At 39.8% G+C, this 288,358-nt stretch overlaps 4 protein-coding genes across 9 annotated transcripts; 1 reads left to right on the top strand and 3 right to left on the bottom strand.

Annotated features, from left to right (window-relative positions):
• Positions 1 to 20,784: 20,784 nt before the first annotated feature.
• Positions 20,785 to 42,124, bottom strand: LOC149300346 (protein mono-ADP-ribosyltransferase TIPARP-like). Its single transcript, XM_089485454.1, has 5 exons — positions 41,184 to 42,124; positions 25,241 to 25,406; positions 24,797 to 24,978; positions 21,843 to 22,115; positions 20,785 to 21,232 (listed from the first exon to the last, which is right to left on the bottom strand). The coding sequence occupies exons 1-5, from the start codon at positions 42,122 to 42,124 to the stop codon at positions 20,785 to 20,787; spliced, it is 2,010 nt and encodes a 669-aa protein (XP_089341580.1).
• Positions 42,125 to 99,463: 57,339 nt separating this feature from the next.
• Positions 99,464 to 101,864, top strand: LOC149300345 (translocon-associated protein subunit gamma). 2 transcript variants are annotated; one of them, XM_089485386.1, is made up of 5 exons: positions 99,464 to 99,596; positions 100,460 to 100,586; positions 100,694 to 100,792; positions 101,044 to 101,175; positions 101,798 to 101,864. In XM_089485386.1, the coding sequence occupies exons 1-5, from the start codon at positions 99,464 to 99,466 to the stop codon at positions 101,862 to 101,864; spliced, it is 558 nt and encodes a 185-aa protein (XP_089341512.1). The 2 variants fall into 2 exon arrangements, with proteins under 2 accessions (XP_089341512.1, XP_089341511.1); XM_089485385.1 differs by having other exon boundaries at positions 100,694 to 100,819.
• A 3,478-nt stretch (positions 101,865 to 105,342) lies between these two features.
• Positions 105,343 to 247,933, bottom strand: LOC149300344 (voltage-gated potassium channel subunit beta-1-like). Of its 5 annotated transcripts, none has more exons than XM_089485244.1 (14): positions 247,665 to 247,933; positions 135,368 to 135,411; positions 128,531 to 128,568; positions 125,652 to 125,731; positions 122,008 to 122,052; positions 119,620 to 119,664; positions 117,834 to 117,877; positions 116,471 to 116,557; positions 110,753 to 110,838; positions 110,325 to 110,445; positions 108,383 to 108,477; positions 107,687 to 107,807; positions 107,164 to 107,252; positions 105,343 to 105,432 (listed from the first exon to the last, which is right to left on the bottom strand). In XM_089485244.1, exons 1-14 carry the CDS (start codon positions 247,931 to 247,933, stop codon positions 105,343 to 105,345), a joined length of 1,254 nt encoding a protein of 417 aa, XP_089341370.1. The 5 variants fall into 5 exon arrangements, with proteins under 5 accessions (XP_089341370.1, XP_089341371.1, XP_089341372.1 ...); XM_089485245.1 differs by lacking the exon at positions 247,665 to 247,933 and adding an exon at positions 221,023 to 221,264; XM_089485246.1 differs by lacking the exon at positions 247,665 to 247,933 and adding an exon at positions 158,085 to 158,302.
• A 17,005-nt stretch (positions 247,934 to 264,938) lies between these two features.
• Positions 264,939 to 279,358, bottom strand: LOC149300343 (vomeronasal type-2 receptor 1-like). Its single transcript, XM_089485304.1, has 7 exons — positions 279,319 to 279,358; positions 278,844 to 279,018; positions 271,203 to 271,494; positions 269,568 to 270,431; positions 268,199 to 268,429; positions 266,942 to 267,065; positions 264,939 to 265,936 (listed from the first exon to the last, which is right to left on the bottom strand). Exons 1-7 carry the CDS (start codon positions 279,356 to 279,358, stop codon positions 264,939 to 264,941), a joined length of 2,724 nt encoding a protein of 907 aa, XP_089341430.1.
• Positions 279,359 to 288,358: the final 9,000 nt, after the last annotated feature.

The following is a 288,358-nucleotide window of genomic DNA, read 5'->3' as shown; positions in this document are numbered from 1 at the left end:
CACGTTGCTGATCAGTTTGTATTAAATAGCTGCCCTGCAGTATGTGGGATGTATAAACTCAGAGAATAGCATCCATTACCGTTGTACATTCCAAATGCTGCAGGGCTGATCTATAGCATGTGAAACGTATATGTGATTGTGATCACCATAAGGTTATTGGCTTTTGTCCAGAGTCCTTTTTATGTGTGTTAAACAACTGCATAGTGTGTATTGAGCTTATTATTAGCCCTTTAACGGGTCTTGCCCCCAGGGTTTGTAGCTAACAAATTGTTGTAAAGCAGGGGAAGTGGTGGATACATAGAATAGTCTTTCAGAAGCATAGGAAAGTACGGTACTATTAGTGAGTTTAAAAAACTGCATAGCACTACACCGACTACAGATCGGTTGTTATTATATATATATATATATATATATATATATATATATATATATAGCTTCTTTAGTTACAATCATTACTTATTATTATTAGTAATTATTTGACATTTTGCATCCAGATGTATGTTTGAATCTGTTTGTCGGATTTTAAAGTATTCTTTCCATTGTGCTTTAGTTATTTTCCCCCAACATTAGAATTAAAAGAATTACACTGATTTTTTAAAATATTTATTTTACTTTAATGATAATCTGGGAATGTAAACACAAATAAAATCAGTGAACTCTTATAAATCTTTCAAATAATCTGTGTGTTTGGCAGATACAGCTATACAAATAAATAGCAGAATAGGCAGAAAAAGATCTTTATGCAGGCAAAAGTCACGGATCTGTTATATTGTGACTGCTGATTAATGGGGGAGGTGGGTTGGTGTTAAATAAGGTCATGCGTTTTGAAAAGAATTACATATAAGGACATAAAAAAATGCGAAAACAGAGAAGTTAACGTTTTGGCGTGTTCTAAACATTCAAAACACATCTTGAATGCATGACCAAGACCGAATATCATAACAAAGACATGTAAATGCGGCTTTTCTATTTATTTAATAATTGTTTTGGTTTCCTTTTCCCCGAGCCAACAAAACAGCTGTAAATGTAAGAGAGGAAACTAAAAGTAAAAGGTTCTGGACTTAGACAGATTTCTACTTATAGCACAAAGATGTTTTGGGATAATGAGTATGGGGAGATTAATTAGGAAGTGTAAAAATATAAAAAGTAAAACTAGTATTACTATTAGTATTAGATATATCCTGGAAGTTACATTGATCCCTAAACTATAAAGGTTTGTTGTTTTTTTTTATACATGAACTATGCGGATCAGAGGTATTAACCAGCCAAATTAATGAGAATCAGTATTTAATTAAGCAATCAAGCAAATTAAAAAGTAATTTTACTGCATTTCCATGACCTTTATAGTTTAAATATTCTTTTATCATATTTGAAAAGAAACAACATTTCCTTCAGTCTGCTTATGGTCTGTTTCTACAGAGCTGCTAAGCCCCTGCATCGCAGACCGTAACACCCTAGCCTGTTTAGCAGGTGTTTGCAATGTATGCACATAGCTCTCAAGTGTCCCATTTGTCATGGGATAATTCTAATTTTGGGCTCCGTCCTGCCAAAGAGCCCCACTGCCCCACTTCTGAGGACAGTGGAGATCATTGGTAGGTTAAGGAGTTTAGAGAATCTACTCTGATGATCCAACTGGGCTGTAAAATCCTGGGTATGACGTCATACTTGATGGACATCAGACTGTCCTTTTAACGAGTCAATTTGTCATTCACCCATTAGCATATTCTATAAATATTTAGCAATGCTCCATTTGCTCCCATTCTATAAGTAACTTAAATTGTATTTCTTATATTCCAAAAAAATAAATACATTGCTATTAACTGTTAATTGTGGTTTTCTGGCATGCATTTTATAAGTATACTTTAATGTTAACAAATATGGAAATATTAACACTTTTTTGTTCATTGTATTATACTTATTTTATATCGAGTACTTTTTCAATAGAAAGCATAGGATCAGCTCATTCATCTAGTACACATTTTCTCTCCTTATTCTGCTAAAATGACAGAGCCACTCTAGGAGCTATCTGCCATAGAGTGTCACTTAATGAGCTAAGTATGAATTATATATTCAATTGTATATATGAGGCTTAATCTCCAGCTTTAGTCCAACTGCTCTGCTAGATGAACACAGAGGCCACCTATTTTAGTGAGGGAATATGTTGCTGAAATCCCAGGAGCCTGAAAAACACAGTTAACAACTTGCTTGTACGCATATGGTTATGATTTTAATTACTATCCTAATTTATACTGAAATCCTAGGTTCCTGAAAAACACAGGCATTTACTTGATTTTTTATACATTGTTACCATTTTAAATTACCGTAATATCCAACTTTACATTCACCATTTCAAAGTTTTTATCAGTAGACCACAGCATGAAGAGTGGTGAACTGGGTCAACTAAAAACCGGGGAGACATCTTCGGGATGTATACATTTCAGTTCTCCAGGTAAAAGCCTTGCCACCCTGTATCTTTGTTTTATTCAATATTTTTTCCCTCTATGAAGGCCGCATGTAAAAAATAATGAATGACAAAGAAATACATTCTACCTCATTGTCCTGTTTGCTAAATAAACATATGCAATGCTGCTCACATATTAAAATAAGCTATTAATCTCTCCATTGTTGTTAATTTTCTTGTGTCTGCTGATTGGGTATAATAGTTTTTGTAAAGATCAGGCAAGAAGACTGACAAAGAGGTTTTAAATGAGGTGACCACAACAGCTCTCCAGGTGAAGCATTGCGTCTCCATGTCACCTTTCTGTTCCTCCAAGCAAGGGAAGCCGACTCTATGTCCACTTCCACTCCTACTTTGCACATAAATAAGAATGTTTGGGGTTTGCCTCACCCCCATGCACAGCTAACCTGACCAGATGGTTGGCTGGTCCTGACCCAATATTTACATTTTAGCTTATAGCTATTATAGCTAAGTAGTCCATACCCACATAAAAGCCAGATTTTTCTTGGGACAGTCCAGATTTTTCGGCACTGTCCTTCTGTTCCATTTAGCTGCCCCACAGTCCTACTTTTGTGGCCAGTGGGAATCACAGGCTAGTTGGGGAAAACCTCTACACTGACTGGTCCAAATAGCTGTAAAATCAATGGAGGTCGGCACTGTTGCAGCACAGACCCCCATTGCAGCTTCCACATGGCCTCCTTGAACTTTCTGAACTGAGCATTCCAAGTAGACTCTTTGGTAAGGTGGGTAGGCCATCATGCTGTTCACCCCACTATCATCTGCCCCAACCCTCCTCTTGCCACAGCTCCCAACAGGTGTCCCAATTTGGACACCTAAAATGCTGGGGGTATGAAGTTCCAGCTTCTAGATATCTTCCTTAATGGTCTTCTTTGTTGCTGAACGTGATGGACGTTCGAATCCAATAATGATTAATAGACCACTCCTTTTATTAGATTCTATGTGAGAATTAATTCCAACATATGAAACACAGGGTAAATTCTAATTATTTAATACCTATGTGGAAGGCAGTCTGAGAGGAGTAAACATTTCAGGAGATGAACAATGTACAGACCTTCCTTCCAAACCTTGAATGTAGGATGTATGGTTTGTATGCATATCTCTGTTTCTGAGCATCTTCCAGCTGCCTTTGGAGAACATTAAACAGGAAATTGATGCCGCAGGGCAAATATTCATTCTTCCCTGCTTCTCGTACAAAACAAGTACAGATTTGTGGCTAGACTTGCTTCCTGCACGTTGCAATATGCTTATTCCTGCTTCACACCATTGGGGAATGTATACTGTTCTGTTTCAGATTAACAGCATGCCTCAGTCGGAGGAGTTTGTTTTAATCTCAGTAAAGGATATATATGATTTTATTTTAAGAAAACGGGAAATTATTTTACCGGCTCTCTTAAGAATATCTTGTGATGGGCTCATACCTTTTTCATCCCATATAAAGTCTTAAACTATTATTCTCCATGTTTAGGTTTCAGAGAATCTTAATTTATATATGTGGTCTCACATTTAATTAATGAAGTAATGAGCACAATTAACAAATATACAAGAGAATTCAAAAGTAGTTAAAAAAAATGAACTATGTTTGAGTTATTAGGTGGCAAAATACCGTATATATAGAAATAAACAATAATAATAATAAATAATAATATCACTGTTGTTGAGTTAACCAAAGGCAAAATCCAGAATTATCCAGGATGTTATATAAAAGTGAGCTCCTGCCCCAACTATGCATTTTTGGGAGGCTTCTAAGCTTTATTAACCTATCTGAAAAAGATTTAATTAAGTTTGCTTAATAACGTGACACCTAGTATTTAAATAGCACCTTTCTCCCAGTGGAACTCAAAGCACTTTTTAGTGCAGGCTCTACAGTACAATGAAACATATTCTTATTTATATATATATATATATATATATATATATATATATATATACAGGTTGAGTAACCCTTATCCAAAAATACTTTATCGAAAATAATCTGAAAACCTATTTTTTCATATATATATATATATATATATATATATATATATATTCTCAATATAATCTAATAGAACAGCTGATATTTTAACCTGTAACATTCTCATTTCTTATTTCTCTTAGTTACTTAGGTGTGTATAACCCATCAATTGGCCATACAGAAACCATTTTGAGTCATTCCCGTTTCCCAGTCTCTGCACTCATTACTTAACGTGGACTGATGACTGTAGGATGATGAATGAATGTGAAATGCAGCTTTACTATTGTGGAATTACGGTTAACATGAAAGAACATACCCAGGTGAAACATTCCTTTCTTAACAAGGTAATTGGAAAAATCTGCAGCAGATCTGCAATGTGTTGTCAATCTCCAAGATAGAGGAAGAGCAAAAAAAAGTATCCCCGTGTAATGCAGTTAGAAGGGACTATAGGGACAGTTTAGCATATTTTTCGAAATATAATGTATAATGTATTATTATTATTATCTTTACATATGGCACCATATTCTCTATTGATGTACAATGAGGCTATAAAGAGCGCATGTTGAATTTTTGTTTTTTATCGTCTTACACGAAATACACATTTTTGGATGTTAAAAGCTTGTAAGTACACTCACCTGACCTAAAATCTCCAGCCTTCTTGCCTGACGCAGCCAATTAGTGGCAGGAAAGCACTCTTATTAAAATCAATGGGAGAGCTTTCCGGGCGCGTGCACTGATGTCTGATGTCTGAGTATTTCATATGCATGGAGCAACTAGCTGGGAGGGGATTGGAGGGAGGTGAAGGAGCAAATCAACATAGGGGGTGTGCAGAATCCCCCCATGTTTTTGCAAAAAGAACACCATGAAATTTTAAAGGCACCACATAGCTATGCATTATAGTGTCCCTTTAATAAGCCTGGGCTAAAAGGAGATGTAAGGGAGACGTAATATTGTGAATTCATAATGGTGTCACAATATGAAACATCTGTCTTCATCACCAGCCTGGAAATGGGATGCAGCCTATTTATAAAGAAATGTCAGAAAATATGTAAATGCAAAAAAGACCACCAATTTCCATCTGACAGCAAGTCCCCAAAAGAATAAATAAAGTGTGTCTACTCTAAGCCATTTGAATCTGATGGTTTTGCTAAGGTACAGTATCACTGGCAGTGTGACTGCCCAGGTTTTAAGGCATCATCTCCAAGGTTTTAAGGCATCATCTCTAATTTTGACTAGTAGGTGCTTAACTAGACTTCCCAGTTTCTATTGTTACATTTGAGAAGTCATTCCAAAACAAGCTTTCGTCCTATTATGGTACATTTGATTTGGCCGGTGGAATGAGAGCCACCAACCATACATTTCAGGTGTTGGGGAGTATGGTTGGACCTGGGATGTTGAGGGAATGAGGGCCCACCATGCCAAAAGGGCCACCTTACCTGCAGAGCCTTTTTAGGCTGCCATGTGGGGGGCTGCAATGACTGTCTGTGCTGAAACACAGACTTCTGTTGTTTTTTACAGCTCCCTGATCATAATCTCCAGTGTCTGCAAAAGGGAGACAGTGGGGCAGTTATGTCCTGCGAAAATTTGGCAAGTATGCACCAACCTATGCTGACACAAGCACATCCAGGATTAGGGTAGTGCCCCTTCGTCATTCTGTTAGCCTTCCATACTTTTTACAGAATAAGAGTATTTTTTAATAAAACCTTTTGTCCACAATAAAGGTATAATAAAGTAAGTTCTACTCCCAACGAAGACAAAACACTCTTATTGTTATTTGATTTTAGAACATGAAGCTTGTATATCATGGAAGTTAATAGGGTCTCTTAGCAACTGTTTTGTGTTTCATTCACAACCTTTGTTTAATTATGAACAAAAAAAGTGTATTGCGTTTAAATATTACATGTTTCCGTATAGCCTCCGCTAAATAGGTTGTGATATATAAATAAAGTAATGATTTTATATTGTATATTTATATGGAAAAAAGATTTTCCTTACACGAACTGAGCCGGCAGGAAATCACGTTGTCCATACCATTCATGTAAAAACGTAAACCATTTTCTTTTATAAACGTTCATAGTTCACGTGCATTAAGTGATATTTAATGTGACGTCTGGAGAAACACGCTGTATTGTGCCAGTGGTGAGTAATTATTATGACTAGAACACAATTTAGATTTCCTTCCAATGTATTCCAATAACAGATTTTATATTTCCTTCACATCTGCGCCCGGTGCAGTTATTGTGTTGTATGCATAACACGCGTGTACGTCAGGCTCGGTGCTTCCTGAGTCTCGTCTCTTTGGGTCAGCGTGCAGGAACTTAATAGCTGCTTTCTTTAAGTCACGCTGTATTGCGTGCAGTCTGCTTGGCTTGCAAATTACAAAAGGAATCCTGTTTCCAGTACAGATGAATTTATCCTGCAGTTAAGAGCAAATTGATTTTCTGTCCTGTTTTAAATATAGCATGTTCAGCGGTCAATGTCATTATTTACACGCGCACATGTAATTGCTGGTTTTAGGGCTATCATGGCATGTTAACGGTCGTAGAAGGTTTATAATGCTGATAGCTTCCGAATGGTCACACATTATCAAGCCATGCTGGTGCATACAGAAAATAGGCATTTCACTAAAAAAATGTTTGGTCAATACTGGACGTATCCTACACCAAGTGTCCACCAAATATGTAAAGTGTTTCACATTTTTTTAGTTTGTATAGACTATGTATATTTAATTTTGTATGGACTGGAAAATGGGAAGCAACCAAAAGAGCTCAATATTTCTGTTGAGAAGAATGATAAGTATAAGCAAAACGACTTATGTGTATATATATATATGTATGTATATTATGTATATATAGATTGTTTCCAAAACAATATAAAAGAGCTTGGTAGCCCTATCTAAAGGTGAACCAATTGGCTTTGGCATGGCACATATGGATATGTGCTAGATGTATTGTGGCCAGTTTGGCGTTGAATCATGTTTTTCTCTTGCTTATTGTGATCTTGCAGCCTACAATTTACCATACATACCTTTCTCTATAACCTCACATATTGACATATACATGTCTGCACTTTGTCTGGATCTATTTTCGCATAAAATGTAACTTGAAATGAATAGCAATTTAGTGTAAAGGTGATCGAAATGGCCTCAGCACCAGACCTAATGCTTAGCTTGCCAATCTGCCGATTTTGACTCACCCCGCCAATTCTATTCTCAGAGGTATTGTGGATCCACTTGGGAAGGACTGGATGGGGAAGATGAAGTTCCATAAAAAGGGTAATCGATCATTGGTATAAATGCATTTGTCTTCTTCCTAAGTATGGAGAACTCCATTGAGAACTTCAAAATAAAAGCACTGGGGGGGGGGGGGGGGGCTTCAAGAATACCCAAGACAGGAAAAAGCATTTGAAATAAAGATGATTAACCATTTCAGCACCACAGACACTGGATTAGAGATGGACATAAGATTTATATCTCACTTACAGAACTTCATATGACATTTACTTGATTTTATTCTAGTGTATGCTTCCTCATTTAATAGGGTATATATATATATATATGTATGTATGTATGCATACGTTTTTTTTTTTAACAATACATTATCACTCACTCTCCCTACCCTTCCACATTGTTTTCACACCAGCTAAACCACCTTAATCCACCTGCAGCATACATAGTTATCTTCTTCTTAACCATGTACTCCTGCCCATATATTACTTAGATGTTTTGTGGTTAGTACAGTGCTTGACTTGATAAACGGTGGTTGATATTCTTGAAAGCTCATCCTTAAAATGGAATGTTAGTCCAATAAAAAATGTATTATTTCATACTGCAATACTCATTCCTTTTACATCCTCTCCCTCGGGAAAGATTCCTTAAGCTTATAGTGGGCAAAAAGGGACGAAAGCCCTTTATCACACAGTACATCGAGCTACAATTAAACCAGTATGGGCTTGTCCTTTTTGTTTGTTGCCAGGAAAGTAAAGAGTAAGGAATTAGGCTCCATGGGAAATGCTGAACCAACCCGGTAGTTCTTTCCTGGATACCTTGACTGACAGCATTAGAGATAATCAAAGAAAAAAATATATGTTAACAATATTTCTTCTCTATAGCAAAGCTCATTCAACCAGTACCAGTCTGTCAACTGTCATAGATTATGCATAACTGTCATGCACTTTACTCACGTCATAGACTCGTGAAAAAATGCATTAAAAATCACACAGAGAACAACAACTAAAGGAGAGTTCCCACCTCTGAACAAAAGCTTGCTCCTTCAGTTTCCTTGCCGTAAGCATTAATGCAGTCAGTATTTACTTAAAAAAAGAAACTAGTCATATATTCAGAATCTCCAAATGACATTTCTACCTTGCCTAGTAGCACACAAAGTAGAGCTCTTGAAAGTTTGCAGACCACAGAATGTACGAGAATTGTTCATTGGAACGAAGAACCTGTCACCAGCTTTTTTTAACCAGTACTTCCAGTGTAGTAGAGCACTACCAGGTTCATTTTCTGATTTTTTAACCCTTTTAGTGCAAAACAATACTACAGATGTGCTCTAAATTAACACTACTCATTAGGTATTGCTATTCACACTGATGGGTGCTGCTCACCGGCTATTGGGGACAAGGTCAGCCCCATATATTTGAAATTTCTATGGGGTGGGGGAGTAATAGAGCGGGCCAAAACGCCGCTGACCCAGAGAACCATAGAAGTTGTGCTTCACTTGGAGACTCCGGGTGAAACCCAGAGAGTTCCCAGGTATGCATATGTACTTTTCTAGCAATGACAGTTTTAACCATTTTGACACCATAGCTACTTCCAGCCATCTTGTCCTCCGAAGTGGCCATAAAGATCAAATCAATGCCTAACAATTGCATGAGTTCACAGAGCATCCATGTCCCTATTTGGGTATATGAGAAATCTTAACGTTTATGTTATAAGACCTAAGTGCTGAAAACTAAACATAAATGTTTGGCAGGCACAGCTGGCTACAATTAAAGTATAAAGCTCCCACTGGAATTGCGGTTTCACAGTTTCAAGTGTAGAATGTTCCGTAACGTGCATGAACGGCCTGTATGTGTACTACCATCCCATGCTACATTGTTTATCCTGATACAAAAAAATGTGGTGGTACTGAAGGTTTCCTTTTTCTCAGACTCATCCAAACTCTGTGATCTGTTTTTCTTCCCACAGTCGGTTGATGAAACTGTTTCCTCCTCAAGGAAACTTTGTATTTAAAATGTCCGTAACCTTAAATAAAGTGTTGAGGGGTCCGCATTCACAATATAATTTGCTGCAATGTAGTGCAAAATAGCTAAAAACCTAAATATAATAAAGATGAGCTGCTGGCTGGAAGATCCAGAATGTGCTTCCGTTTGTATATGTGTATGGTTCCTAGAAATGGATGGAAACAAATATCATATATTGACACTCAGGACTTTAATATGATATCATAGGCATGTCATGATGTCACAGCATGCACCACCAGCATTACAACATAACACAAGTGCTATGTGTGTACAATGGTTATATTGAAGGCCTGTCTGACAATGAGACAAAAACCACTTGACAAATATTTTGATAGCTGCTACAATTTTATGCTGCAGAATAGATCAAGCAACTTACAGTTAGCTACTATGGTGCAAGCATAAATGTAAATGTATTTGTGTACAAAAATTGAGATATTAAAGCTGGTGCTGGATCAGGATAAGAAAATTTAGATCATTTTTATAAAAAGAACTATAAAGTCCAGTTTTGAGTAAATCTCATAGTGTCTAATGTCTTTTTTTAGTGTAAGGCTACTCATCTATTGTCTCCAAGATTTTAAGGTCAGAGAATTTACTAAATTCCCTGGTATGACCATGTGAGCTAAGATGACAGCATCAGCGATTAAGCGACTTCTAGCACACCCATCTCTGTTAATAAAACATACCTGAGCTGTGAGTAGACCAAAAAACACCTGCGCTCCTCGCTGAGCCATGGGGACAACGATGGCGGCAGTGACCTGGATTAACAAAATGGGGACCTGTGACTATAGCCACAGTCACCAGTCCTATTCCATGCTAACCCAAGGCTACTAAAATTGTGTGCAGTACTAAACACATGCCCCCCCCCCAGGTTAATCCTTGCCCCCCCTGTTGCCCTCCTGCCGAATTTGGAATAAAGTCCAATGCGACTTTAAATTTATTTTTTTTTTATGTGGAGGAGAGAGAGGGTGCGGCCCGCGTAAGATCGGCAGCCAGGGCAACCGATCTTACGCGGGCCGCACCTCGAGCCCTGCTACTTACCTGTGGGAGGGTCTTCTCTACTGCATAGAGGAAGCGGAACCTAGCAGAGTTCACGTGACATCACATGACTCTGCTCCAGTCCTGCTTCCTCTGTGCAGTACCAGAGAACGCAGAGGGAGGCCGCGCCCTCTGCTGAAGTCTGTGAGCGGCATCGAGGAGCTGCAGTGCAAGTAAGGGGGTGGGGAGGGTGTTTGAATGAGTATGCGTGATTGAGGGAATTAATCTGTGAATGAATGAGTGTATGAATGAATGAGTGTGTGTGTGATAGCATGGATGTGTAAATGCTGGAACCTAGGCATGATGGGACTGTGACTGCAGTTAGCAATCACACTCCTATCATGCCAAGTCAGCCAGTACATGCTGAAACCTAGCTAGCTGCCCCCCCTTGTGTATTGATGCTGCCAGCAGTATGAGGTCTGCACATCACTTACAGCCACCCTGTACCAGCATGTACTGGCTGACTTGGCACGATAGGAGTGTGATTGCTAACAGCAAGCACAGTCCCATCATGCCTAGGTACCAGCATTTACTGTTTGGGCAGTGTGGATGCCAGGGCTGGCTTTGGGGTGTGAAACCTGTGATCTATGCCTGTAATTTAGGGGGTTTTAAATATACCCTTTAATGTGTTTTTATGTGAATTCCAATTGATCTATACCTGCAAAGCTGGGTTTTTGCATTATTCTGTAGATCCATATCTATATATTTCTATACATTATTTATGTATACCTGCAAATACAGAGTTTATATGTCTTATTCAGTTGATTAATACCTGCAATGCTGTTTCATATACTATTGTATACCTGCAAATACAGAATTTGTATGTCTGATTCTGTTTATTTGATATATACTGTACCTTCAGTGCTGAGATCACAAGTGAATTTCAGTTGATCTATACATGCAAAGCTTGGTTTGTGTGTTAATGTGTTGATCTAAACCTGCTATCGGCAGCAGGGGCATCAATACACAAGGGGCAAAAACACTAAAGGGGGTATAAAAATCCATCCTGATGTAGACGTCTGTGACGTAGATTGTGTCCTGCTGTTTGTGTGTTTTTGGTTATCAGTGTAGCAGAGCCTGTCCTCGGGTGTGTGTATAGGTGTTGGTGTGGCAGAGCCTGTCCTGGTGTGTGTGTTCGGTTGTCAGTGTGGCAGAGCCTGTCCTAGGGTGTGTGTTTGGGTGTCAGTGTGTCAGAGCCTGTCCTGGTGTGTGTGTGTGTTTGGATGTGGGTGTGGCAGAGCCTGTCCTGGTGTGTGTGTTTGGGTGTCTGTGTGGCAGAGCCTGTCCTGGTGTATGTGTTTGGTTGTCGGTGTGGCAGAGCCTGTCCTGGTGTGTGTGTTTGGTCATCTGTTTCCTGGCACTTAACTTACAGTAGGAATTATTTAATTTATATTTATCCAGAGATAAAATGCCCTCCTGAAGTTGTAGTGACTTCAGGGGACAAAACGTTCAAGGCCCTGAAATCATTTAGTGAAAAAGTTATTTATTGTATTATAATATTTATTTCAAGGATTAGTCGTACTCAATTGTGGCTTCAGGCTTCCCATGTTGAATGATCAAGTATTATTTTAGCCCAATAACAAAAGTATAATTCCATAGCACATTACTTTTGGAAATTATGAATGCCCCCCCAGTTTGACTGTGGTATCTTGTGTGGCCCCCCTATATATTGTTTCTAGAGTCGCCACTGTTTATGCCTCAGGAGTTTTTTGAATGGTATTCGCTAAGTATGCTCTGAATTCTTAACTATTGGTCATTATTAATCTAGAAGCAACCCGGGATCTGAATGTGAATGCCTTTTATGGTATTTAGGTTGTGCTGCTCCCCTCTGTATATTTTTTCTATGGTTACGTATATCGAGGGTATATCGAGGGTCAAGTGACTGTGCTGTTGTGTGATGCTTCTGTAAGTAATTGCTGGATGCCAAGACTTTCTGATGAACCAACGTGTTATATTAAAGTGTAGCAACGGGGCACAAGCACAAACAATGCAGCTTGGCTGTACGCGACACCGCATTGCATCGTAACCTAGGAGAGGAGAACTGTGCTGTGACCAATCTGTCACCAAGCTTGCAGACAAGTTTGAGCATGGCTCATGGATTATGTATATTTGCTGTTTCTGGGGGACTAAATTTACCCCTTTCTGGAATGACTCTGTCTCACCTATTGTGTCCTTTATTTCATGTTTCCATTGGTGATCAATCCAGCATGGCAATAATAAAAAGAGGACAGCTCTTTTTTTTTTTAATTACTCCTTTCTAAACTGTCTCGATGTTGGAAACAATAATGCCGTGGGTTGATTTAATATGGTAGTTTGTTATCGGGCTCTATATCCAGTATAAATGTAGGGTTAATTATTTATTGTTTATATAGCGCCATCATATTCCATAGCCAAGATATATATATATATATATATATATCTATATATATATATATATATATATATAGAGAGAGAGAGAGAGAGAGAGAGATGTATGTGAGAGATCACTATAAAAGGGTGTATTACTATTTTTAATATTTTTAACTTGTTTAGTTGTATAATTATGGTTATCTTTATTACCATGTTGAAGTTATAAGAAATGACGCAGCCTTAGGGAGACAGATGGTATTGAGGGCCCTGCTCCGGAGCGTGTATCCTATATATAAAACCTCCCTTATGGATAGGATCACGATCCCACACCATTGAAACAAGTCTGTATGAAATAATATATTTTCTATATAATAATATCTGAGGTAATTTACCAGACACAAGACATAAATTGGGTTCAACAAAATGTTTCTTTGACATTTAAGTTTTTAAACTAAATTTTAAATATAACTTAGTTGCACCAATAAAAAAAGTGTGTGGTATGCATTAAAAAATGCTGCGATGTTTATAGATGCAATGCTTGTAAAATACGTATTTAATGCCTGATTCCTTAAACAAGCCCGTGATGAATTAGTAGAGGTAGTAAACCTTAATCTCATATTTGATTGTTCTAAATTCATAGGAACAGATCAAATTCAAGAAAGACAGCGAAAAAGAAAATAATCTCTGGGAATAATCCTTCCAAAAAATCTTGGGTTGAAGTGAGGTAATTGAAGAATAATTGCTATAACACATCATGCAAATAATCCTATGAGTAACGTGGTGTGAAGTACAGCAGCTGAATTGTCCTGATTAAAGAATGTAGCCTGGGACCAGCTTGCACTGCCTTGCCCTCGCTGCCGGTCAGCATTCAGCAGGCGATGGCTAATCACTCCTTAGCCTCCTATCTGTAAAGATCAAGCACTGGAAATGTCGACTGTAAATTAGAACTGCCTATTAGAATACAATATATATATATATATATATATATATATATATATAAATGGCAGGACTACCATTACTACTACGGGCAGGATTTAGTAGGAAGGGGTTGAATAGGTAAAGTTAGATGGAGGCAGGTTGAGAATATGAGCTTGTAAAATAATTTTGACCAATATATAGATAAAACAAAGCAAGAGTTCAATGTCTAGCCAGCATATACCATTCAGAATTCCCAATTTCTATTTGGCAATATATTGATTAGCCCATCACTACTTCAAAGTATAAATATAACAAAAGTCGCAAAAATGTAGTCAGGTTTGGATGTTGGATTAAAAAATAACTGCAGAAGAAGGTAGAACAAATCCAAATACAGTCTTCAAATATATCAATGAGAAAAAAATGGAAAATATTTCCCAGGATATACCAAAGAGGAACCAATGGAATAAATCCCAAAGTGCCTCGCTGATTCTGAAAAAAGTGTGTTGCTGTCCCTTTAAAAAAAGCCATATTATTGACTTAAACAAACAAGACAACGTGCAGGCTGTTTTTTAGATCTATTTTATATTTATTTACTTAGATATTATATATTTTAGAAGAACTACCTTTTCTTTGATTTAGCCGAATACACTTTGCAGATTTGCACGTTGCTGTAATAATAAAAGGTGCTTAACCCCAGGATCTGCTTCAGTGCCTTGTAAAAGTTACAAGAATGAACAAGTTATCTTGGAATAACTTGCATTAATTCATTACTAAACGCCTGTTACATCATTCCTGAGTCCCGTACATATAATAGAAGTGCATGAATGGATTTTTTGTGACACCTACATACTTCTGGAAACATCAAACTGCTTATTTTATCACCACAGCTGTCCGTTAACCAGGTGATGCAAGACAGAACTAGCTAAGAACATACTGTTCTAACACAGGGAAATTCTGATACGTTTAATGAGGGAATCCGTTTGATCGTTATTAAAATTAAGAATACAGTAAAGTGCAGCCCATTCCCCAGTAACGGAAGTTACAAATTACCAAATACAAACTTCAGCCGTTGAATGCAAGCCCTCTAGCACATATATAAAAAAAAATTCCATCAATGGCCTTAAAAGCACTAATACACATACTGAAAGAAATGATAATACAGTGTGAGAAAGAAAAATGCTTGTAAAAATCTAACAAAAACCACTTCACACGTTTCTGTGTCTTACAACTGGCGGAAGTCGACGTGTCTATAATCATAGGGCCAATGGGACTAACAACCTGCAAAGAGTGATTGGTGTGTGCTTTAAAATGTATCATCTTATATATAAAATCCACGCAAATGGCTCAGCGTCTTTCTCAGCACCCTGTCTTAATCGTGTCTTCCATCTTACAAGTCATCAGTGTTCCACACAACGGTAATTAGCAGGTGTGTAGGAATCTATCTCAAAATAAAGGAATAAAAGAGAAGGGGTGAAAACCAGCACAATAGTGTGATACTGTTAAAATAAATATATCAATTCATGTTAATAAAAGACAGTTGTTTGCAACAAATTGTAGATATCAATCCAGGTTCCATCAACACATTTCAACCCTCTGGATTTTTTTAATACGTCTATAAAAATGTCCAGAAGGACATGTAGTTGTAAGGGATAATGTAACCAAATGATGTAACCTTCATATTTGTTTGAAATAAAGACAAACACTCTCAATGTGGAATAAACAGGCCGTGTACTTTTATTTAGCTTTTCCAACCACTTACAAACTTTAAAGAAACTCTTGGCCCAAACCCAGTGTCTCACCTCCAAATAAATTAACCCAATAAATATAAAAACAAAGCCATCCGCCCCTAAAAGCCAGAAGGCCGACACCATTTCACCAGTCCATCCCTATAAGGGATAACTTTAACCCCATCAAAAGCACACGACACATTAAACATTTATTTATTTATTTTGGGACGGTGGGTGGGATTTTCTCAAGAAGCAGTTCCATCTTCTTCGCCCGCGGCTCTCCTGCACATCCGAGTATACTAGCCTTGACAGGTAAGTAACAACAGCTTAGCAGTTCGCCTTGTGGCATGAACGCTAGCACTTCAGACACCTCTATTTATAGTGCCAATTCGCGCCTTTTGCGCGGCGCGAGGCACCTCAAGATGCTTCTAGAGCGTCCTCGAGGCAAAGGCGGTAAACTACTAAGCGGCGCGCAACTCCAAAGCTTCTAGGTTATAAAACTCATCTATTTTATTTTTTTTTTGAAGCAGCTGCCTGAACTTTTGACACCACCCTATACCTGATAGCTAACCTCTGCACTTAATAACTGACCTCTGTGTGAACCCAAAACCTATCCCCACAACTACATGTCGCCCAGCGCTATTTAGGCGGCCGGGCTCTTCAAAACATGTCATCGTAAACTGTTGCTTGCCAGTGGTTAAATTGTCATGCTATATTATAATCTGTGCACTGCATTTTTATGTATTAGTGCTTTCAAGTGCTGTGGAATTTTTCATTTTTTTATTATTAAAATTACATTTGTCAGCTTTTTGCAAAAATATAAAGCCAACAAAATGTTAGTTTTTTTGTAAAAGACTATAACAATGTAAACATTGACTAGTAAACTGGCCACTTTGGCCTAACCACTATTAGCTTGTGAGCAAAGAGTTTTATAAGTGCAGTACATTTTGTCAAAAAACACAATCGACAACATTATACAATTAAAGATGCACTGAGATATCTGGCCTGGCTCCTTATCTTGTGTGAATGGCAAGAAAGAGGCAAGTCATAAATGGGGTATATTCACTAGCCTTGGAGATTGCAAGAAACATGAAAAATTAATTTCTCTAACGCATCATCGGTGAGCTGTTCCTGAGTTGATAATGCATAGGTAATACAGGAAAGTTCTTTCAGAAAAAGTAGCTATTAGTTCAAGAAAAGCTCATTGGGGTTGATAGTCCTTAGTGGTATCATGGAGTTGAGGACTTAAGCTCTCCTGCAAAATTCCTGGCTATTAAATTCACCCATTTCTGGCTATTAAATGCACCCAAAGCCTGACATATGTTGATAATAATTGTGATTTGCTTCTGTGTTTTGCTTTAATTTTTTATTAAAAAGCATTACTTTACTTTTTTTGGCCTGGCTCGTACTCGTACTCGTACGTGTGAAATATGTGGCTTGCCCAAACCAAATTGGGATTTATAGTTGTGTAATAGGCTAGTAAATTACTGGAGAGTTTCCAGTACGGGTGGGCTATGAACATTCATATTATTTTATTGAGTTTTTTTAGGGATATGAGTGTTATTTTATTCATAAAAAAAGAAAAGAAAATCACATTGAGAAGGCATTCTTTGGCAATTTACAGCGATGTTCCATGAGAAATATATATGTATATTTTTACACATGTAGTGTCAGCTCAATGCTTTAACGGGGAGACAAGCAGATCAGTTATACATATATTATGGCAAAAACAATTATGTTCCTGCCTTGAAACGACTGATTTGTAATCATTTGAGACCTACTTCTATTTGTTATGCATAGACATTGGAGGCAATAATTCAATTATTCATGATTTATACATATGGAAAGACGGAATTGAAGGAAGATTGCAATTACATCTCGCTATTTATGGATTACCAATGTAACTGAAAAAGTGATTGATGACAGTCTTTGGAAAAATAGTTCCTTTACTATAAGTATATAGCTTTTTTATTGCATAGACACAAACATAGCGCCGTGATTTAAATAATTGATTGAAATAGAATACTGGGCAGTGTATTGGAGTCTGTGTCTCTCTTTGCTATCTTTAAATCTTTGATCTTTTGTACTAAAGTCAAACATTCCTACCTCCTCCACTAGTTGCTTTATATTTTAAATTTTGTTAAAGGAGAACTGTCACCATGACAGACCTTACCATAATTAAATGCATTTATTAAAGCTTTCTATATCATGTGTTTTTTTGTTTTTTCCAAACTCATGGACACTGAGATGTGAGTCTAAATGTGGCACAACTAGAATTACCTAATCTACTCCACGCTTCCCTTCCACCAACCGTTACAAAGGCAACCTGAACTGATCAGCAGTTGTGGAATGTAGGATCAGGGCTAATTTGTTATTGATTGCCATGGTATTGCAGACATGTTGCTCGGTAATTAACATACGATTCAATAATCAATGTAAAATTATATACTTTTAGTATTCAAGATATAGAATGAATGCTTTATTCGTGATTTTATGATTATGTCAAATGAGTACCAGTGAGTGATTGCCTTATCCACTCTTTGAATGCACTCTAGAACCCTTACCAGTAGTTAATGTCTGTATTGTACATTGTATTTGCTGTGACAGTGAAAGAGCACTCATCTCCTATTTCAGCAACTCCTCTTGGGTGAAAGCAATTAATGGAGTTTGTACTCCACTCCAGAAAAAGTTTGCGATTACCATACACATTGGATAGAGAACGTCATTTCTTGCATTCAAGAAAAGGCCTGCCATTTAATTATAGGGTTTCGTCTGTGGCTCGGTGTACCAAGGCTAAGAGGTTCTAGGTTGCATTTTGTAATTTATTAAGATTGTGACAGCATAAGGTGCTCTGAGGCAAAAGCGCATAATCAGTTTTTGCTGCGTCATACAATATAATTAGAATTAGCTATACTATATGACATGACTAGTTTTTTCTGTAGCAAGTCAGTTCCTCTACTAAGCCATCAAATGGAGCCACACCTTTTTTTTCTTTACCATAATCACTGTTATTACCTAATAATCAGAGTCTTAGCATTTAGACTCAAGATAACTAAAATAACAGATCATTTATGATATGTAAGAGGAATACAGATATAGTAATAAAAATAATACTTTGTATTTATTCCACATAAAATTTCTCTCGCATTTAGTCTGGTTCTCTATTTTTGGAGTGGTGAAGGCATGGTTATTTTCCCAATTATTTGGACTGCACACATTGCAGTAGTCTGAGCAGCTGCATTGGTGTAAGAACATGAATACAAATGAAAACGATTTGTAATTCTTGGCATCTTAAAACTTTCTTGTAAAGGAGGAAAACTTGCAAGAAGGCTGTAAGGATGTTTCTTTGTAATCCTGGGACCAATGAAAGCTCAGTGGAACACGTGATTTACACATCGGAACACTGCGTACCGGATTATGAAATCAGATTCAAGTTGTAACCAGTGAGAATGAGACATTCAGGATGAGTTCACACTGGATTTAACCACAGTCTCACAGACTGAACCAGCTGAATAAAATTATGTGGAAATCCCAAGTTTCACTTTTTTTTTCATTTAGGACGTACGCTGGGTCTAGTAAAGGTTCACCTGTCAAATGCAGGAAATAATATTTTTATATCAAATACTACGGTATCGTTTATAATCTGGTTTCACCAACCAACACTCAATCCCATTGGTACTGAGTGACTGCAAGGATACATATTCTCTTAGATATCATCTCATTCCATTAGGCAGGTGAATACCATTTCACATAAAGTCCTTTATTGCGGTAGGTAAATTTGTGTGCTTTGGACCAAATCCACCACTAAATCCTCAGAATTGCTATCTTGATATCTGCTTGTAGGTTTAGTACTGACCACAGAATGCATGTACCGTTTTCCATTTGTTGTGTTACTCCTCTGGTATCCTCTATTAAACTTTTTTCAGAGTTACAACATACACAGTTCTGTGCTCAATGCAAACAAGAGGGTCACATATTCCTAATACTGCCTGAAGACGGACCCCCACACACACACAGGACATATTTTAACCTTTAGTGTACTGATCAGTTTTGTTGATTGCTTGTAAAACCCAGTCTGTTGCCAGATAGGACAGCATCACATTGCAAATGGGTTAATCCCTTCTTAATCTCAAACAGATCTCCTAGTGCTAGAACAGTATAAACCCTCAAATACATCTTTATCTAACAAACTGTACATTGTATACACAAACAGGCAAATAATCATTTTCTTTAAACGAGGAACAGGTGAAATCGTGACATCTTCAATACAATCTAATAGATTAATTTCTATTTCAAATATTTTCAATTTTAATGTTACTGTTATTTTTTTACTAACCCCTATTGTAACAGAACTACTGAATCTGCTGGCACCCTTATAAATAAATATAATGTAATATATATATATATATAAAAAAATATATAATATATATGTAATAATGTACAATGTAATAAATATAATATACAGGATTCTGTGTCCTCTAGGTAGAAATGTTACATTCTGTCTGTAAACTGGATTATATTGATATTGTATTGCATCACAGGCTTACATACCATTTAGACATTAGTCACCAATCTCCCCAAGGTGGGGACCTAAAACTGGTCTCAAGTAAAATTCAAGTGCACTTGACATCTACTTGTATCAATTCACTATAAACTAAGATGCTTTGCCATTCCTGATTTGGAGGAGCTGTAATGACATTCAGTCTAATTGCAAACATCCAGGCTTCCAGGAGTCTATATGTTTAACTGGGATGCTACTTTTTTGCAATTTCCCAAATAAACCCTTAATAAGGTCCCTTACGGCAAATGCATAACGTTGTTTTAAGTTACAGAAACACAACGTAGGCATCATTTATTTTATTTTTTTATTTTTATAAATAAACAATGCTTTATTAACAAAGGCACACAATTTTAATATTAACAATTGGAAGTATTTACAATATGAACATAATTTAACAACAAATATACTGTTGGTCATTTCTTTTAAACGGTATCACAGATTGTAGGGTTTTTTGCATTATTGTATTTTGTTTATTTAAAACAGTTCCTAGGAAATAGGTAAGCAGCGTTTGTTTCTTTTAAATGTGGACAGTGTTGCTAACTTCTTCATATTGGATAATAAAATAAGGGTAGCTCTGATCATCGTTAAATATAACAAAAATTTGAGGCTCAAAGTAGTTGTCTACACAAGAATCATAGAGGTCACTGGTAATATTCCCTGGGTTCAGCGGGGGAGGCCTCCTCATGGTAGGATTTCCCACAATGTATCTTCCCGTCAATACTTTAGCCAGGAACATATAGTGAACACCCTTCTGGGATCTTTTGGAAAAATTGTGAGAATAACTTGCTTTTCTGGCAAAGTAACTGCCCTGTCCAAACATGGTGGCATGCTTTCCACATACTCTGGGGTCAAAGTTGTGCTTGCAAATCCCGTCAACAACATCTTGGGATGTCCCATGGAACAAATGTCTTTCATTCATAATTTTGTCCAATCCAGTCATTTTCCTTGTCATGAATTCTTTTTTCCTAAACAATAAATGAACAACATTATGGAAAATCTGAGCAGAGCATTGATGTTTACCCACTGTTTGGCTATTGACAGAAATCGCTACTAATTTCTTAATACTGTTCACTGGCAAGGGTGGGCCATACATTAATAATATAACTTTGTACATGCTAACTTATTATGATCAGGCAGGGAGACAGTAACATTAAGAAATACTAAGCATAAACTCTATTGTTACAACACGTGTAACAGAAGAACACACGTTCTTGAGGTCATAGGAACGTTGTTCCTGCATGCAACCCTTAATGAAAGAGGAAGGAAACAGTAAGTGGGTCAGCTTTTCAGTAGACAACTTGCAGAAGTGTTCCCAGTGAAAAAAGTAAGATAATTTAAGTAACATCAGTGCAAAACATATGTTCTCTCTAATTACACACAGGTGCAAAGTAATAGTTCTATGAAATGATTCTGTGTAAGGCAGTATGAAAAACAAATACGAGTGCATATACACGTGGAGAAAGATAGATAGATTTTTTCTATCTCCTATGTTATGAATGCAAAATCTTGCAGGGAATTAATGTGCTTGACCCTGCCACTTGTAATCTCCTACGAAATAAACAAAAAGAATATTACCTCTTGTATTTTTCCCAGAGAAAGAGATTCTGAACTCGCATAATCTTTGAAATCCGAAACTTAGTCTCTGGTACTGTTTTGTGAAATAATGAATACACCGTCCTGAAGCTTTTGTCTTCATTGGTCATAGGCACTTGAACAAACTCTTGAGAGGAGTCCATAGGGATCCACGTTTCTGGATAGAAGTTCGGAAACGTGATAGCAACGGGCGATAGGACTTGTGATGCGGAGTCAATCGCTGGAGTGGTCAACGGGGTCGTTCCGCTAAGTGTTCTAGAAATTAAACAAAGAGAATGTTTCACACTGTGATTAGAAATGGGAACAAGGCAGACTGGTCCTGTATAATTCGTAGTTAACGTTATGAGAAAATAGTTTTCATCTCCGGATTTCTGAACATGTTACAACAAATAGCTGGTTAAATACCAGACTGAAATTGTAGCGTATAAAGATGTGAACATGTAATAGCAGGAAATGATTTCCTAAAACATAAGTAATCCGCTGAAAGTGTAAGCAGTGCTCTGGGATAAAATGTTCTAACAACGTATTGTGCCAACGTGTGGCCACACACACTAATGTGATTCTTGTAAATAATATGTACCCGTCAGTAGAACACATGGGCTGGTTGTGCGAGTTCTTGTTGACCAGCTCATAACTGTAAATTCTCAGGGGTATGGGTGATTCCCGTGTGAATGTTTGTTGTGGAAGTTAAAACCTACCATGAGGGTCTCTTAATGAAACCGACTGTCATCTGGTAATAGCTCTAGAACACAGTGTTGCTCTAGTAGGATCTTTTAACGAATCTGGATTTCTGGGTAGCATCCGAGAATACTAAATTATTGTACAGTTTCAAACAGCAGTGCACTGCACTGTGGAAAAGTGTAGTTGCCATTTTTGAAAATATTGCTAGCCCACAAGAATACTGCTGTGCGTGCATCTATTGCCCCATTTAGGAGAAACTACACGAAGAAATGATTGTATTAATTAGTAAGGGACTGCAGTGAAAAATCTTTCAGTTTTTTTCAGTTGCATTTATATTAAAGTGTCATAGGAGAGGACATTCACATCTCACATGCCTGTTGTGTTTCATTTGTTGCACGGTGTAATTATGTTGTCAAACGTCTTTTAAACATGGAGACAAAAGCTGCAGTGTCGTCACATCTTGTATTAACCTGACCCTTCGTAATGACACACACAGTCAAGCTAACATTGCACACAATATTTACACGACCGGAACAACAAACTATGTGTTATAGTGAGAATGGCTTTAATGTAACTATGCTGCAGTAACATGTAAATGAAATGTATTGTATTGTATTATGACGCATGATCTGTAATTGTGCATGTTGGGCTACCATGACCTTAATTAATCAGTAGGGCGTGTTGTCTCGCACATCTGTGACTTACACGCAACAAGACGTATTACAGTGCAAGTCTGCATGACTGTACACAGAGAATTAACGTAACCTTGTGATTATTGTCCGCACTAGAGACAATTCTTTAACATCTGTAGCATGAGGGGGAAGCAGAAACAATGCCTCGGTTTCTATATTCAGCTTTGATAATCGTTACTGATACGTGGGCATTAGCTCGTGCTGCATTTGGTCATATAAAATCCCTTTTGATGTAACCTAACAGAGATTAATTAGACTTAAAAGCAGCCAACATTTTCTGCTGTGATGAAGAATATCAATAAAGGAGGCGTATTTCAACAAAAGCTACCAGAATATGCTTTCTACAGCCAGGAACAGATTGTTACATAGCCAAGAATAAATGACTCGATGGATCGCTGTTAAAAAGGACAGTTCTGGTGCTAAAGTGGAGCAATCAACGGCAACGTTTAATTGTTTCCCATGACAACTACTCCAGATGGCCTCAAATAGTTACATGCTTTTCTTCCCCCAACATGGCTTGCGAGCTTGAACACGCCAGACTATGAAATATCTACTTACACTAAAAATAGCAGAGAATGAGCTATAGAAAGTCTTTTCTAAACTTCTGTTGAACTTGCCCATCCTGTATATTAATATGCTTAGAAGACTGCAGTAACATAATTAACTGCTCAGAGAACCTGATTGCATTACTGATGGTAATATGGAGCTGCTGCAGTTAAATCCTTTGCTAGTCTGAGCATGTCAAGCTGCCAGTCATCCTATCGGCTTCCTGCTTTATACGGCGAGGACAGCTTGTTCCCAAATGCCAAGTTCTGCAATCATACTTCCAACAGCGTTTGAGATCCCACAAAAAAAAAACAACAACCCATCAAAAGGCTTCAAATCGAAACAGATTAGTACTGCAGAGCTTCTTGGTTAAAAGCACACATCAGCAATAGAACAGGTAATGCCACAGAACACAAAATAAAAAGTAAAGAATGCAATTTGTTCTGTTTACAGTTTGCTTTAATGTTGCCTTAAAAAAAAAAAAAAAAAAAGTCTGATATCCAGCAATGAAATTAACAAGCCAGACTGTGTATGTTTATATCATTTTATACACACAATCTTTTTACAGAGCAGTGCAGCAAATGTAAGCAGCTGGTTTAATAGAAATCCAGTAAATAGTTAATCTTGGTGACCGTTACTATTATCCAAAAAAATAAAAAAAATAAAATAGATTCAGTTACGATGCTATTTATTCCATCCCAAACAGCTTCAGCATCTCTTTCACACTGATCAAGCGTTCTCATTAATGATGGCACATATAGGAAATGCCTCCATATGTCAGTTTGGTGAGAACCGACAAAGGGATTTACCATAATACCATAAATTCTGGAATCAAGCAAACTCTAAAAATCTTTAATCTAGAGCTTGATTACATAAAAACTGGACCCAGTATATTTCAGCCTAGTTTCATCCAAGGTACTGATGAAAGATTGAGTATATTTGGAAAAATGGACTAGATGGCCTGTTTTTACCTGCCGTAAAATTCTATGTTTTTAAAACTTATTTAAGAATACTTACTGTAAATGTGGCAAGAGCATTACAGATGACCGGAAAAGGGGCCTCCGTTTGATTTCCTTCCGGAAGCATGCATTTTGCTGGAAGCCGTCTTTGATGTTGAGTATGTACTGGTTGTGCCACGTAACAAACCGAACTTCCTTCAGTCCTCGACAATTTGCCTCTTCGATGAGCTTTACAACAGGCTGTTAAAGGTGAGGACACATCAGTATTACAAACCAAATCCCCTATTTGTGTGTCAGACTGGGCACAAGACCCTCAAAAGGCTGAGGACATTAATATTATGGTATACTTTTATTTAATTAATTAGAATGAATTAACCTTACTTGTCAGTGTATTGAGAGGTTGTCACCTGTATTATACTTTTACTAGGAATTGGACCTGCATTTTTTCTTCTATTTTATATAATTTAAGTAACTGATGAAATGGATATCAGCTGAACGTTACCTCTGAATACTCCCTCCACCCAAAGTGGTCTCGGCAGAAGTATTTCCATACAGTATGATAATTAGAGCCAACCGAGGAGGTAGATGGTGTAGACAGTCGTCGGATTTGGTCAAATTCAAGAGAATCAACGTTCATACAATTCAAGTCAGCCAAAAAATCATGTCCCCTAAAAAACACAAAGACAAAAACTTAAATCATCATACAAATATACTATATTTGACAAACCATATTTTTCTACTTTTGTACAAAGAAAAGAAGGCAATATTTGAAACTACTGTGTAATAAATAAAATGGTTCTGCGATTTTATTGGCCTGTATTCTGCTTTTCTCCAAGGCTCTACTCCATGCCAGTCGCTAACCTTGGTATTCTTGGAATAAATTCACTAAAACTCAGAGAGTTACTTTAAACAGTTTTATAAGCATGTGTAAGGAGTACGAATAAACAAGTCACGTGAAGGTTCTAGTTGACGAATTCAACTATGAAAACAAAACCACAGAACATATTCTATTCTTTGACATTAGTGCCCCCCCCAAAAAAAATCCCACATTCTTTTTTTTTTTTTCTTAAAAAACACACTCAGCTAAAAGAGAATAAACAGAACTGAATGGGAACAGAAAGTAATTTGGGGCTCTATGTACTGTACAATGAATGACACACCTAGAACTTGACTGGAATCAAAACAAATGTACCGTATTTGCTCGATTATAAGACGACCCTGATTATAAGACGACCCCCCAAAATCTGAATATTAACTTAGGAAAAAAAGAAAAAGCCTGAATACAAGACGACCCTAAAGGAAAAAAGTTTTACCAGTAAATGTTAATTCATGTAAACTATTTTTTTTAATAAAAGCTATGATTGAGAAAAATATTTTTTTTGTTTTTATTTCTTGTATTTTCCAACCTGTCCCCCAGTTACGCACATCTGCCCCCAGGCTTGCCACTCCAATATGGCACTGTGGCCCATGATATGCCTTTTAACCCTCTATATGCCACTGTGCCCCATGGTATGCCTTTTGACCCCCTATGTGCCACTCTGCCTCCAGAAATGCCTTATACCCCTATATGCCACTCTGCCTCCAGAAATGCCTTATACCCCTATATCCCATTCTGGCATTTAGGGGGTTAAAATGCATATTATGGGGCAGAGTGGCATATAGGGAGGTATAAGGCATTTCAGGAGGCAGAGTGGCATTAAGGGAGTTAAAAGGCATTGTATAGAGCACTCTGCCTCCAGAAATGCCTTATACCCCTATATGCCACTCTGGCATTTAGGGGGTTAAAATGCATATTATGGGGCAGAGTGGCATATAGGTGTATAAGGCATTTCAGGAGGCAGAGTGCTCTATTAAATGCCCCCTTAACGCCACTCCAGAAATGCCCTATGCCCCCATTTAACACACACACACACACACACACACACCCTATACCCCCATTTAACTAACACACACACACACTCTCCCCTCCCCTCCCCTCTCAGCCCTCTCTTACCGGTGCTTCCAGCCGGGGCAGCGGGTTGACGTCGCCTTCTGCTGCAGCCGGAAGGAGGTGGAGTTGGCAGCGGGGGTTTTTCTGCGTCCGTCGCGTATACTTTCCCCGGCTGTCAGAGATCAGAGTTCCCCGCACCGGTGCGGGGAACTCTGATCTCTGACAGTCGGGGAAGGTTTGCGCGACGGACGCAGACAACCCCCGCTGCTAGCCACACCTCCTTCCGGCTGCAGCGGACGTTGTCTACGCGGATCGCGTAGACGTCAACCCGCTGCCCCGGCAATACAGCAGGAAGCACCGGTAAGTGTGTGTATGATGGGGGGGGGGTGAGACAGGAGGATCCAGGTCCCCTGCAGCGGTGCGGGGGATCTGGATCTTAGTCTCCTAATCAGACTCTATTTGAGGTCTGATTAGAAGACGACCCCGATTAGAAGACGAGGGGTATTTTTCAGAGCATTTGCTCTGAAAAAAACCTCGTCTTATAATCGAGCAAATACGGTATTTCTCTTACGTATCGGTTTATGAAAGAGGAACTACAACTTTTCACAGAAACATAAACACAATCATATGAATTTTCTTCTGCTGTGCTGCCGAAAGGCTTCCATGTGGCTATTATTGTTTTTTTAAATACTAAGAAATTGTACTTCCAAGTTCAAACACCTGTCTCAGCAGTAACGTGGTTTATCTTTTGCTAAAAGGCGTCAGCCTCGTATTGTCTTCTAATTGTGATCATACTCTCCATTGCAAAGTCAATAGTTTCTTTTCAGTCTCCAAGTACAGAAGAAAAAAAATGATCACTCTGTAGCAACATAACTCCAAATATTGCTTCTCTCTAGATCAGTATTTTGCCAAAAAAATGTAAGCCATACTGCGGCATTACGATTTAAAAGGATTAGATGTACTGCAGCTGAGAAGAACAGAAACATAAAAAGAAAGATGAAACTGGACAGAATTCCTAAAACAAGGCTCTTCTGGGAAATTAAAGTACTTGTGAATAAGACCTACAGTGTTTATGTGCACATTCCAGCCTCTAAACTTTCAAACGCTAGAACTTATAGTACCATGACAACCGACCATACAAATTGGGACCCATATTCTTAGTTAGGAAACAAAGTCAGGATACAAAACCCATAACGTGTCTTAAATAAACAATATTTTCTGAGTTAACACAGAGTAAAACGGTGTAGTCACTCAGACACGTCCGGCCAGTTGTAGAAAATCTTACAATGATGACACCATAATGAAAAGGAGATGACTGGGAAGTCTCACGGCTGAAACCACATTATAAAAAAAAAGAGGTAAAAAAAAAAGTCTGGAGGATAATGTGAAAAATAACATAAAATCTAACTTAATACAAGTTGGTGAGGAGAACTTCGAGTCGGTTTGGGTTACAGTACAATTTGGCAAAAGTAAAGTAACTCGCATAGGTGTGATTTATAGACCCCCAGGACAAGTAGAAGAACTAGATAATCTACTAGTGGAGGAAATAGCTAGAATGACAGTGAAAGGGGATGTTATAATTATGGGTGACTTTAATCTCCCTGATGTAAACTGGAAAACGAAAGTAGCTGGTTGTGCCCGGAGTGCGGATATTCTAAACTCCTTACTGGGATTATCTTTAAAACAGGTAGTTGAGGAACCAACTAGTAAGGAGGCCATATTGAATTTAGTGTTCACAAATGGAGATTTGTTAACAGATATTTCTGTAAGTGAAAGTTTGGGATCTAGTGATCATCAGTCTGGGTGGTTTAATATACGAACAGTGACTGAGTCACATCACACAAAAACAAAAGTTTTAGATTTTAGAAAAGCTGACTTGTCTAAAATGAGAAAATGTATAGAGGAGTCATTATCAGACTGGCACAATTTAAATGGCATTCAGGAGAAATGGGATTTTGTAAAAGCTGTTTTATTGAAGGTAACAGAAAATTGCATTAGGCTGGTCCGTAAAAGTAAAAAATTAAAGAAACCGCTGTGGTACTCTGCAGAAGTGGCCAAAATCGTGAAAGACAAAAAGTTAGCCTTTAGTAGATACAAAAATACCCAAAGTGAGGAAGATAGACAGATCTATAAAATTAGGCAGAAAGAGGCAAAGAAAGTTGTTAGATCTGCCAAAATCACATGCAGAAGAGCGAACTGCCCTCTCAGTAAAAAATGGAGATAAAACATTTTTTTTATATATAAATGAGAAAAGGAAAGTCAAACAAGGATTAGTTAGACTAAAACCAAAGGGAATATATGTAGAAGAGGATAAATATTTAGCTGACTGCCTCAGTGAATATTTCTGTTCAGTTTTTACAAATGAAAATGAGGGAATGGGACCTCAGTTGGGAAAAAAGACTGAATCATTTGAAATATGTGAGTTTATCGAGGCGGAGGTTCTACTTCAGTTGTCTAAGGTAAAGACAAATAAGTCGATGGGGCCTGATGGGATACACCCTAAGTTATTAAAAGAGCTTCGGGGTGTACTAACAAAACCGTTAACTGATATATTTAATGAATCATTGGTAACGGGAGTTGTCCCTGGGGATTGGAAAGTAGCGAATGTTGTGCCCATTCACAAAAAAGGCAGTAGGGAGGAGTCGGGCAACTACAGGCCAGTTAGTCTTACATCTGTAGTGGGGAAATTAATGGAAACAATGTTAAAGGAAATGATTATTGAACATCTGAAGTCACATGGGTTTCAAGATCAAAAACAACATGGGTTTTCCTCAGGAAGATCATGCCAAACAAATCTTATTGATTTCTTTGATTGGGGGACTAAAGTAATTGATCAAGGTGGTGCAGTAGATATTGCGTATCTGGATTTCAGTAAGGCCTTTGACACTGTCCCACATAGAAGACTTATAAATAAACTGCAATCTCTGGGTTTAGATCCCAATGTTGTTGAATGGATTAAGGAGTGGCTGAGTGACAGACAACAGAGTGTTGTAGTGAATGGCGTATATTCAGAACAAGGTCTTGTTACCAGTGGGATACCTTAGGGATCTGTACTTGGACCCATTCTCTTTAATATTTTTATTAGTGATATTGCAGATGGACTTGATGGAAAGGTATGTTTATTTGCTGACGACACAAAAATTTGCAACAGGGTTGATGTTCCTGGAGGAAGAAGCAAAATGGCAAACGATCTAGGAAAACTGGAAAAATGGTCAGAGCTGTGGCAATTGGCATTTAATGTAGATAAATGCAAAGTAATGCACCTGGGGCATAAAAACCCAAGGGCAGAGTATAGAATATTTGGTACTGTCCTAACCTCAACGTGTGAGGAAAGGGATTTAGGGGTAATTATTTCTGAGGATTTAAAGGTAGGCAGACAATGCAGTAGAGCAGCAGGTAATGCGAGCAGAATGCTTGGTTGTATAGCGAGAGGTATTAGCAGTAGAAAGAGGGAAGTGCTCATGCTGTTGTACAGATCACTGGTGAGACCTCACTTGGAGTATTGTGTACAGTACTGGAGACCGTATCTCCAGAAGGATATCGAAATGTTGGAGAAAGTGCAGAGAAGGGCTACTAAAACGGTTTATGGATTACAAGATAAACCTTACCAGGACAGGTTAAAGGATCTTAACCTATATAGCCTGGAAAAAAGACGGGACAGGGGGGATATGATAGAAACATTTAAATACTTAAAGGGAATCAATAAGGTAAAGGAAGATAGTTTACTTAAAAGGAGAAATACTACCACAACAAGAGGACACAACCATAAACTAGAGGGGCAAAGGTTTAATGGTAACATCAGAAAATATTACTTTACGGAAAGGGTAGTGGACGCATGGGATAGCCTCCAGCAGAAGTGGTAGATGTTAATACAGTAAAGTAATTTAAGCAAGCATGGGATAGGCATAAAGCCGAGCTAGATATAGGATAAGGGCAAGTACTAAAGGAAAGTACTCAGAGGTTGGGCAGACTGGAAGCGCCTACTGGTTCTTATCTGCCGTCACTTTCTATGTTTCTATGATAATACTTTTCGATTTTTTAATATTCCAAAGGTGGGATCGCATGGGAATACGTATTAAAAGTAGGATGAGGAGCAGGGATGCTATACAGGTTGCCATGGCGATTGCATCACATGTACAAATGGGCAGCAGAATTGCACTAAATGATTGTGCACAAGGGCATGATGGTCTAGAAAGGGGAAACTAAAAAGTTCATATAGGTTACATAAAAATTCCTAACAATTTATAATGAAATGTTAAGATACATTATTATTAAATCAATACATCCTGGGGAAAAAAAACCCATAAAAAACAGCTAAAATATAAAACACATTTGTAAAAAAATAAAAGTTTGTTGTTAAGTGGCAGGTGGTGAAAGCAATAAAGACACTTCTGCCCAGCAAACGGCATAATCCATAAACACAGGTGGTTTTTACGGCAACAATTTACCCTTAATCTACTTAAAACTGGATGGAGTCTGGTAAATGTCTTCCTGGTTCCAGTTTGTAACTAGTTACTGCCTTAACTCCGCTCACATGTCTGACTATTATTGCTAAATAATGATTTACATGAGGAAGAGAGGCTGGAGAAGTATCTCATGCCATCCATAATAACCGTGTATTTAGCAATGCAGGAATTCTTCCCGGTTGAAACCAATATAGCCGACTGCCACATTCTGCAGTGCTGTACAATGTATAAACAGGACACAAGTAGTGCATCACATAACAATTTGGATTTACAGAAACAGAAGGTAAGAATAGCCTTGCTCAGAGGAGTTTACAATCTAAAAAGCAAGCAGCCAGCATGCCGGGTTTCTTAGATTAAAATGACAAAAAGTTCATTTATAAGATGAGGACAGAAGGAAGAGCATCAGCTCATGCCTCCCCAAAATGAAACTCAGGTTAAATATGTAATTCCATTGTTCATCAAAGGCTCTAATACCCCAAGGGGTGATCACAGACTTTTGTTATAATTCTGTTATTTTAACAACAAACAGTTTAAATAAATAAGCTGCTATACTAAAAACATAAAAGCAGGCCACATGTACGTCACAAAAGCATATACCATGCAACGCCTTATCACAGCATGCAAAGTACAAAACAGCACTTCGCAAAATACGGTCTGCTGCGAGAAAGTGGTCTCAATCCGTAGAAAGTCCTGAAGTTTGTTTCCCATGATGTGGTCAAAAACCGCTGAGCGATAGAAATCTAAGAAACTCATTATGTTGAAGAACACTCAATGGCATCAACGTCCATCCATTCAGAGTCTGCAATCTTTTCCCCGCACGATCATAGCCATTTGAATAGAAGAGGATTAGCAGTATTCAACTCCCATAATCCACCTCTCCGAGGAACATAGCGCAACTGAATGGCTAGACTGTAAACTTGCGAGCATGGCCCTCTACCTAGCATCGGTTCATCTTAGTCTGTGAATTCCAGTAAAATAAATTATACAAATAATAAATACATTTTTGGGTGGATTTTAGTAACTATTCTTATTGTATATAGGATGAGGTTTTGGCATGGTTTATTGCCAACATCCTTATCAACCAGAAATAAAGTTGTGTAGTTACCAAAAAAAACAACAAAAACTGTTGATCCATCAATTAAAAGTATTTCCAACATATAAAGTGAAATAGACTCTTGTGTGATGTTTGGAATTAATTAAATGTTTAAAATCATACATGAGAACTATTTTAAGTGTGTGTACCAAGAAAATGAACATGATTTAATGTTGAGCTTGATGTCGCAATAATACCTGGCATCATGAATCTAATAAATACATATAAAAAAAATGATATGGCTGGTGCCTTATTATTTATTGGTTTATATAGTGCCATCTGCGCCGCTGTACCATGGCATGCATTACATAGATAGATAGATCTAGCAGCATAGAAATAAAGATTCATACAGCTGACAGTGCCAAGTTTAAAAGTAAATAAATAGAAAATAATAGTTGTGCTAATCTGGTAAGAACTGAAAATGTTTGCCTGAGAACCTTCACACTGAAGAATTTCCCTAATCACAGCACAAAGAAATAGCTGTCTCCTCATTACAAGGCTGTCCTCCTACCCGCTGGGGAAGCTGACTCTAATTATATCTGATATTATTGTACGTGTTATAATCTATGCATAGTGCACTAACACCCACACTGATTCAGACAGTGTAGCTCGTAATTACCAAGGCTGCTGCGTGACATTCTAAAAGGACACATGCATTTTAAGCAGGCATAGGGAATGAAGAGCTGTGAGGGTGTGCAACGTCTCAGGGGGTCAATCATCACAGCGTGCTGAATGGTGGTATTGTTTGCGCGGTTTTGCCATTTCAAGCTCTTATCGTCTCTGAAATAACTGGCAGCATAATTAGATTAACCTATACAAAGCAATACCGCGCACACACAATATTTTCAGTTATGTCACTCGGTTAGGAGTCCCACTATGGAGGAATCAGGAGGTATAATAAAAAACACCATTGCACTGATGTATCAAAATGAAACATAGGTGTAAAAACTGTACTTTGTTTTTTAAAATTTAACTAACTAATGCCATCTTAGTATCAGTTTAGAAAGAATATGCGGCATGTCACATTTACAAAGCAAGAATGAATCTTTGGACGCAGCCATCGCTACTAAAGTCATCTCTATGGGTCACAATCCCAACTTCACAATAGAATTACAGTAATGCAGCACCCATTAGTAGTATCCACCATGTGTCCCAAAGTCATAATGTGATGATATAGATTATGTGCCCACTCAAACACCAGAGCACTAACCAGAACTCGACAAATCAACAAAATAAAAACTGAATAGGGTTGCCACCTATTCTGGGACATGCTATAAGTACGGCCTTAATACACCAGCTTGGTGGAGGTTCTACCTTTGGGTTGAGTCATTTTCCCCACATAGAACAGAATTCATCCCAGAGTTATTCATTACCAATATGTCTTAGAAGTACAAAACCTATTGTATGAAATCACAGTACACAACCTGATTAAAAAATTAATCAGAACTGCCTGTCATTTATGGTAAACCTGATCATATGCCTCATACCCTGTGTGTTTATGTTATGTTGTAACGATCGTCTTGTAGTAATCCTGGGTGGAACCTTTGAGGAAACTGGCTTTATCTTCACCCAGGCATTATAATGCAGAAGCAACTAGGCAAATGGGACATTTCAAAACAATTGCTACATGGGCATAGCTATGAAAACAATGCGTCAGGTATCCAGGACATTATCACATCTTCCCTACTGGAAAGGAACTTGCTGCGCGGATTAATTAAAAGAGAGCATGGTGTTCTGTGCTTCACAACTTGTTCCTTGGATAAATTACAATTTAAACAGCTTTAGACTATTAACTCCTGCCAGGTCTGGATGGCAATGTTTTCTGAGATCGGTTTGGCTCTGTGTGTTGATTCTGTAACCTCAAACATCCAAGGTGACCCACAAACAGAGCTCCAGCTCTCTGTAATGAGCATCATTAATAAACACGATCAAGGGAAGAAAGGATTTCACATAGAACTTCTAGGCTCTTCTAGTCTTTTAAGGAAAGGCAGTTTGAAGTCCTTCAGACACCTGGAAATAATGTCAACTTCACAAGCCATTCAACAACAATACTGTCTAGATGTTCAGAAAAGCTTAAAAGGACATCAAATCCTCACAGAGACCTTACAATAAAGCTAGTACCGATGTGCATACGTAAATGTCCGATGACTTTAATATGTGGATGGGTCAATCCCGGATTAAAAAATAAATAAAAAAATATTACACCCAAAATCAGGATGCATAAACTTTATCAGGTGTCTTTTTAAACATTTTTCAGATGTATAGGTGCACTTCTTATGCATAGATCCCAACAGGCTACACTAGTTGCCTCCTCGGTTAAAGCCGTCATGGCTAAACAGGAGTTTTTAATCAAAGAATCCACTGATAAAAAAAGTTTAGAATCAAATAAGCCCTTTGGACTTCAGAAGTCCCTTCTCCAGATGGAAAGAGATCTTTAAGGCCCCAAACCTTTGATTAAAGACCTTCGACTAAAGACTTCATCTTCTCTTGTACCAATATGGCTATAACCCTTTTTCCGTACCATAGATGGCTTTACACCATGATTAACATGCATAGTGGCAATGCACTGTTACCAACAGTTTCCCACTGAGGCCCCAGACAAATTATCATAGTCATTCACCATACACTGTTTCATATCTGGTGTGCCCCCCAAAATCCATTAGTTTCAGACAGCTATTTTTGGATTATGAATCCACTAAAATAGTGCTGGCTTCCCTTGAGCAGGTATAACCTTTCCTCTGAGCCTTATCATCTCAAGGGAGACAATCCAATCAGGATTTTAATGCGCAATATAGGCAGAGTGACAGTAAACAGGCCTTACATGACCCTCTAGGGCTTTCCTTGTAGACATTAAGTCAACTAACTAATGAAGATTTCAGAAATGCATTAAATGTGTGCTTAACTCCCAGTTTGGATATCGAATATATAAATAGAAAGAAAAACCCACGCAAGGCTTAAAAAAAACAGTTGAGATGTTACATGGGTGAGTGCTTTTTCCTTGCTGCATCATAAATGTTCTGTAATACTGCACACACACACAAAAAAAAAGATAATAAAAAGTGAGACGTTGAGCTCATGTGCTCTGTGTTCTGCACATCGTGGGCTGCTGATAAAGTGTTTCAGATAAGGAATGTGAAATCCATTAACTAAGGTTACACCATGAATGCAAACCTTTGTCTAGCAGCTGTATAGGCAAAATGTCACTGAAAGGCACTGCACCGTGTGCACACAATTCTATCTTATATATTCTTACATACAAAAAAAGCAACCAGCAAAAAATTCCAAAATATTACCTCACTTTATCAGATATGCATTTTGAAGGGTCAATCCTAAAATGAAGGGTTAAGCTGGCCCCTCATTATCCATACTTAACGCAGTGCATCGTACCTACTGTATGGTGAATGAATGAAAAAAAGATACCTGGAAGCAAAACAACTCAGAGCTGCCCTCTCACAGCTGTCATAAAACTTCCCTCCTTGCATCCTGTGTGCCCCATGCTGTTTGGAGAGATATGATGTCATACCCTGGCATTTAGCAGAAGGTGGCACGCTGACCGTTATTGCAAGGCATCTGTACCACTTCCTAACACAGGTTTTTAATGTATAATATGAACAGTAAACTCTGCTAGTGGAATGAGTTCAGATTATTGAAGTAAGATGGATGTAATCACTCTGTAAATGTTATAGCCATGCCTGTGTATAACAGTCTGTAACTAAAAAGTTCTGAGAAGTGGGAAATGTAATAGCGAAGATCACGACAAGTGGCATTCTAGATGTTCACCATTCTCCGGTCAGGGGAACATAAACTTCTTGCAGGTGCAGCCTAACCATTCATTACCCAAGAATGCAGAGATAGTCAATTCTTTCTCTAACAAGGGCAAGGGCACCTCGTCCCCGCATGCACTGCCACCTGTACAGCATCATTTTAGTCCAAAAGCTACATGTGTTCATAATCATGGAAGGAAACATGTCTGGATTTGGTAGTCCTCGGAACCCACCAACACCAATTTAGGATGGTCCCGTCACCCAGCTCAGAAATTAACGATGCTAATGGCCCAGGTCATACACATCTTTGTCACCAAAATGACAATGCTTCTAAAATAGGCTCAGCCAACTGCTCTAATCATGCTCACCCAGCATAAAGGGTGGTGGAAGTTTAGATCAGCAATAGCCGACGGTTGCCGTTGCCCAATCCTCCCATAACCTGGCAGTAATAGGGAGCTAGAAGACTTTAGTTAACTTCCTGTATAGAAGTCTTTACATCCTAGCTACAGTAACCACAGACTTTAAGCAAAAACATTTTTTTTTTTTCATCCATGAAGGATCGTTAAAGATTACATGCCATCGGTGTGATAGTTCTCATCTCTTGTAATCTAGCATAATGAATGATTAAACCGCTTGGAACCTGACTAGATGTGATAGCGAGAACTCAAGAATGTTATCTTTTTACCACCTTCAGTAAACAGATCGAAAGTAAGGCTTTCATTTTTTCCTATCAAAAAAAAAAAAAAAGAAAAAAAAGAAAAGTTGGAGTTGCATAGGTCAAGTGTGACAATCCCACTGAAATATTTAACACATGACTGGGAGGTTTCACCGCAAATTCCCAGTGTCACCTCATACAAATGTAATAATTAAAATATGTGGAACCAATCTTAGGTAGGAGTTTATTTACATGTCGACAATGGAATATAAAACCGTATCACCAAAACAAATATGGTTTTAGATATGAAGCAACATTTAACCACATTTTATGATGCCTGCAATAAAGGACATTCAATTTCCATACTATACCCAGCAGAATTAACTCTTTCATTGTCCAACCTAAATGATCTTTGTAAGGGGTTAAAAATACTGGCTCTAAAAGTAATTTGATACGAAAAGGCAGAGGGGGTTAACATGTGGTGTAAGCTTGAACAACGTTTGATATACATTAACTACCTATCCAATGCTGTGTATACCATTTCCCAAGACTGAAAAAATATAAATTGTGTCTCAACATGTTTCTAGAAAAAAAAGATAGTTTACGTTATTGAGGAGTGATGTATGTAAAAGTTTTTTGAAGCAAAGACAGAGGAGGTGGGACACTCCCTGAATTATTTTTCTATAGCTAAGAGCTGCTCCAAAAAACCCCAAAACAACAAAAAACGTTCAATGAAACTTCTAGTGAATGCATGTGCAATTGCAGACCCGCTCAACTACTCTTCAAAACCAGATGACAACTTGTTTGGATCGCATGGACTGAAACCCCAATTAGTTGTATTTCATATGGAAATGGGAAGCTAACAATTGCTGAAAGAAAAAAAAGAAAACTACTTAACAAAACGGATTTGGATGTGCCACTGTATGGCGATTTCTCCAAATTATGCAGAATTTCAAAATGTCAAACTTCTTTAGGTTCTATAGCTGAACATGATTGCATCTCAAACTAAAAGTAAACACAAAAAACTGTAGAACTGCTTCAGTAAGGTCTCGTAAAGCAAAACTACAACTAAACTGCAGGTTCTGCCAATAAATTACATTTACAGGTAATTTTGTAAAAGATCTTTTTTCCCCACTAGATTGTTAATGAAGCTGCCTTCAAGTAAAATACAGCACTTGATTCACTTCACATGATGTGGTTCCCGTACAGTTCTGAGAAAAGTTGTCAATCGCATGTAATTAGGCTACAGTAGAAACCAGATATTTGTTATTTGATAAGAGATGTCAAAAGATTACCAGTTAATTACATATTGAACTGTGAAAACACTTGTTACTTTCCTGGGAACATCCAACAGTATTCCACACAAGGATCCTGCCAGCATTATAAATATATATATATATATATATATTTATTTATACCATCACCTTGGAAACGTATGTCTACCAAAAACAGCTTGATGAAGGTCACAGATGAAGAACCTGTTATTAGGGGTTGCCTAATCAGCCATTTTTTTAATAGGACATGTCTAATTTTAACATGTTATATGTGTTACATGGTTCTGACCAACCAAGTGTTAGTGTGCTGTATGTGGACTAAATAAACTTGATCACGTAATTGTATTTCCTTTTTTGACATCACTAAATCACGCAATAGGTAGCCTACAACAGGAAGACCGTCTGAAGTTCAACATCTTTGGTACATCTTCTACACGAGTGACAAACCTACACCTTTAGCTGGTAAGGCATTTTGCTGAACTACATCACCAACAGGTCTCATATTAAGCATACAAGTAAGTTGTTGGTTTAGTCAATTAAACATAGTCCCAAGAGGGAGGCCATGTTAATGTAAGGGGTCTTAATTCCTGCACTGCTGAGGTAGTGTGCGTACATAACAATTACAATCAAGCCATGGTCTGGAGTTCTGCCATGATAAAATGTTCTAAGGTCACATTGTGCATTCCTTCCATTGGGAATAAATACTTCTCTAGCAACTCGGCCTTATGATGAAGTCAATAAAAACCTTTCAACTCAGTGTGTCAACATATTTTGTAACCTTTGGAATCACACCATGTATGAATAAAGAAAAATCAAGAGACGTGTAAGCGTTAAAACCAAGAACAGCCAGTCTGCAAGAATTGGATTTAACATGTATTTATTTATTGAATTGGAATAGCCTGTAATAACCAGGCAACAAGATGCAATTACTAAACAGAAAACCATCTGTTAGCACTCAGGGTAACGCAAGTGACTATGGGCTATTTTTCAGATTAAAATCAACACAGGATGAAATAAACCATACATACGTTGTGTTTAATGTTTTTAAGATTGAGCGACTTAAGTGAAACTATAAAACACATGTAATTAAGTTAGGCGTCTTCCGTTGCTTAACACATAGTATGAGCCATCATGCCCCTGATCTCTTGTATATTTTTCAATGTCTGTACTATGTATTCATGAATGAAAGGAGGGGATTGAATCGTATTAATGTTTATCTGAAACATTGTTTAAAAGCTGCGAGATACATTTAGTAATGAATGTGTATATGATCTCTGCCTTGTTCCACAACACACCAAGGGGATCTGCTGATCAGTATCAGGGTAACATCATGGAAGTTGACATTGGTGGCTGACCTGAAGTTACATCCCTTCTCCTCATCCCAACAATAGGTCAGATAAAGGGATTTTTTAATAGGTTTACCTTAATGTTGACAATCTAATAGCATTTCTTTTTGTGTATAAAAGTGTAAAAAGCATTTCTGGGATTATCTGCTTTAAACCATACAAGGTGAGCTATGTCATATTTAAATTAAATATAATCCATCACTCAGTGCCATAATTATCTGAATTGTGCCCCAACATGCTAGATGACACTTGGAGCAATGTTTGACATTTTGGATGACCAGAGCATTCATTGCTTTTAGTACCAAGGAAACCGTGTTTAAACCTGGAACAAAAAGAGATGACGACCGCCCACTGGTTACTAGAGGAGCTGTCTCCTGCTTGGCCTTTCTTGATCAAGCAATGTGCTGAACAGACATTTCCTTGTTTTGTGCACACTGTGTTGATAGGTCTGCAAAGCTAGTCTGACCACAAGAGATTAATTGCTTTGCCCAGATATAGCGGTAACCATGCAAATTGTGTGCCGCTCTGTCTTGTTTGGGAGCTCCTCAGAAACCCTCAATATACTGTTATTCCTGTCTTGTTGCCAGGAAACACAACATTGCTTAAAAAAAAGGCTACGTTGACCATGAAGAAATGTTATCAAGTCTTTCCTGGGCTAATTACTCCGTGATGGTGCCATTTATTCCAAGTGCGGCGACCCTCGAAGCAGCTTGCTTGATTACTGTGTAATCAAACTATAAACATCTTGTTTAAGCAGTGTGAAAAGACCTGCATTACTAGACCCCCTCCTGCACCCCCAAACACTTAAACATCAGCTTTAAAGTTAAGGTCCATTAATGTTATATTTCATATACCGAGGCTGTCAATTTAAAGCATGGGGAAGGTAGAGCTAGAAGAGGACATCTTCGGTTGTTGGAGAACAATTCTCATTACCTTGAGATATGGCCCATGGTTATAACAATAGAGCCTGTCCCTTTGGGATCTGGGCAGATGAATGGTTCTATTACAATGTATTCACCCCCAATAACACCCATATCATCGTTACATTATATGTGCTACAAAGAGATGGCGACAAATCCAATGAGGTGCCTGTTCTGTAAACTCTTGTTATTCTAGGGAAATGAGGCCTGAAAAGACAAACATAATTTAGGAAATTCCCTAAGGAACATTAAGTTAAAGGACTCCATCACTAGTAAGTGCCCACTCAAGGTGAGGGTTATTTACAACAGTTGAAGCATTTATGGTAAAAAAAAAAAAATCTAAAGAAAACAGACACTTGTTTTTTTTTTTGTTTTTTTTTTTACACTGTACCTAGAAAAAAAACTTTTTTTACTTTTTTTTTTTTTTTAACAAAACCAATTCTTTAAACACATTGACTATTTCAGGCAGTATGGTTTCACAAGGATGATTACCAAAACAGCTGGTGTGAAACCTGCTGTTAAAAGAAGAAGGAAGAAAATCTGTAACATTGATTTCCAGCACTTTTAGTGACATGTATTGCTCTCTTCACTTTTAGACTGTTCAAATCCTCGTCATATATATATTTTCGTTTTGAGGTGCCAAACATCACCGAGTACCTACTGTTGGGCTGCTTTAGATACATAAATACTTAATCAAAAATTAAAAACATACTTCTTACAGACAGGAGGCCAAAGGGAAAGCATCACATACAAATGTCTCTCATACCCGTTGCATCAGTTAATGATAATAAGGGTTAGACACGGGTTAGCAACGGGGCTAATAGCACACAGATCCTCATCATTTGACTCTAAATTGCTCGTACCTAATATGGAGCAGAGCTGGAAAAAAGCCATCGATGAAACGCCTCTTTGCAGCATTGCAACATAAAGCACACAAATAAATGCAGGACACAGCTGTTCTATCAATAGTGCATGCGCAGGTGAATTAGGTACTTACTGATATCTCATTTTGATTCGGTCACTGTCTGGACTGCAGTACAGTCTCTCCAGATGTTCTTGGGAATCATCATTTATACTCTGCCAGAGGCCGGTGTCGATTCTCCTAACCTGCCAGTGATACGGTAATACTGTATGGTGTTTTAGGCAGTCGTTACCATAAAAGCACAATCCCTGTAAAAAATCCACACAAATGTCTATCCCATCGTTTTGATGGACATGATATTGGAGCTGATTCAAAAGTTCAAATACTAAAAGAAGGGAGGCTTCCTCTGTTTTGTCCTGAAATATCCCAGTGTTTGTATTATCTTGGTTCAAACTGTATTGGTCCAGACAGCTGCTATCCTGGAATAACCCATTAGAATAGTTTTCGGTTATCTTGTCTAAGCAGACGGGGCTTGTGGAATCCTCTGGGTTTGCTTGTAAGATGGGATCCTGGAAAGACTCATTGGAAGTGTGAGCAGCAGTGACGTTCTGTTCTGATGGAAACGTTGGTTCAGATGTTTCAATTACACTTGGTGTTTCTCCTCCAAGGTCTTCTTGTCCCGAATGTAAAGAGAGAGAATTATCTACTACGGGTCTGACACTTTGATCTCCAGAAATCAATGTAGTGGGCTGAGGACACTGTTGTTCCGTCTTAATTCCCTTTTTCACATGAGGTTCACATAAGTTAGTAACGTCACCTGTCTGATTCCTGGGTACAAAGATTCCATTGAGGGGCCCTGATCCCAAAAAACTAGTGAAAATTGGTCGTAACGCATTAAGAGTTTCTGCATCAAACATTTTCGGAGAGTGCTTTTTTTTGAAGCATGGTTTTACAGGAGGAATTTTATCAGAATGTCGTGAAAGCTCTCTCTCTGTCACGTCTGGGGACTTAATGCCTTGGCAAGGAACCTTCATAGAACAAGCTTCTGCATCCATAATCTGGACGGCGTCTTCCATTTCAGGGACCAAAAACGTTAATCAGCCTTATAGAAAGAAAGGTAAAACAAGGTGTAAGATTACACCGAATCTATAATAGAGTCAAATCGTTGCTGTTAATTTCTACAAGGTAACCAATCCATCCACTCCCTCTGTCCTTGGCAGCCCAAAGCATTTATGGCACGAACTTGAGAAAATGCAGTTGGAGCCCACACACAACCTCCACACCGAGTAGTTTAAATCTCGGTGCTCTGACTTGCGGTATTTGGGACCACAAACACGTCTGAGCTCATAGCTGAATCAAGTTTTCAGGCACGTCTTACCTTTCGTTTACATTACACACGATGACTGAAAAAGCACACAGTGTATCAAAAGCAGCACAAACTGCCTCACAAAGAGCCCTAAGGTCACATGTGTACACACCCTGTCTCACTCACTATCATGTACTTTGACACACACCCAGTCTGACACACATGCCTATTTCTCTTTCCAAACTGCAACACTCATTCAGGCTTGAGGTGACTTGAGCACACACCCCATACCACAAATCTCCTCGCTCCACAGATCAAGGCCTTATTTCAAGGTTTTTAGGCATGCGCTGTATTAGTCATCGATAGCCTAAGTTTATACAAGCAGAGCCCCCGTTACCTTTTATCTCATTAAATGTTTCACTATGTAAGGAGGACTAAAACATTACTTTAAAATGCTTGCAGAATAACCATTCACAGTACAGCCATGCAGAATGTGATGGAGCCATCTAAAGCAATACAATAATAATAATAATAATGATAATAAAACATCCCCTATCACACATCTAACATCCTTTTGTATGCCCTTTCCATAAACTGATACTTCTGCTGCAAGCAACACCCTTTGTGTATACTAAAGGGTGAGAAGAAAGGAAGTTCTTTTAAGTTTTACAATGCAAACCATTTATTTCTCCAAAGTCAGTGTGCGCTTCCCTCTAGCGTTTCAGATTCTTCTCTGTTGACTGTTGGCATACATTTAAAGGACACATTGCTAGGAGCAGACATACCTTAAGAGAAGGCCAATTAACCCTTTACAGACACACCATCAACATATACCCCCCCAATCCTTCTGCTTCAGGGACTAGGAACCCCAATGACGGAAATTCTGTGTATGTTTCTCTACAGGTCACGCAAGCTGAACAAATCAATGCTAATAAGATAAACCGTAATTATATATTGTGATCTGATTTAGAGGAGACTGGGGAAAAAAAACAATAACCATCCATCCAGGTATATAAATAGAAAATATCTGTTAAATGTTTAATCAGGTGAGTATTAGTAAGAATAATATCAAAGAAAACAAAAGGCATATATAGAGCCCTTTGCAAATTCTATTTTCCCTTGAAAATGAAGATTTATTTTTTAGTAACTCAAGGTTATTATATGATTACTGATCCTGGTGTCTGCCTACCCCAAACATTAATATATATATATACACACACACACACACACACACACACACACACAAATACATAAAATATACAGAATAACACTATGGATGTATTCCAGGAGACGCATGGGTTTTATGTGCAATTCCTGGGAAGCCTGCCTTTTGTCTCCTAGCCTTATTTGTATGGGGGCTTTAAAAATATTATTTGCCATTACAGGAACAGCACAAAAAAGACAATATAAAACACAAGGTAAGCTTTATCTACCACAAGAATACATGCTTCATAAATAATCCCACCAATAGATGATCTGCAAGCAAATAGACAAGTATTTGAAATAATATTGAGCCCTGCAGTATGCACATCACAGAATACAGAGTATAAAAGGAGACCAGTTACCTACTAACCCTGATCACCAACACAAAGAAAGGAGGGCTTCCCAGAGGAGGACAAACTTCCCAGCACTGGTTGGAACTGGGGGTGAGCCTGGTCAAACCAGTCAGCAACATCCTATGGGACCTATATGTCTAAAAACAAAAACTACCCCCAAATTAAATATTAAGCCTCTAATAGACATGTTGTACAATATTAATGTGGGACCCACAGTCCTGACTTTCATTCTTGTAACCTTTAGAAAGCTGTACTGTCCCCAAGGGTTAAACTTGATCACTTGATCTCTGCCCCTTTCACCAGATCGCATCCTCCTACTAAGATCCTCGAACTAAGCGATCTCTTGGAATCTTCCGGCAGGCAGTCACAGGTTTACTACCCCCTTAAATAAGTAGATCCCCCCACTCTCTCTTCCATCAATGCCCAGCAGACAGCAGTGAGAGGTCTCCGGCGCCGAAAAGTTCCAAATCCATTGTCACAAGTGGACACTCGCTAGCCAAGGAGAAGGGTGAGGACGTTTGCCCGGCAGGGTCACTTACCTGCACGAGAATGAGCTGGGCTGCCAGGTACGTGCAGTCCCGGAGTTCGTTTCTGCTTGGATGAGCCTCTTTTGTATGGGGGAAGGTGAGAGGATTTCCTACCCTGCGCTTGCCTGCTGCTCAGTACGTGACAGGCGACCCATTCCTGCTTCCAGCCGCTCACGTACGGAGTGCACTGCCTGCCTCTCACATGTTCCATTAGCCTGCTTTAAATATCGCCTCCTATAACCACTCCCAGAGGAGCCCGCACGACTCAGGGTGGAGCGTGTGGCCAGCACACTGTAATACGGGCTGCCGAGTCCCAGTACTGGGAGCGCCGGGTGTCTTGCGCCCCCTGGTGGACACACGAGGTATAGAACAGGTGACATGCAAAGTGCTTCTTCTCCATCAGGGTCTTCTGGGGGTGATGGAGGATAAAACTGTAATACGATAGCTTTCTAAGACCTGTCTTATTTACCACCAATGCATGAATACAGCAAATGATGCCTTTTTCTGGAAGTACTGCATAATTGGTTCCTTAATCTAGTGACCAAGGAATCCCATTCCATTTAATAAATAACCTTTTTTTGAGTTAATTTTATTATGATTATTTATTGATTTAAAAAACAAAATACTGTCTGCGCTTCTCACCCTAATAAAGTTGGCAACAAATATATAAACATAATATAAATGAGAGGTTTTGGTTATATGAATTGGCCAAAGCACCTCCCCCAACACATTAATAAGGTTTTGGTAGCAGTATAAACTGCTTTGTGTGCCCACTATGTAGGAGGTGAGAGTAGGTTCTCTCCCTATTGAGAGTGTGCCTTGACGTGGCGGGTGAGCTTAATTATGCTTTGGCCAATTCATATAACCAAAACCTCTCATTTATATTATGTTTATATATATGTTGCCAACTTTATTAGGGTAAGAAGCGCAGACAGTATTTTGTTTTTTGTATACATTGTACAGCCAACACACTGTATTTGCAGCATGCTCACACTGTTTGGTAGGCCTTATATTATACATTTGTATTATTTGAGCCTGAGACTAGCTTAGCGCACCGACATTTTTTCTTTTCCCTTATTTATTGATTTAGATAGCGCCATCATATTCCGCAGCGCTGTAAAAAGACGCTGTACAAATAGTAACCAGGATATAACAATAACGTAACAATTTGGACAGAACTATCAGTTGAGGAGGGCCCGGGTCAAACAAGCTTACAGTCTAGAAGGAGTTGGGGTTATTTACACAAGAGGTAAAAGAGCAAGTGTTTGTGATGGACCGGCTCTCTTTGTAAACATGATGACATTTTTAGGCATTAGTCAATATTCTTACTAGTTGTATACATGACTCAGGAGGGTGCACCTCACAGGAGGTCTGGTGGATTTTACTATATATTTATCAAAAAGATTACAATCCCTATTGGCTACTGATTTGTGTATTCTGGTTTGTCCAAATTGCAGTGTTAATGATGTTTGCCAATTTTGGCAATTTGTTCAAAACAAATCAAAACAAAGAACGCCAAATTTGTGTTACTCACGCTCTCTTAAACTCTCACTCACTCTCTCATGTTCTATCTCAGTATCTCCCTACATTCCCTACAAAATTTATTGTCCGAAAATGAAATTGTCTGAATCGTTTTTGGTCCGTTTTCACAAGTCTATTGGCTACATGAAAAGCAACACATTTTGTAAAGATAATGAAGTAGAAATTGTATTTTGGGTATCATTTTATTGTTTGACACCATTTTACCTTTTGGCATGGTCTTTAGCAGGTGACCAATTCTAGTGGTTATAAACAGTGCAAACATTTTAAAGCACAATTATTTTAATTTCTTGCTTGCTTGCTTTTTTCTATCGATAACTGAGACATTATAAGAATTGTGAAGGAAATATAACATATACATGTTCTACATTGTGCTTTAAACAAATGTATGTTATGCTCTTTTTTGACACAAGGTTGCAAAGAGTTTGCCAAAGTATTTACAAACTTTTTGTGTATTCTTTGCGCCTTATTTTTTTCATTTTTGGTAGAAACCTCCTTTCACTGTTTTTAAAATATTTTTCTAATTTATTTTCTAGACTGCATCTATAAATAAAACTAAGAGGATATCATGATGGCAGAATGACTAATAAACTGCATGCCCCAAAAAGTGCTAATAGCAGTAGAAAACGCTTGCAATGGCCATTGTTGTGAAATGTGTCATTACAGTCTTACTCAGAACAAAGAGCCACCCCGTGGCTGGCAGCAACAGCTTCTGCCCAGATATAAGGCAGTTTATAGTTATTTCCTGGTAATTCTTCTCAGCGGGGATATCTGGTCATACAGTTATTTTATAGAGTAGGAAAGAACCAGCTATCAGTCATATTTTATGGAGTGGGAAAGTACCTGCTTTGCTTGCTTTCCTAAAAATGCTCTAAGCAACTCTTGATGGAGATCATTTAAAAAAAAATAGACGAGCTGCTCAGTGGATTCTATCTGTTTTAGGCAACATTTTTTTAATCCAGTTATTGAGGGCTATAACTCCTGTCATGGTCATCAAGCCTTTTGCATTGGATACTGGTACAAACAGAGCTCTGGTTACCTACTACTTGATATATATGTAACATTTCTGGTGCTGCTAACCCCAGGACTCTAGGTTTGTGCTTCCATTCTCCAGACAGGGTAGCTTTGGTCACAGGCACTCCTTGCCCAGTTTCTGTGCATTCCCACCTCCTTTCTGGCCCTTTAAAAAACTACCCCTACCCTGGATGTGGCTGGCCATTCCCCCAGATCACTGGTACACCCCCTAGAGTTCCCAGGTATAGTCATAGGTGCATGTGGGGCATTAAGTTAACTGTCCTCCACAGAGCCTGTAGATGCATGCCATACCTGGAAACTCTCCATGCTACCTGGAGGCCTCTTCTTCCTGCTCCACATAGGAGACAAGGGTGATTAGTTGGTGGAACTGGGCAATTTAAGAAATAGCCCCACCCAGAGATCAAAAGCTGCCCCACCAATTATGTTATCAGCTGTTATAACCACAGATCCCAGGTCATCTGGAGCTCCCTTGTATTTGCATATCCCTGCCCTTCATTTACAATCATGGTTGCTGATATTATGTTGTGTTATAGCAATCTGTGTATTACAGTGACTACTGTGCTATCTTTATTGCAATGAAATAACAAAATCAGGGTTCTTTACTTGCTGTGGACTATTACTGTTGGCCAGGCTTTGGGCAACATCCCTTACACAGAGTCACATACCCGAAAGATACTTTTCCAAATCAAATCAAATACTTTGTAACAACATTTGTTTGTGTGTATAACAGGGGCCTACAAGCGCCGTGCTTTACTAGGAGTTGCCTATGGTTACACCTAGAGAGGTAAGTAAACTTCTATGTGTCTCAAAAAAGCTGGCTTCTACATTTTTTTGCTGACTAAGATCCAAAGCAAATTTGTCAAGCTCCAGTGGATACTACAAAATGCTGTTTGTGATAATGTACTTGCATTTTGCTGTAACTTCCCTTTAGCTCAAACAATCATGTTGTAGTTCAAATGCCATTTGTGCTCACAAACAGTAGCCAAGTGGGTCATCTGAAATTACAGAAAGGGAACCTGATGTGGCTTTGTGAATCATTACCGTATTTACTGTTACTGGACTTCAACAGAGGCTGGACAAAATCACAAGTTCTATGTACTCACAAAGTGGAACCAAAATACGATAACTCATCGAAGAAGAAACAGCTTCACAAGAAATGCTGTGTATTACAGATCTGAAATATATGGAGAAGAAAGGGATTTATTATATTTCTACCTAGCGATTCATTTAATATGATATACTTATTAAAACACCTTTACATATTTAGATACAATCATTTTTTGTGACAGTATTATCACACCGTCTGTAATAGAAAGTAGGGGTGCAAATAGTTCCCCAATTAATAAGCTACATTCCACAAGGAGAAAACTGATGGGCGCTCACACTCCTGTTGATGAGATGCCAAGACATCTTAATTGATAAACATACAATGCATCCTTTGGGTACAAAGCTAGATTAAAGAGCTTCGGGCCCTGGAGAAATATCACAGGAAAGGCTCATTCTCTGGATTTTCTGCCTTTAGTGAGCTCTTTTTCCCCCTTTCTTTTCCTTTTCTTTTGTTTATCTTGCTGACTTTACATTTCTCATCCTTGTTCTTCCATCCTGCCCCCCCCATATATATATATATATATATATATATATATACGCGAGTATCCATACACACAGTACTTACCACATTCCTCCCTCTTACACCTCCCTTTTGTAAGGTCTTTGTAGCCTGTACTACACTCACTGGCACTGAGAGCTTGCAAATTACATCACTTCTCGGAGCCCTGCGTCAGTGAGGGACCATATTACCCAAAGTTGCGGGATACAATCGGAGCACCACTTTGTGGAACAGATAAGAGGTATGGACCTGTCAGAACACCAGGGCCCTGAAGCAATTTCTGCAGGGCCTCTCAAAGTCCCGGGTCCCTGGAGAAATTGCTCCATGTTCTCTGCCTTTAAACCGGCCCTGTCTGGTTAACTGCTACATTAACCACTGCACTAAATGCATCAATGAATAAAGTTGATCTGATGCAGTGGTTTAACTGTGAGGGTCACTGGAGATGCAACTGCAATGGCCACCCCGAGTCACAAGGCCAACTTGTATTTCTGGTGGTCTAGAGAACATCATAGAGATGTGTTTCTCCTCCTGCCCCTGTGCACTTTGAGTGGTTAGGGGACTCTGGGCTATCATATCACAGTTATACTGCTCATTTAGAAGACGCTTAGGTGCAGTGTGAGTGCTTCTTATTCACTTACTTATGAAATACAACTTCATAAGAATTTACTATTGGTTCACCCATAACTTTGCAGACGTAGTGCCCAGGATATTCCACCTGTTTCTTAGAGGTGAAGCTTGGCTAGGAAGGTATGGTTAGCCCCCAATCCATGGGGAATACATCCCTCACACAGAGATGCAAGATTGCCCAGGAAGTTTGGTAAGCAGCTTTGGTTTTTTGAGGCGCTAGGCCAAACCCAGGCATGAAGTTCAACATCTCCATAAAACCTCCTATTATAATATTATATATAAGGCAGCTTCAGACATTTGGGCTGCTGAACTGAGAAAAAAAGATCAAGAATGTTCATCTATAGGAACCAGCGGGACACCCTGCGTGTAGTATTTAGTGTTCATAATATTGTTTACTGTGAACAACTATTTCTGAATCATATTCATTAAGCTTGTGATGCAGTTAATTCATTGACTTTCACAGGTGCCATCCAAGCCTACTGTTTCACCCTATTTTGCTTGCCCATATTGTTACATTACTAATGTAAAAAGGCCCATCTCTGAATGATATGGGACCCTCTACATTAAAATGTACTATAAACCTTGGGCAAAACTAATAATCAGAATGGCTACCAACCGTAAACAATGATTGTGCTAATAATTTACTAGTTTATCTGTGTTAACATACTAAAATCTGCAATCTTATTGGGTTTTGATTATCGGTTTCTATCTGCACTATGTTTAACCAATGACACACTTCATTTCTGGTACATTCCTTTTCATATACGTCTGTCTGACTTACTAATCATCCAAGTTTAGCAATATAAATGTTAAGTTTTGTTTTTCATTTCTCTACTTGAACACACATTAAAACCACACACACAAACTGTATTAGATTGCACTGAACATTTCCTTGTACAAAATTTGTCTCCAAGAATTCATTTATCAGTTCTGTGCAGATACACTGGGAATGATGCAAAGCAAATTATTTTACATCATATGAATAGGTACTGAGAATCAATACAGATAGCACAGTAGTGGATAAACCAATCTAAAACCATTGCATATGTTGTTTAGTTATAGCAAACTTTCCGATAACGCCGGCTGCTATAACTTATAGCAGCTAGGGTTGCACTAAGGTAGGGGGTAACTTAGAAGCCTGGTTGGTTCTTGTAATGTTCATTATGTTACCCCGTGGCAGTTGTGTGGCAGAGCATGGAGAGTGTGAGCAGCAGTGAAGACAGGCTCTGCATGGGGTAAATGGGGGGGGGCAGGGAGGAAGAAGTCTGTTAGATGCTTGGATAACTGTGTGTGTATATGTGTAAGTGTATGGTGTTAGAATGGGTCTGTGTAGGTGTATGGTGTTAGCGCGTATGCATTTATGTTATTGTATGATGTTAGCATGAATGTGTGTGTAAGGCATATGGTGTTAAATCAAGCGTGTTTTTGTTAGTGTATGGTGTTAGCATGAGTATGTGTGTTAGTACTTGGTGTCAACATGTATTAGTGCATGATGTTAGAATGAGTGTGTGTTATTATTTTGTGTCAGCATGTGTGTGTATTCAAGTGTGTATTAGTGTATGATGTTGGAGTATCAGGGGTAAGCCTGGGGTGTTTTCGTGAGTTTCAGGGGAAGGGGAGCCAGAGACATACCGCAACCAGGCCCCGCTAAACCTAGGCTCACCCTTGATAGCAGTTATACCTCTTCCCTTTTTTTCTACAGTTTAGAGGAGACTTGAGTCTGTGCTCATCGTGATGGGTAAAGAAAACATCAGAGAGTAACCACAGAGATTAACATATGTTCCAAAAATACAAAAAGAGCAGCAGCCCGGAAACACATTCAGATTAGACTTGGGCGCTGGTGTAAAATTTGTGCTAGTTTTCGGGAAATATTTCCGTCCGTCTCCATGTTCGCATTTGACAATATTCGTCCAACATTCGGAAATCACCTGGTTGCCATAGAAACAATGAATAAAATGCGTAGAAAAAGTTGAATAGGGAATGTAATACCATTGGATGGGTCAAAATCAGTTTAGAGTTATAGGGTTAAGGTTAAGTATAGTAGTGGATTGGTTAAATGATCTGTATTAAATTAATTAATGAAATTTTTTTGATTCAAAACTTTAGAGAGTCTTAGACACTGTGAGAAATGGCAGGCTGAGGCCAGGGGCGTAACTAGAAACCACTGGGCCTTGATGCGAAAATTCACCCTGGGCCCCCTTACTTCAACAGCTAGTCTGAGCCATCATTGCCCTTTGCCCCCCTCCTTCCAACATAAAACATATGTAAACACACAAATTACACACATTTACTCATACTCACGAACTCACACTATATCTCACCCCACTTACACATCCATGCACACACACAATTACACATCCATGCTCACACATACACACAAGTACACATCCAAGCTTACACATACACACAAGTACACATACATGCTTACATAGACATCCATATATACAAAGATATATACAGTACGTATGTCGCATCTCACCACTCCTGCCCCTTTCCCTCTGGCTGCTCGCTCACACTCTAAGAGCAGCCTCGGCACGTGATGTCATGTGACCCCGATACGCTCCTGTCTCCCCGCGCCGCTTCAAAGTACTTTAGAAAGGGCCCTTCCGACCTGGATCGGTGTGGTCCCGGTCGGAAGGGCCCTTTTTAAACTATTTTGAACCCTTACAAGGAGACAGGAAGACAAGGTTGCAGGGGTCGCACTGGGCCCCCTAGAGGCATGGGCCCCTGTAGTAACCACAGTGGCTGAGGCTCACACAGAAGAATCTCACTCTGTAAAATTATTAGATACAGCACAGCAGTGTCACATAAAGAAAGGAACGGATCCCCTGCCTGCTTTGCGCTTACATAGGCTCATTATTAGTCTGCTATTTTTTCTTTGAAAGATGTGGCACATCCATTGGACAAGTATGATGTGACAGGAGTGAGCTAATTGGACAAACGAAGATCAGCCCACTCAATGTCCTTCCTAGTCAGTACTAGTCAAAACTACAAAATTAAGCACGTGTTTGGGTCATCCAGTCCTGTTGAACATTTTGTACTCAGCTCCAGTTATTGTGACTTAGCCTAGTATACCCATTCTCCCTGAAATCCTAGTAAAGAAGAAACACATCATGCTTTATACATCAAAGCTTCAATATCATTCTGCCGAACATCTCATAAGCATTACTGGGTGCCAGATGTGGGTGTCTACCAAGCACAAGGACTAAGGGGTGAATGATGAGTGTTGGGACAAAAGCGGTGGAAAAGAAAATTTGCTTGGTAGAAATTCTGCATTGCAGAAATGTGCATTAGTTACTAAGAAAACTGAAATACTTGTGAAATGTAAACCTTCACATGGTTAATGTCATGTTTTAAGATCACAAACAGAGAAAAAGAAAACTGTCACTCCTATAAAATTCTAGGAGCAGAGCAAGAGAAGACACGTTTCTAATTAATCAACTCACTTTATCTTGGCCGCTAAAAAATAAAACATTTGCTCCCATGACAACTAAGCTAATGGAATTTAACGGCTCTTGCTTAGAATAGCAGATGCAAATTGACTCGTGTATTTCTGAAACATGTTCCTAACATACTGCATGGAAGTAGCAAGGAGAAAACATTATTTTAAAACACTCTGCGTGACTTGAACATATTGATAAGTTACTTGGCCCCTTGGTGGTACTAAAGTATCTTTCTGTTGAAAAGAAGCATTATATCATAATTTTATTTGTTATATCCCACAAGCCATCACATAATCTATTATTGTCTAGCATTGTTGGTGTATAAAATATTTTGATTTGTATAAATACTTTTTAATTTTTATTACGAGTTGATAATTTGAATCCCTGGTACAAAAATATTCCTGCACCATGATGCTTGTGAGTGCAATTTCTTGTTGATTTTTAAATGAGAAATATGATAGTTTTATTTACATCAAATCTGTCACACACTTAAAATATAATTTGCTCTTTTCAATTATTCCATTCTTGCAATTAAGTAAATGTTGCTTGTTACATAGTAAATTACAAAAACCATTTGCTTGAGACTTGCAGATCCGCAGAGTCAGCTGGCCTGACACAGGTAGCTCCTTGTTCAGGCTCAAACTTGTCCGTATAATTTAAATATTTTCCATGAACACTCACAACTTGATGCCTTTTTCTGTACTAATTTTCCCAGGCCTGCTTTAGTCCTAAAAAAAGTCTTTAAAAAAAGATACTTTCAAGTTCACAATTATATGCAAATGTGAAGATCACACAAATTTTGTATTTATTATAGAACAAAAACTTGATACCCCCAGCATATGATATACCAGGACAACAACAAGTAAAGGCTGCAGGCAAATTCCTGTGCGATTACAGCTAAAATGGTAAAATTGCTGAGATAAGTTAAAGGCTGTTCACCTGGGAGGACTCACAATGCAATATGACACATGGTATTTCAAGCCTCTAGCAACAATATGCCGTATCATTTTTAGTAATTAATGTAACCTGATGTTGAACTTAAGTAACATAACAAGAAAGCCAGAACAAGCTTTGCTATAAGGAATTACCAGTTATGCCACCAAACCTAAAAAAAAATCTAGATATTTATCACAACCAGAAGAAATTCCCAAAAAGTTGTTTGAATCAGTTTTACCTTAAAACTACCTAGTATCTTCTGCTGCATAACTCGGGGCAGATCGCCCTATGGGGTGAGATCAGGCTCCCTGGCACACCACTTGCCCATGGGAAAGATCTCACTTGTAACTGGTCCATATAGACTATTTAGGACTGGGCCTCCATAGCAATCTCATTCAGTGCCACACCATAAGAAGCAGAATACCTGGAAATGACATCATATGCCAGCCCTCAACATAGGGGACAGTGGAGATATATGGTGGGGGTGTCTGTGGGGCTATATTTATTGTTGATAAATTAACTTTGCCTTTATTTTGTTCTTATTTGAGGCAATTGCAGTGATCACACGATCACCATGATCACTGATATTGTTGAGAAAGAACCCTAGAGTGTTTTCACATGTCAGTGTAATGTATTGGTGATTTCTAATAAATCGGTATTTGTGCGAAGCTATTCTGATAACCTACAACTTATTTTATCAAACCCTCAGCATATCTCCTGTTTTCACCCAGTTACAATATTTATGTGGATGTTGTTGTATGTTGACCAGGAGGGTGCAGAAGACTAGAGATGTTTTATTAAAGTAGAGATGTATTTACTTGTTTGTGAGACAACCGGTTATAGGGGCCTCTACAACTCATTTAAAAGGTAAACAAGCAAGAGAAAGGGCAAAAAATACTTTGGCCACAAGGTTTCTACCTTCTAGTTATCACCCTGGAACATGAACAGCCAGTACAACTAGGAAGTTGACCCTAGTTTACAATCTAATTTACAATCTATGATCTGTTTTGTACATTTGGGGAATAACCTTTACAAGCAAGGATAAATGCATATAAAAGTGCTTTGCAAACAATGTGAAGGTTGAGGAGGCCATGCTTGTCAGTTTAAAAACTGATGGACAAAATGAACCAGATCTTTTCTTATAAAATATTTACAAACCGGTGATAACCAGAAAAAGGCAAACACATCCGATCAACTCAGAAAACAGACAGAAAGTAGCATTTACCACCCTGGGAAACTCTTGAAGGAAAATCCTTCTTCCTACATTTTTAGCCAATGGAAATGTCATGTGACAACTCAATTAGATGCACTGCAAGAGGAGCGGTAAGTAGTAGTTTGCCCTCAGATTGTTACTGAGTGGAGGACTAATGTGGAGGGACAAAATGAGGCAGGAAAAAGGGAAATAGAAAGAAGGACATCCAGAACCTGGGAAACCAGTTGGGATTTTACAAAGCATAGTGAAGTTATTTAGTTGGTGTTTTAGTTTCAGCTCAGTACAGAACTGTGTTCCCTGTATAAATATAGTCCAGAAATAACACAGGAATATTGTAAACATGTTGTACGGTAAAGTTTTTAATATACTGTAATCTGTACTAAAACCTGAGAAGCATTGAAAATCATTGGCTCCAAAGGCAAACATAAAGCCACGGGATGGAAGGAAGAAAGAGAGGAAGGAAGAGATGAAGGGAGGAAGAAAAGAAGCAAGGAAGCTGAGGAACGCACAGTCAATAACACTCAATAAGTTGTGGAGTAGTTGAGTGAATAATATTGTGGTTGTAGCGGTCTTCTCTCCATGGATCTTACACTTAGTTTTGGTAGAGTGGACCTGTTGCCATGTAAATACAGCATTTGTTTGTCTTTGTTTTCATGTGTGCCCATACAGTATAAATAAAGCTTTAGCAGTCACATAGTTTGTAAGCTTGCAAACAAGGGTCTTGATCATTATTTGTTTGCCATACCTTATGTACTGTGTAAAGCAGTTCTGTATAAATAATAATCCAACTAAAATAATAATAATAGCGATATGTGTTTGATGCTCTGTTGCATAGATTAAATTAACACTAAGTGTGGGAAATGAAAAATCCACTTGGTGATCTGTCCCTCTCTATGGTTATTTTGTGCCGTGCAAGGTCACTGATTAACACTGTGCTGCAGGCTGACACATTCACAGAAAGGTCAGCTTGCTCCCATTTACACAAATCCTGGCAACCATATGATCTCCAGGGGAGATCTCCTGCAAGTTCCCAAATACAATTAGACAACAAAGAAACGTTTTTTTTCTCCCAACTGATGCGTGGTAACAAAAGTTTAGAAACCAAGTTTTCCACAACTGGTATTAGTTCTACAATTTTAAACCACAGAGCAGTGATAATTATATTTAATAGGGTAAAAGCCTTTCAGACTTCGGAGGACTTCAGTCTGTTTATACAGTGGCACGGAATGTGGAACTTTCACAAAGGACGGATGCTGTATTATCCTCCTACATCTAACGTTACACATTAATTCATCAATAATTTTATTATTAATGCATGTTATACATAATACACTCAGGACTAATTGTCTAAAACTAGAGGATTCAATACCTGGATTCAAATGCAACCCTTGTCAGGTTATATCTAAAAAGAAACCAGGGCATCTGTAGTGAAACCGGTTTGTCAACCTGGCATGACCCTGCTAAAAATCAGCCCTGAATGTATTCATTTGCATTACACATACATGACTTCATTTTCCCCATAGTAAAATAGTGCCTGTGTATGTGCTGTTTTCTTGAATTTTGACATTTTTCTTTCTCGTTACTGGATCCTGAAACCTGTCTGAGAACTCACCTACTTATTGTTACGGTTCAATAAACTCCCCAAATTCCAGCGGAATTACAAGGACTATTATTTACAACACATGTATTATTTCTGCATGCACATAAGATTATGGGCCGGGACATCAATCGTTTATATTTTTATGTGAATAATTGGGAATTATATTAAAATGTTTATTACCTATGTAGTATTTATTAGGCATTTGACAAAAACAATGAACAACAAATAACTGTTCTAGCGAAAAAAAAAATCTGTAGTTTAATATGTCTCATAATTACCGGTATTAGTGGGTGTTAAAGATCCAAATGTTACCTTTTGGTTTCTTACGAACTAAATATTTGGAAAGAGGAAAAAAAAAGCAGCTGGTTTTATGAAATGATACAAAGTCTTATGGCAGTCATGGGGTTAATAGAGGGTTACTATTTTTGTCGTTAATCTTTTTTTTAAACAAAGAAAGGGTTAAATGTCAAATGAAAAGAAGAGATGCCTCTGGGCTGTTTGTTCATATTACAATATATTCTCTTGGTTTTAGGTCAAACCTGAGCTGCTAGCCAGCTCAAACTGACATTTTATACCCAGAGTCCTAACCAGAACGCAGCTTATAAAACATTTCATATATTTTATAGGTCACTGTCAAAACATCTCTGAAAGATGGAGTTGCAAAAGGTAATAAAAATAACGAGTGTAAATTTACAGTACTCGAGAGAAGACCCCTGGGATTTGTAAAGTAATCCTTACATTTCAATTATAACGCAATCTTTAATGTTCATACCTCAGAAGTGGATCATACCGCATGGAACAGCTTTAACCGTAGATGCAAAGTTTATTCATATGACAGTTACATTACAAGACGTTGACGCTCAAAGGGCAAATAATTGGTGCTGCCAACCAAAATGTTTCCACTTATTCTTAACATTTCAGTGCTTTTTGAGATGTTTTTAGAAAAAGGATTTAATCAACATAACGACCACTTTGCCCATTCTGATATTGCCTGCTCTGTCAGAAATTCTGCCTGTGAGGTAATTCTTACTCTGGCTTGCTTGTTCTGCATACTAATTTCCATTTATTTATGATGTAACATCATTTTATGACACATATAATTTCTATTTGTTTCAATGTAATGTAGAATTCATACTCTGAATTCATTTATTTAAGCTAGTGTATACAACTCCTAACTATATACCGTATTTGCCTGATTATGAGACGAGGTTTTTTCCAGAGCAAATGCTCTGAAAAAACCCCTCGTCTTATAATCGGGGTCGTTTTATAATCAGACCTCAAATAGGTCTGATTATGAGACTAAGATCCAGATCCCCCGCAGCGATGCAGGGGACCTGGATCCTCCTGTGTTATGCCCCCCAACTTACCGGTGCTTAGTCGGGGCTGCATGTAGAGCTCTACACGCTTCCCGGATTAAGCACCGGGGACTCAGATCTGGGCATCTGGATCCTCCTGTGTTATGCCCCCCCCCCAACTTACCGGTGCTTCTGAGTCCCCGGTGCTTAGTCCGGGCAGCGTGTAGAGCTCTACGCGATTGAGCGTAAGTTGTGTACACGAATCGCATAGAGCTCTACACGCTGCCCGGACTAAGCACCGGGGACTCAGAAGCACCGGTAAGTTTGGAGGAGGGAGGGAGGGGGAGGGAGTGTTAAATGGGGGGCATAAGGCATTTCTGGAGGCAGAGTGGCACATAGGGGGTCAAAAGGCATATCATGGGGCACAGTGGCATATAGAGGGTTAAAGGGCGTATCATGGGGCACAGTGGCATTTAGAGGGTTAAAAGGCATATCATGGGGCACAGTGGCATATATGGGGTATAAGGCATTTCTGGGGCAGAATGGCATAACTGGGGGGCAGGTTGAAAAAAAGGAAATAAAAACAAAATATTTTTCTCAATCATAGCTTTTATTAACAAACAATTGTTCACGTAGTTTACATGAAGTAACATTTACTGGTAAAACTTTTTTCCTATAGGGTCGTCTTATATTCAGGCTTTTTTCTTTTTTTCATAAGTTAATATTCAGATTTTGGGGGGTCGTCTTATAATCGAGCAGATACGGTAATTGTTGGGACTACCAGAGTTGATACATCGAGAAAAAGTACACGATGAGGTCATAGAGCAAGTCTAGTTCAGTACAAAGTGAACAGAGATCAATTCAAAGCCACATTTCATTATGTATTATTTATAGTAGATTCCAAATCATTATTACAATGAATGAGAATACAAAATAGCAAAAACATTAAATTCTGGGGGAAATTTCCTTTTTGATTACAAAATGACAATCTGATTTCACTGTGGATCAATAAGGTATAACCAATCTTGTCTGTATAACCAATTATATTCTTCATTGCTAAAAAGGTCACCTAGCCCATATTTAAAGGCATCTGTGAAATGCAACATGTTTATTTTTCTTAAATAAACATGTGGCATTTCTTAAATTTCTGGTACTGTCCCCAAATGTATTTGTATAAACCTATTATTCTTGGGCCTTTCATAATAACTAAGATGTTCCATTCCTCATATTAACTTTGTAGCCTATCTCTGTACATTTTCAACAGCATAATGTCCTTTTTAAGAACAGGTGCCCAGACCTGCACTGCATATTCATCGTGGAGTCTTAACATTGACTTATCAATGCAAGAATTCAGCACATATCCAGTGAATGCCATACAAAAAACCTATCTAAGGCATAAATATAGGGGATTCCATCACACTATATGGCTATATAATGCTTAGACAGTTGGACAGCACTACGTCAAATGACCCTAAGTTTGGGGAGTCCTATCTCATTTTTACAGCTATATTGCTTACCTAGGAGCTCATTGACTTATATAGAGACAAAACCTTGTGGTTTAGCTTTTTCCTTATATATGCTGAGTGCAGTCTCCTTCAAAGCAAACACAGCAAACTGTTCGGCATTCAGGGTCTTGGTGGCAGGTTACCCTATCTACCTTCCCTATAATTGAATCCCCTACAACCACTACCCTTCAGCCTTTCAAGTGTTTTAGCCCTCCCCTCTGTACTAGAGAGGCTACTCACCTGGCTACTAGGTGAATCAACCTGCTCCAGTAATGCCAGATTTGCGATAGAAGAAAGAACTATGAACAGGCTGCCTGTTCATAGCTCTTTCTTGGCAAAGGCAGGCTACATTAGAGGATAGGAGGCTTCATGGCACGTGAACCCCAAAGCGCAAAAGGAAAAAAAATGCAAAATTCATCAAAAGTCCATTTTAATCTAAATTAGATAAAAATAGATTTTTTATGAATTTTGCAAAATTTTTTCCATTACCGATTGGGGGTTTATGTGCGCATGTGCTCCTATGAAGGAGCCTCCACTGCACGTCCTTAAAATGTTTTGTACAATATGACCTAAAATGACGTAGAATTCATATCCTTTATATATGCCTCAAAGACAAAACGAATATCCACTCAGCAGGCAATTTTTCACACTCCAAAACTCTAAGTGACATTGGTATTTTCATGAGTAACCTTCAACAGGGCCTGTTGGGAAGTGTTCGTGTTAAGTGCTTTTTAGCATAATCCCTATCTTTAAACTTGGGGTGTGGGAGTCCAATAAAATTGCTACAAATACTTAGGAACCACCAGGGATAAACTTACATTACTTTACGTCTCAATTAACAAAGGCTTCATTTGGAAAATTCAGTTTTTCAGCGTGTGTGGCATTGTTTTAGTTTCTTTAAAAGGGATTAATAACTATAGACGGCTGGCAGAAAGCAGCAATACTTCTGTATGTTTGCGTCTCTAAGGAAGGCAGCCCCCTGCAGAGATGATGTGCCTAGCAGCAGGAAATGGCGAGGGACGCTGAAATATGTCCACATTCATAGCTGTGACAGACTGTGTGCAAAGACAAAGACATCTATCGCCTCTGGGCTAAAGAAACTATATTTTGGAAGGGCTGAATGGGTTAAATTAAAGTGTCAGTAATGCTTTAATATAGATATTTAACTATTACACAGTGAAGTGTACTGAACAGGTATGGAAAGGTTATATTAAAGCTATTATGTTTAGATAAAACATATCTAAAATAAGCAGCAGAGAAACACAGAAAGCAGAGAAACACAGAGAAACACAGAAAACAATTCTGATACATTTATAATGGAAGATAAATTCTGGCATTTTTGATTGAGCAGAGTCTGTGACCAGAAAATGCAAACAGGAGCAGAAACGAGGGGTTACCCTGTCTGCTAATAAAACAGAGCATGCAGATGTCTGGGTATTGTCCTTAAAAGCAACTGCCGAAGATAAATCTGTGAAGTGTTACTTAATCTCGTTTCATTATATGACCAGAGAAAATGTGTTGCTCTTCCAAGCAGACCAATTTAATCTAGTGATGAAACAACTAAACTGATTAAAAAGAAGACACTATTGGTTTCAACATCTACTCTTGTTTCCTGGCATAAGTAGAGTGTTGAATTCTGGCCAAAAGATAACAGACATGACAAAGAAGATATTATAAGTGATTTCATAAAATAAATGATATAAGCATACACGGGAACCCTTTAGGTTTGCTCTGGAGACTCTGAGAATCTTGGTTACCTACTGGTACTGTCTTTACTGGGCTGTAGATTAAATAAAATGGACTGTGAGAGTACCCTGCAGAGGCACACGCTACCACAGGTGGTGACAGAAGTGGGATAAAGGTGTCTGAGTACGGTAAGGACGGAGGTGATACCATGATAAACTCAAGGCTTTTGTGACAACCCTCGAAGAGTGGCAACTGTCTAGCAGTGGCACAAGGAACAATGGGCTATTTGCCTGGCCCCTCCGCTGACGTGAGAAGCTGAAGAATGCATTAAATGATAGAGATGCCATGGACTATGACAACGCATGCAGCCATATTGGATCTGATTTCATGGGGATGCAAAATGATCACGGAACCCTTAGTATATGGCAATGTGTCTGGTTGAGGGGAATGCAAATGAGCCACAATGGATACTCAGATTTCCCACCTTTAAAATTAAAGATAATTTACTTCATAGAGTGGGTAAAGATCAAGACACTGGGGAAATCTACCAACATTTATTAGTATCTGGCCCTTACAGAAAGAAGCTTTTAGAAGTAGGTAAAGCTGTTCCCTTATCAGGTCACCCGAGACAGAAGAAAACTCTGGCTAGGTTATTAGCCCAGTTCTTTTGGCCAGGGATTTATAAGGATGTAGCTGACTTTTGCTCTTCCTGTCTAGCTGGTTGCCCCTAAAGGAGTAAAAATGGTTCAGTTAATCCCTGTTTCACTTGAGGGTGCTCCCTTTAAAAGAATACGGGTAGACAAGGCTCCAGGGCCGAATGGTACACACCCAAAGGTACTTAAGGAGCTAAGCCCAATTTTGGCCAGTCCACTATTTTTGATCAGGCAGCATAAAAATTTCAGCCGGGCAACTACAGGTCAATGAGCTTGAGATCAGTTTTGGGGAAATTATTTGAAGGGTTGCTAAAGGCAAACATTCCAGAACATATCTTGAATCAGAATATAATTAGTAGAAGTCACCATGGGTTTGTGAAAGACAGGTCTTGTAAAACCAACCTAATAGCATTCTATGAAGAAGTCAGTAAAAAATATAGATCTAGGAGTGGCAGTAGTTGTACAGTATTTTGGACTTTGCTAAGTCATTTGATACGTTCTACACAAAAGGTTACTGTACAAATTGTCAGAAATAGGCTTAGGGGCAAATGTATGTACTTGGATGGAAAACTGGCTAAAAGATAGAACGCAAAGAATAGTTGTAAATGGAAAATTCTTAAACTGGACCAAGGTGTTAAGTGAAGTACCTCAGGGGTCTGTTCTTGGTCCTTTTATTTTTAATTTATTTATTAAAGATCTCTCATATTGCATCGAGAGCCGTTTGCTGATGACTTAAAACTAGGTAGGGTAATACAATCTAAGCTCAATGTTGCTAATCTGCATGAAGGGGAGAGAAAACAAACAAACAGATGAACAAACAAGCCGCACGGTGCAAACTTGGCGTGGGAGGAATAGGGATTTTACTCTGCATGGTGAAGGCCAGGAGAAGGGAACCTCGGCGCAACTCAGGCTTGGGGGGGTAGGGTTACAACAACCCGCTCCAAGCAGCTCATCCTGCGGAGGGAGGGAGGGGGAAAATAAAACAATCCGTTCTGAGCAGCTTGGCCTGCGCGGGGAGTGGGGTGGGGGACAAAACAAAACTTGGCTCTTGGCCAGTGGGGGGAGAAGAAAAACAAAAGGGGAAGAAGAAAGAAAAGGGGAGGGGAAAAAATATACAGACACCCGCTCTGAGCAACTTGGAGGAACATGGATTTTAGTCCCCCCTGGCAAAGGGCAGGGCAAGGTACACCCCAGAGCAACTTGGTCTGGGGAGACCAATGGCTTTGGTGCCAGGATTTAAAGGTGCTTAAGAGAACCACTATTGATCACCTGCAGGGCATCAACCAATGAAGCTCAGCTGCTTTTCGTTCGTTGCTGCCAGACAAGCCCCCTGCCGGCAACCAATAGAGTCGCTCTTACGGATCTTAAAATTCTGGCACGATCCTCCAGATTCCCATAGTAAACCCTGATATACTACAGAAGACTTAAGATAGGCTAGAAAACCATCAGAAAACGAAGGAAAAAAAAACTAACACAAGAACGGGCGAATATTCATAGAATACAAAGATTTTTTTTCATGAAGACGAACACAAGACCTTGCCGCCGCCCAAGTTTACAACCCACAACTGATTAGTGTAGTCCCATTGTGCTGGTGCCCAAAACAGATGGTTCAACGAGTATAAGCATGAACTTTAGAAAAGTCAATTCAATTTCTAAGTTAGATGAATATCCTATGCCCAGGAGAAAATACCCGTTGGACTAGTAGGTTAATACAATGTATTTGAGTACTCTCGACTTGACAAAAGGGCTCTAACCCTCTGATTATGAGTCATATTTAGAGTATGTCCTGGGAGGTGGGTAGATAAAACCTCTAGTCAGTAAAGTAGAGACCATTATAGCTTGCCCTAAGCTTCACAACAACAAGCAGGTTAGAGCATTCTTGGGGCTTGGGGAAGTTTATTCCTGGGTTTTGTGCAGGGGCACATACTGCTGCAAGGTCATAACTGTGTATATGCAGTCTAATGATGTAGCACAGGTCAGGGCATGGTGGCAGGCAAATGGTTAATCTTATTAACAAGGCAGAGGTAGCACCTTTAAAGCTTTCAACATAATTGATTCAATTTATAAAAATTAACTGTATTGCATAATTTGTTTTAAAAATCTGTTTAATAGTTTTGGATATACCGTATTTGCTCGATTATAAGACGAGGTTTTTTTCATTTGCTCTGAAAAATACCCCTCGTCTTATAATCGGGGTCGTCTTATAATCAGACCTCAAATAGGTCTGACTATGAGACGACTAAGATCCAGATCCCCCGCAGCTGCAGGGGACCTGGATCCTCCTGTCTTCCCCCCCCCGCCCCACTTACCGGTGCTTCTGAGTGCCCGGTGTGTAGCCGGAGCAGCGTGTAGATGTCTACGCGATTCGCGTAGACAATTTACGCTGCAGCCGGAAGGAGGTGTGGCTAGCAGCGGGGGTTGTCTGCGTCCATCGCGCAGACCTTCCCCGGCTGTCAGAGGGAAATGCCTTATACCCCCTATATGCCACTGTGACCCATAATATGCCTTTTAACCCCCTTAATGCCAGAGTGCATAACTGGGGGGGCAGGTTGGAAAATAGAAGGAAATAAAACCAAAATATCATAGCTTTTATTAAAAAAAATAGTTTACATGAATTAACATTTACTGGTAAAACTTTTTTCCTATAGGGTCGTCTTATATTAAGGCTTTTTCTTTTTTTCCTAAATTATATTCAGATTTGGGGGGTCGTCTTATAATCAGGGTCGTCTTATAATCGAGCAAATACGGTACTTTAACCCCTTGATGACAATTGTCGGTCCGCGCACGTCACAGAAATTCAAGTTGATAACGACAAATGACGTGCCAGGACCGGCAAGTCTTTAAACGGGTGCAGAAAGCGATCTATTTTCGCTTTCTGCACCGAAACGGCGTTGCTGTAATGCCTCGACCTCGAGGCATTCAGCAACGCCATTATCGGCACAAAGGGGCAATCTCTGGCCCCTCCCCGGGGTGTCAACATCCGCCATACTTTGTATGGCGACGGACGCCCGTTTTAAAAGCGTTTAGGAGGCGATCAACGACACCGACCTGGGTTCATTAACCAGTGAACATATATTTATTATATGATTAATAATCAACGATCGCCTCCTAAACTTAAATGGTGTCGCTGGAATGCCTCGATCAGGAGGCATCCAGCGACACCAAACACTTACCTGGGGATGGACTGTGACCGCTCCGGAGAGCGGTCACAGCCGCAGCTGCCGGTGATCTTCGCCATCAGCAAGATGGCGGCGGCCCGGGAAAAAAACCCAATAAAGACTCTAGAGAACTCTGGCTCCACTTGCAGGTTGAATATAGGTACTGCATTCAACCATGCAAGTCAATGGAGCTCAGCTTTCTAATCACAGTGTGATTAGAAAAAATAAATTAAAAATAAAATTAATAATAATTAGAAAAAAAATAGTAAAAAACCAGTAAAATGTAAAAATAATTTCCCACTGATGTCACTATCAGGGGAACCTTCAAGCTGAAAAAAAATGTTAAAAAAAATAAAAAAAAAAGGCAAAAAAATATATATATATAAAAAATATATTTTTGTGAGCAAGTCCTAAAATTAGCATATTAGCTTAAAACAATTCTCGCATGGAAAGAGTTAAAATACTGGCATATTAAATGCCCATGGGGTGTCTACTTTTAAAAAATGTATGATTTGATGGGGTAAATTGAATTGGCCGGGTTCAACAAGGTCCCAATTAACACGGGGGGAAGGATGGCCACACATCTAATTTCCAATTAGAAAAATGCACACGTACCAAATGTGGCCTTTTAGTTCCCCCCAAAAATGACAAACCCATGCATGTGGGGTATCAGGACTCAGGAGATGTTGCTGAACACATATTGGGGTGTCGTGTGACAGCGGCATATACCAGGAGATGTAAATTCATACATAAAGTAGGTGTGTGTGGGAAAAATACACACACAAAAATACTACTGCAAACTTTGAAAAAATGCTGGTGGTAAAATGTGTGCATGCAAAGAGTTAAAATACCAGCATTTAAAATACCCTGTGGTGTCTAGTTTTCAAAAATATATGGTTTTGTTGGGCACACTGAAATGGCCCGGCTCAAAGATGTACCAAATAGGGGATGGGCAGTGGATCCCCAAATGCCAAGGTTCAACATTGAAAAATGTGCATGCCCCAAATGTGGCCCTTTTGCCCCCAAACAGCCAGGCAAAATCATTCATGTGAGTATCGCTGTACTCAGATGTTGCTAAACACATATTGGGGTGTTTTATGATAGTGACATATACCAGAACCTGTTTATTCATACCTAAAGTAAAATGTGTGTGAAAAAACAAATGCAAAAAAATTACTACCATAAAGTTTGACAAAGGCTGATGGTAGAATAAGTGCTTGGAAAGGGTTAAAATACCAGCATTTGGAATACCCTGGGCTGTCTAGTTTTCAAAAATATATGATTTGATGGGGTAAATTGCATTGGCTGGGTTCAAAGATACCGGAAATGGCACATGGGGGGAAGAATTACCAGATTTGGAAAAAATGGCTTTGAAATAGCAAAACGCTACCTGTACTTATTGCTCCATAACGTGCAGAAAAAAGCAAAAAAACATAAAAACATTGGGTATTTCTAAACTCAGGACAAATAGTAGAATCTATTTCGCAGGTTTTTTTTATTACCATTTATAGATGAGTAAAAGATTTTTCAACTAAAAGTTATAAACAGTCATTTTTTTCTAAATATTTCACCATATTTTATACTTTTTTTAATAGTAAATAATATGATACAATCAAAACAATGTCATCTAAAGAAAGCCCTTCTTGTCCTGAAAAAAAACAATATCTAATGTGTGTGGGTTCAGTAAACGGCAAAGAAGAAAATTACAGCTAAACACGAGCAGCGCAGAAATGTTAAAACGGCCATTGTCACGAAGGGTACAAAAAGTAAAATCAGCCTTTGTCACGAAGGGGTTAAAAAAGCAAACAAAAACATAAGAAGTTTGTTATACATTGCATACTGTAAATTGTGTGCGACATACGCTGTGAAAGACCTAACAGGACCTCTTTTTACACTTTTAAGAAAAAAAGTCTTCAACACTTATGGAAAAACATTTCAGAAAATAGACATATTACGTATAACATAATATATCGTCTTACAGCATAATATGGGGTAGTGTCATAATATATTTAAAAAATATATTATTAGTGTATCAATTAACAGTAACATTGACCTTGAATAATGCAATATCTTGTTTATTTTTTTCATTTTGTATATGTTATCTTTTATCACAATTATAATTATGTTATGGAACATTTAGCATTTTATCACAAAATGAAAGATTTATAAAAAAAAACAAAAAAAAAACATGATCCTTTGTATCTTGTGAGCTGATATATATTTCATTTTAGATACTGTTGTTATGTTCATAATATATTGATAAGCCGCAAAGAAACCCAACAAAATTAAATATAACAATAAAAATAAAACATAACTGCTGCCAAATCAGACTGGCACTGGAAAAACTGAAATTCCACAAACTGTAAACAAATAATAATTTTGTGATGGCAACACAATGTGGCAGATTCTATGACAGATGGGTGACAATATCATGAGAAAAGGAATGCTGGGTTCCTGACTTTATTAGATTTGCACAACAACAACAGAAGTTTTTATCATCTAATGATAAGCAATTTGTCCTTAGCTAGTCATTTCGTGCGGATTATGCATTTCTTTGGCAATTCATTGTTAATAATGAGCACTTTGTGCATGAGAAAAAAAACGATCTGACAGTGTTTTCAAAATAAAGTAATAGTTTTAAGCCTGGGGGGATCAAAGGACTAGTGTACGCTGTGTGAAAAGCTATGAGAAGTTATAATTATCAATTGGACTATGTCCTGCTCAGCTCCTCAATTTGATTGCTCCTTTTGAACACATACTGTATAGTTTAGTGCATTTTAGATATTTAGTCTTCCAAAAAATGCATTCTTTTTAGGCAGTATTTCTAATTTCTGTTCGCATTTCACTTTATAAAGGAATGATCTCCATCAGCATATCAGACTAATCCAACCCTCAAGGGCAGTATATACCTGAAATCCAAGACATACATTTTGACCTTCATTGGCCTCATGCAGTATATGAGTGTGTTTTGTATGGAACGTCCATGTCTAAACTACTTCTATACCTTAACGAGAAACACTCACTAGACTTGGGCACCAGGGGGCTCTTCGTGTTCGTCTTTGTGCTCGTCTTCGGCAAAAAAAAAAACTTTGTATTCCGCGAATATTCGCCTGGTCCTGTCTTCTCTTCGGGCGAATATTCGCGGACATTCTTCGTGTTCGGGTTTTCTTCGTTTTCCCCGGTTAAGGGGTTAAAACGGGGTTAAAGCCGCTCTGGCGCCAGGAGTTTAAATGTCCGTATGAGCAACTCTATTGGTCGTCAGCAGCCCCCTGCTGGCGACCAATAGGGTCGCTCGTTCAGACTGTTAAACTCATGGTGCTGTAATTTTCCGGCAGATCCCGCTGGTCTCCCTGTTCTATCATTTATTAACTGATAGAACAGGGAGACCAGTGGGATCTGCAGGGTAAGTTGCAGCATTGGGATTTTAAAAGTCTGTACGAGCGACTCTGTTGGTCGCTCGTACAGACTTTTAGGGTCCTGGTGCTGTAACTTACCCGGCACATCCCACTGGTCTCCCTGTTCTATCAGTTAAATGTCCGTACGAGCGACCAATAAAGTCGTTCGTACGGACATTTAACTGATAGAACAGGGAGACCAGTGGGATGCGCCGGGTAAGTTGCAGCATTGGGGTTTTAAAAGTCTGCACGAGCCACTCTGTTGGTCGCTCGTGCAGACTTTTAAAACCCCAATGCTGCAACTTACCAGGCACATCCCACTGGTCTCCCTCCCTGTTCAATTAATTAAATGTCCGTACGAGCGAACAATAAAGTCGCTCGTACGGACATTTAACTAATTGAACAGAGAGGGAGACCAGTGGCATCGGCAGGGTAAGTTGCAGCATTGAGGTTTTAAAACCCCAATGCTGCAACTTGCCCTGCAGATGCCACTGGTCTTTAACTAATTGAACAGGGAGGGAGACCAGTGGCATCTGCAGGGTAAGTTGCAGCATTGGGGTTTTAAAACCCCAATGCTGCAACTTACCCGGCACATCCCACTGGTCTCCCTCCTTGTTCAATTAATTAAATGTCCGTACGAGCAAACAATAAAGTCGCTCGTACGGACATTTAACTAATTGAACAGGGAGGGAGATCAGTGGCATCGGCAGGGTAAGTTGCAGCATTGGGGTTTTAAAACCTCAATGCTGCAACTTACCCGGCAGATCCCACTGGTCTCCCTCCCTGTTCAATTAGTTAGGGGTTAACTTTATTTTTTAAAGGGTTAAGGGGCCCGTGCAAGTGAGCCTATTGGTCGCTTGCACGGCCCTTTAACCTATGGATTTCCGCTCCCGTTAACCCCTTCGATGCTGTGTTAGATAACGCAGCATTGAAGGGGTTAACGGGAGCGGAAATCCATAGGTTCGCTGGCAGGGGTTACAAAGACCGTGCGAGTGAGCCTATTGGTCACCTGCAGGGTCTTCCTCTGGCATCAACCAATTGGTTGATGCCAGAGGAGGTCCCTGTAGGCGACCAATAGGCTCATTCGCACTGCCCTGTAACCCGTGACGGCGAACCTGCGGATTTCCACTTCCGGGAACTGCCGCGAAGACAAGGTAAGTTAGAAGAGGGGGGGAGAATGGTAGACGAAGACGAAGACAATCACGAAGATCTTCGTGGTGTGTGTCTTCGTCTTCGTCTACGTTTTACCGCCGCCGTCTTCTCTTCGGCGTGTCTTCGGAACGAACACGAAAACGCACTCTTCGTGTTCGTTTCCATGTTCGCCCGAAGACGAATGCACAAGTCTAACACTCACTACTAGAAGAAAAGAAAAAAACGTAGTCAACAAAGGGAAACATTTCGTTAGTGGTGTTATAATAGGATATACTGTACTTGGGACTCTAGATGTAGTATATTCTAGTGTGAAGGAGCAGCACGATCACTCTTCTTCTACTCCATTGTGGTGCACGATAACGGTAATATCTAAACATCCTTACTAAGTGGGGCTACAGGGCCACACACACAGTTGATAACATTCTATTTCTTACTGTAGTAATGTATGACCTGTTTTTAAATAACACAGTGGGATGTGATGTCATCCCTCGTCCAGGTGCCCTGACAATTGACATATGCAAATGTATTTTGCTGGGATGGGGAAACAGGCATTGGGCAACACACTAAGAGTCCTGATGTCCAGACCACACCAACCACATCAAGAGAGCTTGCAACCATGCACATAAGGGAGCAGTGATATTGAGATCTAGTGCATCACAGGCATATGTATCTATCTGATTATTTGCAGACCATCAAGTACTGTGTTAAGGTGTGCAATATAGCTGGGCAGAAAATGTAGAGAAGGTTTTTGCTGCTGTTAAAGATTGAGTAGATGAAAACAGTCACGTAAATATGCTTTAATGTGTCTTCCCTGTTCCCACAGTTCCCGTCCCAGCAGGCACGCTGTGCCTTATAGATGCAGTTAGAAGCTATAAATCACAAAACCACCATGAAAGTCTTAGATAAATGCCTTATTTTATAATGGTTTTCTTAGAACTGCGGGAATAGGGAGAAATAGATAATTGGCTCCATTGTGTAATGGGATTTATTTAGAAAATATTCAAAACCACTAGCAAATGTATGTTATCTTAAAACAAATATGTCTGACCTTTTTTGATCAAAAAGTAACTGAATCATGGGGAAATATATTTCATAAAACGTGAGCAGTTGAGTATATCTTGGTCCCTTGTTTATTTTTTATACCATTTTGGACATTTCTTTATAGGATGACAATGAATGTTGAATTGCCAGGAACACTCCCATATTCTGGTACTTATCTCATGCCCTGGGATATCTGACTCAGGGATGGCACAGCTCGTGAGGGGAGGGGCTGTCCGCAGATTGGTCCAAAATTCTTCAAACAGGGCCAGTCAGACTTGGACCAGCCCACTTGAGGAGGAAGCAATGTGAAAGGGTCATGTATCACAATGTTATATGATCCCGCAGTAAAAGTGCACCTGCTTACACAGTATGTGAGCAGCTGTTAAAAAAGGCACTGAACAAGGTAATGGGGGAAGTAAACGAACAAGTTAATTAGGAAGGTAATGAGGGAGGGAGGGAGGGAGGGAGGAAGGAAGTGTCATGATTGTGTCTTAATGTGAGAGTGAGTGTGTGTGAGCATAAGTGTGTATGTTAGCATGAGCATGTGTTAGCGTGAGTGTGTGCGTCAGTGTGTAATACTGGTGCCAGTGCATATGTTAGTTACTGAGGAAGCAAGGGGCTGATGAGGCCACTTTGCTTTACCTGCCCCCCAGGCCAGAAGGTGCAAGCTCTCCGCTAATCTGACTCCTGGCAGCCGGAAGAGGCTGTGCAGGTTAGAGAGGGTAGACACTTTGGGTTGAAATTTTGATATCAGTGAAGCTTCTCTCACCAGCCTGCACGTCTTCCTGAATGGCATCATGTCAAATACATGTTCATTTTGGGTAGGCAGGGTAGGCATAGAGCAATGTTACTATATATCACAGTAAACCACTTTCAAAAAGATGGTCAGCACTCCAGGTCTTTAAATTGACAATTTCATTTTATTCAAAGTCAAGTCGACGTTTCAGTCATTACTGACTTTCATCAGTCATGTCCTGATGAAAGTCAGTAATGACTGAAACGTCGACTTGACTTTGAATAAAATGAAATTGTCAATTTAAAGACCTGGAGTGCTGACCATCTTTTTGAAAGTGTTTTATATGGAAACTGCTGGTTACTAGCACCGGGCTTGGAATATTTGGAATGGTGTGCAATGGACTCTGTGAGTAAATATATATCACAGTATGTGTGATATATACCCATAGCTGGCTACCTTTCCAAGGCCAACAGCACGGTCCTCTAGGGAGGACAGAGGTTGATAATCAACAAACAAAACACAACTACAAACCAAAACCTAGCTCAATCCAATACTAATAAGTAGGAAAATAACTTTTTAACAAAAATAAAGTTTACAAATTGGTCAACCTCTTTGTTCCTAGCTCTGCAGTTTAGCTCTGCTCTCAGCAAATTCAAAACATTCTCTGGCTATACTACTCTAGGCTGTGCTTTAAGCCCCACTAATTAAACATAGGTGAGAGGGCAGAGACTATGGAGGATCCTGGGATCTAAATATCTCAATTCAATGTGCCGTACACCCTGCCACATTTGCCATGTTCACAGAACAAGCAAACCTAACAAATAAACCTAAAGGGTCATAAACATGCAAGAGAGCAGTTAGTGTAGGTATGAAAAAAATGTGTTGATGGAAGCAGGGAGTAGAAGTTAAGTTGTCGTATGTAGTAATGTGAAATACTTCATGCTATTCATATGAACTCTTGTTAGTTGATAATCTGGACATACTTTCTAAATCCATTGCATTCCAAACTGGCGATGCAATGTGACAATTTTTGAATGTCCTCTATGACAGTCATATGGGAGATCACAATCCAGAGTTATTAGGGGGTACATCATGTGGAATAGAAGGCAATGGGCCAGATGAGTATGTGAGTAGAGGTCATAGAAACATAACATATTCTTTAGCAAAGAAACATGATTTTAGAGGCAAATAATGAACTTTATTATTACTATAAATATATATATATATTAATTTTATACATTTAAATTGATTTTATTTATTTTTGAAAAGATGCCATATTATAGTTGGTGGGTAACGTGTGCAAGGGAGAATACATAGTAACAGCTTGAAAGCTTCTAGGGTATAAGTGCCTATGTAGGAGGTGAGAGTATGTTCTCACCCTATTAAGAGTGTGCCTTGATGTGGCGGGTGAACTTAATTATGCTTTAGCCAATTCATATAACCAAAACCTCTCATTTACATTATGTTTATATATTTGTTGCCAACTTTATTAGGGTAAGAAGTGCAGACAGTTTTTGTTTTTGTATACATTGTACAGCCAATACACTGTATTTGCAGCATGCTTACACCTGTTTGGTAGGCATCATATACATTTGTATTATTTGAGCCTGAGACAAGCTTAGCGCACTGAAATTTTTTTTTCTTTATAAGTGCCTATGTACTTAAAGTAGAAATAGTATAAATACATACATGGCAACAATGATTCCAAATACAATTCCAAATAAAATCAATAGCCCTTGGCACACAGGTGTGCCTAGAACGAATAATGGTGTTGCCTTCATCCCACCGATGGGAGTATCAAGAAACAAGTAAAAAAAAAAAAAAAAAAAAAAAAAAAGCAACCCAGTTGTCGTACCTACACGGCCGGCTGGGGTCCCTCGGCGTCCTTCGCGCCCGTCCTCCTCGTGTGTTGCCGTGCGTGCGGCGCGCACACGAGGGGGCGTGTGTATCGGGCAGGCACGCCTTCCTGCCACTGTCAGTCCTGATCGGGCTGCCGCTACATGTCAGCGGCGATCGAAGAGACGATCCGCCGCTACATGCTCGCGGCGCCCGACCAGTACCTCTTCTGCCTGTGCGGCGCCGCCACGTCGCTCGCGGCGGCAGCACAGGCAGAGAGGAGATTGTGGTTAGCCGCCGCGGACATGTCGGCGGCGATCGAGTGTTCGATCGCCGCTGCCTGTCCACGGTTGCTGTCTCTTCCTCCCCTGCCTGTGTGGCGCTTCCGCGTCTTTCGCGGAGGTACCACAGGCAGTAGGGTTTGTTTTGGTTCGTTGTCATCGCGACGACGCTTCTCTTGCGCCGGTCGTGATGACGTCATCGTACCTGCTTTCCCGCCATTGGTCCTATTTAAACTTCCTGGTCCTGTGTTTCCTTGCCCGTTCAACGAGTCCAAATCATTGTTCTCGGGGTGTTTGTTTCGCTTGTGCCTTTTGATTGCTATTCTTGTGTACCAGACCTTGGCTATTGTTCCTTGACTACGATCCTGTGCTGCCCGTCCCGACCTTGGCTATTGTTCTTTGACTACGATCCTGCGCTGCCCGTCCCGACCTTGGCTATTGTTGTTTGACTTCGCTCCTGTGCTGCCTGCCTCGATCCCGGCTTGTTTATTGGATTTGCTCGCCATTTCTGCATTGTGGGTCCATCACCTGCGGTGCCTGATTCCGTAACACATTGAACGGGCCATACCATGGACCCCGCGGATATGGCTAACGTCCTCTCCCGCCAGGACCTGCAGGAGCAGCTGCTTACGTCTCACTCCACGCAACTGCAGTCCTTATCCAGCAAAATGGACACTATGACTGACTTGCTACGGTCTCTGGCTGTCGCTCCCTCTGCTAGACCGCCTTTCGTACCCAGGGATCCCAGCCCTGAGGACGGAGGCGCTGCCGCTCGCTTGCCTCTTCCGGACAAGTATGCTGGGGATCCCAAAGAATGCAGGGGATTCCTGAATCAATGTTTGCTACATTTCCGCAACCATCCACGGGCGTTTCGCACCTCCTCCAAACGGGTGTCCTTCATCATTTCATTGTTGAAGGGTGAGGCACTGCTGTGGGCCTCTCCCCTTATCGAGCAGGGATCCGACCTGATGGACGACTGTCCTGCTTTCATGGAGGCCTTACGATCGGTCTTTGATGTGCCAGGCCGCAAAGAAACAGCCGAAAACTCCTTGTTGGAGCTACAGCAAGGACATAAGACTCTAGCCCAATATACTGTGGAATTCCGTACTCTGGCATGTGAACTCCAGTGGGATCAGGGTTCCCTCCGAGCAGCGTATCGGAAGGGTCTCAATGAGAAGATCAAGGACGTGCTGTTGTTCCACGATCCCCCATCTGATCTAGAGGACTTTATTACCCTCTGTTTGCGTGTGGACAAGCGCATTCAGGAGAGAAACGCAGAGAAAGACAAAGGCAGGCGACATCGGCCGCTTCCCTCCCATAGCGGTTCTCACACACCACCTACTGCACCCAGCCAACCTCCCGAGGAACCCATGGAGATTGGCACTATACGGCACCTCACGGAAGCAGAGAAAACGCGAAGGAGGACTCACGGTCTCTGTTTCTACTGCGGACAAGCGGATCACCTCCTACGTACATGTCCGTTACGTCCGGGAAACGAAAAAGCTTAGGGACCAAAGGAGGAGAACCCCTAAGCAGTAAGAACACATCTCCTCCCCATCGCATGTTGATCTCCGTCTCGCTTAGGTGGCTAGACCACTCTGTGGTCACCCAAGCTTTCATAGACTCCGGGGCGGCTGGAGTGTTTTTGGACGAACAATGGGCCGTACAACATGGGCTACCACTACGTCCCAAAGAGACTCCTTCTGTGGTGACCGCTGTTGACGGTAGCCTCTTAGGTCGGGGAGTGGTCACCCGAGAGACCTGTCCGCTCTCTATGTTCATTGGGGCAACCCACAGAGAAACAATCACTTTCGAACTAATACAATCACCTCATGCCCCCTTGATACTGGGGTTCACCTGGCTAAGGCTTCACAATCCACGCATCGATTGGGACAAAGGCGAGATACTTGCATGGAGTCCTTCTTGTCACCGCCTTTGTTCCTTACCTTGCACAAGGGTGAATCTCGTTTTGGAACTCAAGCCTACAGACCCCAAGCTGCTAGTGCCGCAACAGTATTGGGCCTTCCTGGACGTGTTCTCCAAACGACAGGCAGAACGCCTACCTCCTCACAGATCCTATGACTGTGCCATAGACTTGTTACCAGGTACCACGCCTCCTCGGGGACGTACATATCCCCTATCTGAGCCAGAAAATGAAGCTCTGGAATTATACATCAAAGAGAGCCTGGAGAAGGGCTTCATCCGACCCTCCTCCTCACCAGCAGGGGCTGGATTCTTTTTTGTCTCCAAAAAGGAGGGCTCCCTTCGGCCATGCATAGATTATAGGGGACTAAATCGTATCACCGTAAAGAACCGGTATCCTCTTCCGTTAATCACGGAGATCTATGACAGGTTGAAGGGGGCTACGGTTTTCACCAAGCTCGACCTAAGAGGGGCTTACAACCTAGTACGCATTAAGGAAAACGATGAATGGAAGACCGCCTTCAATACGAGATTCGGTCATTATGAGTACCGGGTGATGCCCTTCGGACTATGTAACGCTCCTGCCGTGTTTCAAGCCTTCATCAATGACGTGTTCCGAGACATGTTGCTGTCACACGTGGTCGTCTACCTCGATGACATCCTTGTCTATTCACCGGACATCATAACACATCGACTGCATCTACGGTCAGTGCTGCAGAGACTGCGTGAGAACGGTCTCTATGCCAAAGCCGAAAAGTGCGACTTCGAAAAAAACAGCCTCCCGTTCCTCGGGTACATCATCTCCGCTAACGGTCTCGAAATGGACCCTAGCAAGTTGAAGGCCATCCTCGATTGGCCAATCCCCCATACCGTAAAGGCAGTACAACGCTTTTTGGGATTCGCCAATTATTATCGGCGCTTCATACGCAATTATGCCTCCATCGCAGCGCCTATCATCGCCTTTACTAAAAAAGGGGCTGATCCCAAGTACTGGTCTGTGGAAGCTGTGAAAGCCTTCGAACGCCTCAAACATGCCTTCTGTTCAGCTCCCGTTCTGCAACGTCCAGATCCTGCTTTGCAATACCTGCTTGAAGTAGACGCATCAGAGACAGGTGCGGGGGCTGTGCTTTCTCAGCGGAATCCGACAACCTCCAAGTACCACCCCTGTGCGTTCTTTTCCAAGGGTTTCTCGTCCGCCGAACGTAACTACGACGTAGGAAACAGAGAACTTCTCGCGGTCAAACTGGCCTTCGAGGAATGGCGTCACCTACTCGAAGGAACCAAACTGCCTGTTGTGGTCATGACAGACCACAAGAATCTACAATATGTAGAATCCGCTCGACGCCTGAACCCTCGACAGGCCAGATGGGCCTTGTTCTTCACCCGATTTAATTACGTCATGACATATCAGCCCGGAAGTAAAAACATCAAAGCAGATGCTCTCTCCCGTCAATTCGACAGCCATCGGGACGTCGCCCAAGAGGAACCCATCATTCCTCAGGCACGCATCATCTCTTCCTTATCGTCTTCCGTGATGCACCGGATTCGTATGCAACAGACGCACATCACAGCGTCCCAACGACCTCCTTCGGGAAGGCTCTATGTCTCCCAACAGTTTCGTGCTGCTGTTCTCCACTGGGGTCATAACCCACCACTAGCCGGTCATCCTGGAGCCCGCAAGACCGAGTACCACATCCGGAAAACCTTCTGGTGGCCGTCCTTAACGCGTGACGTCAGCGCCTTTATTGCCACCTGTCCTCAATGTTCCCGTCACAAATCCATACATACTCGGCCTTCTGGTTTCCTATTGCCTCTTCCAGTCCCAAGAATCCCATGGACTCACATCGCTATGGACTTCATTGTCGACCTTCCTGTCTCTCAAGGGTTCACTACCATCCTCGTTGTGGTTGACAGGTTCACGAAGCAGGCCCACTTCATTGCCTACACAAGCTACCCACGGCATCCCAGTTGGCGGATGTGTTCATCAGAGACGTGGTACGCCTGCATGGTCTGCCTCTCCACGTAGTATCAGATAGGGGTCCCCAGTTTATATCCAAATACTGGAGAGCCCTTTGCTGCAAGTTAGGGATCCGGACGCATCTGTCCTCGGCTTATCACCCGCAATCTAACGGCCAGACTGAACGCACCAACCAGACCTTGAAACAATACCTACGCCTCCACGTCAATGAACGCCACGACAACTGGTCTTCCCTGTTACCCTTGGCCGAATTATCCTACAACAACGCTGTCCATGAATCCTTGCGTTGTTCGCCGTTTTTTGCCGCGTTGGGATACCATCCCGTTGTCCTGCCGCCTCCTGCCACCTCTCGCGGTGCCTCTATCCCTGCCGTCGAGGAACGGGTCGCTGACATGCGTGCCCATTGGAAGGCTCTCCATGACCAGCTGGTCAAGGCCCAAGCCCGCAGCAAGACGGCTGCTGACAAACATCGTGCTTCGCCTCCCCACTACAGGGTCGGCGACTACGTATGGCTATCCGCGCGGAATGTTGCACTCCGTCAACCCTGTAGGACCCTAGGTCCCCGGTTTCTCGGTCCCTTCCGCGTCGTCCGGCGTATCAACGAGGTCGCCGTGTCCCTTGCTCTTCCTCCTTCCATGCGTATCCCCAACACGTTCCACGTGTCTCTCCTCAAACCCTGTGTGCGTAACCGCTATTCTGTGGCCCTTCGTCCTCCTGCCCCTGTCCGCGGCCACGAGGAGCACGTCGTCCGCCGCGTGCTCGACTCCCGTTGACGCCGCGGCTCCCTGCGGTATCTGATCGACTGGCGAGGATACGGTCCGGAGGAGCGGTCCTGGATTCCTGCCCGTGCTGTGCACGCGCCTCTCTGTGTCTCCCGATTCCATGCCCGCTTCCCTCTCCGTCCCGGTCCTTCGCGCCCGGAGCGCGCTCCTGGGAGGGGGGGTTGTGTCGTACCTACCCGGCCGGCTGGGGTCCCTCGGCGTCCTTCGCGCCCGTCCTCCTCGTGTGTTGCCGTGCGTGCGGCGCGCACACGAGGGGGCGTGTGTATCGGGCAGGCACGCCTTCCTGCCACTGTCAGTCCTGATCGGGCTGCCGCTACATGTCAGCGGCGATCGAAGAGACGATCCGCCGCTACATGCTCGCGGCGCCCGACCAGTACCTCTTCTGCCTGTGCGGCGCCGCCGCGTCGCTCGCGGCGGCAGCACAGGCAGAGAGGAGATTGTGGTTAGCCGCCGCGGACATGTCGGCGGCGATCGAGTGTTCGATCGCCGCTGCCTGTCCACGGTTGCTGTCTCTTCCTCCCCTGCCTGTGTGGCGCTTCCGCGTCTTTCGCGGAGGTACCACAGGCAGTAGGGTTTGTTTTGGTTCGTTGTCATCGCGACGACGCTTCTCTTGCGCCGGTCGCGATGACATCATCGTACCTGCTTTCCCGCCATTGGTCCTATTTAAACTTCCTGGTCCTGTGTTTCCTTGCCCGTTCAACGAGTCCAAATCATTGTTCTCGGGGTGTTTGTTTCGCTTGTGCCTTTTGATTGCTATTCTTGTGTACCAGACCTTGGCTATTGTTCCTTGACTACGATCCTGTGCTGCCCGTCCCGACCTTGGCTATTGTTCTTTGACTACGATCCTGCGCTGCCCGTCCCGACCTTGGCTATTGTTGTTTGACTTCGCTCCTGTGCTGCCTGCCTCGATCCCGGCTTGTTTATTGGATTTGCTCGCCATTTCTGCATTGTGGGTCCATCACCTGCGGTGCCTGATTCCGTAACACCAGTGGCCACTGTGCATGCTTCAAAGTTGGGCATTTCCACAGTGGGACTGTGACATTACATTACACAGAACCCACGAAACATGAGTGGAGCCTACCAAAATATCACAAGGCCACCCTTGTAATGTCTCTTGTGCTTTGTTGTGCCATCACCCATAGCAGGTGTCAAAACAGAAGTACATTTAAACTTCTGACCATAAGTAGTCATCAGATAACTACAAAACTATTCATGGGCTGTTTTAGTTTTTATTTAATATGTTTGGTAGTTTGAGATATCCCAAACACTATATATATATATATATATATATATATATATATATATATACTAATTTGATACATTTAAATTGATTTTATTTATTTATTTTTGAAGAGATGACACATAATAGTTGGTTAGTAATGTGTGCAAGAAAGAATGCATAAAAACAGCTTGAAAGCTTTAGGGTATAAGTGCCCATGTAGTTAAAGTCGAAGTTGCATAAATAGATACATGGCAACAATGCTTCCAAAAAGACAGGTGCATTTTTGTTCTCAAAAATATGGTCCGTATTACCTAAATTTGCAATAACGTTGACAAACACGTATTAAACATACAGTATTGAGGACAGTGATAGGTCACCTTTAGTGTTCTTGCCTATAAAACGACACTATGACACTACTATAGCTATTTGATACTATATTGGTGATGGTTATTTGGGCTTTGAAATCGTAGCCAAGGAATCCCTGCTATGTCAGTGAGACTCTATATGCTTCTAATGTGGCCCTTAGGAAGGAAGGGGTAATCTGAAAAATGTTAATGAAAGACAATAAATAACTGTTAAATACACGTATATACAACTGAAACTAATTAGGTTACTTTGACCTACAGAGCCCCTGTAGCACATCTGATTCTTACAAGAATTAGTTAGACTTTAAGGCAATAAAGTAAATGTAAAGGAGAAAGATATGTTCTAATATGTTAAGAACCTTTACCCTTATAGACAGTTTTCACAATTGGGGGACATTACCCAGTGTCCACTGACAAAGACAACAAGCTAGGATGGAGGAAACAAGACATATATATATTAAAAGCATATACTTCCTGGCTAGAGACTTTGTCACTGGTTTCATTGTAAGGAATGGCATACAGTATCTTATGTTATGGACGCTTACTTACAGTCGTGTGAAAAGAAAGTACACCCTCTTTGAATTCTATGATTTTACATATCAGGACATAATAACAATTACCTGGTACTTAGCAGGTCTAAAAAGTAGGTAAACACAACCTCAGATGAGCAACAACACATGACATATTATACCTTATCATGATTTATTCAACAAAAATAAAGCCAAAATGAAGAAACCATGTGTGAAAAACTAAGTACACCTTATTATTGAACAGCTTGTCATACCACCTTTAGCAGCAATACCTTGAAGTAATAGTTTTCTATATTACTTCATCAGTTTCTCACATTGTGGTGGAGGAATTTTGGTCCACTCTTCTTTACAATGTTGCTTCAGTTTATTGAGGTTTGCGGGCATTTGTTTATGGAGCGCTCTCTTAAGGTCCTTTGACTGGGCCATTGCAACACCTTGATTCTTTTGGTTTTCAGCCATTCTTTAGCAGATTTGCTGGTGTGCTTGGGATTATTGTCCTGTTGCATGACCCAATTTCAGCCAAGCTTTACCTGTCGGACAGATGGTATTTGGCTCTTCGATTGAGTCTGGATTTCATGGTGGACTGAATGACTGCAAAGTTCCCAGGACCTGTGGCTGCAAAACAAGCCCAAATTATCCCCACCACATGGTTGACAGATGTGATGAGGATGAGGTGTTTGTGCTGATATGCTGTGTTTGGTATTCACCAAATGTGGCACTGGGGATTATGGCCAAACATCTCCACTTTGGTCTGTCCAAAGGACATTGTTCCAGGTTTGTTCAGATGCAACTTTGCAAACCTAAGCCATGCTGCCATGTTATTTTTTAGAAAGATGGGGCTTTCTCTTGGCAACCCTTCCAAACAGACCATACTTGTTCAGTCTTTTTCTAATTGTACTGTCATGAACTTTGACATTTAACATGCTGAGGCCTGTAGAATGTTAGATGTAACTCTTGTGCTTTTTGCAATATCTCTGCCTGCTACGTAGCATCTTAATTCATATTGAATAGGAGTGTACAACCCCTATATGGAATAGGGCTTTTCCATTTTGGCTTTACTTTTGTTGAATAAATCATCACATGGTGTAATATGTGATGTGTTGTTGTTCATCCGAGTTTTTATTTACCTAATTTTTAGACCTGCTGAGGAACAGATTACTGTTATTATGTCCTGATATGCAAAACCATAGAATTTAAAGAGGGTGTTCTTTCTTTTTCACACAACTGTTATTATTTCATTTTAATCACTTCAAAGGATTGCTGGACAACTGTGACTTTTTTGCTGATAATACATTAGAGCTCCATCAGCCATACCCGTGGGTCTATAGGCTATGTCTGAAGAGCCACACTTTACTACTACTGATTAATTGAGACTGAAATTGAGTACTACTGTAAATGCATTATTAATGTAATACCCTTTGCCATTAGTAGTATGAGACTGATGACTCCTGCCTCCACCCCACCGAAAAAAGTGTGAGGTCCAAAGAAGGTGCACTGTTATCACAGCCACTGTACAGTATGCAATGTCCTTTAATCCATCAAAAGGGGGTAGGGCTGTTGTGGTCGCTATATCACAGCTATATGAGAAAGCAATGTTTATATTTATTATGGTGACCAAACTCTTTGATTAAGGGTTGATACCATGGTGGATAAAGACTAAACAAATGGCTGTTAAAATGTTTACACAGCTTAAAAGATTTTCTGTTGCTAGAGGATCGTCTGTAACTATGCAATTTACATCACACTTGTGAATACTAATGTATTCTAGCTCATCAAACTAGACAACTTAGAATTTACATTGACATCATGTGCCAAAAGATTAAGTTGCAAATGACAGAGTGGCGCTAGTTTGAGACTGGAAACTATGTCCAGATGATCACTTTCACTCACACTAACTTGTTAACACCACAGCTGCAATAACAGTTAAACCGCGCTTAATGTTGATGAGGAGATGCACAGCCACATAACATGTAGTATTGTATTATGCAAGATTTACTACAGCACTTTAAAGGGGAACCTTCAACACCTTTTACAATATTTTTAATAAAGCATGTAATTACTTACCAGAATGTTTCACACGAGTGCTCACTTACGCATTATCCTCTGGCACTCTTTAAGATTGTTCTTGTGACCTGGTGATTCTGTCACACACAACAGCATGTAATTACGTAGATACTGATGCCAAATGGCGTCTGACATCCCATATGTAAGCTGTATATACTTGCAAAACCATTTAACCTTCGATTTCTCAACTTGGCAAAAACTTCTTGTGTTACTAAAAAGGAGTATGTTTCACGTTTGGGTTAAGAAATAAATACCCATATTGTTATAGGAGTGGACACACTTTTGAAATGCAGTTGTGTAGTTATGAGGACAATATTGCACAATGTTTTTGTTTGTTTTACTAGACAGAAACACTCAGTTTCTTTTAGAAAAGGTTGGAGCTTTTTTGCATACAACCAGGGTTACGTAGGTAAATAGCAAGAAACGTGTCAAATACAACAAAAATGTGCAAACAGCTCTACTTATTAGGTCACAAGAAGCCTGAAAAAGACACCAAAATATCATCAGAAGCTAACCGGAAAAATGCCTTTTGGGCTGGTGCCACATGGCACAGGCTACTTACCTTTACTGCCACAGGTTGGGTGTATGTGGCTGCAAGCTGCATGAGTATAAGAGTGTAGGGTGCGGCTGCGAAGATCTTCTTCAAGATTTTGCAGCCACTGCCCTTAAAATGCCAGGGTTGATTTTTTTCCCCAACTCTGGCCATACCCAAAGGCAAGCACATTTTATAAGTAACATAAAACAAGACTACATTCTTAACTTTACGGTCATTTTTGCTATTAAAGTGGATTGCCCATATTACCATAAGGATAAAAATTTAAGACACAAAAGTTTTGCATATTAAACAACCTTTATGACATGACATCCTATTGTAATAAAATGAAAAGTCACAAGATTAGGATGACTACCGCTGTCAACAGTAGTTTAATTTCCCATACTTAGTTGTCTGTAGTAGTTTACAGTATTTTAAGTTCCCATACTTAATTGTCTGTATAAGCAAGCTTTTCCTTCATCAGATTATAAGAAAACTGATGCAATATTTTTATGGTGTAAAATGTAACTTGCAAAATGTACTTAACAAATACCAGAAATCTTTTGCCTTTGCTATTGGATTTTAGAGTCACTGTGAGACTGTTGAAAATCCAAACATGTTGTAACAAGGTTTGATAAACAGGATAATAACATTTGGTTTTGACAGCAGCACATATTTGTTCATTAGCACAGAGTAGAGCTTAATAGTTTCACAAGCAAAACCTATAAATATTAAATAGAAACCCACATCTTGACCTCCCTCTTCTACTAATGTGATAGCAACTTGAAAAACTACAGCTCGTCAGTGCCCTCTTCTGGACAGCATTTGAGATGCTTTAATATTATATGCTTCATAAAGTACTGTACTATGAGCAGTACTTATTACACATTACTATAACTAAATGTCATCTATGGGTACTGTTTGCAGATGTACAGTTAAACCAAGTAAAACTAATATTTTTTCAGCAGAATGTAGATATTAAGGGGTTTATTTACTAAAGCCAATTTTCAAAGGTGGGTTAAAACATTTAATGTCACTGACTGGACTATACTGGACTATACATTGTAGGCTTCAAAAAAAAGCTGGGTAAGTCCTGTCTAGTGAATAGTTAAATCTTCAAATAACATTTCACAGAGATATGCTTGGAATGTTATTTCTGAGCTTACCTAAGGTGTTTGTTGACATATATTTTGAGCAAAATTGCATTTAGCGTCTACATATTTATATCCAGAACAAGATACATAAATGGGAGGCCTCCCCCCATGCTTATACACCATAACTGTTTAATGTAAAGCATTACAGTGAGCTAGTTATAATGTCACGTGAAAACCTGGCCATGTACCACCCCTTTGGGTTTTAGTAGAAGCAGATAATCAGGATAAGATCTGGAAATCTTACAAGCAAAATTATGTCACTGTGCAGAGTTATTTAATATTTCTGTCCAATTTTGGTGTGTTACTTACTTTTAATAAAAGTGTGGTTAACACACCAAAATTGGACCAAAAAAAACAACAATAATATTATATATATATTTATATATATAAATATATATATCCTATCATGCCCAAGCAACCAGTACATGCAAGAACCTGGGCATGATAGGAGTGTGATTACAGGCTCCCTATGCCATGCTATCCCCCCACAATTTCACATCCATCATATTAGACATACACACTCATTCACAAACATTAATTCACTCATTCATTCCCTTAATCATGCATACTTGCTCAAACACCCTCCCCCACCCCCTTAGCTGAACTGCAGATCTCTCACTCACAGACTACTGCAAGGGCCCTGCTGTTTCCCTCTGTGAGTGTGTAGCTGTAAGAGCAACTTCTCTTGTCCCGCCCCAGGTGAGGAAGGGACAGAGCAGAGTCATATGACGTGCATTCACATGACTCTGCTGGGTTCCTGCTTTTCCTGGCCGGTACAAGAGACGCTGCTCGCGCACTGTGGGACCAACGCACAGGTAAGCAGCCTGGCCCCTGTGGGCAATTATTTTCAGCCAATTTTTTTTTTATTTTCATCATTTTGCCGATAATGCCCTTTTTGGACGATATATTTCGGCCACCGATATATCGGTGCATCCCTACTACAAACCACGAGGCCCTGGTGCGAAAACTTCAACAGCTAGTCTGTGCCATCATTGCTCCCACACAATTAGTCTGTGTTCACATCCATAATCACACACCCACGTACATATCCATGCTCTCACACACCCAAATACACATCCATGCTCTCACACACCCAAGTACACATTTATGCTCTCACACACACAAGTACTTATCCATGCTCTCTCACACACACACAAGTACTTATCCATGCTCTCTCACACACACACACACACACAAGTACACATCCATGCTCACATCTATACAAACAAATATCCATATACAATGGATATAAAAAGTCTACACACCCCGTTTAAAATGTCAGGTTCTTGTGATGTTAAATCGATGATGGCTGCAGTTAGGTTTTGGTACTACAACAACCATATATTTCTATTTTTCTCAAAAACTCTGAATAAATTTCAGCCTTATTGGCTATATATAGTAAATGTCCACGGTAGTAAATAATTATTGACTCATGTCACTATGGTCTGTACTTTCATCACACATCAGATTGATAAATGGGGCTTTCTGTATTGCCATAATTGTTTCACTGAACATCTAGTCTCCTAAACGTTCAGTGTTTCTTGCAACTGTTTTGGCGCTGCAATGTAAATGTTAAAAAGGAATAGATTTGGGATGCTAACTTGTTTAAAAACTACTCTAGCTGTAAAAAGGTAGTTTAACTTTTAAAGGTAGCCAAACTATAAGCCATGATAATATAATTTTGAATATCTTTAAAGGGACAGTCTAATGTCACCAACACCCCTACTATAGAAGAATACATGTTAAGGTACTTTAATATGCATTCTTCCAAAACAGAAAAAAATAAAACACTTGCCTGAAAGATAAATGACAGTCATTCTACAAAATTCTCTTTCCTTCATGGTTCTAAATTTCTTGCTACTAATTGGCTGCTTAAGCTGTCAGTCAGTGGCAGTACAGTGCTTCCAATGTAATCAATAGGAATATTCCTGTCACTGACAGCTTACAGTCCCTTGCAAAAATATTCATCCCCCTCTTGGCATTTTTCCTATTTTGTTGCATTACAACCTGGAATTAAAATTGATTTGTTGGGGGGTTTTATCGTTTGATTTACACAACATGCCTAACGCTTTGAAGATGAAAATATTTTTTATTGTGCAACAATAAGATAAAAAAAGAAGACAACTTGAGTGTGCATAAATATTCACTCCCTCCCACCAAGTCAGTACTCTGTAGAGCCACCTTTTGCAGCAATTACAGCTGCAAGGCTTCACACATCTTGCCACTGGGATTTTTGCCTGTTCCACTGGGTACCTTCTGGTCCTGGGGTTAAGAAATTTATTTTTGAATCCGGCAGGCCAGCAATGGCCTGTCCTTAAATTATTTTCTTTAATTTATTTAATTCACTTCGTTTCACGAGTGCCTATTAATTTGTCCCCCTTTTGATTCACGGCTTAAAATTTCACGGCTTGGCCCTCACAATTCTATGGCACACGTTTTTGTACCACGTTTTGGACACTGTTTTCTTTTTAAGAGGCAGTGAAGCCTGGACTTTGCTGGAGGAGGATTGGGAGCCTTCTGGCCCCTTCCTCTCTTCACAAAACCAGCAAGGAGTCTCACTCTTCGGGGTGAGACTCAAGATCCGACCCTCCCATGGTTGGAATTTGTCAGGGTTCTCCGTGAGGGAACTCGGTATCGTAGTCTGGCTTCTGCTGCCTTGTGCACAGAATGCGGCACCCAATGGAGCACGCACCTCGGGCTTCAAAAAAAACAAAACCAAAAAAAAAAAACTGGGATTTTTGCTAGTTCCACTGGTGTTCAGCAATCTTTAAGTCATACCACAGATTCTGAATTGGATTGAGGTCTGCGCTCTAACTAGGCCATTCCAAGACATTAAAATGTTTCAAGTGTAGCTTTAGCAGTCTACTTAGGGTGTCCTGCTGGAATGTGAGCATCCGTTCCCGTCTCAAATATCTGGAAGACTGAAACAGGTTTTGGATATTTCTTATAACCCAACACTGATCTGTACTTCTCCACAACTCTTACCTTATCTAATCTAGGGGCTTCATAGCAAAGGGGGTGAATACATATGCATGCACCACTTTTTTGTTTTTTATGTTTTAGTTTGTTTTTTTTTAAAAAAAGGTTATTTTCTTCCTTTCACTTAACCAATTTGGGCTATTTTGTGTATGTCCATTACATGAAATCCAAATAAAAATCAATTTTAATTCCAGGTTGTAATGAACAAAATAGGAAAAATGCCAAGGGGGTGAATACTTTTGAAGGGGCACTGTAAGCAGTGAATCAGTGGCAGGAATGTGCTTTCATTGAAATCAATAGGAAGACTTTACACATGTACACTGGGGTCTAAACAGACTCCTGCATGCAGCGTTTAGCACAGCCAGTGCCAGATCTGACTGGAGGTGAGTGCACCATCTGGCCAAATGCATCTATGCTACGGCCTTTAGCTGGAGGTAGGAAAAGGGACAAACGCCTATCATATGCATTTAAGTACATATGATGACTGGAGTGTCCCTTTAGCATCAAATGAAAGAAAAGTACTTAGAGATTTTGCTGTATCTCCCACACTGAACATCACTCCCAGAAATGGCACTGCATTGTAGTGAGGAAATATTGCTTTAAGAGATCACCTCATGGTGACACAGACCTCTGCATCATTTTCAATATGGGGGACACTGACGTCTTTTTTCGGACACCTGACAACCACTGCTACTGTCCCTGACAGCCCCATTTTAGATGAACGAATATTAAACTACTCTTTGATTACTTTAATATGCATTTCTTCACAAATTAAAAAACTTACCTGAAGTTGAAGCTATAGCTTGAAATTGAACTCAATGTGAGTGCTTTCCATGCAGATGTACAGGGGTCTGAACTGACAACCAACCTGAGCAGACTGTGGTAAGTATATTGTGCTCATCTCCTACACATAAAATGGTGATGGGCAAATGCGAGGAATGCATTTGCAAAAGGGACACAACAGGAATTTTAAGGGACGTCTCAGTTATCAACTGCATTAAACACCATATGATTGCTGGAACGTCAACTTAATAAGCGTTTGCCTAATTATATTTGTAACGGGTTCACCAAGAGAGCTGTAGTAACTCCCAGAGATCACCCAGTATCCTCCTGTTGTCCCCGGAATAACTTCCAGCACCAGCCAGCATGCACACCTTGGAACCCTGCTATGTGTACCCAATAAGTAAACACAACTACCTTGAATTGAGTACAGCAGGAATGAACAGTTTGTTGTTGTAAAACATACTCATATATCCACAGAACTTCACAATATTTATCAATTTATTTAGCACTATTATATTCCATGGTGCTGTACAATATTTGAATGAAAGGGACCATCCCACTAAAAAGGCCTTAATACATCTATAAAATGACTGCCTTTTTTGATTTTGGGTATAAAGTACTATATTTTTTTCATTGTACATGTATAGTGGGGTTTTTCATCCCTAGTATTAGACTATTGTCTGTGTAAGGATACTAATTGGTAGGGGTTTAAAACTTCTCTAACTGGAGGCATCGTAATAATAAGATATTTGGTAAAAATGAACGGTAATAAAATCCCATATGGTCTCAGCAGCACCCAAATCAGGTGCAAAGTTAATATACTGTACACCTTCTCTGCGCTATATATTATTTTCCTTAGTCTTGAATATACCGAGGATGAATGTCAGTTTTATTACATGCAAACACTAAGAAAAAGTCCCACATACATGCCCCAGCAAACTTGCATCCATGACAATCATCAACCAATTGGGAATCCACAAGGAGAGATCTTGACTCAGATGCCTGAGATCACTTGACCAACAGAGAAATAGACTGGATGAAGTAGCTGGGCCACCCTGTACAAGGATAGAGGGGTCCGATTCCAGAGAACAGGGGGAAAATGTGTAGAGGTCTAAGATGTGCCAGGGCCCAGGCAACCACGAACCAGGAAGAAGTCGTAAGTCCCAGGAGGGTCATTATGAAGTGAAGGGACACCCTCTTTTTCCTACAAAATGGATGAAACAGACCTGTGTTTTTCTTTATCCTGTCTTATAGTAGTATGTTGAAATGCTAGTATCTATGAGTAAGCCCAAACATTGATTATTTGTGCTGGAATCCTCTAGATTGTAAGCTCGTCTGAGAAGGGCTCTCCTCACTTGTTGTTTCTGTAAATCAAATTGTTATGTTACATACTAAAGAGTCTTGTTCACCGCATGAAGAGCTCTGGAAATCAAAACATGTAAAGGAAGATATGCAGCGAGCTCTAATTTGTAACCATATTGTGCAGGTCAAAAGGGTCTGCTTATTAGTCTCCACTATTTCGGGATCAAAGACAAACTCCCACATGCTGCCTTAGAATCTGACACAGGGTTTGGGTTTCTGGGAGCTTCATGTTTTTAGGTTAGGGCTGCAGCTAACGATTATTTTAATAATCGATTAGTTGGCCGATTATTTTTTCGATTAATCGGATAAAAAAAAACAATATGCAAATTTTTTGTTTATTTAAAATAATTTAATGAACTGGATGTTAAAAAACAACTTAAAATTTACATTAACATTCTTATTTTGTTATGATGTAATAAAAAAACTATATTTTCAAAGTACAAAAACCCAAACACAATATTTATGAAACAAAATAACCCCAAACATTCTGAAAAGAGGTGGACTATTACTGTTCAAGAAACTTTGCCCCAGCCCTGGCACTTTGCACCCAGCACTCTGCACCCAGCACTTTGCACCCAGCCCTGGCACTTTGCACCCAGCCCTCGGCACTTTGCACCCAGCCCTCGGCACTTTGCACCCAGCCCTCGGCACTTGGCACCCAGCCCTTTGCACTGTGCCCCTGCAGCCAGTCTCCAACTCTGCCCTGCACCCACACTCTGCCCTCACACTCACACCCTGCACCCACACTCTGCCCTGCACCCAGTCTCCCACTCTGCCCTGCACCCAGTCTCCTGCCCCCCCACCCTGCCCTGCATCCCCTGAAACCCCACCCCCACCCCCGCGAATCGCTCTGTGCGAATGGAGCCACTCGCACAGAGCGGTTCGCACAGAGCGGTTCGCTCTGTGCGAATGGAGCCACTCGCACAGAGCGAACCGCTCTGCGAACGGAGCCACTCGCACAGAGCGATTCGCACAGACATAAAGAATACTTACCTCCGGAACGCGTCACATCCGTCACGCAACTAAAAGAAGGCGGAGAGTGCAGAGCGTGTAGCGGAAGCGGGGAACGCTCGCGGAGGTAAGTAAAAGGAGCCGAGTGCTCCAACAACGAATCAATCACTCGATTACGGAAATCGTCGACAACGATTTCCGTTATCGATTATTATCGATTTTATCGATTCGTTGTTTCAGCCCTATTTTAGGTCAATCAAAATTTTGTTGGTGCCCAAAATGCTATACAATGCTGAAGTAGGTGAGCCAGCAGTCACACATCATCCTTGGCTCAGAGCGCTGTGAGCTCAGTTTCATTTTATTATTTTCCTTGCAGTCCAGAGCCAAGGCTGATGTGGGGCTTGGGCCAAAGCCTGGACTGAAACACATAGTTACATAGTTATATAGGCTGAAAAAAGACATGCGTCCATCAAGTTCAGCCTTTCCTATATCTGTTAATTTGTTGCTGTTGATCCAAAAGAAGGCAAAAAAACCCCGGTTTCGCTCTTTCCAATTTTGCACTAACCAGGGAAAAAAATTCCTTCTTGACCCCAAAATGGCAGTCAGATTTCTCCTTGGATCAATAAGCTGTTTCCCCATAATAAAGATTATATCCCCGAATATTATGTTTATCCAGGTATCCATCCAGTTGCAGTTTGAACGTCTGTACAGACTCCGATAAAACTACCTCTGCAGGCAGAAAATTCCACATCCTTATTGTCCTTACTGTAAAAAAACCCTTTCCTCTGCTTTAGTCTAAATCTCCTTTCTTCCAGTCTGGACGCATGACCACGTGTCCTATGCATAGTCCTGTTTATGAAAAGATTTCCACACAATGGTTTGCATTGGCCCCAAATATATTTATATAATGTTATCACATTAGACCATTTCTGTAAGCCACAACTGGTTTCTTTACTAAATAATTATTTTGCTACAACATTTTTGATTGGGTTTCAAATTCTCCTTTTGGAATGGCTTATCAGGCATGGTTCACTTAAATAACACGAGTAACATACTTATATATTATTTATACAGGGCCCATCTTCACTGTGCATAATGAAGGCAACCATGGTGAGCTTTTGGTGTACTAGAAAAAGATGCACCTGCATAGTACATAGGTAATACCGTATTTGCTTGATTATAAGACGAGGTTTTTTCAGAGCAAATGCTCTGAAAAATATTCCTTGTCTTATATTCAAGGTTGTCTTCTAATAAGACCTTAGAGATCTGATTACAAGACTAAGGACTAAGAGCCAGATCCCTCGCAGCTCTGAGGGGACCCGGATCCTCCTCTCTGGCAGCCTCTGCTGCTGCCGGCACCTCCTCTGGGGGCTTCTATGGCGGAGCACCGGCATCACATGACCTTCTGGTGCTCCACCATAGAAGCCCCGGCCGAGGTGCTGGCAGCAGCGGAGGTTACCTGTGCGCATCCCGCAGCCTGTGAACGTTTGCGGGATGCGCACAGACAACCTCCGCTGCTGCCGGCACTCCAATCAGGGTCGTCCTATAATTGAGCAAATAAGGTTGTTAGAAAAATGTTTATGTTATCGTAAATATTATTGCTGTCAAAGACAAAAGAAAGCAGGGAATGTCTAGTCTAGGATATATGGACGAGTTCACGCCGACATGTCTACTCTATGTTCTTCTATATATGTGCAAAGGGTCAAGTCAAGGCCATTCTTAATTATGCAGCTTAAAGAGGTGTAACCTGCTTGAAAAGTAACCAATCAGAAAGAAGCATGCTATTAGAAGTAGATAAGATGCTATATAAACCATGTAATTCAAACATGTAATCAGACAACGCTTCGACTTTTGTGTGTTGTGTGCCTTGTCTCGATTATGCGCATGATCTAATTAAAGGAAACTCTTTCTGAGGAGAATTCGACCATTATTTCAACCAACATTTTGGTGCCCCCTGTGAGGAGGTTCTGACCGGAGACAGGGACGACGGTCCTGAGGAACTGAACCTCAAGAATCTGCATCTGGGGTAATATAAGTCCTCCAGCTAAGATTGCTGTTAAACAGAGGCACTTTGCGACATCGTCCCTGAAACCGGCAGCATCCTCCCGAAGATTTATTACGGTCTTCTCTTCAGAAATGTGAGTAAGAAAAATATTTCTGGGAAATATTATAAGAGGTCAAAGTCTGTCAGGGACTACTGAAATAAATAACTGCGTATGCATTCGATAATAAGGAATAGTACTTGGAGTACTGAAGCTGATCAGGAGAAATGTGCACAGGTAGTTAGTCATTATTTTTGTGATAGCGAATTGTTGTTTGTAATTGTGACAATACTGTTGATGTTGGTTGCGGCTTGTATTATTGTGAAAGAGTATCACAAGACCTTAAAGAGAAGAGCTCTTATGGTCCAGGGACAGCTATACCAACCCATGTCACAAATCTTGTCTGAATGAATCTGTGTGAATGACTGTTCAGGAGTCCTTTACGGCGAACGAACAGTTAATAAGGTTGTTGTTAATACGCCCCCCGGCATTTGTGAGAAGCCCTCTGTGATCAAGTGCTGGGATTGCAAGTGAACAACTTCGCTGCGGGAGTGATTTTCCTGCCTTTACTGTCTAGGAACGGTATCTTATAAATACCAAGAGCTCTTTGTTTAACCCTGTCCAGACGTGGTATCTTATAAATACCAAGAACTCTCTGTTTAACCCTGTCCAGACTTGGTATCTTATAAATACCAAAAGATTTTCCTTGTTTTCTGCTTTGCGGTGAGATTGTATCATGGGGAAATCCCACAGTAAGGGAAAGAAACAAAAGGATGAAAGTGTTTTCTTGTGGATAAAGAAGAAACCACTGAAAGAAGACAAACAGTTTATGTATAAACTTAATCAAGAAAATGTTTAGGCATAAATTCACATTGTTCAGGTATAGTGCACTTAAAAATAGAGGGTGAATCCCTCAGGTTTCGGATGGTTGGACCATCCTGGTAGAATCTAGACTCGGAGTGGTTGGACCACTCGGTGAATGTGTGGATTTAGAAGAAACTACGTAGTGACTAAATTATAACATTCCAAATTCTATACCATGTTTCCAGCTGGTTCCAGAATCTGTTAAATGTATGTCTTGTCTGTTATCTGTGATCGATCATAAATTATATGTAGAGTCGACATTAGAAAAGCCTTTTGTATCTTTTTATTCTAATGCTTTTATGCTTTTTCCAGAATTAATTTAAATAAGGGTTAATAATTTAAAAGCTAAAATTTATAATTAGCACATATTTTGTTTTTAAGGTAATAAGATATCCTGTATACCTGTCTGTGGTTTTTATGATATATATTCTTGTTTTATTTTTTGTTCAAATTAATATGCTTAAAGTAACATTATAAGTAACGCACCTCCTTATGGAGTAATCAAGGTCAGATATATCCGTTAACCATGTGGGTACATAGAACATGAACAGAGGAGGATATTAAAAAAGCTACTGAGCATGTTAAAAATCCAAAAGAGGATCCCCAACAGTTTGAGACTGATATCCGAGGGCTCTGTAACAGTTATCAGAGAGAGTGTGTCGACGAATTTTGAAATCAGATTAGAGTTTAGTAGAACTGAACTGGAATGGGTCCGATAATCTAAATCCAAGACACCCACTCCCAGGGGACAGTGCTGATTTAAATAATCGATTAAATGTCTTTATAACTGCTTGCACAAACAGATGGGCTTGTAGAACAAATTGGAGGGAGATAAATAGATATAAGCAGCAACTAAAAATGTGTTTGTGTCTGGGACACGTAAAGAGATAAATGCGAATGTCAGTTAACATATGGTGAACCTCTGTACTGCGACGTTGAATGATGTGTTGGAATATGCTAAGCATTCTGAAAAGTGGCACAAAGAATGGGAGAAAAAGAAAGTGAGAGTAATGTTAGCAGGAGAGGTGTATGAAGGAATGTTGTATGAAGGAATGTTGACAGGGAATAACAAAAGAGTGAGAGAGAGATTTCGAGGTCGTACCGAGGTAGAAGAGGTAGAGGTGATAGATGGTCACAAGGATGTTATAATTGTGGAAAGGAAGGTCATTGGGCAAAAGAGTGTCCCGAGCCAGACAAGAGAAAGCAGAATTCCCCAGAACAATGACTAATACAGGAAAAAGAGACATTGGATCTCAGTAATGTTCATGATGTGTTGTTATTGTCAAACTTGCCTGAAATTGATTTAATTGTAAATAACAAACGTGTAACATTTTTGGTTGATTCAGGGCCTTCGCGAACCCTACTGAATCATCCCACCTGCACGGGCATACAGAAAGGGACTGGTAAAATTCACATAAAGGGAGTAAATGGGAGGACACATACCGAAAGCTTATCTGTCCCCCTTCAAATACAACATCCAGAGTCTGGAAAAATAATTACCGCCAGTGTAATATTATCTGAGGTATGTCCCGTAAATCTTCTAGGAAGAGATCTGATTAGAGAGTTGGGAGTGCACATTGCACCCGTGGGAGACAAGTTTGATGTTACAGTGGGGGGAAGAAGAAATAACTATCAAGGACGGCATGATCATTACTACTATGCTTTAAACATAGATTTTACTGAAAATAAGGGAAATATAATACAGGCTTTAGAACTTGTACATAAAACATTCGAGATCTGTGATCATTTACAAGTTCAGCATTCAAATGATTTTCATTGTACAATGTATGTTAAGAAAACAGCAGGAGGAGACGAGTATTATGAATCTAAAAAGATGAACAAAGTACTGTAATACAGACAGAATACTTTTACTGGACAAAGGACAGGGGGCATTATCTGGTATATTAACACCCCGAATAACCACACTTTTTGTCTCTGTGTAAACACTACATTTGTCTCTGTGTAAACAGCAAACTGATCAGTAGAAGTCTGTGGGAGATATGGTGTTGCGATGTGAGATTAATCACTCGTGGAAAAGAGATATTCAATGCAATACTGAAGTAAGAGAGGTAAATTATCTAATCATTTATTAGCCCAGGCGGCTGAGTTAACGGCTCTCATAGAGGCATGCAAATGGGCAGTAGACAAACGGGTAAATATCTATACCGACAGTCAATATGTATTTTCTACTATACATGTGTTTCCACAACAATGGAAAAAAAAAGGTATGATTACCTCCACAGGGAAACCAATAAATCATAAAGCCTTGATTGAAGAACTATTAACAGTTATAAATCTACCAAAGGAAGTAGCTGTAATAAAGTGTGCAGCCCATACCAACAGCAAGGATCCTGTAGCATTAGGCAATAACTGTGCAGATATTGAAGCAAAAAGAATTGCTCAAGAGATGTTTGCCATAATCACTAACGAGATACAAATTAATCACCAGGTTCTGTATGATATGCAGCAGGCTGCCCCTATGTCTGAAAAACGATATTGGTGGTCTAAAAAAGCGACTCTATGTAACAAAATGTTTCACATTAACAACAAACCAATATTGCCGAAATCATTATTTCGCTTTGCAGCCTTATTGAGTCATGGGCTGAGCCATGTCTCAACAGGAGGGATGGTAATAGATAGATAGATAAGGTGTTCCAAAATTACTCTAAAAAAAAAAAAAATTTTGTGTGCTAATTGTCTTCATGATAAAAGAAATCATTCCTAGATTTGGAACACCAGAAAGAATATACAGTCATTTTGTCAATCAACTAATCTCCAGATTTGCACAAGTATTTGGTATACAATTAAAGAATCATTGTGCCTATCATCCTCAGTCAGCAGGGTTGGTAGAAAGAAACAATGGAACAATAAATAATAAATTAAAAAAGACCATGGCAGAAACCGGGAAGAATTGGGTTTCTTGCCTACCTATGGTAAAATTGAGTATGCGTATTACACCCAACAAGCAGGGTCTCACCCCATTTGAAGTAATGTACGGGAGACCCTATAGTTTGCCACAGATAAAGGTAAAAGAGGCAAATGATGAAACTGAATTGACCCTAGCAGATTATATGGCAAAAATGTTGAACACCAGATCAATACAAACTGTTAATTCTCTTCCAGAAAAACAAGAGCCAATTCCTGAGAAATTGAGTGTTGGAGATTGGGTACTAATAAGGATAATCAAATGAAAGAATTGGTCATCACTGAGGTGGGAAGGATCGTACCAAGTACTACTAACCACCCCCACGGCATGTAAGATAGCTGAGAGGAGTTGTTGGATACATCAGTCGCACTGTAAGAAGGTAACACCACTTGCTGGTAGTCACTCATTAAGTCTGGGTACAAAGGGGGGTCCAGACGATAGGTTGGACTCGTCTCAAGCCAGTGAAGAAATCCATTCCCCGAACCCTGAGTTGACGGCCAGGTAGGATGAAGGGGTGGTGCCTGCTTATAGTTTATTGGGTAGTGACTGATGCTTTTACAATAATTCCTTATTCTAATGCTAATGCTAAGTGGGATCAAATGGGAAGATACCAAAGCACAAAATCTGACTTTTTCATTAGCAGGAGATAGTTCCATTGTCATTGATCTGTGTAAACTGATCCATTGTGAAAATATTGGGCAAGCAAGAAAATACGCTAAGGCCGATGTATATGTATGCTGGATGCCCGAAAAGCCCCCTGGAAAACGAAGTATAACATCATGTCTTGGTTGGGATTATGCTATGTGGACAACAGCTAGTCGAGATTGGGGATATGATACCCGGGGCAAGAGCGAGTAAAATCAAAACGAGATTATCTGTAAAAAGATTACAATCTGAATGTACCACCTATGATAATTGTAATAAATTACTATTTACTTTAAAAGAACCTATGAAGACGGATGAAAGACTATATACCATAGGCGCGTAGGTTTCTGATAATAAAGCTGTTAGATAAGACTTATACCCCACCTGGAAACGGAACTTGTCATATATTGGACTTGTTTCCCAAGGTTAAGAGACCTGAATTACCTCTAACAGTGCAAATATATGGGGGAAATTACACCTGTATGAAACTTCAGGGTAATAGCAGCTATTTTGATTATAAAGATTTGTCTAATTCACTGTGTGTCGAGACTTTTTCCACAGGACTGAGACAGCCAACCCAGATGAGAGCAGATATTTGGTGGTTGTGCGGAGACCAAAGCCCTTTAAGGACTAACATCCTTATCAAATGAATTTGCCGAGAATGCAGGAATACATAATGTGTTCACCTCTTGGTTAGAAGGATGGTTCGGGCGATGGTCGGGAATGATAATGTCCGGAATAATTACTATCACTATAGTATCCGCAGTATTGATATTCGGAGGATGCTGTTTTATTCCATGTTGCAGAGGATTTTTGAATAAGACAATTGATAAAGCTGTAAATCAGACTATGTACTCCCTGATCGACAAAGAAGAATGTGATCAATTATTAAAAGTATCTGAGACTCTACATATTAATGACGTTATTGACATGAAAGATGAATTATCAGTGCTAATGACGGATACTGAAGATGAAGAGTCTGATATTGAATAATATTTTGATAAACAGGAGGGAAATGTTAGAAAAATGTTTATGTTATCGTAAATATTATTGCTGTCAAAGACAAAAGAAAGCAGGGAATGTCTAGTCTAGGATATATGGACGAGTTCACGCCGACATGTCTACTCTATGTTCTTCTATATATGTGCAAAGGGTCAAGTCAAGGCCATTCTTAATTATGCAGCTTAAAGAGGTGTAACCTGCTTGAAAAGTAACCAATCAGAAAGAAGCATGCTATTAGAAGTAGATAAGATGCTATATAAACCATGTAATTCAAACATGTAATCAGACAACGCTTCGACTTTTGTGTGTTGTGTGCCTTGTCTCGATTATGCGCATGATCTAATTAAAGGAAACTCTTTCTGAGGAGAATTCGACCATTATTTCAACCAACAAAGGTAATTCTACAAAATGTTATAATTGTCATTAGGAAGCCATTTGATGCATGCTATACAATCATATTCACTAAACACCTGCACGTGGGACACTTGGTAAGATTGGTAATAGTGTTGAAACACTATACTTAACGCCTTCAATCCCCTATAGACGTACCGGGACGTCCAAAAAACGCCTATTAAGAAACCCCTACTGTACGTCCAGCCCTTCTTGCAGCGTCAGGGACACATCCCTGCCACTGCACGGGAGATCAGGCTGTCGTTTGACAGCCTGGACTCCCCACTGACAGCAGAAGCCGGCATCGCCGGCTTTCTGCTGTCCGATCTGCTGTAACAGCTTCCGGCATGAAAGCCGGAAAGCTGTTATGTTTCAAACTGCCTGATCGGGCATTCCCTTCCGGGTTGCGTCACTGCTGACGTAACCCGGAAGGTCATCGAAGGACAGGATATCCCCTGCAGGGGATATCCTGTCCTCCGATGAGGCGCAGACGCTGCGATCTCTCGGAGGACAGGACAGGATATGTCCCCTGCAGGGGATATCCTGTCCTCCGATGAGGCGCAGACGCTGCGATCTCTGTGCAGGTCTGTAAGGACCTGCATAGAGATCACAGTGTGATCGGTGCAGGGGGATCGCGGGGAGGGGAGTGAGAAACCATGTCTCTCACTCCCCCTCCCGTCCTGAAACAGTGAATTAAAAAAAAGCCGTTAATTCATTTAAAAAAATCATTAAAATAATAATATAAATAATAATAAAAAAATAATGTGAGCTGTGATGTCATTGTGACATCACTGGCATGTTTAGGAGGTCCCTAAAACCAAAAAAAATATATAAAAAAATACAAAAAATAAATAAAATATTAAAAAAAATATAATAAAAAAAATAATAATTATAAAACCTTACATCCCATTGCCCTAGCATAACATCTAGCCAGTATAACCCTCCTGCCCCCGTTCACAACCCCCAAACCCGTTAAGCCATAGGCATAAAAATTAAACAAAAAATGTACACCTTATAGTATGCTCCCTGGTGCTGGGAAAGTATGGAAAATCTATATAAATTAGGTATTTCTGAAATCAGGACACCTGAATTGATAAACTTGGAGGGGATTTTCCATCACTTTACCTAATTTTGTGAGGATTCAGAGGGAAAATGTAAAAAAAATCAGTTTTTCTAACTTTCTCTAGTTTTTACTAAATTTCTCATTCTAAATTTTCAGCTAATCATCCAACTACGGTATCAAAAGAAAGCTCTATCTCTCCTTGAAAAAAACAATATATAGTTTACATGGGTACACTATTCACAGGAAAAGAGAATCATCTCTGAACAGACAAAGCGCAAAAATGGCAAAATTGCTCTGGGCTTTGAGGTACCAAAAACCCCTGGGATTGAAGGGGTTATTAACCACAGCAGGTCCCCGCTGAGGAAATAATAATATAGATATATTAATAGATCTATACATATATTCTAGCGTGCACGGCGCAAAGCCACGTTGTCAGTATAAGGAACGGGGTACACGTTCCCGCAGATACACCACATCGACCTGTCAGTTTACACTGATGACGAGGACTTTGATTCAGAGGGCTGTACTTTCTCGCTCCTAGAATCCTCACAGCACACCCACTCCCCTTACATGTCTACGGAATTACGGACGAAATGACTCCACCCCTACGCATTACTTCCGTTTCCGGTCTGGTATTGCTGACGTTTCAGTAGGGAGATTGTTCTGACGGTGGCCGTGAAGAGCCAGTCAGTCAGTGTGAGACGTGTCTCTCCTCAATCCGCACATCACATCATGGCTCCCAAAGGCACCAGCAAACAGCAAAGCGAGGAAGACCTCTTACTGCAGGACTTCAGCCGCAACCTCTCGGCTAAATCGTCTGCTCTTTTCTACGGCAATGCCTTCATCGTGTCTGCCATCCCGATCTGTAAGTGTTTCTGACGGGCTGGGGCAGGGGTGTGAGTTGGCAGGTCGGGGCCTCTCCCCTGCATTGTAATATAGTGTATTTTAATACATCTTCTGTGTTTAATTCATTGTTTTTGTCTTAAAAGGTAAAAAGCCTTTATATAGTAACTCACCAAATAGTAACTGTAATTAAGTGCGTTTGTAGTTCATTACATTGATTCATTCATTACATTGTGCGCCTACTCAAATTATTCCATTATTATTATTATTGTTGTTGTTATCGTCAGCTTTATTTGCTAACGTATACGGCAGTGCTGTGTAAATATGGGACACTTATAACAAGCACATGGGGAAGAATGCATGCAAGACAAGAGTTAATTTTACCCATGAGCTTGCAATCTTTACTGCACTTTAAACATAGTTCCTAAAAAGAATGATGCCCCTGGTTTTGATCTTAAATTCCAAAGGACTTATAGGCTATTGAGAAACTACATATGATGGCACAATGTAATATTAACCATATAGGTGATCGCTGTTCCAGTGCAAAAACTTGAGTACTGCATTCAGTTTCTTTACATAACTGCTACTGTAATAGACACAACTTCATTATATTATTGGCACTAAAATTAATACTCCATATAACATCTTTAAACGCACTCTCTAGGTGCAATATTCTTACTAATCATATGACTTGTGTAGGCTTCTGCATGATTGTGCCCTTCTACTGACTTCTGCATTCATTCACCTTCCCTGCACCTTGCTGTTTGTTCGTTAAAAAAATTTTAGGAAGCGTGGCACGTTTCTTACCATGTTGGTCCGAGTCGATGTATCTCTTAATTGTCGAGGCAGGGTAATAGGCTTACCCAATATAACTTGTGTTTTCAGGGTTGTATTGGAGGATATGGCATATGGACCTTGTGCAGTCAGCTGTTCTATATACCGTGATGACGCTGGTCAGCACTTACCTTGTGGCTTTCGCTTACAAGAATGTCAAATTTGTTCTTAAACATAAGTAAGTATGTTTCTTCTATATAAACATTTGTTTGAAGGGTAAATGTATGTTTTTAAATTTGGTAAGAACTGTTTTCTAATGTACTTTAATGCAATATTCCCATGTAGGGTGGCCCAGAAACGAGAAGATGCAGTTTCTAAAGAGGTAACGCGCAAGCTGTCTGAAGCCGATAACAGAAAGATGTCAAGGAAGGAGAAAGATGAAAGGTGGGCACCCTGCTTGAACATTACAATGTTTATTTGACTGGAAAATATAATGCCTTACGACATTTAGAGTTTTCTTTTATATATGAAGCTTTTATAATTAGCTTATGTTTTCATTATAGCAGACATTTGTTTATTAGAATTTTTTTTTAACGAGAGAGTTTATCAAGCAGTCAGATAAGTGGTGCAATGCTCCACAGATTTATCCAAAAACTGTTACATTATGACACATTCTTTTGTTTTCCTTGCTTTAGGATTCTATGGAAGAAAAATGAAGTTGCCGATTATGAGGCTACCACTTTCTCCATTTTCTACAATAACAGCCTATTCCTAGTAGTGGTCATCGTGGCTTCATTCTTCCTGCTGAAGAACTTCAACCCTACAGTGTATCCTTTCTATAGTTGCAAACTAACTGCTGGGATAATGCAAATTACTATTTTTCTGTCATTTTTCGTAATGCAAACACTACGGTAGCTTAGTTGTCACAGTGGGGTATACGCTTGCTGTGAGCAGGCCTCAATAGAAATTATCTGCCAATAGCATTAGAGCAGCAGCCAATAAGACTGTAAAATGTTAGTTTTGCTGTGAAGCCAGTGTGTAAAAACTGTGCTAAAGCAACAGTGAATACCATGTGCAGATAGGTGTTCAATGGACAGTTCGTGATAAGTGGTTGTTTAACCTTCCTAAGGAAACCTGTATTCAATGGCAGTTGGAGGCCAATCTGTATGCCTGATCACTTCCATTCTCTTCATATTAGCGTCTGTCATAATGGAGAAACAACTTAATGAGCACTGGTAAACTATATGCAACAGAAATTATTACTGGTATGGGTGCGAGATTGGGTTTTAATACATATATATTGTTAAATTGGTGTTATATGGTTCTTTAAACTGTGACATTTGGTGCTAATTTATATATTCTCTAACTTCTGCCCACCGAAGAATGGAGTTTACACTTTTATTTTATCCTGATTTTTTTTGTTTGTTTTCTCCTTAACTCTTGGCTCAGGAACTACATTTTAACTATTAGTGCATCCTCTGGTTTGATCGCTCTGCTGTCAACAGGATCCAAGTAAATATTTTGAACCATGAACAACTTACTTTCTACATCAACTTTTTCTGTAAATGGTTTTTTTTTTGCCAACAATTTGTTCAATAAACATTGAGTTGTTTTTTTTCCTTTTCTTGATGCTTTATTTGCATTTTTTTTTTTTTATCGCGATGCAGTAGAGATGGACAGCTCAACCCTTCCTAAGTTTGTCCTTCATGCTGCAGTTAACTAAGTAGAGTGTGTTCACTAGATGGAGTGTTTCCGCATGACTTAATACTGACCTGTATAATGTGTAGTAGTTAGGTCAGTGAGATCTCTGGAGTCTTACACATTAAAGTATGCATTATACAGGGCCAGCTCAGCACTTCTTGCTTGATACTTTTGCTGGGAATGACTATTCATAATGAATAGTGAATTGAGGGAGTTAAAACCACAATTTTCCTGTAAGTTCTCCTGCCAACTCTCCTTTAGTGAATTAACCCCAGTAAGTTGGACCCTTAGAGTGCCATCTATTTTTATTTTGTTTTACATAGCACTGTCATATTCTGCAGTGCTGTACACTCTACGTACATGGTCAACAAAAGTGACACTTTAAGAAGTTCTCATGCAGTTGTGGCTTTTTTGTATATTTGTGATGTCGCCACACTGCAGCAAGCTACTTAAGTGTGAGTCTAACTTTTATTTTATGTCTTGCATCAGCTAGCTACATGTTGCCATGTTTATCTTTATGCCAACTCCGTGGTAGCAAACAGACTTATTATGTTGCATGCACCATGGACTTAATTTTGAGTTATAAAATATATATCACTTTAAAAACAAAAGAAAGAAGGCTTCGCGGGGGGGCTGGGGTTAGACAGAAGATATGGTGGTTTGAAATGTGCAGACAAAAATGTATCCATTTGATGTACTCAGATATCCTTCACGCCTAATGAATCACCTTCAGGGCATGGATTGCTATGGTTTCAATGTACCATTTTCGGTGTTCTTATCACAGAATATACAATCGTTCTATGAGGTTTAGCCAGGCTGTTGAATGGCTGTTTTTATTACACCTTTGAGCACAATTAATGTTTATTCAGGTCATTGAATTGAGCCCGTTATGTCTACATGCAATCCTAGTTCACTGGGTTGCAACATGAAGTTAGGCCATATTTAACAACAACAGCAGCTGTTGCACAAACCCAGACTTGCAAACATATACACATAATGTGAGGCTTTAGTACTATGTGTCGGCCAAAACCCACAAGCTTATTCTGAGTGTTGTCTTGGTTAACGTCCTGTTTATTGGGACTACCAAAGGAAAAGTGGGCTCCCAACCATATACTGTGGATGGACCCAAACTTAAAGTCCCATGTGCTGAAGCTTGTGAATGTGGGGGCCTGGAATATTGCCGAGTAAACTACATTAAACGTAAAATAAAGGTTTGGGAAACACATAAGGAGCCAGTTTAATCACGTTTGACTTAATTTAATGCTGGTACAGAACTGAACAGAAAGTGATTAATTGTAGTGCTGACATAGAGGAACGATTTTGTAATCTCCACAGAAATGTGCTTTATTCAGAAATTACCAGGAGCCTCTTCTTAGAAAATGTACAAGTTCAAAAATACCATACAGCAATCTTTACATAATGTAACACATCCATGTGCTCATATATATTACAGGATAGGAATTCCATTTAAGAAAAATATATATTAAAAAGGTTTCCTTTTACGATATTAAACTTACGTATAACCTACAACCAGTAACAGTTACGCATCAGTCTTCCAGTTGAGTGCAAGTAAAAAAAATAGTATTTTTTTATCGTGTTTTTCCTTTAGCAGATTCAAAAATTATACTTGGCTACAGCTCAGAAATCCAAAAATAAAAGCAAAAGAAACATTTAAAAAATATTTTTGCTATTCCTTTTCCCCATTATTTTTTTTCTCACATAACTTTCTATAAAGTTGTTTTTCTCTTATGACATATTCAGCAAATTTTAGTCGTCATGGATGAAAATCTAGAAAATAGTTTTAATATTTAAATCGTGAGTTGCAGGTGATTTACACATATTATCTCACTTACTAAAGGCCAGACTGTGAATAAAAAATTAACTGAGCTCCAAGCCCAAATGTCATAGTGCCAATATTCTGTGTCTTAGCCCCAAATTAAATACCCATCACACTTTGCCACACTGATGCAAACATACTGACACAAACTCAGTTACCATTCTCAGCCATGCTGACAAACTCAAATACGGCCATTCAATCATGTTTCACTCTGAGCCTAATGAACACGGTATTCTCAACCAACTGACACACACATCACACCTCTCAGCCACACAAACTAGATTTCCACAACCAAACCCACAGGTTGAACACATCTGAATATGTACATATTCCTGGCGCTAGTGTGTGTTTAAGTGAATGCGCTGGGCAATGCATTTCTAATCAATGTGCCTCTATCGGTAAAAGTTTTAAGGACTTTTACTAGAAACATGAACAATCCTAGATCCAGACTTTTGCTATCTTATGTTTCTAAACTATTTTCTATACAAATTCTCCAGCACCTGTTGTTTTCCTTCTATTTCATCTAACATGAGTTATATTGGATTTTTGGGTAATTAATTTATGAGTAATGGATGTTTGTACAATTAAATAATTAGATAAGATTTAAGAGGTTAAATACACCTACACATATTGATGTTTTCTACTCCAACATTAAAGAGGTTACAGAATCTCACACTCCCTTCTTCACTGCTTATCATCTGCAGCACATCCCTTTCTGCACTCCTTCACTCAATACACTGCTGCTCACCCTAGATCACTGTGGTTGTAGAAAACATTCCCAGTATGACTTCACTATGCTGTAATGATGGACCAGCGCCAGCGATCCTCTTCTGAAGGAAGGAGCTGGTCTTCCATAATCCTAAACTCAAATGGTGAGAACTTTTTACATGTTTGAATATGCATTATACAGGGTCATATCCACTCTTCATACAGAAGGAACTCCCCAGGGTTGGTCTGTCATGTAACATAGTTAAAAAGTGAGATGAAATATTTATCCCAGTTCAGTTCACCTGCAACTCACTGCTTAGTGAATAATCTTCAATTGTGAGCCATATGTATTTCTGAGAAATATATAAAGTATATACCAAAGATGAATTTCCCTATTTCTCTTGCAGAACCATCTTAACTCCCCAAGAGACCAATTATACAGTAAGAAAATATATTGCATATTAAAAACAAATGCACCATCTCTTCATTGACATTGACATAATATTTCTCATACCACTTCATATATCTGCTTGTTTTGTTTCGGCGCAAGCAAGAAAGCTTGGAGTTAAATGGTATGAAAGAAATAATAATGGGTTATAGATGTGCTTGCAAGGTAGGTGTTCAGCATTAGCAACCCCAGTAACAGATACTACAGCAGGTAACTGGAAAGTCCAGTATACAGATATTGATCCAGTACTATATACAGGGCACTGGTATAACCATGCAGTCCTTTTCTTCATGCAGAGTATTATGATCGGTAGTCCTTTTTACTGTACGGTTTGTTTCCCAAAATGTTGTCAACCTCATTCACTATATGGGACGTCATCTTTGGCAGAACCTACAGGAGAAAGGGGGCCGGGGATGATGTGAATAAAAATAAAAAGTGAAATTATCATTCATTCATTCTCAGTAATGATAGGTTGTTTTTATATGACAGATCTGCTGGGTGTTATTTGTTTAACCCCTTCAATCCCAGGGGTTTCTGGTACCTCAAAGCCCAGAGCAATTTTGCCATTTTTGGGGTATGTCAGTTTAGCGATGATTCTCTTTTCCTGTGAATAGTGTACCCATATAAACTATATATTGTTTTTTTCAAGGAAAGATAGAGCTTTTGTTTGATACCATAGTTGGATGATTAGCTGAAAATTTAGAATGAGAAATTTAGTAAAAACTAGCGAAGATTAGAAAAATAAACTAATTTTTTTTTACATTTTCCCTCTGAATCCTCACAAAATTAGGTAAAGTGATGGAAAATCCCCTCCAAGTTTATTAATTCAGGTGTCCTGATTTCAGAAACACCTAATTTATATAGATTTTCAAGACTTTCCCAACACCAGGGAGCATACTATAAGGTGTACATTTTTTGAATAATTTTTATGCCTATGGCTTAACGGGTTTGGGGGTTGTGAACGGGGTCAGAAGGGTTATACTGGCTAGATGTTATGCTAGAGCAATGGGAAGTAAGGTTTTTTAATAATTTTTTTTATTATCTTTTCATATATATATTTTTTTTATTTTTTTTTTATATTTTTTTAACATTTTTTTCTATTTTTTATATATTATTTTTACACAGAAATGGTTAGAGGTCCTCCTAGGGACCTCCTGAACATGCCAGTGATGTCACAATGACATCACAGCTCACATTATAATTTTTTTTGTATTATATATATTATTATTTTAATGATTTATTTAATATTATTTTTTAAATGAATTAACTTTTTTTTTTTTCTGCTTTTCTCTTTCAGGATGGGAGGGAGAGTGAGAGAGATGGTTTCTCACTCCCCTCCCCGCGATCCCCCTGCACCGATCACACTGTGATCTCTATGCAGGTCCTCACAGACCTGCATAGAGATCGCAGCGTCTCTGTGCCTCATCGGAGGGCAGGATATCCCCGCAGGGAATTCCCGATCGCGCGTTTGCTTTCATGCCGGAAGCTGTTACGGGAGATCGGGCAGCAGAAAGCCGGCGATGCCGGCTTCTGCTGACAGGGGGGAGTCCAGGCTGTCAAAGGGCTGGACGTACCGGGACGTCCATAGGGGTTTCTTTGTGGGCGTTTTTGGACGTCCCGGTACGTCTATAGGGGAATGAAGGGGTTAACATACTAAAGAGTACGTGCAGGAAGAGACCCAAAACTCTGCGCTTAGAATTTCAAAGGGAAGCCCCCCCTCAGGCAGTATAAATCATCTGTGTAATTTAAAAAAATTCAGGTGGAAAGTCTAAAAAGTGGTCTAATTCAGTAATTTTAATACAGTAACACTCTTTTGGATGCTATGTAGGAGAGACCCCGTTTCTGCCTAATTCAGACACGCAGGTAGAAGCCCATACATTGTCCTTCCTTTCTGTTGTGTCAAATGGTACATCTATGGTTAGGGAATAAGGCTTTATAAGTTCTGTTACTAGACCAACTCCAGAAGCTTACCAAAAATGTATTTAAGTTTAATATGACCGGGCAATGAGGCCATTCAAATGAGAAGATTTACTTAAGCAGACAGCAAACTGACTAGGAAATCACCAAATATACGCTTATCTTTATGTGCATATACATTTCAAATATGATAGCAGTAAGTACCTGTATGGCTCCAAGGTTTTCTACCAGTTGTTCTGGATTAGAGGACCCTAAGAGGACAGAACTTACCCCCTCATTCCGCAGGCACCAAGCTGCACGAGAAGACAGAAAAATTTACTAATGGTTTCACCTGTAATACAACAACTGAAATGGGAAACAAGATGCCACATCCTCTGGAGGTTCTTAAACTCTATAAAGGGCCTGAAATAGCCCCCTGTTATAAACCTTAGATTCATTACTCGAAGAACCGGCTATGTTTGGATCTATCAGTCTGTCTACACCCAGGCAAGTACCGGCAAGGAGGGGGTACTTGTTGGAATTTTATCCACATCAGCGCTAAGGCCATATGAAGTGTTATGAAAGCAACCTGGTGAAATTCAGTGGTTTGGAGAATTAAGTGGCAGGATGTATTGAATGATGCTGTAATTGAATGAAGGAATGGGGTGCAATGAAGGAGAATGGGAATGAAGGAAATATAATTGGCTTGGCCTAAAACTGCTGGTTTTAATTAATTCATGTTTCTTACCTACAGCTAGCTGAGGCAGTGTGCAACCAAGGCGCTCTGCAATTGGCAATAAATCTTTTAGTTTAGCTTGTTGTTTCCGTCCTTCTTCACTTAATATTTTATCTTTTAACCACTGGTAGCACTGAAAGGCAGGACATGATATAATTAGAACATAAATTGCATTTAAACAAAATAAAAATAAAAAATAGTATATAAAGCTGTGTACATCCAGTTACAAGGAAAATCTCTGATCTTCCCAGCTGCCCGGTTTACATAAAGGAGGACTGTGCTGAGCTGGCATAGCCTCCACAGTCACATGGAAGTGAGGATGATGGGGCAGAGGTGGGTCAGGCATAGGGATGCCCCCAAGGTAAATACATCATTGCTACAGAGCCTAAAATACCAGCCAAGTTACATGGTGTTGTATCAAAGATGCAGGTGATACAGTAAAAATGTTCAACATATTATACAGTATATACAATATAGCAACCGTAGGATACAGTTACAATGTATCAGTCATATTGCAGTATCATAAGGGCTGCTGTAACAATGTGTCAGAAATAAAATACTTCTGCTTATACATTGATACATTGTTGTAATACTACGGAGTAAATAACAGAGTATGATAAGAACAATAGCAAATCTATGGCATACAACACATGTACCCATCATTCTGTTCAGGAGCTGTATCTGAAGCAAAAGTAGTGCAACTAATACCTTTAGTGAAGCTCGAGCACTTTCAGGAACACCATTGTCATATTTTCCAGAAATAATCCCACATGCAAGTGGAGACCACGTCATTGCACCGACACCTAAGAAAAAAAAAAGTATTTTTGACGCATAAAATGTATGTAACATTGGAATTTTGTTATTCTTTATTTGATAAACTTTCTATAAACAATGTAAATAGATACCAGACATATAAATACAATAAACAGCTATGTAGACTTGAAGTATGCATCTGCTAATTCCACTGCTCTCAGAAAAATGAGAGGTATAATTAAGTGAAACTGACATGTGAGATACTATTATTATTTTTATCTTTTATTTATATAGCGCTAGCAAGTTACACAGCGCTTCTTACAGCGCATATATTCAGGGTTTATGACAAGGGCCCTGCTCGCAAGCTTACAATTATAGAGTGAAGAGAAACAAAGTATGGAGAAAGATGAGAGGCGATGTGGGGGTTGTATTATTGGCAGATAAGTTCTAGCCGCAAATTTGGTACGCTTAGCTGAAGAAATGGATTTTGAGGTTTTTCTTTAATATTGAGAAGCACGGTGGTAGGTGGAGGTTTGGTGGAAGTGAATTCCAGGTATTGGGCAGCACAAGTGAAGTCTTGTAAACTGAAAAGGGAAGAGGTGATAAGCAAGGAGCAAATGCCCACCGAAAGAACGTAAGGATCAAGCAGGGGAGTAGTTTGTTATGTGGGCAGAAATGTATGGGGGAGCAGTATTATGGTGCGCTCTAGTAGATGGGTTCTAAATTTTATTCTTGAGATAGCAGGGATAAGGATGTTTGCCCCCCCCCGAAGGAGAGTGCAGAGGAGGTAATGTCAGGGGTATCCGGGTTTCAGAGCTTAGGTATGAGATAGAAATACTGTATACATACTGTCATAAATAATAATGACCCCTGATGTAGTAGACTCGATTTTTGTAAAAAAACTAAACAAAAAACCCCCCAAAAGGAATCATACATTGATAGATTTAATTTTAGTTTTAAGTAAATCTAATAAGCCAATCTTTAGTTCATAGATTGTATTTCCACATGCTATCATTCCTGATAGATAACTAAAACAGTGGCCATTGTTTAAAGATGCCATTTTTCAAACTTTTTGTCATTTTATTTTAGCTGTTGGCAATTCTACCACATTAATGTTTTTGAATGACAAAGCCTGGCATTGTGAGATGAAATCAGTTACAAACTCAAAGAACTTTCAACAAGTGCCCTTGAGGATTCATTCCCCTTCTAGTGTATTCATCAACTAGAATAAGAACTGTCTAAATTGTTTGATGGCAGTTTCTAGATAAAGAAATCTATTGTGTGAATTGAAGGACTTTTAAAAGGATAGAACTTATTCAGATTGTCATTGGGGATGTAAACTTCTCCCAACAGTGTATTAGCCTCAATAAGCCTCCTCTACGCTTTTGTATGTACCACTATAACATGGAAAGATTTCTTATTAATAGATACTCAGGCCGGTACTTTACTGAGAGCTTAGAATTAGCAGGACTATGGGTGTTGATACCTATTCTCACCTACTTTCATGTAATTCTTCAACTAATACCTGGTGCCCGAGAGCTGAAGGTTAGCTTGACAGTGGTAAGAACCACCTCTATACATTTCTGTGCTGTAACACATAGCTTCACACATTTGCGAGTGAGTAGTAACTTGCAGTATCAGACTTTCTTATTTATAATGTTAAGTCCTAAGAAAGCATGTGTAGTATATTTATTGTTTCAGGCCTACACTCACGTCAATGTTAGAATCTAGCTTCACATGATGCCGAGAGGGCATGCACACCTTTGCACAATACTGATTGCCAACACATGATCAACCATGCGTTCACAATTTCCTTTAGGAAAATTACCTGTTTTATCGGTTATCATAAAATGGTGAAGCCAAAGGTGGGTCAAGCTAGTGATGGAATGTCACTTACCTATTTTATGGTACAATTCTGGCAGCTGAACCTCTACTTTCTCTCTTTGGAAGAGATGGTATTCAGCTTGTTCACACACAGGTGGAATCATGTTGAACTGCCTGGCAACGGAATATGCCTCCTGAGAGGAAACAGTAAGGCGGACGTATAGATATAAGATAACATTGTTTTGTCTGATGGAAAAATTATAATATTTTTTTAATATTCTGCTGCATTTTACAAAATAGGTACATATGTGTAGAATGAATGTTATGAGGGGTTAATGACTGCTGCACTAAGGTTAGTAGGTCTGAGTGTATACATTGTGTTGGCGATATTCTGTTAATGTTGGTGCTAGTTTCAGCATGTATAGTATTCAATATCGTGTTAGGTTGAGGCAAGCGTGAATGTTATATATTTATGGTAAATGTGTAAATTGTGAGCAGTACCATAATCTCCATAGCACTCCAGCGTGATGTTCCCCAGTACATAGCCATCCCCTGGTTAATCACATAGGACATTGCCCGAACAATTTCTAGATTAGATCAAAAGACAGATTTTAGACAGGTGAAAATCCATAAACCAATATTGACATTTATCATTTGTCATCAGGGAGTAAACATTGCCTATTACGTGTAATTGGTGGCAATATATTGCAAGTAAAACAGATGCCACCCCTCATTTAGTGGACCAATAACATTTAAATTAGAGGGAATTGCTACCTCTCTGATCACTTGCATACTTTATTTTGTTACAAATCATTCATTTAACAGCTAAACTGGAGAACTCATTAACCAAGGCAAAAGAGAAGCAGTTCTGTAGCTGCAGCTGAAGCAGCAACCATTTATATCAATCTACTGGTTGCTCAACATTTAGTACTTTTACTTTATCTTCCACACATTAATTATACTCATAGTATATATGGACTAGATGAGCCCCAAAAATTATTTGGATGACTTGTGTACTACAACCAAAAAACTATTTTTCAAGGAAAAAAAATATAATGTATTAGATCACTGGTATGTTATAATCCCAATACCACATAATGTGACCCACCTCCCAGGACTGCAGCAGACCACAAGGAACAAGCAATGCTATATCAATATCACAGTTTGAGAAATACAGCTAAAAACTGGTATTTTTTTAATAGTCTCCTGTGTTACCTCTCGCCTACCATGAATATCATCCATTAAGTACATCCAGTGCAACTTGTCATCCTCTAGATTAAGGCTCTGGTTATTAGCTACCTTAGAAAAATCAATTGTCCTTTTGTCTCTAAATTGCTGACTTTTTGTTCGAGAGTCATTTCAACTTGGCTCTGATGCACTGGAGGGCAGTGTTGCTCTAAACGCAATCTTCTCATTCTGCTGCATTCCGCAGAATAAAATGTATCACTGAAACACATTATACACTGTAATTTCCTAGAGTGATTAAAATAAGTTTTTGGATGGAAAAAAAAAAAAATGGTAGTGCTACTATCATTAATATATAACGAAACCACTGTATTTACTTAACATTCCTTGCCACTGTAGTGATGTCATAACAGTTAGCGCATCAATGGACTGGCTGCTAATAGAATGCGGCCTTCTGGAAATGGAAAGAAAACGGGGAATGTACAGATTTTCCCCAATTCTGCCAACTGTATTAATGTACTTTTTGTGTAATCGTCTGCAAATCTCTTAATCTTGTACACACCTACCTCAATACAAATTGGAACAATGAACATATTATTTTTAAAACATATTGCCGATATCCACTGAAGCTTAGCAATTGTGAAAGAAAGAGTCTTATTTAGTATAAAACCGTATGAAAAAAACATGAGTACGTATGCTGACTTGTGTGTATGATACATAATAAGGAGCTGTATCTTGCCTTTTATAAATCAGTCACCCTGCCAGGGCTGATCTGTGCATGTAGACGGCATACTTTAAACTGTCAGACATTTATAGCGGGCACTCATATGAATTGGTAATTACCACCATCAAAGGAAAAAAGTTAAGCATCAGTGGCAAAGAAGATTATAGTGACTGTAGTATGTTAGGTCTGTCTCGGCTCATCATTTGTATTCAGACATTCTATGACATTGAATAGATTCCTTACCGCTGAAAATGATAGGCTTTTTAGCATAATATTGAATTAATTTTTCCCTCTTCTTCCTGAAGTATTTCTATCTAATACTGTTTGATGGTGTTAGGATACCTGTTTTCTGTTGTCCTGGTAGTAGACAAAAGGGTTTGAACACTTTTCACTGACTATTGAGATGGATCTGCAACCTACATGGCTTGAACGCCATTAAGTGTACTTCATGTCTGGTGCCTCTTCGCTGGCGCCTTGTGTTGCTATCATGACTCCCCCTCTCCCTAATTTTCCTTCTGTACCCTCCACTGACAAAAAAACTCTTAAAAATAAAGAAAAACTGATTTACCCTAAGTGTACTTCAATGACAAATGGTCACATGATTGTTTTACCTATTCAGTGATACTAGTAAAGCAAAGCAATGCTGCACAAGGGGGGCACAGCTGTCCTATAGGGGGCAATCTGCCATGGAGAATGTAGGACAGACAGTGATGTTGTCTGGCCTAAACTGACTCCAGGATGAGACAGTCCCTCTGGTTTGTCACTGCTCAATGGACTGGTTACGAATGAGTTCTCTAATCTTACCAACTGGCCCATTTACACTATGGAGAACTGTGCCTAGCCAACATATAACAAACAGTCGAAACAGTAATGGAAGTTTGAGGATGCTCCCGATGACTAGAAGACCAAGCTACATGACAATATATAATACTTGCACTGAATACCTCCAGAGCAGTTGATGTCACTGCATTGGATCCACTAAAGCCTGCCCTTCGTGCACAATGGGCTATTTTCCAATATGCTTCATTGTTCTTGGTAAAAAAAATGAGAAGGCATTGCCCCTTTTGACAGCTTGTTCTTTATGTAACTCTCTTATCTCACTGATTTATGAAACCAGTAACCAACAGGCCCTTTCACTTTCTCCTCACAGATATGTGAACGTGTATTACTTGACAGCAATTTTGTTAGTTTTGTTTGTCTTCTCCTGACAATCTCTATGAGAGGTATCTTATTCTGGAACCAATGACATGTACAAATCTAAAAAAATTAGCCCTAATTTCTGTCATTGCAGTTATAATAATCCCTCACACAAACTTTGAGTTCTCTATAGCCTATATGCCATGACCATAATATCTTAAGCCTCAAGTCTTTTGCAATCATTTGACTCTCTGTTTGCCTGCCTTGGTCAAAATGTTATCTTATGTTATAAACCTATTCAGTGCCTTGTTTAGAAGCCGCAATGTTGACAGAGGGACAGAACGGATAAATAAAAACAGATATGCAACCCCAAAACTATATTGTAGGGGCAGAGATCTTCATTTCTTAGCAGAGCACGTAGGAAGGGTTTTTTTCTAACTAATCAGAAACCAATTCAGGCATTGTTCCATCGTGATATAGGGGAAGACAGTCTGATGCTACCTTATGCATGCTGGATTATATTACAGCACATATAAGCATAGAGCATATGCACGTAGCCTTATTATACTAAAAGTCACGTAATAACTTCCCAATAGTTCCATTTTACTATTCCTTTAAACAACCAGAAAAGGAAAGTCCTCTTTTAGCTGCCCGTGGCACGATGGTCCTGCAGCATTTAGGAATGCTAATGCAATCATCCGTCATCCTTTCAGCCAAAAGATTAATGTGTAAGCATTTGGGGAGGATGACACAAGTTATCAGTTTCAATTTGTCCCCTTCAGCGCACATGCACAAATAAGGTTTGGAATGTTGCTCATCTCTTGGCGTTTTGCTTCTCTAACAGTCCTGCCTGACAGCAGAGTATGTGGTTTATTACGGATTATGTGAAATACAGCAGCGAGAGCAACAGAACGCAGCATCCTGTTTAGCAGTGTGAGCCTTTGTTCAACCTGCCGACTTCTGGGCATTTGCACCTCTGTGAATATTACATTTCTTATGTATTCTTTAAGATAATCTTGGGAACGCAACAGAACTAAACCCCCTGATATTTATATTGTTTGTACTATAGCTCTCGGAAAACACGTCTTTAAATATCAAGTGCAAGTTACATTAAGGTTAACAGGCTTTTAGTTCAATGCACGGTTTAAAGAATATAGAGAAACTGACTTGTTCACGTGGTTGTTATATGCCAAAAATGGCCTTAATTCAAAAATGTAAATTTTGGCTACCTAATTGCGGCATGGTGAACTGAACTTGGCTGTGGGTGCACAGTAAATTAACCAGTTTCATAGCCCATCAGCTGGATTTGATGGGTTGGATCATAGTGGTCCACACAATGCGATGAGTTACTCTTACATACATTACTTGTAATTGCGTTGGGTTAAAATGCTGTAGGGGCTGACTGGACAGATAAAGACAGTGGATAAATAGACATAAATGTTGAGGGGGAAAAGTTTGGAAATTTTGTCTTCTCATCTGATTGTTTACTCACATAAAACCTATTCAAACCCTTAAACATGTATCCTCCCAAATATGCACCATTTATGTCTTCCCTGGAATATTCAGAATTATATCTATTCATGCGGCTACTCTTACATCTGGCCATGAAACCAACTTGCAAAGTAGTAACAGAGAATGATTAAAGCACTCACATCAGTCAGTGTAATGTTCAATGTTTATTTGAAGCTGATCATATTTCGGTAGGCTTATGATTCTAGACCTGTCATTGTATAGGGTAGCAACAACAGGATAACTATCCTCCTATAATGCAAGGCTCATATAGAGTAATACTTCTTTTGTGTCTATTTTGTTATGTGTTTTAATTCTTTGTCAACCTGTAGGTTTAGGGACCGAGATGGTGCCTTTGTACCGTGCTGGAAGTCCACTTACATCTCCACTCTCATTAACCGATGTTCTCAAAGGGAGAGAAGTCTCACTCTACATCGTGCTGCACATCCCCTCACAATCAATGAGGTACACAGCTGTGTTTATCCTTACAGATATAACAAGTCAAATGCTAGAAATATCTGCTTGGCTGTTAGCTTATTAGATCATGATACTTCTAGAATGGTAAGTCTAAATATATCTAAAGCAATAAATTGTAATAGATTCTAAGCTCACAAGAGCAGTGCCCTCTCCTTCTGTACTATGTCTTGAAATGCGTTAGTTATTTTCAATTTTCATATTGTCAGTTTTAATGTCGTTGGTAATTATTTTCACTGTCCCCTATTGTAATAGTGCTAAGGAATCTGCTGGTGCTATATAAATAAATGTAATGTGAAGCAGCTATTATTCTGGGTTCTATCACTTAATACTGGTGAATTGGTGGGCTAGTGTTAAGGCTTCATTTAACACTGGGCTCGTGAAATAAATATTTAGATAAAAAGATACTATTAGCCTTCAAGCTTCCAGATAAAACATCACCCATACCAGAAAATGCTGAGGGCCATGACTGAAACCAAGCCGAGTTATCGTCCGGATACACCATAACTCTTAACATACCCGATTCCTGCTTATCGTTATTTTTGCTTCATACTTTCAAACAACTATTCCATTAACAGCTCACAGCTGCAAAATGTATTTATATGTAGTGTTTTCTCCTTTTACATGAAAAAACATGAAAAAAAGTCTTGATAAAAACACAGGACTAGTGCCCAAAATTGCAGCATGCATTCATTAATGAGGTCAAAAGATTTAAGACTTCTGTCTCAATTAACTCTTGCCTTTGCTGCCTCCACTAAAACCACAAAGCATTAGTATGTAAATTTCAAGATTTAAATTAGGGGGGAAAAGTGCAGCCTAAAAATCCACTCCTTTCCATTCTATGCTATTTAAATATTTTTCTATGATCCAGATAACCTTATCTTTACAAAAATATCCAGAAACATTTACTATGATATATTACAGTAAATGACAAAATATCTAAAATCTATGTTTCCAGAGGTCAAACAGAAATTCGTTTCTGACTTTTCATAAAGAGAAAACACAAAAAATAATAATAATTTCCTGGTAACATTCTGGCATTTCCTAGAATTCATATCAATGTCAGAAAGATTTTTGTGATAGCAGGCTTGTGCTATATACTTCTGGCAAGCTGTCTGTCCTGAAATCTCTGCTAAATTTAATTTCAAGCAGGTAGGGCAAACACAAACGTTATGAAACCTCAGACAAACCTTCCATGGGGGTATTATTATCTGGGCGGTTGGCAAACACAACATCCACATATTCAAGCTGAAGTCTCTGGAGAGAAGCCTTTAATCCTACAAAAAATGATATATCAGAACATATGATTAGAGAAAATTCTAAATTAGGTTTTTAGGTGACCTTTCTGGGGGGGAGGGGGGGGATCAGCTCTTCTTGTGTCCTGAAATGCTCTCTGTGATTCTATATTTCATTGGATATTAATCTACAAGAATAGGCACTTCTAGCTTTGGTTTACAAATCCCAACTATGAGGTTTAGCATCATGGGTGTTGTAGTCCAAAACAGCAGAGTGTCAGAGAATGCATATCTCTAGCTATATATAAGTCAGCGGAATAACAGACTTGCTATAGATAAGCGGTGACAAAAGCTGACTAATCTAGGGGTTTAAAGGAACGGTAGGTCTGATGTAGTTGGGTTACTCTACTGACCTTGCGTCACTTTTATAAATACAGTGCATTCCATGCTGCGCATTGGCACATTCAGCTTGTAGGTTTATTTATGATGCACTCGTGTGGCACACTGCATATTTTCACTAAATTAGCTAGAGTGCAAAATTATTTATATATCGCCAAAAGAAAATTCCCTGGAAATGTTCTAACATGTATTAGGTGATGTATGCATGATTCCTGTAGCTTGCTACATTACAGACTGTAAGCAACAAAATGGAGTTTGACAGAGAGGAAGTAACCGAAGAATCCTTTTTTGGATCTGCAGCCAAATGCCATAGTAAAACTGTACTCTTTATCTTAAGGTCATAGCCAAATCTTCAATAAGCATTCTACTCTGTTCCAGAGAATAAAGGGACTTCATAATGAAAGATTTAAATAAGTGCAAATAGCCGAGCCTATATCCTAACATTTCTGCATGTCCAATAGGCCATGAAGAGTGAATGGACCCAGGCCGAGTTGTTAGATACTGAGACTGAAATTTTAATATACATTGGTATAAAAAGAAGTTTGATGCAGTGACCTCCTCCTACTAGAACTCTGTAGAGCCGACTGCTTCATCGTTCCTTGGAGAGGAACATTCTTTAACAGGGATAACTCACCCACCTCTGTGCCAAATGGACATGATAATTGGCTAAATTGCTTAGGGTCTATTTTAATTTATTAATTAATAAAATACCCTCAAACTCATCACCTCAACCTCTTAGCCAGAAAGATGACCTTTACCAGCTATGAGCTCCATGACTCTTCATTTTTGTTGGATGGGATTTAGTCCTAGAGAAATGTAGGACAGCAGACTGTCTGTTTATGCATCTGGACTGGTCACTGCTCAGCATCAAGGCCCAACAGTCAACTAGAACTGAAACTTGTATCAATGAGTAACCTACCTTCAATAATGTGTTTTCTCGAGAGGCCTCTTTCCGTTTCAGCTCTTCAACAAAAAAATATAAAAAATCAACATCTACAAATCAATGCAGAAAGCAATTGAGTGCGGGTCCTGTGCCATTAGAAATGCATTAGTGTGTCAAGGATGCTAATTTATACATGTATTATTGAAATAAGTCGATTATGATTTTGCGTATCATTGGAAACAAAATTCCCTTCATACCATATTCCAAATACACATTTAAGAATATCCAATAACCGAAATATTCACAGCTAGTGCCAAAGTATCCACAGAGTGTCATGTTTAACCACTCAAGCTCCATGAAACTTCATATCTAACTGGGCACCTAATGGAGATCACCATAAAGTGGTGGCAACCTGATCAACTTTGTAAGACTGTATGTCTACATAAGGGTTAATGGTCCTTCCAAGGATAAGATGCAGAATACGCAGATATCACATCATGTTTCTGGGATGATAACGATTACAATTGTAGAATCAATTTCTATCACATGGTATTTACATAAAATAATTAAGGAGCTAAGAGATAATTAAGTCTGGAAGAGATACAAGGCTCTGGATATTATCTTTTTAGTGGCTATGTTCATGATGTTTTAGAAATACATTTATGTTCCATACTGTTTGGTAGGTTAGAGAGCCCTATAGCTGGATTACAACTCCTATTAACCTAAACCAGCTGCAGCTAGGCTTTGGATGAGAGGAGTTACAGTCTGAGAGATGTAGGTTGATTGGAAGTGTGAAGAGATGTGCTAAACTAAAGCTGTTAGGACCTACATAGTAAAAATTACACGTGTATAAAATGTGGCATGTCAAATTCCCTGTCACTTTCTCCTCCCCATGCTGAGATGCCCTGTGAGTATTATAGCTGTACAGAGAGATTATATTTAGAGTTGACTGAAGCAGGAAAGGTTGCTTGGGGCTGATTGTAGATGGGGGATAGGGGCATTGAATTAGAGATCATATATATATATATATATATATATATATATATATATATATATATATATATATATATATATATATTACATACACACACACATATATATACATAAACACACATACATTTATACAGTATATCTGTACAACAAGCCTTTAAATTCACAGACTAGATGGGCTGGTTCTCATCTGCCATTACAATCCATGTTTCCATGTAAAAAGACAGAGCTGTGTAGGCAGATGGAGGAAAGCCTACAAAGTTGTGTATAAATGAGATACACAATATGTGCATAGAGTTTGTACACAGTGTATTGGGGAGGGGGTATTTTGGATTCCTTAGTAATGTGTGTGTGTGTGGAATCAGTGTATTTATGTGTTTTAGTCCTGAATCATGTATGAGCTTGACAGCATCTTACATAGATGTGTTAGAATTAGCCAGGATATCTCCTATCTCCTAATACTCCATTCCATGATTTCATTGCTCTAGCCTCTTGACGAAGACTCTTGAATGTCCTTCTACTCACAAGGTAATGAGATGATCACGTAGGTGCCCCTTGAAATAGACCCCAATAGATTTGCTTGCTGGTTCCATTTTACCGTATTCTATTTGTTTTATACTGTTAGCTGCACTGAAATACTAATCTCAGCTATGTTGTAACTTTTGAGAAATGATTTGACCAAAAGGTGCTTTCCGAAATTTCCAGTTTGATGTACCGTACTTTCTTTTATCATAAGAAAGTATTTCCAGTGAAGTATGATGCCCCATAGAATATGAAGAGTTCTCCAGGTCATCTGGGCATGGGCATTTATATAAAACATAATCACACTTACTTTCCTCCCCAGTATATTTTGGTTGTGATGACCAGACTCGACCTCCTATTGAAAAAACAATGGTTTAATTTACAAATAAATTTACATGTGTACTGTTTACTGTTAAATTAATCGTAAAGAAAAATGTAATAAAATAAGGATTTTTCTCATTCTTTGGATTGTCATCGCTTCTATTAATCCTGGCTTTCAAAAGGTGCCATCAGATTGAAATCTCATGTTATTGTTGAATAACGTCGTTGCTGTTTCTTTCACACAAAAAAACAAGACACTACTTGGTTTTGATAGCCTCTGCAATTAATAATGTATCAGCCATGAACATGCACTGCCAGCGTATCTCATTACAGCAGCAATAAGACGTGTGCCAGCAGAAAATTACATTTGTCAAATGGAAAATAACTTGTTGCATAAAGATGATGCTTAGTTGGCTATGTAACAGTTTTGAAAAAGGTTTTCACAACATTTTATCTTTATTAAGGATGAGCCACCAGGACATGAATATAATATGTTGTGTTATGGCTAGATTGTATTGCATGGCTTCAGTGCCTTTTACTCTATACATGTCATGATAATGCCATTAAACATTGATACCTGCAGATATATTCTGCGATAGTTACGATATTGGGTAGGTAACCTCCAGGCACGGACCATCAATTTACTAAATGAAAGTGTTCATAGAGACTGTGGAGAACAATACATTGTATTGACCTGGTAAAGGTGTAAGGGTTGGCATTGGGGCTACTAAACTGAAGATTATACATCATACTATATCATACTTCACTATATTCTCAAGTCGACATTTATACTGAATTACATGTCATGATGAGTAAAAACCTGCCATGCATCATGTATAACAGACGGCCAGTCTAAAAACACCTAGCATTATATTTTTCCCATTGAGATCCGAGTCTTGACTAACTACATGGTAGTAACGTACGTCAAGCTGATAGTGTCTCACTCATACTTATCCATCAGTCACTGACTTTGATGTAAGTGTTGTTTTTTATCTGTAAGTTTATTGAATATGAATATATTTCTCAGGTTTCCTCCTTCCAGATTGACAAGATTTAACCTCTTCCTTTGTCTGAGAGTGAGAAAAAGAAACTCAGGTTCAAAGTTGATATTTTTTCCAGAAATTGTTTTTTTTCAGTTTCTTGGCTCGGCTTGTGCTCTGGCTCTTAGAACCAAAGAAAACCTTAGCTTGGATCTGGCTCCGGCATTTGTATTTCACCCCTATAGGGCGCTGGTAAGGACTACTACTCCATCCAGTGCACATTGCCCAGAATCGAATTATACATGAAGGCAAAAGAAACTTGGTGCAATCCAAGTATTGCCTAAAATATTGTATCTATTTTTGTGTTGCAGGTGTTAAATCATTTTTATCACTTTACAATTTAGTCTACAAGCAGTTGGCCCAGTCATGGAAATTCTATATGAAGATATACAGATGATTGGGGCGCAGTTCATATTCGCACCCTAAGGAAGAGTGTTTTTTGGGCTGCTGCGGTCATTTGGGAAGTATATTATTATTATTATTTTTCACTTTTTCACTATCCTTATTTTACTCACGCACACGTGATACAGCACATTATCTTTTATATTATGGAAATTCTATATAACTGATTATAAGATCATTTGAATAGGACCTGCCTCACCTTTTGTTTCTGTAAGTCCAAACTGCTATGTGATGGTCTACTTGTTATGTCCTGTTTGCTTATTATACAGTGCTGTGGAATATGATGGCGCTATATAAATCAATTAATAATAAGAAACCGCAAAAGCAGGACTATTTGATACTGTGATTCTATGTTCTGGAGTATAGTAATTGACGTATAGATATGTCAGCCACAGACTGGCAACATTTTTCATCAATAACATGTACAAGGGGATGATGCAGTGGAACTGCTGCATAAAAAGTAGTCCCATACAGCATATAAAGCCAGTATTTTGCTTTTAATTTGATTTATTGACAGGGGACCTAATATTAATACCCAATTATATTTAGAAGAAATTAAAATGCGTTTGCTGAAAAAAACATTTGAATAAAAATATGCAGTTACCTATCTTAGCGTATATTATTACGCCGATTATAATGCAAATGATAATTATGTCACACAATAAAAGTGGCAAAAAGAGATGAAATGTTGTTTTCAATTTTAATCTAAAATGCAGTCAAAACTACTGTACCTGGTATTACCTGAGGCTTATCTGCATCCCAAAAGACTACTTCATTAAAAATATTGCTGACACTGTACGCAGTAACACAGCATGTGCGGAAAAACTAAAGCAGTTCCATTTCCACAGTGGGGAATGCTCCACAGAAAATCCCCATATGCAACCAATAGATCTTAACCTACAAAGTACCCCATAGTGGGGAGCTAACAGTCTCACCTCCAGTTCTTTTTTCTGATTATATTTCCCAAAATCACTTCTGCCCTGCAAGATAAAAAAAAAAACATTTAATATTTATACTTTATGGTATTTAAAGTATTTCTTTTCATATACAGCTATTGCCTGTTTTTTGTCACTGTGCTTTGCCTAATCTCCTCTATGCGTAATGTACATCATGCTTATCCATTTTATAGCAATCTTCTTCTTGGATCCTCTCCCTTTTAAGGAGTTATTATACCTTGTTTATATATATAAATATAAAAGTTCATCTAGGCAATTACATTTTAATGGATGTCTATAAAGGAAAAGAATGCAAGACAACTGCTTTATCCAATGGTCAATCAGATGTCTAGGGAACTATAGCATGTTGGGGATGTCACACACACCCATCACCTACAGATACATGGCACCTGCACGCAACTAAAAATCCTTGTGCCAATATTGAAAAGTTAGAAAGAAACCAGTGAACGCTTTAATGATCACACAGCTATTAAGATCGCCCAATTTAAGGATTCTGTGTTATCATGAAATGTATCTCTTACAGATCCTGCAAAAAAAGCTGCATGATCACACATAGGAAGTTAACAGGTTTCACTCAAAGCATTTGCATCTGTGACTGTTTTAATCATAAGTTATAATTATCTCTGGGTTAACGTGGAACAGTTACTTTGGATACCAAAGGTGTTAACTGAGGTGCCCTGCATGATCACAACACGTGTTATGTGACCCTGTGGTTCCAGTGTTACAACTTGCATGCAGAGCACAAGCCGCAGGCAAGGAGAGGGAGAGCAGATCGATCTGAATAAAAGATGGGAGAGGAGGGAGAGGAGGGTGTGTCCATAAGTCTATAGTGTTAGTGAGTATGTTAGTGTATTGTGTTAGAGTGTGCATTTGTATTTGGTGTTAGCATGTGTGTGCATGTATGGCGCTAGTGTTGCTCTATGGTGCTAGAGCCTGTGTGATAGTCTATTGTGTTTGTGCCAGTTTGTGGTGTTAGGATGAGCGTGAGAATATGCCATTAAGATGAATGTGTGTTACTGTATGATGTTAGTGTGTGTGTATGAGCGTAAAGTGTTAGCATGTGTGTCTGTTACTGTATGATGTTAGAGCGGGAGTGTTAGTGTTTGGTGACAGGGGTGAACCTAAGTGTGGGAAAGAGAGGAGAAGAGGAAGATTGGGAGAGAGTGTATGTGAGTAATTTAGTTATTTTAGAAATACACATCTGAATACCAGAGGGGAGCTGTTGTGTTTCTATGTTACCTAGTACTGAAACGTTTACTACTGTGTGTAGATGATTATTATTGACAGGTGGTGCTGTCACTTTTGCGGAGCACATATACCTACACTGATCATAGCAGTACGAATATCCTTGGGGGTACTGCCTCCTCTGGTACATGAAGTTAATTGAATGAATTGATCTGCCTAGTTATAATGTCTAAATAGCCAAAGAGAGAAGCAAGAAAAAGAGAGCAAAAAACAAAGGCACGACTGTTATGCTCCCATAAGTCTCCCTCAAAATCAACAAATATATGTCTGTTTAGCTTTAGCACTTTCTTCCATGTATAAAATTATTTAAAATATATATGTAAACTATACTTCTTTTGAAGCATCACATTAATAAGAATATGTTTTGAGTGTTAATTAATTGGAAGTCCCATAATACATTAGATTTAAAAAGCATGTTTTGTCATCTGGATCCAGTTTGTTAGTTCACCTTCTCTGGATCCAGGCATGGTAGCCTTGCTGAATATCATCGTGACTGGATGAGTGCCATGGGTAGTTATAGGGAAATCCACGCAACACAACTAGGGCAGCAAAACACAAACCTACGTGAACATTCTGTGCTCACACAATAACATACTTGGCCCTTACTTACACCAATGGCACAACGTTAATAACTCAAACATGGAAATAACAGAAGGCTAACCTCTTGTGTTCCCTTGCAACTTTGTAATAGAGCCTGTTAGGATTCTTCTACTGGGAAAACATATTTGATTTTTCTGAGAAACCAAGACAAGAACGCAATCCTTTCATCGGGTACTAATGCTGGAGTGTTCATCAAGATACATTCATCATGCTACATCATTAATTTATAGATAACATCTATGAAACATGTTATAATTATCTACAACTAACACACATCCCTAAGCAACCATCAAATATAATGGTTGACATGCGATTGATTAATTGGATAATTGATCTGTCATTATGAACTGTTCACATTATGTGTATTAGTAATTACTTTATGTGCGAGTACATGGCATGACTATATTTGACTTAGAGCTTCACACTTTCTTTTTATATACAAAATTAAATACCTCTGACTGTGAGCGCAAGATACTACAGCATGAAATGAATAGGACCGGGTAATTATATAAGACATGACTTTCTCAAGCAATTCCAATCTCTATCCCACATCCAACAAATTGACCTGAGCTTACAGATTCATAGACTTGAGAGAAAATATTTTTATCAATTTTTAATATGATCCTAATTTATATTTGTGTCTATTTCTTATTAGGGAAAGTATACTTTTTCATGTTAGTATTAATGGAGTTCTGTTGTGGACTTATTTCTATAATAATGGTGCCTTTTAATTTCAATTTCTGGGGGTAGCGAAGGACCAGCCTTTGGATAATATGAATAAAAATTACAAAGTCCCTCGTCTGTCAAAATGATTTATAACCTCAATGTATTTTCTGAAAACAGTTTGCACTGGGATATAAAGTAAATAGTTTATATCGGGTGGAACCTTGATATTATGATTGAATTGACTATAGCCGTGCCTATTACTAGCATAAACACTCAGTAGGTTTCTAGCAGATTGTGATTAACCATTAGGAACACCCAGGCTCTGGCCTTAAGCCAGACGATGTCCATGTCCTACAGGAAAGGTCAGGCCTACCTACACTACTGGGAACAGAATGCACAGGGATGATGGAGGTCCTAATTCAGTACATTCCTTACATTAAATTAAAGTACAAATCTCAGGGGTTGTGTGGACAACATTATATATAGTAAAACTATATTACATTAAATACAAATAAGTAGGCGCATAAATAATATGCAAATAAGAATTAACGGTTTCAGGGACTATAAGGAAAGCTATACATTAATTTACCTCTACAGACAAGCAAGATTATATTATAATTTATGGCAGCTTCTATTGGAGGTACTGTGTCTGTGTGTGTGTGCATTTCACACAACCCTCCCCTTTCTCCTGTCATTGTTGTCTCTGCAGCAGGGCAATGTCTCACATACTGGTGCCCCCCCTCCCCTATCAACATGGTCTCTGTATCTGCGATAGAGAAATCCAAGGAGTCCAGAAAACGGCTGGAGAAGCTGAGCGGGGGGGGGGCAGATAAAAGGTGTAGTGGAGAGTGAAGGGGGCACAGACAGGACTGGGGGACACAGAGAGGAAGAGAGACTTTTTTTGGCGACCAAGTTCATTTCCGGAAAAAAATCTTCCAAACAGAAAGGGCAGGAAACAAAATTTGAATAAGCCAAAAACTAAATGCAATGACCTCTTGGGCTTTATATGTATGTATGTTATATATATATATATATATACATACACACATGCACACAGTTTTTCTGTCTTCTTTACGTTTTGGAGATATCACAGCCAAACTACAACCACTTACTTTCCAGCTGCATAAACTTCAGCCGTGTCAAAGAGGTTTACTCCATTTTCATAAGCAATCGTCATTAACTGCTCGGCCACCTGTTGAAATACAGAACTCATGAACAAAATGCAAGTATGAACCAATCTCACACTACAAAACACTGTAAATAACAAAGTAGATGAAGTGGAGGGCAGATTTTACACCTGGTCACATTTAATCCTTTTACTGCTCGTGGTAAGGGCACAATTTTCATCTGGGAGGCCAGGCTAATGACAAATCATATATATATATATATATATATATATATATATATATATATATATATATATATATATATATATATATATATGGTTTCTAAAAAAAAACAAAACCTACTTGTCATAAACATATATATATCATATAATGGTTAAGTGGCTCAACATATGGTTACGATGCATGGGGTTCTATAGATTGACACAAGTAATAAATGGTTATGAATGTATGACAGATTGATGCTGAGAAATACTGATTAGTTCCCAGAGTTTACAAAGCTCTTGTCATTTGTTGCCTACAACTGAATCTTGACAAGAGAAACCATTTCAGTTCATCTCGCTGTGGAATTCAGTGGCATAAACAACATCTGGAATTTTGTTCAGAAGAAACATCTGATATGTTTGCCTGAAGCTTACATCAAGTTTCTTAACTAGACATGATCACAGAATGGTAAGTTTTAGCATCTGCTGGGATCAAACGTACCTGTGTGTCAGGAAACCTTTAAAACCTGAATATAAATTGGTTGCATGTAGTGGCCAATTAACATCTAGTTCAACGGCAACTAAAAATGATAGTTATATTTAGTGTATAGTTCTATCTACTTTAATAGTTGCAGGGGTATTATTTTACTTTCTGCCTATTATCTTGGCTGCAACTTTTACTGCTGATAAATACCGGTAACATCTGCTCTATCCACACAGGCGCTGAGATTTCTTACATCTATGTTTCTCCTTTTCTACTTATTAATAAACTGGATATACATGCACTTACAGCGGCCTGACAGCATCCAGCAATACAACAAGCTACATGAAACAATGAAGCACCCAGCAGGATTAGACCCTTTGGTATTAGGGACACTGAAGTAATGGAGACCCGCCAACATCAGTTTAGCAGTATGGCCGTGGGGGGCTTGATGGTGCTGGTGTTATGGACCCAGGGGGTTCTCCATTATGCCAGTGTCTCTACTACCGCTACTTCCGGCCCAACACACTGAGTCTAAGTGCCAGGATATGACTTCATTTCCCAGCGCTAGGACATAGATATCATGGGAGGACCTTGAGGGAGCAGAAGAGTTGGCACCGTCCTACCCCCTCATGAGCCAACAAAGTAGGTTGTGTGTGTAAGTTTAAGTATGTTAATGTTTGTAAGAATGTTACTGTATGTGTGTATGTTAGTATGTGTGGATCTAAGTAAGGATGTTAGTCTGTGTAAGCATATACCGGTATATATATGTATAGCGTTAGAGTCAGTGTGTGCTTGTTAGTGTTTGCTGTTGGATAATGCATGCTTGAAAATAAGAACGTGGTGTTAGTGTGTGCGAGTGTATGCTGTTGTGTGTCTTACTGTATGGCATTAGCATAAGTGTGTTTACCATCATGTTCTATTGGAGTGTGTGTATTTATGTATGGTGTATAGAATCCCTGTGCACCAGTGTATGATGTTAGGGTGGGTTACTGTAATATGTTAGAGTATGTTAGTCTATGGTGTCCACATGAGTGCATGTGTTAATATTTGGTGTTAGTGTGTGTGGGTGTCAACAAATTATGTTACGGTGAGCGTGTGTCAGCCTATAGTGCTGAAGTGTCAGAGGTGAGCCTAGGGTTAGTGGCGCCTGTCAGAGAGAAGGAAAAGGGAAATAATTTGCGTGTATGTAAGTGTACATAGTTAGAGTGAGTTTGCATGTTAGTATGTATGCATGTTAGTTACAGCGGGCCCTGAAGAAATACTGCACCTAATCGCCACTAAACCTAGGCTCGCCCCTACTCTCTTAAGGTGTCTTTATGGGAAGATTGCAAGGTAAAGTGATGGGTGGAGTAAAGGGTGAGACAATGGGATTGACGTGGGGAGGGCTGATGAGAGGGGCATGGAGGCCCATACATTAAGCTCATCTGGTTCCCAAGATTTCTGATGACAGTACTTTAATACATTAACATTACCCCCTTGCAAATGCACAGAGGGATTCTTCTGGTTTGAAAATTGTACTACATAGCTGTAGCTTCCCTTAAAAGTGGTTTTTCCTTTCAGCTGAAGAATGCCATTAAAGTACTTACAAAGTACCTTCATATGCATTCATTGTTGGTGGAGCTCCTTGGAGACTCGATTTTGTGTCGCTTTAATATATGCTTACTTCAAAAGTAGATAACCTGCATTGACAACTTTTGATCATTCTGGGAACGTTGGGCATATTTTTTTGGCCAGGATACTACTGATACAACTTTGGGAGTCTGGAGAAGTAGGAGAAAAACCACAGGTCCTGGAATTGGGGATTCTGTATCATGTCTGGTGTAACTTAATTTCAGGACTATATATATTATAGGGGGGTATGGCCCCAAAAGAGGAAGATCGGGGACCCACTAGTCCACTCTGGCAATAAAAAGGCACCCAATCTTCTCCAATTTCTTCATTGATAAAAGTGAAGCATACTACCTTGGACTTCCATAAATAACTAAAAATATTAATATTAAAATATAGCATGCACCAATGTTCATACAGTATATTCCATTTTTAAAACATTTAAGAACAAAACTGACTAATATTTCAATATTTTTTAATGAATTCCATTTGTACACATGGGTTTATTGTAAGTACTGCATTATTCAGTGTAATAATAACACAATAAAAACATAAATAAAATAATGTCTTACCTCATCGGAAACCTGACCTCCAAACGTCACCCAGGTTCCTGAGAAAACAAATGTTTTACATTTATTTTTTTAGGTAGTGCATGTTTGAAATAAAGAAGTGTTTGAATATTCACTCATGTTTAAGATATTTCTTCTCACATGTTTTCTGTGTTTAAATTATAGCATGTATTCTGTCCAACACCAGTCTGAAGCCTCTGGAGCACTTTGTCCTAGGGAAAAGAACTGCGCTTTTGGAATGCTATAATTTCCAGCTGAACAACTTTCTCCGCTCTATTCTGCAAAGGCATTACCTCATTTGGGCTCTTACTCCCTTTCTGCCAGCACATGGCATATCGATCCTTTATGGGCTCCTCATAGCGACCATAAATCCTGCTCCCCTGACTTGATGGGAAAACGTGAGGATGCTCTGCAGGTCCCTTTTGCTCCAGGATAATGGGAGAAAATTCCCTCTCACCCACCAGTGCCCCATTAGTAACAAGGTATGGGAAATATCCTACAAGTTGTTGGCCAATCACTACCGTCCGCCCTCAATTACCCACCACCCTCAACGTCGGGTGTCTTCTGGAGCAACGGCTCAAAGAAGTAAAAGACACATTTAAAAAATTAAGGAAGTAAGATGGGATGGAGAGTTGGATGTAATGATGCATTCAGGGACAAAATATTTGATGAGTAAGGAGGTCAGTGTGGTAAGAGATGTTTTCAGTAACCTAGGTAAGGATCTGCAGTAGGTTGCAACCATCTGTTTAGGAGGTTTGGGAGACAGAATGGAAAGATGCAGCAACTTAGATATTTTAACTAGGGAAATGGTGGCAAGAACAGGGTTTCATCTTTTTGTGTTATTAAGGAACTGTGTAAAAAAGATGGATTGTATCTCTCACATACTAATTTCTTAGTGAGCGGCTGTTTTTATGAATAGGTATGAAAGAGGGGGGCAATAAGACGCTACAGGGTAAGGCTACTTCCCCCTTGTTGCATGGATGGATTAAGACAAGGTATATCTGTGACACGTAGGTTGAAAAAAAGTTTCAGATTCATGTATACAAATGACAACAAAATTAGGAGAAGAGCCTAAGAAACAGGGCTGGTGCAAGGATTTTTGTTGCCCTAGGCAAAACCTCATTTTGGGTGTGGAGTCATGTAAGTGCATCATACACATGACACTCCCCCCTGCTTTGACGGGACCTACATCACAAGTCACACACCTCAAAGTCCAGCTCTGGAACCCATATTGCACACATAAAACCTGCCCCAGCACCAAGATTGCATCCACAGAACTACTCAGCACCCAGATTGCATCCCAGCACCCAGATTGCACATATAGGACTTGCCCTAGTACCCAGTTCCCTTCCTGTCTATTTTTATCTCTCTCTTTACTATCTCTCACCTCTTGCTAGTTATTTCTCCCCATTCTCATTATCTCTTCATCTATCCCTTTTCTTTGTATCTTTCTTTGTTCAGTTTATCTCACTATCCTTTCTCTTTACCTCACCCACTCTTCCCTATCTCTCTTCTGTCAATCTCTCCTGCTCGTTCTCTTTACTTCTCCTCTTTCTGTCTCTTTTCTCCCTGCTCCATTTCTCTTTTTTTCCTCACTCTCTCTCTCCCTCCCTTGTCTTTGATCCCCTATTTCTTTTTTGCTCTCTCACTTTTTTCTTTATCTCATTTTTCCCATTTCTCTTAATATCTCCTTCCATTTTCCATTGCTGAGGTCCTGTGGTGGGAGTGAAAAGGTTCTGACTCACTGCTCCGTCGTGGTACTGCTGAGCCAGTGGCAGATCCAGAGCCTCACCTTGGGAGGGGCTCTCCCATAACATACACATTCAGACACCCATTAACTCTTCCCCATCTCTAATTCTCATTATCTCACCCCTTTCTTTCCACGTTATATGCCGTTGCCCGCATGCAAACACAAATTGTTTTGCATTTACATAACTCGCTCTATACCTTTACCCTTTTTCTCATGTTGCTCTTCTGCAACACTTTAGGGTTCTCCCTAACAGGCTTAGATTTTGGTCTTGGTCACTCATATACAATGCTGGTAGAGAGGAATATTAATCTAAGACAAGACCAAGGACTGTTTTTTTTCAGTAGAAATGGGGATGAGTCGTTCTCATCTTCCTTCAAGTTCTATCATTCTATGTTATGCTATGAGGGTAAGGCTGGCAACAGGGGTGGGGTACAATTGGCATCTTGGCTTCAATGATTTTTGGCCACTGCCTAATGTATATTTATTTGTATATAAAATCCGGACCAAGGTAACTTCAGAGATAATTTAAATTATAAGTGGATCCTTTCTGTGCTATTTTGTATGGGCTTTCATGCAGTTGTGTTTGGTTAAGATATATATGTGTGGGTTTTGAGCTAGTTTTATCTTGGCCAATTGGCTATACTTGAATACACTGAATATCGTCAGCTCTCCCCTGCATGCAAATCCTATAGTTCCAATTGTTATTTGCATAGCCAGAAATATCTGGAAACACAGTGACACATATTTAAGTAAATACACTAAACTGTAAAATAAATGGATTTTGGAATACAGATCTATGCTTAAATAGTTTGTGAGCACAATGCCCACAGTGCGTATCAATCATAAAAAAAGTCAAAAATTCACTGTGTTCTGATGATTCCCATCAATTTCAATAAATGGCAGCAAATGAAAATGGACATATTTGCTTAACACTTCATATGGAATAATACTCAAACTGGCAGCCTTAGTTTATGCCCAGTTAAGGTGTGTTATATTGTATGAAGTATATTTTAACAAAAACTCAAACAGACCTGGATAGCAATAAAATTTTATAGCATGTTATGATAAAAAATGAGGAAAAACTGTTTGATTGGATACAATATTTGATTATACTGATTTTGAATTACGTGCTTACAGATGAGTTAATCAGCCAAAAGTGGTGTGAAAATCCGATAATGCAGGGAGCAGTGTACTGCAGCTCCTGTAAAGGTGTTTTAAGTGTGTTTTTATTGTTATTTTTTATCACTCAAGTATATATAATATAGCACTTACAAATAACTTTAAAATGCATTATTTGTGGGTGAGGCTACACGGGGCTGTAAAGTGTCTCTTTAGCTGTTGGCTTCAGCAGAAAAAAACTCTATATTTCTAAAATAATTAAATTGATAAATACAAATGCCTAAGCTGGAGGTACATTTAATAAATGAATTTAGCTTTGTTAAAATTTGTGATGCCAGGAGTTAGTATGTGTGGCTAACCCTGCCTTCTTATCACAAACTCTTACAAGAAAAAGGGCAGAGGAGCTCAACGCAGTCAACTTCGGAAAGTTACCATGTGGAACACAAGAACACCAACAATCAGATGAATACACATCTGGACAAACACTACCACTAAGCATTAGGGATTCTCACATAGTAGGTTGCTAAATTTGTATGTCTAATCATCTGAGGAAAATATCTGTGTGTCTTACTACTTTATTAAGCACACTGTTAAACACCCCCATATCAAGCACCCGTGGTTACCACACTATTTCTATTAAAAGGAAGCGATATATTTTATCCTAGCTGATGTGCGGTATTTGGATTTAGATTGTCAGTGTTACTTTAAGTTGTGTCCTGGTCAGAGAGACGTATCCTGACTGGGCACTGTTCAAGGTCTGACCCGGTCAGCACCCCAGCTGCTCCTACCTTTGTGGCCGCCATCTACCATGCTGAGCACCAGGCTATAACATCATAGCCATACTTGCGAACTTTCCAAGTTTCGCCCGTAGACACTCGCCAGTAGCTTCTTCATTACTCAACAACTTTACTATTCATTATGAAGTTCTGACCCAAGGGAATGTCAGAATATTTGAGCTGGCCCTGTATAATGTATTGTTCAATCAATGAGATATTTAAAAAGTCATGAATTTATACAGTCCTTAATGCAGAAGAAATATGAGAGAAAGAGCATGTCATAATGCATAATAACTCCAGTGAGTGGAAACTCACCTGGAAACTCAGAGTTTGGTGAATAAACTACCTCTGAATAAGTTCTCTTTGATATACAGTAAGCTTTTAGCGCCCTCCATGATTTTCTCAACCAACCAATTTTATGGCGCAGCACAGAAGGCACAAAACCTTGTGATTTAAGTGATGCAATGATAAATTACAGTGTTACAGAGTCAGCCTGTCACCCATGCACTATTAATATGCTGAATAATGTGTTGAGAAGATAATTCATATCCTACTCCCACATCCTGCTAAAAATATACTGAAGAAACAATGGTTAACATCCCTGTGGTTTGTGAAGAAAAATACATTCAATTATTTGAGATCCATACTTTAACAATATTTTCTTGTTCCTATGCATATTTCAATGCAGTTGTTTAATATCCACAAACGGTTTATTCCGTATTGTGGAATATAGTAGGATTATTTGAATCAATAGACAATAATTCCCGTTTTTAATACCTAGACTGCATTATTGATTGTTTTTATACAACTTTATATTATATACAACCAGGTTTATGGTTGAATTGTAAATATTAGTTAATAGTATTCACTGAGTACTCAAGGCAGGAACCACTATGACAAATCCTCAACTTGCAATTTAGTGAATAATACCTTTCTTGTATTGATTGTGGACTGAAAATACCCTGTCTCTTTTCGGACAGTGATGGATTCAGGAGATCCATTAATAACAATAATAATATAGGAACCTACAGTTTGACCTCTTTCAAAAGCAAGTAAAACATATGATGTTTCTTTATCATTATACCAATGTGTCTGGCACGTTTCTATTTGAGTTTTTGCACCCCAAGCAAACTAACTAGGTACTCGCACCTTGTGTCTGTTACTTGTGTTTATAAGTGAACTGTTTTTCATACAGAATTATATAGTTCAAATAATGAAATACTAAGCAGGGTTTTATGCCCAATAACCACGTTAACTTTGAGGACCAACCTTGACCACACAGCTCAACAGACAAGGAGTCCCTTTTGTCGACTCCCACATGCACATACTATGTCCCTTTTATACATTTTGAATGCCAATGTAGGCATAGTTCTCTTGTGTAGATCCCTCATGCATTGTAGAGGCATGCATTGCATCCCTGTCAGGCACATTGAGGACATTTTCTTTGATTGTTGTTGGTGACCCTCTGGTCCAGGAATCCCAGGCAGCTACATGACTCAAAACAAAGCAAGAATTCAGCACATGCCCAGTGAATATCATTAAACACCTAAGGGATACATGGTGGCCATTCCATCACACTATATGGTCATATATTGGTTAGCCCACCACAAAAGAGCTGAATCAGTGGGACTGCACTGCATTCTAAAACGGGAGTCTCAAGCATTCTCTGGACAAGCAATATAACCATGGTCAGCAATATAGCCATGAGAAATTAGATAGGACTCCCCAAACTTGGAGTACTTTGACGTACTGACTGGCTGAGCAATATATGGCCATATAGTGTGACAAAATCCCCAATATCATTGCCTTAGATAGGCTTTTTTTGCAAGTGTATGCACTGGGTATGCTCTAAATTCTTGTTTTTTTGTTTACTTTATTCTAGCAGCAAAATATTTGTATATTGTTTGAGCTACCTGTCTCCCATGTTTGAAAAGCCAAACGTTACACAATACTAAACACAAGAAGATGGCCTTTTACAATATACCACTATAAGCAAACACCTTTACTTTGGAATCAATTGACGTTGACTTGGCATCTATATTTTCGAATAATATGTCATTCATATCTTACTTCTGTTCTAATGTATGCCTTTTATTTCACACATTAAGTTTACCTGTTTTTTTTTGTCTCATTAATCAAATTTCCTATTAGCTTTTACTTGTATACATACTGTACATGTTTAATTTTAGATGTGTGACTGATGTATACTCATGGGATATAAAGAAATATCCAACAGCTAAAGTCTTAGCTCCTAACACCCCCCTGTGCACATTTGTCTTGTCTCATTGATCTACAGACAAGAATATGTATCTCTCTTGATGATCTGTGACTGAATACTGTGCTTTCTTCAAAAGATGAATTAGTATTCTCACACGCTGAACTTCGTAAGCTTTGTGGTGAACACACAAATGATTAAACATCCTATACTAAATGGACAATAATTATGCTCTACAATTGCTAGAGTTATCAGATTAAATTGAAATTAATAGTAAATATATTTGTATGCGTACACATTAGTAATCAGCATTTTCAGTTTGTGTGTACTAATTCATTAAAAGCTCTAATGTTCATACTGAATTCCACGTGTCAATGGAGGCAATCAATGTTGCTAACATTATTGAACTACATTGAATAAAAACGAATATACATGAAACAGAAGAGTTAAGCCGATAGAACAAGACAATTTATTTGCTTAATTAGTTATGTCAGCTGAAATCAGCCAGAAATGTGTCTGATTGAGGTATTCAATTTAACATAGTTTAAAAGGTTGCATTTAAACTAAACAGGTTCCACAGTATTTACCCTTAAGTAACCACATTCTCCGTCTGAAATAATTAATTAGCTAAATATATTAATATAGAAACAAATCTTGCATTTAGAATCAACATTACTGAGACTGCAAAAAATAAATAGTTTGTATATATTATACATGTTAGCTGGTGATAAAAAAAAAAGAAAAATCAATGATAATTAATCTATTGAACACATCATTTGAGCGAAGCCTTGCTGAGTAAAGTTAATTGATACATTGATACTGAAGTAAGTACAGAAAACGAAATGTGGAAAGAAGGGCTAATTTGTTAAAAATCAATTATAATTTAACTGTACTCCTGATGCTCACCACTGAAACTTCATTTTTCTATCAACTATTTAAACTGCACAACCTGCTTCCAAACATATGATTTCTATACTTACCAAGCCCCATACATGATACTCGAAGTCCTGATTTTCCAAGATTCCTGAAAAATAAAAAAAAAGAAGAGATTTTGATCTTTCCATATTATATATATATATATATATATATATATATATATATATATATATAAATAAAGGATAATAATAATAATAATAATAATATATATACTAGATCTGTGGCTAGAGAAGGATGAGCGGAAAATTTTATTATTGGAACTGATGGTATAATTCATAAATCACACACATGTATGTACATGCTCTTTAATTTAAGTACAATTATTTGTTTCTACACATTGTAAAGAGCACACCGTATTACTAAAATAGTAGACTTTTATTGTCAAAAATATCAGTTGTTATTACCGTATTTGCTTGATTATAAGACGACCCTGATTATAAGACGACCCCCCAAATCTGAATATTAATTTAGGAAAAAAAGAAAAAGCCTGAATATAAGAAGACCCTATAGGAAAAAAGTTTTACCAGTAAATATTAATTCATGTAAACTATTTTTTTTACTAAAAGCTATGATTGAAAAAAATATTTTGGTTTTATTTCCTTCTATTTTCCAACCTGCCCCCCCAGTTATGCACATCTGCCCCAGAAATGCCTTATACCCCCATATGCCACTGTGCCCCATGATGTGCCTTTTAACCCTATATTCCACTGTGCCTCATGATATGCCTTTTAACCCTCTATATATGCCACTGTGCCCCATGATATGCCTTTTAACCCTCTATATGTCACTGTGCCCCATGATATGCCTTTTGACCCCCTATGTGCCACTCTGCCTCCAGAAATGCCTTATACCCCTATATGTTACTCTGGCATTAAGGAGGTTAAAAGGCATATTATGGGGCAGAGTTGCATATAGAGAGTTAAAAAGGCATTTCTGGAGGCAGAGTGGCATTAAGGGGGTTAAAAGGCATTTCATAGAACACTCTGCCTCCAGAAATGCCTTATGCCCCCCATTTAACACTCCCCTGCCCCCCCCCCAAACTTACCGGTGCTTCTAACTCCCCTGTCATGCAGCCGGCCAGGGCAGAGTGTAGATGTCTACGCGATTCGCGTAGACAACTTACGCTGCAGCCGGAAGGAGGTGTGGCTAGCAGCGGGGGTTGTCTGCGTCCATCGCGCAGACCTTCCCCGACTGTCAGAGATCAGAGTTCCCCGCACCAGTCAGAAGCACCGGTAAGTGGGGCGGGGGGGACAGGAGGATCCAGGCCCCCTGCAGCTGCGGGGGATCTGGATCTTAGTCGTCTCATAGTCAGACCTGTTTGAGGTCTGATTATAAGACGACCCCGATTATAAGACGAGGGATATTTTTCAGAACATTTGCTCTGAAAAAAACCTTGTCTTATAATCGAGCAAATACGGTAATTAGGCTATTTAAATTTAAACACGTGACAGTTAGTAGGCATCTATTACAAAATAAATACTGAAAATAAATTAAACAAAACAAGGTTCAGTGATGGTTAACTAATAATGTTCTGAATTAATGTATGTGTCCCTTTAAAGAATAGAAATTGAGTGAGGGGTAATCAATGATTTTTACTTCGGTAGGAGCATGTTATCAAAAAAGTAATATATGTACAGTACTATAATCCCCATCACTCTATACAAGCACAAAATAGCTGTAGTACAAATACTGCCAGAGTTCCAAGTTCTGAACATTATTAGACTAACCCAATAAATCTAGGAAAAAAGGTCATCTCGTAAGTCACTGAACCTGAATGATATCAGATGAAGCTTGTTTTTTCCTTGAGGTAAAGGAGTAATAAAAAGGACATTGATAGAATGATATTAAAGATGTGGAGTTTGAAAGATCCAATCATTCTTCCCCTTAAATGAATCTCTTTTTTATATGTGTGCTATCCCTGACAGGATTACAGAAAAGTTGCAAGGCAATGACATATTAAAAAAAAATCCAGAGGCAATCGCTTGGGATGGCATCCAGACTTGTATAGATGGCAGAATGTGGAATTTAGATTAACTAGACTATGCCCTATGGGCTTTGGAAGTCTTTTATCTTTACAGATCACAAATTATGAAGCACAAAGCAAAGTGATCGCCTTTATTCGGTTAGGTCATCGCCCCTAGGCCACATGTTTGCAGAAAACTTTTTCTCAGTGAGCAAGTGTGCACCGTTTTATTGCTATTCTTGACGTTTGGATGCATTTTTAGCCTACTTCGCAAATCTCAGGTTTGTCCCCAAGTCTCCAGGATTTTGTTCCAAGTCACACAGTCTGGGGCAGACTCGTTTATATTCTATGAAAATCTGATTCCTGAGCCTCCCGATTAGTGCTTTGGCAACCAGCATGTCATTGTTGACTCAATTAACTGTATCTTTAAATCATAATCATACTTCAAGTCATGGGTTCCATGAGTGCCGATATTAGAGTTGTTTGGTTAACGCAACTGATGATTTGCTATGTAGAATCTGCATGAAGGGCCTTCCCCAAATTGTTCCCACAATGTTGGAAACATGGTACTGTCCATAAATTCTTGGAATGCTGAAAGGGACATAGCAACACATTTTGAACAATGCTATGCTTCCAACTTTGTGGGAACAGTTTGGGAAGGGCCCCTTTCTATTCCAGCCTGACTGTCCCCCAGTCCATAAAGCAAGATCCATAAAGACATGGTTGGATGTCTTTGGGATTAACTGGAATGGAGATTGTGAGCCTGGCCTTCTCGTCCAATATCAGTGCCTGACCTCAAAAATGCTCCTCTGGATGAATGGGCAAAAACTAATTTATAAAAAAAATTATAATGTGAGCTGTGATGTCATTGTGACATCACTGGCATGTTCAGGAGGTCCCTAAGAGGACCTCTAACCATTTCTGTGTTAAAAAAATATATAAAAAGTACAAAAAAAATGTAAAAAAATTAAAATAAAAAAAAAGTAAAAAAAAATATATAAAAAAAAGATAATAAAAAAAAATATTCAAAAACCTTACTTACCATTGCCCTAGCATAACATCTAGCCAGTATAACCCTCCTGCCCCCGTTCACAACCCCCAAACCCGTTAAGCCATAGGCATAAAAAGTATACAAAATTGTACACCTTATAGTATGCTCCCTGGTGCTGGGAAAGTCTGGAAAATCTATATAAATTAGGTATTTCTGAAATCAGGACACCTGAATTGATAAACTTGGAGGGGATTTTCCATCACTTTACCTAATTTTGTGAGGATTCAGAGGGAAAATGTAAAAAAAAAATTAGTTTTTTTTTCTAATCTTCGCTAGTTTTTACTAAATTTCTCATTCTAAATTTTTAGCTAATCATCCAACTATGGTATCAAACGAAAGCTCAATCTCTCCTTGAAAAAAAAAATATAGTTTACATGGGTACACTATTCACAGGAAAGGAGAATAATCGCTAAACCGACATACCCCAAAAATGGCAAAATTGCTCCGGGCTTTGAGGTACCAAAAACCCCTGGGATTGAAAAACCCCTGGGTTAATGTAATGCAATGTCATAAAAGTAACTGTTTGTGTAATGGTCAGGTGTCCCAATACTTTTGTCCATATAGTATAATCTCCTTCTTAACCTTATAGGTGGTATGTGTCTTCCTAAACCTTGTGCCCTCTACCAGAGGCCTGGGAGTTGGAGGGTTCTGCGCAGTATCTTAGCTATCCTAGCGCTGCACTCTTCTGGGCAAAGTGTTCTGATGTTGTTCCTGGAATCTGTTGGAGCCACTCTCCCAGCCTAGGAGTCACAGCCATGAGTGCTCCTATGACCACTGGGGCCACTCTCCACATCTTCTCTAGTTCTTTCAGACCCTGGTACTTCTCTAGCTTCTCATACTCCTTCTTCCTAACGTTGCTGTCACTTGACACTGCTACATCTATCACCACCGCCGTCTTCTGGTCCTTGTCTACCATTGCGATGTCAAGTTGATTGGCCAGTGCCTGCTCGTCCATCGGGATCTGGAAGTCCCACAGCAGTTTAGCCCTGCTATTCTCCACAACCTTCTGTGGAATCTCCCATTTAGACTTGGGAGGGTTTAGCCCATACTCTGTGCAGATGTTCCTGTACACAATGCCAGCTACTTGGTTGTGTCGTTCAGTGTACTCTGAGCATCTTACACCCCACCACTATGTGTTGGACTGTCTCAGAAGCCTCTATATGTAGTCTACACATTGGGTCCTGCCTGGTGCTTTAGATGTCTGCCTTTATGGATCTGGTGCTTAGTGGCTGCTCTTGTGCTGTCATTATCAGTGCCTGTCTTTGAGTACAGCCCTGTCCAGCCATTGGTAGGATTTCCGAATGTCGGACACCTCAGCTATTTGTCCATGGTGCATCCCATACAGGGTCTTGGCTTGCCATGGTACTTCCTCTACTTGATCTTCCTTGCATATCTGGTGCTGGCTCAGGCATTCTCTCAGCAGCTCATCTTTGAGTGCCACCTTACTGATTTACTCCCAGATGCTCTTGGTTTCATCCAGGACAGTGGCTTTGACACTTAACAGACCCCATCTGCCTTCCCACTGGTGTACAGTCTCTGGGCGTAGGACTTGGGGTACAAACCTCCATACATTGTGAGTAGCTTCTGGCAGCCTCCGTGTCTTTCATTGGCCAGCTCACTATGCTGGCAGGGTATCTGATGACTGGCAGTATATATATACACACACACACACACACAGTGTGTATATATATATATATCACGCATGGGGCGTCAATGACAGTTTCACACAGGTTTCCAACGTAAAAGCGTGTTTATTTAGATGTAATCACAGAGCACCTTGTAAACAAAACAAACTATAAGCCTGTCCGGCTCTAACTAAACAGCAGGATACCTCTCTAGCAGCCTAAGGTCTGACGCAAAGCAAAGTAACCAGTTTTGTATGGGGTAAAGCTTCATACCTGGTGGGCTGCAGCGCTGGCTGTAGCTGCTCCTTCATTCAGTGTCTCCCTCCCTCTGAAAACCTAACAGCCCTTTCTTTTAAGGCCTCCTCCCCAGTAACGAGCCTAGGAAGCCTCACCTGAGAGCACCTGGGTTTGCTACCAGGCCTGGCTGAGGTAACCAGGTGAGACATATATCCCATCAACCACTCTCCCATACACTTTACCACAATATATATATATAGATATATATATATACTGTAAATGTGTGTGTTATTTCCCTGGGGAGGAAGTGAACAATGGAAAAATACTGCTGATCCAAGAGGTACCGCAATGCACAACTGGTACAATGATAAAGAGAATGACTATTCCCAGCCTGACAAAAACAGCTCTTGTTCATTTTAATATTTTTCAGTGAAGAAATAGAAGGACTTTGTTGTCTTTTGCTTGATGGTCCAATTTACATAGAACAGGCATATACATTTTCTATTGTTGCCTTTTAATAAAAATACAGAATTTATCGCAACAGAAGAAGAACATAAAGAGGCTTACACTACTAAGCAGATGTTGCAATATAGTCAAGCAGATACAGAGGTAATGTATATGTGTATTGTAGAACAGTAATATTCATTGACAATCTATGGTGCATTAAAACTCCATGCTTAAATATGCTTTAACGCTTGCATTGCCAGTAGTATATGTGTACATTTGTATGACTTGATAATAAAACATGCCAAGATGTGCACTGCGCATAAAAGCTGCTGATTCTTAGCTTTTTGATTGACACCAGAACCTGCATATTTTTTTCCTTTGCATTTTTAAAGAACAACCCTTGCAGCTGACTAGTCGCTTTTTAGAAGTTTAACATGCAATAATTCATTGATTTTTAAAGGAGAAGAAAACACATTTTCAAAAACCCATGTGACGCATAAAAATGAAATATACTCTTGGACTAAACAGGCTTAGGACCTCTTAGTGTAAAACATGTGGGTGGAAAGTGATATAAGGAATGGTAGGGTTCCAAAGCAGTCGCCAAGGCATTTGGCATCTTAAAGTAACATTTTAATTTTTTATGAGAATGGAACATTTTGCAGCAAGAAAATGTGCATAAACTATAAAACACACAAGAATTTTAAGTGACTGGTTCCATGAGGTACTCGTAGGAGAACATAGAAAGATTGTCCCCTTAATAAACTCATCTCTGTTACTCTAAAATACACCTTAAAAATGTAACAAGCAGGGTTGATTTCCATAAAACAGGCTTAGCAAGTGTCTAGAGGTTTTTTAGGTGTATCACAAGTGACAAAAGACCAATCACTTGTGCCTGCCATGTGGACCAGCTCCACCATATTGGCAAACAAGGTGGTTGCCTAGATTATTGGGCTAGTAAGGAGCACCACCGCCATTAGGTTCCTACCTGTATAAGCAAAAGAGAACTATAAGCATAGATTACTTGGAGTACTCCAAACCTTGTCCATTCAGTCTACTTTTACCACCCCTATCTGGAATACTTTCCGTTCCACTGAATAATTTAATAGGCAGCTTTTAAAACCAGAAACATACCTTTTTTTCATGCCTGCAAAGCGGTGTCTCTCCTTCCCTGCATGGACTATAACCAGGTTCCACAGGGGCCAAGGCAGGATAACAAATTAAGGGCTCATATGTTTTTTTGACACATAGAACTCCAATAAGTACAGACTTACTGGTCCATAACAGTACCAGTATAGAGTCTGTTACTATATTCATTACATTATGTCCACAACTTTCACGCTTTTTCCAAAGCACATAAGCTGAGGAATATGGGAGTTGTACTTAAACAAAATCAGTGATCTGCAGATCTCATAACCCAAGTATATGTAAACTCTTGTGATAGTTACTTCCCAATGGAGAATCTACCGACAATAAAAACACACAGAAGACCTTTGGGAGCTAATTAATCTTTTTACTACTTGAAATTTATTTGTCACACGGTTTATGACTTTATAGATGTTAAGAGTGAATCCTAATCTGCAACAAACACACTCCACAACATGTGACTAGGGTCTAAAAGAAATGGTATGACGACACAATCGTTAACAACATTAATACTGGTACTAAAGTTCATATGCTTAAAATATAAGAACAAATCTGATTAGAAGAAATCTAAGGCATAAATATTGGGTCTCATCACAATATACAATCATAAATTGCTGAGCCCACCACTACATCAAAGTAACCCAAGGAGCTGAATCAGTGAGACTCGAGGGGGTCTTTGGGGTGTGCGAGCTGTGCAGTCGCACAGGGCACCATGGCAGCAGGGGGGTAAGGCGGTGGATGCACAGTGTGCACAGCACACAGGCAGCAGGGAGCGGAGGTGAGAGGGACACCGAGCGGTCACTAATGAAAAAGTTTTCAGCTACCGCTCAGCGCCCCTCTGTCTCCTCCGCTCCCTGCCACCAACCGCCTAAGCGCTGCCCTGACTGCAGTGGTGGGAGCCCGAGGCCTCTGTCTTGGTGCCAGCGCTTCATGCCGTGCCCCGGAATATGATGTTAAATCCTGGCGCTCAGCAGTGAAGCCACGGCAGAGCAGAAAGACAAAGGCCTTGTGCTCCCACCACAGGACTTCAGCAAGGGTAAGTGTACTACAAATGGGGGGGCGAAGGGGTAGATTTGTGAAAAGAGGGAGATGGGGTACACAGTGAGAAGGGGGGTGAGGGGGGTAGTGAGAAAGGGAGAATATAAGTTTTTGTGTGTATCATGGATGTTTAAGTTATTGTCACGCGCGCCGCCGCAGCACGTATCTTGGGGGCTCGCGGCAGCTCGCCCGTCACTGCTACCGACGCAGTGCGGACACGTCAGTGTCGCGGCTCCGCCTCCGCCGCGATCCGACATCGGCAGGGTAGTCCTGCCTCCACACCCTCGGCCGGGATCGCGCCTGCACGCCGAGGACGTGCAGGTGCGCCACCTCCTCATACCGCCGGGACCGCGGGTATGACGCGTCAGAGGTCTGCCTCGGCCGCGGCGACGTCACGCACGCTACGCACGCCACGCCGCGGCCTGTTTGTGAGTACCTTCTCCTATTTAAGCCTCATTTGTTTCCATTGTCTTTACCCGTTCAAAGTGTAATGCTTATTGGGTGTGCTGTTCCCTACCATTTATCTATTGCCTTGTGTACCGACCTTTGCCTGTTATTTGACTACGATTCTGCGCTGCCTGCCTACGACCTCGGACCTGTTTATACCGTTTATGCTTCTGATCTGCCTGCCTTGACCTCAGACCTGTTTAACCGTTTATGCTTCTGATCTGCCTGCCTTGACCTCGGATACGTTTTGACCTCTCTGCCTGCCGTTGCCCTTGATCACGGACTGTTTACTGGACTGCTCTACGTCTACATATCTGCATAGTTGGATCCTCCTTCGCTACCTGACCCCGTGACAGTTATTTGGGGAAAGGCAAAGATGGCACAAGCAGGGTGTTTATGGGACAAAGAGGTCTTACGCAGTACTGTTTGGGGACAAAGTTGGCTCAGGCTGGGCTGTAATCTGTGTGTGTAATTTGGGTGCTGGTCAGGTTCTATGTGGGCAATGTGGATGCCAGGGTTGGCATTTGGAGTGTGCAACCTGTGATCTATGCCTGTAATTTAGTTTTTTTTTTATTTTTAACTTTAATGCTGAGTTTATATGGTTTATATGTGATTTCCAATTGACTTAAACCTGCAAATCTGTGTTTGTGTGCTATTCTGTTGATCTGTATCTGTTATGCTATGTTTCCATACATTATTTATGTATACCTGCAAATACAGGGTTTGTTTGTATGTCTTATTCAGTTGATTTGTACATGCAGCGCTGAGTTTACATGTGATTTCCAGTTGCTCTATATCTGCAAAGCTGGGTTTGTGTGTTATTCTGTTGATCTGTATCTGTTATGCTATGTTTCCATACATTATTTATGTATACTTGCAAATACCGGATTTGTATGTCTGATTCTGTTTTTTTATCTATACCTTCAATGCTGAGTTAACATGTGATTTTCAATTGATCTATACATACAAAGTTGGGTTTGTGTGTTATTCTGTTGATCTGTATTTGCTATATTTCCATACATTATTTATATATACCTGCAAATGTATGGTTTGTATGTCTCATTCAGGTGACCTATACATTTAAGTTTTATATTTCAGTATGGTGGAGGCGGTCTTACAGCCGCATGACAGCTGCTTTGAACTTCGCGGCCGGGTGGCCACTTTGAAGATGTGACGTTCAAGGGGGCGGGCTCACAAGAACAAGAGTTCCTTGTGACAAGGAGAAGGTCGTCACATCGGAGGAGAGCAGGAAAAAAGAAAAAACTAAGATGTAAGTACTACCAAAAAAAGAGTTACGAGGTTATAGGAAAGCGGACCCATATTCAAGGGAGGGGGGTGGCTGGGTTTTGGCTTTACAAAATCAATATAAAAAGGGGTGTGTGTGTGGCTTAGGTAATACACATGGCAGTGCTGGCATCAATAGACAAGACGGTGGTTGGGCATCACATTAACAATACAAAAGGGGCGGAGGCATCAATACACAAGGGAGGGGGTTGGCTGGGGCATCATATTAATCAATACACAAGATTGTGGAGGCATAAATAATAATAATGTGGTATTCTGTTATCATAAAGGAACAATTTAATAAAGTTTTAAAAATAATGTTTTATAGCTTTTTGGATGGTAAATAGTGTGGCATGTGTAAGGGGTGTGGCGTGTGGGCACAAGTGCTCGACCACACGATACAATTCATGGGGCTGGTGTCCAAATATTTCCAGGACTGCTTTTCATTCCCAGTCCGGCCCTGATAACAAAACATTATACAGAAAGGGGAGAGCGTAATCTAAAAAGCATTAAAAGGTATACACATTCAGATTCCTGGGTTTTTGCTGGTTTAAAAAAATGAACAATAAGTACATAAAACAAAGCAAGAATTTACCACATTCCCAGAGAATACCATTAAAAAACCTATGTAAGGTATAAATATGAAGGATTCCATCAAATGCAATGCAGTCCCACTGATTCAGCTTGCTGGTGAGCACTATAGCTATGAAAAATTAGATAAGACTCGCCAAGCTTGGGTACTTTGGACTTAGTTGCGGGATAAGCAATATATGGCCATATAGTGTGACGGAATCCACAATATTTATGCCTTAGGTGTTTTTTGAATGGCACTTGCTGGACATGGGCTGAATTCTTGCTTTGTTTTTTATACTGTTGATCATTATTATTCTAGCACCACTGGGAATTCTGTATATGTTTCTTCTGTTCCATTACATGTCATCCCGTACACCGCAAAGTGTTTCTGTGTGAAAGGCTCCACAGTTGCCCAGCTACACCTGTTCTAACTTGAAAGCTAGCGCTACATTCTGTACGTTAAATGAATATTTGAGCTTCTTTCTAGTCTCTACCATCTATCCAGCTGTGCGCTAATGGATTCTTACCTTTTACCCAAGAGAAGGTAAAGTCTGTGATGAACCTAATGGATGCTATTACAAGAAATCTTGCACTTGGTTTGCTCCAAGTACAGGCTGTTACTGGCTGCTAATGGTCCTTGAAATACTCACAAAACAGATAACTCCTAGGCTGTGCCAACACATGCAAGGAACTCCCATTAAATTACAATTAAACCAGCCAGGTTCCTACAAGAAAATAGGATGCCTGTTTGATATATTTTATGAGACAAGTAAAGAGAGTCAGACTGTCCAAGAAATACAGAGAGAGGGCAGCAAGCTGTGGAATACTAAACTCTGAGTTTATGTAGGTGCTGGATGAAGCAGATACATTGGTAGGTTGAGGCTGCTAGAGCCTAAATCCTTTGTCACGTTTATTGGGAACCAGCACGAGACTCGGCATAGAACCACATGTCCTCCTATTAGTTTCCTGCTGTTAAGACAGGAGTCAAGGGGATTTAACCACAGGCCTCCTGAATTTTACAAGATTTGTATCTTTGTACAAAAACAACAGGCAGATTTTAGCTGAGAACACTGCAGATGTTCCGTCATGGAAGTGGGAATGCTCCATACTTTATAAAAGTCTGACTGCAACATCCTTTAATGTTCCTGAATGAAGCACTGCTTGAAGGTTAAAAATCTCCTTGATAGCATCTTTTCTATTGATATCCTCAAAAATCCACCAAAAGTGCATTTTTATTGTGGTGGAACGTACCATCTGAGATGCTTGTTTTCCAAGTTAGCCTGTGGGAATGTATGTCGTCTCCATTTCAAAAGTAATCTAAGCTGTTCCAGTTAAAGGACATAATTCTCATCAGTGAATACACTTGTGAAGATGAAGGAGAATCCCCATGCCCCGTGTTTTTGTCACAGCTCCTCGACCTTTAGGTTAGAAGAATATAGAGGAAAGGAGACTCTGAGGCCGTAAAGATGTAGAGGTGGAAAGTAAACTTACGTGTCCCCCTTTGTTTAAAATTGTGTAATATATATGATTTCTGCATTCATTAATAAGGTACAAAAAAGGGTGACCTCTGAGTTCAGTTAATCTTCATACCTGCCGCAGCACAGAGTTCTTTGTTTCAGAAAAAGCCGGGCAGTAGCAAGAATGAATAGGAAGAGGCATTATCTGCTCACACATAAACCTAATACCTATCCACTGCACGGTCCAACTAGTCTGACATTTTCCAAATTTTTTAATCTTCCTTATGCTGGGATTCGTTCCTGTACTCTCTTGCGCTAGTGGAACATTTAAAAAAAATTATATATTAGCTTCTGATAAGTGATTTAGTAAATAACACAATTTTTCTATTGCTTTTTATCCAGTTCCCTCTGTAAAATATTCTCTCTCTCTCATTGCTCAGAGCCCACCGATCTCAGGCCTTGGAGAATGACCTATTGTTCCAGCTTTCCTTGTTATTTGTTAAGTACCATAAAGTAGATTATAAAACTAAATCAGTAATACATAACCATTTAAACAGCTGTGATTTTTACACCATAGTTAACGGAAACTGGGTTAGGAATTTTCCATGTCTGCCTGGAGAGATGATGGGGTCATCAATGTTAAGGGTATGACACAATACTGGGACCAGCTCTGATAACAGGTCGGTTTCACAAGGCAACGTTGCAGAACGTGGCGTGACATTCCAGGTGCCATATAAAAACATAAAAATATAGCAGCAGTTAGTCATACGCGACAAGAAAAACACAAAGATCTGAATATGGTAATTACCCGGTTTCAGAAGAGTAGTCATTTCTAAAATTCACTGCTAAAAAATGTCAATGCAACTGCCTAATGTCATGAATATAAACAAGGGAATAAATATCATTACATATTCTGTGAATTGTGAGATAACTATCAGATTGGAAACTCATGTGAAAGGGACTCCCTGGGTATGTTAGAAAACCTATGATAGAAAAACTATCAAGGTATTTTTACAAAATGTGGCAACCTGGTCCTTGGGCTTTCCGTTCAATTCTATCTTACATTTTAAAAGGAATTCAATTAGACTGAGAAAAGGGTAAAATGCCTCCATGTTTATATGTTGCGATAAAATGAACATAATTGTTTCCTAATTGGGCAAATTAAGGAATATATTTTTTAGGGATGTTTTCCACCTTTATACTAGCTGTGTACCTGTGTAGAATTTATATACCTGTAAAACTGAAACTTGTTTTGTTTTTTTTTTAAATGCCGCTTTTTTACATTCTATTCATAAAAAAATGATGTCTTACATTTATAAATACTGTTTAAGAGCGGCTGTACGTATCCTGGAAATAAAATATAATTTGTGTGGGTACACTAGATAAGAATGGGAAATAATAGTTGAAGAAACAGATAGCAAAAACATGGAAATTGCTCTGGTCCTGTAGTGTAAAATAGCCTCGGCCCTGAAATGGTAAATCCCGATTTAGCCACATTTAAGGTTTTTTTTTCTCTCTGATAATGCCACTTTCACATAGTGGTCTTAAGCACTGACTCATCTCTTTACCTTGAATGTAAGCTCTCTTTGGAAAACATGTATGTGTCTGCTCTCCTTTTTTATCAGTGTTGGCTCATAATAAGATTTTACAGATTTGTTGTCGTTCTGCATGACATTTATCTAGAACGTCAACAGCTTTCTGGCTGGTGCTATTCTATGTAGATAACAGCTAACAATGACTGCATTTCTGAGAATCTGCGGAAAATTAGTTGCCCGCTCAAATGAAAATTCCCTAAAAAAAAACAAAAAAAACAATCCTTGCAATGTTGTATTATGCATGTATTGTGCATGACATCATGCTGGGATTCATCTGAATATGCATCAGTGAGCTTTGTCACTTTCTATAGAATAGTTGACAGACTCAAACATACTCATTACAGAATTGATGCAGATTAATACATCATACCAAATGTAATAGAAGGGTTGGTGGTGTATTTTAGACTCCAACTGACAGTTCTTGGACAATTTGTTCATGTTGTTGTTACCCTTTTCTTTCTTTTCAGAAGAGGCCGATGCTTTACAACATATATAGAATCGGGAATTTGTTTAATGTAAAAGTGTTTTTAGGTATTGAACAGTAAGCATATTACATATACGTATGTATATATTGCTTATACTTGTATGAGCAATAATGGTCAAGATTGCCAGCAAACTGCTATTGCATCCCTGAAGGATGATAACAAATATGTATTAAAAAATCAGGTGTTATGGTCTTATCTACATCCAGTTCTTCTAGCGGTTAGCAAACGGACAGTTTTGGTGTGGAGAAGAATTTTTTAGGACGTTGTGCCCCTAAACGTTTGTGTTTAACCCCTTAAGGACAAATGGGCGGTCCCTAAACCCATTGAAAACAATGCATTTTGAGTCCGTACATGTACGGGCTATGTCATTAAGGGGTTAAGAGCTCCGGTTCACTACTGCATAGTAAAAGATAGCGGACCAGTGCGCAGGTGCTTGAGAATACGGAGTGCATGTTCTTGTTCACGGTTGTGTATTTGCATCTAGGCCCTACTTGGTGTCCCATGTAGGAGCAGGAGATCTATAAATCCGTTACACAAATATTTTCCAAACATATCACGTGTGGTACAGTGATATGATGTCATATATCAGCTCTGTTAATGATAGCGTGGCCATCCATCAAAAGAGCAGCAAATACACAGGTACAGATCTCCTGCCCACACTAGATGCCACAATACCCGTGAGGAAGCCTATTGGTGAAACGCGTTGGGTGGGCGGAGTCGCATATCGACGCATGCGGAAGAAGAGTTCAGTTCCTGTTTTACAACACACTGTTTTTCAGCTGGGACACGCTATTCTGTTTGCAGCTAGAGGCTGAAGTGGCTATATGCAGTCACATCAGAGTGCATACTCGTGTTTTAAGTGCTTTGTATATATATTTCTACAGAGCTCTAGTTTTTTTTAATGTTATCTCTATTAAATTATTTATTTATTGAGATATCACACTATGTGCTCTTCATTTCTGTCTTTTCATTATGGAGCTGTAGACTCTGAAAATTTAACATTTTTCTTGGATTATTTAATCACTGGATGCATTTAACCCTTGGATACATTTCTTTTTGGATAAATTATTTGGCTGACTACTGAATTGTTCCCTGATTGGACATTATTGGACTCATATTTATTTATTCATTAATTTATATCACACCAAATCATGGATTTAATTGATACAGTATTATTTATCTAGTAAGTTATATTTATTAACACTGTACAGCTCCTAGCCTGCAAAGATTAAAAACAATTGAGATATTTAGAACAGAGAATTGGTCTTTACATATCTGATATGAGAACAAGGTTTTGTTGCATTTATCAAGAAAAGCCTCAATGGCTGGGAAGCCCAAGGTACCCCAGGTCAGGAATGCATCGTGGGCCATACAATTCTGAAAACAGGGATTACCTTCCCGTGAATGGAACACTGACCATCATAGGCATCGCTACAGGAGGGCAATTGCCTCCATAGATTATTCCTTGCCCCACTTTTGCGTCTTTACCGAATTTGGAACCCCCAGCTACAGGACTGATTGGCACAGTGCCGCCTAAACCCATGTGCACACTGGACAGTTGTCCAGGGGCCCCAGGTTCTAGAGGCTCTGTGGTGAATCACGTTGCTGCCATCGTATCTAAAGGGGAGGGGGTGAGCAGTGAGGCAGGTGCAAGATTGTGATCTCCCCAATCAGTCCTGCTCACAATCTCCCTTTAACCAGCCCAGCATTAGGGAGGGCAAGGTCTGTCACTTCAGGCCTCGGCTTCTGTGCTCCCTAATCACTATACGCTAGAAATCCCTGCACTGAGCATCAATAGCTGGCGCATGGTGATTAGGGATCACTAAAGCAGAGGTCTGAAATGACAGACCTTGCGCTCCCACAGCAAGATGGAAGAGGAGAAACATAAGAGATGAGGAGTATAGGTGTATAGGAGCAGTGTAGGTATATATATGTGTGTTTGTAAGCTGTTGTGTGTAAGGGCGGTGTATGTGTATATGTGTGTGTAAGGGCGGTGTATGTGTATATTTGTGTGTAAAGGCAGGCATGTGTGAGGGCAAAGTATGTGTATATATGTGTATATGGACAGGCGTGTCCAATGGCAGTATGTGTGTATATGTGTGTTTACACTTGTGTACTTTTATATGCAGTGTTCGGCTGAACATATCTCCTGCACAGAAAATAACCTGGCAGGGGGCAAAGCAGCAAATGCATATGGAGGGATTCTGGAGATTCCCCAATGCATTTGCAAGGGGGACACCACTTACATTTAAAGGGATCTCTCAGATATCATATACATTAACGTGCATTAGATGGCTGATGATGTCCCTTTAACATATATCAAGACATACTGGCAGAGACAGAGAAGACACTACCCTTATAAGCTTGCAATCTATTCTCTATGTTGGTGTATAAGGCTCAAAAACTTGGGAAACAATCATTTTCCACCCTTTTTTGTTTGCCAAGAGGCAAAAAGCTATACATATCTGGACTAATGATTGTTGCAGCAGGATATTATCCTTTTTGATCTTCACATAAAATATCTACTATATTAAAAAAAGCCTCTATGCAAATGTAACAGACCTAAAATTGCAAACGAGGGAATGTTTTGCCACCAGAAGCTCGGAAAACAAGCATTAAAAAACAAAACCTTATTACATTTATGTTTTATAACTCCTCCACTTTGAGCTGTACAAGCAATATCCTAGTTAGGGAATCAGTGAGTAATTTGAGCTCATCAAAATGAATTAACCATACCCAGCGTGTTCTATCCATGGGTGCTCCCTCAAGTGCACTTTGCGAACAACCCAGATAAAGGTCACAGTATGGAAGCTTATAATTACATCCCAATAAAAGTCTATTTGGTCTTCGTTCACGTCGTGTTTTCTTGAAGCATTACAGTAAACAATGTAGCCTTTTCTCAAGGCACCTGTCGTTTGCACGGGAATTAATGAGACTGAAAAAATATTGAAACAAAAGTTTGGTAGTTCTTAAAGTGGAAGTATCTTTCCAAGCCCCTTACTATAAAATCAAAGACTTAGCAGTCAACAGTTTAACCCTTTGAGGTCTACATGCGCTATCCAAGCCACCAGCTGGACATACATGATAAATTATAGTATTTCAAGTAAAAAAAAGGAATCCGGTTCAAACTTAGTGCTCGCCTTTTGCATCACAACACGCTTTTACCATCTCTGTATAAAAATATGTATTTTACTCTAGTATAAAAAAGGACGCACTGGCAGATATACAGTTAAGCCATTTATAGTATTTATAAAGTGTTTAATATATGTTTCTGTTATTCAGATAGCAAACCTTCTGTGTTACCAGATTAATATTTGCTCTTTTGTGGCTTGTACAGAGCTGTTAATCACTACAGATAGGGCTAATGTCACATTTAAATCAGTAACACAGCAATACACGTGGCTGGTGACCAGTAACTGACATTCAAGGTGGATTTGTAAGACCAGACTCAGCAAGAAAGGAAGCAATCGCTTGGCTGGATATACATTGTGTGTGCATTGGCCGGAAAAATCTGGCATACGGTCCACAGCATGCATTCACGTTAACTGCCCCCTCCTTCCTAGTTTCATAGATTATGCAGCATTCCTCTATTTGAAAAGGGTAACTTTGAAGACTGAAATGAACTTTGCCCATGCTGAGGATTGTAGTCCACAGCAGTTATGAAATGTACACGCATTACTGTGTCACATAGTAGCATTCATCCCCTCTACCCGCTGGTAATAATATAATGTATGGTTTGAAAAAAAACGACAGAAAATATTTATAAAAAATAAATACTGTATTATAGGTTTCCAAATACTTTACTTTTTCGTTACTGTGACCCCCGCTACCGATATTGAATCTTAAATATCACCCTTTGGATTAATTATCACAAGTTTTGTTAATTATTTAAAAATGAGTGACCAAGACATAGACTGAAGGTGTGCTTAATTCGGTTGTATCTCTTTTCTGGTGATCATGGTTTGTGGCATTAGGCAGTTTGTACATAATGGAAAATCACCTGTACATAGTAATTGTCGTTAAAAATTAAGCTTTTAGCACCACTGATATCCCTACTTTGACAGAATAAGCTTTCAGGGTCTATAACTTTCCTGGGATCATTAAAGTCATTGTTTTAATATTGTATTATCAACCTGCTGAAGACCAATATATTGCAGTGCTATACTTGGTTTTTATGTTATGGACCACAATATATAAATGAATATTACATTATAATGAAGCAGCTTTTGGTTTTCATCAAGTTGAGTTGATAGTTGCCATCTGTATTTACAAGAAAAAAGAATGCACCGCTGAGCGTGATAGCAGATGGACAGGGTTTCAATGGATGCGCTTGTTCTTAAATGCTTGTTTTAATTGGTTCTAGATTTATGATCTAGGAAAACCATGCTTATTAAATTGGAGAGGCTGTAGGCTGACATCTGTATGAGATGACTTCATGCACTATCCACAAGGGTTTGTGTTATTGTATGGTTCAACCGACCGTATTTAGCAAACAAATTCCAAGGCAAAGTGCTAAATCTGAACCAATTAGTGACTGTATTACATTAGTTTCCATAGCAACTGCATCACATAAAGCCTGAACATTATTGGAAACTGAATGATAGGTAGTTATAAAGAGCTAGGTATGTATACACTTTCCTATTTATATATATTTAACCCATTGCTTTATCATTTCACTAGCATATGTGCCCTTCATGTGCACTATAGAAAGCAGGTGCAATCTAGCATACATCACATCACCACTTACAAAAAACTATTACAATAATTCAGGAGAAACAAGTAATTAGAGGACTGCAGGATACACTGTGAAAGTGATCTATTGTGATCTAAGTGATCTGTCCTACTGATCATAAGTGATCTACTGTGATCTGTCCCACTTTAGAGACATGGGGCTTTGTTATGGCTTTTGTTGCAATGTACACATGTAGAATATACCCCATAGATTATAAGCAGCAGTTCCTTATATAACGTACACACTGATTAAGGGACACTTAGCTCTGAAAAATATGTCTCTGAAGTGCTGCTCTATATTTTCGTATGATTATAAAATAATTAGATTATAGATCTGCTAATTTGTATTTGCCTAACGTATTAGAGAGTGCAATTAGTTTTGTATCTATTCTGAAATAAGCCTTTAAAAGGCAAATTTTATTGTAGAATATCTAGCATGTGACAATATTATGTACAAAGCATTCACAGCTGTTTGGGTTATAATTGTATCTACGTAAGCAGCTGGCTACCAATACAACCCATCTAATCTAAACCTGTAGTGAGAACCTCAAACTTTACTTAGCCCAAGCCTTGGGTTATGTTGCACATATCTATATGGCTATTCCATGCATTTCCTCACCATATTACCCTCTATTACCTCTGTTGGAAGACTATTCCATTTATCCACCACCCTAACAATAACATAATACTTTATAACATTACCTCTTAAATTTTACCATCTATGACATTTGGTTGTAGCAGTTTTGTTGGTATAAAAAACAGTATATTTGACTCCTGCTTGTCTTTTACTTTCTGAGATCCTTTCATCCTTCCTGCTAATTTTTAACTTATAAAACATGCTTTTTTGTTTGTAATTTGTTACATAAGTAGAGTATTTATTTAGAAAGCTACGTAAAATATTGCTCATGGCCTCTGGCCAATTGAAGGCACTAGAAATTATTCACTGAAGCGATAGTTGGCAGAACATTTTGCAGGTGGTTTATTATATATAATAGTCCAAATTTTTTCTCGCTGTGGTGCGAGGATTTTGCAACGCTGCATTAAAGCGTGCAAGCAGGTGTGACACAGTGAAGTATGATTGTGGGGAGGAATGATGGTGGGGAGGAATGATGGTGAGGAGGAATGATGGTGGGGAGGAATGATGGTGGGGAGGAATGATGGTGGGAAGGAATGATGGTGGGAAGGAATGATGGTGGGGAGTGTCAGTGTGTGAGTCATGGGCATCTGCAGGATTTTTTCAAGTGGGGCAAAATATCCTCCCCATCCTTACCTCATTGCCTACCTTTGTTGGCTCAGGAGAGGGGTTTCCTGGTTGGAGGCAAATCTTCTTTACCCATTAATAGGAAAAATTATATGACAACAGTAGTAGGAGCTAACAGACCAGCATGTACCTGCACAACATGAGTTTACAAAAGCGGGGTGGTAAATATTAGACACAACTACCCAAGTCTATATTGTAAGCTATCAAAAGTTGGGCCCTTTTCTCCTTTTGTGCCAGTTTGTTATTGTGTTTGATTTTAAATTATTTTACTGTTTACTTTGTAACAGCGCTACAAAAAAATAATATGTAATGGTGTTCAGCCCATAATGGCTGACTGTATATCATGAGAGCTGGAGTCAAAGACACACCCTAGTCTATAACTACAATTCCCATGAAGTCCAGCCAGCTGCTGAATATTAATGGGGATGCAGTCAACATAAGTTAGTGTTTGCACTGTAGAGCTTTTTGATGACTGCCAGATTTTTTTTTCTGCCCCATGTCTAGTTAACCTACTCTAAACAGCCTACGGTTTATCTCTCCCCTGCTGATGCTCCTGACGGTCTCTTTGAATTTCCAGAGAGAAGCAAGCGCCCCCTCTTGCCCCCACCCTCTGGACTTCCATGGTAAGAGTGAGTGTGAGTAAATGTTTGTGCGTTAGTGCTTATCTTAGCTATCAGTGTGTGTTTGAGTGTCCCTGAGGCCAGAAGGTGCCAGTCTCCCCCTGATAAAAGCTTACCACCGGCACAATTTAATGCATATGGTTCTATGAGGATTGATTGGGAAATTATTTAACAATGCATTATACAGGGACTGCCAAGATCTACTTCCAACACAAGCTGACTAATAATGCAAAGCCCCTCTTTAATGAAGAAATCCCTCCGTCAGGTAATGATTAGTCCCTAGTTTAGTTTCTATGCTATTCCGATATACATATAAAGCCTATATTCTCTAAAACAACTATGCTTTCCGCTCTGTGCTGCAAGTTTTCATCACTTTCACCGGTGTAAATTTAGCAAAGTATCCCACGAAATATTAATACCCAACATCTGTTCTGAAAAAGCATATTAGGAAAAGAAATCTATACAAGGCGCGCTTTCTCAACCAAACCTATGCAGGTAAACGTATTGTCGACAATAGAATTCTCTGCTACAGTATGTGGCAGGACTGCAGAAAAGCCATTAAAATAACAAAAAAAACTCAATGTCACATTTGCCAAAACAGACGGGAGCTTGGGAAACTAGCTGCCAAAATCACTGTGGTTTCCTTTTCATTTATTGAAATTATTATCAGTCACAGTCAGAGCGCACCATTTTGGAATTTTTTTTAAAATGATTACATAATAGAACAAATTAACATTAGGATTGTATCAATCTGTTCAATGACTACAAAAGGAAAAATTGCAACGAACAAAGAAAGTATAGAAATATAATGGGTTTTAGATGGTTCTGCAAAATAAAAGGTCAAATCTCTCTATGGGTAGTTTATATAGAATTTGCAGATGCATTGAATTTTCTTCCAGAACAGGTGGTGAGAGATCCCATGATGGAAGAGTTCAAGAAACACGAAGCAAAAATGAAGCACTGGTGTGTAGAGAATAATGTAAGCACTAGACGGGCCGCTTAGTTTAGCTCTTGGACCTCTAAGATGTTCTACATGCTGGACTAAAGCTTGCAATTTCTCATTTACTTTAGTGTGTATTCTACTAAAACCCAGGAGCCTGAGAGGTTTCCAAATTCTTATCCATTTTCAAATTTTACTAAAATAACTAAATTAGATTGCTAGCTTTTTTAGACCGATTGCTATTTTTTTTTCTTTATCTAAATAGTAATGGCATTAGGTGAATAAATTGTATAGAACTGGTGGCTTGGTGCATCCCCCTGACCCCTAAGGGGTTAATTCCCCAACTCTTTGAGCCTGGCATGATAAATCATTGCTGTTGTCTTGAACAGTATGTTTTAAGTATGGGGTTTATTTATAGTAGACAACCACCAGTAATCGGTAAGTCCAACCTTTGATTTATATCTTGTGTAGCTTCCTTTTGCTTATTCCAATTAGTATCAATCACTGCCCGAACCTGTCCACACGGGAGTTTTCCTCTTAAAAATTTAATGTTATCTTTTTCATCCTCAAAAATGATTTCTAATCCTACCCGTTTCATTAGGCAGGTGAAAAAATAAATCATTGCAGAGGTTTGTGGTTGTGTTTCAAAAGTACATTCAAGGTGAAGTGCGATTAATCTCACTATTCACAGAAATAGTCGCAATAACGTTATCTCCATTTTAATGAGTTTCAACATTCAGCTCAGCTTTAGTATGAAGGTGGAGGACTGTGTTTGCCGAGGACAAGCTGCATTCCATAGGGGCTTTCTTGGCTAATTAGAAAAAAACAAAATACTCCATTTGTGATTGTAAGGTCTATCAAAGCCAACATCACAGCCGTGTTCAAAAGATCATGCGTGTGCCATTTATGTGCAGGTGAGCTGACACTCAAGGAGTAGTTATGACTTCCAGACACACAGAAACAGAGGATTTGACAGCATCAAAAAAAGATCAATTTGTTCCATCTAGTCTGCCTTTTTTATTCCTGCTTTAAAGATTCATACCTTAATCGATTCTTGGTCTCCTCTTTCATCAAGCCTATCCCAAGCATATTTAAATTCCCTTACTGTGTGAACCTCTACCACTTCTGCTGGGAGACTGATCTGCTTTTAAACCACTCAGTAAAGTAAAACGTGCTTATATTACCTCTAAGCCCCTGACTCTCTAGTTTTTGACTAAGACCTCTTGATCTAACAGTCCTCCTCATTTGAAATAAAGTCCTCTCCTGTACTTTGTTAAATCCCTTTATTAATGTTAATGTTTCTATCACATCTCCCCTCTCTCTTCTTTCCTCCAAGCTATACATATTGAGATCTTTAGTCTTTCCTTTTAATTTGTGATCTGCAAACCATTCACTATTTTATTAGCCCTCAACTGAACTCTCTCCGGAATCAATATCCTTCTAGATCTAGCACGGCACACAATACTCTAGATGAGGTTTGGCCAGAGATCTGTAGTTCTACTTTGTAGAATAGTGACTTCATTTCAGTAAACACAAGAAAACCAGAACCTCTAAAGGTTTTGCGAATAAAGTATACAGACTGACAAGAAATGACACTGTGCAGGGTCAGAAAAGATCCAGAACTCCTTCCTGTGCATTAGGTGAGTTTATATTAACATCCAGAATAGTATAGCCTTCAATGTCACAATAACCACACAATAATAATCACAATCACTATGTAACCCAGGCATTAAAGGGAACGCATGCAAGGTTTACAAGGGCTACCATGAAAAGGTGAATATATTAATGAGGATTCTAGATCATGATCTTATATCAATAACAATGTATATACTACAGATGTTGCAGAATGGTCATGTTTTCTCACCTATATTTCATGCCTGTCTGTTTGGCAGTGGATTCTTTTAAGGAGATGTGATGCTGGGGGGTAAAGGTTCCCAAACTTCGGGCTATTATAGCCACTGTTCTGAACCTGGCTCTGGCTGCATTGACCACGTTGGGGCCACTGGAGTTCTGCTTGGAGTGTCTGTCATCTCCGTTTCGGCTCTTTAAATTGTGTTCTGTACAAGCTATAGAAACTTGCATGGTCCCTGCCTTGGGAGTGATCCCGAATCACAATACGAAATAAGTTCGGACCCGAAGTGGCTCTTGTCTTCTTTTTACGGGGATGAAACGATCGGAGTAAAGGGGTTAGAGTGTGGAGCAAGATTTAGGATTCCAGGTAAATTAGAACAGAACAGAGGGACCACCAACAAGAAAAAGACCAAATGTCTTCCTTCTCTACCCAAAGTCTCTGTCCAATATTGCGGTCCCAGCTTCCCAATCAAAGCTGCAGATCTGCAAAGATGTGTCTTCAACAGCCTCTGGACCATGAAATGCTGAGCAGATCAAAGCTCTGCAATTGGGCGAAAAGCATTTAATCCCAAGGAAACTCCCGAGGGCAGGACCCGAATCCTTGCGATTGTGTGAGATGTGACGGCAGGATCGGGGACTGTGCGAGGCTCCCACTCCGCGCCGCTGCTGCTGCACTGACAGGTAGCTCTTTAAACGGAGGATGCTGTCTCTCCAATCAGTGCACCGCAAATAATAGCGGCTCTTAATTACTGGAGATCTGCTGATTAGTAACCCGCAGGACCGTATACTGGGAATCAGCATTGAAGTGCACCATTGTCAATTAAACTTTGTGCATTAACATTTAAGGAGATTGTTGATTATGTGCAGAATAGCTAACACGTGGTGGGTGGGATACATACACACACACATACATACATACACACACATCCAACAGTGCAGCGTGGGTGGTGGAGTCTGTGTTTATTATGGCATGAGGATGAGATTGGAGCTTAGAGGGTTAATATGTAAGTAAGGGTCTGCTCAGTGACTTAGGCTTGGCCATTGCTGGTCTTTTTTGGCAGATCACAAGCGTTCTTCATAAATGAAAACAGAGAAACATAAGGACAGCCTGATAAGGCACAGTATGCTCTACACATTGTCCCAAATCAGCAAGTTCTGGTACTGCAGGTCTGTCAGCATGTCCATCTGTACAGCACATCTCCAAACACCCAGCACTACCTGCCCTGCACAGAACATGCATTAATAGAATAACCATTCCTTAGCTTACAGCAGACAATACAGTGTTACAGCTTTAACTTTGCAAACATTACTGTATTAAATGTCCTATAACTACAAATGGACCTAATATGTTATGTTAACATCAATATATATATATATATATATATATATATATATATATATATATATGCAGTACAATGGAAATATTATTACCTTATATGTATATAGTGCCTACAGCTTCAGCAGTGCTCTGTAGAAAGATTTTACTTAATATATTAAATTTCAGTTAGACCAAATGTGTGGAGGACTATGTTTTCTAGCGCTTAAGAGCTGAAAGAACAGTGAAATCTTGGGTTTTTTGGTTTTTTACTTGTTCCATTTTAAGAGGTAGTAAAGAATACATTATTCCGGTAAGGTAAGGACATTTTCCTTTTTATTTGCACGTAAATCAACCCATAATCTGTTTTGTGCTAACTTGAACTACAATGGCTTTTTGGTGTTACATTAAGAAGAAAAAATGCAAAAAACATAAAATTCAAATTAAATAAATACAGAAGCATGCAGTCTTTATCACTTTAAAACCAACTCTGCTGTATTGACAAAGTGCTGACTAAATAAATGCCACTTATAACCAATTTGCATCAGGATGCTCCATAGGGATGTTTGTTAAATTAATGAAAACAATTACTTTCAACAGACAACTACATTTATGATACCCCCCACTATTATTTTATTCAAAATGGCCCTGCTTTTCCAGTATACCTGTAATTTAACTCAATAGGGTCTATAATTTTGTGATGCATTGTACCATGTCAGGATCCTTTCTATACTCCTATTATGGGATCCCTATTGTATTTGGCATGTCTTCTATGACTTTTTGTTATCTCTCAAATATGTTCTAATCCTCTGTGTTAATGGGCTATTTGGCCAGGTGTCCCGCCTGGGCCATAGATGCCAGCCCTCCCTTGTAACAATGACCAAGTACATTGCAGAAAAAACATTTAGAAACATATTTGGTTGAGTTCCTAGACTGTTACTATAGTAACTGTAGAAACCACAATATGGGTGTTAGATCACAGGAGTGAGGCAATGCATAATTTCTTTAATTATAAACCAATGAGACAGGCACCTGTGAGAACACAAGTTATTTGTGTATATTGCTATGGACCATGGCAGAAAATGCAGCCACTAATACTAGTAATGCATACATACACAGATCATATATACCCAACTCATATATAGACTAAGGACAATCATTTCATTTACATGTTTACAAACTATTTATTATGCATGCACTAATGTGTTATAAAGCATAAAAGAGTTCAAAATAAAAGAACATTGCAGTTTGACCACTGAACACCCATTTCTGTAGACATAATGGGCAATAGTGTGGTGCAGCAACTCAATGTATATAATGCTTCACATATGTTTTAATCATCTAATATATACGTTGGACAGTCATATAGATTAACATATAGTCCTCAGCTTTTACTCGCTATATTCCATTTGATGCAACAGTTTACTCTTTCCTTTTTACAAGGCAGCTCAGCCTATCTTAAATAATGAAAGAAAATGGTAATGGCTCTGTATAAACGATTCCTTGAGTATATAGACACAGCGGCCAACAAATCACTTAGTCAATGGATCAGTGAGTACTATTGTTAACGGAGAACATGCTTAGGGAAATCTGGTAATATGCCAATGTCTTTGAAGAGTAATGCTTAAATCCTAGCGTGCCATAGGGGAAATAAGATCACTGGTGAGTGATGCTTCTCAGTTAAAGCGGCAGTGAAGACGTTAATCCATTAATGCTTCTCCCTGGTAAATGGAACACCAGCTCTCCAAGGTACTGAAATAAAACAACATTTGGTTTGTACGCTTTCACGCTTGATAGTTTTATGCTAGCTGATCATATGCTAATTAAAGCTTATCCTCTGCTACAAATTACACACAATTAGAGTTTCAGATGACACCACAGGAAAAGGTATAGGTTCTTATATTGAAAAATCTTCTAAAAATGGCAATAAACATATGCAAACCACTGAAATAGTCCAGTCAGCAAGAGCATTCCAAATGTTTGCCATGGGCATTTGAAGATCATACGAGACCTGGAGCTTGAGCTCATACTGGCATCAACATAACACAGCATCATAGCATCTTAAACAACTATCACCATACATACGCCCAAAGTAAACTATACACACACACATTATACGTACAATACATATAGCGCAGAATTACTTCCCCGCCAAATGTATTCTCCCATATTCTTTATCTTATCTTGTGCCCCCTCAGCAAACTCCTTTGTAGTTTGCTATGATGATAAGACCACTTTTCAAAGTTAGCACACTAATCACTAACACACAATTACTTTCTATACATGACCTTCCTATATTGTATATTATGGATTAGTGGGGCTTCTTGCAGATTCACTTGACCCCTGTCTTCACCACTCAAACTTCACTCTTCATTTCCAGCCACAATCTCCAGCCCCAGGGTCGCCATCTTTTGCTAAGCCATTTCATGAACACTCTTTGAGAGGTTGTACCTGGGCTCGTGGATGGTGTGGTTTTACAGTAACAGCTAACATGTTTAGGGCAGTAGGAAGAATAGGGAAGAGAGAGGAGAAATAAAAAATGAAAGTGAGAATGGAACAGGAAGACAAGAGAAAAAGAAAAAAGACTAGAGAGAAAGAAGGGATAGAGAAAAAAATGCAGAGGTATCCTCATACTGTACATATGCAGAATTTGTTAGTGCTTAATTAATGGTAGATAAACACATTTTTACAGGCTATCCCTATTAAAATACATTTTAAGAATAAGTACTGCCTTTTCCACAAAACAGGCTTTTATCTTTTCTATTTTACCACCTTCTCTGTTTTCTCAGCAGGAGGCTGATCTAAAACAGAGCAAGAACAAAACATATAAAGGAAAATTGATTCCCTAACTGGTAAGAGTCAGCACATGTAATTTTAGTTACATTTAAAGTTAACAGTACACCTACATATGCTGTATAAAATATATAAATCAATGGACCTAGAAGCAATAAAAAGTATTTACTGTATTCAAAATGAACATTGCAGTTCACAAATGGGATCATTATCAATATATTATAAGATAATATATAATTGTAATGCCCTGTCTAACCTTTGTACAGAGCTGTGAAGTATATTGCAAATAATAACAAGACCACAAGCTATACATTACATAACAGATATGTCTAAATTATCAATATTTTGCTGGAAAATCATAATTTGGGTCATTCATTATTAGGAGATATGAAAATGCCATTTGGAAAAGATTTTTTTTTAAATCTACAAAGAAATTTGAATATAATGTTTAGTAGTTTGAGCCTCAATATAGTCAACACAAAAATATGACAATGGAAATTAGTGTTATTAAAAAGTCAAATGAAAAGAAAACGAGCATCATTAATTACCTCTATGGGTTTACAACACATTTTGTAATGCCCTGTCTACCCTTTGTACAGCGCTGTGGAATCTGATGGTACTATATAAAACAATAAATAAAAATAATAATAATTATGTTGGAAAGGGCCATCAATGTGCATTGAGTGCCTTATTACGGCTATTATATTGCTGGGGGAGGGGGTTTAATGTTTAATGTACTATGACGTTTTAATTCATCTGTGCTATGTAATGGCTGGTGTTATAATTATTTCCAACTCGCCATGAAGTATATTGCAAATATATAAAAAAAAAAAGAAAATGTATAAAATAAATAACTAAAAACACCAAAGCTTAATTAATACACATTTATATTAATATAAGTTGGTTAGGGTATAACAGGACCTTAATAAGGTGAATCTTTCAAATTACTTATTTAACCCTTTGAGAGCAAATTACTTTTTACAAACACATCGATTCAAGAACAAATAAGTATAATTTAATTATAATAGCTATGAATCTTCCATTTTTGTCACATCGTTGAAAATCTCCTAACTGCGAATGTTATCCCTCATGAACCAAAAAAACCTGCCTTTTTAATATTGATTCTCATATGGCCTGAGTTGGGGCAGACAGCTCTATCACAGATCCATCACAGATTTCTTAAAGTAGGTTTCTATTATGGCATTTAGTTATATTCCCATAAAATGCTATGTTGGCATTTAGTCCTTTGGCAAAAATGTACTTCAAATGCATTTCAAAAACTACTAAGTGTAGATCATTTGGAAGTATAAAGAGGTCAAAGCACTTTGTTCTCATTGAAAAGTGGCTTGATCTACTAGGTGGCTGCATCTTCTGGCATTTAAGAAAATAACTATTTCAATGCCCTTTCAATAAGTAGGACAAACAGCATGTAATTATAACCATGACAAGTAATAATAATAGTACTCTTTCTGAAATAGGAGTTAACATTCAGCTTTAGCAAATTTTCTATAGAAAAGCTTTTTTAGCTTGTTCAGCACTGTTCACTCATTGCCTGGACTATCCTTACCATCTAGAACCTTGAATCTTAAGCAAAATGTTCCATTCGCACAATGTATTGGGAGCTGCTTAATAGACAAGTATTGAACTAACTCTAGGGAGAGAAACAGTCGATGAGTGCATCAACATAATTAGACATTGCTAGCGAAACCTAGAAAATAATGCATTGATCATAGTTAACCAGTACTGACCTCAAAGGTTATTTAATAAATATTTGATCTTGTGTTTTAGCTGGTTATCAGGGTTCCTTGCCTATAACTCTGTTTTCAATTCCACAGTACAGCGTTACAGGATATATCGGAAATATATGAGTAAATAATATTATTGGTTTAGATTGATATGTGTTTTAATGAAACATTGACCTTTACTAGCCACAAAATGGACATGTTCAGTTATTAGAATAGCGATCCATCACTAACAAGACCACAAGCTATACATTACATAACAGATATGTCTAAATTATCAATATTTTGCTGGAAAATCATAATTTGGGTCATTCATTATTAGGAGATATGAAAATGCCATTCAGAAAAGATTTTTTTTGAAAATCTACAAAGAAATCTGAATATAATGTTTAGTAGTTTGAGCCTCAATATAGTCAACACAAAAATATGACAATGGAAATTAGTGTTATAAAAAAGTCAAATGAAAAGAAAACGAGCATCATTAATTACCTCTATGGGTTTACAACACATTTTATATTAGATTATAGCATTTCTATAGGGAAAAATTTGGAATAATCACATCAATAGCTCATTAGTGTCATTAAGTATAAAAATAAAATACTACCTACAATAGTTAATAGACCTACTTTTGTATACAATAACTGATACAATATCAATGTTAAAGAGTACGTGAGCCATCATATATTTAAAGAGAGTAATACCCAATTCAATATTTGGGCAAACATTTATAAACAGTACAGTGTACACTGCCACCAGTGCTTTTCATGTAAAGTGTTACTTGAGAGCTAGGCCTGTCAAAATGAGAAGACGGAGAGCCTGAGCCAAGGTGAGTGAGATGCTTTCTTCCTTTTGAGGACTTCCAGTATTTGGTGTGAAAAAGCCAAGACCTACATCTTCATTAGTCCCAGCTTTACATGTGCTTTTCCAGAGTTCAACCACTCTACTATACATATAAGTGTTTGTATGGAAAATATAAGCAAAATAAGGTTCATGGGACAATTTACACATTTCTGTTTGCATAGGACTAATGTAACAAAGGAACTTTGGTCTTCTAGGCATTTACAAGAACACAACTATTTTATGTGCACTGTTTATAAAACCTTTGGTAGAGTATGTATCCAGGTTATCGTTGTCACACCAACTTGTGTAGTGCATACATGGACTTGCTACTTGGTAGAGATGGTATGGCCAATTTCAGTATGAGAGGGGTTAATTTGATTGTACAGTCATGTGGTGCCAAAAGGTCTTGTGAGATAAATGTGTCCTTTGAAGCTCGGACTCCAACCGGGGCCTTCTACAGGGTGTTAGGTCCTGCAGTGGAGCTGCCGTTTTGTCTAGGTTCAAATGTAGACGACCATATGCCTGTTTCCCCCTCATAATACTGGATTCTTTGATATGCTAAGTGACCACTAGCAGTCAGGAAAACCATCTCATATCCAGGTCATATCCAACACATATCAATAATAACTCATATATTCATTATCATACCTCCTTGTGTGCATACCTAGAACGGGGAACGCGCAGCCTACAAAAAGAGTACAAACATGACAGCGCAACGTAAACGGTTTGGAAGGAATTGTGAAGTCTATGATGGTCAGTCATATGTAGCAAGTGTGACATATCTATGGACTTCACAATTTACAGGAAATTCATAAATGCATGAATTATGGCTGTGGCGAGCACAGGAGGGACGATAAAATGAAAATAAGTTATTTTGACGGATATGTTTCCACTACTCAAGGGGGAGGTCACTTATGGTACACCTTCCCTCTGCTTATACCACCTCTGGGCCGGCTTGGAAACTCGAGATGAACTGGGAAAGAGTATAAAGTTAGTGAAAGAAGATTGGTCAGTGTGCTTACTAGGGGCCAAGATCTAATTTTGAGTAAGTCGCCATCTTTCCTTGCCGGAGCCCTACGGACAGAAAAACCGTTACTTGACCATTCAGTGAGTAGTTAGGTTTTCTGTAATTTTCTCCTTTTTATTTTATCTGTTGGTGTAAATAATCTGTTTATCATCTTTTTTGTATGCACTGTGATTTTTTTATTCATAATAAATATTCGTTTATTAAGTTCTGCCTTTGTCTGGTAAAGACTCACGTTACCTGAAGAGACCGTTCTATTGGTAATTTTAAATCACATAATTATTGTGTTAAAATATACTGTGTGGGTTTTTTTAGTCTGATTCGTTTGGGGTACCAAGGCACCCCATTACTAAATTGTCTTGGTGGTGGCAGCGTTATTTTGATATTTGTTATATCATTATAGTTAATCGCGGGTGGTATTAAGGGTGGATATTTGTATTTTTATCACTATTTTCGGTCTAGGGCAGAATTTAACCCTTTTACCACCAGAACCAAGTCACGCGCACGCTTGGAGTAGAGTGCGTTCGTGACAATCGTGGCTTTAGGGGTTATAGAATACTGTGATACAACCATACCCACCAAATATTATGACTTTTTAAAAAAGAGGGACATAATAGAAAGAAAGAGGGATAGCGGGATTTGGTTCCCATAGAAGTACAATTTAGAATTATTATGCCTTGTAAGCTTATGAAGATTAGTTGCTTTTCATGCCAGAATTATAACTGAGCCCTATATTGGGACAACATTCTTGAAAAGCAGTTGATATTGCTGTAAATGAGCAAAATACATGCAGAGGGCAGTCATTTTGATATTCTACTAAATGATTTTGACATCACAGCGTAAGCGATAAAAAGGAAAAAAAAACAAACCAAAAAAAAATTCTAAAGAAAACAAAGCTTTTCTATTTCGGCACCAACTTAAATAACTAACATTTTGGACAGAATAGGCACCACTTAGTTGTTGCTTCACTGTCATGGACCTTGCTCTGTGTCTGAGCAATTCACAATGAGCTCACAATGCAGTATATATTTAACTTGTCAGGAAAAGTCATGCCCAATTTCACTAAAATGTAAAAGTTCACATTGGCAAACTATCAAACTAAACATTCCATGATTACCCTACTCAATAGAATGGGATAGCATCTGCAAGAAATAAGAAATCATGTAGCCATATGGGTTTTTTGACCAGAGGAGTATTTGGTATTTCAATATTAAATGCTGTATTAAAGATTTCACACTGCAAGACCGTAAAATAATTAGATTGTTCCTCTTACCGTTATAGGAAATAGCACTAAACATATTTAAAAATAAGATCCCAGAAAATAATCCTGGAATCCACGAATCCAGTCCCAAAATGCACAACTACATTTCTTTTCAGCACTTTCGGTAGTGCCACTACCATTTTCAGATGTAATAGGCAGGGGCATAACTAGAAGCCACAGGGCCCTTGTTGGAAAACTGCTCCAGGGCTCCCCAAACAACTTGTCTGTGCCTTCTTTGCCCCTTCCCCGGGGAGGTGCAAGGCTTCAAACATGCACTCTGGCACACATATGTAAACACAGATGTACACATTCATTCTAACACACTTCATCTCACCCACTTACACATACATGCTCACCAGGCCCAGACTGGGACAAAAAATAGGCCCGGGCATTTAAGCCTGAGCAGCCCATTTTAATTTATTTATTAATTTATTTATTTATTGTTAAAGCCCACCCTTCATGTACCATCTTTGCATTTACTCACTCATTCACACAAATCATTAACACATTCATTAATGCACTCTCACAAATTATTCAAGCAATTCATCCACACATGAATTCATTCATTCTCATACGCATTCACACAATTCATCCACACATTTATTAATTCATTCATTCTCATACGCATTCACACTACTCCTTCTCCCCATCTTATCTGCCCCTTCTATGTTCACCCTTTTCACTATGTACCCCCTCTCCCCATTTCTCACTATCTAACCCCCCTCTGCCCCTTCTCACTGCACACCCCTCCCTCACCCTACTTACCTTGTTGCCGGAGCAAGCAGCAACTGCGACCTGGCCCGCGGCAGGGCCGGATTGACTTAGGGGCTGATGGAGCTGCAGCTCCAGGCCCCTACCTTAAAATAGGCCCAGTCAGGACTGGGCCTCTGCGGCCTCTACGGCCGCATTAATGCAGGGCCCCTTAAGCCCGCCGCAACTGCGACCGGGTCCGCCACTCTAAGGGGCCGGGAAGCCCCCACCAGGGCCGGCCTTAGGGGTCTGCGGCCGCACAGGGCTTAAATGAAAACATCGGGGTTTTTTTTTAACTTTATTTAACATCCTCCATGTTAAATAAAGTTTTTGTTAACTTTATTTAACATGGAGGATGTTAAATAAAGTAAAAAAACCCCCCGATGTTTTAACTTAAACCCTGTGCGGCCGCACACCCGTAAGGCCGGCCCTGGTGGGGGCTTCCCGGTCCCTTAGAGTGGCGGACCCGGTCGTAGTTGCGGCGGGCTTAAGGGGCAGGTGCCCCTTATGCCCTGAGTTAATGAGGCCGCATAGGCCCAGTCAGTCCGGTCCTGACTGGGCCTATTTTAAGGTAGGAGCCTGGAGCTGCAGCTCCATCAGCCCCTAAGTCAATCCGGCCCTGCCGCGGCCCGGCCCACCAGGCAAATGCCCGGTGTGCCCGATGGCCAGTCCGGGCCTGATTAGGGGCCTATGAATACATTTGGTTCTACAGCCACATGCATAAAAGCCTCAAAGTGCTTCCTGAAATCAGCAGAAAGCTATTCTTAACATAAATAAGCACTTTGGTAAGATCACCATGCTTAAAGAAAAGAGTCAAACACAGTTTGCTTATGGATCCTTGACATAAAACTGGGCACAAATACCTCTAATAATTGGCAGACAAGTTACTTACAGATTTAATAAGTCATTACTGTCCTTCTTAAAGCATTTTTATAAGAGCACAACTTACTCCAAGTTACAATGGATTATCTAAACAAATGTTTGTTCACTGTGCTATTGTTATTAGGACGGGCAGATTTTGCCTTGCAACTCCATTCAGTATCTAATTATCTAATTGTTATTGCTACACTTAAACAATAAAATAAACAAATGCTGGAAACTAGCTTGACCACATGTCTGTATAGATACTGAATATATTTGTTGGCCAGGGAGAAATCATTTGAACATCTTTCTTTAAAGAATAATGCAGGCGATGCCTTTATAGATGTATTTTTGTGTAATGTGTATGTATATTCTGGATCAAAACACCTTCCATGAGAGGTGACTTTATCAAAGGCAGTTATTTCATTTGAAGTTTCAGTGAAAGAGGGATTCTGGGTATGCAGACAACAAATATGGTCAGGTCAGTGACCTGTGAAAAAGCTTAACTGGTGTTAACGGTGGATGAAAATGCACAGTAAATAGAAATTGTACGTTGAATAGGGCAGTCAGTCTTTGACCCATACTTTTAATGCATCTATCAATAGCAATGTATTCTTGCCAAGGCTCACTATGCATAGAATGCCAAGTTCAGGGAGGTTTCTCTAAAGAATGATTTGGACCCTATCAAAGAGAGGCCATTGAAAGGGCAGTCATGTGTCAGAAACTGGGTCCATACAGACCCATAGTGCCCAATGATGGGATTCAGGAGTTAATGCGCAGTAGCGGAGTCAGACTGCACTCTCCAGTTGAGCACCTAGGGTTGTGTGGCCACATACTAGGGCCCTGACATAGCAGCGGGTGTTGTCCAGAACAAAACAAAGTGATATCCTGCAGGCACCCTGGAGCAGGCATGAGACATAGCTCTATAGAGAAATGTGCAGGATGCTGCAGGCTGGGAGTAGGGAAGCTAAGCAGAGTAACATCAGAAACATAGCAAGCAGGGGGGGGCAGAGCAAGGAACAGGGAGACCGAGCAAGCAACATAGCCAGACAAGACATACATCGTACAGGAAAGAACAAAGGACAGGGAACAAGGCAAGGAACACAGAGGATGGAGTGAGGAGCTGAGATCCTCAGATGCTTCTCCTTTAAGCAAGGATAGGATATCTTAACTGGGACATGGGGAGAGGAACCGAGATCCTCAGATGATTCAGGGAAAAGAGGGCAAATAAACAAAAAAGACTGATACACAAATACAGGACTAGCCTAGGACTATATGATAACAATTGGAGATTTAGTCACATCATATGGCCAAAGTATGCTTAGCCCACCACTACGCCAAAGTACTCCAATATATGATGGGTCCTAATGCTAAACCCTGCCTACTGAATCACTAATAAACTGAAACTAAACATTAAATCTAAACACAGAACTGAGAAGGACATACCTTTAGACTGCTGACTGAGACAAACATAACAAATGGGTGGGGCACACCTTATACAGGAAACAGAAGCTGAAGCTAAGAGAAGGACTGAAACAAAGTATCAGAAGTAAAAAGCAGAGCACAAATCCAGGAATGGATCACAGCAAAGGGGTAATTACGAGACAGGGAAACTGTAGTGAGACAGGGGAAACTAGAGATAAGCAGCTCTGCAGCCAGAATGGGGCCTGACATCATGGTTCAATTTAGAAATTATTGATATATAAAGGAATTAGTCTGGAGAAAGTATACACATAAAACTGTATAATTAGTGGCTTTTTGTATGGACATCTGCAATGGTGAAGGACCTAAGACCATTAGTGGATCTGTGGTGTATCAGTTGTGATACTGGGATCTTCAGGAGATCTTGCAATTTATTGTACAAGCCCAGGTACATTTTTTTTTATATTGCATAGGGATATAACTTTTTTCACAGTAAAAGATTGGCATCAAAAAAGTAACACTTTGATGTTACTGGATTTACAGTTGCAAAGAGTAGAACAGAAAAGGTAGAAATACATTAAGGCGTGTAAAAAGGTATGTTGTCTAGTAACCAGGGGAAAATCTATTTTTATGTTTCCCACATTAAAAAGGGAACACTGAAAATAGACACGGTAAATCAAAGTTGTCAGCCGCCTTTATGGTGACTATAATCACCTCTATTGATGGAGCCTGGACATGTCCATTTAATGTCTGCCCTTAGTCTCAGAAGCAGTTACTTTATGATTAAGTAGATCCTCATGTATATTAATTTAGTGCAGGGTTTGACTAGGTTTATTGACAAACAGGTATCCTATTTTGTAGTATTAAGAACAGGCAAGATGTTTTGTTATGTAGATTGTATTTTTTGTTAACTATTCCTTCTATAGTTTTCACTGAATCAATGCAGATGAGCTCTAGAAAATAAGCCTCATTCGTTCTGTTAGTGGTCATTGCAATTTTTGGACCACTTCATTAACTACAAATTCTATACATACTTGCTGCAGAGCTTAAAAACCACAAGGGCCATCAGTCTGTAATTATTTACATTTAGACATTTTAATTAGAATGCATATTTTTTAAATACTATGCAAAAGCCTGTTAAACTTTTTAAACAGAATGGAATATTTTTAATACATTAAACATTTTTTGAGTTCCCCAGAGCTCCTCAAGGCATTGTTTAAGCTGTGCTGGATGTTTGCCTACTTTATGGTGTATATTCCTCAGTATAGCGATTTATCTCCAATTCATCACCTCTTGGTAAATCTCTCCTGTGTTTCCAGTAAGATTCAAGGTATTGGGAGAATATCTCACGTGTTTTTTTGTTTAGTTTCTTTGATGAAGGTTAAAGGGTATAGGTGTTAATGTTTACTCTAAATACATCTCAGTTCATGATAACCTTAAGCCATTTTAAATCTATGGTCACGCAAAGGAATATTTCCACAGTGACTTCACTTTCCATATATAGCAAGATATATTTTATTTCTATTTTTAGAGTGGAAGTATTCTTGTTGCTTTGCTTCTGGATATGCAGCACCGATTTCACTCTCTACTCCCCTTACTTTAACTTTAAGACCTGACTGTTCATTTTGTAAGCTTTCTTACTATGGCTGTTTTAACATTTCGTCAGTGTTTGTGTTTAGCTGTAATAGTCTCCTTTTTCTGATTTTATTTAATGGTTTTTTTTTCTCATTTACAAAAGCTAATCAAAAATATCTGCTAACTAGATTATAATATTTAATATTAAATATGTTTTTGTGCATTTGTTTTTTTTTACAAGTTATAGTGCAATAAGTACAAGTAGTGTATTGCTATTTTTTACATATGATCCTCCTGCGCCCATGTGCTATTTGGGACATCTTTGAAGCCGGTTAACTCAATTTACCTCCATCAAACCATATATTTTTGAAAACTAGACATCCTAGCATATTTCAAATGTCGATATTTCAACCCTTTCTATGCACTTAATCTATCACCAGCCTTTGTCAAATTTCATGGTAGTGTTTCTTTTGTGTTTTTTTTTACACACATTGTACTTCAGGTATGAACTTACAGCTTCTGGTATATGTCATTGCCAAACACTCTAATATGTGTTCAACAACATTTCCTGAGTACAGTTATACTATAGCCATGCATAGGTTTTTCAGCATGGTTGAACCCAAATGAACGTAGCTTTACCAAACAGTTCTGGCTATGTAAATGAAATTAACAAATGTATTGATGGACAACGAAGAAACCAGAAAACCAAACCTGAACACACAGTTCTCTTATTTCCTCTACACATGTTTTTGCTTTTCATTTATTTTTATGGCCATCTGGCTGGGAAAACCCCCCAGAAATAAAGCACATAGCTCGGCTTGAAATAAAAATAATGGATTTTTGTTTAGCGAAGATGGACATTGATAAGTACATGTATATTCAGGAAAATAATTGAATTGCTTAGCACAATAGTATAGTTGTAGGAGCACTGGCAGTTTGTCTCTCCTTTGCTAGGTTTTGGATCAATTGCAGATAAGCCTGTAATTAAGAGATACCAAGCAAACTGCAAGCATGAAACCGCTGATTTTCTTTCCAGATCACTCAGCTAGAAGTCAGGGACTGAATGTGAAATTCAACAACAGCTCCCATAACACTCATCCAAGCAATTGACTGCTTTTAAAAGACATAGAAGATAATGTATTAACAGTAGTTATGGTTCTGTGAAAAAATAGTGTCATCACCATCATGTTCATGCCTATGTGACCATTCCATTGGTTACTATAGTGATAAGACCACTATGTAGCAGATTCGCTTTGTTTTACACAAACCCTACTGACATTAAAAGATCCTCGTAACTCGACCGCGTCAAGCAACTGATTTCTGATTTTAGTAATGTTCAAAACCAGACTTTGTTCAACTCCCAGGATTTATGTTATAATCATTATTTATAGAAAGCACTAACCTTTGCTATGCATGAAACTGCAAACAACATAGCATTAATATAAATGTGAGCGTTTTCCTGCCACTGATGGGTATGAGTATTATAAGTATTATTTTCAAAATTTTGTATGTTAAACTAATCACAAAGTACTTTAATATACATTCAGCTTTGGTGAGGCAGCCTGTTACATTAGACTATTACTTCCCCTTTTGTACTGCCAAATGCTGAAGAATTTGGGACCTGCAGTGCATAGAAGCTGATAGCGTTTACTTAAACTTCCTGTAAGTCAGATTGTTTTATTTTTGTTGAAGGACAAACTGATGAACATGGCAGATCTTCCTTGTTGGTAGTCAGAGGGAAAATGTTGCACAATGCCTTGTTTTGCTTCCATTGATTGACTGATGTAGAAAAGTGATACATCTGTGATTACTTAGATGCTGGAAATTGGTTACTTTTCCAGTACTCCTTCTTGGAAGTAGTAACTTTATTTACTTTCGCCACCTGCTCATAGTGTCTCATCTTTCTCTTTACTGTGGACATTCCCATAAAGCAAACCACAGGTCCTTGTTGTATCTCGCCGAGCACAATGAAACAGCCTGTCAAGTTTTATCTGTCTCTCTGGAGGCTGTCAAGTTGCATCTGTCTCCAGTGGTGCTGACAGTAATTTATAGCTTAGTATTAGGGAGTGTGTATATTTGACAGGGATGCCAAGAATAGTTTCTCTTGCCAAAGCACACATTGTGCTATTCTGCACTCTTATATGAAGTGCCTGTATATGATGCCTTACATAGAAGAAATACCAGGGAAAAGTACTGCCTGGGGTAAAGGTTCAACATTATTTCCACATCAGTTGTTAACTTAACATCCTTTCCCGCTTCTCTGCTTTATTTAGGTCCATTCCCAAACATTGAAACACACAAGCACGTATGTATTACTCCCCATCAGGGGTGGGCTGGACCGGGGGGCAGGGGGGCAATTGCCGAAATCTAATCTAAACGGCCGCTGGGTGCTGATGCCGCCGGCCGGCCTTACTTTAATACTTTTTTGAAATTGAATATGGCAAGCCGGATCGGCTATTAAATGAAAAAAAAAATAGTATTAAAGCAGCGCCGGCCGGCGGCATCAGCAACCAGCGGCCGTTTAGATACGTTTTCCAGCAGCCTGATGGCCGCATAGTGATGGGAGCAGCGTGAGGGGTGAAAGGTGAGTGCGAGGGGGCGGAGCCACTTCACTTCACTTGCCCCCCAGGCCTTAGGCTGCCAGCCCTCCCCTGCTCCCCATTAACATGTTCTGCATGTTGGTGCAAGTAAGGTCTGTGTTGATTTACATACAAATTACAAGCATTTTCTCACAAGACATACATTACTGTTGCTTTAAAACATGAGCATCTCAACATCTGTACAGATTATTGTCATAATCTGCCCTGGTGCATCCTTCACTGTTGGGGTCCTGGCTGTGCTGCATCTGCACTTCTGTCACATTGTAGTTAATGCAAAGTAAAATTGCCTGCCAATTCTGTCCCATCTTTAGAACACGCCAATGCTTCCTATTCCTAACATTATTTAAAGCCGTAGTACCTATCTATATGTGTCAGTTAACAATGCTATTTCATGGCCACTGATGTTTATATCTGCCTAATATTGTGTAGGTCCCTCTTTTGCAGCCAGAACAGTCCTGACCTGTCGAGGCATGGACTGCACTAGACCTCTGAAGCTGTGCTGTGGTATCTGGCACCAAGACGCTAGCAGCAGATCTTTTAAGTCCTGTAACTTCCGAGGTGGATGCATCCATGGATGCATCCTGGTTCCATGTGTTCTCCAGGTAAACAGTGCACGTGACATAATAGAAAACATGATCAGACCAGTCCTCCTTCTTCCATTGCTTAGTGGTCCTTTTTCTTATGCTCACGTGCCCATTGTAGAGACTTTTGGCAGTGGACAGGGGTCAGCATGGGCACCCTGACTGGTCTGCATCTACACAGCCCCATACGCAACAAGATGTGATGCACTGTACCAGCGTTAACTTTTTCAGCAATTTGAGCTACAGTAGCTCGTCTGTTGCATTTGACCACACCGGCCAGCTTTCACCACCCACGGGCATCAATGAGCATTGTCCGCCCATGACCCTGTCACCAGTTCACCGCTTTTCCTTCCTTGGACCACTTTTGATATTGACCACTGCAGACCAGGAACACCCCACAAGAGCTGAAGTTTTGGAGATGCTCTTTTAGCTCATTTACCTATCACAATTTGGCCCTTGTCAAAGTCGCTCAGATCCTTACGTTTGCCAATTTTTCCTGCTTGTAACACATCAACTTTGAGGTTGAAAATGTTCACTTGCTGTCCAATATATCCCACCCACTGACAGGTGACATGATAACAAGATTATCAGTGTTATTCACTTCCCCTGTCATAATGTTATATGACTGATCTGTGTATAATGAAGAAGTTATGGAGTACTTAGATTGTAAACTCATTTGAGCAGGACCCTCCTCCTCTCTTTCTGTATGTCATCTTATTATGTTACATACTAAATAAACCACAGCAAGGACATCTAACTCTCTCAATGCTGTTACAGTAACTGTTTCAAGTTCTGTGAATACTAGACTTCAATCAACATTCCTAGTAGATCCCAGAAATCGTGGATCTCAGCCAACTCAAATTAGAAATGTTTCTCTTTCAATTAATGCAGATCTCATTGGTGGTTAAATGGTTTTATAAGGGGGTAAGACAGGTATGAGGGAGATCAGCCAATAACTAAGTTGCAGTAGTCAAGAGCTCTAGTTAGTATCTTGTGTTTGAATGTGGTAGTCAAGAGCTCTAGTTAGTATCTTGTGTTTGAATGCGAGCAATCGTTTTAAGATCTAGATGGGAGTATTTGGAGACAGAACTGAGAGGGAAAGGGGTGGGGGTATTAGCGTCTGGAAAAGGAGACACTAGAAGTGCTATTATAGAAATAGAATGAGGGCCAGGAACAAAACAGGTTCAAGGAGACCAAGATTCTGAATTGTTTGAAGAAGATGATCCACAGTGTCAAATGTGGAGGAAAAATCCACAATGATTAACAAAGAGTAGCGACCCTAGGAGTTTCTGGTAAGTAAGAGGAGTCTCGGAGTACCAAGAGAGGAATCCATATGAATTTATATAAATTATTTAGTCAGCTGGGCAGTAGATAGGTCAGGGGTTTCCCAAACTGGCAGATACAGGGAGGACTTTTTCAAGGTGGGAATAGCTGTTCTATTTCATCTTATGAATAGCAATAGCTGATAAATGCTCTCTGGCCCTATGCTTCAAAGCCCTGGTTGTCTGGCCCACATACTGGACAGTTGTTTATTGAGCCATGGCCCACTTTTTACAGACTAGGTAACAAGATTGAGCCCAATGTTCTAGATATTCTGGCCACCATTTTATATACAACACTCCTAAATCAGGCATTATTATGTACTATTGGTAAATATTTATCAACAATACTTTTAATGCTATTGAAGTAGGGATTCTACAGAATCCTTCACACGTAGGTAATTCTAGATATGATGAAAATCTTCAAATTGATATCAAAGTCACTATATTTATCAAGATGGTATTTAATGGCTTCTAAACCTAAATCATTTGAGATGGCCGAATATAAACACATAACATCGAGGTTCACCCAAAAATATGTATAGAGCCATTTCATATTTTTGAGTGTATCAAGCACATGGGGAGTATTCATCACATAACTGAACAACCTCAAGACCTGCAAAAACACGTCAAGGCACTGTGATTATTAAGGAAATGAATCCCTGAAATGATGTGCCCCCCTTTGGGAATCCCCATGCATCTATCCTTATGCACCTTTGGAAGCATGTGAAGAATAGGTGTAATAGATGTCTGTACACGCAGAAACTCTGCTAGCTGTATCAACCAACAGTTTCTATGGGGACAAGGTACTAGATCTTTCTCTATTTTTCTCTTTCCTTTCATTTTTTTTCTCCAAAATAATGGTTTAGTTAATGTCTGAAAGCAGTTGTTTTCAGGGATAAAACTGTAAAACGAGAAGTTACATTCTGCTGAGCATAATTGCAGAGCATTTTATCATCTGTCTTCTGTGTGGTATCTTTTCACGTGGGATGCTTTTTCCAATCTGTTACACAGCAGCGATAATTAGAGGTGTTTTGCAATGTGATGCATGGGAGCTCTTTGTAACATAAAAACACAGCAGAGAGAATGTGCAAAAGTGTTCCTCATGCCAACCTCTCAAATAACATGCTTCATTAATGATACATGCGTGTCTTTAAAAATGCAGACAACTAGGTGTGCCCGCAGGTCCTAAACCTAAGGGCAAATTACAAGGCTTCAGTAAATTTGCTGATTGAGTTGTGATTATGACTTATAGAAAAAAAATATATTTTTTCATCTGTATTAAAATATAACTCAGGTACCTGACCACAACTTCTGCACAAATATAATATATAACATGAGCGTTTATGTCAGCACCAATAATTTTTTTGATTAAATGTAGATTAATACATTGTCATTGTAAAGGAATTGTTCAAATGAAAGTGGTATATTTTGGTTAAAAGTGGGTAGGTCTTTTGAATCAATGGGTGTGATTCATATTATGTCCCTTCCCTTTGCCTCCCACTGCGCCTCTAAAAGTCTTCTCCAGCCATAGGCAAGGACTACCTTTCTCACTCTCAGAGGGAAAAGATTTCAGGGCTCTTCTGATTCTGAGTACAATCGATATCTTAACAGCAGCGTAAACCTTGACAGTAAGAATCGATAGAAGGTTGTGGAGGAGAGGGGTTGAAAACATAACCAGGATTTAAAAAAAACCAAAAAAACACCAAAAGCGTGGCCACATACTACCCCCTTTCAAAGGTATTGACCTATAGGTCTGAGCTTGTGAGCCTACTGTATTAGTTTGTCTCTGCCTTTTTATTTTATCATAATGTACAGCACTAATGTACAGCACTGTGTAATATAATGGCATTATATACATCAATAAATCATTTCAGTACACCTCTGAAATATACATTTTCCACAAATGTATCCTCCAACATTCAAAGTGGCTAGGAGCAGGGCTTTGTCAAGAATTTTTGTGAACATTTAAAAGATGAGGAATGTAATAAAATGTACACTGTTTACCATAAAATTTATTTTCTATACAAATACTGTAGAACAATATGATACGCATACCTACCAAACATCAAAGGCTTCTAGAAAAAAAGGGCATGTCTGAAATTGGTTCCCAAAGAGGCCCTTTCTACTGGGGCTGGCCCAACCATATAAGTGATGTAGGCCTTGTTCCTTTCTATGGCAAGTGAATGGGGCTCCAAAGACAGTTTGTCTAGGGGGCCAGAAACCATAGCCCTGGTTGTCAATCTTAACACCTGGGAGGTACGCATACATATATCAGGTAACGTTGATGATTACCCCCCCCCCCCTTTTGAACAATGCTGTGTCCTTTTCCAGAGTCCTCCATCCTACTATAAGGACAGAAAGGAGCCACAGACAATTTTCTCATTGAGTTAGAAATGTACAGGGAAGTTGGAGTAACAGGGCAGAGAAAGTGCAGAGCTACATATTCTACACTTATCTCGAACTGTCATTAACCTTGATTGTATATATACATAACATTACATTTGTAGAGATTGCTAATTACAAGCATTCTTTTTTAGTGACCACTCCAAAGGATTGATGAATGACGACTGTGAAGGTAGGTAGTTTCATGCTGCACGTTCCCTTTAAATATCCATAATGTTATTACATTCCAAGAAGTCACCTGACATGTACCACAACACCTGTATGTATTGGCAGAAAATTTGATGCTGCAAAAAGTTTTTTCCACATGAGTTTTTTCCAAAGTGCTACATTCCACCCACTTTTGGGCCAATATTTTTTCAGCTTTCAGTAAATTGAATTTTCTTATGTAATGTAGTCTTTATTCCTCTTGTAATGACTGTCATTATGCTTTATCTCTCGTGCATGTCTGCATTCATAATTAATCAAAGTAATTGGGTCTCTGATTTAGTGGTTTAGAGTGCAGGGGTTTTTGTTTGAATGCAAGTGTATTAAAGGGATAGTTCACCCCTCCTCATCTGTGGCAGAAATTTGCTTCAATTGAAATCAGTGGGAGCATTTTCCATGCATGCACATATGAGTCTTAGAAGACCCCACCTGCAATGTTCCCCAAACCAGTGGAGCTGGCTGGCATTAACTCTATCATCTCCCATGTGCTACCATATGATGCCTAGAGTTTCCATTTAATACATTGTAAGGCAGTAAAAGATCACATTTAATAAACAATTACATTTTGAAAATCAGCACTTTAGCCAATTAAAACAGGTTATGTTACCGTAGCAAAAGTATTCTACATTTACTCTAGGGAATAAATTACATTTCGTACAATTTATGAAAAATATCAGTTTAAGCGATTATCCAAAGTATTATTCAGCATCTTAACCAGTCTGCATTTCCCTGTAGGCTAAAATGTTGGAACAAATTGTTTTGTGTTCATGATCAGGTAGTGGAAATGAAAAAAAGCTCACCTGTTTAAAGATAATTTCTCTCTACTTTTCCAGAATGACGCATGCTCAGTATCATAACATTAATAAGTGACGCTTTCAAGCAGCTAAAAGATTTCCCAGTTGCAGATACTTGAAATATCGGTGTAGTTCGAGTCAAAACACACAAAAAATAAAATAAAAATGCAATCCTATTAGAAAGAGGAGCCAAAACATTAACAGCTACTGGGCAGCTGACCAGAAATGTTCTATTAAAAGTATTTCTCTTAGCAATAGAACTTTGGTGCCCCAATTTCTTTTAACAAAAGTTATGGTCGGTAAAGGTGATGGAAAACCCTTCCACTTAAAATTAAGGGGGGAAGTAGAAGCATTATTAAACACTCATCTACAGACACCAGACAAGCCAGACAACCACAAGGGATTCTGGGTAGGCGCATGCAAATAAGGTCAACAATGATCACCTTTTGTCTCTATATCCACTTTATACATGGAACCCTTGAAAGTAATTGTCCGCTGTACACGACAGCTTTTAGACAAAACTCGGGTAAGAGGTGCAGTAGCCAGATCACCACTCATGGACAGCTGTTTCGTCCTTAGTGGGACTCGTCAGACAGTCTGGTGTCTGTAGATGAGTGTTTAATAATGCTTCTTGGTGGCAGCACCATGAGATGTCTGAGGCTAAAAAACAAGCCTTCTGTCTTGTCTGGTGTCTGTAGATGAGTGTTTAATAATACTTCTACTACTCAATTTCTTTTTGGCACTGAAGTTCTACATATACATTACTGTATAAGACATCCTTTACATACAAACTGGCAATTACATGACTGTTTGTATCTTTGTTGTTGTTTGGACTATGTATAAGCATCATGATGCATGCAGTAGCCCAAAAATTCCAGTGTCTTTTAGATGAATTATATCCATAGTTAGTGGCTGGAATAGACTGAAGTAGTGTCAGCCAAGAGTCAAGGTAAGCTGCACAAATTGTTGGATGAGCCAGGTGTCAGGAGGATGGTTGGAAAGCAAGAAGGTTGTTCTTAATCAAGGTAAAATACATATAATTATGTAGTAAGATTAGTCCTAACAAAGGAAGATGCATAAAAAGATAAGCTGAGGTAGGGTATTTCAGAGAATTCAGCAGCCCTTGAGAAATCTTGTAAACATGAATGAGAAGTAGAAATCAGAGCAAAGGACCGTTAAAGACCATAAGATAAGAGAGACCAGGTAGGAGTGTATTTAGAGATGAGTGAAGTAAATCCAGAAGCATATAAGCAATGCTAGTATAGCAATGAGTACGGAAGATGAGTCTAGCAGCACCATTCATGATGGATTCTAAAGGGGAGACTAGTATAAGGGAAGCCACCTAAGACAGAGTTACAGTAGTCAAGGACAGAGTAATGATGGCACCATTGATATTGAGGGAAACTATTGAAAGAATGTTAGCATATGAAGTTCAGTTTTGGAGAAGTTGAGTTTTAGGAACTGTGCAGACATCCAGTTACAGACTAGAGGCAAGCCAGTTAGTGACATGATCTAAGAAAGCGGGAGAGCGATTGGGAGAGGATAGGTAGATCTGAATGTCATTGGCATACAGGTGTTGCTGAAAGCCAAAAGGATGAGATTAGTTTGTCAAGTTAGGTAGTAAAAAGTGAGAAAATAAACTTTTCCTGTTTGAAGGCAAGAGGAATATTTACTGGAAAGGGAAACGCTGAACATGCAATAAGAAAGTTAGGATCTGAACCGGGAAAGAGCAGTGACCAAGATTGTGTGGAATATGAAGAAGTGTGTAGAAAGCGGCAGAAAGGCACAAAGAGTAATGTTTCCTGGATTAAGTCCTAAACAATCACTTTAGTAAGGGTAAGAGTGGTCACAACAGAATGCTGAGAGTGGAATCCAAATTGAAGAAGGTCAGCAAAAAATCTGCTCCAGCTCTTGGTTCAAAAGAATCACTTTTCTGGCTTCTATATTGTAGCAGACTGTGAGGACGGGTATAAGGGAGTCCGGTATGCAGGAACAGGTAGACTTGGCTTAATAACAGCTGATTATCAGAAAGCACCGTTTAGGCAATCGTGCCCGAAATTCAGGAAACAAGCCGAAGTCAAGGGCACCAGAAAAGTAACAAAGTCCATTAAACAAGCCGTGGTCAGGGTCTCCAGAAAGGTAGCAGAATCTGTTAAACAAGCCAGGAAAATAATCAGGATAAAGAAACTCACGAAACAGCAGCCGAAAATACATCAAGCAACGAGCAGTAGCGAAGATGGAGTTTTAAATGTTCCCGGGCGATGACGTCATCGAGCGCGCGTGCGGGCCCCTCCTTCCTGAAGCAGAGAAAGAGGGGGCGGAGCTAGCGCGCACGCCGGCCAGATCAGCGTGGACGCGGCAGGGGACCGACCCGCGGGTACTCGGGTGAGTGACTGCGGGTCGGGTTCTGACAGATCCCCCTCCTAGGGCGGGACTCGCAAAGGACCCGGACGTTCAGGATGTTCAGTATGAAAAGATCGCACCAGCATGGAAGCGTGTACATCTTTAGCCGGTTCCCATGATCTTTCTACTGCCTCATAGCCCTTCCAATGTATAAGATATTGCAATTGTTTTTTGTGTATTCTGGAATCTAATATCGCCTCCACTTCGTATTCTTCAGCGCCGTCTAACATGATAGGTTCAGGCGGGGAAACAGGTCTTTCTGAGAATTGGTTCTCAATCCATGGTTTCAATAAAGATACATGAAATACAGGGTATATTTTCATGGTGTGAGGAAGGCGCAGTTTGATGGCTAATGGTGAGATGACCTCACAAATGGAATACGGGCCGATAAACCTTGGCCCTAATTTCCTTGTGGGGTTGGATACCTTGAGGTGTCTGGTAGATAGCCATACTTTATCCCCAACTTGGTACACAGGTGCTGGGGATCGATGTGAGTCCGCAAACCATTTATAACGTTGCTGAGCCTACCGTAGGGTATTGCGAATCAGGGTATATGTTTGCGTGAGACCACGTATATGGTCCGTGACGGAAGGAACTGGGCTGAGAATAGGGGAACCCGGGAGCATGGATGGATGGTAACCGTAGCAGGCAAAAAATGGGGACATATTAATGGTACTATGAAAATGATTATTATAAGCGAATTCAGCTAAAGGAAGGAATTGTGCCTAATTATCCTGCAGGTAGGTGGTAAAGCAGCGTAAGTATTGCTCTAGGGTCTGGTTGTACGCTCCTTTTGGCCATTACTTTGAGGATGGAAGGCTGTAGAGAGGCAACGTTGGATATGAAGTTCTTGACAAAAGGCCTTCCAGAATTTAGAGGTGAATTGGGTCCCTCGGTCAGAGACAATGTTTTTAGGCAGTCCATGTAATCTGAAAATCTCCCGAGTGAACAAGGTCGCTGTCTCAATAGCGGAAGGAAGTCCGGCATGAGGAATAAAGTGAGCCATTTTAGCAAAACGATCCACCACAACCATCAGTGTGGTGAAACCTTGAGAAGGAGGTAAGTCAGTGATAAAATCCATGGAGATGTCTCCCCAAGGTCTCCCTGGGATGGGAAGTGGTTGTAGCAGACCTGAGGGTTTAGTATGTATGTCTTTAGCCCTGGCACATGTAGTACAGGATGAAACATAAGAATGGACGTCCTGTTCCAAATTGGGCCACCAGAATGAACGTTTAATTAGTTCCTTAGTAACTCGAATACCTCCATGTCCTGCAGCTGGAGAGTCGTGATGAAGCTGTAAGATCTGAAGACGGACCTCAGGCGGCACATAAATCTTTTGGTGAAGGTAATAAAGTCCTTGGTGAAAGGAGAGAGTGGGTCGAGTAGGAACATTGGGGGGAGAAGAATACTTGCGTAACGTGCTCCAAATAGATTGGGTAGAGGCTAGAAAATGCTTGGGCTGGAGAATGGTGCCCACTTCGTTTTCAGCAGGCGTAGTCTTATCTGTCATACGGGACAAGGTGTCAGCCTTCCCATTGCGGGAACCTGGGCGGTAGGTGATGTTCAGCTGAGACCTGGTGAAGAAGAGTGCCCATCTGGCTTGTCTGGGTTGCAAACGTTTGGCTGTGCGCAAATATTCAAGGTTTTTGTGATCTGTAAAAACCGTGATTGGATGAATAGCTCCTTCTAATAGATGTCTCCATTCCTCCAAGGCCAACTTAATTGCCAACAATTCCCGTTCTCCCACATCGTAGTTACGTTCAGGTGGAGTTAAGGTACGTGAAAAGAAGGCTACTGGGTGTAATTGTCCGTCCTTCTCTTGACGTTGGGACAGTATAGCTCCTACGGCCGAATCCGAGGCGTCGACTTCCAAGGTGTAAGGTTTGGAGGGTTCGGGAAGTGTCAAAATAGGAGCTGTGGTAAATCTTTTTTTTTAGGGCTTCAAATGCAGTTTGTGCTGCTGGAGTCCAATGAAAAACAGATCTCTTGGAGGTGAGAGCCGTAATAGGTTGGATAATACGGGAAAAATCTCGGATAAATCTGCGATAGAAGTTGGCAAATCCGACAAAGCGTTGGACCTTTTCGGTCAGTGGGTGGAGGCCATTGAAGAATAGCCGTCACTTTTTTAGAGTCCATCTTGATACAATTAGGGGATAAAAGGAATCCCCAAAATTCTACAGTAGAAGTCTCGAATATACACTTCTCTGCTTTGGCATACAATTGATGTTGACGAAGACGAGATAGCACTATCTGTACATGTTCACGGTGAGAGGCCAGGGAGGATGAGTAAATCAGAATATCGTCAAGGTATATGATGACGAATTTATCCAAAACATCGCGGAAGATATCATTAACGAAGTGTTGAAATGTGGCAGGTGCATTGCAGAGTCCGAATGGCATGACCAAATACTCAAAGTGACCGTATCTGGACCTAAAGGCTGTTTTCCATTCGTCTCCGCTACGTATTCGCACGAGGTTATAGGCGCCACGGAGATCGATCTTAGTAAAAACTTGTGCCTTGTGGGCATGATTAAACAGTTCAGAGATCAGCGGAAGAGGGTAACGATTCTTAATAGTGATGTTATTTAATTCTCTGTAATCCACACATGGACATAATTCCCCGGTCTTCTTCTTGACGAAGAAGATGCCAGCGCCAGCAGGAGAGGTAGAGGGCCGTATAAACCCCTTGGCCAGATTTTCATCAATATAATTCTTTAAGGTGGATAGTTCAGGTTCAGATAGAGGGAAAATTCTACCAAAAGGAATGGATGCCCCAGGACGCAGATCTATAGGGCAATCATAGGAGCGGTGAGGAGGCAGAATATCAGCATTTCTTTTTTCAAAGGTATTGGTGATAAATGCGAGGAATGATGGTGGATAGAGAACAATCAGTGGTCAAACACAATGCGATAGATGACAAACATTTATTGATGCAAAATAAGGAGGGAAAGGTTAATGTGCCAGTCTCCCAGTTGATAGTGGGATTGTGTCTACGAAGCCATGGAAGGCCCAAAATAACAGGAAACGTAGGTGCAGGGACAATGTCAAATTGCAGGAGTTCTTGATGTTTGTCACCAATGGAGACTACCAGTGGAATGGTCTCGTGAGTGATGGGTCCCGACTTGAGAGGGCTGCCGTCGACCAGTTGAATGTGAATAGGTGTAGCTTTCTGCTGAGTGGGAACCTTCAGAGATTTAGCCAGATCATCATCCAGAAAACACCCGCTGGCTCCGGAATCGATCATAGCAGAAAAGTAGATAGGCCCCTTAGTCCACTGCAAGGAAAGAGATATGGATAAGTGCGGGGTACATACTTGAGGTACTAAAAGTCTTTTCTGAATACGGATGGAGGTAATCTTACCGTCGTTTAAACGGCAACGACTACGACAGTCCTGAAATGAATGTCCTGGTTTACCGCAGTAGAGGCATAAATTCAACGATCGGCGTCGAGCCCTCTCCTCAGGTGTTAAATGCCCCTTCACTAAACCAATCTCCATCGGTTCCTCGGTGGAACTGGTTTGGAGTGGAGGTTGGAAATGAGTAGGGAAACGGTTCTTAAACATGGTAGCAGATGTGGAACCCCGTTCGGCTTTTCTTTCTCTCAACCGACGATCAATCTGAGTGGCCAGGTGAGTAAGATCCTCCAAGGAGTTAGGAATGCCGACACGGGCAAGTTCATCTTTAAGGGTATCCGATAAGCCAAGGCGGAATTGATCCAGTAAGGCTGATTCATTCCAGGACGTTTCTAAGGAGATCCGACGAAATTCTGTTATATATTCCTCCACCGGACGGCGTCCTTGTTTAAGGGCCCGTAGGGAGGTGGTAGAGGTAGAAATCCTGAAGGGGTCCTCATAGAGTCCAATGCTTGTCGAAACGAGGCCCAGGAGTCCAAGACAGAACTTTGGGTGTGCAATAAATGATGAGCCCATAGTTGGGGTTCCCCCTGGAGTAGCGATATAACAGTATGGATCTTTACATAGTCCGTAGTATAGGTACGAGGTTTCAAGTTAAATAAAATTTGACATGAAGTGATGAAAGTACGATATTTCTTTCTGTCACCTGAGAATTTGTCTGGGAGAATAGCTTGCGGCTCGGATGCTGTAGCCCCCTCCAGAGACGGTGGATCCCTTGAAGATGTAGGACATGACTGGAGCTGTTGCACCTGTTGGCGCAGCTGATCAAGACCAGATTCTAAGTTATGGACAGACTGTGCTAGCGACGCAACCTGCTGGGTGAGGGCAGATATGGCGTCATATAATCCTGCGGGCTCCATAGTTGGCTTGATGTAATGTGAGGACAGGTATAAGGGAGTCCGGTATGTAGGAACAGGTAGACTTGGCTTAATAACAGCTGATTATCAGAAAGCACCATTTAGGCAATCGTGCCCGAAATTCAGGAAACAAGCCGAAGTCAAGGGCACCAGAAAAGTAGCAAAGTCCGTTAAACAAGCCGTGGTCAGGGTCTCCAGAAAGGTAGCAGAATCCGTTAAACAAGCCAGGAAAATAATCAGGATAAAGAAACTCACGAAACAGCAGCCGAAAATACATCAAGCAACGAGCAGAAGCGAAGATGGAGTTTTAAATGTTCCCGGGCCAGATCAACGTGGACGCGGCAGGGGACCGACCCGCGGGTACTCGGGTGAGTGACTGCGGGTCGGGTTCTGACACAGACTAGCAGCCTCTAAGGTCTAGAGCAGACCTGGGCAAAGCACGGCCCGCGGGCCACATCCGGCCCGCTGAATAGCTCGGACCGGCCCGCAAAGAGTGTCCTGGTGACTCACCAATGAGTCCGGTGTCCCCCCCCGCCCCGGTCACTTACCTTAAACTCCTGTGTTGGAAGCGTTTGTCTCGGGTGCCGGCGCTTTACGCTGGGCGCCGGCATATGACGTCAGACGCCGGCGATCAGCAGTGAAGCGCCGGCACCCGAGACAAACGCCTCACGCTTCCAACACAGGAGTTTAAGGTAAGTGACCGGGGCGGGGGGGGGAGATCCTGAGAAGGGGGGGTTAGGGAGTTAGAGGGGAGATACTGAGAAGGGGGGTTAGGGAGGGAGGTCTTACTGTGTGTGTGTGTCTTACTGTGTTTGTGTGTGTGTGTCTTACTGTGTGTGTGTGTATCTTACTGTGTCTGTGTGTGTCTTACTGTGTCTGTGTGTGTCTTACTGTGTCTGTGTGTGTCTTACTGTGACTGTGTGTGTCTTACTGTGTCTGTGTGTGTCTTACTGTGTCTGTGTGTGTCTTACTGTGTCTGTGTGTGTCTCACTGTGTCTGTGTGTGTCTCACTGTGTCTGTGTGTGTCTTACTGTGTCTGTGTGTGTCTCACTGTGTCTGTGTGTGTCTTACTGTGTCTGTGTGTGTCTCACTGTGTCTGTGTGTGTCTTACTGTGTCTGTGTGTGTCTTACTGTGTCTGTGTGTGTCTCACTGTGTCTGTGTGTGTCTCACTGTGTCTGTGTGTGTCTCACTGTGTCTGTGTGTGTCTTACTGTGTCTGTGTGTGTCTTACTGTGTCTGTGTGTGTCTCACTGTGTCTGTGTGTATCTTACTGTGTCTGTGTGTGTCTCACTGTGTCTGTGTGTGTCTCACTGTGTCTGTGTGTGTCTTACTGTGTCTGTGTGTGTCTCACTGTGTCTGTGTGTGTCTTACTGTGTTCATAGCTTATTCAGTTATTGTAATAAATATTTTAGCCCATGTTTTAGCTCAAAATATTTTTTCCTTTTTTTTCTCCTCTAAAATCTAGGTGCGTCTTATCAGCAGGTGCGTCTTATAGAGCGAAAAATACGGTATGCACTCCGAAGCCTTGTTCATTTTGTTCACTTCTGTGCTGTGCTAATAGTTATTCAGGCCTTACTTATTCAAGCACCTCTACCAATGACGTAGGCTTGAATAACTTTATTAAACAGCACATAAGTTAACAAAATGGACAAGGCTTTGTAGTTTGTAGAGGTCTGGCCCTCTAAAACCATTCCAATTTCTCATGTGGCCCCATGGGAAAATTAATTGCCCACCCCTGGTCTAGAGGTTTAGAAAGTGGAGAGAGGTTAGGGCATGACATGGTGGATATGGGAGAGAGAAGAATTACTGGAGACTGAGAGCTAAGGGGAGGTCAGGGTAAGTGAGATTGTTGGGAGGAATGAGGCTTAGGTGGGAAAGTGATAGTGCTGCATGAAATGTGGTGATCAGAAAGGGAAAGGAATGAGCCAAAAACAAAATGTCCATTGATGCCTGCAGGTAAAGGGCTGACTGGAGTGGGCAGCTGTGAATCAAAACTCTGGTGTTGAAGTATACTCGAATGAATTAATTTCTAATTGAGGAACTGGTAATTTTACTGTTCAGAAACATTTGAAAAGCTGCACAGAAAGCTAGTAGTAACCAATCAAGTACTCACAGATGTTCTAGCTGTGTTATCTTGACCTAATCTATTAGACAAACACTCTGACTCCTTACCATATGACCTATGTAGAAAGGGATTTCAATGTACAAGCAATTAGTGTTACCGTAAAGAATGGTCCCCCCTGCAACAATGGGAAAAGGGGGACATGACTTCTAGCCACAGAATATTTTGGAACCTAGCAACACCTCTGGTTCCACTGAGGTTTTATTTGTGCAAATTGCTTTTGCAATTCTGCATCTCTGGGGAGTCTTGCATGGGTGCTTCAGAAATCGTGCCCATGGGTCTCTAGGCTGGAACATTTTAACAGCAGTAAGAGTAACACATTTTGTTTTCTGTAGCATGAATACTGAAACCTTTTAGCCTTTAAAGAAAGTGAACAAGCTTGTAACAAGGGATTGAAGTCAGTATTACACTTTGACGCAGTCCATTTATGACCACAATGTTACTATATTTGTTTTTTTTATATCCTCAACCTGATGGAGTTGAATTTTAGTATCTTTGAGTAATCTTCTCCAATTCTTTAAATATCTGGTAGTTTGAGGTATGTATATCTGGTTGCTTGCATCAAAAAGCAATCTAAAAAAAAGACCCACAAAAATCTGCATGCAAGCCATGAGCTAAAATAATTAAGTTGTAATAATATTATACTTGAGTGATTTATTTGCTTTAATAACCATGAAGGAAACATATTTAGTAATGTCTCCATATAGACATTTACACGCTAAAATGATTTTGTTGGACACATAGTTGCATGTACCTTATGTCACCGTGCACTATAGAGGGCTGTCCCAGTGGGCAGCTTGCCCAAGTAGGGGCAAGTCACCCCAGTAAAATAAGCCATTGAAATTTCTTGACAGTGACAACACTGACTTAACAATATATTTTGCAGGGTCAGTTCAGCTTAACATGCCTTACAAGTGTATAGTGATGATTAACTAGGGGAGTTCACTTGCAAATTTCCACTTGCTACAGCCAGTGGCATATTCTGGTATTCAGGTCTAGGTCGGCTGGTCCAGGGGGTGGCACAGTCCTCCATAGTTTCCTGCTATATACTCCCTTTAAAAGCAGAGCATTGGGATGTGATGTCATATCCCGACGTTCCACTAGGAGAGAGAACAGCAAGGAGGAGGCACGCAGCAGTGTCCTGAGTTAGGCCTAGGGCAGCAACTAATGTAAATACACCACGCTACTGTAAAGTTTGATTGTGAAAATAGCTCTTTAAATTATAAGCCCTCCAAATACACAGTTTATAAATACTAAACATATATATTATGTTCTTATGAGAACAAATCTTGTTTGTTTTTCACCACAATGTCTCCTACAGTTCCATATGCCTTAAAGGTACATAAAACATAATTCATTGTCCTAGTTTCAGGACTAATTGCATCTGACATTATGACAATATACAAGTGGATTCTACATCACCGACAGCTATGGAAGGGAATAATGAATTATTTCCAATGTCTAATAAAACACAGTAGCTTCCAAGATATTTGAAATGCCTTTTGACAATGGGATAAATAGAATGAAACAAATTTGATTTAGCTCATCAGATCTTAAAGCCTCTAAGGAATCATGTATACTAAAGGACAAGAATCTAGAAGAACAATTAGTTAATTATACACAGGCCGCTTTTATTGTGTACATCTTATTAAATTACCTGCTTTCTTAGGTAACCTGCTTGTACTCCCTCCCCGTTTACAGCAGCATTAAAAATAAAGCAGATAAGGGATCTGCAAACTTTGTAAATTAGAATTACCACCAGATTGTCATGTACACACATTTTGAAAGTATTATTGCTTATTGACAACAGACTTAAATACGATACACCACTTTATTAGGATCCATTAAGCTATATTTGCAATTACCTGGTTTCCTAGCAACCACTGGGTGTAACTACACAAACAGATGTATTTACCGTATTTGCTCGATTATAAGACGACCCCCCAAATCTGAATATTAATTTAGGAAAAAAAAAAGAAAAAGCCTGAATATAAGACGACCCTATACGACCAGTAAATGTTAATTCATGTAAACAATTTTTTAATAAAAGCTATGATTGAGAAAAATATTTTGGTTTTATTTCCTTCTATTTTCCAACCTGCCCCAGAAATGCCTTATACCCCCTATACGCCACTGTGCCCCATGATATGCCTTTTAACCCTCTAAATGCCACTGTGCCCCATGATATGCCTTTTAACCCTATATGCCACTGTGCCCCATGATATGCCTTTTGACCCCCTGTGTGCCACTCTGCCTCCAGAAATGTCTTATACCCCTATATGCCACTCTGGCATTAAGGGGGTTAAAAGGCATATTATGGGGCAGAGTGGCATATAGGGGGGTTTAAGGCATTTCAGGAGGCAGAGTGGCGTATAGAAAGTTAAAAAGCCACTTCTGGAGGCAAAGTGGCATTAAGGGGGTTAAAAGGCATTTCATAGAGCACTCTGCCTCCAGAAATGCCTTATGCCCCCCATTTAACACTCCCCCCCTCCCTCCCTCCTCCAAACTTACCGGTGCTTCTGACTCCCCTGTCATGTAGCCGGCGCAGCGTGTAGATGTCTATGCGATTCGCGTAGACAACTTACGCTGCAGCCGGAAGGAGGTGTGGCTAGCAGCGGGGGTTGTCTGCGTCCATCGCGCAGATCTTTCCCGGCTGTCAGAGATCAGAGTTCCCCGCACCGGTGCCGGTGGACGCAGACAACCCCCGCTGCTAGCCACACCTCCTTCCGGCTGCAGCGTAAGTTGTCTACGCGAATCGCGTAGACATATACACGCTGCCCTGGCTACACACCGGGGACTCAGAAGCACCGGTAAGTGGGGGGGGGGGGGGGGAGACAGGAGGATCCAGGTGCTCTGCAGCTGCGGGGGATCTGGATCTTAGTCGTCTCATAGTCAGACCTATTTGAGGTCTGATTATAAGACGACCCCGATTATAAGACGAGGGGTATTTTTCAGGGCATTTGCTCTGAAAAAAACCTCGTCTTATAATTGAGCAAATACGGTACATTCATGCAGGTGGTATACACCAAGAAAATGATGACAATGTAACCCTGCCTAATAAACTAGGCAACATTAATACCTAAATTTTCTTCCTTAGCAAAACCAAATCCTGTGGAATAATGAATAGCAGAATAACATACCTCACAGAAAGTTGTGGTTGTGTGAGTATCCAAATGACACATATAATTGTAAACATGGTAGTACAGATAAAGCAATAAACCATTTTTATTTTAACAAATATTAAAGCCTCTATTATCTATAGTATCTATTATCACTTTGACTGACATATGTCGACAGAACTTTTTGACAGTTCCTCCTTAACATACGTTTATAAAATTTTCAGAGGTTAAGCCTATGCTAGAAGTAGTATAGCGACAGTGACTTTGTATTGTTTTTCTTTTCATGTTTTATTACTTTACTTTATTCTATTGGGATTAGCCTACAGTGTTCATGTTTTGGTCACTAAGCAACACTACTATCTGAATGCTTAAACGAATAGAGAGTGTTGTGCCCCTCTTTTCTTTATGATGTCATTCGGCCCCGTATGAGCTAGATAATAATGATCCAACATGCAAGGACAACTGTATGGGTGAGAAAGGACTGCTCTAAGACCTCTGAAAGTTATTTTCAAGATGTATTCATTCAAGCTCCTGAATCACTCCAGCGAATCAGTACTTTTCACTAAAGGAGCTCCTAATACTAACAACCAATTTATGAGTGAGATCCCTACATTTTTTGCACACATTGGATGATTTATGTTAGAGCTCTAAGGACTTTGAATTTATGTTGCTAAAAAACTGATTTATGTGAGTGCTCCAAGGACTTTAAATTGATGCTGCTAAAAACTGCAAGAATAATTTTCTTGGTCTAGGAGAGTACATGAAATTGATTAATTTGATTGATATTATTGATTACAGACATTTAATATTTATTCATATACACATACAACATTTTCTTTGGGATCCCTTTTTACACATTTTTTGTTGAACTACAATTTAATTTATTTTAATTTTTCATGAGATATTTAGGTTGCTCCATCTCAGACAATGGTACCTATAGTACTATTCTTGCCCCTTAAACTATTTTGTAGCTTCGGATACCCTATCAATTGACATAAGTAAAAATGCAGATTTGGTATGATACATACATGCCTTTCTTGGACCTCATTGTAACTTTTATAAATGTTGCCAGAACATATGGAACCCCTCTTTGCCTTGACATTTGTGCCTTGGAGAGATCTTGCTGATGCAGTATATCCACCGTTTGTCTTGTTTTGACTTTAAACTTAAAAATACTTTGTTAGTGGGTTTGGCTGTTCCTTATTCAGTTTCATTCCTCCTACACAGCTGTTTCTGTTGCAGCTAATGATTGTGTTTCAACCTAGATATTAAATTGACGATCATTGGCACCTGTTTGGTATGATTGTATGTACCGTATTTCCCCATGTATAAGACGCACCTTTTTTTGAAAAATGCGGGGTCTAAAAACTGGGTGCGTCTTATACAGTGGTTGTAGATTGCAGTTACTATGGTACTTCCCAGTAACTCCCTGCAGTCACACTGCCGATTGCCCCCGCCCCTTTCCTTATTGCATGCACACTGTTCAGACAGCAACTCATCTAACAGTAAGTATAAAATTAACATTTGGGCTGCTGAAAGTTAGGGGAGGCGGGGATTAGTTTAGGGGCAGTTAAGGTTAATGGGGCCTTTAGGGTCAATTTAAGGGCAGTTATGGTTAATGGGACATTTAAGGTTAATTTAGGGGCAGTTATGGTAATGGGGTGTTTAGGGTTAATTTAAGGGCAGTTATGGTTAATGGGGCCTTTAGGGTTAATTTAGGGGCAGTTATGATTAATGGGGCAGTTATGGTTAATGGGGCATTTAGGGTTAATTTAGGGGCAGTTATGGTTGATGGGGTCTTTAGGGTTAATTTAGGGGCAGTTATGGTTGATGGGGTCTTTAGGGTTAATGTAGGGGCAGTTATGGTTGATGGGGTCTTTAGGGTTAATTTAGGGGCAGTTAATGGATGGGAGTGATGAGGTTGATTATGAATTTTATGATAATACATTTTTTTTCAGATTTCGGGCCCCAAAATGAAGGTGTGTCTTATACATGGGAAAATACGGTACCTAGAAGAATTGATGCTGTTCTGAAGGCGATATATAATGATCATATGTTGATTAAATAAAAAAACAGATTAACAGTGAATAAAAATGGTACAGTATTTTTAAACTGGAGATTCTTAATGAGATCTACTTGTTCCTCGCAAATATGCCCCTGGGGCAACTAATGAGCTCTTTTCACTTAGAATTCCTTATTTGATTAATTTAACTCTGCAAGAGTTTAGTCTTCTTGAACCCAATGGTAAGGAATAAATGTGCCCAGTTCTAATACAACACACATAGAAACAACCCACACATTAAATTGTTGTGCATCCAACAATTTTTAAGAATTAACTTTGGTGACTGGCGAATAAACCTTCTGTCTTAGTTATTAAGACAAGTAGAATGATAAATACAATAGTAAATAATTGAAACAAATTATTTGATATTCTGTTCCTTAAAAAGCACACAGGTTACACTGATCCTACTCATAACAGGCAATGAAGATGTGAGGCAAATATAACCTGCACAGAAGAACCAAGACCTCAGGAAGTATTGTAGTTTTCATGGATATTATCAAATAGGGTGTCCTTAACCCTTAGAGACAAAATCAAAACACATTGCAAATTGGCTAGTTAAGTCCATCAAGTTCAACCCCCTACATGGAAGTGATTTCTGTTTGTGCCTCAAAAAGGAGAAAACTCCTTCATGACTTGAAAACGGCAATTTGATTTCTCACGGGATCAACCAGAGTCTTCAAACAAAATGCAAATAAGGCAGAATAAGTATGACTATAAGTGCTGATATTAATTCAATTGCTAGGTTTTCATGGTTCTTTCCAAAGGCAGGTCCTGCTATTTGTGTATGGAACAATACCTGGGATGTACCTTTTCATTTAGACGGTACTTGTATTACTGTAAGTTGTACTCTTTTTTCCATCAATTCATGGAGAGCAAGTCAGATCTTAATTACAGTCCCAGATGAGGTTGTCAGAGGAAATAAAGAAACCATAAAATGTTCTTTCAGTCAAAAGCTTTCAAAAACTTTAGTGTATTAAATTGCTGACAAGATGTGTAGAACTCTTGCCTGTAAAGTGTAATTAAAACTTAATAACTCAGTTTAGCATCTCCCACACACAGTGAAAAACATAGGAAATTACAGCTTCCTATGAGAAATCCATCTATTGCTTGTTTTTTTCTTTTGCTAAAGGTTACACCATCATTTCAAACTTGAGTATTGTTAGTGGGGTGGAAGCTGACAAGAATCTACAGCTGGGCAACACAACCTTTCCAGCAATAGCTGTTTGACATGGTTTCTTTTGAGAACATGTAATTAGTCAATTAATGGATTGTGTTACAAACAATGTTCATTAAATTATTGTTGATGAAAAAGATTTAAACTTTATAAGAAAAGAATGCCATGGAAGCCCATGTTGGGCATACCTCATTTAAACTATGTTGAGATTAATACGTTTTGATGTCTTAGATAATCAGAAATGTAATATGTGGAGGAGAATAATTTAATCGGGACATGCAGATACTAAGAACAAGAATCTAAGATAGCTTGATCCATGGAAGAAACATGAGAAAATGTTGCTTAATTTAATTTGTGATATGTACAACTGTACAATGTAGGGTCTGGAAAAAGTGACAGATCTCATTTAACATTCACACAAACCATATGTTTTGTCTATACAGAACCTTGTTTTTTTAAGTGAGTATTCTAGAAACTATGCTGGTTGCCAATAACTGGTAATGTTCCTAATGGTCATTTTTATCACTCTGACAGAAACCTGGGCTTGTAAATCCAATATAAACCATCCCCATTGTACTGAAAGCCGACAGCCATGAACCATCTTAACAGAAAAGGGGTTACGTATTACTCTTACTATTATTGGAACGTTAGAGACCGGCAGGCATTCCAGGGCAGCTGGTACATTCATTGTTTCTGTTTTCTGCTCTCAGACAGGATTACTGATACAAACCAGAGAGTCCACTTTGATAGTGAAAGCCATAGACAGGAGGCCTCTTCAACCGGTAGGCATTACTCACTATTGTCTCTTCTAGAATGCTGAGTGTGACAGAGGAATGACACTTAAAGATCACGCAATTTTGCTGAAGGTCACCAGGAGGCCAGAATAACAAAGATAGATTTGCTGAGTAAAAGAAGCATTTCTACACCTCTCTTTCTCTGAGACTCTATTTGAAAAAAACCCTGTGTAAATAGCACAGGGTTACATGTGGTTGTTGGGGAGTGTAGTTTAAGTGCAAGGGTTAATTGCCAAGGGTCAAACAAAGGACACTTGAGGAATGTCCTAGAATGCGCTCACGCCGCTTAGTTTTACCGCTCTTTTCTATGGAATGCGCTCGCGAGCAGCTCGCGCCGCTTAGTTTGCCCGCGCTTTTGCATCTAGTTGCGCTCGAGCACAGCTCACGCTAGTTTTGGGCGGGATTTTAACCTATAAAAGTAGATGTTTCTGAGGCGTCTGTTCACTACCCCTGGCTAGCGCTAACTGACTGCACTGACCTCTGAGTCTGGTGAGCGGCGGTTTTCAGCAGTGCCACAGGGAGCAGCATGGAACAGCTGCTGAATTGTCTTCGCGAACGAGCCAGGAGAAGAGGCTTTGAAGAATGGCTGAAGAGTTGCCTGTCATCTGCTCCGGTTGGGGAAGAAATGGATTCTGTCGAGCCGGTTGAAGCTGGAGACGTCGCGGAGGAAGAGTCTACGGCCGGGGAAGATGGCGTTTCTTCCTTCAATGCATTCACGATCTCGCAAGATGTTGTGTCATCGCAGGATCAGGGACCGGTCGGATGTAGGCATCAATCTCTGGCTGCATCTGCTCCCGTTGCGCAGGAGGTCTTTGAACAGCCCGGACCTTCTACAGGACAGACTGATACAGGGACAGCTGTGGGTGAGTCCCCAAAATATGATATGGATAAATTAAGTGCTGTTGTAGGCTCTTTATTTAATTTACTGAAAGAATGTCAGGGCCCTAATCCAGCTCAAACTTGGGGGGGGGCAAATGTAGCCGGTCAGAGGAATTATGTTAATGAGGCTAATATGAAGGAAGCTTTGTCATGCGAAATGTCACCTTTGGGTTTTCATTTTTCAAGGGTGTTAAAAGAGAAAATATGGAATAATGAATATATTGATATTTTGTCACTGCTTCCAGCATCAAAAGAGTTTCTGGTGAAGCAGGATAAAGAGGAGGATAGGAGAAGACCGGTCCCTAGGTCTTTTAACAACTGGCTTCAGGCCTTTTGTATATATGCAAGTGTTTACTGTGAGAAACATGAAGATAGCAGTACCGGGTTGTTCCAACATCTAGAATCTGTCCTCGAGGCTTATAAAAATTTCGGGGGCATGTCTTGGTTTAACTATGACGAAATATTTAGTCAAAAACTGGCAGTGCATGAACATTTAAAATTTGGTATGAAGGATGTGGGTACATGGGTAAGTACCGTATTTGCTCGATTATAAGACGAGGTTTTTTTCAGAGCAAATGCTCTGAAAAATACCCCTCGTCTTCTAATCGGGGTCGTCTTCTAATCAGACCTCAAATAGAGTCTGATTAGGAGACTAAGATCCAGATCCCCCGCACCGCTGCAGGGGACCTGGATCCTCCTGTCTCACCCCCCCCCCCATCATACACACTTACCGGTGCTTCCTGCTGTATTGCCGGGGCAGCGGGTTGACGTCTACGCGATCCGCGTAGACAACGTCCGCTGCAGCCGGAAGGAGGTGTGGCTAGCAGCGGGGGTTGTCTGCGTCCGTCGCGTAGACCTTCCCCGACTGTCAGAGATCTCTGATCTCTGACAGCTGGGGAAAGTATACGCGACGGACGCATACAAACCCCCGCTGCCAACTCCACCTCCTTCCGGCTGCAGCAGAAGGCGACGTCAACCCGCTGCCCCGGCTGGAAGCACCGGTAAGAGAGGGCTGAGAGGGGAGAGAGGGGAGGGAGGAGAGAGGAGAGGGGAGGGGAGGGGGGGGAGAGAGTGTGTGTGTGTGTGTGTTAGTTAAATGGGGGCATAGGGCATTTCTGGAGTGGCGTTAAGGGGGCATTTAATAGAGCACTCTGCCTCCTGAAATGCCTTATACCTCCCTATATGCCACTCTGCCCCATAATATGCCTTTTAACCCCCTAAATGCCAGAGTGGCATATAGGGGTATAAGGCATTTCTGGAGGCAGAGTGCTCTATACAATGCCTTTTAACTCCCTTAATGCCACTCTGCCTCCTGAAATGCCTTATACCTCCCTATATGCCACTCTGCCCCATAATATGCATTTTAACCCCCTAAATGCCAGAATGGGATATAGGGGTATAAGGCATTTCTGGAGGCAGAGTGGCATATAGGGGGTCAAAAGGCATACCATGGGGCACAGTGGCATATAGAGGGTTAAAAGGCATATCATGGGCCACAGTGCCATATTGGTGTGGCAAGCCTGGGGGCAGATGTGCGTAACTGGGGGACAGGCTGGAAAATACAAGAAATAAAAACAAAAAAAATATTTTTCTCAATCATAGCTTTTATTAAAAAAAATAGTTTACATGAATTAACATTTACTGGTAAAACTTTTTTCCTTTAGGGTCGTCTTATATTCAGGCTTTTTCTTTTTTCCTAAGTTAATATTCAGATTTTGGGGGGTCGTCTTATAATCAGGGTCGTCTTATAATCGAGCAAATACGGTATAATGTTACCTCAACGCTATAATTATAGTAATAGGTTTCAGTCTTCTAATTCTAGTCAAGTGCGCCAGAAGGGTGTTTGTTGGGCTTTTAATGAAGCTCAATGCAAATTTTTGAATGCATGCAAGTTTAAACATGAATGCACTTTTTGTGGAGGTAATCACCCAGGGAATTCCAGCCGGAGGGAGTCTATTCAAAAAGGCAATGACGCCGGTGATAGTGTCAAGACTACTCCGTTGTTTAAACAACTACCCAAACAAGCAGATGGCTGATTTACTTTTTAATGGTTTCAAAGACGGTTTTAGAATTCCATTATATAATGTCGATGAATTCATTTGGGTTGATAATCTGAAATCTGTGGTTGAAAATGTTCCAGTGGTACGGGAAAAAATTCAAAAAGAGTTATCGCTGGGAAGGATTGAAGGTCCTTTTAGGAATCCGCCTTTTAAAAAGTTTTGGCTGTCCCCTTTGGGCTTAGTGCCTAAGAAAGAGAAAGGTTCCTTTAGGCTGATTCACCATCTGTCTTACTCCAAAGGTGAATCACTGAATTATCAAATATGTACAGAAGATTTTCCAGTGAAATACGCGTCTTTTGAAGACGCATTATACTGGGTTAGGCTTTATGGTAAAGATGCTTTGTTGTCAAAGGTGGATGTGAAATCGGCGTTCAGATTGTTGCCGATTCATCCAGATTGTTTCCATTCTTTAGGTTTCCAGTTCGAAGGTGAGTTTTATTTTGACAAGTTCTTACCAATGGGTTGTTCAATTTCATGTTTTTATTTCGAAGCTTTTTTAGGTTTTTTAGAATGGTTAGTTAAGAAGGTTGCTGGTTGTAGTTCAGTTGTTCATTATTTAGACGATTTTTTGTTCATAGGTTAGAACGGTTCTGGTGATTGTTATAAGCTGTTGAATTCATTTATTTCGGAGTTTTTAGGCATTCCGTTAGCTAAGGATAAAACGGTTTTTCCCACTACTTCGCTTAAGTTTTTGGGCATTGTTATTGATACAGTGAACATGGAGTTTCGTCTGCCTTTAGAAAAAGTGTGTAAATTAAAAGTTATTATTAATGAGGTCTTATCAGCAAAAAAAGTGACGGTTAAAAAATTTCAGTCGTTGTTGGGTCAGCTTAATTGTGCTGGAAGAGTTATGCCAATGGGCAGAGTTTTTTCTCGGCATATGTCGAGATGTATAGCTGGTAAAAAGATAGGTCATCATAGGATAAGGGTAAACAATCAAATCAAGGAGGATTTGAAGGTGTGGAAAATGTTCCTAGAAAATTTTAATGGTGCTACGGTTTGGCAGGAGGATTTTATTAATGCAAGTGACTTAGAGCTTTATACCGATGCTTCTGGTTCAGTCGGCTTCGGAATCTATTGGCAAGGTAAATGGGCCGCAGGGAAATGGCAATCATCTTGGTTTTCAGCGGGATGGACGAAGAATTTAGTGCTGCTTGAATTATTTCCGGTGGTGGTAGCTGTGTATTTATGGGGCGAGAATTGGGCGAATAGAAGAATAATATTGAATTGTGATAACATGGGTGTAGTATGGGTAATCAATACGCTGAGAGCTAAATCAATGCCGGCTATTAACCTGCTTAGACATTTGGTGTTTTTATGCCTGAAGTATGACATATGGTTAAAAGCTAAGCATATTGAGGGGATTAAAAATGTTATTGCCCTATCTCGATTTGATTTTAAGGTTTTCAGGCAGTTGGTGCCGATGGCGGACAAGGAGGGCTTAGAAGTTCCGGTGGATGTTTGGCATTTAACATCGCCGAGTTAAGTCATTACTTCTCTCTCCAAAGCTACTTGGGTTAGCTATGCTAAGGCTTGGAAGGAATGGGTTAATTTCATGCATAAAAGAAGGTTAAATGAATTTGATAATAATATAGAAAGAACTTTGGAGTTTGTGTTAATGTCAATCAACAACGGGTTCTCACGTAGTAGGATTGATTGCTATCTCTTGGGTGTTTCTTTCTTTATGAAGTTAGCAGACAAACAACCTATAGGTAAAGATTTTTTAACGAAACAGATATTGAAAGGTCTCAGTAAGAATCAAAGGAATTTGGATAATCGAAAAATGATTTCTTTCAGTTTACTTCAAAGTTTGGTTGGGGTTGTACATAGGAATTGCTGGGATGAGTATGAAGCATTGTTATTCAGAAAGGCATTTATTATAGCATTCTTGGGCGCCTTTCGTGTAAGCAAATTGGTGGCACCTAATAAGAAGGGTAGTTCTGGTATTAGACATGAAGATGTCTTCTGTGATGATAAGTTATTGATTTATTTAAGATCGTCAAAAACAGATAAATCAGTAAAGGGTTGTTGGGTCAAACTGGATAAAGTATCAAATTGTGCGGTTTGTCCGGTTCAAGCAGCAGAGCTTTTTAATAAAAATAGGCCAGATTTCACCGGTAACTGGTTAATTCATATGTCCGGTTTACCTTTGACGCTGTTTCAGTTTTAAAAAGTTTTACGAAACTGTTTAATTAGCTTAGGTTTGGGATCCGAAAAAATCTCTTCACATTCCTTCCGAATTGGTGCTGCAACGGAAGCAGCTTTACTGGGTCTTGATAATTCTATTATTAAAAGGTTGGGTCGTTGGGACTCTGATCGTTTTAAGTTATACATAAGACCTCATTTATTGTAACTTATGCTGCTGTGTTAATATCAATTTCTTTACAGGTAAACGTCCAACTGTGGTTTGGATAGTAGGACATTCTTTTATTTTCTGGGCGCATCGAAGAGCCGTTGCGAGATGTTACGGAGAAAATCTCGGTTTCAACTCAGAAAAAATCGTTATTTATTGGATAGGTATAAGGGGTTTAAGCATTTTTCAATTAACCCCTTCATTCCCCTAAAGACGTACCGGGACGTCCAAAAAACGCCCACAAAGAAACCCCTATGGACGTCCCGGTACGTCCAGCCCTTCGTGCAGCGTCAGGGACACATCCCTGCAGCTGCACGGGAGACCAGGCTGTCGTTTGACAGCCTGGACTCCCCCCTGGCAGCAGAAGCCGGCATCGCCGGCTTTCTGCTGCCCGATCTCCCGTAACAGCTTCCGGCATGAAAGCCGGTAAACTGTTACGGTTGAAACTGCCCGATCGCGCGATAGCGCAGTTGCAAACGCGCGATCGGGCATTCCCTTCCGGGTTACGTCACTGCTGACGTAACCCGGAAGGTCATCGGAGGACATCGGAGGACCCTGCGGGGATATCCTGCCCTCCGATGAGGCACAGAGACGCTGCGATCTCTATGCAGGTCTGTGAGGACCTGCATAGAGATCACAGTGTGATCGGTGCAGGGGGATCGCGGGGAGGGGAGTGAGAAACCATCTCTCTCACTCCCCCTCCCGTCCTGAAAGAGAAAAGCAGAAAAAAAAAAAAGTTAATTCATTTAAAAAATAATATTAAATAAATCATTAAAATAATAATATATATAATACAAAAAAAAATTATAATGTGAGCTGTGATGTCATTGTGACATCACTGGCATGTTCAGGAGGTCCCTAGGAGGACCTCTAACCATTTCTGTGTAAAAATAATATATAAAAAATAGAAAAAATTTTTTAAAAATTAAAATAAAAAAAAATAAAAAAAAATATATAAAAAAAGATAATAAAAAAATTATTAAAAAAACCTTACTTCCCATTGCCCTAGCATAACATCTAGCCAGTATAACCCTTCTGCCCCCGTTCACAACCCCCAAACCCGTTAAGCCATAGGCATAAAAATTATACAAAATTGTACACCTGATAGTATGCTCCCTGGTGCAGGGAAAGTCTGGAAAATCTATATAAATTAGGTATTTCTGAAATCAGGACACCTGAATTAATAAACCTGAATGCATCACTTTACCTAATTTTGTGAGGATTCAGAGGGAAAATGTAAAAAAAAAAATTGCTTAATTTTCTAATCTTCGCTAGTTTTTACTAAATTTCTCATTCTAAATTTTCAGCTAATCATCCACCTATGGTATCAAACGATAGCTCTATCTCTCCTTGAAAAAACAATATATAGTTTATATGGGTACACTATTCACAGGAAAAGAGAATCATCGCTAAACCGACATACCCCAAAATGTCAAAATTTTGCTCTGGGCTTTGAGGTACCAAAAATCCCTGGGATTGAAGGGGTTAAAGGTTAATGTATTAAGTTTTATTCAGGTTTTTCCATGGCCAGATGTTATGATTCTTCATTGTTGGGGGAACGATTTGGGGAAAGTTAAATCTGTTCAATTGTTGAGGGACTTTAAGGATATCGTGATGCAGCTAAACGATATTTTTTCGGGCACAACGTTTGTGTGGTCCGAGATTGTTCCATGTTTAATTTGGCTTCAACGTCAGGATTTTAAAGCTTTAGAAAGGGTAAGGAGAAAATTAAATAGATCTATTGAAAAATTCATGGTAATGGAAGGAGGTCTCAGTTTTAGACATGTTGATTTGGAAGGGGGCTGTGAAGGCCTCTATAGGAACGATGGCATACATTTATCTTCGATTGGTTGTGATATTTTTAATGCTGATTTGCAAAGTATGGTGGACAAGGCCGTGGTTTTTATGGAAGGGGCCACAAATGGCTTTTAAACAGTGGCGTCGCTACAGGGGGGCAAGGGGGGGCAATTGCCCCCCCTAGGTTAATCTTTGCCCCCCCTGTTGCCCCCCTGCTAAATTTGGATCCCGTCTTTCTTTCTTTTTTTTAATTTATTTTTAAACGCCGAGGAGAGAGAGGGTGCGGCCCGAGTAAGATCGGCAGCCAAGGCAACCGATCTTACGCGGGCCGCACCTCGAGCCCGGCTACTTACCTGTGGGAGGGTCTTCTGTACTGCAAAGAGGAAGCGGAACCTAGCAGAGTTCACGTGACATCACATGACTCTGCTCCAGTCCCGCTTCCTCTGTGCTTTACCAGAGAACACAGAGGGAGGCCGCGCCCTCTGCTGAAGTCTGTGAGCGGCATCAAGGAGCTGCAGTGCAGGTAAGGGGGTGGGGAGGGAGTTTGAATGAGAATGTATGATTGAGGGAATGAATCTGTGAATGAAGTGTGTGATAGCATGGATGTGTAAGTGCTGGAACCTAGGCATGATGGGACTGTGATTGCTGTTAGCAATCACACTCCTATCATGCCAAGTCAGCCAGTACATGCTGAAACCTAGCTAGCTGCCCCCCTTGTCTATGGGTGCTGCCAGCAGTATGGGGTCTGCACATCACTTACAGCCATCCTGTACCAGCATGTACTGGCTGACTTGGCATGATAGGAGTGTGATTGCTAACAGCAATCACAGTCCCATCATCCCTAGGTTTCAGCATTTACTGGTTGGATGTGTAAGTGCTGGAACCTAGGCATGATGGGACTTTGATTGCTGTTAGCAATCAAACTCCTATCATGCCAAGTCAGCCAGTACATGCTGAAACCTAGCTAGCTGCCCCCCTTGTCTATGGATGCTGCCAGCAGTATGGGGTCTGCACATCACTTACAGCCATCCTGTACCAGCATGTACTGGCTGACTTGGCATGATAGGAGTGTGATTGCTAACAGCAATCACAGTCCCATCATGCCCAGGTTTCAGCATTTACTGGTTGGATGTGTAAGTGCTAGAACCTAGGCATGATGGGACTTTGATTGCTGTTAGCAATCACACTCCTATCATGCCAAGTCAGCCAGTACATGCTGGTACAGGATGGCTGTAAGTGATGTGCAGACCCCATACTGCTGGCAGCACCCATAGACAAGGGGGGCAGCTAGCTAGGTTTCAGCATGTACTGGCTGACTTGGCATGATAGGAGTGTGATTGCTAACAGCAATCAAAGTCCCATCATGCCTAGGTTCCAGCACTTACACATCCAACCAGTAAATGCTGAAACCTGGGCATGATGGGACTGTGATTGCTGTTAGCAATCACACTCCTATCATGCCAAGTCAGCCAGTACATGCTGAAACCTAGCTAGCTGCCCCCCTTGTCTATGGGTGCTGCCAGCAGTATGGGGTCTGCACATCACTTACAGCCATCCTGTACCAGCATGTACTGGCTGACTTGGCATGATAGGAGTGTGATTGCTAACAGCAATCACAGCAAGCACAGTCCCATCATGCCTAGGTACCAGCATTTACTGGTTGCCTGGGTATGATAGGAGTGTGATTGCTGTGTGGGCAGTGTGGACGGCAGGGCCGGCTTTGGGGTGCGCAACCTGTGATCTATGAATGTAATTTAGGGGGTTTTAAATATACCTTTTAATGCCGTGTTTTTATGTGAATTCCAATTGATCTTTACCTGCAAAGCTGGGTTTTTGCGTTATTCTGTAGATCCATATCTATATATTTCCATACATTATTTATGTATACCTGCAAATACAGTGTTTGTATGTCTTATTCAGTTGATTAATACCTGCAATGCTGTTTCCATGTATTTATTTGATCTATACCTGCGATGCTACGTTTCATATATTATTATTGTATACCTGCAAATACAGGATTTGTATGTCTGATTCTGTTTATTTGATATATATCGTCAGTGCTGAGATCACAGGTGAATTTCAGTTGATCTATCCATGCAAAGCTTGGTTTGTGTGTTAATGTGTTGATCTATACCTGCTATCGGCAACTGGGGCTAATATTAATATATATGGGCAGCAGGGGCAAAAACACTAAGGGGGGTATAAACGACAATGCAGACGTCTGTGACGTGGATTGTGTCCTGCTGTTTGTGTGTTTTTGGTTATCAGTGTAGCAGAGCCTGTCCTCGGGTGTGTGTGTATAGGTGTTGGTGTGGCAGAGCCTGTCCTGGTGTGTGTTTAGTTGTCAGTGTGGCAGAGCCTGTCCTAGGGTGTGTGTTTGGGTGTCAGTGTGTCAGAGCCTGTCTGTGTGTGTGTGTGTGTTTGGATGTGGGTGTGGAAGAGCCTGCCCTGATGTGTGTGTTCAGTTGTCAGTGTGGCAGAGCCTGTCCTGGTGTGTGTGGGTGTCTGTGTGGCAGAGCCTGTCCTGGTGTGTGTGTGTGTGTTTGGATGTGGCAAAGCCTGTCCTGATGTGTGTGGGTGTCTGTGTGGCAGAGCCTGTCCTGGTGTGTGTGTCTTTTTGGATGTGGGTGTGGCAGAGCCTGTCCTGATGTGTGTGGGTGTCTGTGTGGCAGAGCCTGTCCTGGTGTGTGTGTGTATGTTTGGTTGTCGGTGTCGCAGAGCCTGTCCTGGTATGTGTGTGTCTGAGTGTTGGTGTGACAGAGCCTGTGTTGGTGTGTGTGTCTGAGTGTTGGTGTGACAGAGCCTGTGTTGGTGTGTGTGTCTGGGTGTCAGTGTGTCAGAGCCTGTCCTGGTGTGTGTGTGTGTTTGGATGTGGGTGTGGCAGAGCCTGTCCTGATGTGTGTGTGTGTTTTTGGTTGTCGGTGTGGCAGAGCCTGTCCTGGTGTGTGTGTCTGGGTGTCGGTGTGGCAGAGCCTGTCCTGGTGTGTGTGTCTGGGTGTTGGTGTGACAGAGCCTGTCCTGGTGTGTGTGTCTGGGTGTCGGTGTGACAGAGCCTGTGTTGGTGTGTGTGTTTGGTCATCTGTTCCTGGCACTTAACTTACAGTAGGAATTATTTAATTTATATTTATCCAGAGATAAAATGCCCTCCTGAAGTTGTAGTGACTTCAGGGGACAAAACGTTCAAGGCCCTGAAATCATTTAGTGGAAAAGTTATTTATTGTGTTATAATATTTATTTCAAGGATTAGTTGCACTCAATTGTGGCTTCAGGCTTCCCATGTTGAATGATCAAGTTATTATTTTAGCCCAATAACAAAAGTATAATTCCATAGCACATTATTTTTGGAAATTATGAATGCCCCCCCAGTTTGAATGTGATATCTTGTGTGCCCCCCTATATATTGTTTCTAGAGTCGCCACTGCTTTTAAATATCCATTTGTGGCAGTTGGGGGTTTTTATTGTTAGGTGTAAGGCCGACCGGCTTTTGGGGCAGTTGGCTTTGATTTGATTATTTATAACTCTGTGGTTTGGGCCAAGAGTTTGTTCTGTTTATTTGATATTCAGTTGCAAGTTGTTGATGTAAAGGTTTTTCGGATTGGTTATTCTGTAAATGAATTGGTTATAAGCTAAACCACGGCCTTTGTTTATCCACAAATTTGTTTCAGTGTCATTTATTTATCATATGGATACATTCTGGTTACAAGCTTTACACCATACAACCACGTGTATTATTCTGGTCTCTTTGTGGACTTCCGCAAAAGGGCAAAGCCACAGGGACAGCCTCTCCCAGTTCTGCCAATCGGGGAGAGGGTGTGTCTGGAGGCCCCGCCCTTTCGCAGACATTTACCAGGAAGCCATGTGCTGTTGTCCATGGTGGACGAAGAATTTTTGGAGCAGCAAGCTAAGAAAAAATGAAGACCGAAGAAAAAAGGCAGAAGAGCAAGATGCGTGCCCATCTAGGTCTAGTGAAAATTAGACCACTAGACTTAGTTATTCAAGGCATGGAAAGGACACTGTAGTTGAACTGCCTAGACACAGCAGACAGCCAGGAAATAAACTGCATACCTGGTAACTTTCTGACTCAGGGTACCCTGAGCCCCCCTTGAGTGGTGCAGTAAGTAGGCCCTGCTGATGTCGGTGGGCGGTCCCACTGCATTGTTGGGAGTGGAAGTGGGCGGGGAGTGGCGCATGCCACAACGTAGCTCCTGCAACCCAGAGTTTCCCCGTAGTGAGCCAGAGACCCGGTGAAGCAGTGCTCCAGGCAAACCCAGAGACTTCCCAGGTATGGTAACATGGCAAGAGCCTAAAAACACATCAAGAGGGCAATAGGCTACATCAGGACACAGGCCAGACAGAAAGTTTCACTGAGTGAACCCATTAGCTTACAGACAACACTGGCTAGCATTGGTTATCACAGCCAAGGACCAGTAGAACAGAAGCATAATCAGGATAAGCCAATGGATAGAACCAGGATCCGTCAAACACCGCAGGACAGCTAACACTTAAATGCAGTCAAGATCCAAAACAATGGGGTTTGTATGTAGTACATATTTACACATCATTAAATAAACTTGAAAATGTGCATACACAAAGACAGATCTAACTTAAAGGGTTTACACAAGGTAAAACATTAAGGGTCTGTCATAATTGAAATTCAATTCTGCGCCTAGAATACACATAAAAGTTTAAAACGAAGCTTACAGGATATGCCTGTATCAGATTTTCTATTTTAGTGATTATAATTTACGGTGCGGTCAGCAATTTTCACAATATGAGAAATGTGCTTGAGGGTATTTTTCTATTTGCAGAGCTGAAAGTATAACACAAGCTCCTTGGACATTATCAAACAAGCAAGCATTGCAAAACTCTTATACGTGGTGTCAAAGTATATTTACTGACTTTCATTGTGTGAAGAGACAGGATCTAGCATTATTAGCAATTGAGCTCCTAGTTAACTAAAGCAGAATTTAACAGTTACAGACCATTTCTATCTCATCATATGTGAAGTGTTCCTCATAAATACTTATTACTAAATCACTAAATCCAACTGTATATTCCAATATTTTCCAATTCCAATTCCAAAATTGACTGAATGTAAATATCTAATGATGCTATAGACCATGGGTTTCCAATTTTTTCTGCAGTGGGCCACTTCACCAGAAATGTGTGTGTGCGTGGGCCGCACTCATTTTTCACTGTGAGAAAATATGTCCTTTTAGCTTTATAATGCATATTAATACAGGGTTAATTTGGCGATAATGAAAAAAGCAGTGGACAGTTTTTTGATAAACTTTTATATGTCATTCTATCAATACTGAATTACTTAAACAGTAAAACAAAGTCAGTCCAGAAACCATTTGAAGTTTAGCCAAATAAAACTGCAGAAGGCTGGCGCACACTGTGGGTACAAGCTGGATTTAAGATGGCTGATGCACACTGGAGGCAGGGCCGGATTAAGAGCATCATGGGCCTGGTGCTGAGGATTTTGGTGCCCATTTTATGGAAATAAATAAAATAGACAGAATCTTAACTCATCCGCATCTATGTGTACTGGATAAAGATGACATCAGTGCTCGGCAGATAATACAAGATAGAATCTTATGTGATGCGTTTGGGAGTAATCAGTACACTAAAAAATCCACAATTTAGTACCACTAATCATTTTTAATAAAATATGCAGATTGAAACAGATTAAATAACACTAAACCTTTACTTTTCCTCTCACTGCTTTCTGTGCCAAGAAAGTTTTGTCCTCTGAAGTGACTACAAATTCAGGAGGGCGTTTTATCTCCGGATAAGTAAAAATTAAATAGTTCTATTTATTCCTGCGGTAAATAAAGTGCCAGTAAGCAGATGACCAAATACACACCAGGACAGGCTCTGCCACACCGACACCCAAACACACACACACACACACACACACACACACACCAGGACAGGCCCTCCCACACCGACCCCCAAACACATACCAGGACAGGCTCTGCCATGCCCACACACACTAGGACAGGCTCTGCCACACCGACACCCAAACATACACACACCAGGACAGGGTCTGCCCGCAAATTTGGCCCGCGGGCTGCACATTGGACGCCCCTGCTCTAGACTAAATGAGCAAAAATTTATTGCATGTGATCAGGGGAGAGATGGCACCTTCTCATCGGCCCCTTGCCCCATACCCAACATATGCACTGGCACACATATGTACACACATTTACACGCTAACACACGTACACATGCATACACATACTTACACTAACATACACTTATTCATACATTACTCATTAACACACACACATAGTCCTTCTTACATATGCACATGCATGCTCACACATTTACACATTCATGCTAACACAAACTCTTACCCATACACATCCATGCTAACACCCAAACACATACACATACATGTTAGCACAAAAACATAGTAACATATTAATTTAGGTTGAAAAAAAACCTAAGTCCATCAAGTTCAAATCTCCTGCCTATCTTTCCTGCTTTTGATCCAAAAGAAGGCAAAACATGTAACTTTTTCAGATTTTGCTGCTTAGAAAAAACAAAATTCATTTGTGACACCAAAAGGCAATCAGATTTCTTATTGGATCAAGAACCTCATGTTTATTCTATTATTTTCTAAATAAAATATCCAGATCCTTTTTGAAGGCACCATTGTATTTACTAGCATCACCTCTCTTGGCAATGAATCCCATACCTTTATTGCCCTTACTGTAAATAATCCCTTCCTGTGTTGTGTATGAAATCTGTTAATGAACAGGTCACTGGAGAGGTCTTTTTATTGGCCCTGCACATATTCATACAATGTTAAAATAACCCCTCTAGATGCAACTTTTTCATAACTAAGATCTTATATTAATTGTGCAGCCTTTCTTTGCACCTCTTCTACTTCCATAATGTTCTTTTTCAGGACCAGTGCTCAGAATGATATCCTCCTCCTGTGAATCAATACCCAATTTTATACATGCCAATATCTTATTGGCCTTTGCAGCTGCTGACTGGCATTGCACATCGTTGCTTAGTCTGTTGTCTACAATTATTCTTAAATCCTTCTTCTTAGTAGTTTTTGCTACCATTTAAAGTATGTGTTACAGTGTTATTATTTTTTCCATAATTCATAACATACACATCCATGTTAACATATATACATTCTCATTCTGACATACATACATACTCCTTCCATCTTGCACCTCTCTACCTTACCTCAGCTTTCTTTTTGACTACTCGCAAAATGTGTAAGCAGCCTCGCTTTTCAGCGTTTCAGCAGGAAAGTAAAGCCCACCATTTTTATTGTGTAAAATACAGCACTGTAGGGTTTCTTGTAGGGTTTCTCACTTTATTTATAAAAGAAAAAGCCTTTTACAGCTGCAGCTTTTGTTCTGCTATTGACTGGCTCTTCTTCTCAGTGCTAGTAAAAATCACTTTATAGGTAACACTGGAGGCTAGATAAGTGAAACCTCATATGAACTCAAAAATATAAAGCTTTTCAGTACCTGGAAGTCTATAAAGTGCTATCCATTTCTTTTGCATTCAAATGACCTATTGATAGCAATTTATGTTTGTAGCCCCCATATTTTAGATGGGGAGAAAGACGAATAAGCAATTTCATATTTAAATAAAATGAGGATTTACAGTTACGCTGCTCATGTCAACTTCCAACATCTGTAATGATATGGGACACAGGCATACCTGGGTTTACCATATCTCTGGGTTTGACCCGCAGTCTCCAGGTCAAGCACTCCATCTCACCCTCTTCATTTTCTTGGCCCATTTTTCCTCATACTGCCCCACCTACTCTCCTGTCTGGCGATAGCCTCACCTCCTCCTGTGGCTAGCCCTGACCCCTACACAACTGGTCCCACTTCCACAGAGTAGGGAGATCTGATTGGCCTGCCCTGGGAAGTTCCTAGGTATGGTCACAGGGTGTCCTGCCTCCAGATTTAACACATGTCCCCATTATTGTAAAGAACTGATAAACCTCAGAGCTCAGTTCCCAAGCTTCCCCTAGTAAATTAACACCCACTTTAACCGGATTTATGCCAGATGTTCATAGCAGTGAAAAATTGTATTAACTACCACAATGACCCAAATTGTTAAATGTAAGCTAAAAAAAATACCATAAGCCAAATGTTCCCTAATGACAACCAGGGAAAGGGCACTTTCCATTTATTTTATAAAATAGTCTGACAGGCTCAAAAAGAAAGTCTGGTCCTGGACTTTGCTTTCATTTTGTAATGCATAGGTATTTTCATGCATTTGCAAAACTTTATATCTAGGCATTCTGATTCTCACCTGCCATGAATATGCATGAGCAATTAAAGAGATTAGTAGGAGAGGGAGAAGGAACAGGAGGGAATCATGGAAAGGTTAGAGTGAAAAAAAGGTTAACTATGATGTGCTTACTTAAGTTGTATTGTAGACCATGCAACCTTGGATCTAAACATCAGAAATTGTGCTGGTATGCATCTTTATTATGTGCTTTTTGAGAAGTGTGTTATTTTGCTATATATAGACTATTTTGAGTTACAGCGCTGTAGTTACTTAGTAACTGCAATGACTACATTATACAGCTTAGTACTACACCTACATAAATGCTTTGCAGAGCTCAAGAGAAGCAGAAATCACTTTCTATTAACAGAACATCTGTCTTCTGAAAACATTTCTCAAGTAAAATACCAAATGAAAAAAGTTTTCTAGTTTTACCACCTACTGCCAGGGCGCTGGGTAAAAAAGATCAATTGCCCCACAGCCCAAAGCTACAGAGGGGTCCTACAGGCATGGATTATGTGCTTAACAGGCTTCCACCACATATATATTACCTGGATCCCTGCTTCGGGACAAAGTTATTAGTGGCATTTGAGTTATTGACTGGACTCCTCTTTAATTTTTGTTACTAGCAACTGTGTACCAGAAAGTTACAGTAGTATCCACAGACTAATACCATTTTGATGCTATCAGAGAATATTTCCGGAATAAGCAGACCTTGTTGGTGACAACCCTCAGAATGATAAAACCATGAACCATGAAGAAACCTTAACAACTGAGATCACACACTTTAGACACAAACAAATACATTCTTTGCGTTCATTTTACTGATAGTGTGTTTACCATAGTTCCAAGCCTAAATGTGCTGTGTGGCTAAGTTTGTAGCTAAATGTGCAGAATATTTACAGGTCTCATTTTCTTCTGCCATTGCCGCAACCTGATATACAGTTGCCCCCTCCCCTTATATATATGAATACTATCGAAAAAGTTTTTGGAGATTGTTACAAACTCGGCAAATAAACAGAAATCGTACACATTGCTTAATAAATCAAGACACCGGTGCTAGTCATTCAATTATATACTGATATAAAAGCTGACTCCCAGAGTGAATTATAGCTATTGTGAAATAATGAGATGGCAAGCTCCACATTTCATTTATCTTTCATACTTCTCCTTTCAGCTTTATGTTGCCAGTATGCAGCCCATATCAACTACTTCATATTCCATAATACGCATCAGTTAAAAGAGAGATTAATGAGTTAAAAGGCTATTGTCATCATTTACAGGTTGTAGAGAAGAAAAGTGTTTCAATTAAACTTACTTACTCGCCATCACTAAACACAAGGGAAGGTCATGGATCAACATTTCTCTGCAACCATAGAATCCATTATTTTCTGTAGATGAATTGCTGACTTGGGATAATTTCAGTATTGTAGACTGATAGAGAAACTGTTGCCTTCACACCATCAGATGTAACTAATTTGTTAAATTGCCTATAATTTGTTAATTTTAGTCTGTAAATCAGTACTATTCTTTTGGAGATATTTGTTTTAAAACATGGGAGAATTATACCACATGAAACATATTATGCTGTCCAACTTTGTTGGTATGGAGGGCCAGAGTTTGTCAGACCAACAAGCTAGGGGTCAGGGCCGACAAATATTAGCACAAATATCGCCCCTTTCCTCGTGGTAACTAATACACACACACAAGCACACACACTCAGCTTCACACTAACATGAAGTGTAGCACACACACACTTACATACACTCACATTAAAATACCCTCACTCTATCATCACACCTCACAACTTCTCACTCCCATACCTTGACAGCCACACAGCCTTGCCCAGAGCCTTTCCTATTGGCTGCTTGCACATATTACATGACCCCACTGCGCTGCTGCCTCTGCCAGTGGTCTAGTTAAACTCAAACTGGCCCTGTTTTAAGAATTTTGGACCACAAATGAGCTCCCAGTTCTCATCAGTTGTCCTTATGATCTCTAACATGATATATAATATGCAGATATATTTTCTTTAGTATTCCTTCATAGAGCAGTATGTTATCTTTTAAGTGTAGGTTACTTTAATTGTAACATTGGTCACCTAGGATATAGATTATTTAATGTTTTTAACTATGTATTTGTATACAAATACCTATATATTTTCAGACTAAATACTGGCCTGTAAGTGAATAAATTCTGCCCTGCTGTATAATTCTATTTCTCCTCCTCTAACTATGGGCATGTATCCTAACATGAAAGCAGTTTAAATATCACATCTAATTTCCATGATGGGAATAGCAAATTTACCCATTTCCATATTAAACCGACCAGTATTTCCAAATGATTATATGTATAAAATCATTCAGTTCCCCTTTTTTTATCTGACATCTCTGTGCTTCAAAGCATTTCACTGTTTAACTTGGTATATTTTATTGGTGGTTAACTATTCAGTATGCTTAAGGCATGATGAAAGTGTGAAGAAAATGTGCCTTTGTTCTATCAGTAACCCATTTCCCTAAAATACTTTGTGAGGGGCATTGCAAATGTTTGGAAGACATGCCTTGTTTTAAAGGGAATATGAGTTGCAATACAGGTGTTAGCACGAGAGTGAACGCATTATCAGTGTAGGATTATATAGTGTGGTATAGACCTCTCCTACAATATGAAGGATGCTAAAGTAATAGGAATATATTGAATGATTTAGTAATGAATAGTGCTTAAAAATTGGTTCCATTAGATATGGTTTAATTTAAAGACCATAGTGGAATGTCAGTAGCAAAGCAGCCCAAAACACATAAAGTAGAGAAAAAGCTGCATATGTGCTCTCCAAAACACACTTACATTAAAAAATATACATTTAAAACCCCATAAAAGGTGCGGGGCAAAAATGATCCCGTTTGTGAAAATTCCACCTTAAATCCTTATACTACATCTCCTGTTGGCTGGATGTACAATATCTATAAGTCAGAAATGTTTCAGCTAGTAGCCCAAAAATTTTAAATCAGATGAGCTCAGCTCTTACAAATCACCCCAATATTCCCCTTGCCAGCTCTTCCCTTCTTTTTTTTTTTTTTAAATGCATTTTGATTTTAATTGATGTCAGCTAGAGTTTAGAATTCGTTTACGCTATCTACAATGGGAAACTATGAATTAAAAGAAATGAGGTTGTTTAGAAATAAGTCACACGCTGGCGATCCAACAGATCTTTAAGTAAATAGATAAATATAGAGCTCCCCCTGCTGGTTTTTATTATACTACAGGACTGAATATCCTTTGGCACTAAGAACCCAGTCTATAAAGACTTTTTAATGATTATGACTCAAAGTTTCTATTATGGTGTTAGAAACTGGTTGAACACATACATACATACATACATACATACATACATTTGTATTCCTTAATGTGGTACAGGGACTTGGTTGTAACTGCCATAAACAACATTTGGGCTTTGTACTAGCGCCTTCATCAGTGTAGGGCAAAAAAGTGACAACATAGCAGTAAAATAATAGCAAACAGGTCACTGTAAGCAAGGGAAAAACCATATATTACTTTCTTGTGATGGTGCTTAATCTTATCTGCAGAACTCGGCATTCATGTGTATGAAAGATGTGCACAAAGCATCATAGAAAGCATCAGGGCAAGTAAGAGCCAAAAGGGCAAAGGTTTGTGAAAACTGTCTGGAGCTAGTGAGGAAAAGCAAGTGGTGATCATAAAAAGTGTTTCAAATGAAAAATAAACTCATATAAGACATATAATAACAATTATATTTCTCATGTTATGCTAACAAAAATAATAATGAATAGTCATATTGCACAGTGTATACATGTTGTATGCATAGGTAAATTATCCAAAGAAGAACACCATATATTTTACAAAGAAATTTTATTTATATGCAAACCATAATAAAGAAAACAAAAATAACCTATATAGTTTGCTATATAACATAACAGGAAATGCATATATATATATATAAATATATATATATATACCAATTGTCCATTGAAGCAAGAAAACAAAGTATTATTATGTAAATATTTTATACAATTTTTATGCATAGTAGATACATCATCTCCTACAAGAACAAACATATGACACAATAGGGTTCAATTCTGCGGCAAAGTGGCAAAAGTAGCAACCAATGGAATCTTTACCACTTTGTAGCAGATTTGCTTTAAAATTAAATGTTCACCAGTTTGAAGGAGGGGGGTTACAAAATTGCTTAAAATGAGCTTGTGAATAGGAGGGCTCATGCCTGATCCCTCTTATAGTAGTGAGAACTATTTGGTGTCAAGTCAAGTCCTTCTGTTAAAGGGCAATGTAACTAGAGTTGTCAGGTATCCCATCCTTAAATATGACAATAGAGAGAAAGCAGACAGGGTGAACAGCTCTCATCCATGACCATGAGAAGATGAATCAATGCTGAAACCTTTTGGCAAGAGCTAAGCTATTTTCTCTTGCTAGCCAGCTGGCTTTTGTACCCACAGCTAAATGTATTCCTAGTACAGTATGCTGGGAGTTGGGATCAGACCAGCTCCCGAAAGCTTGGCAAGGTAGCACCTAATCATAGGCTTTGTTTAGAGAAATTTTATGGATATAGCTTAGATACATACCCTACACCACTTCTCTTTGAGAAGAACTACTGCCTTTCAGTTAACCCCCTGTGGAGTCACTATAGAATTATATAACAGAAGATATTTGTTGTCAGGTCAGTCTCTTGTATATTATAAGGGATTTTCTAAAGAAAGAGAATCTTGCTGTCATTTCTCCCAAATATCATCTACGTCATAACCCCTCACCTACCTAACAATAGCCCTGCTCTCCCAAACAAATTGTGTCTCCGGGCTGGACACCTGGAATTTCTGTGTTCAATCCACCACTGTTTCCTGCTTTCATGCTACAAAGCCCATATGACATCACTGATGTCCCATGCATTCTGATGTGAGGTGTAGCGCTCATGGAAGGATGGTGATGTCTTTCAACTGATACTTGTCTCTACAAAAACTGGGTCATCACCTATCATGAAGCCAAGGGAATATATGTACATTTTGGAGCGTTCTCATAAATCATGCTATTCAGAAGGGTTGCAGAGTATAGTCAGTCCTCTTGCACGTCAGATTTTTATTGCTGATCCCGTATTTTGGAAAAATGTGTGTATATCAACATATGTGGATGCGCTTTGGATTTCGCAATAATAATTTGTGTACAGTTGTGCATTCATCTGACAAGTGGTGAAAGTATTAAAGGAACCAAAATACCTATTATTGTGTTATTAAGAATAATGGGGAGATATAACCTGTGTGCCCCCGATTTATATATCTGGCCCTGTCACTGTAAAGGTGGTATAACATATGAGTGATACTTATATGCTATTTTATATGAAAAGAGTAATTATCTATCTATCTATCTATCTATCTATCTATCTATCTATCTATCTATCTATCTATCTATCTATCTATCTCTCTTTACACATAGAATGTGGTATACAAGCAATGATCTCTGGCTTTTGGTACCTCTAAGAGTCTCCTAAATATGATATTACCGCAGGGCTTTTCTATGGAATCGATAAGATTGAGTCATTAGTGGCTGTATGATGTATGGTAAAAATTGACTTTTTATCGCCATTATCACACTCCATTACAAGAACGGTTTAATTAACTTCTACTACTTCATTTGCCTTCCTCCTGGAATGTGGTTTATGTGAAGGTCTCTCCTAAGATTTGTTTATTCTGGATAAACAATCCCCAATAGATTAATCTCCTTTGTGGTGCCTATCACCCACTACATTTTTAAAGGGAAAAGGCATTGCGTTTGTTACAGCAGTGCTCATGACTGGTCCATCCTGCTGGCTCAGCAACTCAGGTCATTCCTGATTTTTTTTTTGACAACCGTTGTCAAAGAACCCCCACCTCTGAGGGTCAAGTGAAGGGTAAATGGGGCTGGTGATGGCAGTGGAGGCGACTGGTCCCTGGGCCTAACGGAGGTAGGAGCACAATGAGGGTCACGTGTTACAATGTTGCCACAGTAATAGTGCAATCATGAGCACAGTGTGCAAGCAACAATAAATAAATGTGTGGGATAAGGTAAGGGCGAGTAGTATGTGTGTTAATGTATGTGTGCATTAGAATGAATGTGTTTAAGTGTGCATGTTAAAATTAAATTAACACTTTCATGAGCTGACATCCCTCATTCACCCTCTATGTAATAAGTAATTTAAGGTGAGATGGAGCATTGAAATAATATGCCATCTGATTTATAATTTCCTGAATCTTAAAAGTAAATTCATTTGGCCAACACATTAAAACATTTTCATTAATTTGTTGGCTACTGAGACCTGCACACACACATCTTTAATTAGCTACATGATAAAAAGTGGAGCATTTTTTGTGCCAGTAGAGTTGTTATACATTCTAATTAAAAACTCTTCTTATAATATCTCCTATTAGCATTTTTACTAATGGATACTTCTCCTACTTATGCAGATTTTTAAAGTCTTAGACTTTGCAAAAATTGTTTGTAGGTCAAAGAAAGCATCCCATATGGAAATGTGATAAGAACAAAAATGGATATGGCTGTAGTAGCCCAAAAGAAATTGTGGTCAAGTTGAAGTGGAAATCTTCGCATAAGTAAAGTAAAGTCGCATAAGCTTTCATAACCACAGAGGGGACCTCTTTAGATGTAAAGTAAAATTAGTAGTTTTGTTTAAATTGATATAGTATATGTAATTGTTTGAAGCATGTAAAAGAATATCGAAACACATTTTTTATAGTCTTGGTCTTGTCTTGGATTCAGGAAAGCTTTATGCCTATGCTTATATATTAATGAAGGAATAAGGGAAATGTGGAACAATCAAGTGCAACTTAAAATTAGAAAAAGTATGTGTGGCCAAAGAAGTATGATATATGAAGTGTGTTTTATGCAAGGGAAATCCAAGTAAAAATCCAAATGAGGCAAGTGCTAAAGTGTGGTTAATCACAACAACTACCGTAAAGAAGTACATGTATTTTACATATATACAGTATAAAAGATTGTTGTATAAACACATTTATACCATCAATGGTCAGTTTTTTTGCCACATATTAACTTTCCAGTGTTGCCTGATCATACTGTGCAATGGTTAATGTACATGCAAAGGCAAACTTTATTCTGCAAAATTAACATAAATGGGGGGAAGGGATCTCAGCACTGCAGCTGTTGCTAAAATATTTTTATCACCCAGTGTGGTGATATGAGGATAACAGGGATTTTGGAATTGTCACAAAGAAAGGTTCTTCATGTGGATGCTCAGCATGCAACTGATCATTTTTCTGTGTGTGGACTGATGTCTAATCAATGTCAGATTTATTAATTAATTAATAATTAATATCAATTTTAGTGATACTTCCTTTTACATCATCATTGTGTATTAATGTTAAGTTACCCAGAGTTCAGAATGCAAAGGACTTATCAAAAATTAACTAAGCTATGTGTATTTTTCTCAGCAATGTTTTTCAAACATAGAACTAGAATATAAGCAGTACCATAAGGGTTGGGGTTAATTTGCACTACTTCATGTCTTGATCTTGATCTGCAGTATCTCAGTGGGTTTTATATATATATATATATATATATATATATATATATATATATATATAATATAGTCCAATCCACTTGCACTCAGTCCAAATAACAAAGTCTTTTTTTCCTATAAAATAAAAAACTTTTTATTACAACAGAATCGAACAATTCATCAATGTTTCGGGTCAAGATGACAAAGGGACTTGTCAGGTTGGGGGGAGTGGAGCGTAGCGCAGGTGCCACCACACAATGTCCAGCAATGATGGAATACCAGGGCAAATCCAAGAGAATAGTTGGGGTCATGGTCCAGAGGTCAAGGCAGGTAGCAGGCAGCAATATCGAGTAACAAAGCCAAAGGTCAAAAACCAGGAATCAGTGCAAAACAGGGAAGTAGTCACAGAGAGCTAGGTAGCTAGAGTTGAACTTCATGGTACACAGCTTAACTAAGAAGCACTGGGAGAGAGGTCTGTGGGGTTTATATAGGGGCAGTGCTTGTGTACTCCACCCCCTATCACCTGATCCCCTTCCCCCTGAACCACCTGAGAGGAGGTGGAAATGGAAGACTCCACCTCACCTCCTTCCCTCTGGTGTCCTACCCAGAGGGTGGCCACACCTTCCAGGGTTAAGCCACGCCCCCTCCTCGTCGGGAGCTCATGCGAGGCATGTTGTGCGCGCAGACTGCGAGGTCAGGGTTGCGGCCCGCCACGTGGCAGTGCCGCGGCATCACCAGGAGACTCGCAGGCATGAGTAGTACTCCTGCTCGGCAGTTCCTGCGATGAGGGACCCAGGATTCGTCGTGTCGCATGGTCTTGGGGCCGTGCGACCCCGCTGTCAGGAGGCTGGCCGACGGGAACTACGTTCCGGGGTGGCGGACCCCGTGTCGAGATATGTGGTCCCCGTCGTGCCTGACAGGTCTACAGGTGACTCGAAACCTCGATGAATTGTTCAACTTATTTTAATAAAAGGTTTTTATTTTATAAGAATAAAGACCTAATTTTTGTATGTATGTATATATATATATATATATATTTTTTTTTTTTTTAACTCTATAACAGGGGTGTCAGAGTCAATTCGGCAGGGTGCTGGTTTCAATCCACAGACATCCCTGCAGCGGGATGAACATTTGTTCTCTTGAAAGTCGAATGCATAACAAGTAATACAGTGTTAATGTAGGGAAGATTATATGTATTTGTAAAGTTAGTCCATAACCTTTAATGTCAGAAACATTAATCATAAGTAAAACTAAATACCTAGCCATTCACTTGTTATGAGTGCTTACTTCCTGATAACTGATACAAGAACTCACAGACTCAGAACTCGAAACAGTCAAACATATGTACACATACAAAGAGAAAACATACACAACTCGCAGCACCTACAGAAATATTTGCCTACAGGACCTGCATTATACGCATGGGGCACATATAGATACCAGGACACTGCAGAGCAAACTTTATATATGGAGTGTGGATAAAAACTCCAGTGTCCCAGGGAGCCCCCTAAACAAACAATGCATAAAGAAGTATTTTGTAATTCTTTTTATACTGTATGTATTGTTCAAGGTTAAAAAAAGAAATACACTTACATTAGGGAAAAGCTGCAACGTCTCACTCCTTCCATGGTTTAAGGATTCTCTTAGAGTGTTTAGAGGAAAGAATGGACATTTCTGTTATATTTTTATGTGTAAACTTCCAGAGATCTCTAGGGTGTGCACACACTGTTACTGTTCGTGTCCATAGTATGTGACACAAACAAAAAGAACTCTTCCAGACATTGTCTGCTGTCTTCTCACTTCCTGTTGGCTTTTAATGGGCCTACAACTTCAGGATGAAATCATGAGCATTTTCACCAAATGGACAGGGAAAGGTCACCGTACTTTATTGTACGGCAATCTGGCATCAGTCCTTTTTTTGGTCCTATATATTACACTGTACACTCAACACTGTTTCTGAGGCTTTTGTCTCCAAACTTCTAGTGCTTGACAATTTACTACCATTATCAGCAGAGGTGCCAAAGATTCATTGTAGTGAATACATTCCTAGACATCCATGGCCCCCACGCAAGGGTCAGCATGTCACGATTAATTTAATAATAGTTTTTTTTTTATCAATTCAACCCATAGTGACTGATAAAACATAACACAGTCACATGGTGTAATAAAACCAAACTCTTTAATAAGTGATAGCATTAGTACATTAATTACATTAAAACAGATTTGGTAAAGTGAAATGAATTCCATTTAAAATACATTATAGCTCAGAGTACTATACTTTATGATAGACAAGAGCAATGAATTAGAAATTAAAAGGCACAAACTTTTCTAGGAAAACATGCATCATAGGAGAGCTTCAGACGACTGGAATCCTCGCAACATTATTTTTAAACCCTTTGGCTGCTTGACAACCAATATAAAAAAAAACTAGAATAGCTTATTTATTTTGTTATAGATCCAATATTACTGTAACTGTTAAAAATATGTGAAATGTTTGGAAAAAACACACACATACATTGTAATAACATATAATATAAAGAGCATTCCACAGATTGCATGGGACCATCAAATCTGGTCCCTTTCTTTCTAGCTTACAGTAAAATATCTACCTGTAAACCATCCCGGTTTGATTCTTCACTGTGTCCTTCAGTGACATGCCATGAACACTGGCAAACCATTCCAGGCGTTTCTGCTCCATGTTCCCAAATTGTGTCTTTGTCCAGCATCGAAGCGGAAAACAGGCTTTGGGTGTAGCATTCGTCCTTTTTACTCTTGTAGATGTTTCATTGGACTTCTGCCCTCCAGTTTTAGGATTTGGGATGTCGGTGTAGCTTGGCTTGTAAAGATGCATATTCTTGCGTGCGCTTGTTAAGGTAACTCTCTTGTGTCTATGTTTTCGTGGAAGAAACAATTGTGTTTTGATTTCCCTTACCAGATGTAAATGTTGGGATGTAAACTACTGTAATGGATACCATGGGAATATCTACCAACCCTTCTCTCCCAGTGGAGTTGCTTGTCACCAGTACATTTTTATTGAAGGAATCATGTGGTGGACCTCAGCCAGATATAACTTATTTTCTGTGTTCAGATGATCCCTGGTCTAGTTCTGACAATGAGGATAATGTTCATCCCCTTGGGATATAGTGCTTTTCCCACATCTTTATATTTAGGTAAAGCACAACCATTTTTATGTGGGATACAGTCCAAATTGCTGTTCTCATACAGTCTATTTAAGGCACTGACTCTAACAAGTGACTAAAGGGCAGATAACAATTACAAGGGCGGTCTGCAAGGCACATGGAAAAAAACGCTCTGTTCTCAACCACTGGTATTTTATTTCTACAAGTAAATAAAGTTTGATGGATATGATTACAAATGTGCTTTGCTTCCAAGCTGGAATAGGATACTCTAACAAGATGTCAGATATTTTTCATGACGGCTTATTTTGATTACCTTAATTTAATTTGTCATCTGCTCCATTTATCACATGTTTTGGCAACTTTAAAGGTGTTGCATATAAATCCAACTGAGCCGAAAGCTACCTTCCTGAAAATATTACTTTTATAAACAAACTTTTATAAACAAAACTTTTACAGAAGAGTTACAAAAGAAAAGGCTTCATACAAAATTATGGGTAATAAAAAAAGTAGAATAAACTTTATTTCCTCATCTTGTATGCTACTGGTAATGGCAGGAGTCATAACTGTAACATGTGCCATTATTGTGAATTACATAGCCAAAGGTTAATATACTGTCACTAACGGTGGTTCAGGCTGTGGATCCACGCTGCAGTACAAGGAAAGGCGCCCCCAAGTGGAGATGACGAGCAGTGCAGGAACAACCAGATGGTACTAGGAGCTGGCAATCGGATAGTCGGGGTCACAAGCAGAGGTCAGGACAGGCAGCAAACAACGGATAGTAGGGGTCACGAGCAGAGGTCGGGGCAGGCAGCAAACAACGGATGGTCAGGTTCAAGCAAAGTTCAGGCAACGAAAAGGCAAATAAGGTTCTGGAACGCTAGTGAAGGCAATAAAGGCACTATCACAGGCAAGGGGTACATGCAGACTGAAGGTTTAAATAGTCCTCTAGCTCAGGATCCTCCTACCCCCTAAATTAGGGGGAGGAGGAAAAGAGATAAGTACCCCTTTAAGACGCGGCATAAATATTCATGAGATAGCCGTTCGCGCATGCGCGGACTCGGCTCCCCTGCTCGCGGCAACGCTGGAACTGCCGGAACCGCCTGCAAGGTAACAGTACCCCCCTGTCTACAAGTGCCATCCTGGCGATTAGGAGCCGGTTTCTGGGGGAATTTCCTATGAAAGGCACGAATCTTGGCTGGAGCATGGACATCAGAGGACGGGACCCAGGAACTCTCCTCAGGACCGTATCCCTTCCATCTAATAAAGTATTGCAGTCTCCCCTGTTTCTTTTTAGAGTCTAAGATGGTTTGTACTTCATATTCTTCTTCACCTTGGACTATTACCGGATCAGGAGTACGAACCGTGGGGGAAAATTGATTTCTAATTACTGGTTTTAATAAAGAAATATGAAACGCATTATTAATGCGCAGTGTTTTAGGCAGAACCAGCGAATAAGTAACTTGATTAATTTTTGTTTTAATTTTATATGGACCAATATATTTAGGTCCTAAGGTTCGGGCGGCTTGCTGGAGGTGAAGATATTTCGTGGAAAGCCACACATAGTCTCCTGGGTTGAGCACTGGCCCTTTGGATCGAGACTTAGCGGTTTTCTTCTGCAAAATCTTAATCTGCTTCAACTGTTCCGAAATAAGTGCCCAATGGTCACGTAAAACTTGAAATTGAGCTTCAGCTGCAGGTACCCCCGTAGAACTGGTTTCTTCAGGCCAGAGTGCTGGTTCATAACCGTGAACCGCCTTGAATGGGGACATCTGTAGTGCTTCATGATAAGAGCAGTTGTAGGACCATTCCGCAAGATGCAAAAGTGTCGACCAATCGGACGTACATTCTAAGATATTGCTTAAGTACTTGATTAGTTCTCTCAGCTTGCCCATTAGATTGAGGATGATGGGATGATGAAAAATGCAACTCGATTCCCATAAGTTTACACATCGCTCTCCAGAATTTCGAGATGAATTGTGACCCTCTGTCCGAAATGATGATTTGCGGAACTCCATGTAGTCTTATGATCTCTCTCATGAAGGTGTCCGCTAATGTACTGGCAGATGGAAGTTTAGCTAGAGCGATAAAATGTGCTTGCTTGCTGAATAAATCAACCACTACTAAAATAGTCATATGGCCTTGAGAAGGAGGCAGGTCCGTGACAAAATCCATGGCTATGTGTTGCCATGGCTGATCTGGAACAGGCAACGGACATAATAACCCTGCCGGTCTGGCATGAGGGGTTTTATTACGACCGCAAATAGTACATGCTTGCACAAATTCAGATATGTCACGTATCATAGTAGGCCACCAGAAATTATTCTGCAAAAGAAATTTAACATTCCGAGTTCCCCGGTGACCCGCTACCGGGGAGGCATGACCCCAGGATAAAATGGCTTTACGGAAATGGGGTTGCACATAAAGTCTCCCAGGCGGAGGAATTTGTCCTCTGGGACGGGGTGTCTGTGATTTAGAGATGTGCCACATGAGAGTGCTGTGTATCGTGGCAATTATTTTCGTAGGAGGGATTATAGGTTCGACCGACGTTTCCACATTAGGCGCCTCATGTCTTCTGGACAGCGCATCAGCCTTTGTATTTTTTGAACCCGGCCGAAAGGAAATGGTGAAATTAAACCGTGTAAAGAATAATGCCCATCGAGCCTGACGTGGATTGAGTCTTTTGGCCTTTTCTATGTACACCAAGTTCTTATGGTCTGTAAGAATGGTAATGGGAATTTCAGTCCCCTCAAGCAGATGTCGCCATTCTTCTAACGCTAATTTAATAGCCAGCAACTCCTGGTTCCCTATGTCATAATTTTGTTCCGCTGAAGAGAAAGCCTTAGAAAAATAGGAACAGGGATGTAGACGATTCGAAATTTGGTCTCTCTGAGATAGAATGGCCCCAGTCCCGGTCTCAGACGCATCAACTTCCAGGGTGAACGGTAAGTCTGGATTGGGACGTTGTAGGATAGGGGCAGTTGTAAAGGCCAACTTCAATCTTCCAAAAGCATTTCGAGCTTCAGGGGTCCAAGACTTTGGATTCGACCCCTTCCGAGTGAGTGCAATTATGGGAGAGATGATCTGGGAAAAATTGCGCATAAAGCAACGATAATAATTGGCGAACCCTACGAATCGTTGAATGCCTTTAATGTCAGAAGGTTCTTCCCAATCTTGGATGGCCGTTATCTTGCCTGGATCCATCTCCAGCTGCCCAGCAGAAATAATATATCCTAGAAACTTCACCTTGTCGCACTCAAACTCGCACTTCTCGACTTTGGCAAATAGGGAATGTTCTCTTAATCTTTGTAGCACCTGGTTAACATGTTGCCGATGCTCTTCCAAATCTTTTGAATAAATGAGAATTTCATCGAGGTAGACCATAACATGTGATAACAACATATCACGGAAGATATCGTTCATGAAGCTCTGGAACACGGCTGGGGCATTGCATAGCCCGAAAGGCATCACAAGATATTCATAATGTCCATATCTCGTATTGAACGCCGTCTTCCATTCGTCCCCCTCTTGGATTCTAATCAGATTGTAGGCCCCTCGCAGATCTAGTTTCGTGAAGATAGTGGCGTCTTTCAGCTGATCATAAAGTTCTGTAATGAGGGGAAGAGAATACTTGTTTTTTATGGTAATTTTATTTAAACCCCTGTAATCAATGCAGGGGCGCAAGGATCCATCTTTCTTGGAAATAAAAAAGAAGCCTGCTCCTGCTGGTGATGCGGAAGGTCTGATGAACCCTTTCTGTAAACTTTCTTCTATGTACTGGGCCAAGGCTTGATTCTCCGGATGGGATAATGGATATGTATGTCCCTTAGGTGGATTGGTGCCAGGCAACAATTGTATCGTACAGTCATACGCCCGATGAGGAGGTAAGGTTTCTGCTTTTCTCTTTGAAAAAACATCTAAATACTCCCAATACTGAGGGGGTACAAGATGGCGTGGATCCTGAGCAGGTACTTCGAGCATAAGATTTAATTTAGTAGGAGTGCTGCAACAGCTCTTTAAACATTCTTTACGCCATGCCAGAATCTGTCCTTCTCTCCAGTCTATGCTGGGATTATGTTGTTGTAACCACGACATTCCCAGGATGATGGGAATATGAGGACTGGATAACACATCAAACCGTATTTCTTCAGAATGGAGTATCCCAATGATGGCACCAATAGTCTCGGTTTGGAGGGACACAATCCCGGTTCCTAGAGGAGAGCCATCTAATGCCGTAATAGAGGTTTTCTGAGTCCTGGGCTGTAAGGGAATACTGTGTTCCAGGGCCCAACCCTTGTCTATAAAATTTCCAGCCGCACCCGAATCAATGAAAGCTTGGGTGGCCACTTGGTGGCCTGTCCACTGCAGCTTGATGGGAACCAAAAGTCTTGGTGACTGAGGAGGTGAAGCAACAGTAGCACTTAGTGAAGCACCTCCGGCCTCCACTAAGTTCTGGCGTTTCCCGATTTCCTAGGGCAGGCAAAAATCAAATGTCCTTTTTGTCCACAATATAAACACAGTCCCAAAGATCTGCGGCGTTGTTTCTCTTCCACGGATAAATGAAGCACAGGACCGATCTCCATAGGCTCTGCCACAGCAGCTGCAGGTTCAGTAGGTGCAGGAGTAGGGTGTCTGATCCAAGGCCTAACTTGACGTGGCCTACGATCGCGTTCTCGGTCACGTTCAAATTTTCTCTCCTGACCTCTGGCCTCCAACCGTAGACATAATGTTATCAGATTCTCCAGATCATGGGGAATTTCACGATAGGTGAGTGCATCCTTTATTGATTCGTTCAAACCCCTGCGAAAGGAAGCTTTCAGGGAGCTGACATTCCAGTCTGTCTCATACGCCAAAGTACGAAATTCAACCGCGTACTGGGCCACAGTTCTCCTGCCCTGTTGCAGTTCCATAAGATTGGATTCAGCGGCTTCACGTCTCCCAGGAGCATCAAACACAGCACGAAATGATGCGATAAAGGCATCCGCGTCTTCCAAAATGGGTGAGCTCTGTTCTAGTAAAGGTGATACCCACGCCAATGCTTCTCCTTTTAATACGTTTATAATAAAAGTCACTCTGTTGCAATGAGAGGAGAAAGTATGAGGATGGGCCCGTAAATGTAAGGCGCACTGATTGAGGAACCCACGACACTCTTGAGGATCACCAGAAAATTTGTCAGGTAATGGCATCTTGGGTGCTGGAACAGCAGTACTTGGCCCCGGAACAGGAGGAGCAGAATCAGATGATGCCCCCTGCGAGATGGATGGAGACAAGTTCGTGGCCATAGATCTTAGTAGGTCTGCAACATCGTCTAACTTCCGTTCCAAGGATTGGAGTTGAGAAGCGTGTGCAGCTAGAACTTGATCCTGTCTGTCTTGTCGGTTGCACATCCTTGCCAAGTCTGCGGGATCCATATTAAAGGCCTGTGATACTGTCACTAACGGTGGTTCAGGCTGTAGATCCACGCTGCAGTACAAGGAAAGGCGCCCCCAAGCGGAGATGACGAGCAGTGCAGGAACAACCAGATGGTACTAGGAGCTGGCAATCGGATAGTCGGGGTCACAAGCAGAGGTCAGGACAGGCAGCAAACAACGGATAGTAGGGGTCACGAGCAGAGGTCGGGGCAGGCAGCAAACAACGGATGGTCAGGTTCAAGCAAAGTTCAGGCAACGAAAAGGCAAATAAGGTTCTGGAACGCTAGTGAAGGCAATAAAGGCACTATCACAGGCAAGGGGTACATGCAGACTGAAGGTTTAAATAGTCCTCTAGCTCAGGATCCTCCTACCCCCTAAATTAGGGGGAGGAGGAAAAGAGATAAGTACCCCTTTAAGACGCGGCATAAATATTCATGAGATAGCCGTTCGCGCATGCGCGGACGGCTCTCATGCTGCTGAGACGCGCGTCCCGTCTAACCTCAGATCACCACACGGGGGCGCGCGTCTAACGGCTGGACGGACCACAACGCGTCTTCCCGCGAACAGAACAAGCAGGGGGCTGAACGCGCGGGCTGTACAGCTCTAGGGAATGTGATGGCGCTAAATAAAACAATAAATAATAATATGAGCGCCCTCCACCCCTTCTGTACAAAATAACATACGTTAATGTTATTTTAATGTTTCAATTGGTTTGTTAAATATACATACTGTATATCATACTGGCACACTGTCATATCATCATACTGGGTTTGACCCTTGGGTCTCTGGGTCACTCTCTTCTTTCGCTGGGTCAAGGTAGCAAAGAGAAGGCAGAAAGCTTCTCTGGGAAGTTCTAAGGTATGCATATCACAATAGCATAATCCAATGTAAACTTTAAAATTGTATGCTATGCTCTGGCCATATTATGACAGTCTGTATAGGCTACAATAACATAAGTGTGAGATTCATGTACCAAAGACACTTATTCTGTGAGTAAATGAGCTGATGCCACTGATTAATGGCAGTATAGTTTTTGTGTTCGGCTTTGTGCTTCTGCTTAATATTAATCAACATTTAACCTGACACACAAACGTATCTCTCTGTATCTGTCTGCTTTTGTGTATAGCTGTAGCCTAGTATAACATTACACGGCTTTTGACATGGAATCCGATCATGACGTTGAAATTAACAAAGCGTGGTGTTTAATTGGATGCAAGTTACAGTGAAGAGTCGTTTCCAATGAGGACTTTTGTATTAATTAACAGCCAATTGTTAAGATATTTTTTTCCCTATTCACATGACACAAATCTACTCTAATGCAAGTCAAAATGAAAAGCACTTCAGAGCAAACATTTATGAAGTATTTCAATCATTATGTAGTTGTACACTATTTATGGAACCCATCTAATGAGAAGGATAAGTTGGACCACAACCAGCATTAGTACTGGGCACCTATAGTGGCGTCGGCAGGGGGGGGCCAGAGGGGGCCATGGCCCCCCCTACATCATGCTGTGCCCCCCCGTGTGCCCCCCCAATTGAAACGCCGTCTTTTTTTTTTTTTGTAATAGACGCGGAGGAGAGGGAGAGGCGCCGAACGGTCGCGGAGGAATAAGTTTTCAGAAACCGTTCGGCGCCTCTCTCTCTTCTCCGCGAGGCCTCTGCCTTGGTCGCAGTGCCGGCATTTCAAGTTGAGCGCCGGCATATGATGTCATATCCGGCGCTCAACAGTGAAGCCGCGCACACTGCGGCAGAATCAGGGAGACAGGGACTTCGTGATCGCACCGCTGGACTTCTACAAGCCCAAGGTAAGTGAACTTCGAAGGGGGGAGAGGGTAGAAAGTTAGGAGGGGGTTAGAGAGTGAGAAGAGGTAGATTGGGAGGGAGAGGGGATAGATAGGATAGATTGGGAGGGAGAGGGGAGAGAAAGGATTGATTGGGAGGGAGAGGGGATAGATATGATAGATTGGGAGGGAGAGGGGAGAGATAGGATTGATTGGGAGGGAGAGGGGAGAGATAGGATAGATAAGGAGGGAGAGGTGGTAGGGAGGGAGGGAGAGGTGGTAGGGAGGGAGGGAGAGGGGTTAGATAGGGTAGATAGGATAGATTGGGAGGGAGAGGGGATAGATAGGGAGGGAGATGGGGTAGATAAGGAGGGAGAAGCGGTAGGGAGGGAGGGAGAGGGATTAGGGAGGGAGGGAGAGGGGTTAGATAGGGTAGATAGTGAGGGAGAGGGGGTAGATAGGGAGAAAGGAGGGTGGCAAGAATATTGAAATAAAGAGTCAGAATGAGAGAGAGAATGAATGGATTAATGTGTGGATGCATTAATGAATATGTGTAAATAATTTGTGTGAAAGAATAAATGATTGTGTGAATTAGTGACTGTAAAAGTGTTTGTGAATCATAGGTGTATTATTGATTTGTCAAAAAAGCAAAGATTGTATAAGCAGGGTGTTTAGGCAATGGGGACAAAGATGGCACAGATAGTGTGTTTATGGGACAAACATGGCGTACGTTCAGCTGTTTGGGGACAATGTTGACTCATGCTGGGCTGTTTGGCGACAAAGATGGCACGTCCTATGTACGTGTAATTTGGGTGCTGGTCAGGTTCTATGTGGGCAATGTGGACGCCAGGGTTGGCTTTGGGGTGTGTGACCAGTGATCTATGCCTGTAATTTAGGGGGGTTTATCTATACCTTTAATGCAGGGTTTATATGTAATTTCCAATTGATATATACCTGCAAAGCTGGGTTTTGTGTTATTCTGTTGATCTGTATCGGCTATATTTCCATACATTATTTATGTTTACCTGCAAATATAGGATTTGTATGTCTTATTCAGTTGATCAATACCTGGAGTGCTGTTTCCATGTGTTGTTTATTTGATCTATACCTTCAGTGCTGAGTGTACATGTGATTTCCAGTTGATATATACCTGCAATGCTGGGTTTGTGTGTTCTGTTGGTTTATACCTGCAATGCTATGTTTCCATACATTATTTATGTATACCTGCAAATACAAGTTTTTTTTTATCTCATTCAGTTGCATGTGCTGTTTTCATGTGTTATTTATTTGATCTATACCTGAACTACAGGGTGTAAGTAAAAGAGCGGTATGGTTTAGTGAATGAGGGGACAAAGAGACTCTGGGGATGATTACAGGGGAGAGGACCTCTCAATGTCACGGTGCAGGACTGACTCTCACGGTCTTCCTCTGATCTGCAGTCAGTGTGGCAAATTTTTTTTTTTTGGTGTGGTAGCGGAGGGAGTGATTGCATGCAAGGAAGCATTGAGCGGGGCCCAAGGAAATGCTTGGGTAGGGTCCAATTTTTTCACTATAAAATATATTGGCAGCAGGGGCAAATATTTATATATGTTTTGGCAGCAGGGGCTAATATTTATTGGCAGCAGGGTCTAATATTTATTTATATATTGACAGCAGGGATAAATATTTATATATATTGGCAGCAGCGTCTAATATTAATATATATTGGCTGCAGGGGCTAATATTAATATATATCGGAAGCAGGGTGTAATATTTCTATAAATCGGCAGCAGGGTCTAATATTTATATATATTGTCAGCAGGGGCTAATATTAAAGAATGAAAAATAACTGCCAGTTTAGCTGTTATTTTGAAATCATATTTCAATCACGGTCTTTACTATTATGTAGTTAAAAATGCACGTCTAACGTGTATGTATATATATATATAGTGTATATGTGCTGTTTTATAATTGGCCCCCCATGTGCCCCCCCTAAATATGAAAGCTGGAGATGCCACTGGGCACCTATGATGATATTTGTGATTAATGGTTTTCCATACACTAAAGATGGTGTGTCTGCCATTTTTATGATATGTTTGTAAAACCATGATTCCCATTTTTCATGTTTAATGTGCCCACACAAATCATACAGTACTGTGCAAATGTTTTAGTCAGGTGTGAAACTGCTGAAAAGTCAGAATGCTTTCAAAAAGAGTTTATTTTAGCATTTAACAAAATGGAAACTAAGTGAACAGAAAAGAAAATCTATATCAAACCAATATTTGATGTGACTATCCTTTGCCTTCAAAACAGCATCTATTCTACAGTTTTTAAAGGAACTCGGTAGGTAGGTTGTTCCAAACATCTTGGAGAACTAACTAAAGTTCTTCTGTGGATTTAGGCAGCCTCAGTTTCCTCTCTCTCTCCATGTAATCACAGACAGACTCTATGATGTTGAGATGGGCTCACAATGACTTTCAGGACACCTCTTTCTTCTTTACACTGAATATAGTTCTTAATGACCTTGTCTGTATGTTTGGAGTCATTGTCATGCTGCAGAATAACGTTGGGGCCCATAAGATGCCTCCCTGATGGTATTGCATGATGGATAAGTATCTGCCTATACAGCATTACACAGACCACTAATTCTGAACAAATACTCAACTTCATTTTTTTGAAATGCAGCCCCAAACATGCAAGGAACCTCCACCATGTTTTACTATTGCCTGCAAACACTCATTCGTGTATTGCTCTCCAGCCCTTTGGCAAACAAGCTGCCTTCTGCTACAGCCAAGTATTTAAACTTTTGACTCATCAGTCCAGAGCACCTGCTGCCATTTTTTTGCACCCTAGCTCCTGTTTTTTGTGAACAGTTGGGTCGCTTGGCCTTGTTTCCACGTCAGAGGTAGGGCTTTTTGGCCACAAGTCTTCTATAAAGACCACTTCTGATCAGACTTCTCCGGACAGTAGAGGGGTGTTCCAGGGTACCACTCTTTTCTACCATTGCTGAGCTGATGGCACTGCTGGACATCTTCTGATTGCAAAGGGAAGTAAGCATGGCATGTTTTTCATCTGCTGCCAAGTTTCCTTGGCTGATCACTACATCTGTGATCCTCAACATTGCCAGTTTCTTGCCAGTGCTTCTTGAAAAGACCTTGGACAGACCTGGATACCCCTGTCTGCCTTGAAATATCTGCCTGGGAGAGACCTTCCTTGTGTCTTGTTGTGGTGCTTAGTCTTGCCATGGTGTGTGAGTTTTGACATTAAACTGTCTTCAGCGACCTCCCCTTGTTAGTAAGTTTGGCTGTTCCTCACCCAGTTTTATTCCTCCTACACAGCTGTTTCTGTTTCAGTTAATGATTGCGTTTAAACCTACACTTTAAATGATGATCGATGATCATTAGACGTTAAAATCTATACCAAGCAGGCGCTAACTATATGACTACAAAATCCCTGACTGTGTGCAAGTGTACCTAGAAGATTTAATGCTGTTTTCAAGGCAAGATGTGGTCACACAGCCAGATTAGATGGGCCCAATGGTTCTTAAAACTTCTTATTTGTCATCAACTGTTTCTATGTTTTTCTTTTAAGTGAAACATGTTGCCATCTTTCTAAAATATAAAAAGATTGCAGAAGAACTGCCTGTACTGGCCTGCTGCCATCCCAACCCTGCAATAGGAGGCCAGTCCGGTTCTGGTAAATATTCAATAATAACTTGCTTCTCTCTCTACTAGTTGAGATGTTATATTGATTCCAATCAATACACTGCCGTTCCATTCTTTAACTTTAGTAAAAATCTTCATGGATCCAGAAACAGAAGCCAGCCTGGTTCTCACTTCAAGCAAAAGAAGCATTTGCTATTAATTTACCTTATCGTCTGTGTCTGCTGAAATACATTACAGTCACAGGGCTTTGAGCTGCAAAGCTCATAAGGCATGTAATGTCAATACATTAAAAGATTTGTTACAGAAAACTGAGATAAGCACAAAACATTAGACTACAAGTTGTTAATAATGAACTGACCTAGTATTTTAAAATCATATTTGAAAAATATTCACTTGTCAGCGGTTAACATAACTGTCAACTTGCCAGGTGGTTTGACTGCTACATTCCTGTTTGAAGACTAAAGCAACCGACTTGTTAACGTAGCTCGCTTTTTAGTTTTTCCTTTAAATTCACCAGTTCAATCAGCAGCACAGGATATATTACCATGATCAAGGCACTGTTTATTGGTACGACCAGACTCACTCCCATACTCACGCACACATCTCTTAATTCATAGAACAAAAGACCATCACAACTTTCTTTTGGAATGTGTAAAGGCCACAGCGTTTATTTTATTTTCAGCAACAAACTGTGACACACCTTTATTGAATATCAAACAAAGTAACAATGTATGAATACATTCACAAGTTTACAAACAAGTACACCACGGGGCTATTTCTTCCCAATATCATTGAGCCCCGCATTTGCTTAATCAACAATAAACAGTCCCACTTGAGGAACACCATTCATTTTGTTACCATGTACTGCGCTCCTCCCACCAGCCGTAAACTGCACCAGCAGGTGGGCTTTGTCAGTACTACCAAACAGCTTCCCCTTGGGACCCTGCCCGCAGGAAAGACCCCACACCGTACACCAACGCGGACCCATACCTGAGATGGGTACCCCGCAATATACGACCAACTTGAACAACCAACTGTCCAATAATTCCCAAGAAGCACGCCACCAAACATCAACGGTAATAAAAACAAAAGTATCAGGGAGGGAGGGCGGGAATTTCTCCCTAACAGGTCTTCACAGCTTCTTATAAATTTTATTAAACTGCGCAACACCCTCAGGCAACAGCTGTATATATAGCCTTATTTTGTTTTCTCTCCCTCTGTTGCTACCGTAAACTCACCTATCATGAATATGACCCCACCCCTGCTGTCACTCACCCCGTCCTCCTAGGGTCAAGCAAAGGCCAAAACAACTCCCCCTCCCATCTGGGGTCACCCAAAGGGCAGCCTGTGTCCCATACCAAAACCCAGGCCTAATCACGGCGCCCTTCCTCTTATATTGAGTTATCCAGGGCTTTCATGATCAAGGCACTGTTTATTGGTACGACCAGACTCACTCCCATACTCACGCACACATCTCTTAATTCATAGAACAAAAGACCATCACAACTTTCTTTTGGAATGTGTAAAGGCCACAGCGTTTATTTTATTTTCAGCAACAAACTGTGACACACCTTTATTGAATATCAAACAAAGTAACAATGTATGAATACATTCACAAGTTTACAAACAAGTACACCACGGGGCTATTTCTTCCCAATATCATTGAGCCCCGCATTTGCTTAATCAACAATAAACAGTCCCACTTGAGGAACACCATTCATTTTGTTACCATGTACTGCGCTCCTCCCACCAGCCGTAAACTGCACCAGCAGGTGGGCTTTGTCAGTACTACCAAACAGCTTCCCCTTGGGACCCTGCCCGCAGGAAAGACCCCACACCGTACACCAACGCGGACCCATACCTGAGATGGGTACCCCGCAATATACGACCAACTTGAACAACCAACTGTCCAATAATTCCCAAGAAGCACGCCACGGCCGGCGCATTTGACCCCTTAAATGCGCCGGCTCCTCCACAGCGCCACAGCCCTCTCCACACCCACCCGGATATCCAGCAACCAGATATCCGTCCCGATATCCGTTAGATGTACACCATCCTTACGAAACAACAAAACATTATCCCCCTCAAGGTCCGGATGCGCTACCACTAAACCCCCAAAACGGGAAACAAACCGCGACACCATCTTATTAATCTTCACCCTAGCTCTCCCAATACCCTGCAGTGACCTAGCACCCCGCCAAAACAACCTGGGAGTGATATGTGACCAAACAATAATTAAACCTGAAAAGCGAGACCATAGCCTCAACAAATCACATTTTATATCCCTAGCCAAAGTACGTAAAGGCACATGGCAAAGATCATTGCCCCCCCCGTGCAGTACAAGGACATCAGGAGGGCCATACCGAATGGCTTTCTCATAAACAGCAGCAATGATGTCTTCCCAACACTTTCCCCGAAAGCCAAACCACGTAACCTGGCCTTCAGTGTAATCCAAGCCCAGCTGACATCCATTGACTCTAACTGCAGCCCGACGCTCCGCCCAGAAAACATAAGAGTGGCCAACAATCCATACCTGGCAACGCTCGGAATCTGAAATTAAAAGAAACACAGAAAGTATATAGCAAGTTAAACCAACCAACCCAAACTCTCATAGTAAATGAGGCCTAACATATGAACGGAATCTATCCGATCCCCATCTACCGACCCTTTTTATAACTTCTTCCGATAAACCCCATCTAGCGGCCTCTGTCGCCGCCCCTATCCGAAAAGAATGCGATGCAAAACGACCCGGATCCAAACCTAGTCGTTGAAGACATTTACGGAACACCTGAACAAACTGGTATCGGGACAAAAACGATCCGTTCTCGTGAACTAACAGCGGGCCTTCAAAAGAAGGCCGTACGGACAAAAACTCGTCCAAACACCATAAAGGACAGAGAGATGAACCAGCCAACCTGTTAAGCAAAACCGTAAAACCCTTACCCTCTTGGTCCGTTTTTGACCGTCGAATGAAAAGCTGAGCCCTTCCTTCGCAGATACGTACATCTGCCAACCGCAATCCCCCACCAACTGCCCTAGATGGGCTAACTAACTCGCTGATCCTCATAGCACCAAAAAATGCCAAAACGAATGCTACCTTAAACAACACCTGCTCGTACTGCCGGCCACAAACCACCATCAGCTGGTCACATATCTCCTGAAGCAATCGAAATGAGACTGGCCGCCTCAAATCCCGTACCTTATGACCTCTTCTATATCCCCGTAAAGCCTGTTGAACCAAAAATTCTTTAGAAATATCAGCCTCACCCAGCCACTTGAAGCGAAACGACAGAGCGGAGAGAAACTTAGTAACTTGTGAAACAGAAGTACCGAGGCTGAAAGACTCACCCAGATACCATAATAATGACATCATTTTCCCCTCCTTGGAGGATGGAGCCCCTGTAGCCTCCAGACAAGCATCCCATACCGCCCAAGCCTTCTGGTAGGCCGCCCAAGTAGTGGGAGCTAACGACCTTCGCAGCAAAGTCAATGTTCCCCGGTTCCCAACGACCACAGCCAAATCGGACACTCCAGACCCACAGATGCTGCCTCTGGAGCAAGTTGCCGAAAGCGATCCCATTGCTGTCGAGACAAAGCATCCGCAATTGAATTATCCACGCCGGGGATATGAACCGCTGTGAGAAACATATTTAGTTGCAGACACCGTAGCACCAAGTGCCGAAGCAACTTTAAAACAGGCAAAGAAGATGCTGATACACTATTAATAGCCGTCACGACCCCCAAATTGTCGCAATGCAGCCGAACCCGCTTATGCTGAAACTGATCTCCCCAAAGCTCAATCGCCACCAATACCGGAAAAAGCTCTAAAAACGTCATATTCTTTACCAAGGAACCTTGACGCCACACATCTGGCCAGAGAGACGCACTCCATTGCCCCTTGAGATATACCCCATAACCGTACGCCCCTGCCGCATCCGTGAAGAAGTCGAGATCGATATTACCAACCATATCCTCCATCCAAATAGTTCTGCCATTAAATTCACTCAAGAATACATCCCATACAACTAAATCAGCCTTGAGTTCCTTACTGACCCGCACGTAGTGATGAGGTGCCCGAATCCCGGCAGAGGCCATAGCAAGGCGCCTGCAAAACACCCTTCCCATCGGGATGATACGGCAGGCAAAATTAAGCTTACCAAGCAGGGATTGCAGCTGCCTTAACGTCACCTTTTTTGCCCCTCGAAAAAAGCTGACACAACTCCGAAGGTCTTGAATCTTATCTAACGGCAGCTGAAACGTCATAGTCTCAGAGTCAATTTCAATGCCTAAAAACTTAAGCTTTGTGGTAGGACCCTCCGTCTTGTCCTGAGCCAACGGAACTCCAAAACAATTCATAACATCTTGTAAAACACATAGAATCATAGCACATGTCTGCATGCCAGCAGGCCCCACGCAAAGAAAATCATCTAGGTAGTGAATCACCGATGCCACCCCGGATTCCTCCCTGATAACCCATTCTAGAAAAGAGCTGAAAGTTTCAAAATAGAAACATGAGATGGAGCATCCCATGGGCAAACATTTGTCCACAAAATACCTATCCCTCCACCAGCAACCCAAAAGGTGAAAACACTCCGGGTGCACCGGTAACAAACGAAAAGCAGATTCTATGTCTGTTTTTGCCAATAAAGAACCATGCCCGTAATGCCGAACCCACTTTAGCGCCTGATCAAAAGACGCATAGGAGACTCTGCAAAGGTCCCTATCAATCCCATCGTTTACGGAACCCCCTTTAGGAAAAGAAAGGTGATGAATGAGCCGGAACTTTCCGGGTTCCTTTTTAGGAACAACCCCCAAAGGCGAAACCCGAAGCTGCGCCAGCGGCGGGTGATCAAACGGCCCCGCCATTCGCCCCGCAGCAACTTCCTTCTTAAGCTTACTATCCACCACTTCAGGAAAAGATAAAGCTGATTGCAAATTTTTTAAAACCGTGCATACCTCGTGCTCTACAAACGGAATCTTAAAACCCTCCCGGAAACCTTTTTCAAGCAAATCCGCAGCTGCCCTATTCTTATACCGCTCAAGCCACGGCACCATCTTTTCTACTCTCACTGGAGTCATCCCCTTTTCCAGCAGCCCCCGAACTCTTACCACCCTTAGCCTTCTTGAAACATTTGGACAAGGGGTGACTACCGGAACAGCCCGAGCACTCATGTTTAAATCTACAACTAGCTCCCCACTTACATTGCCCATCGTTGAATTGCCAACAGTAGCCCTTCTTGTGCCCTGCCGACGACGTGCTACCAGTACCGCCGGCAGATCCCTGAAAGGGCTGTTTCGCTGGGGCTGTGACCCTAAGCCACAAGGCGATATCTTTGTGATCCCACCGAATGGACGGGCGTACAGCCTTCCTCTGACGAAACTGTTCATCATATCGCAGCCATGCGAAACCACCATACACTCTGTGGGCCTCCCCAATGCTATCCATATAGCAAAATAACTGCGAACATTGGTCAGACGCCTTTTCCCCAATAACACTGGCAAGTATCGCAAATGCCTGCAGCCAGTTTTGAAAAGTGCGTGGGATTAAACGATATCTACGTTTCTCTTCCTCCTCCTTTTTACTTGCATCCGCTTTTGCCAACCTATCCAGATTAAAGCGTTCTAAAGGAAGAAGTGTAAATATATCTACATACTCCCCTTTCCATATCTTCTCCCTCACCTCCGATTTTAAATGAGCCCCCAGCGGACCCTCGAAACACACGTAGATTTCACCCTTAGCAGAATCAGACAAACGCACCTGTTCCTCTTTCTTATCTTTACCATCAGCCTGCACCGATGCATCCACCGTCAAAGACACAGTGCTAGTTGCAGTAACACCTACCCCGTCCTGCGGACCCGCCTGACTATGCTCAGTAGCCGACAGAGGAATAGGAACCGATTGACCCACACTATGAGATTGCCCAGCATAACCTCCCCACACGGCTGTCGGAGCAGCCTCCGTTAAATTACCCGTACTAGACGCCGCAGCAAAGCGGTCCGCGACAGATTTCAGCAAAGCAAATATAGAATTAAAATCCCCTTGACTAAGGGAACTAGGCAAACCCTCCAAACTTAGTAAATCAGTCGTGCTTCGATTAGCCCTAGCTGTAACCGATGCCCCATCTGCGGGACCAGTATCCCGTGTAGACTCACCAAGCTGGGCCCCTGCCGACCGTGCAGCCGTATCTGCGCCGACATCTCTTCCCGGTCCTGCAGCAAGATCCCCGCCATCCTGAAGAAGTAGTGGAGGCCCGTCCGTGCTACCCAGCAACCCATCTCGTCCGTCACCAAGAGGGTGCCGTCTCCCAGGTTCCCCCGAATGCCGGTCACGTGATCTGGAACGACGAGAACGCGACCGATGCCGCGAACGCCCACTCCTGCACCGCTCTCTCCCAGTCCGCCTGGGCTCGTCCCCCGAAGAAAACGAGCCGCCCGATAGCCTGGAGACGCTCCTGCGCCTACTATCCCCAGGCCGTTCCCCGGCACCTACTAAAACCCCTCCGCCTCCGGCTGACCTTCCTCGCTCCTCCTCCGTCCCTCCGGTCCGCCATCTTACTTCAGGGGAAGCCGAAACACGCCTACTCGGGATCCTACTTCCGCCATCACTGTCCCTGCCGAGCGAAACATCCGCTGACGTACCCGGGACCTCAGCATCCACGAAACCGCTCACACGCCTCTTCGCACTGCCCGCTAAAGCAGAGCCTTTCTTCCTCAGCCTACCAGAGGACCGCATCGCGACATCCGGACTTAGCCTCTCCGGTGGTCTCGCCCTCCTCGCCCTGGGGCCACGAGAAGAAACCGGTAAAGGCGGAGATAGACCTGATCCTGCAGTGAGCTGACCCACACGCTCCTCCAGCCACGATGTACCAAATTGGAGAGCCGAATGGCGGATCTGCTCTAACAAGCTGTCCAAACTCGCCATGGTAAGCTAGTAGAGATGAATTAATATCTCCCGAACAGGAATTTCTCCCTAACAGGTCTTCACAGCTTCTTATAAATTTTATTAAACTGCGCAACACCCTCAGGCAACAGCTGTATATATAGCCTTATTTTGTTTTCTCTCCCTCTGTTGCTACCGTAAACTCACCTATCATGAATATGACCCCACCCCTGCTGTCACTCACCCCGTCCTCCTAGGGTCAAGCAAAGGCCAAAACAACTCCCCCTCCCATCTGGGGTCACCCAAAGGGCAGCCTGTGTCCCATACCAAAACCCAGGCCTAATCACGGCGCCCTTCCTCTTATATTGAGTTATCCAGGGCTTTCAGATGGAGGGGTATTTTTTTCTCAAAATCCCGTACAGAGAGAGGACCTGCAAGATTTAACTAAACACTTTCAACAGAGATCATTATTAGTTTAGTTAAATGAATGTTGTTTCATTAATCTAAATCTGTGCTTTTGATGGCTAAAATATATTCCGGTTTTGTGCACAGCATATTATATTTAGAATTTGTGCTTTCTTATTATCATGTAGTTTTAGAAAGTTTTACTTTTTTATTATAATAAATCAAGAATTTTACCAAAGAAAGACAATTAGAGCATGAAATTTCTTGAATTATGACAACTTTTTGCATCTGCTTTTGTGGGCGACAGCTCTGATGGCCCCCCTCTTAGTTGTGGAAATTATAGTCCACAAAAGCTCATCTTTTATTAAAAAAATATTATATCTAAGTATTGTACATGTATACTGCAGTCCCACTACATGCAGAAAATCTTGTAGGAAAAGGTTGAAGTGCCACTACATATGGTATATCCTATGTGGTTAGCAATGAAAGAGTTAAAATTAAATACATCACAACAGATGGAACTGAAAGAATGTGGCCTGCAATTTTTTAATAATAAATTGTATAAAGTAAAATGATAATTATCTTCCATACGTTGTGGAATAACTTCTATATGGTCTCAATTGGGGTATAGAAGCATATAAGGTTTTGGAAGTAGGATTTTGATGGAGAAGCTGATGAAGTATGTTAAGATAAAAAGATGAGCCTCACCGTAAATGTCATTATGTCACGCTGTAACCTGGGTGAGGGGATGATAAGACCACTTATCTGTTTATATAAAATTAAGCATACATTAATATCAATTGGTGTAAATGAGGCATGCATGACGTGTGCGTACCTGGGAACTTTCTGGGAAATGAGCTGACCATAAGCCTCTTAAAAATTAACACTTTAATGGTCCATCATTGAGATTCTATGTAGGGACTCATCCATTGTGTTAACCAAACAACTCCTGTTGTGGAAACCTTGACTTGTGATTACCTTAAATGAGCAACATACATTGAAACAGGGACTATGACATACTGGTAGCAAAATCACTAATGAGAAGCCTCATATAATGTCAGATCAATGTAGAGTATGAATGAGTCAGTTCCAGGCTGTGTGAGATTTTGCCTGTCAGCCTGCGATAGGAGCAAAAACCCTGAGATAATTCCTAGGTATGCACATGTGAAAGCCCAATATGTCTCTGTCCTGAAGTAACATACACACAAGCACAAATAATAATTTGTGTTATAAAGTACATGTCTAATGTTTTCTCTGTTTTGTTAACACATGAACACAGTTGAGACAGATGGCCACAATTATCATGACATTTTCGAATGGTGGTGCCCTCTAGTGGCCATATCTCTTTAACGCAGGCTCCAGTCTGAAGATGGGAACTCCAAATTTATGGGGTGTTGGAGGAAAGCCCTTTTTATTCCACAACTCTTCCACTAATGACCACATGAAGAGGAAGCTCATTAGCACTGCATGACGAGTGATTTACTCTCCACTTGGAGATTTGTTTTATTAGAACTGCTTTACTATAATGAGGTAGAATTTTGGGTTTATGTGATTATTTTGAAAGTGCTATTTAAATAACTAGTTTTCTATATATTTTTTAGAGGATAATTGTAGAGATAGGTTAATTAGTACCATGGGATTACAATTTGTAAGGGCTGTATATTTCTCTAGAAATAAAGGATTCATGGGAGATGTTAGATTAATATTCCTGTACAGTGGGGAAATTAGCAATGTAATAATTTGGATAAGACTCAAGAGAAAGGCACTCTTGATCCACATCCAGATCACACTTACTGTCAAATAATTTGGGTCAGGTTAAAATAAACTGTTCTCCTTACAGAGAAGATTCATAAGCAACAAAATTACCGTATTTGCTCGATTATAAGACGACCCTGATTATAAGACGACCCCCCAAAATCTGAATATTAACGTAGGAAAAAAAGAAAAAGCCTGAATATAAGACGACCCCAAAGGAAAAAAGTTTTACCAGTAAATGTTAATTCATGTAAACTATTTTTTTTAATAAAAGCTATGATTGAGAAAAATATTTTTTTTGTTTTTATTTCTTGTATTTTCCAACCTGTCCCCCAGTTACGCACATCTGCCCCCAGGCTTGCCACACCAATATGGCACTGTGGCCCATGATATGCCTTTTAACCCTCTATATGCCACTGTGCCCCATGGTATGCCTTTTGACCCCCTATGTGCCACTCTGCCTCCAGAAATGCCTTATACCCCTATATCCCATTCTGGCATTTAGGGGGTTAAAATGCATATTATGGGGCAGAGTGGCATATAGGGAGGTATAAGGCATTTCAGGAGGCAGAGTGGCATTAAGGGAGTTAAAAGGCATTGTATAGAGCACTCTGCCTCCAGAAATGCCTTATACCCCTATATGCCACTCTGGCATTTAGGGGGTTAAAAGGCATATTATGGGGCAGAGTGGCATATAGGGAGGTATAAGGCATTTCAGGAGGCAGAGTGCTCTATTAAATGCCCCCTTAACGCCACTCCAGAAATGCCCTATGCCCCCATTTAACACACACACACACACCCTATACCCCCATTTAACTAACACACACACACACACACACTCTCTCCCCCCTCTCTCCCCTCAGCCCTCTCTTACCGGTGCTTCCAGCCGGGTCAGCGGGTTGACGTCGCCTTCCGCTGCAGCCGGAAGGAGGTGGAGTTGGCAGCGGGGGTTTTTCTGCGTCCGTCGCGGATACCTTCCCCGGCTGTCAGAGATCAGAGTTCCCTGCACCGGTGTGGCACTGATCTCTGACAGTCGGGGAAGGTCTACGCGACGGACGCAGACAACCCCCGCTGCTAGCCACACCTCCTTCCGGCTGCAGCGGACGTTGTCTACGCGGATCGCGTAGACGTCAACCCGCTGCCCCGGCAATACAGCAGGAAGCACCGGTAAGTGTGTGTGTGTGTGTGTGGGGGGGAGACAGGAGGATCCAGGTCCCCTGCAGCGGTGCGGGGGATCTGGATCTTAGTCTCCTAATCAGACCTCTATTTGAGGTCTGATTAGAAGACGACCCCGATTAGAAGACGAGGGGTATTTTTCAGAGCATTTGCTCTGAAAAAAACCTCGTCTTATAATCGAGCAAATACGGTAATAGCTGTAAATTTGGAATACCATACTTGGGTTGGATATCATACATTTCTAGACAAAATTACAAATTGCATAAAGGGCCACATATGTAATTGTGAATTTGTATCACTAAAGAGAAGAAATTATTTTTTTCTGCAGAATCCCTCCATATGTGTTTGCCTCGTGCCCTGTTCCCTGTGTGTTTGCTGTGCAGAAGTGTTACTTTAATATGAATTATTCACTGATTTGTCCCTTCAAAGTGAATATGGCTGTCAGTAGCCATGTACGCTATAACTTTAAAGAGGCCTTAGTGCCCAGATTTGTTCCCAGCATTCAGTGTTTCTATTTTTTCTCCCCTTGCAGGAAGCTTCAGTTTCTTGGATCAGTCCATGGACTGAAGTACCCTCAATATGTGGGCCTGGCTCCACCCAATTTACCACTACCCAATAACGACATACACCAGAAAATGGGTCGAAAAAGGCCACAGCCAATTTATTTGTCAACAAAGTAATTGCCTCGCAACTTTAGGCCCAACATCTTCTTGCGTTAACAGGGCAAAGGCTACCAAAACTGAACACCATAAATATCATAAATAATTAACATAAATAAACCTAAAAACCCATTAAGCCTCTCAGGCAATCTAGGTACCACCACACAGGGAGGGACATGTTGAGATGCTCAAACCTGAGGCACCCAACACCACCTACCAAGAACCTCCAACCAAATGCTCTCCCTCAGAGTATTCACACAATCGATGGCACTAACAAGAAAAGAAAAGCGACTGTGCAGTTAAACACAATTATATTGTTTCAGGAAATTACACAGATAAGGGGGGGGTGTACCTCATCAAACTTTACATATTGTATTTTCTGACCAACCCTTTTCCCCCTTACCAATCCAAATAGTGTAATTTATTAAACGGCCAAAATTATTTTCGCAGGAAAACAATGTAGCTCAATTAAACCTTCGCAGTTACTTTGTGGAATCTACTATCGAGTTTAATCATATATTTTGTAATTAACATATTGAATAATCCACTTTTTATTATTAGGTGTAGACCAAACTACACCAAAGGCTGTAACGTTTTACGTGGAATGTAAATGTTTAAGTATCATCGTTTAGTTTGTCAATCTCAATCTGTTAAATAAAATGATTTTGAAATGATATCAAGGCAGGATTTCAGTGGTAGCTTTAGTACACAAATTTCACATTAATGGTTAACCGTGTAACTGATAATTCTAAAATGTAGGTTACGGATAGTAAGACATGGGATTTGCCCACAGATTCATGTCAACTGCAGAGTCAGGTTTCTGTGAACCGTCTTTGCAAGCTCGAAATCAATCTAGAAAAGCTGTTCCTGAATGTTTGGCATGTCCCACTTACGGCCTGGGATTGTGTGTTGTTCTCTGAGTACGCTAAAAGCAAAATGCTTGGCTTTACTAAATCCCCAGGAAGCAGATGATTAACATACATTTCAGATTAACATGCGGAAGCAGGTTTGGTTTTATTGCATACAATTGGGACCAGGAAAATCTATTTCATACACACTGAACTCAAAAAAAAAATCCTTCAGTCAGATATTAGTGTACAGGTTTACAAGACATGTATAGCAGCAGTGCCAAAAATTTACTTACAGGTATACACTATTTTTATTTATTTATTTTGTAGGTAGTTGGCATTCATGTGGCTTCAATGCTGAGGACTGGCATATTATGTCATATACTGATGCTCCAAAAGGTGTGCAGGGCCAGGTAAGGTGCCAATGAGGTTGCACAAATTCACAGCAGTCCTCCATAGAGTAAATGAGTCAGCTGGGGACCCACCAGGTAGAGACCGAGTAGCCCCTGCCCTCCAAAGACATGCCTCCCTGGACCTAGGCCAAATCAGACAGGGCCAGAATATGCTCTTAACAGGGACTTCCATATAAAGTACCTAAAATATGTCCGTAGATGGTGGATTCTTTTTTGTACTCAAGTTACCCCCCTCGCAATGATTAAAGTGCCAAGAACCACTTCTAGTCTGAGAGAACCTCATTAATAGACGTTCTCCAAAATATCCTAAAACAATATCTATACTTTTAATGTACTTTTATTAAATCCTGGCTTATATGGCACATTATAAGTAAACATTTTTTTTCTTGAAACAAAGTGGCTATCTATGAAAAGTGCTCTTATTACCAACAAATGTAATGATTCAGTAGACTAGAGCATACCTTTAAACTTTGCACCAGAATTTCTCTTTATGAACAAAAATACCTTAAAAATAATTTTACCCGTCGGATTGAGATACAACCGAAGGGCATATTTTAAGAACACTCTGTTTCTTCTGAAGAATCAGTTACTGGACAAAGTGAATTTGAGTACTATTTTACCACTACGTTCCAGAATGATGCTTTATAAATAACCCAATGGTCTATTTTGCATTTAATAAATGTTCTCAAAATTTTCTGATGTTTTATCCCTACCCCTGCAGAAATGTGTAAATCCTAACACATAGAGACATTGCTGACAGTGCCCTGAAGTGGCATCTTCAGAGTAGTGTCGTATTTATCCTGGGCATTGCCCTAGGCCTGACCCACGCTCCCTAAATGACCGCTGTCCTTACTGCAGAGCATATGATGTCATATCCCTGCTTTCTGTGACTTAAAGGCGCATGACTCCTTTTAAAGCAGTCTATGGAGGCCATGCTGAGTCGGAGATCTCTCTTTTGACCGGCTCATTAAGCGACAAGTGGCTGGGCCTGCCTTCATAGATCTAGCCAGCCAAGGCAAGCCAATACATTGTTGCTTCAGGGTCTGAATGCTAATACCAAAGTATTCTGATGTGGAATCATTTGTTCTCTATTTAAAATGCTGGACCACTCTTTGTCGATATGTGGCCCTGGTTTTGAATTATTCCAATTAAACAAATATATCTTCTTTACAATATATGTTCAGTGGTATACATCCAATAAGGCCAAGGACACCTGATGTAATATTTGACAAGTTTGTTTGTTTTAAGCCTCTTTTTCTAAGCTGAAGAAATGAAGGCTATGAGGCATATCTATCAGTAATATTATTTTATACATGAAACCGACAAGAATAGCTAAAGGGATTAAAGATGAATTATCCAGGTGAGGACTGGTATATTTTAGTCCAGGGGGACAAGTGAAGCCAAGTGGTCCCTAGGCTCCTGCCCCTTTCCCCGCACATGCATGCGTTCACAAACTTTTGAGCTGTTTTTTTAAACTGTTTGATGCTAAATGCTGAGTGTGACAGTTCCACTTTATAGATCAATTATAGATTCAAGTGGGTTGCTTAGTGATTTGCTCAACATTCAGTATTTTGCCATAGGTATTTGTCAATATGGTCTTTTTAGTTTGGTTGTGTTATAGATAGTCTTGGAGCAAGATTTGTTATGAAAAACAATAAGATGCTCCAGTACCCATCCGGGTACCAGTAATGAAGGAGTTAATATGATTCAGAGAAATTGTCGTGGTTTTAATCCAGTTGTCAGAACGCTGTATTAGTAGCCTGGGCTCCAGGCAATGAAATCAATGACAGCTTACAAGCTTAGCAATGACTCATTCCCTTCTATAGTGACCTCCTGTACAGTGACAATGACCTTTGTGGGCAAGTGTAAATATCAGTTGTCTGCAGGTTAAGGGTAATTTCTTACTATTGCTGGCCAAACATCACTTTATTTTAATGTATTACTCGTTTGCTATGACATCATCTGCATTAGTAAATTGTATTTTGTGACTGCATGGGCACTAATTCTGCGTGTCCCTGAAGACCTACAGCATTTGGGACCACAATGACCATCATGAGTTGGCTGACAGTCGTAGGCATTAGCTAGTAAACTAAAACCAGAGGCTGCACAGCCCTGTAAAGGAAAATCATTGGAAATATTGGCATTTGGTGTATTTTTTTGTTTTTTGCTGCACATAGTTGAATAATAAAAAAACAAACTTGATTTATAGGGTTAAGTCTTAAAATCAATCATAAGCTTAAGCACCCCATGCCCTCCATGTCGGGGAACTCCAACCAGCTTGTTATTAGAGCTACATACAAGCAACAAATGGAGGATACCAGGTTCCCATGCCTATTCTACAGAATTGTCGCACAGGGAAAATATAGGTTATTGATACAGGTGATATAATATTAAGAATTAGAACTAAATAATATGAAACAAAGTTTGCCTATGAAATGCAGAATTAAGGCTTTGTAGAAGAAAACATTTAAATTAAACAGTATGTAAATAAAATATTAACACCAACTTGGGGGTTAAATCTTAATTTATTCCACCAGTGTGAATTTAGCTAATTCTCGGTTCTTCCAGTAAAGCTACAATTCCTAAAATTCACAGTGAAGCAGGGCTCAGCAACAAGTCCCACTTTGAGTCATTTAATTAATATTGCAGTTCTTCTTACCAAGTTGCTGTTGGTAATAAATTTCAGAAGGCATTTGCCAGTAGCCCAGGTTCATTCTACTGATCATTCCAACAAATACTGACTTATTATTTTAACAATTGGGACAATTAATAATTATATTTAATTAGGAGCTGTCAAAATCATCATCATGGCAGTATCATATAAAAGCACTTATTCACAATATAAGCAAACAACCACACATCAGTACTTTGAAAGAATAAGAGATTGTTAAACTTTGTGAGATTGTAGAACCTAGTTAAGACTATCTTGGGCATAATATGGCAGGAAACTTCAGCCATTAAACTTCTAAAAGGTCAATTTTCAGTGGTAACTTGGGAAAGGAATGTGGCTCTTTTTGATGTATTTTCATTTTAGAATTTCCTTGAATGAAGGGCTGGTATAAGCAAATTCCCTGGAAAAAAGAGGCTAATTACAGTTCATTGTCAAGATCACAGTGCTTTTCATATAGAAATGGGTTCTTACCTGTAAGTCATCCCTGTTCTACAGGCTACTGTGTGTTCATACGATAAGTCACAGACTTTCAGGTACCAGTTCATTTCCAGTTCATAAAGCAGTCCAGTCTTCTTGTCCCTGCTTTGGACCTGTCCTGCGGCACTGTGCCTCTTACCCTTGCCATTCTCTGCCACAATTTTTGGAGCCTTGTTTCCCAAAGAGACCACAGAGTATTTCCTTAGCTTCGCACCATCCTCCACACCTTTGCCGCCCACTGCCCCAGTGCGTGCTGCCAACATTGTGCACCCTTGTCAGCCTTACACTAAGTCACTAAGTCATCAGAGAGAGCACAGTTAATTCTGACTGCTGCTCCTTCCACGTTCAAAGCCTTATACTTCTCATGGAAAGGTAACTAGATCCTTCCAGGCTTTATTTAACCCCCTCAGCGGTGAAGGTGCCAGCAACACATTGCTAAGCAGCACATTGCAAGCCCCTTCAGTGATGAAGAGGTTAAAGTGCGCTTAGGCCAATAGATTGCTTTCACCTTTACCTACTGCCTACCTGGTACAGGTAACTTACAGATTTCGTTAAACGGTGCTGCACGGCCTGTCATACAATATAGCGTGTGTCTACCACTGCTGCAAATCAGACATCCTCCTATATTAACATAAAGCTCGCAACAAAATTTAAGACGATTTAATCTCCGGATTTTATTCTGCCGCTGCGTATCAAATGTTGTGCCTTTGCTTTTTTTTTTTTTAAAGCAGGAGAGCTGTCTTTAGTTTGTAATCACGAGTGTACGCTAGAGTGGGATTAAATGTACTTAAATCAACAGTGATAACATAAAAAAAGCTGATCCTTTTTATACATCCTCTTTGTGTTCTGGGATCTCAATGGAATGAATGTTATTGAAACATGGTGTCATCTGTCAGAGCAAGAATAAAAGACATTTGTATTCAGAATTATATTTATTTTCCTTGCTGTATAAAAAATAAATATTTATAGCTATGTGAATCTGTAAACTTTAAAATATATCTAATAATTTTATAACCAAATAAATGTAGGCATGCAAATTTAATAATACACGATTATGTACAAGGCTGTCATTTTTATGGAGTTTATCCTCATTTCACTATTGATCACCTGGTTGCAGGCTGTACCTTTTCTAGGTAATTGGAGTTACAGTGTTTTTTGGAGGGCTTTGGCTATAAGAAAAAAAAAACATTTTGAACCACTGACAGGAGCATATTTATCTTAGGTACTGCCAAGACATTGACCCAAGACAGCAAGCCAAGCCACCCCCTCAGCAGCTACTGCCCTTACTGCTGAGTTACAGCATATGACATCATATTCCAGCGCTTCTCCTATTAAAGACATGCGGTGCCTGGAAACAGCTTACTATTGAGGCTGGCCAGTTTGGCACAGGTGGGCCGTTTGGGGAAATCAGAGATATCCTTTGTAACCGGCCCGTCGTGCAATGGCGCAGCAAGGGACACTCAACAGGATGATCTTCCAAAATCTGCCACTGACCACTGAACCTAGGAACTTTCTAATTGATGTAGCATTCAGATATTTTAATTATTAAACCTTCTACAGCCAATCACAAATATTTTGTTGTAGCAACTTTTCAATGATAACCACATTTTGCAAAAAATGTCCTTGTGAAAACCATAACTGGGGGCAAAGATATTCTCGCATCACAATTGAGTTGCATAATCTGAACCTATGGCGGAACTTAATTTGTCATATACCCGTAGGAAAATCACAGTAGAATACGAAGGAGTCGGCATTAGACTGCCTGACTCTCATAATCTACCAATTGATCCTGAGACTTCCGGACTGGAATTAACTCCCAGAGGCAGGATAAAAAACAGTTTCCAGTTTAGTATAAAATATCAATATATTTAGAGAAGGGAAAGATTTCTGGCCAGGTTAATAAGTTATGCTTTTAGACTTATACAATAACTATAGGTGACTATAAATTTGCTCTGAATGAGCTGTCTATAATGCAAACTAATGAACAAAACAAAAAAGAAAACACTAAAGCCATACTTACTAGTAAGCAATTCAACCCCTAGAGCACCTAGCCAAGTAACAAGTGTGAATTGCCCAATCACATGTATAAGCTTAGCAAACATTAACTATGAATTCTCTTACAGTCAATGCTATTTTCAATTTAAAATCACCCCTTGTATAATTAAAGCCATCCTCTGGATAGCAAACTGATATCAAAGTAACTGGACAATTATGTTTAATTAAGGTAAACTAGCTGTAAAAATGTGTCCAGATCCCCTTGACATAAACGGAAACCAATAAAAGACAAATACAATTACATAGGGCTACAAAAATGATGAAAGGAATAGAACATTTCAGCTATGAAGAAAGGCTGTCTAAATTGGGATTGTTTTCTCTGGAGAAAAGATATATTTATGGGGATATGGTAACCATTTACAAGAATGTTTAAGATCAATATTAAGATCTTTTTTGGAGATCTCTTTTTTAAATCATACCTTCCGGAAAACACGTGGGTATCCCTTAAGATTGGAAGAAAGGAGCACTCATCTTACATAGAGACAGTTTCTTTACTGTTAGATGCAGTTAAATTGTGGATGCCATCTGAACATTTTCCAGGTATAAAATCTATACCGAGTTATCATGAGTAAAAGTATGGTAGATAAGGTAATGATGCACTAATGTGTGTCCAGCTGCCTTGGAGATGACATTACTGTCTAGTGGGTTTTTGTCCTCTTTTGGATCCACTAATATGCGTTTGTGCAATGGTTGAACTTGATGGACTGGCTCGATTATGGGCTGCGCCCTTAAAGTTTGGTGCTATTTTAAAGAAAATTTTATTTTTAAAGAACAAATACACATGAATGGAATAGTAAAACAGTATTTTACCTAATGAACAGGACTACATGTATTTTTAAATTTTTGGTATCTATTATGCAGCATAGTCAACATATATTATATACAAACAGAAATTTGGAAAACCAATAGCCATTTTAAGGTCCTTCCCTCTTAATTCATAATGCACCTTACTTATAGATGTGCCCCTCTGCCCCCCAGATATGCCACTCTGCCCCCCAGATATGCCACTCTGCCCCCAGATATGCTTTATGTCCCCTGATATGCCTTAAACCCCTGATATGCCACTCTATCCCCCAGATATGCTTTATGTCCCCTGATATGCCTTAAACCCCTGATATGCCACTCTGTCCCCTAGATATGACACTCTGCCCCCTCGATATACTTTATACCCCCTAGAAATGCCACTTTGCCCTTCCCCCAGACTTACCAAAGCATCCCCAGACTCCCTGGTGTCTTGCGGGGGCAGCTGGTGGATGTCAGCGCAATGCATGTAGACAACCTCCGTTGCTCGCCACTTCCGCCGGGGCTTCTCCATCATAGAACCCCCGGCAGACGTGCCGGCAGCAGCGGAGGTTGTCTGCGCGTATCGCACATTGAACGTCCATGCGATGCACGCAGACAACCTCCGCTGCTGCTGGCACTTTCGCCGGGCTTCTATGGCGGAGCACAGGAAGGTTATGTCACGCCGGTGCTCTGTTATAGAAGTGACAGCAGCAGCGGGGTTTGCGCAGACGCCCCTGACTGGCAGACAGGAGGATCCAGGTCCTCTGCAGCACTGTGGGGGATCTGGATCCTAACCCTGCTGCTTGCCCACAGCAGGGCTAAATGAAAAAAACAAAAACTGCCCGGAGCCCAGAACTGCATGCCCCGGGCATCGGGTGATACAAATTCGCTAAACCCCGATTATAGGCTGCACCCCCACCGCACTCCCCCCCCCCAAGACTTAAAATGGGGGGAAGTGCAGCCTATATTTGGGCCAATACGGTATATATATTTAAAACACTAGACACTATCATATATATATATATATATATTACTGTTTTGCATACATGTGTGAGTAGTAATTTAAATATGTGTATACGTGATCTACATGTAGTTTAATGTAATAATTGAAATATAATGTAATAAATATTAGCAATAATAAATAACTACAAAAAACCTCAGTAAAAGTAGAAAGAGGTTGGCATAAGGGCAAGAAAACCATAAAATGGCTTAATTTAATATCATAATCCGCAATGCTAGTAGTGTTTCCCTGTGCTAGATTGAAAAACACATTCTCAGAAATAGTTGGTTTCATATTTAGTAGTTTATGTAGGACTCTTATCTTGGATGTATTTCATTTGGAACATCTAATATGTGACAGGTGTGAGAATCTATTTATTTCTCCTTAATTGATTTCTGGAATAGTTGCCAGCAACTTGCCACAATACTAATGCAAAGTATACACAGCTTTCCCCAATTATGAAGTTTCATCTGTCACATATTCATGTCAGAATTTAGTCAATCTTCATTGGAGAAACCATTTTATAGTTAAATACTGTACAATGTCACAAGTTGTACAATAAAACACTTTTTATGATGCTAGTACTAATTGGGTTATCATCATTGTAATTCAGTTATTTTCTTAAACCAACTCAAATTAGAAACATGTACCACTGATTAATGCTGGTTTTAGTCTATCCCTTACGAAAAATTGCTGCAGTTTTTCTGAAGTAATACTGCAGTTTTTTGGACATGAAAAAACTGCAATACTGCACTTTTACTGCAGTATTACTGCACATTTACTGCAGTTTTACTGCATTTGTACTTCACTGTACTGCAGTTTTACTGCACATTTACCGCACTTTTTTTTTTATATTGCAAACCTGCAGTTGTACTTCAATGTACTGCAGCTTTATTGCATTTGTACTTCCGTACAAAAATAACTGCAGTAAAACTGCAGTACAGTGAAGTACATATGCAGTAAAACTGCAGTAAATGTGCAGTAATACTGCAGTAAAAGTGCAGTATTACAGTTTTTTCATGTCCAAAAAACTGCAGTATTACTTCAGAAAAACTGCAGTAATTTTTTCGTAAGGGATTATTCACATAACTTGAAACAGTTACTGAGGCTTAAGTGCTACTTTTGCTTGACTGTGCATATAGAGTGCGTTTGGCTCTTGTACATTTCGTGTAGACAGGTCGAGTAGAGGTGAGACTTAAATTTTGATGGTCTGAAATGGTAATTAAATGTAGCATTTTCTGTTTGCTGTACGTCATATGTGGTTTAGTCAGGCCATTGAATTTCTTACTGCAGTTTTTAGCCCCATTGTTGCAAATAACACAATAGCTTGGTCATTGAATCGATCCCCTTGTGACTAGATCATTCACATTTCAACAGATAATCAGCAAAATTTAACCATATCTGTTTCAATTTTAAGCATGGTATTAGGTTTAGCATCGAGAATCTCTGGTCATTCTTATATATGTGCAATGTAGTGTATTTATATACAAGTATTCAAATATTCGTTCCAGAAAAGCCTCCTTCTCAAAGTAGAAAACAATATTTTTTTTGGCAGAACAGACTGTGGGTCTTCAAAATATGTTGCTCAAAAAAGTTGCCAAAAGAGCTAAAGATTTTTTTTCCTTTTGTTATCAACATAAGTAGGTAACATCAGTAGTGCTATGAAATATGTACAAGCTGGGCCAGGCATATAGCTTCCTTCCCAGAAAACCTATATCTGCTAAAACATTCATTGCAGATCTCTGTGTACCCTTGAACTTTAACCCAAAGTACAGTGAAGGAATATAAACATGCATGGGAAAGGCCCTAAATATAGGACAAAAATGATAACCAAAATGAGGTTTGTTACAGTAGGCCAGATGAAACAAAAAAATTCTATTTCTATCACATTATCACTGAGAAGCCGCCCTGCATGCTCATTGTATTGTCACAAGCATGACATACCTGATAAAATGTCAAGCATGGGATCTGCCTTAAGAAGACTCTTCTACAAAGGCAAGAAGTGATTATTTTTACCCAAAGATCAGTGTGAGCAAGCAATGAGTGAAATCTATCCTTCTCTACTTGGTAAGTGCTAGTCTAAAAAAGAATCCATACGTATTGCATCTACAAACAAACCATGCAACCCCCTACTCGCCATCTTCTGTTTTTACGGGGTCAACTGTGTTCTCATTGACAAATCAAAGATCCAAACTATCAAGGTCAAAGTCGTTAGCAACTAGTACAGAGAATTGTTTGGGTCCTCCAATGCCAATTTTGTGTAATAATAGTTTCCATAGGTTAAGATATAAACAGAATAGTCCAAAAGATTAAATGGAGACCCTTTCTATTTATTCTAAAAGTTTCTATTTAATCTAAGACGGAAGCTGGATGTTCTGAATACAGCTTCGAATAAAATCTTTTGTCTCCTAGTAATAAATCAATGTGCAGAAGGTATTTCTGGATGCATGATTCATTTGCTACAAAGCTACAACTGAATCTAGGGGAAATTTTCAGATTTTTATTTTCTTATCTCTAACTCATGCTGAACACCATGTTCAGATGAATAAATTCTAGAACACTTATTTTAGCCTAAGCTGATAAATACTCAAAATATGTTGTGAAATCTTAAAAGAGTGAACAAGCTCATGAAAGGTTTCTGGACCTACAGAAACATTTTGGGCTTAACTTTTTAGGAGCTCACATGTTAGGCCATTCAACATCAGGGCTGTCTTTAACATGGGGCAAAATGGGCAGCTACATTGGGCCCCTTCATTCCTGGGGGCCCATTGCAGCTCAGCCCGCAGCAACTGCGATTGCTTCCACACAGGCCTGATGCTTACCTGTGTGTTGCTCGCACTGCACAAGTAATGTCTCTTGTACCTCCCGGTGGATGCTAGAACCCATTGGAGTCATGTTACGTTATGTTATGTCATGTGACCCTGCTGCATTCCTGCTTCCCCTGGGTGGTAAAAGAGAAGTTGTACATACAGAATGTGAGCAATGCTGAGAGAAACTGCCAGCCTGAGCACCACAGACAAATCTGCAGTTTAGGTAAGGGTAGAGTGCATGAACAAGTATGTGTGATTGAGTAAATGAATATGTATTTGTGAATGGGTATCTGTGAATGAGTGAATAAATGAGCGAGTGAATTAATGAGTTTGTGTGTGATAGCATGGGGAACAAAGATGGCACAGGGAGGCTGTTTGGTGCAAAAATGGCACATGTAGCCTGTTTGGGACAAGCATGACACCGGAAGGCTCTTTGGGGCAAAATTACGCAGGCAGGCTGTTTGGGGAAAGCATGGCGCAGGCAGGCTGTTTGGGGAAAGCATGGCACAGGCAGGCTGTTTGGGGCAGGCATGGCACCAGCAGGCTGTTTGGGGCAAGTATGGCACAGGTAGACTGTTTGGACCTAAAGATGGCACAGGCAGGCTGTTTGGGGGCAAAGATGGCACAGGGAGACTGTATGGGCAGAGATGGCACAGACAGATTGTTTGGGGCAAGCATGGCACAGGCAGGCTGTTTGGGGACACAGATGGCAAGTCCTATGCATCCAATCTGGGTGCTGGGCAGGTCCTGGGACAAGTGCTTTGTGTGTAATCTGTGTGCCAGGGTTGGCCTTTGGGGTTTGCAACCTGTGATCTATATGTGTAATTTAGGGTTTCCATGCATTATTTATTTGATCCATACCTTCAAAGCTGAGTTTGCTTGTTGTTTTTCACTTGATCTTTACCTGCAATGCAGAGTTGCTTAGTTGATCTGTACCCGCAAATTTATGTTTCATGTGTTATTTATCAATACCTGCAAATACAGTGTTTGTATGTATTATTCAGTTCATCTATACCTGCAATGTTGTGTATCCATGTACTGTGTTTGGGGGTAAAGGGCCACATTTGGGTAATGCATATTTTTTAAAATTGTAATTTTGACATTTGGTCATTCTGCCACATGTCCTATTTGGGACATCTTTGAACCCAGCCAATTCAATTTACTACATTAAATCATAAATTTTTGAAAGCTAGACACCTAATAGGTATTTCAAATGCTGATATTTTTACCCTAAAAGGCCATAATTTGGATATGTGCGTGGAATTTTGACATCTGGTAATACTGCCCCATGTCCTATTTGCGACATCTTTGAACACAGCCAATTCAATTTACCCCCATCAAATCATACATTTTTGAAAACGAGACACCCCATGTGTATGTCAAATACCAGTATTTTAACTCTTTTCATGCCAGAATTTTTGTGAAGACATAGCGCTAATTTTAGGACTTGCTCATAAAAGGGGAGCAGAGGAACAATTGCCTTCTGGGCCATTTCGGTTTAAAGATATTGTCTGTTTGAAGATTCTTTCTGTGTTTTAATTGCAATCCCATGTATAGCCACAATGGCTTCTTGACTAATGAAGATTTTGGGCTCATTCCTTTCTATGGCTGGTTTATTGGTTTTCTATGCAGTACACAAGGTACTTGTCTACTGAATGTGTTTTTTTGTGGCTTTATAACTGGGCCACTTGGCAGGACCTGCCTGCCAGCCTGAATGGCGCCAGCTATCCCCTCAATATTAAGAATCAGTAGAGGATCCTTTCTCATCTTACAATAGACTGGGACGTTTTGCCACATCATCTGTAATCCAAACCAAGCCACTGACATAATGTGCTATTAATAAGTAGATCATTTTGCGGTAGATGTCCTATTTGTTAGTGTAACTTATACTTTACAATGGAGATTTTGCATGTTATACTGCAGCAGTTCCATATAGGTACTGAATACGTTGAATGGGGAGATAGAAGTGACTACCTTTGAAGTTGAATTGCCAGATAATCAAATGTGCCTGCTTATATTTCATCTTTTGTTTAAATATTGTCTTAAATATGACTAATGGACAGGTACATTTGTTCGTAATTTGGCCTGTAGAGGGCACAATAAAATGTAAGGTATGTACACTCATACTGAAACTCAGTAATTTGCATTATTTTAATGTGTGCTGGAAAAAAAGGCTGTTCATTCTAAGAAATTATATCATACAACATTTTCAGAAAACATTCATGGAATTGGGTAAAACATTTCCTCACATATCTTCTTCAGCTTAGTATAATTACAGCAGAAAACTACCAGAATTCTTTTAACAGCATTGTATAACAGATCTACTTGTAATGCTTGTTACATTTTTCTATTTCTAGGTAACTGTGGTTGCGTTGTTAGAAACCTGAGAGTGGCCAATTCAAATGTCTTTTAATAGTTTGAGAGTGAATTAAATAATAAATCACACATGCATCCAAGTCATACGTTCTGTTTAAATAATATAATCTATTTTGTTTTATGTTCGATCGTTACCATTTGTGTATTCCATTTTAACAGTTCGGTTTATAAGTGTAAGTTATGGTTATAGGATTACTGAACTGATTTTTTGGAATGAAAAAATCTAAGAAGGCTTACCGCAAGATCTGAGGAAGAATTTTTGTTCCAGTTCATCCCAAAGGTGCTTAATGTATATTATCTTTAGGGATACGCCTCCGTGCCATAGCTGCGGCAAGCGTCCCAAACCCTGGGAACCGACAGGAGGGGGTCCTGCAACCCCAAGCAGCTCAACAGAAAAGGCAGGCATAGGGGAGTGCCTAGCCCTATCACCACCACTTAAGCAGCAGGGTCTCTCCAGGTCAATGGCAAGAAGGAGGGACTATCTAATTTTGGGCCCAGCAGCACTCTAAAGAGCCCCAAGTCTTTCATGCTCAGTAGACAAATATGCAATAATAGAAAAAATCCTGAAAAGGAAAATACTTTTTCACCACACTGTAAGGAGGGCCCTGCTCCAACAAAATTACATAGCTGCTTATTCCTATAGCATCCATATAGAAATCAGTAGAATAACTTTACTCTTCCATAGTAAGACACCAGACACAAATATGTTGGCAAGGGTTTGGACACAGCTTTATTGAACAAATATTCACCAGGCCAACTTGAGGACATAAAACACCAGCTGATGGCTGATTTAGCACATCAGTCAGTTACACCCAAATGAATACACCAAACAGCCCACGTTGCTTTGGTCTCTCCCTATTTCCGTAGCTGCAGATACCATAAAGTCCTCTTAGGCGCTGGTAAGGTGAACACAAACCACAGCTGTGACATATTTACCAAGAGCTTCAAACCAGCTGTATTGTTACTGGCTTGGTCTCTCCCAATTTCAGCTGTTGTGGAAATAACGGTATTGGTCTTCTTAGCAATCCATTTTGGGTGGGAGGGTGGGAAAGCTCCAGACCTTTTCCCTGTCTGATCCCAGTTGAAAAGTAAGTAAGAAAGTGCCACATTTGTTTACATACTTGCTTGATACAAAGTTGTAAACATGGCCAATGAATTAGACATTTCTGGTTTCTTTTTGGCGAGTCTCCATCTGAGCACTCTTTCAGTTCCAGGAGATTGGACACCTGTTTGTGGAAGCATGGCACACCTGTTTCACGTTCAAGTCTTATAATTTGTTATTTATTCTACTGCATTGTCATTTCCAAGCAAGCAGGTGTCTTGTGTATCCCATGAGAGAGATCAGGTTATTGTCTGACAAGACAACAGTAATGGAAAGGTAACTCAGTAAGATATGTGAACATATCTATTCCCTTTATAAATAAAAAGGAGATAATTATCCTGTTAGTAAAAAGTGTTATCAGCAATACAACACTGGTATACAGTGCCAGAACTAGTGAGCTTAAGAGTCCTGGTACAAGAAAGCTTGTAGGCACCCCCCAATTTTTGGTGTTTTTTTCCGCAGTAAACACAATTATAAAAACATGCAGAAGAAATAAATTAAACAAAAAGTTAATTAGAAACATAGCTTAAATGTTTATAATCATAAACTTGAAAACATTCTAGAGTCTCTTCACTAAGCATTGGAGAGTATTCGAAAGGACATGCAAGAGAATTGTAACATTGAGGCCAAAACAGCAGAGTTGGAATGACAGCTGAACAGTTGATTTTATCAACTCAAAATGATTTGGGTTCTCTTGAACCTCTCAGCAATTCTCTTCTCTGTGAATAGCCCATGTCATTGATATGTACACTGCAGCCCTTCTATTAGCCATCTAATACCCCCAGCCTCTATAATATCTCCCTTGCCACTCTTTTTTTTGGGCATTGTTCCCTGGTGTCCTTTGGCAGTAGTGTCAGAAGTTATTAGAAGGAAGCTGACAGGTCTGTGCTGCAGCTGCACAGGTCTAAATTACCAAGAGTACCAAGAGCCTGATCCTGGGATTTGCATTCACCTTAACACACACACCCAGACATTCACACTAACACAGAGTCTCACACTAAAACCCTAACACACATCCAACACACACTCTACACGAACACACTCTATGCTACACACCCAAACTCACACTAACATACACTCAGACATTACCACAACCAGACACTACACATGTAGGCGCCCACACTAACACACACATTCAAGCACTCACCCTAGCACAACTAGACACTCAACAATAACACAACCATGCACACTAGCACATATGCACACTTACATAAATGAAATGCAAGTGCATGAAATGATTTGGGTTTATCAAGACCACATTTTCCTGTGAGTGAGAAACAAATACAATTATTATTATTATTTATTGTTTGAGTGGCTAGATCCACCTTGTGCTTTGATAACTATGTCCCCTGATAACGCCATTTTACCAGTAGAAGCAGAGCTCTGTGTAGCCTACCCTTGGAAGAATGGAGATCTCTTGCAAATCATCTTACCTTTTTCAGCACTTCTGGCAGGAGAAGCTCAACAGGGTCAGCGCTTTATACAGCGTAGAGAAATGTTCAGCTCTCCCGTGAACTCCTAGTTTAGTGATTATACTCCAATGCTGTATATAGAGGTGCTACATGAGGTACACAGCTTTATATCTCTGTTAACACATTTTCCAGATGGTGATCTCTTTTCCCCTGCTTAACCTACAGCCGTGTATTAAACATAGGCACCAGTGGTCATATGCAGTGCCTTCATTTACTGCCATAACCTCGGCAGGAGACAATTTATCCAAACATAGTGGGTATCAAAGATGAAATCTTGACATTTTAGTTCCTCTGGGGCTTTTATCAAGATATACACAGTGAGTACACCCCTCACATTTTTGTAAATATTTTATTATATCTTTTCATGTGACAACACTGAAGAAATGACACTCTATACTATAATGTAAAGTAGTGAGTGTACAGCCTGTATAACAGAGTAAATGTGCTGCCCCCTCAAATATAACTCAACACACTGCCATTTATGTCTAAACCTTCGCAACAAAAGTGAGTACACCCCTAAGTGGAAGTGCTCAATTAGCTATTTCCCCTGCCCGGTGTCATGTGACTCGTTAGTGTTACAAGGTCTCAGGTGTGAATGGGGAGCAGGTGTCACACTCTCTCATACTGGTCACTGGAAGTTCAACATGGCACCTCATGGCAAAGAACTCTATGAGGATCTGAAAAAAAGAATTGTTGCTCTACATAAAGATGGCCTAGGCTGTAAAAACATTATGTACCGTTGGGCCTTAATTGTGTGGAATGTATAGGTTCAAATGGTTTAGGTCTCAAGTGGTAGCTTTGCTTTTTTACATTTTAGTAGCTGAATATGAAATTGTCTACACTTTAATTGGATTCTTTGTGTATATCTTGATGCATAAAAATCCAAACAATAGAATGATAAGGTTGTGCCACAAAATTGCCACCTGTTCTCGGGGGGAAAAACATTCTGTTCATTATTTCATTTTTACGTATGATTTGTTTTTTAATGGAAAATGTGCAACCCACAGACACTTCAAGACATGTGTTTTCTTTTCTCTCTCGAGACGCATATCTTGTTTTTATCAATGAATCTCAGCAGGGACAATGATTATGAGTTCACATCTGATCCTGATGTGAATTGACCAGGCTCAGAGGTACATTAGCACATGGTGATACTCTTCAATAATATCACATTTAGTTCTACAGGTTTGACAGCAACGGTGGAAGCATTGGAAGCATTGGAAGGTAATCATGCAGATTTTGTAATGTTTTAGCAAAATGGCACATTTTAAGTCACCAACTCTTTGGTATGACCCATTCTACTGCTAATGTTGGTCTATGGAAATGACTGCCTATGTGCTTGATTTTATACACCCGTTGGCAATTAGTATGGCTCACCTATAATTTTCCACATACTTTTGGTTATATAGTGTATATCTAGAACTAACATATTTAAATAGAGTACAATTAAAAATTTAGCAAATCCTTAATTTAACCCCTTAAGGACAATGGGCGGCCCCTAAACCCATTGAAAGCAATGCATTTTGAGCCTGTACATGTATGGGCTTTGTCATTAAGGTGTTAAAAGGATCATCAAGACAATAAGGTGTAAATAAAATTCAAGTAAATGCATCCATCAAAGCAGTGTACAGCCATGGCTGGTGTTTGAAATTCTAATTTGGAAAACATTTGCATTAATTCATGTCACCTCTCTTCTGGCAAACTATTGGAGCTATCAGGGTATGACCTCTACCTGTGACCATGGCTGCCTGCAAAGCCCCTCATCTGCATTTCTTCAGTCTTAGCATGCTGACTGAGTAGGAGTGCCAGGCAATGACTTACGAAGACTCCAAGGGAGACCAGATGCAGGTAAGTTGTTGTATGACAGCTTCAAGGTGCAAATCAGTGGTGTGAAAAGATGGCCATGGAGGAGGCATTGTGCTGTTGCTTCTCTTATAGATAATTATACTTACAAAGTACATCATGGTGGGAACATTTACTCCTGCATGCAATCACTGACTCTAGAAAGCCAAACCATGTTTTTAGAGAACCTGAACGAGTGTCAGTAGTCCTTATGTCTAGGGCCAACTGGAATATAAAACCAGTCCTGATTGTAGCACGGAGAGCCAAGAGTTAAGGTAGGAAGTGATCTCTGGTTTTATATCCTATATGTAATCACACTAATCCTGCAAACTTTGAGATGCCCTTTTACGACGTGTTCAGAAATGTTTTGCAATCTGGGAAAAATATAAACATACAATGAAGGAAAATGTCTATTGAATTGTGCCTTGGTTGCATGTTTAATTTTCCCTTAAGACCTACAGTTATTAAATATGTTAATTTGGTCAGATAGTTTACCATGCTCCTGGGAAAACAGAATCTTGTTGTGATTTCTACCAAAGGCAATTAGTCAAGAAGGCAAGAAGATTGTGGCATGATGTAACATTGTATAAATCACTGAACAAAAACAGTGTGAAGAAAAAAAACAACAAATGTCTCTTTGCTAGACTTTGCATCTTGGATGAAAGCAAGAGATAACTGACAACCACATTAAGCAACTTGTTATATCTGTGGATCTGAAAAACTCCATATAAAATGTGAAGATGCCTGTAAAATGCAGATTAAAGACTTTTTGATATATGCTGAATCTTAAATATATATTCTCTTAATTCTACTTTTTTTTTATTATCTTTATATCATATATCAGATATTTATCTGATGAACTATTTGAAATTACTTTCTTCATCAATGCTTAATGTTATCCTTATCACCCCTCCATGATATCCTTAAATTACATTTTTAAAAAGCTATATTAAGACAGCCACAGAGATTAAAAATTCAAATTCTATATTTTATTGAAATATTAAATTACAGGCACTGTCAAAAATAGTTTTTAAAATGTCCATATATATACTGTATTTGCTGTCATGAAAAATGTATATTCATGCATACATTTGCAGAAAAATTTTTTACAATATTAATTTTCACATTTACCTAACTCTACAAAATGAATTTACATGCATGCATAAATAGAATTGTTTATTCATAGTGGCTTTTAGAACTGTATCTACCACAATCCTTTGTCAGTTATAGCTAAAGTCCTCTTAGATTGCTGACTGAGCATCGTGGGAGTTGTAATTGCACATCTGTCCATAGGCTAGTTACAAAACATGGGACAAAAATGGATATAGATATAATGGTCCATGAGAAGACTGAGAAGGGGTCTCTAGTCCATTGTCTAGAGCAGGGGTGCATAACTTCTGTCCTCAACAAGCCTGTGTATCCTTGCCTTTAAATAAGTTGTTTAATGAATTTCTAATTGAGATGCCTGTGCTTAAGCTGGGATATCCAGCCCTTGAAGACTAGTATTGGACACCCATTTTCTAGAGTCTATAAATCGTTTTTTGAGTTGACCCTATAAAAAGGTATCAAGGCCGACTTTGATAGAATGCTGTGATAAAATTAGTATTTAGAGCTCTTGGCCCTACAATTACCAAATATGAGCAACTCAAGGGTAACCCAAGGTCTTCTGAAACTTAGTACTGAACAAAATGTTACAATCAGTGTCTGCCAGGTTTTGTAAAAGTTCCAGCATGGTTGGTATGCAGTTTATATACCTATTTGATAAAATGCAGAAAAGTTAAATTAAACTGTCAACTGTCAGCTGCTTCCAGCTACAATAGTCATTTATGACATTAACAATGCCTACACTGATCCATTGGATGTTAATTTAGGACAAAATGTGCTCTTTTAAAAACAAGGAGATTTCTTGACCCTAAACTTTTGAACAGTAGTGTAGCTGAACATATATGTAAAAATCACACAAAGGCAATGTAGCTGACAGTATACAAAACATTGCGGTTTAGACACACATACAGTGGGGGTTCCCATATTTACACTAGAGGCACACAATCTAAGGCTAGTATGACACTCTTTTGAACCTGGTGCAATGGTTTTTGTAGGCTATAAGATGGTGAAAGGGTGACAGGGTAAAGGAGTTAAGGAGGCAGTGTGTGAGTATGTGTTTGTTAGAGAGAGTGTGTGTGTTAGCAAGAGTGTGTATTTGTATGTATGTGAGGGAATGTGTGTTAGCATGAGTGTTTCAGTGTGTGTTAGAGTGTGAGAGTATGTGTAAATGTGTGTTAGAGTGTGAGAGTATGTGTAAGTGTGTGTTTGAGTAAGTATGTATGCGTTGCATGTGTATATGTGTTTATTAGCGTGAGTGGGTACGTTTTTAAGTGTGAGAGTGTATGTAAGTATGTGTGCCAGTGGGGAGGGACAAGGTGCTAATGGGTCACTTGGCTTTACCTGTCCCCCCAAGCCAGAAGGTGCCAGCCCACCCCTGCAAATAAATATTTGGGCTTTGTGATTTCTAGCAGTCAATTTTGCTTGCACAATGGCAAAAGCTTTCTTATAGCATCCAACTGATTTAGCAGAATTAAAAATATCATGGGCACTGGCCACTTTGATGAGAGTAATAAAAAAGGCTACAGTATGGTCATACTTGACTTCTGATCCTGAGCTGCATTCAAATAGCTGTCTATAACTTAATTGGTGGTGGAAAATGCATTTCATGAGATTCAACTACATGTCTAAAACCAATTTTTCCACTGCAGAATCAAGACCAAAATCATGAGAGACTATATAAAATCCTGTCAATCAACAGTTAATCCAAGCCTCCTCGTTAAAACGGAATCCTGAAGCTTCCGTCCATAAAAGAAAACTGCTTATATCTTGCAATCTTCAAGGTGAATTATAAAAAAATATTCTTGGTGCATAAGTTAAAGGGGACGTCATGGATCAGCAAAACAGAATGGCATAGAAACATTAAGCTTCACTAAATCTAATGGTAGGGAATGTAAATATTATAAAAAGTTAACATAAAAAGTGCAAAAAAATAGACGTGACCATATGTATAGTAAAACACAATGTCTTTGGGCAGGTGCTCTTTTATCTTCCCACTTACCGTTATTGCCACTTGTGCGGCTTAGCTAGTCCTTTACTGTGCAGACACCTGATGGATACACACCTGCTCTAGGCTGCTGACTTAGGAGTGTAGCATGGCAGTGCGTGTAGCGGCCTCTGGCTTCTTTGTGCTGTGGCTAATTTCCACTACCAGTACAAGCAAGAAAGACCAATCCATACATTTTAGAAGCAGTATACCATCAGCGGTTGTCCTATAGACACGTACTACTTGACAGACACATGAAGAAACGTAAAAATGGATACCTGAGTTAAAAAGAATAATTCAGGATGAAAACTATGTCCCTCTGAGGTCTACTCCTTGTGTGCCAGCAAACACGTAACCAAATATTTAACTACGCATAAGCCTCCAGAGGGGTCTCCAGTTAAATGTGTCTGTCGCCCACTAGAGTCTTAAAAGTTCAAATAATGAATTAAAGACAATAAAATTATATACTAGCAACATAAATTCACAAGGCTACAATCAGGCATGTACATTATAAAAATTACGTAATTTATACACATGTGGTTATTGCAAAGCGGCTATCATTTTCTAAATAACTTTCCATCTCTTAAAAAAGAATTTTCACCCCAAACACTAAATCAAACATCTTATCATCCAAATTATGAAATGCTTTACGTTAACAAAATCTTTGCATTGCTTAACAGCAATGAATCTTTTTGTGTTATTTATACATTGTCAATAATCGAACAATATTAAGCTAAAATTTAATCATCAAGCACTATGGTAGAGACCGTTGTGCTGTTAATTTCACTTGTGATTGAGGCAGACGTAGCTGGTGCGCTCTTATCATTAGTAGCCTGTCGGCCACCAACAATTTCTTCAGTGTTTCTCTCTGGTTTCAGCAAAATGATATATCCTTTAGGGACAAAAATGCAGCCGAGTAAGCCAAAACTTGACGCTAATATAGCAAAGATCTCTACAGCTACTTTGAATTTCCCTCTTGTGCTTAAGTAGGCTGGGACAAAAGATATCCATACAATGAAGAAGACCAGCATGCCAAAAGTAATAAATTTAGCCTCATTGAAGTTATCAGGTAATTTTCGAGCTACAAAGGCGGTTAAAAAGCATAGTATGGCAAGAAAAACGTCAAACCCAAACATGGAACATAGAAATTCAATTGAGCCTTCATTGCACTCAAGAATTATCTTTATGTTTTGGGATTCCATGTTTTTGTACACCCAAGGGGGCTTCATAATCAAATAGGCCGTACATATCCCAACTTGAATAGTCAATCCGATGACAGCAACAATTTTCTGATGCACAGGCTTCACTACTATCAGCTTGCTTTTATCAGCAACCTTGGATTTTGCAGCTCGTTTGGATAGCATCAATACAATAGTCTTTCCAAGTATACAGGACAGGCAAAGGGAAAATCCCAAGGCTAATGTAGTCTGACGCGCCATGCATGACCATTCTTCTGGCTGGCCAACAAACAGAATAGAAGTCATAAAAGTGCAAACTAAGGATACCTGGATAACATAGCTCAACTCTCGATCATTTGCCTTGACTAATGCTGTTTCCCTGTACATCACATAAATAATTGCAAACACTATTACTAGGGATGCTCCAAATACAGCCAGGAATATCAGAGTGATTCCCAAAGCTTCATCAGTTGCAAGGAATTCCACTTCTTTTAAGACACACTCATTCTTGTGTGAATTTGACCAAAAGTCTGATGGGCACGCAATGCATTCTCTTGCATCTGTAAAACATCAGAAAATTATGAGTGAAACAAAATTTGATTTTTTGTATAGATTTTTATTTCTAAGTTTGGAACTTTCCAGTCTTGTCTTCTGACATGTTCTTGTTGTAGGCAGCAACATAACATTGGTGAGAAACATCTTGTTTGAATACTTTTTTGAGCCCTTGTAGTTACAATTTATCTGCTAAAGCATAAGACTACTGGTGGTCAAGCATCAGAAACCAATGTCATATGTTGCTTTCACATCTTTACCTCTAATCCCATTATTAGGAACTCTCTGGGTTTGACCCATGACACCCTGTAATATTCTGCTTTCCTGGGTCTCCAGGCCACAATACTATTTCTCTGGGCAGAGGAACGGTGATAATGCCTGTCCACTGACCACTTTGGCGCTTGCTCCCACTCACTCAATACTATTTGTGGCTAGTTAACAGTTATGCTTGTCCCTTTGCCCTAAATGACATGGTCGTGAACTGGCAGATTACAAATGGTCAAGGCTGCAAATTTAATTAGATCAAATGTTCTTCTGCTACTTTTGACTTAGGCATGGGGCAGATGGCTAGGAGGCATATACTTTTTTTGCTTGCAGTTTTATGTATGGTACAGGGAACATACTAAATAAAATGCAGCCCTGGATTAACCAAAATCGCTAGCCTCTGTATGATTGTGTATGCTTGGCTACACCAATTAGGGTACATTGATTTTGGTATTGATTGAAGTCCATGTGTTCAGCTTTTTGGGCCACAACAATACATGGTCAAGCTTGCCTGTGGCCTAGGCAGCCAGTTTCACACAAATTTGGCACCACGATGTAACATAAGATTACTAGCAATTACATACATTGAATATACTTTTAAGCACCATGCCAGTTACCAAGAAAATATTTTATATATATATATATATATATATATATATATAGCACTACAAATGTATACCCTGCTACTTGCATGTTTCATAGAAGGTTCTTTCGGGTTTTTTGTGGAAGGAACATAACTTCTACGTTACCTGTCTCATTGGTTATTTCTCCATCTGCACATGCAATACAGTCAAAGCAACAAACCGGCTCCCCTTGTCTTATGCCTTTCCTAGTTCCTGGAATGCAGCTCTCACTGCACACAGAGCGCGGAGGCTAAAGAGAAGACAACAATAGGTTTTGTTAGAATACCTCTTTTTTATACTTTTTAGGGTTTTTTTTTGCAAACTCCTGGACATGCCAAGGAAGAGAATGCCTACTGGTGCCATCATTTGTCATTTTAATTTATTTATATGTTTGGTATACATCAAGGAGGTGTTATAAATACTCATTTGAAATACATATATAACCACTGCATAACTAAAACTTACAAAGAAAATATTTTTCATGTCCTCAATAAGCATCTATAAGGCTAGGTTTCCACTTGGGTTTTTGTCCTGCGTTTTTTTCTTGATGAAAAACGCCAGGAAAAACACCAAGAAAACTGCCACTGCATTTTCCTGCGTTTTGGCGTTTTTTCTGGATTTTTTTCTGGCGTTTTAGCCTTTCTGTGGAAATTGCTTTTTTGACCTTAGGCAGTTTTGCCAGCCTTTACACGTTAGAATTGTCACCCAGCTAAAAGGGATTAGGATAAATGGCAAGTATCTGCCCCCTCCTGATGTCATTTCCTTGGTAGAGTTCTACTTAAACACGCCCTGGCGGACCCTTTTTTCTCTTTTCTGTGGTTTGTAAGGCATGCTTTATTCCGAATGTCTGCTCCTCTAGGAAGATTGGCCCCAAATGATGGTGCAAATTGTTTGCTGTTGCTTTCGGCACGCAGGATCCAGTTGGGTATGTTTGTTTGTAATGGCATGTTTGTTCCAAATGGTGTAAACTGTTTGTTTCCAGCCTATTTCTCGTAGGACACACAGATACTGGGTCCATCCTCTGCATAAAACGCCATAAAAAACGCTAAGGCAAAACCCACATGGCTTTTTCATGGCGTTTTTTCTCCCCCATAGACTTCTATTGGAGAAAAACGCCACGATTTCCTTGCAATAAACGCCAGAGTGTCAACATGCTGCGATTTTGAAAAACTGCCACAGAGCCCAAAAAAGCAGAAAAACGCCAAAGAGGACTTAAAAAACGCCAAACAGAAAAACGGCAAGTGGATATGGCATTGTGCGATTTCCTATTAAAGAACAGCTAACATCTGGCCGCAGTGTGGCTGAATTGGTGTTTTTATGGGCGTTTTTAGCAAAAAAACAACCAAGTGGAAACCTAGCCTAAATAATACAATATTTAGTTACCATTCCATTTGGTGTATTCCAGAATATGGAACTATTGTCTATCTTGATTTCAAAGTTTGCTCCTGCACCAGTGGATTTATAATGTCCAATTTTTGTGTAAGCCATTGACACATTTGTATTCCATTGCCAGTTTAAAATATCATAATAACCTTCTACGTCTCCTGAGTCATCAAATTGTATGCTTTCATTGGTAAAGACTTGAAATTTTGTATGTTTTAAGTAGTACATCAACTGTGAAAGAACACATACAGAGTTAAACATGCTGGTAAGGAATATAGCATACCATACTCAATACATACCATCTTTGACCCACCCCAGGTTTACTTTAATAGTACAAATATGTTAAATTCTATAATAATTCCATAAGATGTTATTTCTTGCCACCTTATATAGATCAAAACAGAGCAAATAGTTTAGAACCTATTCAGAAGGTGACGTAAGACTCCCATACACTGGTGGGACTGCTGCCTCAGCTTCATGTTCAACCTTTGCTTTCTAGGCATTGTGGTTCCCAAAGTAACCACAGCTGTAAGTGGGTGAAATGTCCATTTTTCTTTCAATGGCATAATTCCTAATACTTTGTGACTTTGTTAAAAAAACTCAACACCTTCAGAAGTAGTGTAGAAATTGCACCACGCAACACACAATAGAGTAAATGTCATGCCGCATTTGACGTTATTGGTTGTGGAAACTGATCCATGTTTTCTCAAAGGCATTTCCTTGTGTATGCATATTAGAATATGGCCAATTTGTAGTACATGGAAGATATGGCCCACAAAGCACTTTTTTAACATTATTTTACAACCTCCCAATTTTTACTTTTTGAGTTATGGTAGCATAAATGGTATAAAAGATTTAGAGGCTACATGCAGGATTCCTAGTAGCAGTTGTGCCCTTACAGAGTGATTTAACGTGGTATGAAAATTTTCCAGAGATAACTGGGTAGATTAGTAGGTTAAATGAAAGGTGAGAGGTTTGAGAAATAATGAAAGCAGAAATGAAGAGTGCATAAGGGAAACATGAAAAGAAGAAGGGGGTAAATTCATAGTATGTGAATAAACGAGGGGTGTAATGTAGGATAAATGATATAGAGGGATACAAAAAAAATAACATGAGTGTTAAGGGAAGGAACTAGTTCTAAGGAATGGTCCTGGCATATGAGGGTATGTGTAAAATGAGATTTCATTGTAAGCGTGAAAAGTATAGCAATCAGTGGTATGTTCCTTCTAGTTGGACCATCCCATTCATTCTTATGGTGACCACGGTTTCAAACTTTGCACCAGAACCATTTTTTATACATAACCCCGAATGTATATAATTTCTATAGGGAAACCTGTAGTTTGATAAGTTAAAAAGAAAAAAAACTTACTTGCCATGGTTCAAAGTCAAGTAAATTTGCACAATAATTTTCAGGAAAAGGCCCAAAGCCATCTTGGCATATATCTAAATCATGAAGAGCATGTGCGATGGTATAGACAGATTTGTATACGCTGTACGTAATTCGCAGCTCAGACACATCTGTGTATGTATTGTGTATGGATTGAAGATGTTCTCTCCCTGTGCAATGTTCAGGAGAGATATTTCTTTTTCTTCCAGCAACATTGGCTTCAATACTTATGTTGGTATAAAAAGCTGCTCTGGTTGTGGGCCAGGTACAATTAAATGCTTCTTCCCAAAATTCATAGACCAAATCATCATTCCCATGTTCTGGGTGTATATCAAGGAGGAACTGTTCAAACCCTGGTATTTCAGCTCTCCGAATAGCAAATCCAATTGTTCCACCAAGAAACGAAAAATAACTTGGTTTCGCTATTAATGCTGAAGTTGTCCAAGCTTCACTAGATATGTAGGTTTTTCCAGTGATGTTAGTTTCTGCCAGGGCTTCCATTAATGAACTCAGATCTATGTCTGATGAGAAGATAACTATGATATTTGCAGTGGATTTTCTTATTGTATCCACAATGTTATCAATTACTTCTTTGTTATATATTCTTGGGAGGGTTTCAGAAAAGGATATGCAAACACCATGCTTTTCTACCTCTTCTTTAAAAAGCTTAATGCCATATTTCCCATAATCATCATCCGCAGCTATTGTTCCGACCCACGTCCAACCAAAGTATGTAACAAGCTCAGCGATGCCTTTAGATTGAGCTATGTCGCTGGGTATTGTGCGAAGGAATGATGGGAACTGGAACTTGTCACTGAGAACGGAACAGGAAGAAGCGTATCCAACCTATTCAATAAAAATCCAACAATACCATATTTATGACAATAGAACAACAACAAAATAATGCAGTTTCCTACTTTTTGTGTATTCGTTGAAGCAAATGAAATGTGTTTTTTTATACATGGAACCTAATACAAATAGCAAACATTTAGTGCATGGGGCTATCCCTGTTTAGTCCTATGCAGCTTAGATCCCTCTACTCAAGGGGTTAGAAGTGTATTATACAAGTATATAAAATATACATCTACTGCATTGGCATCTGGGAAAGGATTCATATACTTAAAACACCAAATACTTATTCTATCAAGGAGTTGGACCTTCAGAACATTTCAGTTAAATCAATTAATATAATGGAGAATTAAAAGCCTCTGGGTTATCAGTAGTACATATACTTTATTTACACTTTACTGCCACAATTACCTTTGTGACAGTGAAATAACTCAGGAAGGGTTTATGATCAGCTACGACAGCTACATCCACACTTATGGAACACTTATCGAGTGTTCTGGATGCTACAGTACACAGAATTTCGGTCCCTCTTGCCCACTGCCAGATCCCTATGGATCTTACTAACCAATATCATACTCCTTCACAGGTAAGGAAGTTGCCTTATTCAAAGACACTGAGGAATTGGTGTTCTATAACATTGCCATGATTTATTACTTAGGGAGGATAAAATATTTTAATGTTAGTATATGTGACATACAGTATTTGAATAGGGAATGTAGCTAACAAAGAAAAGATTAGATTATCTCTCAATTAAGAATTTCACATTACCTGTGGAAAATAGTAAAGTCCCAAAATTCTGGCCGTTGCTATAGATAAGGCAGATCCTCCGGCTCCAATAACCGCTGCAAGGGGGGCCCCAGCACTGCACCGGAAATTAGGATGGGTTTCATTTTGTCCGGTGAGGAATGATAGGGTTGCTTCTACTGATTTTGAGATAGTGAAACATGAATCAAAAATCTGATAGCCCAAAGTTATGTTTGGCAGAATGTCTGTACGCCTATTTATTTCATTAATCGCAAACATCATGGCTTGGGCCCAACGCAGACTGCGGAAGTTGAACCTGTGAATTGCATAAAGATAGTTAGTAGGTAGAAAGATAGTTATTAACTTGGTTATGCGTTATGTGAACACATTTCATATTATTATGCACATAATGTAGGGTCACAATACATAGTATTTCGAGAAAGCAGTTCAGATATTGTATTTCCATACCTGAGAACTCTCCGGGTTTGACCCTGAGATTGCCGGGTGACCACTGCTTCTCCGGTTCTCTGGGTCAAGACCTGAATCCTCCGGGCCGCAGGAGCGGCTATTGACACGCCCCGCTACCCGCCTATTTTTTCTTTAAATGGGGGTGTTTCCCACTGCCGCCAGTGTCAGCGGGAACACCCCCGGCATCAGCGAGAACTCCCATCAACATCACGGGACCGCCCGCTGACATCAGTGTACAGTAGCCGGAGCCCAAAAATTCCCAGGTATGTGTATTACACATTATGCTATCATAACATTATTTGCCTATAAACTGTTATTTTAGAGAAAATAAACAAAATAAAGCCACAGTCTACCCTTAAAGCACATGTAATGTATATGGTGCATGTACAGTTGTGGCCACGAGTTTTGAGAATGACACAAATATTGATTTTCACAAAGTCTTCTGCCTCAGTTTAGATGATGGCAATTTGCATATACTCCAGAATGTTAGGAAGAGTGATCAGAATTACAATCATTTGCAAAGTCCCTCTTTGCCATGAAAATAAACGTTATCCTCAAAAAACAGTTCCACTACATTTCACTACATTGTTCCCCTGACTCTCAAAGTCCCCTCAGTTAATGTTATCCAGTGACATGAAACTCTGTAATGCGTTATTAATAAAAATGTATATTATTGCCTTATTTTGTAAAGGTTTTCACACGGCACACTAAGGTCTGAGAGATAATCTAAATAAAGATAATGTGTGCTCTTTATCTCCCAGACTTAGTGGCGCCGGTGTCCTATTGTATTGTCCCCCCCCCCCCTTGTGGTGTCCCTTCCTATAAAAAGCAACACTTGTCCCATAATAAACAGTTATTCCCTTTGTTGTATCTAAAGACTAGTCTTGCCTGGTTATTTCGGTACCGGATTGCGATATCCCTTTACTTTGCTTGAGGATATTGTCTACGGATTACGGGTGGAGCGGGACAACCTGAGGTCCCTAGTCAGTCCGTCACACCAACCATTTATCGAATCATCAAGAACTTCACATCCTCCAAGAGCAACTTCTCCCAGATACACAAGAACAGTTTGGTGACAAACAATGCCTTTTCCAGCATGATGGAGCACCATGCCATAAGGCAGAAATGATGTCTAGGTGGCTCGGAGAACAAAACATCGAAATTTTGGGTCCATGGCCAGGAACTCCCCAGATCTTAATCCCATTAAGAACTTGTGGTCAATCCTCAAGAGGCGGTTAGACAAACAAAAACCCACAAATTCTGACAATCTCCAGGCATTGATTATGCAAGTAAATAAATAACACCGTGAAAAATGAAACCAAACCGAAAATACGTGCTCTTATAGTGAACAATAAAATAAAAATGATACTTCCCTGATTTGGACCGCAGCACCCAAATAACACTCTCCTCCAAGTGTTAAAATATGAAACCAACGAAATTTAGATGGGGCGCAGGTACATATAAAGGGAAAAAATAATAATACAATATAGTGTAGATGATTTGTTCAATGTGAAACTAAAGTGATATAATGCACTCACAAATCAAAGAAGTAATTCCAACCCATCAATAGGACTGTATATAATCTTTAATGTTCTTCTTGAGAAAATCTAAAAAACAAACTTCAATGGTGCAGTATTCCAAAGTGAAATGTAGAGAAATGGAAAAAATGCACTCACAATTGTATATGCACTACAAGTGCATATATAGGCGTAGAAAGTCCACCGGAGTGTGGGATATATCGATCTCCAATTGAAAATCAACGCGTTTCACCCGTAGGCTTCTTCAGGAAAATCAATTGAAGAAAAATGTCCGTAAAATTCAATGTAAAATCAGCAGTCCGTTAGATTTTCTCAAGAAGAACATTAAAGATTATATACAGTCCTATTGATGGGTTGGAATTACTTCTTTGATTTGTGAGTGCATTATATCACTTTAGTTTCACATTGAACAAATCATCTACACTATATTGTATTATTATTTTTTCCCTTTATATGTACCTGCGCCCCATCTAAATTTCATTGATTATGCAAGAATGGGTTGCCATCAGTCAGGATGTGGCCCAGATGTTAATTGACAGCATGCCAGGGGGATTGCAGAGGTCTCGAAGAAAAAATATGTTGACTCTTTGCATAAACTTAATGCAATTGTCAATAAAAGCCTTTGACACTTATGAAATGCTTGTAATTATACTTCAGTATACCATAGTAACATCTGACAAAAATATCTAAGAACACTGAAGCAGCAAACTTTGTGAAGACCAATGGTGGTAAGCGCCTATCGCATTTTACTTGTGATTATAGAAGAACCCAATTACCCCCATACAACATTCCTATTTCTTTGGGAGGAATTTTCACAAGCAAAGATCCCATTCCTGAAATTGTTTAATGAGCGTACATTTATTCTTTCAGCAGGCCAGTGAGGATAATGTCATATGAGGAATAAATTCCAGACTGCAGTGTATTAAGTATCACAGTAGACATTAGGTATCTGTTCCATATGTTTTTAATACTAATTCAAGTGACATCTTCACTACAGTTTTTAACCAACAGCAGTAACTCTTATGTCACCTGCTCTACTACAAGAAGGCCAAATGGTCAAATAAAGCAACTTTTAATTCAATATGACCAAAAGGGGTCAAATAAAAGTGCTTGTGGTCAAGGGTCATGATTGACTGAAGGGCTTTGTGGTTGTCATTTCAGCAAATATCACCACCAAAACCAATGACCTCCATAAAATCCAGAACAGTACAATGAGAATATATGTTGTGTTCAGTCAAACTTATTTAAAAAGTCTCATGGACAAAATGATTTTCTCATTGTGCATAAAATACAGTGTTGTATACATTAATGTTGTTAGCTTTGACAAAACCTGGTTTTATCTCATTTTGTTCCGATTAACCTCCTTAATCTGTAGACCTGGAGACTACCATTGTTGTCATACATGTGACATTTTGGTTGAATTTCGCTGCTCAAACACCACATTGTGCCTATTCTTTATGGTAATGTTAACAAGGTCTTTACCTCCACAGACTTTCATAAATTGGGTGATTAAGACTGATCCACTGTATTGTTTATGAAAGGCAGTATGATAAGGAATCAGTGTGATTTTTTAGAATATTGGGCTAAGGTAACAGATCTAAAACACATACAAACCTCAGGAAACATTATATTATGTAAAACTCTAGTTGCCAAAATACATGTTTATCTGAGACAGCATAAAACTGTGCCACAAAATAAACCTCTAAATTATTGTTGGGTAGATTTATTATTATTATTATTATTTTATTATTTTTAGCAGTAGTAGTAGTAGTAGTAGTAGTCATCATAATAATAATATTAATTAATTAAATATTATTATTTATTGTGCCACTAAACTTTAAAGATAACGTTGGCTTCTTTTAAAGAATAATCTTTACTGTATGAGTAGTAAATTAAGTTTGCTCTGTTGGTATCGGCTCTTGGCTAACAGGCATACTGTCATTATCACTGTACATCCGCCTATCAGCTGTCAGAAGTACATGTACAAAAAATTATGTGTCAATAGATACGCCTTATTTTCTGAAAATGAAAAGTAGGGGAAAACAAACTTCCTCAGTGTCCTTTCCCTTATTGTTCATGTGGCCAATGCAGCAATCAAACTCTGCATTATGACATCAACCGACAATCATAGCATTGCAGACTTGGAATTCAATATATAAACAATTTTACATTTTATAGCCATTGTTAAAACATGTAAACAATGGCCTCAATTCAATGGGTCTAGTCATAGTCAGAAAATGCAGAACGGTCGTTCTGTACACAGTATGCATACCTGGGAACTCTTTGGTTTGACCCTGAGATTGCAGTGGGAGCACTGCTCATCCGGGTCAAGACCCGAATCCTCCGGGTCGCCCTGCTCCACGCCCATTTTTCCTTTAAATGGGGGTGTTTCCCACTGCCGTCAGCTGGAATTCCCCTGATGTCAGCGGGACCACCCGCCGACGTCACTGTGCCGTCCTGGCCGCGTCCCGCAAGGGAAGGCTCCAGGTAGCCGGAGCCGAGAAGTTCCCAGGTATGACAGTATGCACGGAGCACCCACTTATTAGCTTCATCTGTCAGTGGTCATAATGCTATGGCTACTTGGTGTATTCTTGCCGATTTGACTTGATTATTTTAACTTGCTCTTTATGCCGCTCATTTGCCTTGAAACTGTGTTTTAAGTAATGTCCTAGTAAACTCTTTTGACTTTTGGTACAATAACTTTAGTAGAACTGGCAGAAAATAAAATTCTGCTTTATATATCTCAAACAAAATGTTCTCTATCTACAGAAAAATGATCTTAATCCAAAACACCTTTTTTTCTGACTTCTTAAAATATAATCTTTTCAATAATAGAAAAATATAAATTCACTGCATAAAAAAAAAAACATTTTCAGCAGCACATACTTCCGTGTTACTTTAGTCTGAAATTCAAACTTTAAGATTAAGGAAAAAGGTATTTAAGATCTTAAGAACCAACTCAGTTTATTATTAAAGTGCCCATCACAGGAGAACTTGTTGGAAAATTTGTGTAGAAACTGACAAGCTAAGATTTCAGAGTTGGAAACCTTATTCTGGAGGATTAGGCTATCTTCATTTCGGAGAAAGGAATTAAGTGACTAGTCGCTTATCTGTTTGGTCCTTAGCACCAGATAATGGGTTGATGGGAAAAGGTTTTGAGAACGACAGTTCAGCAGGTCAAATGTGGAGGGTTTTCTATAACCATGGGTGGGGGAAGTGCCTCCTTCAAGCATTATAATTAAGGGTATCACATTTTAATTATAAAGCTGCAGCTAGAACTCTTAATTCTCTTCTGAATAGCACAGCTGCCAATGTCCTTGTTTTTACACAAGCTGTCAATTACACTTTTATTCTAACCTTGTAACCTTTGTATGTTTAACCCATGCATAGCCAAAATCAAGCAGTGCATATCCATGCAGAAAAAAAAATGATAAGCAATGTTAAAATTTACAAATACAAATTAGAAATCCCTACGATCAACCTAATTTCATCATCCAGTGTTTTTGTATTTTGTCTTCTTCTTTATTATGCTGTTGTACATTGGTATAGATGTCTACAATGTAAATGAACGTCCCTAGGAAATTCCAAAAATAGCTGACTATAGTTCATCATCCGCATAGGTTCCTGGGAGCACAATGGCCCACTGTTATTTATTTTCACATGCTTCAAAATAACTTAGTGTGAACTTGTAAGCCCTGGTAAGCCCTGGTATACCAAGATTGTTAGGTTAATATTGGCAAGGTTGTAACTATGGTTACCTTGCCAGCCCCCATGGAATTTTGTGGATTTAGGATGCAAGTAAATGTTGCCTGGGTTCAAATCCATGTCCCAATTCCCCTGCAATAATTATATCACTGATAAATCTATAATAACAGCAAAAGTTACACAGTTTGCTCTCTTGTTAATTTAAAATAAACATAAGAATTATCGTTGTGATTGGGTGGGCTGTGCGTGCATTTGTAGGCCCCTAACCCTCTTTGCTTATGACAAAAATTCAGGTTAGTAAAAGATAAGATGTATGGATTTCTTTCACTATACTTGAAGAAGAACATTTATGGATGCTTCAAACAAAAATAATTTACTGTCAAATTCAAGTAAAAATGTAATAAATGCAATAATAATAAATTATTAAGTTATTTTTGAGATTAGGTCAAAATGATAGAGAATCTTAAATGTTCTGAGACAGGATTGTCTAGCGGTGGTCCATGGGCCCACTGTGGTACAGGTACATCTTTGACAGGAAGTGAATAGCCTACAGCCCTTCCTGCTCCAACAAGCATGCCCCGGCACAAAATTCATACTCTGAAAAGATTAAATGAACACGTTGTATGAATTCTACATAATGTCCTGCAACATGCACAATCCATAAATGTCCAATCTGAAGTGGCCACCATGGCACCAATACTATCACCAGCAGTGAATCATGATATATCCTGCAGCAGAGGGACTCTTGTGCTACATAAGGTTCTAAAAAAAAAAGATGCAGTTTTTTAACATCTATCGTGTCAGCAAATACATTTTGAGTTATCAACTTTTCTGGAAAACAATAACCACTATTATTAAAACTATCATATCACTAGGCTGTTAAAACCAGCCAGATGGTAACCCCAGCCTGGTCGTAAGTATTATATACACAAGGTAAGCAGAAATATTGAACATACTACAGTTAATAATATTTGTCATGATATTATATGGGGCATCATCTCTATTCTTCTTTACCAAACCATATCATACATTATCTATAAGGAAATGTCAACTGTAAAACACATACTCGTGCCATTAGTGCTACTGAGCATGAAATGGAATTTGTGTCTAGAATTTTAGTTGCCAGCAGCTGCCAAAGGAATTACTGAGATAATCTGTATCATATATATTGTCCTCCTAATTAGTTTTATGTTTTGTATTCAGTCTTATAAAACTGCTCACATTTGCTACAATTAGAAATCTTAAGTCTATTCTAATGCATATGTCCAAATGAAATCAGGTTAATTAATGATCATGTTATGTAACAATATTTTTCTACTTAAAAAAATAAAACTTAGCACAATGTATTGTTTAAACACTGTCTCCTGCAATAAACCAGATCTGTGTACAAGTGGAAGACAGTAATTTAATTTCAAGTGTGGGAGATGGGATCTTCTAATGCTTACAAAGAGAACACTTCCAACCAGACTGCAAAATTTCAATTGCATATTTCTCATACTATTTGACAAACAATTCTACATGTTTTTAATAACAGGTAATGCTTGCCATATTGGCAGCTAAAGCAGTTAAATTTTGTAAAGACCACTAAAGTGTATATGTAAATGTTATAGTCAAAACAAACATGCTTTATGAGCCTTACATTAAATGACAACATCATTACTATCAGTACCATTGTATTCGTTCTAGATGCTGGTATAATAATTGAATATAGTAATATAGTAATAATAATAATTCTTGAATGCTATTCTGGATACTGAGAGAGAAAATATCTAGGGATATGCATTCAATTTTTCCTGTTCTAGATTTCATTAGCAGGCTTTAAAAATCGAAGCAAAGGTAAACTGGTAGAAGACAACATGGAAATCTTTACTAAATTACATAATCTAGAATATCCAGATCCCATATACTTTGGGCAAATTTATCCAGAAGTTGTATTATTGCCTCATACACTTACCCTTCACACTTCGGTGACTTAGGTTCTTCCATTCCCGAATCATTTACAAGTATAGTCCTGAAGTGAAATGGAAACATGCCGCCAATAATCAATTCATGATTTTTTGATTCCAGAAATCCGTGAAGATCAAATTTCCCTATTAATCTACATTCTTGGCTTTCAACATAAATCTGATCTTGAAGATATATAAATATTACAAGGATAACACAAAACATTTTGCTGTCCATCATGATGATGATCTAATAACTAATTCGATAATGTCTAGAATATTTGGCTTATATGACACTAGCAGTAGATGCGTTTTGCTGTTCAAGGAGTGTTGAAACCCAAGGGAGATAACCCAGTGTTCTTTACATAGAACATGGTGGAATAGCCAGTCGGTAAATCAATGCTGATGTGTTCTGCTTCTATGTGAATCTAGTGTTGTGCTTGTGATTATATGGAGCAGAATTGATAGAATTCACTGGGGACTCACCTGGTGTCTTTATTGGAGGCTTCCAACCACCAGGCGACATTTGTCATGAATGGATGCCTTCATTTCCCTTTTAAGGTGGGATGATAAAATAAACACATACGTGGTTCTGCCAAGGAAAGTCTGTACATACTGAGCCTATATATATATATATATATATATATATATATATATATATATATATATATATATAGTTTTTTGTTTTTTTGGATGCCATTAGGATTTTTAATATTGCATTCATGCATGGATTATGTATACTCTGTTAGTGTTTGATATGTTATATCCAGCGAGCATAAAATATATGTAGAATAACACAAGCTTTTAGGACCGCAGAGGCCTCTCCCTCTGATATATTAAAACAACTGTGTGATATTGATGTTTATATGTGTGTCAGACAATGGTTTGGCTTTTTTATAGGGAATGGTATTTTTGCAGATTTTTGCTTTAGGTCTGGTGGTCTTTTTTTTCATGATGCATATTAGGGTCAGCGGTTTTCTTAAGTGCATTTATGTGTACATGTAGCATGTATGCATTGTATATTCCTTTTCCCAAAACTATCTACACCTTAAACAGCTGATCCAGCTTTTTAGTTTAAATATTATTGCTTCATATCCTAAACTATTTATGCACCGTCCAAACAATTGCTTAATGACAATCTATAAAGTACTGTATTTAAAATGCATTATGATCCCATATTTTGTTTCTTATTATTGTTACTGACAATGTCTTTTTTTACTTTTAATGGCATTTATACTTAATCTTTTCACACTAGCTAAATACGTCACGTGCGCTGATAGTGTTAATATCTTTCAGGCATTAAGATGTACTTGTTACTGCATGTCAATTTCCCTTCCAGCGACAGAAACACCTGCCCCTGACAGGTAACATCTTGTTTGTCAAGGGACCAAGATAATAACAGTTAGATTATATGTTTCTGTGATTGGTCCAGCACACTGTGAACAAGATGTAGTAACTCTTGCGTGGCATGAACATAATTTTCATACAAATGATCTGTCCCCATTCATAGAGCATCCAATTCTATATATACCTCTCTGGTGGTATCTTTACAGGAAGAACAATTCCCAAACAATCAAGAATGTGCAATGTGACTCAGCTGTGAAAGTGTCAGCATTATACTGATAGTCTTTATCCAGAAAATCATCTGTTACATATAATTAAAAAGTACTCCTGCCAGCTTGCAAGTATACTCAACGTAGACATATCCATAATAACTTGTGGTTTATGAATGCAAATTTAACAAGCCCCTCCCCCCCATTATGTAACCTTAAACACAAAATTAGAATTAGAAACCCCTGGTAACCAATGAGGGGACAGCAGGTGACCTTCTCTTTCCCCACTCCATGTGCTGATGGGTTTATAAATTGCTCCCTTTTACCCCGTACCTGACTATACAGATATGGAGGTTTCAATTGAAGCGGTTTCAATGATGATAAGTTTTTTTTTGGCCGTCTCCTGATGATATTTAAGCTTTCAGTGCAGAACACATATGTGTTATATGGTTGGTGAATAGTAGACTCGTTATGTTTATAGATCACCAGCAGATTCTGTAGCATTAGGAAATCCCATTGAAAAACATTAAAATGGACAATATAGAAAATTGACAACTCTCAGAATGAAACAAAAAGCATCAACTACCTCAACAATCATCCCCCTTCCCTCATTATTAGTTGGGGTGGGGGTAATAAACATAGGAGAACTAACATCTCCCCCGGCGACCAGTAAAGCTGAGTGACCCCCGAAACTCAATCCAACACACACACTCTAACACACACTTACACACACACTCACTCTAACACATGCGCAGATGTTGCCCTAGGACTGCCCTCTCTGTGACATATCCTATCATCTTCCATTCTGTTCAAGGTGGGATGGGGGTAACAATAATTTAAAAACCACCCCTGGCTCATTATCATTAAAGTGCTAAAAAAGAAGCACTGTTCCAAAGGGCTCTTTTAGCTTAGCACCCACCTGACCACCTTGTGACTTTCTTTCTGAGAGTACTGCAAAAATAATGCTCTAACCTTCAACCACACCATGCAATACCCCCCCCCCACACACACACACACCATGCCTCTAAAAACATAGATCTACAGCTCTCTGGCCTCCTTCTGCTTAAAGAGAGGCATACATTTAACCATTGCTTCATTAATTATTACTTGATGGAGTACAGTGGACAGATTTTTATCTACAGCAACATAAATCCCTCTACCCACTGCTAAAATACTGTTGTTAGATATACAACATAATATGTTATATGTTTGCTTATCACATACGTATACTTAGACCTTTAATGCTTATTATAATTTATTTTTTCTATTTTAATGCTTATTTATACAATTGTGCAAAATTGTTAAAAAACAGAAGTTGTATATAAATAGTGTATTTACAGCTGTATCTCTTAAAACTACACTGTACAGTGTTACAGAATATGATGGCGCTTTATAAAACAATAAATAATAATTGTAAAACGTAAATTGTAAAAATAATGGATTTATGTATTGCCTTGTCTGTCAACCACCAGGTGGCCCCATAATCACACCAAATACAATTCGAATTCCCTATATACATGAAAAGCTGCAGTTGATTTCAACAAAAAATGTGATATGCTGTAATAAAGAATTAACTAGTTATGCAATATTTCCTCATGGCCCAGGAAAGTACACATCTCAAATCCCCAACATCATACCTAGGAACTCTCCGGGTCTCAACTGGATAGGTCTGGAGAAGGGCCACTTCTACGGATCTCTGGCTCAACACCCAAATCCTGATATGCCCCACTCCCCGCCCATTCCCCCTTTAAATGGGGGTGTTTCCCGCTGATGTCAGCAGGAATGCCCGTCGGCGGGACGATCGCGATGTCAGCGGGTCAGCTCAACAATGTCAGGTAGTCCTGGTCACATCACACAAGTTCCCAAGTATGCCCATCATCATAATACTTGGGAACGCTTCGCGTTTGACCTGGAGATTGCCGCGCTCCCCGCCCATTTTTTTCCATTAAATGGAGATGCCTGCTGACGTCAGTGGGCAGTCCTGGCCGCATCCCGCAAGGGAAGGCTCCGGGTAGCCCGAGTCGAGAAGTTCCCAGGTATGCCCATCATACTCTCTGCAGTAGTTCTCCAAAACAAATTGGAGAGGAATAGTGCCTATTGAACTTGTCTTGAGATTGAGCCTCTAAACAAATTTTAGTTGCAGTAGGAAATTGTGATGAGTGATAGTAAGTGTTTCCAACAATCCCTCCAAAATATGGCACCAACTACCCTTAGTGCTTAGTGTCCTATAGTTTTATTCAGGGCCAGCAGTCGGCGGGGGGGGGGGGGGGGGTAGTCATTTCAAACTTCGCCCCAGGCGGCACTATGTCTTCAATATATATTCAACCAGATGGACCATGGAAACTATACAGGCATAACCCACTTTAAGGGCATTCACTTTCAGGACACTCCCAAATCTAGACATAGTATCTGCACAACCATTCCCCTGTTTACATACACTCACCTTGCGAGAACAGACGCACAGAAGCATAACGCCAGCACGTCAGTTTGTTTTTCAAGCGTCTTTTGAGCGTTTTGTATATTTCAGACCTTGGGCTACAACATGTAATGTCAGGGAAGTGTCTGAATGTAGAGACTCAGTACGCTTACTGACATTGTGAAACAGTTATCCAACCCAAAAGAAACAAAGTATTTACATTAGTTTTAAAGGTAATGTTTAGCACATCACATTATCATCTTTACCAAATTTGCTTTCTCTCTTTCTATGGCTAACAGTACTGCTGGAATATTACAAACAAATCCACCCGGGGGAGCCACAGTTGTTCTTCAACCTATATAATATTTGTGTCCAAAATTAAGCATGGTACAGTATAGACATGCGCTTTCGGATTTGTTCAAGCATAATTTTTAACAAATTTTGCCAAATTTGTGCATTCATATGAATCTTAATACGAACAAAGTGGGATCTCTAATGAAACAACTGAAAAAATTAACAAGAAACCTCTGCATATTTGTTATCTATTTGTTAATTCTTTTGGTCCATTTTGGTGCCATCACAACTGGCTTTAGTTTAGCAGGGAAAGTGGGAAGGACTGTGTGTAGGCAGGATAAACAGGAGTAGCCATATAGTGGATGGAGAGTATTATTGGATATGTCAGTCTATGCCTAATCACTTTCTTTACTTTGAGGGATCCATTCATATAAATGGTCAAATTTTTGAGGAAATTCAAACCCATACCAAATGGCTGAATGTTGCCACACTGCTTTTGCTGTCGCTCTATCACTTTCCTTACTCTGAGGGATACATTTCAATCATTTGTTGAAATTCAGTCCCATAGCGTGCTGCTGGCTGTGTCTATCCATTGGTGGTGGTGTTGCTGGATGTCCTGCAACGCAAAATCTGGTCTGGCTTCAGCCTTGAGATGCTGCTGCTGCTGCTTGGAAATGCTGCTCCTCCATTGGACATTTTGATATTAAAAAACCCTCTGAATTTCATCTGAACCAAAAAAGTCAGGAAACATGAATGTGCCAAAAATGAAACTAAACATGTGTCCAAATTAATTTTGTGTGCAAGTCTAGTACAGTATACTCTATGTTTTTGGGCCTTGCAGCATACAGAATTAATCAGAATCATGTGCTTGCTTTCTGAATAGTTGCAAAACAGAAAATAATCATAAGTGGATTAGACCAATTACTTTACAAGGATGTATGGTTTAGCACTTGTGATGTACAGTATGTGCTTTATGGTAATTTAAAAAGGCATAATGAGATGTGAAATGGTCTTAATTTTAATCTTTCAGTTGAGAATATTCAATTAAAAGATGAAAGATGAAATTATTTATACAGAAAACGGGCTGCGGGCTGTATGCATTGCAAGAATGAACTATAAAGAGATTTAAAATCACGCAAATAATGTGATTACTTTCTTATAAATGTGGTCTTTCTAACGCACTCCTTCAAGTAAAAATACGGAACCACCAATTTTAAATACTTCTTAAACACAGAAGACAAAACATAAAAAAGGTGTAATCAGCATGTGAGGACTGTGAAGAGGAGCTGATCCAGCTAAAACTCATAGTCCCTTTACTTAACTGGCCTTTGTGTGCTTCTGTACAGAGCAGTTTGAGGACTTTCTCGGGGGGGGGAGTCCTATAATCTGGCTAGGCCCTGGCTTCTCTAATGCTGCCCGAGTACAAGCTCAAGCACTTCTAGATGAAGGACAGAGAGAAGCAAACAGGGGGTTGTTTTTGTCTATGAAAATTAAAATGATTGGTTTAGTAGAGAGAAAGGAGAGTTGATGGACAAGATGGAAGAGGAATAAAAGAGGAGGCAAGAGAATGAAGAGGTGAGAGAAGAAGGAGTGCAGAAAAAGGAAAGGAGGTTAAACGGGTAGAGAGAATAAAGAAAAGAGAGAAAAGGGAAAATACAGAAAGGAGATAAGAAGAAAGGAAGAGAGAGAAAATAGAAGGGAGATAAAGGAAAGAGAAAGTGAGGAGACAGAAGAGACAAATGAGAGAGAGGATCATCTCCACAGTCTACAAACCACAAGCACATGCGCATCAGGCAAACTTCCCCCCCAAACAGCAGCACAAGCATGCGCATCATATCAACTCCCTCTTACTCACCCATGTCATTCCTCTCTCCATGCATTCTATGTGTGTCAAAGGGTCCTATGGCAAAAAGCTACTCTAAGAGCCACACCAGCTCAACATTTCTCAGGACATCAAAAGGTAAATTGGAGACCATATTTATTCTGGTAGTATCCAGGTGAAGCCAAGACAATTGAGAACCCTACAGGAGGGTGAAGAAGCATGCAAGTACTGTTCTCCACTACATGACTGGGAGAATGCCTTTTCCCAATGCTGCACCTGTTATTCTCATGGTGGTAGGTTTAAAAACAACCTGCATAATGTACTTTATGTATGTATATATATATATATATATATATATATATATAATGTGGCAAAGACATTTAAAGGATTTAAAGCTTGAGTCTTCAGTGCTCACAGGCTTGTGAGGACCAAGTCACAATCAATGCTGTGCTAGGGGTTATAAATAATCTTAATAAAAAAATATTTTAAAAGCATTGAACTATTTTAGGCAGGTAGGTAGGATAGGAGTTAGTAATATGGACTTTATTAGATTTTTAACCTCTAGGAAGTGAACTCCTATATAACTGGGTGTATGGCTTTTACTTTTATCTGAATGTGATTTACATTTTCAATAAGGTAACGCATAAAAAGCTAAAAGAATGGATCCAGTCAGGATCTAAGTGCTGCCTTAAGTCCTTGTTACTTCAGTTACCCAGATGGATGCACCGGAAATTGTAAATAAAACACAAAACACTTTATATAAATGTCTACACTCAGGACAGCCTGCCTCTCGTTGGCAGCCCTCTCTAGTATAGCGGTCCACAGAACCCACAATGAACAATATGTATCTAAAATTGGATGGCCTTGTGTTTATGGCAACTGTATATCCAGTGCCATGCTTAGGCACGCTCAGGATTAAGAAACTACAGGACTACTAAATAGAGCTAATTGAGGAGATGATATGTAAACTATCTATACTATCTATATGCCCGCTGTAAAATATGGGGAAAAAAAACATATGTAATGAAATATTTCTTATGACAAATACAGAGTAAAACTAGGGTATGACTCTCATGTGGATAAAAAATCAAATCAATGTTTTTTGTATGTAGGTAAAATGTCAAAAAAGCTGAATATTATTATTATTGTACATAGGATCACTTTTAGGAATGGACATACATAATCCAGGTCCATCCAGGAGCTGCATATCTCTGTTTTTCCCTGCCTTGCCTCAGTTCCCATGTTTTGCTGTGATCCATTCCTGGATTTCCGTATGCTCTGTTCTGTACCTCTGATTCTTGGATTCTAGTTCTGCTCTTTGCTTCAGCTCCTGTTTCCTTTATAAGGTGTGTCCCACCTGTTTGTCCCAGTCTGCAGTCTAAAGGTATGTCCTTCTTGGTTCTGTGTTTGGATTCAATGTTTGGTTTATCAGTACTTTCGTATGCAGGGCTTAGCGTTAGGACCCATTGTCATTGGAGTACTTTGGCGTAGTGGTGGGCTAAGCATACTATGGCCATATGATGTGACGGAATCTCCAATTGTTATCACATAGTCCTAGCCTAGTTCCTGTATTCATGTTTGTCTGTCTCTTATGTACCTTTTCCCTCCTTCCCTGAATCATCTGAGGATTTTGGTTCCTCTCTCCTCTCCCCATGTCCTAGTTAATTAGTCCTATCCTTGCTTAAAGGAGAAGCGTCCGAGGATTCCGGCTCCTCACTCCTTCCCCTGTGTTCCTTGCCTTGTTCCCTGTCCTTTGTGGTGCCCTGTATCATGTATGTCTTGTCTGGTTATGCTCCTTGCTTGGTCTCCCTGTTCCATGCTCTGTCCTCCTTGCTCTGTCCTTGTTTGCTACATTGCTGTTGATACTCTGCTTAGCTTCTTTACTCCCAGCCTGCAGCATCCTGCACATGATTCCAGTGCTAAGTCTCATGCCTGTTCCAGGGTGCCTGCAGGATATCTCCAAGTTTTGATGCTTTGTCAGATCCAAGTTTAGTTTGGACTTCCACATCCAGCCAAGTTTGATTCTGCTCTGTTCTGGACTACATCTGCTGCTATGTCAGGGCGCTGGTATGTGGCTGCACAACCCTAGGTGCTCAACACCCGGGTGAGTGTGGTCGCCCTGCACCAGGACCTGTCCAACTCCACTACTGCGCAATACCTCCTGAACTCCATCTTTGGGCGCTCTGGGTCTTTACAGTCGTCTGTATTGACCCAGTCTGTGAAACACAGTGAAGATTAAGATCTCAAAGATATCAATGTCATGGATATGAATCCTGTGCTCTTCTGGGAATGTATCAGCGTTGAAATAGCTCTGGGGAACTTTTTAATTATCACAGATCAAAGCAAACTACAGATGTTTTGTAATGGAGTTTAATTAAGTAGATTAAAATTAATATAAAAACAACATATTTCAGCAAAGAGAAAACAAAACAGTTGAGCATAATATAGCAAAAAGATAATAATCTAGCCAACATTGTTTACCAATTATAAATACAGAATCAAGAGTTTATTAAAAATGCACATTTGTGTTATGCTTCATTAACAGAGTAAAATAAAACAATTTTCATTTATTAAATACAATTACAGACTTCACATAGTATTGATTAAATACAATTATTGTAAGCTACCATCCTTGAATAAATTAGTGAAAGTAAACTAAATCAGTCCTGTACAGACAGAATTCCATTTTGTATAAATAATTAAAGAATCTATTTCTTAAGTGTGTTTCCAGCAGCTAAACAAAAAACATCTTCTTTTAATTTCCCATAAAAAAATTATAGAAAAGTTTTAAATAAACTAAAATGACGACTATTTTATTAATATTAATTATTTATTGGATGAAACCGGCACATTGTCAGGGTACACCATAATCACCTCCTGACCAGAACCAGGAGGCGTTCAGCTGCTTTGCCACGAGAAGATGATAAGAGTATAACAGTAACATATTAGCAGAATAACCAGATGGGTTTACTTATGTCCTGGCAAAACATGCACTCATGCATTACACATCACATATCTCATTCATACACACCACACTCAGCCACACAATAATGGTGTTTAGCAAGCAGAAAGTCCTTACTAAAAAAGAATCAGTTTAATAGATTTCTGCATTCTGATTTATATAAATTTGCCAGAAAACAAGGTGGGGCCCCAACGAAGCAAATGAAAACGAAGCAGAGAATTCCTAATTTTTGTTTGCATTTTGCAAGTTTTTTCACTTTCACTTTGTCTCAATGTCTCCATATCTTCTCTGCCAACCACTTGTGTGCAGTAGCGTACCTAGCGGGGGGCGGGGGGGGGGCGGTCCGCACCGGGTGCCGCTCATCAGGGGGGTGCCAACTTGCCGGCACCCGGCACCCCTCCAGAGACGGACAGTAATGTCCGCCGCTGGAGGAGCAGGCTCGCAAGAGAGCGGTATCGGAGGTCTTTAACAGACCTCCG

Source organism: Sceloporus occidentalis, unplaced genomic scaffold (assembly GCF_023333645.1).
Source record: "Sceloporus occidentalis isolate IW3139 unplaced genomic scaffold, rSceOcc1.0.p SCAF_25, whole genome shotgun sequence".
NCBI classification, from domain to species: Eukaryota; Metazoa; Chordata; class Lepidosauria; order Squamata; family Phrynosomatidae; genus Sceloporus; species Sceloporus occidentalis.
This window is presented reverse-complemented; position numbering and strand designations above follow the sequence as displayed.

Coding starts and splice junctions, on each gene's coding strand:
- LOC149300346 (XM_089485454.1), bottom strand. CDS start 42,124: ATGGAAGACGCCGTCCAGATTATGGATGCAGAAGCTTGTTCTATGAAG. Junction 25,407..41,183: donor CGAATCAAAATGAGATATCA/GTAAGTACCTAA, acceptor TGTGTTTTTTAG/GGGACATGATTTTTTGGCTG. Junction 24,979..25,240: donor GGTGGAGGGAGTATTCAGAG/GTAACGTTCAGC, acceptor CACCTTTAACAG/CCTGTTGTAAAGCTCATCGA.
- LOC149300345 (XM_089485385.1), top strand. CDS start 99,464: ATGGCTCCCAAAGGCACCAGCAAACAGCAAAGCGAGGAAGACCTCTTA. Junction 99,597..100,459: donor CGTGTCTGCCATCCCGATCT/GTAAGTGTTTCT, acceptor TTGTGTTTTCAG/GGTTGTATTGGAGGATATGG. Junction 101,176..101,797: donor AAGAACTTCAACCCTACAGT/GTATCCTTTCTA, acceptor CTCTTGGCTCAG/GAACTACATTTTAACTATTA.
- LOC149300344 (XM_089485244.1), bottom strand. CDS start 247,933: ATGTTGGCAGCACGCACTGGGGCAGTGGGCGGCAAAGGTGTGGAGGAT. Junction 122,053..125,651: donor GAAGTTTATGCAGCTGGAAA/GTAAGTGGTTGT, acceptor TTTATCTTGCAG/GGCAGAAGTGATTTTGGGAA. Junction 107,253..107,686: donor ACTGCCTCAGCTAGCTGTAG/GTAAGAAACATG, acceptor CTTCTCGTGCAG/CTTGGTGCCTGCGGAATGAG.
- LOC149300343 (XM_089485304.1), bottom strand. CDS start 279,358: ATGTCGCCTGGTGGTTGGAAGCCTCCAATAAAGACACCAG. Junction 270,432..271,202: donor GACTTTACTATTTTCCACAG/GTAATGTGAAAT, acceptor TTTATTGAATAG/GTTGGATACGCTTCTTCCTG. Junction 267,066..268,198: donor GGAATACACCAAATGGAATG/GTAACTAAATAT, acceptor TCTTCTCTTTAG/CCTCCGCGCTCTGTGTGCAG.